The 268,897-nt window shown below is 32.6% G+C and overlaps 5 protein-coding genes across 5 annotated transcripts; 1 reads left to right on the forward strand and 4 right to left on the reverse strand.

The window, feature by feature from the left end:
* The first annotated feature begins 24,801 nt into the window (after positions 1–24,801).
* Positions 24,802–229,228, forward strand: LOC123698597 (acetylcholine receptor subunit alpha-like 1). The gene is made up of 10 exons (XM_045645306.1): positions 24,802–24,868; positions 25,029–25,218; positions 64,300–64,350; positions 181,108–181,311; positions 210,110–210,154; positions 219,175–219,284; positions 223,746–223,926; positions 224,960–225,556; positions 226,417–226,692; positions 226,761–229,228. Exons 4-10 carry the CDS (start codon positions 181,126–181,128, stop codon positions 226,971–226,973), a joined length of 1,608 nt encoding a protein of 535 aa, XP_045501262.1. The 5' UTR covers positions 24,802–24,868; positions 25,029–25,218; positions 64,300–64,350; positions 181,108–181,125; the 3' UTR covers positions 226,974–229,228.
* On the reverse strand, positions 43,129–44,289 carry LOC123698598. The gene has a single exon (XM_045645307.1). The coding sequence runs from the start codon at positions 44,215–44,217 to the stop codon at positions 43,660–43,662; it is 558 nt and encodes a 185-aa protein (XP_045501263.1). The 5' UTR covers positions 44,218–44,289; the 3' UTR covers positions 43,129–43,659.
* Positions 229,229–238,184: 8,956 nt separating the features above from the next.
* On the reverse strand, positions 238,185–242,032 carry LOC123698684. Its single transcript, XM_045645430.1, has 4 exons — positions 241,919–242,032; positions 240,981–241,189; positions 240,437–240,547; positions 238,185–238,416 (listed from the first exon to the last, which is right to left on the reverse strand). Exons 1-4 carry the CDS (start codon positions 242,030–242,032, stop codon positions 238,185–238,187), a joined length of 666 nt encoding a protein of 221 aa, XP_045501386.1.
* Positions 242,033–253,541: 11,509 nt separating this feature from the next.
* On the reverse strand, positions 253,542–256,297 carry LOC123698685. The gene is made up of 4 exons (XM_045645431.1): positions 256,187–256,297; positions 255,732–255,907; positions 254,728–254,838; positions 253,542–253,680 (listed from the first exon to the last, which is right to left on the reverse strand). Exons 1-4 carry the CDS (start codon positions 256,295–256,297, stop codon positions 253,542–253,544), a joined length of 537 nt encoding a protein of 178 aa, XP_045501387.1.
* Positions 256,298–261,961: 5,664 nt separating this feature from the next.
* Positions 261,962–266,759, reverse strand: LOC123698662. The gene is made up of 4 exons (XM_045645399.1): positions 266,577–266,759; positions 264,439–264,617; positions 263,561–263,671; positions 261,962–262,176 (listed from the first exon to the last, which is right to left on the reverse strand). The coding sequence occupies exons 1-4, from the start codon at positions 266,709–266,711 to the stop codon at positions 262,032–262,034; spliced, it is 570 nt and encodes a 189-aa protein (XP_045501355.1). The 5' UTR covers positions 266,712–266,759; the 3' UTR covers positions 261,962–262,031.
* Between the last annotated feature and the right edge of the window lie 2,138 nt (positions 266,760–268,897).

Below are 268,897 nucleotides of genomic sequence, written 5' to 3' on the forward strand. Positions count from 1 at the left end.
TAATTTCCTGTTGGAATCGTCAGCTTTTTAATTCTTTTGCTTGTAAATTAAAACAAATGTGAATTGTTTCAATAATGCCTGTAATAATAACCGTATAACCGTACCTACTTATATTTATTAATTTAAAAAATAAATAAAAAAATAGAGCGTGTGTGCCGAACACACGCGTCAGAAGTGAAACTTCTTTCGCACCTTTAAACTTTACTCTCAACGCACTTAAAAAAGTTTCACGTCAATAATAAAATTGCTTGTATTTTATGTAGACAAAATAAAAATATTTTTTTTCCAGTTATTTAAACTAAGCAGTTGATTATGTTTATCATTTTTACTTTTATGTATTTGTAAATGCCTTGTTATGAGAATAGCTGTATAAAGGTACTAGCTGTGCCTCATGGTTTTACCTGTATTGCTTCGCTCCTATTGGTCTTAGTGTGATGATATTATGTAGCCTATATAGCCTTCCTCAATGAATGGGCTATCTAACACCGAAATAATTTTTCAAATCGGATCAGTTGTTCCTGAGATGCGCGTTTAAACAAACAAACTCTTCAGCTTTATAATATTAGTATAGATTAATTGTTTGCTACGACCGTTATGATACTTATCCACTACAAATTACTGTATAAAGAAAAAACAGAAGAGAAACAGACACGCTTTTCAACGTTACTTAAAAACTCACAAAGGTAAAGTACATATTAATTTCCGAATCTCAACAACCCACGTAATCTCGAAGGAACCAAATCGTATTGTCACATTAAATTTAACCCAGCTTTCGTACCCGTAAAACCTTCATACATAAAAGATGCGATGTGAACCCAATAATACCTTGCTTGATAGAAATACTATAACGTCAGAAGTTATGATAAAAAGCCCTTTTGGGACCTGCATAGAATATTGTAGAATGTTTGTTTTATAATTTAAAGTATTAGGAGATTGGAGGATTATTGTGTTAGTTTGGACAAAGGTCATGTGGGGTTGGATGTATATGAAAGATTGATTTTGCTTACAGGTCAATGTATGCGCTTTCTGCGCTTATTTATATAAGTAGTCTTATGACTACTACCTAAATGTAGTACAGAAAAAACACGAAAATATTTTGAGCGGTATCTACATAATAATATTATGATATCATAATGCAATTTGGACGTTTCTAATAAGCTACATTCGAATTTATACGTGTGACTAAATTAAGCAAAACATTATTATTACTTCCGCTGCGACTCCGTCCGCGCGGAAAAATTAAGATTTTTTTTCTACGTATTTTTTCGGGATAAAATTTATCCTTTTTTATGCCAGGATAAGAAGGTATAATTATACCAAGTCTCATCGAAATCGAACCGTTAGTTTTTACGTGACGCCTTCACATACAGACAGGCAGACAGACAAAAATTATTTTAATCACATATTTGGGTTTGGTATCAATCCAGTAACACCCCCTGCTATTTATTTTTTCAATATTTTCAATGTACAGAATTGACCCTTCTACAGATTTATATACAAAATGAACATTAAAATATACATAGCATTACGCAGATCACACAGACAAATAATACTTAAAAGACATATTTTAAATCCACAGTACATTCCAGATAATTCATCTTTTAGACAAAACCCTCCATTCACAGAGCCTGTCTACGACACAATCTAAGATCTTGAGCAACGCAATCTCTTTCCATTTTAATGTACTATATAACATTTATATAACTATACGTGTTTAATAGAAATTCTCTCACAAAGACACTGGCTAACCCTTGTACGAGACGTTTAAAAAGACGGCTTTGAGTGCTAAAAAGATAATCTGTTTAAATTAAATAAAACTTCCTCTGGGTCTGGATTTTAAGTCTTATTGTTATAATATTAAATTGTATTTCAGGACATTTTCACAGATGTCACGATCTCATACTTAAGTTTCGCTTGTGTTATAGAAACCAAATGACTGATAAACATTGATATATAATTTTAAATAAATACTTATATAATCAACACCCAGATTCAGAGCAAACACCGATGTTCGTTGCACAAATAATATTTTCCCTGGAATCGAACCCACGACCTCTGACTTGGAAGGCACTGACCGGTTTGTCAGTCAGGTATTTGAAATAATATCTACGTTTTATGTAGGATTAAACAATCAGTGACTGAATAAAATGATTAAGCCAAAGCTAACTTTGTATTCAAGGCTTTACTCGCGTTATCGGGCGACAGAGCCTTAAAAATTTCCATACTTCTTTCAACCCTTCAAGATTTGTTGACGAAAAATGCCTTCGACTTTTTCTAAGTCGATCTACATTTATATGAGAATTCGTCAATTCCTCAGTGGGTCGGTGACAGACAAACTTTACCATTTATCATATTACTAGCTTACCGCCTGCAGCTTCGCCCGATTGGTCTAAAACCTAATAAGTTATATACTAAAAACTTCCTCTTAAATCACTCTATCTATTAAAAAAACTGCATCAAAATCCGTTGCGTAGTTTTAAAGATTTAAGCATACAAAGTGACATAGGGACAGAGAAAGCGACTTTGTTTTATACTATGTAGTGATTAGTGGAAATGTGTTTTATATACATTCAAATATATGCAGCTGGTACCTGAAGCTAAACGTCGCAAAGCAACGCAGCATTATCATACTTGTAAATTGTAATATTCAGTCAATCAATCAATTCAGTGAATAAGTAAGATGTTATCACTAAAGTTAAAGATAATACAGACGTATTTCAATATATTATGTACTATACGATTTAAAATGTTTTATTTTGAGTGGTAAGTATAGGTTTTTCGACGTTTATGTAACGATGTTTTGCTATCAAGAATAAAGCTGAGCTTACAGTATTGAAACTGTGCTGCGCGGTTTCCGCAAGAGTTTTTCAAATTGGACCAGTAGTTCCTGAGATTAGTGCGTTCAAAAAGACAAACTCTTCAGCTTTATAATATTAGTACCTATAGATGTAGTTTGATAAGAATGTGAATTTATTTCTCCCGCTTCAACTGATCTTAGTACAACTATACGCAGAGAGATCATTGAACTCTTAGATCAAATAACATAAATTTATTAGTTACGGCATATACTTTTATATATTTTTTGAATTCCATTTCCAGGAGTAGCTATTAAAGTCACTTAAACTGTACCCTGGTATCGGAAATACGTTGATATTGAACAACTTACGCCTTGGCTCTGCAGTGCGGTCACATTAGGTCATTCTATTAGCGTTCAAATATTTTTCTCTTGGTATAAATCGAAGCCCTATATTTGGAAGTATGTGTATGAATAGCGCATCGTGTTTGTTGAAATATGCAAAATAGTTTAAAACAGCGACAAATTTTGTCACAAGCATTACAATTTTAACTATAGGAAGAGGAAAGAAAAATAAAACACTTTTTGTATTCAATCGTTTATTAATTACCAGCTTTCACATGAAGGCCCCAATCTGAGATTTTTTTAATTCGGCAATCTTTACAGGATCCGGTATATTTCCAGCAAGTACTTAAAATTTTTTAAGGTGCTATAAGTTTGTCCACTCTGCCAGAAAATTACACAACTACTTACTCATCTATTTTCATCATTATCTTTATAATTTACTACCAAAGTTAATGACAAACAAGGCAAGAAGTTAAAGGTTTGAAACAAAAGATTTTCAACATGTTTTTAGGAAACGTTTTAATAATATTTTCGTTGTCTCTGCAAAATAAAAAATCTAGGTATTTAATACGAATAGCAATTACCTAAGTCTATTAAGAATCACCTAGTGTGGTACTGTTAAGGTAATTCAGTTAGTCTGTCTGGCAACAGGGTTCTTTTGCATCGAATATCCACCTGATATAGGCGTCGGAGCCGGGAAATACTTTGAAGAATTTCCCTTTGAAATTACAATCTCCCGTGAATGGAATTAAATGTTCTGCTTTTTACATGATTTATTTAAGCCCATGTTCAGTTCCTTGATCTCGTATTTAAGAATTTCATGTTTCATACAATATGAACATTTTTATGTCGTTTGTTTGGGATTTTTTTGTCGGTTATGATAAGTATGCGTGTTTTACGTGACGTATAATTTGCTTTTATCTTGCGAGAAAGAGAATAATTTAAAGTTTGTGAAATTAGTTACGTATGTATTATCAACTTCAGCTGGGATTTATGAAGAAATAAGTAGTATTTATATTTATAATACGATACGATCGATGTAGGAGTATAAACAACAGGAAATTTGGATCAATTTATTCGAATAACACTTGATTATAATAATGTATTCTGTTTATTTTATTATGGGATTATTTGGTATGAAATATATTTCAGAGAAATACCGAATTATCTTTTAGCCACAAATTTTTTTCTGGCAATCGAAAATTTAGTAATTTACATTCAATTTTCATTTAATTCACAAATATTGAAATGATTATAATTTCCAGTATTTTAGGAAGAATATTAAACACACAAGGTAAATTCAGTGGAATTCTAAAAATATCTCGTACCTATACAATTAAGCATGCAATTTTAATAGAATTATTTTGAACGTACTTTGATGATTTACAGGTATATTACCAGGAATTTAATATATTATTCTTAAACAAAATAATATAAAAAAACATCAGCAGAGAAAATAAATCTACCTCTACACTCTACAGTTTAAGAAATTTCAAGGAATTGGTTAAACATTAGTTGGATCAGAAATAATACTTTCAAAATGGCGCATAAACTGTTATGAGTATTGCGATCGCGGGAAATTCAAATAGTGTTTAAAAGTTCACTAAATGTATTAAGTAGATATGATTTTATTCAGAGTTGCTTCACTGAGAAACTGCGCTTAAAGATATACGTAGTTCATAATACTTTTTATGAAATTTATACCAGTTTACGGTATGATATATTTATTTTCAATTTATTTGAACAGGATATTATAATAATAGCATTATTCATAAACGTTAATTTGATGTTAATATAATAAAGACTCGAATTTAAAAGTTAAACGTTCTAGGTATAGGAAAGATTTCACTTGTACCTAAATGTGAAAATTCTCTAGAAAAATGTGAATGAAATAAAATCAATCTTTTAGTAAGTGAGCTAATTAACCCTTATAAATAAGAAGCTCGATTAAAATGTTTCTAAGAGGTTTCTGCTTTATCATCATGTCGTTAAAAGCTTTGAGCTTCACAAGCATATCACTTAATAACATATTCCGCATCTATAAGACTAACCTTAACAAACACGATGTTTTGATCTTCACCAATACATTACAACTGTTAAGCTGCGACTTACTAAGGATATCATCTCCCATCTGATCAGGATAATTCCAAAGAACATACGCTTCTCCCGAATTCCCAATAGCCTTTGCCAGAGATCATTTTAATAATATCCAAAGTTTAATAGGCACGTACAACGGAGGCTTCGAGCGGTAATAAAATTTAACGTGTCGTAGGAGTTTTGCTACTCTCGCAGAATTTATCGCGGGAACTTTTTCATTTGAACCTTTATGCTGTTGTCAGACTAACTGCTAATAAGGAAGCTATTATATGCTAGGATGTATTTGAGATAAGATTATAACTACGTTTTTCTAGGATGAACTTGATGATTGTATGTTGAAGCTAATTCTGCAGTGAAGATCGTAAAGACTATGATTCTAGGGATATTTGATAAATTTATTTACACTCAAATTTGTTTGTTTTATTGTCAATATAGCATATCGATACTGACAAAAAAATGAATGTAAAGGGCCATATTGAATTTTGTAGAGCTTCATGTTTTTCAGTTTCAAAAAGCTCAAACTCAAATTCAAATATTTTATACAAAACTTTTTAGTTATTTTTTGAAGTGAAACTTATTTATCGGGGTTGAAAAAAAATGTAGTGTAACATTTTTTCGTTACGCGTGGCATTTTTCCGTTATCTGTTTCTTACCACGACTTCGACGTATTTCTGTAAAGTTGCATATAGTATTTTATTTTTTGAAAAATAAGGTCATAAAGAAGTTTCACTTCTTACGTGTGTAACTTTCACAATTGCCATAACATGAGTAGTAGACTGTAATTATAATTAATGTTACAATTGTTATAACATTAGTGTTAGTAGACTGTATTAGAAGTAGCAAACTATGAGTTAACTCATAGAAGTGCACACTGCACAAAATCCTATTTACTATAGTAAAAACTTTCTAATTTATAAGCTTCATAAACCATACATAGTTTTTCATCCAGTATGTTAGTTAATGGTCTTAATATAACGACGTTTGAAATACGGGTAACGATACGTTACTTTTTGCCGTTTCAAACTTATTGTTAGAGTATAATTGATGACGCTGTGTGATTCCCTTTCATTTGTCATCACATGTTTTGGGGTTATTTTTGTGAACGAAAGAATGTAGAAATTATTGCATTTACGGGTGGATTATTTGGATTAGTGCATATGTGTTTGTTACTGAATTACGTCAAATCTACTAAAAGTCACGGAAACTTTAATTATCCAATATTTGAATAATTAAAAAAAAAATGTTTTTTTTTTCTAATATTGTATTAGCTCATTTACATCACCGTATTTATTTTATTATATATTACAAACAACCAATTTGGTATAATAAAATTGTATTAAATATAATTATGAAACATATTTTACCATAGCAATTTTGGCAATTGTCCGGATAGTAGCCACACTAATAGTCAGTGACAATAATTTCTACATCGGTTGCGGCATTAAATTAATTTTCATGAAGTATTAAATTCAAATTCAAATTCAATAGAATTTTTTTTTTCGAAGCATGATAGGTTTTAATTCTAATTAACGAATTCATACTGCAGTTATAATATAACGACACGAACGAATAACGACAGTTAAAAAAATACTAACATTTACTGATGACATTAATAATAACCATTTTCAAATCACTAACGTAGTTGAATGCAGATTAAAAAAAAATAGCCAAAGAGCCTTTTTTATCTTTTTAAAAAATAAACCACTATTACTAAAATCCAGTGTTAAAATCCGCTTACACGTAAAAGAATTCGCAGTATATAAGTTTAAAATATTCCTCCAGAAGCGTATAATTACTAACTCGTATTTAGACACGTTTCCCGACGCTTACTCCAACTATTTCGGACGCAAGGAAATGAAAAATCTGAAAATCTCCAACAAAGAGAAGCATTCTTTATTTCTGGAAACTCACGTTACTGAGCAAAACTGGAAACTTATCACAAAATAGTTTAAACTTTTTAATGTGGAATTGTTTTGTAACGATGTAAGCGTTCATTTTTTTGCTATTTTTTATTTTGTTCTTCAGATTGAAGTTTTTTATATTCAAATGTTTTATATTGTGTCGATGTAACGGACGTTGCGTTGTCTATGATGATTATATTCGAGATATTATTATGGCAGATATTTTGTGGTACAGAAAATGGAAGTCAAACAAAATTACTCAGGAACACTTCCTTGAAAAGAAAAGAATGTGACAATTAGTTTGCTTGTAACAAAACAACGTTAACACCATTAATTTTTTTTTAAACTAGAGGAGCTCAAATATTTCAATCGTACACCTAGAGCTTAACATGGAGTGATTATCAAAATATAAATTGTATATTATAAATTCATCCTGTTCAAATACGTATAAAAAATTACTGCATTATTACTCAATCTCTCAGTGCCATAATATAAAAATATAAAGCTCCCGCTAACATTATGTTGCAGTAAAATCAATCAAACTACACTACTGTTATGTAACTGGCCATTTTTCTAAACAAACCTCCCAATCACTTGTCGAGTAATTTCTCACGTCGCTCGCGGACCGAAATTGGTGTTGTAAGGTGAAACATACGGCACTGAATTGTGTACGGCAACGCTTCAATAAGTTCAATAGCTCTACCTATCGTCCCTTATATAATAAATTGTAAGAAGTATTGATAGCTTTTGTAGTTACCTTTTGTATTGGTTGTAAGTTATGCATATTTATTTAAGAGAACTATTTTATATTTATTTATTCACATTAATGAAGCCACTGTTTAAATAGTCTAAATATAAATAATAAGGTGAATTTCTCATTTCATCATCAGGTATCTGTTTGCGTTGTACATTGCGAATAACTTGCAGTTTAAAGTTTAATAATAATAATAATAATAAACATTTATTGTCAACGAAACATAAAAACATACAGTACAAGATTACAAAAACAAAAACAACAGTAACATTCAGAGTAAAAATAGCAATAATAATAAAGTATTAAAAAAAAAAAGAATGTTTTTAATAGGTACTGGACATTTCTCCGTTGACAAAAGGGACCAACTCAGTATCTGGCACGAATGATGAGATGGACCATTCGCACCACTGATTTTCAGTGGCCCCTTATGACATTTGGAGTTGACAATCACACACTGAACAATAAAATAATAAAAATACATTACACCTTAAACCTAAAAGAGATAAAAATAATTAAAAATAAAGTAAAGAAAGCAAAACGAATAAAAGATAAAAAAATAAAACAAAATAAATAAAACCAAAGCAGAAACAAAGCAAATCATACAATCACGTTTCAGGTATTAGAGAGTTTTAAAATATTTGACACACGACTTTGTTTGCGTGGATAAACATTGACATGTTCGCTTTGGTCATGTTGGAGAGGCGTGAAACAATAAAATATTATGCAAAGTAAATTTATTAACTGCCCAAATCAGATTTTACCACAATTTACCAACTCCTCGCGCTTACCGCGAAATATTTCCAAATAGTAAAATATAAACTTTCCATCATTTGAACACAACATATACGTTCAATAATTAATCTTAATTTATCAAAAATACCTATTTCTTTTTTTCAATATATTTTCACTCGAAAAAACTGACACGATCGCCACAGAAATATAATACCGTATGTTCCAAGTAAATTCAAAAATCGTTGGCGTGATACTCGGGGATTCAATTTAAAATCGTAGCTTGGCCATTCCGGTGTATACTGAGGGATCGAACGAATAATTGCTATTTCTTCTGCAGCTGCAGTCAAAAAGAATGAAAATAAAATCGCCTCGAACCTGTTAACTCGCTTTACTAACGAGGTATTTCGATTTGCTTTCAACCAATTTGCTTTAGGAATTTTACGGTGTTTCGCTGATGTTATTGATATGTGTGTTGAATTTAATCTGAACTGAAAATTAATTTTAATATGGGACATGTTTATTACAAGTAATATATTTTGTAATCAATAGTTGAGGCTTCATTTAGGTAGTTCATCATTGGGTATGAGAAGATTATTTTATTCTCTGTTTATTTTACGTTTAATGTAGAGATTGAATAATATTTTTTGTCAAGTTTCAATTTACGAGTCCTTTACGTAAATATATAAATAAATTAATATTTAAAGAGTTGATACTGTTTGTTTGTCATCCTGTAACGTAGAAATGAAGCTGTTTTGGTTGAAAAGATAGACGACTCCGGTGGGATCGCTTTGGGTAGTTTATTTGTAACGCGAAATCTAATTTTTTATTGCACGGATCCGGGAAAAAAGCTTTATTGATATCGTCTGATATCGTATTTTTGATAGAATTTCAATTTTACCAATTAAATGTATCAATGTGTTATTCATAAATTTTAATTTTGGATTATAGAAAATTATAACGGCTTGAGCAGTGGTGGCTCAGTGGTGAGACCTCGGAATCGATAAGTCCGTGGTTCGAGACCAGGCGAGCGCGCAGGAAATAAATTGATTTTTCAATTTATCTGCGCATGTTGAAACATCACCACTGCTCGAACGGTGAAGGAAAACATCGCGAGGAAACCGACATGTCGAAGAATTAAAAAAGTTCGACGACATGTGTCATCCGCCAACCCGCACTTGGCCAGCGTGGTGGATTATGGCCTGTACCCTCATAGGAGGCCCGTGTCCCAGCAGTGGGAACGTATATGGGCTGATGATGATGATGATGATGATAACGGCTTGAACCAGTACCTTTTGACTTTCCGTACTCTTTAATAGCTAACAAAATATTATAACTTGTTTATTAATTATTGTTCAGTATTTTCTTTGTCCTTCTTCATTTAACCACATACAAATGAAACAGTAAACAAATAAGCCCACTTAGTAGCAAAGACCCTTTGCCCTTTAATAAATTCACGCTTCCACAATTCTACCAGGGCACCAGAGAGTTAGACGAGTCGTATCATTGAATTGGGAGGAAAAAGTTACGAATTACGTCGTCAATGCAAAATTTCTTTTAGATGTACCTACTCGGAATTCGCACAGCTGTGTCCACGGGACAAATCATGCTATTGCTCGGAAACAAGAGAGAATTCTGTTTTTATTTGCCCTTCAAAGTACCTATATAATTTCTGAGAAGTTTGTGAAAGTTGGATATTTTAAATATCTGCTCTTTGTGGGTTTGTTATTGTGTATTTTATTGGAGATTAAAATTATTTGTGGAAATCGTGGTAAAGTAAGATTTTGTTTGGAGAAATTCCTAGCCAAGTTTTTGGCCTATATATGAGAGAGATTTTTAGTAATTGTTGGGAATTTCTATTCAAAAGAATAAAGAGAATAAATAAACAAAGTATAGTATTTATATGACGCAATATAATTTTTTTTTAATATAAACTTATTTATTCGGATTTAGTTATTTGAATAGAGCTTCAATAGAATAATGTTTTTACTTGTGATAATAAAAATAAATAATATTATCTATTTAACTTATTCTGATATTTTCCAAACAGGTATTTTCTAAAAATTACCGATCTTATTTATATTATTTTATAAAATCAAAATATGAAAGAGTAAAAATCGAAGTCAGCCCAAAAGAAAAACATATAAGTAAGATCTACAATCCTTAGTACATTAATTGCTCAAACAAACCCGAATCAATTCGCCACAGCCTGTATATGACACTTTGTTATTTATCGAAGGAGGAAAGCATTAAATCGATACTTGAGATACAAAAGAAATTTTCACCTAACTGCCATCTTTGCTTAGAGTGGCCCGAGAACCCTTGAGACGGGTTACACCTAAGAATAAGTGTGGAATATCACCTACCAGACGCGAAATACGTACCTATATGTATAGGAATATTAAATATAATATTGTGAAAATAAATAGAAGATTATTTAGTTTGTTTTTGGTTTGCTAAAATGCTATAAGTGCTCTGTAGAAGAAGTATCTTGCTCTGTTATTGCCGTTTAGATATTAGTGGATGGGGTTGAAAATTAAACTTATTAATATAGTGTAGAAAAATAATACAATAAAAACTATTTTTACGTCATCGTATAATAATATATGTAATTTTTAATAACACATTTTGTTGTAAAGTAATGAAGGATAACGAAAACATAATATAAAATCGATTTAGAATAAAAGTTAATAAGGTAATGTCTTTATAGACATAGGTAGGTTATTAAAAATGTACTCAAAGATCAAACGCATTTTAAATAATTTATACATGTTTTTCCGTTACATTTTTTGCTATGATCCTTTGCAAGGATGCGTGACCTAATTTTAGACGAAGTATGCTTAACTCTCTTTAACTATACAAAAATTCATCATTAAAATATGTCATGGTAATTAGAATCAGTCTGTTTTGATAAGTTATAAAATATTTCTAAGTTATATTTGACTAGGTTTCCGTCCACGGATTCGCTCACTTTATCTTAAATTACCTATATAATTAAACCTTTATCGAGAATCACTCTAAATGTTTAAAAAAAAACCGCACAAAAATCCGTTCCGTAGTTTTGAATATCTTACAGACACACGGTGTAAAGCGACTTTGTTTTATACTAACAATAGTGTTAGTATTCACGCTAACATCAGAATGCACCAAGCTCCAACACGACATCAGAATTCATATTAAAATTCCGAAGTTTAAGCAAATAAATGAACTAAGAAGTTACGGTAATAGTTGATCAGTTTCGAAGCCTTTCCTAGTCTAACACAATTTTGTGAACATTCCTTCGTCGCTAAACAGTTTATCGGAACTTTGCGCTTTGCTCACGACCTCGTGACGTCATATCGTACTTCCAGTTCACTTTGAAGATGTAGCTGATATAAAATAATATCGAACGGCTACATTTTTCCTGTCATTTTGTAGTTCTTTTTAAGATAAAGCGGAGTTTAACGACGTGACTTTACATTTTTAATAATATGTGAAGAATATTTCTTACAGCATTGTATTATTAAAAGTTAGTATAATAATATACAAAATATATAATATGCATCAATAAAAACACGTTTTACAAGTTCATCTCTTCATGAAAATTTTGCCCTTAGGATTAGATACTTAAGTATATATTTAAAGGGAAACGATAAAATCTCAAAATCTTTTCTCTATATCATTGTAAAATTTGTAATGGTACTACATAAAATCATTAAATAAAATGTTTGATGTTTATATAATTAATATAATACCACAAAAAGCTGGTAAGTCATAACTTATAATATAAAATATTCAACTAAACATTGAAATAAAAACTATTTTTTTCAAAATAAATCGTTAAATCAAAGCAAACGGATCCAATGGAGCTAAGAAAAATTGTGATCGGGTTAACTCCAACACTAACAAATGTGCTAGTTGGGATGAAATTAAATAAAACCATTTAGTTGAATACGAGTACTCAATCTAACCGTCAGTAACTACATGGACTTACCCGCATTACTATCGAACATTGGCAAAGACACCCGACTATGTTCCTTCTTAACACCCATAAGAGCCTACAATCCAAATCCCTGCTATTCCACATTCAACTCTATTTCAGCGATTGAGAATTGACTTTCCCGTTACTGAACTTTCGGATAAGTCGTTACATAATTAGGTAATTGCACTGGCAATCAGCCAGGGTTTGTACCTCAACGGGACTTCCTATTCTGAAAACGTTTTTATTCTGTACAATTAATCATACAGCAGTTACTGTGTTGCAGTATCTGTAGAGTTCAAATTTAATCCGATGAAAATATCAAATGCAATCTGAATAAATACGCGAATGTATCTTGGAAGATACGTTTGTGCAAGCTTTTATTTTTATTAGGTAAAAATTATTTTATATAGTGATACTGAGTATCAACTGATTGCTTAGCCATAATATTTATGATGTGTTTCCAAAGATTTGGTTGTATATATAATTATATAACTAATTTTAATATGGTTCATTTATATATATATTATATCCAAAAGACCAACAAATTTGTGATAAAAATGTAAGTAATCAAAGATCTTACTATTTCAAGACTTTCAAAATTAATTAATTGAAACTATATATTGTATGAAATAACAATAATATTTAAGGTAACAAATAAATAATTGGAACAAGAACATAAAAACCTGAAAACCAATATGCATGCATCAATAAAATGAAATATTTTTAATCGCGAAGCAATTTCTGCTTGATGGATTTTTTATATCAAGACATAATTCATATTTGTTTTAATTGTAAAAATTTCATGCGTATCATTCTGTCGTATTTCAATATTGATTCGTTAGATTGGTTAATGAAAAACATATTTTTTGGCCTACGTGCCTATAGGTTCTTATAATTTGTTTATTTATTTAACTCTTTAATAGTTGTACAGATAGGAAACCTTTGAACTACTTAAACATAGAACAGAGTGCAACTATTTTGGCGGCCTTATCACTTATTAGTGATCTCTTCTAGGCAACCACGGTAAAAGGTAAACAGGCAAAATGGTCACTATTGTCGGGGCGATAACAGAAAAAAGAATAATTATTAATTAAATTATAATTTGCAGACACCGAAAAAAACTTAAGTTCTAGTGACGATGATCACTTACTATCAGGTGACTCGTCGTCTCGTTTACCTGCTCTTCACATGAAAAAGGGCCTTCACTAGTTCTGTAAACTTAGTAGTAACTAGCTGTGCTCCGCGGTTTCACCCGCATTTCTCCGCTCCTGTTGGTCTTAGCGTGATGATATCATGATAGCCTACAGCTTTCCTCGATAAATGGGCTATCTAACACCGAAAGAATTTTCCAAATCGGACCTGTAGTTCCTGAGATTAGCGCGTTCAAACAAACAAACAAACTCTTCAGCTTTATAATATTAGTATTCTTAGATATAACTTAGAACGTTTTTTTTCATAAAATTATTTAATTTTACAAAAACTTTTTTTTATTTTTTCAGGTCCTTCTGTGGTAGTATGTCTTTCCCGATACGAGCTGGTTCAACATTTACTAAAGCATATAATGACTACCACATTCAGGAAATAATGTTAACATAATATTCTCATAAGCATTAATTAAATAACAACTGACAAGCCCATCAATGCACATCTCTTCCTATTTATTGTGATAATGTATTGATAGATTCAATTTATCATCTGTCATTGCCTGTTAGTTGTAGGTTACTGTGTTTTTTTATAAATTTAAATAATATAGGTTGGTATAATAGTCTTGTTTTAATAAAACTATAATGTAGAGTTAAATTATGTCATTTTTTTTTATTTATTTATATAAAACCATTCCTACCATTACAGTTTACCCAATGCGATAGGGAGGTCAAATTTACAATACAATTTATTCATTAATACAAAAAGAAAAAAAAATAAAAAAAATACATTAATTAAGATTATAATATACAACCGCTACAATTATGTTTGATACTCTAGTCAAATATTATTATGATTAATACATACATATATAAAACTGAATAATTCATATTTTTTAATAATGTCAAATTTAAAACTGATTTTGTATGTAAATTAAAATCATGACAAAATATGTTTGTAAATAGGTACATGTACACGTAAATTTAAAAACATACTCTTGAAAGTTCTATCTGTGTATTAGGTGAAACTGGAACAATGAATAAATAAAACAAATAAAAATGCTTTTTATTTCTCAACCTTGCTTTTTATGTTTAATAATTTTTTTCAGTTTATTATACATTTTAATAAATCCACGAGTACCAGGATCTCATAAAAACAAGCAATATACGTTCGACACATCTAAAACAATTTCACAAATGCATTATCCGACTTGTAATTCTTCCCTCAATATTACAGCCCAGAGGGCAATTCTCTAAAAAGTAATAAATATAATGGATATCCGACGAAATGAAAGGCAATCCGGATTTTATTCCATCCAATATTAGACCCTGTCTGAAGTTTGTCGCGATAGCCGTGATAGAGACTGTTATATCCAATCGAATATTATTTTATCATAATAATTATAGTTTTCCTGTCTGCACTGTTATGTTTTGGTGAATCTATACTTATAATAATATCGATTAGGTTTTCCTGTGAACGTTTATATATTGATCATCAAATGTAATTATAGTATGAAGATTTGTGTGTTTAAACTTTTTATTGAGATTTTTGTTAACAGATAAGATAACTACATTTAATCGCTTTCAATATTATGTAAGTTTTGCATAAATTGAGCTCGATCCGCAATTAAGCTGTGAAATTTGACACAACTTTTTAGAACGAAAAAAATAACTGAATGGTTAATTGAGACTTATAATAAAATTCAATTTACAACTTGCAGTTTATTATTGTGGTGCTCTATATAATACATTATTATGTATTCTTGTTATACGGATTAGATATGTTAATTGTAGTAACAATTAACGTCATCCATCAAACACAATTAGTTCAGCCATATAACAAACTAGGTTTCCGCCCGCTGCTTCACCCGCGCAGTCAAAGAAAAACCCGCATAGTTTCCGTTCCCGTAAAATTTCCGGGATCTTTCCATTTCCCGGGGTAAAAATTTGTCCTTTCTCGGGTATCAAAATATCTCCATATCAAATTTCATAAAAATTCGATTCAGTAGTTTAGGCGTGATTGAGTAACAGACAGACAGACAGAGTTACTTTCGCATTTATAATATTAGTATGGGTTGGATATGGAAACAAAACACATAAGAATATCCGAAAAATAGCCGAGGAAAGAATCTGCACCCTTTATTTTTATACAATATTACCATCCCGTAATGGTGAAAGCGTAACTTCTATAAATACAAAAATATTCCGAAGGCTCAAGGATACGAAATATTACCGATACTAAATTATTATGTATATTATATCCCTTGGGTAACATGCAATTGGGCTTTGAGATTAAACCTCAAAAGGGTAACGAGGTTTTGGTATGGCCTGAGGCTAAGTACAAGGTCCTTAGTATTTTGATTCGGAATACAATGATTTAACGGAGCGTTTAAATTGATACGTTGTATTTCATTTTTTGAACGTATACGCGCTAGGGATTTATGTTGATTTTTATTAATTGGTAGTTGAACTTCGTTTTGGTTTTAAAATCTGATCATTATATTTTATAAAATACAATATCGCTTAATAAGCTTTTATTGCCTCAATATTTTTAATAATAATGTTTTACAACTTTTTACAGTATCTGAGAAAGTTAGCGTGTGGTTATTTTAGTTTTTTATAAATATTATATTTAATCATCTTCAATAATATCGTTTTCACGTGATAAAAAGGCAAAGAAACGAAAAAAGATAAGAAATACACATTCGCGTTTAAATGCGTTTAAATAATACTATTATTATAATAATATAGTAATTAAGTAATGTTAACGCTGATGTTACAATAAGGACATAATATATAAAGATGTTAACTTGAACTAGATTAATGTTAAGTTTGGTTTCATATCAAAAAGTAGCGTCTTTATTGAGGGATCTGTATAATTAAATTTAAAAATTCTACAACGTGAAAGACAATTTACAAGTAATAAGTAGAGATACTTCTCAATAGAACCAGTAATCATAAAATGCAGTTTTTTGATTAAATTTAATACACATTTCGTTTATTTGGACAGTTTATAAAATACCTTTCGCTATGTCCAGTTTATTTTAAGTTCCGTGAAAAGACCAAATGTACTCGGAATTTGTTCTAGCCCTGTCAGACGACCTAGGTTTTTACGTCAAACGTTTTGAAGTCTTAACATAACACCTACAGAACATTATTTTATACGACGTCGTATGTTGCGGCGCTTTTAAACTAAGTTATGAAACATAATAACTTGGTGAAGCGCATAACCGTTACTTAGGACGTGTCGTGTAACTTGATCCGGCTGTAATGTTGGCAAATTTTAAGAATATAGTTGTTAATATTTTTAAATGTTCATTTTCGATTGATATATTTACGTGAATTGAGTGTTCTTGTATTCTGAACGTGGTCTGTTTTATCGGCATGATTGGTAGGTTCTTTTTACCTTTAATTGAAGAAGGAATCACAACATTTTGATACAGGTCAGGGCTATAATTAACAGCGTACCTATATTAATTATTGTTAATAAAATCGAATATTTACTTAGTTAAGATTTAATACAAATGGTTACATTTCTACAAAACGCTATTTACATTTAAATATTTTCTTCTCGAAAAACCCGACACTAATGTTGCCTTTTTTAAAAGAAGGCAATTTTTGTGAGCGCGTAATTTTTGTGCCTTTGTATGACCGAAAGTTAGCTACTCTAAGGTCTTCAAATTCCCGTTGAAGAGGCTTAATTACATAATTTTCAGTTTTTATATATTTTGTAAGGTTTTCTTTTACTTCGGTGCAAACTTACAACCACAAGAGAAATATTGTCCTTGTTAAGACTTAACGATTAATGAGATGAAGCCACGAATTTGCATACTTTACAGTTTTGTCGTTCTCTTCCTTTTAATTATTAAGAGGAAGATTCAAGATTTATCTTAAGTTGCCATGTATGTTTTAATTCTGGTACTCCTACAATACTGTAGTACAGTGGTACAGTGGTAACCTTGGTACAGTGAGCGCAGAACCGAGAGGTCCTGGGTTCGATTCTTGGTGGAGACGAAGAAAAAAAATGTCTCGGTCTGGCAGGACACAGAAGGCTGATCACCTACTTGTCCCTAAAGGAAATCTATCAGTGAAACAGATATATAATTGCATCTGCCCCTTACCCCACTTGGGGACATGGGACTTCACTAGACATAGATATAGAGCTATTTTTATGCCTAGATATAAATAAATATTCGCACAATCTTACATCAAAGTAAAATATGTAATAAACTGAATATACAGTATACCTACACCTGCCAATTGGTATTACAAAGTCTGAAATTAGATTTATTTATAAGCAACACATTACTGTTTCTTCCTGTTTATACAATACACTATAATACAAAATGAGGTAAGCGCATGTCTCGAGACCGGCCGAACCGATTTCATTAATTATTTTTTTTAATAAGTACGAGGGTGGTTCTTTTGGACAGAAAACGTAATCATGTTCCAGGGGCGAAGCCGGGGCAGACCGCTAGTTAGATATAAATAGAAATGGGTACAATAGAACCGCGAACTCAAAAGAAAAAAATAATACCTCTTCATAAAATAACTGATTAAGTTTTATTTCGGCACAGGAATGATAAGGTTAAACCCTAAACCAGTTTATTAGACCCAATAAAACGTTACCGAGAGTGAGTGTTGCCAGCTTAAAGTGACACCCCTAAGAACGCTTACATTGTTCGAAATGAATATTTATTATATAGCAACCCTGACGCGGTAGTTGACTCTAAACTAGCTTTTGTGTAGCTATCCGATTTTTATGTGTTGTGTGATTGTTGTGATTGTTTGTTGATATCTAAAGCTATTTTATAGAAAAATTATTGAAAACTAGCTGCTCCGCGCGGTTTCACCCCCGTGGCTCCATTAATGTTGGTCGTAGCGTGATGATATATAGCCTATAGCCTTCCTCTATAAATGAGCTATCTAACACCGAAAGAATTTTTCAAATAGGGCCAGTAGTTCCCGAGTTTAGCGCGTTCAAACAAACAAACAAACTCTTCTTAAAATAAAAGCTTTATAATATCAGTAAATATTAACTAACCAAACTTACTTTTATACAATTACCTTGTAAGAAACAAGTCAATGTTGTAGGTAGAGTTGTTTCAAATTTGATTGAAGTCCAATATATAGCCATAAATCATTTACCATAAAAATTTATAGTAATAATGTGAATCACTGATTCGTTTTCTATCAATTTATATAAATTTATAGTAATAATGTGAATCACTGATTCGTTTTCTATCAATTTATATAAATTTATAGTAATAATGTGAATCACTGATTCGTTTTCTATCAATTTATATAAATTTATAGTAATAATGTGAATCACTGATTCGTTTTCTATCAATTTATATAAATTTATAGTAATAATGTGAATCACTGATTCGTTTTCTATCAATTTATATAAATTTATAGTAATAATGTGAATCACTGATTCGTTTTCTATCAATTTATATAAATTTATAGTAATAATGTGAATCACTGATTCGTTTTCTATCAATTTATATAAATTTATAGTAATAATGTGAATCACTGATTCGTTTTCTATCAATTTATATAAATTAAAATATGGCTTAATTTTTAACTAAAGATTTTATAGAATAAAACTTTTTCATTTGAAATGGGATCTCTTTTTTTTTGTGGACACGGAAAAACGGGGAATGCGTCACCATGATAAGCCAAATACTATTAGCGTCTTAAACTCACACTGTTGCCTACCTAATATGGAATAATAGAGCCTGTATAAAATGATTAAGGTATTAAAAGCTTAATTCTGAAGATTTTTTGTACGTATGCATTCAAAATTTAGAAAAATTTATTTCTGTTAAACTCGTTACACATTTGTGAAATTAATTATTTTGAAATTTAAGACTTGCTACAGATCTTTGTCATTTTGTTTGTTACTAGATTACCGCCCACGGCTTCTAAAACCTAATAAATTATATACTAAAACCTTCCTCTTGAATCATCTATCTATTTAAAAAAAAACGCAAAATACGTTGCGTAGTTTTAAAAATTTAAGCATACAAAGGGACTTAGGGACAGAGAAAGCGACTTTGTTTTATAGTATGTACCTAGTGATTGTTCAGTCATAAAAATTTGTAATCAAATTAACAACCCTATTTCCATTATATAAATGATAAATGTTGACTTATATTAATTCATCTATTGTATTCAATACGTGACATACAAGCAAAATTGACTACCACTAAGCAATCAAGAACCATTTTAAACTCTAGCTCAATACACGTAAGTTCAAATTGCAACGACGTAGTTTCATAAATAAAATTGCACTTCAGCCCATCACGTGTCAAAGTTCATAGCATACTCGACCAAAACTAAAAGCCTGCGATGACAGAATCCAATCAGGTAGTACATTGGCTCCTGTTACTGGCGCTAGTTCTTAGTTAATAAGGATTTTGGTTAGCTTGTATGATGTTTTAGTTGAATATTCGAGAATAAATTATGGTGAGACATTGTGGAGATAGTGGTAAAGATATAAATTTATCGTTTTATGTTACAAAAATTCGACGTAGATGGATCCCAGTAAACGACATTATTTTTGTGTACTAATATTAAAAATGGTCGTATGTAAACTAATGCAAAAAATATGACCAAAATTATATGTATTATTATTACGATTATTTGTACAATTCCCTTCAAACTCAGTTATCCGAATTACAACACACAAAGCCGTAGAATTCGTTCAAACAACAATCCAGCTAATTTCAACATCCAAAATCGAGTATTTACAAACAATGTTATTACAAATGACATGGCTAATATGACCGCGTCAATGGAACGTAATCAATTTGACATTTATCATCGACCATTCGACCCAGGAACGTGTGGTCACTACGAGTATGCCACTATTGATAGGGTGACTATCAAAACTTGATTGATGGGTTAACTTTTTTGAGGGTTTTCTTGTGATCGCGGTAAATCAGGATTTGGGTTATAAATTCGTGTTACTACTATACCGGCCTATTATAAAACAAACAAAGTTGATTGTATTCATTCATTGAATTTGTAAGTAGCTACAAAAAAAAAAATACAAAACAGAATAGGACGTACTCAACATTCAACAGATCTTTTTTTTAGGTTTATTAGTAAAATATATCATTAAATTTTTCATTATTGTTATTAATTTAAGTGATTTCACGCTTTTGTAGAGTAAAAAATTACGGTTTCTATTCACTTAATTTGTTTATTAATAAGTAAACAATATGTAACATACATACCCAAAATCATACAAGCTGTTCAACTGAAAAATAACAAAGTTACATACAATAAAGCTCAAAAAACATCCAGCAATATTCCACTATCAAAATAAAAATTACTAAACGCACCGAATATTTGCAGTTATAAATTTTACGGTCGTAAAATTAAATCAGAATTTTTTGGGAAATGTCGTTCGATGTTTTGCGGTGAAATGAATCCCATGCGAGGGTGATATTTAAATCTTCGTAAGCCGATATGATTTTCAACGACAACGACCAGCGAAATTCGAGTTATATTAAAATTTTATGGAATATATTAGGTTCCGACAGATTTTCAGTGCTGCATAAAGGATAAATCATAGAGGATTTTACGTTTTTTGCACGCCCCATTTCGGTTAGAAGTGTGCGGAAAATAATTAAATTTGGCATTAGAGATTTTTATTTGGTATACGTATAGTATCTCAAAGCTGAAGAGTTTGTTTGTTTGAACGCGCTAATCTCAGGAACTACTGGTCCGATTTGAAAAATTCTTTCGGTGTTAGATAGCCCATTTATCGAGGAAGGCTATAGGCTGTATATAAAATATTTCCTACAAATTCTTACACCATAAATATCTATTAAGGGTTCATTTGACTGGCCGGTTGGCTTGGTTGGTAGTGGCCCTGCCTTCCAAGTCACTGGTCGTGGGTTCGATTCCCACCCGGGGCAAATATTTGTGTGATGAACATAGATCCCACAGACAAACTGCATGTGCAGTTTTGTGGGACTTAGACTTAAGTTATTGTTAGTAATAATTTGTAATAATAATTTCAATAAATAATAATAAATAAATTTGCTCTGTGTCTGGGTGTTAATTATCTATATAAGTATTTATTTAAAATTATATATGTATGTTTATCAGCCATCTGGTTTCCATAACACAAGCGAAAGCTTTGTATGGGATCGGATCGTGCCGTGTGTGAAAATAGTCACGAAATATTAATTTATATTATAATTATATATTATTATATTTATTTGGTTTAAAGTAAGATTTAACGTAAGTAAAAATATAGATACAGAACAAATAACGATTTACTAACACTTTATTATTTTAATTTGGAAAGTTATTCAGTAAAGCAGTGACAATCTCCACTTGGAATCAAACAACAGAACAACTAGAATTGAATGAACTTTAACTAGACGCCCAGAAACTCAAGGAGCATTGATATTGTTAAGTTTTATCGATTTTCTTGCAGCACAATTCGGATATAATGAGATTTTAACTTTTTTTTACATTAAATAGAATTTAAAAGAATAAAAATACGATAATTTATTAATGTTATAATAACATGTATTGTTTATTTATTTATTACCAATTATACATATACAAAACCAGCTGTTCCGCGCGGTTTCACCCCCGTGGCTCCGCTCCTGTTGGTCCTAGCGAGATGTTATGTAGCCTATAGCCTTCCTTGATAATTGATGAAATCTAACACCGAAATAATTTTTCAAATCGGACCAGTAGTTCCCAAGATTAGCGCGTTCAAACAAACAAACAAACTCTCTAGCTTTATAATATTAGTATAGATACACATACAAGCACACAAAAACGGGCATACACAAAAATACACACCTACGCAATACCTAGATTTAGTATGTAACTGTAAACCAAATTATTCCCGTTTGAAGGAGAGGTGTTTCTTAACACAGGCATTATTTACTTAACAAGAGGCTCCAGTAACAAGAAATGTATGAACTTAAGAAATACATAGAACTACTAGTTCCATGTTTTTCTTAAGTAAGTAAGCTTTTAGTATACTACCTAGATAACAAATTGCATACACTTTGATAATATAAAATAATTTAGGCGACACTGCTTGTAATAACTTAATTTTAATCGATTGAGGATGATTTTGAATGCAAAAATTTTATGTTACCCCATATAAAACACTAGCTGCTCCGCGCGGTTCACCCCCGTGGCTCCACTCCTGTTGCCCGTAGCGTGAAATATAGCCTATAACCTTCCTCGATAAATGGGCTATCTAACACCGAAAGAATTTTTCAAATCGGACCAGTAGTTCCCGAGATTAGTGCGTTCAAACAAACAAACAAACAAACAAACTCTTCAGCTTTATAATATTAGTATAGATTTATATATCTCTATTTGAAATTTAAATACATATAATACAAAAGTTTTAAATATAAAGGCATTTTCTAGATGTAAATATCTCGATAGTCTACTAATTAGGTAATCATCTTAAAACTCTATTAACAAATAATAATTTTTCTTAATATCTTAAATAAATGAAATAGTTCGATCTGCTATATTTTAAGAGAATGTATGGTAGAAACAAACAGTTCTTACATAGGTGATTTAAACCATCAAATGTTACATATAGATTTAATAAAGTAAAATGTTTCTGAGTTCATACATTTTAAACCTAAGTATTAAATGCTCTATAATAATTATTATATTATTATTACAGATCATGTGAAGTGGCCATCCCATTAGCAACAGGAACCGCATTTTCTAGATTAGAGCTCGTTAAAGTTAAAATAGTCTCTTTCATTATGACACTCCATAGATAATTTCATGTTAAAATAATAAGGGCGTAGATAATTGAATGTTAAAAGAATCATGTGATAGAAAATGTTGCTTCATTACGCATTAAATAAAGTGAGTTTACATTTTATAAATATTATCGAAATGACACGAGTGCTACGTAGTAGTGCTACGGCGTAGCACTCATGGAGTTTTCTCCAAAGCTGTTATTATAACTCTGTATTAATTTTCACGAATACAAAATTTTGAGATAAGAAACTTCAATATACAGTGGTAAAATATTGATCATTTGAATTTACTTACATAATAATTCGTCTATGGAATTTTTCCTTATAAAAAGAGCTTAATTTAATTTATCTCATTGATATACAAGTTAAGTGTCGAAAATATAAACATGAATAACGAATATATAAAATCTGACGAAAATTTAACACAACGTACACATTAAACGCGTTATTATAAAATTTTAATTACAGCGTTTAATTTGACGAAACTATCAGCAATTCATATCAGGGCAAAATATTTAAACACGGCCATGTGCTTACCGTAGCGTAACTATGAGACGCTACGAGCGCGCGCACGTGGCTACGATTTTTCAATTAAAACTCGCTCAATTGTGTATTAAACCTGCACTGCGATATACTTTTCGACGAAATAGTACGGTTATCCTTAATTAAATGTAATTATTATAGGTTACTGTCTTTGTTCAGTGAGAGGAGACGGCCTTATCGACTGGGCGGCGTCAGTCGAGCGCGTTCGGGCGCACCCGTAGTCGCGCCGTTCGGCTAGCTTCGGGATACTTCGCTTGCTACGAACGCACCACTCATGTTTTAGGGCTGCGGTTACAAATTTAAGGCTCTACTTTAATAAATATTTGTGATATAGAGTTAAGCTTTTGAAAAAAAAATTAGGTGATTTCAATCGATGATTGGATGCTCTGTAGTGATATTTTCTAGACCTGTAATATTATGCCTTATGAGTTTTGAGCTTTTAAATATACGTGTGAATGATAACTAAGACGATATATTCAATTTCATACTAGGAATAGAGGTGAGATATTTTCAGGATAATGTTAGATAAGTGTAACGCAGTTGGGGCAGCCCTAAGCAGCCGATCTCCGGGCACATGGCGGTAGGGCGGCGCGGGGGTCCGCGCGGGGATCGCGCCCGGGCCGCCCCTCCTCAGTGGCGGCCTGCAGTGCCAAACGCGCGTGTCGCCTCCGACGCTCGCGCCCCGCACCGAAGCCGCTCATTTCACCTGCGACGCCGCTCGCCGCGGTGGCAGCTTGCGGCCCGGCCAACGCTCGCCGGGCCGGCCCATGTGACGACAATGATCGTTCTTGTTTACGTTAGTTAACACACGCTACGCTGGCATGCTAATGTGAGTATCATCGATCCGCCAGAATGTAAAATGTAATATTCATGCGAGACGTTAGGACGTCTCCTGCAATGCGACAGCGTGCGAGCGCGTGCCGGCTCAGCTTCGGCGGCACGGCTGCTTATTTACGAATGGATAGTGATTGTTTGTGAATTGTTGGCAGTCGGACTGTTGGGGGTTGCGATACGTGGACTGCACGCGGCGGCGACGCGCGGAAGCTGGCGGTTGTATCGCGCGCGGCTGTAGCACGCGCGGCTTATTTGGGTTTGCGTGATGCGGTAGCAAGGAGGCGCAGCCGAGCGGCGGGTGCGATCTCGTACGCTCTCGGCTATGTGGCCCCCTCGCGCTCCATTGTAAGTACGATTTGTCTTTTAACCTCAAAAACCATCAACTCTTAAATAGGTAACGCTCGCCCGCTCAACATAATACTTCACGTGTCCTAATTTCTATCCACATAGAACTCTGTGAATTTTTAAAAAGGTACTGCAACGTGAAACCGGGCAAATCGTACTTTATGCTGACACGAGTGAAAAAATCAATGAAAGACGTGAAATTTTTGGTAGAGGCCGTTCTACTTTTTTATATGGTAACACAATTAGTTCAAACGTTAAAATTATGTTTTATATGTTATTAGTACAATAATTATCATACTTAATGTTCAAAATGTGTTTTAATACTATAATTATTACTAAGCGTCTCAAAATATTACGATAAACACGTTTTATTCACGCCTTCATTCATCGTGGGCGACATTATTACTATAACCGTTATTATATGTAAGACTCATATCATACATTAAAAATACGTTCATTGATAAGATATAATATTGAAAGTAATAAATAAATACGATTAAGTCTTATAAAAATATAAAATTCTCAAATACACTATTAAAAAATTCACATTCACAAATTGCAATGTAAGAGTTTTTAATTTGCATGCTTTTTCAATAACGTAAAAAATTTCTATTTAAACAAACATACAAAAACTTATTACTTCCAATTTGTCAATTTTGTCAATGCAACCTTAGACACCAAACATAAGATAAATACTACATATTTGGTATACTGCGTAATAATTACGTAAAAAATAATTGATGGAAAACTTGAGCATCTCCTTTTGGGCGGTTAAATTTCGGGCTGGTTCGATACACAAAAGTAACCTAAATGTTCATTTTTAGGTTAGGTACTTTTTGTGCATCCAAAAATCGTAATTATAAATTGAGTCTTGAATTACAATTATCATTTAGGCGACATTCGCTTAAAAACTGTATTGAAGTTATGAAAATAATTTGAGTTGTATAGAGCTTGTAATAATACATCGTCATTTTCAACGTTGATCAAAAACTTTAGAAATACTGATAGTTAAAATTTTATCAGTATTAGTTTTTAAACTGTAAAGTTATATATTTGTGTGTAAAATTTCTGGACGTATAAACTTTATTAATTAAAGTAAAACTGTTAAAGAGAAAATAAGACTCATTTTTATACCATAAAGGTAAATTTTTAATTCATAATTGTATATGTAAATAACCACCTAATCAACGTCTTACAAAACAAATAAATATTGAAACAATTCATCTCAAAACCCAACGGTTTGCTGCTTAATTTACACAAAGAAACAAATAAAATCTCGTAGAAAACAAATAACTGAACATTAAGTAAATAACTTTCCTCCATTGTTGACTTCCCATCATAATTATTGTACCTTTTTATATGAGAATTAATTAATTATTTGCCTTCTATCTTTCTTTGCTTTACGCGAATTTATACCATTGTAACTCACACAATATACTACGGAAAATGTCTTTAAACATATACATAAACGTGTATTTATATTTATAAAACTTTGAATTTTAAATTTCATTTCAATGTTTAAATTAAAAGCGAAGGCAAAACCTATAATTCTCCATTTCACCGGAGCTCAAGAAAAATTAAATTTACCCTTGAATTTCCGATCTAAGCCGATAAGTGGCTATGCAATTGGCAAATCAAATCAACAGCCAATCACAGTTTGAAATCAATAACTCGGATGTAAGAGCCCGTTGTATTGAATTCACCTTTAGCAATATACCGGTTTTATTCTACGATTAAAAATGCGTTTCGGCCATTCATACTGAATAAAATGGGTCTTAAAATAACTATTGTGATATAAAAAAGAAGCAAATTTTTTTAAATATTAATGAAACGGTTATTTTTAAACTTTAATAATATGTTTCATCGCTGGGTTTAAATTTAGTAAACGTGATTGTTAGTGGTATAATACTATTCTTGTTTGTTTGGAAATTAATTAAAATATTTTAATAATTCTCATTTCAAATAATTCAAGGCGTAATCATATTATAATCCTCCACATGTGCGTTCGACATTCGTTTGTTCGTAATAGATGCATTCATACTTTTTTGTAGCTGTTTAGTCTATCAGAGAAATGGAACTTGAACGCATCACTGTTCACCACATCCAGAAACATACAATTTTTAATTTTATTATCTCTACAATTTCTGTGAGTTGTTTTATTAGCTGAAGTTTCACAATTCGCAAGCTACATTTTTCAATCTAATGCCTTAGTCACAAATGTACTTATAAATACATTAAGCTATGTATTTATAATAACACTAGCTTACCGCCCTTGGCTTCACCCCCTTTCTCTAAAACGATTTGAGATTTAAACTATCCTATCTCTCAAGTTGGATCGAACTGCACATGGTGTGCGAATTTTATTATAAACGGTTAAGTGGTTTAGGAGTCCACTGAGGACAAACATTGTGACACGACATTTATATAATATATATATTAAGATTATACTTTTTAGTATCTCAATACAACACTCGTGAAATCTAACTTAAAAAAATCATGTATTGTTGTATCTAGGTTGGACCTCTTCTGAATTCAGCTGCATACGTTAATTGCGATGAAAACTACGTAGCGAATATTTTTGTTAATTAACTACACTTTATTTCATAAGTACCGTAAAGAAACAAAATTAGAGGATAGGTCAGTGTGAATATTAATACTTGTGTTCTAGTTGTAATTTAACTAAAATAAAAATAGCCGTTTCTTGCTTTAAAAAGTTATTTTTTGGAGAAAATAATAAAATTTTCAATGTATAAAATAACGGTTTAAAAAGCCACTTTGCATAATTTTTGAGGTATTATGGAAATGAATTTATGGAGAATAGCTACTTAATGGGAATTTTGAAGGTTTTGGGGTCGATTTTACAATATTTAAGTAACAGTTAACCGAATAACAGCATTTTAATACAAATGTATTTGCATAAAGATTGACGTTTTGTTCGATAAATCAAATACTGAAACAATTTTACCTATACCTCAAGATTATTCTAATGAACTTATAAAATGTTACAATATGAAATTAAATACAGAATATCAAAAACATCATTTAAACATGGTCCCTTAAAGACCTCTACGACATATTCTTTCTCAGTTTCATATATAAACTCTACTATACAATTTTCAACTTATTCCAAAAAAAAAAAACGATTTTCCGATTCTATACAAAATATTTAACACAAGACGTGAAACGAAACATACTCATAATAAGTTGCCATATTTTGGAGATTAAACTGCTTTAACATCGGGATTCCTAAACTTTATAATCCAATGCTCAAAGTTTGTAATAAAACAAATATGAAATTTTACATGTACGTCAGTCATAAGTACCTTTGATCCCTATGCGGGCTTTCACTCGTCACTGTGTACTCGTCTTTGACACGTTTTTGTACACTTAAGGTAAATATTGTCATATTATAAAGTTCTAGTACGAAATTTGTTGTTGTAGTTTTAATATTGCATATTATTTTTTAAGTAAAGAGAATAATGTCATTTTACATTTCTATAGGGATTGTAGAGGCAAGATGTAGGAAATATTTGCATTTACATTTTAAAATATTCATAAATAAACTATGTTTAACTTATATTTATTGTCATACGCTCAATGTAGACATTATTTTAACCTATTTTAATTTAAATCTTTGAATGCATTTAATTATAATGCAATAATTGCCCTTACATCTTAAAATATATATAAATATATTTATGTACCTATTGTCATACGCACAATGTAGAGATTATTTTCATCCCATTTTCACTGTATTCTTGGATAGTCTATTATTCTGACAAAATTATTCTAAAGTTCAATACCAAACGATAGAAAATTAAACTACCAATTTAAACCTAGAAAATATTAACAACCCAAAAATATCGAGTACGTACAAATAATTTTCCTCAGAATTTATCTAACATCAGCAAGCCGACAGCTGTTCCAAAGCACCAAATATGAGAATTTCTTCGACTTATCGTTTATATTGTTGAGTCAGCAGGAACCAGGGTTTATTGTATCCAGAATGTTCCGGGACTGTCGCTTTGATATTCCGTGGAATATGCAAGTCAAATGGACTGTTATCTATGTGAATTTGCACGGTACGAATTAAAATAATGGGTGTTTTTATCTTTGAGAAGCATGGAACTAAACTTCATTATATCTAAATTTAAGATTTTGACATTGATGCAATAAGTTATCATTGAGATGAGAAGATATCACATCTTATAATTATTATATCAGAGGATATTTTACACGGAATTTTTCACAGGCTATTTAATGAAACTTTTTTAATATTACATAGGAGTTTAATAAAAAGCAACAAGAATTATAATAAACATCAATAAAACAAGCAAATCATAATATTTATTGACGAACATACCATACTAAAAGCGTACCTACAGAAAAATCAGTACAAATTTCCCAACCAAAAACAAACAAAAGTAGGTTATAAAAACAAACATTGTAGCCCTTAAAATCACAAATATGAGTAAAATCTTATACGTATATTTAGCTGCGTTTATTTTTAATTCAACAAAGATAAATCGCGAGGGTGGACCACCCCCGTCGTTTGCACCGAACCTCCGTTTGAATATTTATTAAAGTACCCCTGTCCGAAACATTTCTGTGTCCCTCGCTATTGTCACATCATTTGCTTTTTTTATTAATTCTTGCTTAGTATTGGATACTTTAAGGATACTAGAATTTTGTGGACCTTCGTGTGCTATTTACTCATTTCTTGAAAAGCTTTTTTTAAACTTTTTTAAGAATAGAACATTTATTGTTGCCTGGAAGAGATTGAATTTAAGCAATAAGGCCGCCTATTGTACACTTTTTAATTTTATGTATTCATTTATTTTAAATTTCTCTTACATGTACAATGAAGTGTCATAAATAAATAAATAAAATAAATAAATTTAATTACGAGGCGTAATCGAATTTCTCATTTATAAAAAGCATTTAAATAATATTATAATTTGAATAAAACTAAATAATAGCTTGTTAAGTAATAAATTTGAAAGAACCATTTTTACTGAAAAGGAATGTTAATACGACTGTAATTGTAGAGATACATTTAAAGAATCTTCATAACATGTTTTCGGTTAATTGAGTATTAACTACCTCTTAGATATTTTATAACCAAAATATTAAAATTATGATATATTTCAAGGTCGTACCCTAAAATCATTGTGTTCTAGCCTACGTACACGCAGTAACTAGTCACTGTAATACGAGACTCTATTATGTGAGATGGTAAAATTTGATGCCTATCGATAAGCTGTTTCCAATGACTACATTTAATATCTATTTACAAGGTAAATAAAACAAATCTAGGAGTAATTAATAATACGAAATAAATGATAAAATCTTTATGCTCTGCCACGTATTTTTCACTGCATACCGCAAAGCGCGAGTCGCCAACTCGCCAGTACTAAATAAAAATCTATACCGACTTTATATTCCTTTCCCTGACTTCATTGAAAGAGCAACAATTTACAATGAAAGTTAAATTAATAAAGTCAGCAATTATTTCTGCGTTAGACAATTAAACGCTTAACCCTTTTAGTTTCCTTTGCAGAATGTCCTTAATGGAAGACATAAATTTAATTGTACTACTATTAAATGTTATTTATTTTGTAGCGAGTGCTTCTCTGCAGCAATAACAGGAAATATTATATAAATCGTAGCTATAAAACACGTTGTATAAGGATGGGAGTGATAATTTGGGTGCTTTTTATTATTGCGGATATGATAATAGCCAGAAATACAATGCATGAAAAAATATGAATAAAATGAATAGAACTTGTAGGTCTAAACTCTAACTTGATAATATATTTTACCTCTCGATATTTTTTTTCGATCCGTTTCTGTACAAAACCAGTAATAATATGAAATTTGATAAAATATAAACCTCTGTTTTTAGTTTCTAAAAACGCCTTTCTCATTCTAAAATACATTATACATTTAATAGGTACCCCAGTTAAAATCATCAATATGTCTTACTTTATTCATTACCTACTTCAAAATAAAAATATCAATCAACAACATCCTATAACCAATGTCACCAATAACATTTTACGAAATTCGATATCAGAAAGCTTTCTATTCAAGTCATTTCAGAGTAATATAATTATAGTATGCTCCTACATAGCTTGACGAGAAGCTACATACGAAAAAGAGAAATTTTTCATTACGTCATTACCATAATATATTCAATTCATTAATCAAGTCAATCCCCTGATATACACTATTCAAAGGCCGGATAAGTGATTACCTGTATAGGAAATCTTGGTTCCGCTGCGGAAATCGTAAAGCCAAGAGCGGAAGTATCGCCTATCTTCAGCGAATCGATTAGACGAATCGTGATTCGATTATTGGAATCGATTTTCCAGTGAAGGGTTTGCAGGCGCTTTGGGAGACAGCATTGGAATACTATACCTACTCAATTTCTTAGATGTATATTATGAATGTTGTTTGTAGTTTGTATTGAATTTTAATGTGACACAAAATGCACACACACACACACTTTTTTGGTAACGGGGAGGAAACCTTCACACACATACACTATTATGTATATCCATAGTTTTTTTGTTATTAACTATCGATTTATCGTTTTTGAATATGTACACAAGATGAAGATTTAACTTCTAGCGTTATTTGCTTTTAAAATTTACTGATATCAATACTTTACTCCTGTCTAAATTTTTATTTCCAAATTATCCGATAAGTTATAAAACGACATAAATTTTTCCTCTATACATCAATACATTCTTGATAAACTTAACAAAAGAACTTATTTTAGAGCAAACAATATGTATAAGTACCAGAATAATTAATAACATAAAAGTAATTATTTGCTAAAAGGCGCAAACACTTCAATTAAATCGACTTTCATCTATCCTTAAACAATAATAAATTTATTTTGATTGGGATCGAATTCGTGGAAACTTTTAGTAACTTAAGCATTCCGTTTAGGCGACATCTTGCTTACATTTATACAATAACTCATTTAATCTTTTAAATATAAGAACTTTTTACATAAACAGGTTTATCAGTAGTGATAAAAATTTGTAATCAACCTTCTCTACCAAAAAACTAATAATAATTGAATTAAAATGTTTTTTAATCTATTTTATCTATGTGATATAAGGACAAGTCAAACTTACTCCTATAACTTAGAAAATTCGTTTTATTTACATAAAAAAGAAACTGAAAAATCTCTTCTGTCTTCCCAGACTGTAAGAAGGCGAGCGACTAGTGTTCAATAAAAAAGTACTGAGGTATTTACCAAAGAAATGTTTTTCGAAAAGATTTTATCAAATCTTATCATCATTCCCTATCCAAGTTGTTAACAAGAATATTATCTTACATTGTTTGTATCAATAATTCCTATCAGCATCTAGTGTTATTCCACGCAACTATTTTTACCTAAGCTAACTTGTTACGGTCGAAAGTTCTCGAACACAGTGTACTCTAAGTTTCATAATAAAATATTATTTTGTGGACTATCAAATAGACTTTGTTTTAATCATGAGGTTTGTAAGTTGCGTCTACGAAGTCTTGTTCAAACTCAAACTCAAACTCAAACTCAAACATTCATTTATTCAATTAGACTACTATTTAGTAGCACTTTCGAATCGTCATTACATAAGTATTTTTAACATTTACCACCGATTCGGAAAGCAGTATCTGTGGAGAAGAATCGGCAAGAAACTCCATAGTTGCTCTTTTAAAATCATGTCAATATTACATAATATGTAACTTATATCTAACTTATACATAATAATATATTATAATATGCCAAAGAACTGTCCTGTGGCTTTTACGCGACAACCCTCCATGGGTCTTTATCGTCCATATATTCCTGAATACTGTAGTACGCTCTCTGAACTAGTACATTTTTTATATAGGTTTTAAATTTAGAACTACTAAACTCTTTAATATTGAGAGGAATTCTATTGTATAAGCGTATACCTTGACCCATAAATGAATTTTTAACCTTAGCTAATCGGAAAAATGGCATTTCAATTCTATTCCTGTTCCTTGTGCCATAATCGTGTCTATCTCCTACTCTTGTGTGTAAGTCGGCGTTTTTGTGAACATGCAAAATATTATTAAATATATACTGTGATGGTACAGTAAGGATACCAGTATTCTTAAAATGATCTCTTAGTGAGTCCCGAGCACGTAAATTATATATAGAGCGAATGGCTCTTTTCTGTAAGATAAATATAGTTTCTATATCTGCAGCCTTGCCCCACAGTAGAATTCCATAGGACATTATGCTATGAAAGTAGCTGAAATAAACCAATCTAGCCGTATCTTCATCGGTGAGATGCCTTACTTTTCGGACTGCATATGCAGCTGAACTGAGCTTACTTGCAGCGGTGTTGACATGGGCTCCCCACTGTAGTTTCTCATCCAATGTTAACCCTAGAAATACAGTAGACTCAGTAGGATGCAATACCTCCCCGTTCAAGGTAATATCTCTGTTCAACTTTTTTACATTAGGAAGTAAAAACATGTTTAAAATTAGATTAAATACTTTCTGTGAATATGGAAAACGGCGATTATATTGCAATCTTGTAAATAATAGCTTACGTTTATATTAAATGGGCTTCTAGGAAGTATCGATATTGTAAATTATTAATAACTAGCATGTTATATCGGAGTCAACACGGCATAGCCCATGTCTCTGTAAAGATATAAATGGAAAGAAGTAATAATAATCAATGTAACCAATTAAATGTAAAACCACTATCGTATTGGGAAACTGTAATGTTAGTGTGTGTTTTTAAATAAATAAATAAATGTTAAGGAGAAAATTTTCGAGCAGGCTCTCTTTATTTAAAAAGAACATAGGTAACAATACGTTTGGGATGTTATAAAATAAGAAAAATAAAACACAATTTATCATTATTCCTATTTGTTAACCTTAACAAGAACTTCTTATAAATAATTATATAATATGAACAATGAACATGCTTTGATTCGAGTTATTCTCATATTAGTGATGTGATAGTGATCAAATTAGTACTCTATTCTATACAATTTTTGGAAATAAATCTTTATCCTTTAAATGTCTTATGGTAAAAATGAATTTCAATTCATCCTCCTCATAGAATAATTAAAAAAAAAAAATAGAAACGTTGCGTTAAGAGTTCGTTAAAAAGTATAAAACTTCTATAAACATAACTCTATCACTTTTTAAACATGGTAATCAAGGCATTTTTATTTAGCGTCTAATTAGTTTTAATTATTTTTCTAGCCTTAAAAAACCTGTTCATAAATGTTTTTACTTCATAAAATTAGCAATTACAACAAAGCATATAAAATATTTTGTGTACATCCTAGTGGCTAGTATCTATGGAAGGTTCATTTAGGGGTTGAAAATAAAAAATTAAGCGTTTAACATATTTCAATAAGTTTATTAACTATCTTGACACTAAATGCAGAAATAAAAGATGGCCATTAGTTAATAATCTTCTGCCTTGGGATGTTCACAGCTGGATAAAGGTCTCTCTCAAATACACTTGCATCCCGTGACTCTTGGCACTACCAGGTCGTCGATCTATCCATCAGAAAGTGGTCTTCATACGCGAACTTTTCTGACTTGATTGAAGGAACCTGTAAATAAAAGCTACGTTTTAATAAAATAAAAACACATTATTAGTTCGTTCCGACACGTGTAAGAGAATAAGAATAGTAATTATGTACCATTATCTAGATAAAATATATAGTTCATGTTAAATGCTCGTGTTGTTATAACGTTTTACAGCGCACGTGTAAAATAAATCCCTAAAAATAAACACAACCACTTAATACCCAGCCTGTATATCGAATTTGGCGTCTTAATTCATGTGCGTATTTATTTAAGTGTAGCAAATCGGCTTTGAAAAGAGGCCGAATAACGGACGGCGAACACTCTTCACAAAGGTACGTACGAATTATATCGACGCTCGGCGACTAATGTCATTATATGGGGATGCTTTGTGGAAGGGAATTGAAAGGTCTAATGCGATAACGTAGCTAGTTTTACGATCTACTGGATATTTTTCGAGTTTGTTTGCTTGGTTCAGGTGTTTTTGAGTGATTTGGGGACGATGACCTCGGGCGTGTTGAGGCAATTGTAATTATGACGAATATTTTAGGTACCTGTGAATGAAGTGTAATCGTTTCATTGTCGAACTAATATTTTGTTGTTACCAAAGCGGAAGTAACCAGGAACTCTACATGCGGTTTAGATATTAAATTTTTATTGTATTTCTTTTAATGTTTACTCCTGTATTTCTGTCAATAGTTTAACATACGATGCCTCGCGAGGCTGCCGCACGAGCGTGTGCGCTAGGTGGGTACGCGTTACATTGAACAAGCTCCTTAATACCGAAGTATTACAACGAATTCATTAAATGCCTTGTGAATTGAGAAAGCTTATGCCATACAAAAATATATTTAAGCAGCATTTAAGTATAGTTTGTCACGTTCTCAACGTCAAATACTCAATTCAGAAACCGGCCCTAATACCTAAATATATCATACACAAATGTCAAAAGGGCAATCCACACCCTTAGTCACAATTGGTGTTACAAAGCTCGTCCGAATCATTCATTTGTCAGTGCTTTGTGAACACAATGCCCTTCAGACACATTGTCGTGATGCTTTATTAATGTGGAAGAAATTAAGGGAATATTGTAAGGGCTTGATAGTGCCTTTTCTGGTAAGAATAGTGGTTAGGGATTGGAGATACTTAGAGATCAATGTTCTACAAAAATCGCTTGTTCATAATCGGGATTGAAGCCAATAAATTCTTTAAAAATCGACTCTATAAAATAAAAATATTCCAGTCACTGAAATGCCACACCCTTCATAATATTATTTCAATATTATATTTCTATAAGAACAACCCCTAAATAAACAGAGGCTTAATTCCCGTATTCCTTGCGGGAATTAATATATAATACATCATTTATTTAATACATTGAAAGACAAAGTAACTTTATTTTATGCTCCTTTTGATACGCCTCCGGGAGCACAATATTGACTTTTAATTTATTCTAACGCACCAACAAAGAAACGTTCGACAAAAATCGATATCTATTTCAGGAATAATATCGGCGAAATGAATAAATTCAATATTTCACGTGTAAACAAGCGAAAAATAAGCGAACGAACTCAGCGCTATCAAAAACAAAGTAGTAAGGTTGTTTACAAATCCCGTCGAGGGTGTCTCGAAAACAGAAATAAACGTTAATATTTAAGGTTATACCAGACGTAGGTATCTGCGCTGTGTTTGATCTTTGAACGCACTTGGATTATCGAGTGGTGCAAGTAATTCGATATTGGTTGTTGTGATATCTTTTGCTACGTATTTGTTTGTTTTGATTTTAAATTTTATGTACGTTGTACGTGTACGTTGATATGGTTACCTATTCATGCTAAGATAAATAGCATTATTTATCTTAGCTCTTAAAATTATGAGTAATTATTATATAAATAAATAAAATAAATAAAAATCCTTATTAACCAAAATATTCAAACATTACATTGTTAAATGTGATAACAGTAGGATTAGTTTACAAGGTTGCTAGTACAGTGATATCCAAACTAGGCTATTGCCTGTATCTTGGATATCAGAAACGGAGTACAGGTTACTTTATTAAGACGGATTATACAGTACATCAATACATAATTATGTTTAAATAATTTATAATTAATAATAATGAGTGTATTTAATACTAGATAATACTATAGTTAAAAGATGTTTTATATGTATACTAGCTTACCGCCCACGGCTTCGCCCGCTTTCTCTAAAACGATTTGAGATTTAAACTATCCTATCTCTCAAGTTGGATCGAACTGCACATGGTGTGCGAATTTTATTATAATCGGTTAAGTGGTTTAGGAGTCCATAGAAGACAAACATTGTGACACGAGATTTATATATATTAATTGCCCACAACAGTAGGCTATATTTTAGGGCTAGTCAAACATCGCCAGCTAGTTTTAACTAAACGAAGCTTAAATTTAACAACGGATCTTTCATCAATCATTTCTTTTTATAATCAAAATAACATTAAAAGCATGAAAAGAAATAACTTGAAAGCTTTTAAAAGTTAAATTTTAACTACCTATGTAAAAAAACAAATAAAAGAAAATTCTATTATTAAAATCTACACATTTCACCAAACTTAAACCTACATAGCCTTCACCCTAATATTTCCCACGAACCATCCAACCAGCACCAATAATTCATTTCCAACACGAATTGGCCCAAACATTTAAACGGAGAAATTAAAATTCACATCGCAAAGAAGGTTCCCTCCAATATTCACTTTGCGTTTGTCAAGTTTCCATCATTATCCACGAGACGTGACGTCATTGCCTTCTTAGTCGTGTCATTTTAATGTTTAATCAAATTTTGAAGCGGATGATAAAGCCGTTGCTAGAACAGCACATAATTGATTCTAAATGATCATAAGTTTGATGATTAGGGTGCTTATCCATCACCTCATGTGCGAGGAATGTGTTTGTAAATAACCAATCATATTGCTTCATTTAGTTTGTTTGAAACGTTTAGCGTTTGAAGCGATACTATTGGTTATTTACAAGCAAATTCTCTCTACACATCCTCGCAAATTATTGGTGGAAAAGCATCCTAAGTCAAGATATAAATAAGGTGCAGAATAATTTATCTATATTGCTCTGTATCTTGTTTTCTATGCAAGTACAATTATAATTAAAACTTGATATTTTGAGATTCTTTAGTCTCCTCGAAAGCAAGTCACAGAAGACCAATTAAACTGTAAAGTTTATAATAAATATATAAAAGATATTCCGTTCAGTTATTCCGCTAGCAACATGTTAGAAGCAATAAAACTGTCCCTTCTTAAAAAGTACACAAGAAACGCCATTCTTTTGCGCCCATGATTTTTGAACGAACATCATTTTAAGTGTTCCAAGAAATAAGTTATTTCATTAGTCACGTCGCATTATTCAAAGAAGTTTCTTCATTACACGGCGCGTGATGTTCGCTTCTAAATTGGACCACACGGCCCCGCCCTTGACGCCAATAAATGAACAATTGCGTTTTTAGTATCCGGTATTGAATTTGGGAATTTTAATGAATATTATTAGATACAGGAGGGATGTCGATTCTAATGTTAAATTTGTTGAATGGGATATCAACATAGTCTTAATATATAAATGTACCTACCTGTTATATTAAAAAAACAAAATATTCAAATATGAATTCAGTTTCCCTTTTGCGTGTGCTTTATGCATTCGTGTAATATAACTTTTTCTTAGTAGTAGTCGCAGTTGTTATATTTATTAAAGGAATATTTTTAGTATTCTGAGCGTTTTCATACATTTTTGTTATCTGTTATTTTTTTAAATATTAATTTGAAATGATGAAAGATCACGCTTAACTACGAGCAGATTTAAGAACCTATAAAAAATGAATGAATATGAATTTGAATTTGAACTATTACATTACGTAGGTATTTTTTAAGGTTTTGTACGATATTAACAATATCACCGCATAATATAAAAAAAACTTCATCAAATCGCTCCTAACTTGTACCACCCGTACCCCGCCCTAGCTTTTGAAAGTCCTCAATAAAACGAAAGGAGGATATTTTGTGACTTTCTTTTGTTTTAACCAAGTTGCGTAATGAACCGTACTTCTGAATGTTAGTAGGCTCTCTATTAAGACCCAGTTTCACTTGGTATTTTAATTAAATGTAACTATTTAAAACAATTTTATGTTTTTAAAATGTAATAATGTAATGTTTTTCAGTGTAAATGAATGTTTGTAACGTGTAGGTTTGAGGGAGAACTGAAAAATTATTTCATTAAAATTTACGCCAGGTGGGAAAAATTATGTGTGACCACTAATATTTTTAGCGTCTCTGCGACATTATATTAGTCTGCATGTATTATATTTTTCATATTCGCGCTATACTCGTAAATACCTCGTAAATAACGTTTACAAAAATAATATATGGTTATCAGTTAAGACTTAGTAAATAGTCTATAAACATACTCTATGTTAACAGGCCAAAAATATGGTCGGTGAATAGTGAAAGCACAGAGAAAGGTTCTTGAAGTCCAAATTACTTTGATCACGGGGTTTCACTAAATACTTACGCATAGTATTTAGTATATTAGTGCATAATTTATGTTATACTTTTCTATTACGAAGAGATAACACCATTGATTCAACGTTTTAATTAAAATCTAGTTTGATCGAAGCTTGTCTAAATAATGGAACGTTTTCAAGTGAGATTTAGAAAACAAATAAAATTGATTAGTTTTCATCACTTTTCATGTGGTAGATCAATTTCTATTATTTCTACTTGTTATTTGTTTATGCAATTACTTTCGTGACCTTATTCTCATGTACAAAGTTGTGTTTATGAATTGTACGCATTCATTTTTGTTAAACATGTAATGGAATAAAAAATCAGTAGCTTTTAAACCACGACTTCTCGAAACGTAATGTATTCTTCGACATAATTTTTTTTCATAATGAAATAATAATTTGGATCAACAAAACCTTAACCGTTTCATTTTGAACCATTGTCCCTTTACGGATCCCGAAAAAACGGGAAAAACTGTACACACTCCCTCATTTATTTATGAGAGCCTTTACCCAACTTGCCTGGGGCCATTAGCACGGCTATATCCATCTCTTTCTGGCTGAGGAAATCTCTATTATGCTATCCCTGACAGATTCTCTCACCCTATTATTCGCGGGTTAAAATACTTGAACTCTAAACTTGGGTAAATGTGTTAATAAAGACTAGGTTTGCGCTAATTTAAAAACTTCGTTTTGGGTTAATGTTCGCCCATTGCATTCAGCTATCTATTGAATCTATGTACGAAAACGAGGTTTTGAAATAAATTGGGTCGCGGTACCACACCCTCAGAGAAGACTGATGTTAAAGCTAAATCTGTTAAACATTAAATGATACTTTGAAATTGATAAAATGGAATAGACATAGACATGAGTGAGGTCCATAAGTCTACCTACCTACTCAAGTTAGTCAGTCAATGTACGAAAATTATAACAAACTAGCTGTTCCTCGCGGTTTCACCCGCATTGTTCAGCTCCTGTTGATCTTAGCGTGATATAGCCTTATAGCCTTACTCTATTAATGGGCTATCTAACACCGAAAGAATTTTTCAAATCGGACCAGTAGTTCCTGAGATTAGCGCGTTCAAACAAACAAACTCTTCCGCTTTATAATATTAGTAGTATATAACATTTTACTATATAAAAATTTAATATCTACAGATTGATTTTGATAGAACTAGCATTCAGATTCGACAGAATTAATAAAAACATTGAGTAATCGGATCAAATACGAGATTTCTGACGAAATTTATAGGTCAAAATATTTCGGAAAAGTACCAAATCTGGAAGCAAGATTTCAACAGATAGTAGGTCAGCTTAATCTGCATAAAAGTTACCTTCGATAAATTTAAATGTGTTTTCCATATCAAACTCATAATTTAGAAATGAGCCTTTAAGATGAAATTAATTTCTATCTAATCTAAAAGGAACTTTGTTTACCATTGATATGATGTGTATTTTTTTATTTCCTGAAGAGCTTGACCGATTTGCGTTGGCTTATTGAGGATAATATCACATAATATGTAGAAACGTGTTTTAGAGCACAGAGATAATTAGGAAGCTTAATTAGGAGTATCGATTAAAGCAGACCAGCATTACGATGATGTAGCGGATCACATTTCGATATAGGTACATGCTAAAAGGAACATTTTGTCAAATACTATAAAAAATGTCAAAACGCTTCCTTACCATGCATATGCGATTCATATGCTAAGGGTGTGTTTTGACAATTTTTATGGTTAAACTGACATTATGCGAACATTTACTTAGTTTTGTTCAGTTGAAAGCATTTTCAGAGCATACTTGAGTCTTGTTTATGCTGACAGTGTGCGAAGAATTTAAAAATAAAAGGAGTGTTTGGCTGAAGCGGTTTTCTGGTTGGATTTTCCTCGAGATTTATATGCGTATAATATAAAGATTTGTGAATCTCGCATGAAGGAAATTGGGTCAAATGCGTGGAGAGCATGCATCGAGGATATGTGGATTTTAGACAATGATTTTAGATATTAAAGTTATAACGAAAATTGTAAAGTTTAATTTTATTTATGTATTTGATAAAAAGTTCCTTGCATTGCAATTTATACTTGATTTTATTTAACTTCCAATAAATTTCGATCTCTGTCTTCTTGATTATAAACTGAATGTATTACACTCTCAACAACCCTTATATTTTTAATTTTGTTTTGTTAATTTAATTATTTTTAAGAACTCCAAAACTATTGAATTTATAAATATTTTCAACAAGATATTGCTATATGAACAACAAAGGTATTGATTTATCAATACTCTATTTATATCATCACAATATTAGAAGAAATATAAATACATATACCAAGCGAAAATCTAATAACATTAAACTTCAAACATATTTTGTAAACGAAAATCTCAGATCGGATTATCGCCATGATCAAAGACAAAAGTTATAAATAAGATACAAAAAGTCCATTAAGCCAATAAAATGTATCATTGGTAACATCACGACACGGTCGAATAATCGAAAAAGTTGGTCAGATCAAAGGATTTCGGTAAAAAGGAGCTATGGAAGTTTATTTAAGTGTATGTTACTGCTGTGTGGTTTAAACCACAAGCGAATGATATGGTACGTATTGTCTCCTATGTGTTTGGGAAGGTATGATAGGAATAGGAGACACAATATTTAATTTTCTTGTAGATATAAATATTTGGAATTGAAAAATGATAGACATTTACATTTTTGAAAATCATATAATAACAGATGAAGAAATATCTGACTGATTTTTTTTATTAACGCTCATGCTCGATGTACGAGTCAGATTGGTGTTAAGTTTGGTATTTTACATAATAATTTACTATGAGATATAACGGAGATAATTTATCAACAAAGGTTTCATTCGTATTCTCTTATTATTTTCATTTGCACTTATTACAAGATATTTTTTTTTAAGTTCATACCAACATTGATCAGTGGAAAAAATATTTATTTAATACAATTAATCGTGTGTGGTTTATAACTTGCACCACACACAACCATCGTTCCGTCCACTTTCCAGTAACTAAATGAGGATTTTCTGGGATGAAATAAATCTTAAAGCAAATACCGATTCGATAGTTTTTTCTGACATAATTACGGTTGGTAAGCACTTCGCTAGTCAGGGCTTAGCTTTCTTTTGTTTCCCAACTTTTCCGCACGGCTGAGCAGAGCCAATGAAATGAATTCGTAAAGTAATACTTTATGAGGACTTTGTGGACGAAAAAATTGAATCAGAAGTTTTCTTAGTTGAGGGGTCGTTTAAACTTCTTAGCGAATTGCTTGAATGTTTATGGGAAAAGTGGTTATGGCGAGTAACGATTTAGTTTTCTGGCTGCAATCAATATCCATATAATCTACTAGCTGTGCTCCGCGGTTTCACCCGCATTGCTCCGTTCCTGTTGGTTTTAGCGTGATAATATATAGCCTTCCTTGATACATGGGCTATCTAACACCGAAATAATTTTTCAAATCGTACCAGTTGTTGGGATTAGCGTGTTCAAACAAACAAACTCTTCAGCTTTATAATATTATTATAAATTTAATCTGTTATATTAGACAATTTCTATAGTATATACCTGCTTATCTAATACTGGTGATAACAAGCAATCAAGACTAATTAATGAGATGATTGTTAATTATTGGACAGTATTGGACTTGCACTTTAATGGCTCAGTACAGTACTTTACAGTATTTGACTTCAAATTATAAATAAGCTATCCATTATAGGATGTAAAGGGAAACAATAAAATACATTCATTGCATGGTTTACATTTTTTATTAATACGATATCTTACCGATGAATTACTAATAAATAGTAATATGGTTCAGTAAATACATAAGCGATGACTTCCTCAATTTTTTTATATTCATGTGATCTATCAATGAGTTATTGAATATTCCCACAACCATTCAAAATTGTAGCTAATAAGGAATAAGAATAAGGGAAAAAATAGGACGTATAATTTATGTGACTGCCAGAAGTTGCTCACACATTTCACCCTATCGCCTATATATTCTAGTGGAACACTTATGTAACTGGATTTTCCATCCTCCTTCCACACCCTACATTCCAACTTGACATTTCTTTCCCTTTGCAGTGTAGCATTTTATTTTTACGGCCTTGTCTTTTCGAATATTTCCCGTCGCCTCTCGCCCCGTTGTAATTCCAAGGAATTCCCGAATTCTTGGCAGTATTCTTTACGTGCAAGACGATATCCGATGGTTTCGCAATACAAAATATAACTGAGAAACGAGAAACGAAATATGGCGTCGAATTTATTCGAAACTTTTATTTAGGAAGTGTTTATATTGGTTATTCCAAGATAGACGGAGAGCTGTTGTGCGGGAAGTCGACTCTTTTCAGTATCATCCTCAACTCTTCGTTTGCGAATAGAATACTCTCGTAGGACACTGACCTCTTCACACGCAACAAATTGGGCAAGATATTTTCTGAAGGAAATCTCTTTTTCCGCGATATTAGGGTTTCGCTTGTGAGCATCGATATATGAAGCAGGCTTGCGGCGTAGGAAACTAACGTTCGGACTCCGTACAGTACGATAAACAGGAAAAGAGAGAACCCCGCGATTAAATAGTTTCTCTCGATTCGGCTCAATAGCACCAACTTTTCGTATTCGTTCGGAATCTTGTTAGATATTAGTTTTGATATGTTCAGCAACGGGATAAACATACCATAGTATATAATGACGAAGAAATAGAGGGCGATTGAGCTGTAGTACGCTTTGCAGGATTTCATCGCTCTATTGAAATAGACGAGGAGTTTTCGAATATCATACATTGGATTGAGCATTGTCAGTATGACTGCCATTTGGAAAAGTAAAAAGCAACCGAGTATAATGCAGCTCACGTCCATTTCTTCTGTATTACCGGATCTGGTTATGGTTCATGTAAAATTATGGCATATTGTTGTAATATGGATTTCAAACTAGATTTTATTTTATTTTTAACGTATCTGGCACCATTTTTTGTACGGAATGACAATCTAGTGACAAATATAGTATTTTAATTTTTGAACGGCAGCAGCGCAGATACCACTTTTTATACCATAAATAAGCCATAAATAGCCATAAATATTTGGTAAACCAACATTTATTGAACGATTATTAAATATAAATATTATATAATAAAATTGTTCTTACGAAAAAGTAACAGATAAATAATTAGAGGTTTATATGTAATATCATTGAAAAAGGATGATGGCGTAGCAACATGTATAAAAAAATCAAATCTATGAATGTAATCACTAACTTTATTGCTTAATCAGAGTGGAACTAAATCGTTCTGTTGTCTTTAAATAAAAGTCAAATATTTACTTCGTCAAATATATTTTTTTCGTAAAATTGAATTACAAAATATTTGATACTAATTTCCTTCATGTCTTTGTTCTAATAATTTTCAATTTACTCAGAGCAGACACTATATAGGATGCATTTGAAAACTTAGTTTTATCACTTTTCGTCAATATTGCGTGTCTGCACATAAGTTCAAAGTCGAGTAGCTGCGCCATAGTTATCGTAAAATGTATAAGTTTCTCCAATAATATCATTAAACTTATTGCGACAAAGAAACATGTGAATCCAAGCGAAAACTTGCTGAAGTAAAATTGCCATATTAATTCCTTATCTTCGATGTTTTGTAGTAGCTTGGAATAGTAAAATCTCTCCCACATAGTTTCCAAAAGAACATTCAAGAATAGGAATGTTGAAAGTATTAGGAGGATAGTTATTATACTGCTGTAAATTAAACCAAGTATCTCTTATCACATTTGGTTCCTTTATAGGTCTTAATAACAGGAATATAAGTATTAGTTGTACAATTATTAACGATCCTGATAGAGCACTAAAAATATTTATCATTTCTCGTTTAAATGTAATTTTGTGCCAAATTAATTAGTACTTTAAATTGATGATGAAAAGATCGATATTTGCGTGTTGCTTCTCTTTGCAATGCTCAATCTAACTTTGGTTTTTCCAATATAAATGTTTCTTTACTGATTTCTGGAGTATTTGTTGTATTTGTGTCGTCAGAGATAACGTTAATGATTCTAGTTTCTCGTCTTATATCAGATTCTGTATATAAAGCTTTTTTGGGTGTAAACTTGAAGAATTTCTGAATTTTGCAATGTTCACTTTTGCTGAAATCAGCTATTGATGGCCAACGAATTGAATCCTGTTCGTCTTCCGAATCTATATTACTAATCGATAAGTCAATTTTGCTTTCAACATACGCTATGTCTATGAGATCATAATTTGCCATCAAATTCGCGAATTCAACTAACTTGGCTGAGAATTTTAGGAAGTCACATAAGCGTAATGTTACGAGTAGGAAGAATAATGAAAAGGCTCCCAGGATATTGTCTCTTATTGCATTTGTAGCTGCTATTACGTTTTTTAATTCTGTATCAGCTGATTCTTTTTGTTTGTTGGATTTTAACTGACTCAAAGTTTTTGTTGGTGCAATAATTCCAGCCGATATTATAGTTGTTACATACAACACTGCTAGGGAAATAGTAAAAATGTTACTTTTAAAATTATCTTCTAATAGCTTTATGTTCTTGGTTATAGTCACAATATCAAGTACAGGTGATAAGAGAAACAGAATTAGAACAACTTGAGTGAAATTAATAGAAGGCAGTACTATAGTTGAAATATCAAAACTCATTATTTTACATGAAAATTTCGATTGCAAACATGACTGAATATTTACAATTCCGTTACCAATCTGTGGTTACCAAAATAAATATTATGACATAATATACTGTCTAAATTTGTAACAATTGACATAATGTGAAAAATACGTCATTTTACAAATAAAAAGTATGCACTTGTATGCATAACAAATTAATTGAAATAAAATAAATTTCTACTTGTGTAAAATCCTATAGAAGAATGACCTTATTACTAAATTTGATTTCATTTTATACACACTTCATTCAAGATTAACACACAAAACCTAAAAAATATGTTTTCTTGTTGTGTAAATGCGTAAAACTACACCTACTAATTTCTAGACCTTTCCAAACGCACACGAGTGAGACGTTCCTTAATTAATATAGCTATCTCTCTCTTGGGCGCAGGTGTCGATACACTAGATTGTACTTAGAAGTAAACTTTGTAGACGCTAGAGGATTTGCTGCAATTCAACACAACTTAGATTACTTTGAGAAATAATTGCATTGCATTACACTTAGTCGCGAGAGGGTTTATAATAATCCATTATTTTCTTTATTAATGTCCAGTATTAAGTACGTTGTTTCAAACAGTTTAAGTGGGCTCTACATTTTACTGCGTGTACTGTGTCTATGACATTAATTAGTTTCTCTAATATTCTCATTTATAAATGAACGAAATATTATTATCGATGGCTTTTTTTACACTACATTTCAGATAGTGAGCGACGTTATTATTGACTTTGGTGGAAATTTCGTATTGGTTCTACCGAGTAAATTACCAGATAAAAAAAATATTCAGCGCGATATTGCGCTCTGTTTAAATGATCTACGATCTCTGCATCATAAAGATCTTAAAACAAAATATATAACAAGATAAACATAACCCGTTTAAATTAAAAAGTCCAATAAATAATGGTTAAAATGAAATGTTTCCGTACGTAGCGGGCGGTACAACAAATATTTGCAGAGTGTAAAAATTTCCTCGTTTACGAGAGACGTAAACGATACATCACCTTCTGTAAACTTGACTCAATCAATATCCTCAATATTATGAGAATTCATTGGATTTTATAGCCCTATGCATATAATTACAATCTATTTTAATTTATTTACATGTAAACACATTATCTATTCTAGTACTAATATTATAAAGCTGAAGAGTTTGTTTGTTTTGTTTGAACGCGCTTATCTCAGGAACTACTGTTCCGATTAAAAAAAAATTTTCGGTATTAGATGGCCCATTTATCAAGGCAGGCTATAGGCTATATATATATATAATATATATAATATATTATATATATATAGTAGTAATAATATAATATATATATAATATATATCATCACGCTAAGACTAACACGAGCGGAGCAATGCGGGTGAAACCGCGGGGCACAGCTAGTAAGGAATAAACGGTTATATACTTGTAGGTGTATGTAGATCGGTGTGGAATTTTGGCAATTACGTAAATTAATACAGTAATACACATTTATGCTATTTACAGTATGATTGTGCTCAAAACATAAGAGAGTAAATGGTAAAGAAACTCCTTTTTTGAGCAATTTTATGCTTTGTTGAAGACAAATTATTAAATAAAATTGAAATTTGTTCCGGCGCCAACAGCGAATCAATGTTTGGCAGAAGTAAGTTCTTTCTCTACTTAGTAAGCCACTCAGTATATTTATTGAATTTTCGTTCGGAACATAAAATAGGAGCCAAGTCATTGAGCTGTAAGAAAAATAAAAATAAACCGTGTATTACTTCTTATATTGAACTAATGGATGTCATAACGAATTTAATTTATATATTTATATAAGCACTTAAAATAACAGTAACGTAATTATATAAGTTTTCTTGTGCATACCTGTAATCATATTAGATAATATTTGTTAGTTGTTTAGATTTAATTGTTATAATTTTTATGTGTACTCTGATGGTATGTCTAAATAAATAAATAAAATATATTTACTCCGTGACGTATTTCATACTATGCAGATTGTGGTACGTATTTATTATCTTATGCAGATAGATATTAAAACAACTACAATTATATTCTTTGAATATTAATAAACCAATAATAACATAGTTGGTACCTTTAATAAAATCTCTCGCAAAAGAGTCCTATTAAGTCCACTCTATTTAATCCTGATCAAATGCCAATATTAGAATCTATGTTCAATGCCTTTGAATCTGTGGTCAGCGTTACGATAAATCTTCTATAACCAGTATCCAATAATATCAACTAAATATCCAATCCCTTTGATATATCTTTGTTTCCACCATTTTATCAGGGTCCGTAAATGAAGAACGTGAGGCCAAAGGTCCCTCGATTTCCTCTCAAAGAAATTCGTTTATTGGGAAATATGCCGCGGAAAATATACTATTGGAGCCGGCGTCGTTTGAATTTAAATCATATTTATCGGATATTGGGTGTATAGTCCTATTTTTTCACTTTATTTGTTAATTGAAGGTTTTTGTGATTTTTAACATTTTAATTAGTTAGTAATTAGTATGACAATTGGCAGCTCTCGGTTATTAGTAGTAGTCAAATAATGCGTACGAAAATGTATTTCCCCCTTTACACTCATACATGTATCTTCATAATAATAATTAACATATTATTTGCATGGCAAAATTCCCAGTAATTATAGCTGAAACAGCAAAAGTTTAGTATTCAGGTCGTTACGCAACATTATGTCCTAAAATATAACAATAGTCCATGAATTTTCATTTAAAAGCTTACACGATATTTGTTCACGTACTAACTTTCATAAGCCAAGTTTCCTTGTACACTGTAACACCATAGTATAAAGATAATAAGTAAGTTATCTTCGAACAAAGGTACATCGTGCCATTTGTACGCGGAGCGCTTGGCCACGTTCTGTTCATGTACGTACGCAAGCTTGACGCACGCACACAGCGCTGCTCGGTTCTTTCTCATGAACCGTTCTCGTGAGGGCCACGCCATTGCTGTTAGCGATCGGTTTTTGTTTATGAAATTATTTAAAATATCAATGTGACATGTGACAACCCTGCGCATCGCGAGTTTAGGTACAGTGCGCTCCTAAGCGCCGGGAGTTAGCCTACTTGTTTTTTTATACTATGGTAACACGCAAGCAACTTTTATGTTTCCACATTGGCCCTCGCCGCTAAAGGCTTTCAGTTCTTGTTATGTTTTATAACGGTCGCCTTATGAATTATTTATGCGTATCAACGATTAGGTGGTGAAACTTTTCGGAATAGATATGAGGGGTAAATCCGGGTTCGCATCTAGAGATAATAACGAATCAAAGTTTTTAAATGGGCACGCTGTAGGTTGTGTTATGATAAGCCATGTCCATTAGGATCTATGTTATATAATGCGTAAAGAGGATGCCAAGTACGAATAATAATAGTAATATTTAAGTCATTATTTCATATAGGTAGCTATTTAGTTTATTTTTAGTTATTACATAAGACTTGAACTTTGCTTCTATTGTTTTATGAAACCACGGTAAAAGTGAAACTTTTTTTCACAATATAGTTAGACATTTTTAACTAAAAATTATCGTATTTGTACGATTATTATCGTACGTATCGTGCGTCACGCGACATGCGCTACACAGACCAAAAAGTTTGAGACGATGTAATAAAAGTTTCACTTTAATATGATCTTATGAAACGATCCTAGCCTTTTTTTTAACAAAATAAAAATATTGATTGCAACAACTCACTGAATTAAGTAATCAAATTGATATCCATTGTTCGTAAAACGAAAATAGCTTCAAACTTTCTGTTTATTTTATGACAAGTACAAAAATATCCCGAGATGTTTGTTCAGAATTGAAATCCCTTTCTTTGCGTTTAATGAAACAATTTTGTACAGAGTTCTGCGCTTCAAGACGTCGTAATAAAGGTCCGTGAGTTAGTACTTTCATTGCGGTAGCGGACTGAATTGTATTCGGGACTTTTTCCTTTATTGTTAAAATATGTTTTTAGCGATGTAATGTAGTTATGATTTCAGGATAGTTTCTATTGTTCTCGACTTTAATTGGATTAGTGGCAATGTGTTCGACACATTGAAGACGGCTTATTTCTGGTACCTTTCGATTTAGATAGAAATAGTTTTATCTTGAGAATTGTATAAATAATTACTAGCTGCGCTCCGCGGTTTCACCCGCGTGGCTTCCTATTGGTCTTAGCGTGATGATATAATATAGCCTATAGCTTTCCTCGACGAATGGGCTATCTAACACCGAAATAATTTTTCAAATCAGACCAGTAGTTCCTGAGATTAGCGCGTTCAAACAAACAAACTCTTCAATTTTATAACATTAGTATAGATTTAGTAAAGCCTATATTGAATAAGTTAATTGTAACTAATAAGTTTGTATTAGAAATATAATAAACTAGCTTTCCGCCCGCGGCTTCGCCCGCGTTTTCAAAGAAAAACCCCTTCCCGTAGGATTTCCGGGATAAAACCTATCCTATGTCCTTTCTCGGGTATCAAAATATCTCTATAACAAATTTCATGCAAATTGGTTCAGTAGTTAAGGCGTGATTGAGTAACAGACAGACAGACAGACAGAGTTACATTCGCATTTATAATATTAGTATGGATACCTGCACATTTCCAAAAACCGTCATTTAAACATGAAGACTTTATTATAATTAAAATTATTTTAATAAATATATTATTCATGTTTAGTCTGTGGAGTGTAAGCTGGCATTCAAAATCCGCTCGAACCTTCGTCAATCATGTTTAATGTTGAAGCTGTTGTTTAGAGGCCAAAAATCTAAACAACGTAAAAGCCAGTGAATTTTTAATTTTAAGTGAAAAGTTTTTCGTCTTAAATGGGGAAACGGAAATGTTGGGAGATGAATACAAAATCCAATTTTACTGTGTTTTTATTATATTTTAATACATAATATACTTCCCTGTCTTTATTTTAAGTACATTTCAGTTTTAACCTCAATCATCGGTACAGCCTGTCAATCAGCGCTGGTTTTGTGCAGCATTTTGCTGAGGCTGTGTCCTTTTGCCTCATTTAATTTTTAGAGAAATTTTGTGTGTAATGTTTTTCGCAATAAATATCTTCTTTCTTTCTTAATATCTGGGGGCACGGTAGTGCCCCCGCTAAGACGATCTGATAACTTTTTGACAGTGCTAGTCATATGGGCTCGTCTTGGCAACATTTTACATGAAAATGTTTTTGGTGGGATGTATCTTTCATTAAAAAAATTGAGCTTTTCTTATTCACGTGGTATACAACGTAAATGAAAGCTGAAACTTGTCAAAGTTTTTAAGCTATTGCATAGCTTCTATCGTGGGCCTTGAGCGCGGGGACCGAATCGAGAAATTCCGTAACGAAAAAAACTCACGCTCCCCACTCCGACGGGTAGAGGTGTGGCTTGAAGGCATCGTGGCGTGCCACACGTCGTTTTTTTCTTTACTCATGGAATTTTCCGTTTACCGCGACAAATTCAACAATATTAGCTTGAAATAAATTGTATGGTTCATTATAATCGTAGCAATCAAAACCAGTAAGCTCTTAACCACTGATAAGTATGATTCATGAAGAAGCTTCAGGCGAATTATAAACATTTTATGCAAATGAACCAAATCTAAGACGTTGTTAGAATATTTTGTTAATGATGTTGTGATAAATCATGTCTCTTGGGGCTTTGGTATGTGTTTGAATGGATAATATTTAGGGAATTTAGAGTGGGGTGTGTTGTAATCATATATATTGTTTTATAGAGCGATAATCATAAATATTGGTTTAGCTTAATTCTGAGGATAAGGCAATAAAATTATGTATGGTGTAGTATATAGGTCAGTTGATAGCTGATACAAATAGTAATAAATTAAAGAAAATGATCAATTCACTCGCCCTTTGATGTAAAATATCACCACACTAGATTTCCGCCCGCGGCTTCGCCCGCGTTTGCAAAGGAAAACCCGCATAGTTCCCGTTCCCGTGGGATTTCCGGGATAAAAACTATCCTATGTGTTAATCCAAATTACCCTCTATATGTGTGCTAAATTTCATTGTAATCGGTTTAGTAGTTTTTATGTGAAAGAGTAACAAACATCCATACATCCATACAAACTTTCGCATTTATAATATTAGTAGGATTGAAAAAAGAAAATATTATTTTAAGTCCGTATATTTTGCTTATTTTTCCTAGTGGTAGGTAAAGGCCCCTCGTTTACAATGTCTATTTCTGGAAAGTGGTCCCCAATCTACTAGAATGGATCCGAATCGTCCCTCCACCCACGTATAGGGTATATTCGTTTACATAAATACCTAGTCTTTTCATACCACAATTTTGCCTATTACTACAATTTATATCCTACCAAAGTCAAGGGGACAACATGCTATAGTATCTATAAAAACGTAATGTCCTATTAAGTTCACATAATATTATTATACTAGCTGTGCTCCGCCGTTTTACCCGCATTGCTCCGGTCCTGTTGGTGATGATATATATTATAGCCTATAGCCTTCCTCGGTGAATAGGCTATCTAACACCGAAATAATTTTTCAAATCGGACCAGTAGTTCCTGAGATGAGCGCGTTCAAACAAACAAACAAAATCTTCAGCTTAATAATTTTAGTATAGATAATATTATACACAACACAATTTTGCCTTAATTTGTATACTACTATATAGTCAATATTTCCTCACTATAGTAATTATTAGTATAGAAACGTAATGGCCTATTCAATCAACTTATTATATTGCTGTGTCACCATAGAAAATCGTAATAATACTTATTCCTTACCTTAATCCAACACTCGAAGTTGTCGCGTAATATCGAAGTAGAGAATTACAGCAGATAGTAACAGAAAAGTTATTTGGACAAAGTACAAACGATTCGGAACATATTGTATTTGTTGTCTGTAATTGAATGATCGCTGACGGCTATCGAGGTGCTTCTAATGGACGGAAATTGCCAAGTTTCCACGTTAAAATATTTCCTCTTTATCTCTCGAGAGGTGAACTGGTCTTTACAATATACTGTTAGGGTTTCGTTAGTGGTGAAGAATGCTTTTATTAAGGCTTTTATACATTGTATGGTATAAGTATAAGGAGTGAGAGAGAATATATTTATTAGATAGTACGAATCGTTTGGTTTAGATTATGTGATATTATGAATAATTAACTTGTTCGTTAGACGACATAATTATGTGTTAAAGCTTAATTTTTTTAAATTATTTGTGAGGCAAGTTTATGATTTGCACGTTAATTACAGAAGTAATTATTTTTAATCAATTTTCTAATATTCGAGTTCACAGTCCAAACAGTCAAAGTAGCTTGGAGTGGACCCGGCTAATGGTATTGAAAAAAACATTATAGATATTATTTCATTATAAAAGGGATTTAAATGTTATCTGTCTATAATAATTAAAAATAAATTTACCAAGATATAACTATGAAAAAGTTCGCAACCCAGCATATCCGTTATAATATTTTCATTTCAGCATTGTTCGGGTCACGTGAACTGAATACAGGATATTCCAACAATAATATATCGTATAGATACGAGCAAAAACATTGCGCGCTAGCAAAAAACATAAAAACAAAACCCGCGAATGTCCACGGCAATGTATTCCGCTCCAATAGTTACGTTCTGATAAATGAATCGTGGTGATAAAGTGCTTGTACGATATTTTCGTTTCCCCTCATCAACTTTGTGACAAAAAGCGGTAGGCCAGGCCTTTGACGTTATTAATTGGGCTACAGATACGAAAGTAATTATTACAACATTCTATTTGGTTATTGGTATGAATGTTTTCTATCGAAGTTGAGACGATTTTAAGTAAAAATAGAGTTTACTCAAAATATTTAAGTGTATATTAAAAACAAACACATTTTTTTTATTTTTAAAATATTGCAAACATGTTTTCAACACTATTCAAAAATTGAACAGAAAATTACATGAGGTTTCTAATTTCACACATAAATTTTACATCCTTCCAGTCGTATCTTTTATTACCACTTCATACCATTTTCCCATCAAAATTACCGAAGTCATTAGCTCACTGCTTGCTTGTCTCAATGTAAGGTAAACAAACATGTTTTAACAGCATTCAAAAATACCTAAAATTTGTTTTTTTAATTTCACCAAATATGAACTGTTATATGCACCATTTTTTAATTATTATTGCCCGAAGTCCACAGCTCACTGCTTGCTTGCCTCAGTGATCATCCCAACTCATAGAGGTGTTCGGTTTATTTCCCTACAAAAGCCCTTCCTAACAACCCTCGGAAATTACGTTTGAAGTGACATTTCAATTCACTCTCAAGTAATATAAAATTTAATGTATTGTGAAAATATATCCGTTTCGCTTACCTTTCAGATTTATTTTGTATCATTTTATAGGCTGATAAAAATTTATTTCATATCGTTTGAAGATGTTGATAAATGTGTTTAAATTATTATGAATAAACCTTAATATTGCTACTATAGCTGCTGTTTAAGTTGACATTGTATGTCTGAAACACGTATCAATTTCGATGAAGTTAATTATTGTTATTAATAGACTACTTTTATAAACATAATAGATAAAGAAAATAAGTTGATTCCTAAAAAATCTTGCCTTTTTACATTATATAAAAAAAACCAATAGAAAACAATACAATATATATACATAAAAATCGTCTGATTATTAAAATATTACATTTACAGGCAACAAAAATTAAGTGAACTTTTCTAAAAGCTTTTAAAAGGTGCCTCGAAGGCCGTCGAATCAAGTCCCGGAAAAAGGGACGAGGTTAAACAAAACGATTAAATTTTAGCTACTTGTTTACCTTAGAAAAGTTGAATATATTATTATAATATTATATAGAGTACCTGTTATAAAATTAGTATAACATACTATATTTTACAAGATTATTTGTGGTTATTTTCTCAGAACTAAGTAAAGTGAAACAAATACATTACAACTCTGTCATATTTTACAATTGTCAATAGTCAAATAACCAGAATTAAATAAAACAAAAAGTAGGTATTTATACAACCTAATTTTATCATACATCACTTATTTACAATTATCATGTGATAAGAACAACAAGATTATTAACATTTTTACAAATAATATAACATATTAAACTTATTTAGAAATAACATTTTCAAAAAGTTACAAACATACAAGGAATGTACTTCATTACACGTAATACAGCAATTACCAACTCAAACTACTCCTTAAGGGATACTCTTGTGAGATGAGTTTACTAAAAGTTTAATACGGGCGTCATATAAAGACGCTATAAGGAGGCTGAACAGCTGCGTTTCGCTTAAAAACATTTCAAAGTATTTTATGTTCGTCTTAACTTGCTTTTATATTAGCGTTATGGAATTATAAAAATATAGAAGAAGTCTGCCAGATTGACTTAAAGGTGATCTTGGCTTTCTTTTACGTGAAATATATGAATATATGAATAGTTGTGCATAAAAATGTTTAAATCCTATTGTTACTGTTTAACGAGAATGATACATATGTAACAACTGGTGATGAACCTTTTTAATAAATAAATAAATAAATAAATATGCATAAAAAATAACCACCATAAATGTTTTCCTTTCACACCTCTTTTAACAAATTTGTGGGATATTATGATTTGAGTCTCTTTCATGGGAATACTATGTGTATACCTAGTACATACAGTTATGTAAAAATTGAATGCCTCCTTAAGAGATAAGGTCGTATAAATAACTAGGAAAAATAAGATTTTGGTAGTGGTCATCACTACATAGTATAAAAAAAGTAGTTTTCTCTGTCCCTAAATCCCTATGTTTGCTTAAATCTTTAAAATTACGCAGCAGATTTTGATGCAGTTTTTATAGATAGAGCAATTGAAAGGTTTATATGTATAATTTATTAAGTTTAGTCTCAGCGGGCGATGCCGCGGACGGAAAGCTAGTAAACACTAAAGAAGAAATTGAAAATAAATAATACACAATATTTTCTATTTCATACATTTAATAAAGGTTTATTTGTTAATGTCACAACAGACATTCCTAACAAATCAGTTACAAAAATTCTAACTCAGCAAATACTCACGATTACAAATAATATTCCGAGTTTTGATTGTAATGTTTTATTCAAGGAGTCGCCCTTTTGTTTGCTCAAACCACAGCTCGTATCGAATGGAAGATCAACATTTTGTTGTACAGTTCTCTTTTGATCTGGTCACTTTGAAGGCGATTCAAAGCGATATTATGTATTCCCTCGATTGCGACTTACGACTTATTTGCAAGTTATTGTTTTAGAAAACTGATCTAGTGTGTCTAGGTAAAGCTGTTAATTCTTTTCACATATCGGATTTCTCTGGACAGCACAACTGAATACGTTGTTCGATTATGTGTTTACACTGAAATTGATTTTAGACTTTTTTACCGTAGATATTCTTGTAAAAAAATGCTATCAATTTTCAATTTAGCACGCTTAGATTATAATATTAGCTTCACCTGTATTTTAACATACTATGAACGAACAGATTTAATTCCAACTTTTTACACATATCCAATCTTATTAAAGCGTTCTTTTAATTTATCTATTATCCATATATTTAATAACTAATAACACGTAGGTACATACGCAGCATAAACTTAACACTAACATATATTTATTTATCCTATACAAAGCTAGCTTAATTGCGTTTCTCATCAGTTTTCTCACAAACATTCCAAGAAATCTAGCCCTCTTAATTTCAGAATGTTGACTCTGTGTTTAAGAGTTGCCCAAACTTGGCTGACAAACTTGTCAATAGAGTTAGCGAGGGAAGTTGGCGACCGGTCTTTAGGGATAACGAATTTGTTTTCGATATAACAGAGTACACAAGGCTATGTACTGTTTAAAAAATTAGATCGATGTTCTTTCTTAAATCTGAAGGATTTTGACGGTTTTTTCCATAGATTAAAAATGTTCATTTTGAAAGTTTTTTGTGTTAAATATCTTTTTGATACGTGCATACGTGAAGTAGTTAGTGAGGTTATATTTTAAGGTTTTTGTCCATAGATGGTACTAAAAATCTTCATTTTGAAGGCATTTTTTGTCTTTTTGATACGAGCATAGTATACAGTAGTGTATTTAATATTCATGTTGTTATAACTAGAATGACGGACGCTTTTTTGTTCGTGGAGATATATTATTTAGCAAAGTCCTCAGTAGTATGACTTTCGACTGGCTTAGAGAATCAACAATTAAGCACCATATTCGTAGTTTTAACAGTTTTCATCTCGAAGATATTGTTTCGTTCTCAATTCAAATAAGTCATCGCTACATCACTTAAAAAGAACAAAAAAACATAATATGATATTGTCTATTTCACCGGAAAAATCATTCTAATAGAAACGCAAACTTTTATAAAATTATTTCTTATTGAAACGTTATTTACAATAAACAGGAGCTCTCTCGTTGCTTTATTCTAGGAACGTGCTCTAGTGGCCAGCGTCTAGAAAAATTATAGCTTTGATAATATTGTATGATAATTTTACTTATTTAATTAACTTTGTAATGTTTTTTTTTGTTATATTATTATTATTATTTTAAATTGAATCTAAACTTATAATATGAGCGAACATACATTTAATATAAGCAGGATACTCCTAGGTTCAACCATCGGGCCCTATTTATATCTTCTCTATGAAAGTGACTGTAAAATTTTTAAGACCAAATAAAGATATAAAATTGCATTACCTGATCACAAATACCGGAGTTAGACTAACAATTGGCCGTAGATAAGCAAAAAGGATCCAACCCACAACATGACCGAAAATGAGTTAAATATACCAAACTGCTCGTCTAGGTCTATATTTTCGATTAGCAAAAACAATCCAAGTAAAATATGAATATTTTGACGTTAAATTGACACTGGGTACCAACCCACATGTATGGAGAAGCCATATTTTAGTTTCGTAAAAACAATCCATTCTTCTTGGATCATATTGTAAAACGCTCAGTCTAAGAAACTAACACAAAACTAAAATGTTTAAAAAAATCCAAAAGCATGTGGATCCTTTTAGATATTTAATTTTTATGATATTATGATGCAATAGATAAATTAGTAAAAAGATTCAGAAAGCATGGATCTCTTTTGTTAAACTGAATTTTGTAGAAATGTATACTGGTTTAATAACAAAAACGATTCAGAACATTTGGATAGACTGAATATTATGTATTTAAAGCTTGAGGCGTTAGGCATGCATTAAGTTCACACTCCAAGTATCTTGATCGGGTCACACATCTTTGCCTTTTTTATACCGATTTTTCTAAAATAGAAGCACTTCGAAAATACCTGAAAAAATTTACGAAGCTGACGAACATGTCGAAGTAACAAAAAAAAAATTACTCGCACAACTATCGATCACGCGCTCATGTGATCTTTATTACCTTCATTCAAGAATTGCCTATAGAAGACTGTAAGGTTTGTTGGGGATATAAATTATTAAGACTGAAATCGATTGTATGCGCACCTCCATCGACTAAACAGTTTAGTCATGTTGAATTCAAGAGGAGAATACAGCTCGACAGATCAGTTTAGTCGATGCAAAAGTTGTATGTATGGGCGGGCTCGAAAGGTAAATCTTCGGAGGTATCTGATAATGATTTTCAATGACTATGGCCAAATGTTAAAGAAAAGCCCAATTAGACGATTTGGAGTCAATCTTTGACTATTTATCTAAATACTGCCTGGATTTCTATAAATCAATCCAAGGGGGCAATCCAAGACTTCATGACGATGTAGATATGGCGATGAACCGGACTTTGCACACGAAGAAGAATAGTAAATCGGATAGAATTAATATGTTTTATATAAATAATGAAAAAAAAAAATTGAAAGTTAGTTGTTTTATTTACGAAATTAAAAAAAAAATAAGGATCTTAGTAGCAATTAGCTACTTTGAATCGTTTTTGCGAAATGAAAATTCACTTATCATAATTGAAAATAGGTTTTATCAAAAAGGATCCTAACACACATTTAGCTGAATATTTCAAGAAATAAAACTAAATTCAATAAAATTTGTTTGTAAGAATAAAATATACATTGACACACACACTTTTCCTTAAGAAGCAATTAACACAAGCAAGTCTTTATATGAACAAACACAGGTTAAACTTCAAACTTCAATAACTCAAAAGTAACATTTTGTGGGTTGGATCCTTTTTGGTTATCTACGGCCAATTTAGATCGATTATCGCAACTAGTAACGGCCACTCGAACGACCCCTCGACTGTACAAGCACTCTTAAGTACAGAAGGCAAGCGAGGGCATTTTTAAACTCCAATATCGTCCCATCTGGGCCAAGGCTAAATATTTTCGCGTAACTGGTAAACGTTTGTTTTAACTTTCTTTTTTTAAACTCAAATCTTTTTTTTTTTTTTTTTTTTTTTTTATAATGAATAGGCAGACGTTTGACCACGATCCCACCTGATGGAAAGCGGCGATGTGGTCTACTTGGATGCACGTCTGCCTAGAAGAAGCCTGTTCACCCTCGCTTTGAAAAGGTCCAGATTGTATTGTGCGGGAAATATGGAGCTAGGGAGAGAGTTCCATTCCTTAGCCGTTTTCATTAAGAAAGATGACTCGAAGCGACGTGTTCTAATAGGAGGGATATCTACAACAAAAGGATGGAATCCCTCGCCACGTCTCGAAGTGCGGTTGAGGAATGGAGATGAAGGGATAAGGTTGTGCAACCCGTACGCACACTCACCGAAATGTAATCTATAAAACACCGAAAGACATGCCACCTCACGACGATGCTCAAGGCTCAAGAGACGAGACTCGACTAGTGAAGGGTTGTTTATTATACGTTTGGCACGTCTTTCGATCGAATCCAAAGCTCCAAGGTGGCATCTAGCTGCGCCTGCCCACAAGTGACTACAATATTCAACACAGGATCGGACTTGAGCTTGGTAGAGATTAAGAAGCTGCCTTGGTGTGAAATATTGTCTAACCTTGTTAAGGATTCCGAGCTTTTTAGCAGCTAGATGGGCCTTGGATTCGATAAACTGCCCGAAGTTGAGTGAGGACGTTAATGTAACACCAAGCAACTCTAGGCAGTCGGTTATTGGTAGAGATACACCGCGGAAAGTCGGAGTATTTGTGAAGGTGCTCCGTTTGGCAGAAAATAAGCACGCCTGGGTTTTTGAAGCATTAAAACCGACTAGATTGGCATCGCCCCAATCGGAGACAGCCCGAAGAGTTCGGTTCAAACGCTCCAACATATCCTCCCGTAGTAATTCAGTTTCGGCCTTTGATGTGCGGGCACTGGATTTGTAACTCTCGACAATAGTACTGTCATCTGCATAACTGAATATATTCGGATTAATCATGTCATTTATGTGAAGAAGAAACAGTGTTGCCGAGAGAACGGACCCCTGCGGAACTCCGGCATTGATGGACATTGGCTCTGACGAGCAACCATCTACAACAACACGAATCGACCGGTCCCGCAGAAAGTCAGCAATCCATGTAGTAAGGTTGCTTGGGATGCCGTAAGAGGGTAGCTTGCCTAGAAGGCTATCGTGCCAGACTCTATCGAACGCTTTAGAAATGTCCAAGGAGACCGCAAGTGCCTCCCCGTACCTCTCAACAGCTTCTCCTAAAAGATGCGTCACGTGCACTAAAAGATCGCCAGTAGATCTATTATGGCGGAAACCATACTGATGATCATTCAGCAGATCGTTGGTTTCGAGGTGCGTGAGGAGCCGATTATTCAATATACGCTCCATAGTCTTACAGATTATGGAGGTTATTGAAATCGGTCGGTAGTTGGTGGGGTCTGACCGACTGCCTTTCTTTGGAACAGGCTGCACATTGGCAAGCTTCCAGTTTTTAGGAACAACTCCAGTCGTTAACGAGAGGCGAAACAGACGTGTAAGAACAGGAGATAATTCGGGAGCACAAGTTTTTAAAACGATAGCTGGTATTCCGTCAGGTCCACTGGCTTTATTCTCATCGAGATGACGCAATGTTCTTAAAACTTCCTTGTTCGTGATGCGGATGTCAGGCATATGAACGCCACAATGTTGAATTGTGGGTGGAACAATACTAGGTGGGTTTAGACGAGAGTTGTTGGCAAATAATGAGGCAAAAACATCTGCCTTATCCCTTGCATTATGAGCCATAGAACCATCGGGTCTCATCAACGGAGGTAGAGTGGGACGACAGAAGTTTGTCTCGACAGCTTTGGCCAAGGACCAGAAGGCTTTACTTCCTGCGGGGTAAGAAACAAGCTTACTTCCAATATGCCGCACATGAGCAAAACGAGCCTTCTTTTGCATTTTTTTGCAGGTTTTCGAAGCTTTGTTAAAGGCTTTCTTTTTTTCCCGAATATCGTGAGCTTTACGGATTCGAGCATCGACCCAGGCTTGGAAAGCTGCTTGCTTTTTAGCCAATGCAGCTTTACATTGGGCATTGAACCACGGTCTAGCATTGTTGTTGATGCGAATATCAGAAAATGGTATAAAATATTCCATCGCCTGATGAATCACACCAACAACATTATCCGCACAGCTGGATGGGTCAGTGGTAGAAAAGCACACTTGCCGCCAAGGATAGGATGCAAAAAAATGCCGCATCTCATCCCAGTCCGCTGAGTTATAACGCCATACTCTCCTTGTTCCCTTTAAAGATGGATCTGCAGGAGAGTATGAAGACACGGACTTTACCAGACAGTGATCAGATGTCCCCAGTGGAGCGGAGACAGCGACCACATGACGGTCTGGTTCTGTCGTCAGGAAAAGGTCGAGACAGTTGGCAGTATGGCTGTCGATGTCTGGTACACGAGTTGCGTCAACTACCAGCTGAGAAAGGTTAAAGGATGTTGCGAAATTAAAGGCCTCTTTCCCAGCATGGTCCGTCTTCTGGAACGGGAACAGCCAGTCTGCATGGCAGGCATTAAAATCCCCCAGAAAGACAAGTTCAGCACTCGGATATCTAAGTTGAACTACATCTGCTACTTCACTCAGATAATTAAATAGCCGTGTGGTCTCCTGATCTCCTTTGTGCGAACGGTATACACAAGCATAAACTATCTTGTCCATACCCGTATCTGCCATAATCCAAAGCACAGAAAAACTGGGTTCCTCGAGGTCACGGAGACGCAGAGTGCAAATGTCTTCACGAACATATACACAGGTACCAGCTTTTGAATGAAAGTTATGTTCAAGTATGTAACCGGGGTACCCGAGATATGTCGCGTCATCTGGACATCGGATTTGCGTCTCTGTCAGGAATAGAAGGTGCGGCTTTTCAGTCTCAAGATGGTGGTGGACCGGTGTGAGATTAGAGTGCAAGCCTCGAATATTTGAGAGGTGCACCTGAAGAGAGAGGAAGTGCAGCCGCTGTGAATTCTGTATTCCTTTATGTAACTTTTTCATATTTATTTTGAGAGTGATTAGGCGGGGAGTAAACGTTATCAATGAAATGTTTAGGGGAAAATTATGCTAATGCTGAATTTCTTTAAGAATTTGGAAGTCTTATTATATGTTAATGTTTTCTAAACTATTTCAACCCGAATAAGTAGATTTTAGGAAGATTAAATTCCAGTAAAGTATTTTAGATACTATATCATTAACATTCAGGGTTTAAAATTATAACTGAACAATTTAACTATAAAACGTAAAAACAATGCCCTGTGCAGAAAGTACTACTCACTGTACTCTCCAATAAAAACAATTAATACATAATTGTATAGAATTTCCATTACCGAATTTTTGGCAAAAAATTTCCAAAAAACATTAAAATTAGCGACATTTACACATGCCATTGAAACTTTTATATCGCGAAGTTTTATTCCCGTAGCACTCCATTCACGTGGAGGCATTATACGAAATTGTAAATGGCTCCGGCACGTACATAAAATGCTACATAAAAATTCTAAACGTTAACAAAGTTGAAACACAATAAACATAAGGGATGGATCGTTACGGTTCACCTCACAATAAAAATATCATAAGATAGGTAACGTAGCACGTAGATATAATAAACAATAGTAATAAACAGAAGGTGGGAGCGTTTTGGTAGCGTATCTTCTTGTTTTCAGAATAGTTTACTGCATATTATTACTATTAATTTCAGAAGTGTGTCCCGCTGAGATAGCAGATTGAAATGAATCTCGACGATAGCACTTTATAAAGAATAGATAATGAAATTTTAATTAAATAACTTTTAAAATAAGGTTTTCTAAACGTATTCCTATCGAAATAATGTAAGATATATTAGTACCTATATTTAACATTCAATTTCTATTTGGCCTTTATAAAAAAAGTTATTTAAAAGTATTAAGATGCTACACCAAACTAGTCAACAAATTACAGACTACATAAACACATTTTTCCGATTTAAAAAACCGCATTCATAAGCTGTAATAACCGGTAAATGTTCTAGATCTAGAACATTTCAAGTTCCCTTCAACATACCAGTTATAACCGACGATCATAATTATTATTAACGGCTATTAGCTCTCATCGGAATCATGCCAATATTATGTATAATTACTTGACTGATAATAATTAAATACGATATAGGGCTTCAGTCATTATATTCGTGTAATATGATATTGGTGGGATTGTCTGATTAAATTTAATATTCAATGATATGTGATAATTATCGACATTATAATAAAGAGCTCCTTGTAAAACTATTGTGTAATTACTTAGTGTTTTTTTTTCTTCTCTAGGCCGGCAACGCACCCACAATACTCCAACGTCTGTGGAAGTTCATAGGCAGCGCCAATCATCATCGCTTTCTGTCTTGTGACGCGCGTTTGTCAGCTTGCAACATAAAAAAAAATATCAATATGCAGGCGTAGATTGACACTCAATATTACAACTTTTGTTATAGTGAAAAGGCTCTCATGCAATTCTTTAAATTGCATTTGATATTCATAATAATATGGACTAATGATGATAACGAATACATTTTATTATTTTTGTTCCTTTACATTTAGAAGAAAGAAAGAAAGAAAATACGTTTAATCACAAATACTTTAACAAATTTTTGACTTATAACTAAACATGGAAATAAAATCTTAAAATACAATAAATACATTCAAATATCTTAATATCCTAGTCGTGATTAGGTGGACTATTCAGCATTTGCCTCTCCGTATTGAACTCAATATGAACTTCGATAAACTACACAAAATAATTTGAAAACCTAATGCATGATTTCATATGTTAGATCACATGTGCGGATCCGATAACTTTCTACTAATTAATAGTACATAATAGAATCTTCTTGATAAACATATTTGTTTGTTATTTGTTTCAGGTAAGTCTCGATCAGTCGATGACACAGCCAAGGAGGACCCATGTCTTACTGGTATGCTTCTTTTTTAACTTTCATTGTATTTAAATAGATAATAATTTACTATCTGTTGTTTTATTTATTTATTGCTTGTATCCGCTCTATTTAACATGCTTTATTAAAAAAATGGTTAGCTTTCTTTGAATGTAAGTAAAATTTATTATCACGATGTATTTTCTCTAGTTTTGTTCAACAAGTTTTACTGAAGAAATACAATGACCTATTATACTAGTAGACGCGGCATACGCCAACATCATTGCACTAAAAAACAGCGTAATTAATACATACCTACTTACTAACGCATTATCACCAATACAGTTGTTCTCTCTTTCACTCTCACGCACGAGACATAATACATGTCTCACTCATGTACTTCGTAATAACAACTGCCGATTAAAATATAAAAAGAACGTCCAGCCACGACGCTGAATGGTGCGTGACTAAGTGAAACTCGGGCACTTACCTGAGTTTTTTCTTGCCAAAATAGAGAGCGGGTAACGTATCTAGCTCTTTTATATATCATAGAAGAAATATTCTTCGTTAACTGAAAAAATAAAAGGTTAAAAAATATCGCATTCCGACTAATATTTCAATAAAAAACCATCAGACATTCATAACAAGCCGTTATTTAATTATGAAGATTAATTACTATATATTCACAAAACAATATCCAACTGAGCCTTATAAAAACCAATTTTCACTACTGAAAGCAGTATTTAAAACGTAATTCATAACCCAACATCATACCTAAACATGAGTGCTTAATGAAACAACAATGTACACACAGCTTTCATAAAATTTATATTAGCTCGAGATTGTCCCGTGAAAATAGGCTTTATTTGGCATTTTTTCTTCTTTAAGCATACCTCGCGTTTCATGTGCGTGAATATTTGAGATTGGAATTCGGTTTGAGTTAGCTTTAAATGTATGCCTTTGCTCTTATTATGGATGAGAATTTCGTTGCAGGAGCGACTTGTGTATTAATACATTTAATTATTTAATTAAGGAGGAATTCTGCAATTATATTTCTGAAAAAAAAAACTACATTATTTAATAATGATAATACCAGAAGTAATGCAAACACATAAATACCTGTATCTTGATAAAAACTACGTTTTACATATTATAATACTTAGTTTTTTAAATATACTACAAATGAACTTTGAAGCTAAACAAATAGAATACACTTGATTGTACACCTATTTCCATAGACTAATTGCGAATTATAATTATTAAACCAAAGCTACAAAAACAACGAGGTGTGTCACTCGGGGACTGCCGCGGTAAAGCCTTGTACATGCTATGCCTTCAAGCCACACCTCCGCCCATCGGAGTGGGGAGCGTGAGTTTTTTTCGTTACGGAATTTCTTGATACGGTCCCAGGGCTCAAAGCCCGCGATAGAAGCTATGCAATAGCTTAAAAAATTCCACTTGCAATATGAGGGTATTCTCGAAAACGTATTACATATTAAGCCAGTTGTTACCGACGTGTGTAACGATATCTGTCATCTACCCTCATTCTGACGTAGATTGAAGCTAACATGTGCCTGTAATAGTTGTAATACATCTTGCAATCTATTTGGTGATCTTGGTTTAATGATTTAGTTTACAATACTGTACAGGCTATTAGTAAAACGTCCTGGGAATTTACAGGACTATGTCTTTACTAGGAATATACAGGACGTCTAACTACTACTACTAATATGTTATTTAAACAATTTTATTTATATAAGTATTAATATTACTTAGGGCCGATTTTTCAATGCTTGGATAAAACTTATTCGTCGAATAATGTATAAAACTACCATTTTAAAAACGTATTCTAATTGCCCGTATTTGACAGTTTACGTGACATTTTAATATTATCGTGTAATACTTTATTGGACGGATAAGTTTTATTTAAGGATTGAAAAATCGGCCCTTATTATGCATAACTGAGGAAGAGGGAAGTTCCGTTCCAAATCGTTTTGTAGCCACACCGTCATGCTGATGAATAAATAAATAAATTGTGAATGTATGTCTTTCTGTCACGACGCAATAGAGCGATTTTATAACGTGATCTACAAATAAAAAGGAAGCTAGAGAGTGGCATAGGCTACTTTTCACCTCTATTTCCTATGATAATAATTCTTATGGAAATTTTGAAAACACGGGCGAAGCCGTAGTTATAAATCTAGTTAGATTATAAACTGAGGAAAGAGGATTCGTATTGAGAATAACAGTGATATTTTTCATGTCATTATAAATGACACGTATAACCTTTAGTTCAGAAGGCTTTACGCTTTCAATTCTGTACATAATCTCACTGCTTGTGTCCTATTTACATCGCATTTGTGTATAAAAGAAATATCAGTATATTGTGTATTGTCGACTATTATCTATACTAAAATTATAAAGCTGAAGAGTTTGTATGTTTGAACGCGCTAATCTCAAGAATTACTGATCCGATTTGAAAAATTCTTTCGGTGTTCCTGAGATAAGCGCGTTCAAATAAAGAAACAAACTCTTCAGCTTTATAATATTAGTATTGATTTCATCATGTCGTAATCATTAGCGTATATTTTGTAATTGGCGCATTTATTTGAATACTGCAGCTATCTACTCAATAACCACTAAACAGAACAATAATTTAGATCGTCATTTAGTTAAACCTATTTTATTTTATAAAGTCATATTGTGTGTGTCCTATGTGACATCAATAAAGCTGTACAATGTACAGTACTCCAAAAGTGATAATGTCACTGTTCGGCAACTGTCATATTCCCGGAGCGTCCGAAGACGATATCTTCTTATAATATAAAAATGAATCGCAAAATGTGTTGGTAAGCGCATAACTCGAGAACAACTGAACCGATTTCGTTAATTCTTTTTTTATTACCTTTCATGAAGTACGAGGATGGTTCTTATGGAGAGAAAACATAAAAATGTACCACGGGCGAAGCCGGGGCAGACCGCTAGTGTGTATAATGTAAATATAGAGTGGTTAAATGCATTTTCTTCATGCATAATTTAGTAAAATTTGTTTAGTCAAATGAAATACATTTTGGAAATACGACAATTAGCGAAGATTTACATGCGAATTATTAATTTTGGAGTACCTACTGTATATTAGCTTTCTAACTAAAGATTCCCGTTATTCTACATACAAATCGTACAAAACAGTTGCACATGCAATTAAAATGACGAATATGTGAACCACGAACGGTTTCACCCGAGATGGATGTGTTCTTGCTGAGAAATGATTCACGTCTGTTACTCAAATGTGTGCTTTATATTTTAAAACTTTAAGTCGTATATCGCGGTTTCGTAATTGTGTTTTATGTTTTGCCTTTTGATGTGTCTCTGCGGACTAAAAGGTGTTTCGTGTTTCTACAATGGAGGGTTGTTAGGTTATATTATGTGAAAAATTATTTATTTGACGGCTCATTAACAGTGGTATTAAAGTTTATAGAAAGATAAATAACCTTTATAGAGAAGTTATATTTTTTCAATTTTGTTATATTAAATGTAAAATGTAATTTTCCCAATAAACCTTAATTTTGCTGTCAAAACTAAGTTTAACGAACTCGGTTTTTTTTAAACTGAATTTTTTAAACATTTATCAAAATTTAAAGTGTTATATTATTTATAGAGAGTAAATTCATAATTGTTTAATTTCAACCACAGCTAAAATATTTATTGAATAACACGTCATGCGTATGATCAAATTTGAAAGGAGAATGGCGAAACTGGGCCTAACTGTTACAGAAATCATAATATATTTAAAATTCCTTATGTTATTTTTAGTAATTCTTGGTAAAATATTTATTTCTGATTCTATGGGAAAACAAATCTTTGAAAAAAAAGATAATGTGTTCACTACCGGCATTGTTATTTAGATTTCTATGACTACCGGTCTTATCAAGCAGAGATTGTCAGTGTTGTCAGGAGTAAAAAAGTCGAATATATCGATTAATACGAATGAATGTCTATATTTTATTTTTAATTTTATTTAATTCAAATGCTTTATAAATCAGAAGCAAAACTTAACTTATTTTTAACATATATCTTAATTTATTTAGATCATTCTATAAAATAAAAACAAATTATAACATTTTTATTTAGGTAGCTGGCCATTAATAAAATGTCAAATTATTAATCATAATTGTGTCAGTGATGAGTGATTTGTTTATGTTTGTTGTTTGACATTTGAGTGAAGTTTTAGGCCCTTCTCCCATTACGATACGCATAGGCGATTCAAGTATCCTGCAAGTCTCGAAGACTAGTCGCCGCGGAGTATCTCACATACATTTTTATGTAGGCTCGCACACTACGCTACTGGTATCCTACACGTCCGCGACTAGTATAGCACTACTCACCGTGTCGGTCGCTTTTGCATCGCGTCTCGACTCTCGCGCGTATCTCTTCGTTAGAAAGATAAAAATATCTAATAATCATGTTGTAGTTCTCGTTCGGCTACAAAAACTCTACAATTTATGTTTCTTTCAATATATGGATGAATCCAGTACTTCTTACTCTTACGTTGGCGTCTTCTATTTCTATAAAAAAGAAAAACTGCAAGAGCTTCTTCGTCACTGGAATTGCTTATTGCTCGACATAACGACGTAACTGTTGTTGCAATAAATAAATAAATGAATTATTATTATTATAACGTCGGTCCACAAAAACGAGGCACAATAATGATGAATTTAGTCATTTTTCAGTCGCATAATATGCGAGCATCGGGTAGCCAGCAAATATCTAAGTAGTTTTTTCTACGCGAGTATCGTATTCTAGAAGTATCGTACCTAATGGCAGAAGGGCCTTAGTAACGTTATATTCAAAATTGATCTTAATCAATATCCCAATATCTCTGCTATCCCATAGAAAAGATCTATAATTATTATATTCATAGAGCCTGTATATTTTTATCTATTTAATCACCCATAAATCATCAGTGTAACGATCAGGCCCAGAGTCCTATGGGAGTTTGCCATTCTCCTTTGATACTGTGTTTACGTATCTTCTAAATTATTGATGCTGCGTTTTAATTTGGAACTTTAATTAATAAAATATTATGTTATATTATAGTAATAAGCATAGCATAAGCAGTAGCTTAGGTACTTTATTTTAATGAAAAATATATATTAATATACCTCTACTATAAATATATATTACATATTTATGATAAATATATATTACATATTTATGAGATAATATTTCTCATAGCGTATTATACTGATTACTCATATTCTATAAAGAGGTTTTTTATCCAGTAAAAAGAGGTGGTAAATCTTACATAGGTATTATCCATTATAGAATTAAGTGTTAAAATACTTATCTACCGTTCTCGTAATATTGTTTAGAAACACATGTTCTCAGTAAAATTCAATTTATTCTGGAATTAAAATATTCTATTCATACGTAATCAGATTTGCACAATAGTGTAAGATATTACAATGCGAGTGTTTTTAAATTAAACGGTATGTTATAAAAATATCTCTTTTAACTCGACATACTTACATGACTAACGGTCTTAGTATTTGTAGAATAATTTTAATTGTATTGTTGCTTTTCTGTTTATTTTTGTGACTTCTATACTGATTCGACACTAACTATAATAGGTATCAATTATTTACTAGATAAGGAAGGAAATATAACAAATGATACAAGTACTTTTTTCTGCATTATCTACCTGTTGTTAATGTTAATAATGTAATCATGAATGTGTCACTTGTCACGAGAATATCGTATCCAATATAAGAATATAATCTGTATTTTTCTCGCATCGCCACTATACATCCCATACGTATGATATGATGTAGACTTGAAAAGTTATCGACGCCTCAATATCATTTAGCGAAGTTTCTTATAGCACTTGTAACTTCTTCACAAGTTATATTCTCTCAATCGTGCCCTCGTTAGAGAGGATCGTGACCCTCCAGATTAATTTATTCGAGTCTATTGTTTATAAGTCTACGCGCTTTCATTAATTCGAAGGTTTTATGGCCATTGTTCTAAGGCTTTTGCGTACAAAATTACGTTTCAATAGTCATTATTGCAGCCTGCAATTTTATGCCTTGCTCGAATGGAGCGGGTTATGAGTTATTGTTGGATTGACTGTGGTAATCGTTTTTTTATCTAAATTTAATAGTTGGTGATGTATTGCTGTTTTCATATCGTAGAATCATCTTATACCTATAGTGAAGTTGTTATAGAAGACCTTTCGGGACATTGGTAACCTTTATGCTATTGAGAGTTCGTTTTATTTTTTGTATCAAATTTTAATTCGCGTCATCGCCAAAGTATCTACGACTTTATTACAATGTCTTAACATTACGATATATTTTACAAAAAATCCTATTACCAGAACTATACTACAATTCACATCAACGATATCGGAGAAAAACATTTAAAACACACCAAAACGTAGTAGCCATAAACAAAAAATATAGCGTAAACAAAATAAATCCGTTCGCCTAATCCCCGGCCTTATCGTAGGAATATATTACATGTGTGTTGGTACTATTTATTCAGATGCTAAGCAGTCGCAGTTTAAGGGGAAAACATCAAAGAAAGGGCCCACTAAATCTACTTAAGTGTACGCTGAACCTACGATTTGTGTCTGGAATGGTTAATGCGAGCGATATTATGAGTGTCTCGATGTTTTTTCTGATTTCGGTTATAGACTATTGGTTTTGAAATAATAAGGATTGGAGACTTCGTCAGTACGATTGGTGACTTTTATAATCGAGAGGTAGATAATACAGTTCATTCATTAACTGCTTACTCGAAAGAACATTGATCAGAAAAACAAAATATGTCTCATATTTAAAGTAAGCTCTTTTTGATTTTCTTCTAGAGAGAGACACTTAATACCTTAAATGATGTCGCCTTAATAACCTGTACATTAATTATTAATGTACATACATACATACAAATTGGTAAAATTATGTTATATTCAAAGCATTCAAGCAAAAGTTCAGTCAACAAAAAGGTTTCAAATTCATATTCCATACCGATTCCCCAAAATGAAATTTTCTAAGCAGTTCTGTATACAAATTTACGCCTGATTAACAACGCCTTTTCAATCGAAGCGTTGCGTATCTTTAAACACCCACATAAACGTTTCCATTCATATATATACGAGTATATTATGTCTAAAAATGTATCCATTATACCTCAATGGAACCTACATATTCAGATGTAAACAGTTTGTACACTTTTCTTACAGAAAAGTATAAAGTTCAAATAGAGTCGCGACTGAATTTGCATCCACTTTCCTTCACACTGAGACCCGAAAAGCCTTACGTGGGTGCTATGACGTCATACGACTGTATCTCGCGAAACGGCACAAGTATCAGTATTGCGCTAGTGAAATACCAACTCTATTTAACAACAAAAAGGTCGGGTTTCGTTTGCAGTACTGTGTATTTAGGTTAGAAAGAATTGTCTAATGTAGGCGTTGAATAGCCGATGTCCGTCACACAAGGGTCGGGTTTCTCGTTAATTTTAATTAAACTCGATAAAAAACGTAAATGATTTTAGGGATTGGATTTTTCATTTACAGAGAATGTTGTTTAAACGAGTATGGGCAAATTAGCTTAATTTATTTGCCCAGTATTTTAATTAAGTTGGGCAGGTTAAAATAATATTGCCTCATAATGGTTACGAAGGCTTAATGTAAAATTTATAGAAATCTGTTTCAGGGATGTTATGTACCTACTGTGAATTTCGTGATCACTTTTTCAAGAGTTTAATTTTTTTATTTTGACAATAGGTAATAGAACGGTCATCTCTCGGGATCTACGGATAAAAAAATCTATTTAAAATTATGAAAATCTTATAACCCTGAATATTTCGTGCGAATTCAACCAATGCGTGATTGACAAACAACCCAACATACAAACCTTTACTATTATATTAATAAAACAAAATATTTATTTCAAAACAAACGAGAAAATAAGCTATTCTGAAAGCTTTTGTGATATTTGAATACATAATAATATTTTTTATATCAGTTAGTTTTTGTAGCAAACCCCGCCGTGCAAATATTAATTTAAAATCTATATCGTATTTATGTATGCCTATTACATTATAGATAATTGAAAATCACTAATCAAAAAGTCTATTAAATAATAATTGAGTTGCGTCGCTACATGTGCGCACTTAGAGTTGATGGGAGAGACAAAATAGTTGCGGAGACAAAAGTTGCTCTTGCTAGCGCAGCTCTAAAAGAAATGATTTTATTAATTATTCTGCCTAATTTATCCACCTTTTATATAATAGCTAGCAAAAGTTTCGACTTTTACAAATTTTTAGAAACCTTTTTCCGCGGTTTTACCCGCTGTGCTCCGCTCCTGTTTCTCTTAGCGTGATGAAATATAGCCTTCCTCGGTAAATGGTCTATCTAACAGCGAAGGAGTTTTTCAAATCGCACAAGTAGTTCCCGATATTAGCGCATTCAAACTCTTCAGCTTTATAATATTAGTATAGATTTATCAAATTAAATTAAAAAATTAGGAAATTTTCTATAAGTAATACCTATAATAGTAATCGTATTACTGTATATAAAAGGCCGCGTTAAGAACTTGTCTGAAACTCAAAGTTCGACTCAAAACTTTCCATGTAAACAGTTACAAGTGGTTGTCATTTTTTATCAGAAAAGTAAAGTTCATCGGCAAAGTGAAACCACAAAACTTTGACGTGGACAAAGTTGTTACTTCTTTTACAATATCTCTCTATTCATTATAATTTATGAGCTTCAGAAATACAGAAATGAACAGATTTTGAACTACTTAAGCATGTAAGTTTTTTAATTTTATATTTTACTATCTTTCCGGCCGCAGCTTCACCCACGTGCTCAAAATTAACTAATTGTATATTAAAACCCTCCTCGAGAACCACGCTATCCATTAGTGAAAACAGAACGAAAATCGATGCTGTAGTTTTTGAGTTTATCGCGAACAGATAGACGCAACGGATGACTTTGTTTTTATAATATGTATATAGTGATTGTGTACCACGGATAAACAGTGTACCTTATATATTTTTGTTATATATCAAGTACAGTTATCCTATCCTACTAATATTGTAAATGCGAAAGTTTGTGATGTTGTGTATGTGTGTGTTTGTTACTCTTTCACGCAAATACTACTGAACCGATTACAGTGAAATAAAGCACAAATATAGAGCGTAACTTGGATTAACACATAGAATAGGTTTTATCTCGAAAATCCCACGGGAACAGAAACAATGCGGGTTTTTCTTTGAAAACGAGGGTGAAGCCGCGGGCGGAAAGCTAGTATTATATATAATTCAAATGATATCAAATATCCTTGTATTTATTTCGTGCATCAAATTTTACCTATTCATTCCGTACGGTTTCGATGCCTTTAATTCTTGAACCTACGCCAAGTTTACGAAACTAGTTAAATTCTATGCTACTGCATTCTGCTATTTGTGGCTTCAGCGTGTCCAGTTGTATTTATTGCTTATTATATTTAACTGAAGTACTATATAATCAATATGTGACCTAGGTATACTTAATATTATAAATCTGAAGAGTTTGTTTGTTTGTTTGAACGCGCTAATATCAGGAACTACTGGTCCTATTTGAAAAATGATTTGGGTGTTAGACAGCCCTTTTATCGAGGAAGGCTATATGTATATCGTCACACTAAGACCAACAGGAGCGGAGCAATAGAATAATAATTATAATATTAATGGCACCGAAATTAAGTATGTACTATATAATCGATATATTGTGATGGTTATTTAAGTGAGATTTCGTTTTTGTGGCAGCTTGTTCCGTAATTTTAGTTCTTACTAGCTTTCAATATAAATTTATCAGCGAAAGGATAATGATGAGATCATTGGACGTAGGTATATAATATTTTCTAAATGCGCTATAAAGTAATCAACAGGCTTAAGAAAATATTCAGTGTATATATATATATTTTGAAGTAAATAAGTTCATATTATACCTAGAGCGCTTAAAACTTTTAACAAAATTTTAATAGAGCATGCGGATCGTATTTTTTGTAAAAAAATATTATTTTGTTTAAAGATGGATCTCTGAGTGAAAGATATTTCTAATAAAAAAATATCAATCAACAACCAATTAATAAAATCAAATTTATAATCGATAAAGCGGTATCTTCAACAATCTATTTTTTATTCCGTAACAGTTAATATTATCGACACTATAAGCTTAATTAGGTACATGAACAGAATAGTCCTTGCCAAACAAATTGAGTTAAATCTAAGTCTGAGTTTGAATACTGAATAGATTCTGATAGTGTCCATGACCTTTTCATTATATTGGTTGTTATTTCAATTCCTTTGCCTATATAATCAAATTGTATAAAGCTTCTTATGTTCCTTTTTTATATCCAAACTAGCTTACCGCCCGCGGCTTTGCCCGCTTTGTCTAAAACCTAATAAATTATATTCTAAAACCTTTCTCTTGAATCACTCTATCTATTAAAAAAAACTGCATCAAAATCCGTTGCGTAGTTTTAAAGATAGCATACAAAGACATAGGGACAGAGAAAGCGACTTTGTATTATACTATGTAGTGATAAGTATTTATCACAATTCACTGTATAGTATACGATTTCAAGTAATTATATAACTTAAAACGATAGAAAAGGTCTTTAACTATCAAGTAATACCTAATATATGTTTTCTTCAAATATTGTACATAAGATCGCGTCTAAATATCAAATTTTATAGCCAAAGAGCTTATTCTAAGATCAATCGTCTTATAGAACGGAATACATTTTACCCTAATCTCCTAATTACTTCAAGTATCCGAATAAAACCGGTATTAAAGTCAAAGTCCTACACTCCCAAACAATAAACCGCAAAGTCCTAATAAAAGTAAACTTTAAACCTCCAAGATAAGCCCCTTCTTTATTAGCGCCGAAACGAGCTTCGTCTTGTCACAATAAAGATAAGAATTAATCTTATTGTATAATTTTATTAAAACGATAAAATATTCAGATAACAACGTCTAGCCGGAATTCAGGTAACTAACTGTTCCTGCATTTTCATTATTTAATTTAAATGTGAAATTATTCAAAAATTTTCAATATAAAAAGCTTCGCATACAAAGTGATTATGGTTATATTTATTGAAACATTCATAAATTTATGAATGTAGTAGAATTTATTGCAGTTTAGTAACTTTGGTTTGAATTTTTTTACGTTTAACGATAACTATTTATTTTCAAAATTTTGAAAATAAGCATCTACCTATTCATTTTTCCATTAGCAAGCAATTTGATCAAATAATAAAAAACAAAAACGAATCTGAATATTAAGAGCCTACTTTAAACATTAACTCACGTCACATCGACATGTACATAGTAAATATATACAAGCAGTAAACAACTAACCTCCCGGGGAATCCCGCGGCCCTGTCGTAAAACCAGCTACTTATCGTCACAGCTAACTGACATATACATATACATTATGGATGTAATACCATGTTTATGATCCACCGTCGAACATTCGAGATCATTTTCATCCGAAATTGCTTTTGATATTTACGTTCTGCACAACTCAATTTCCTTCCAGTTTTGCAGTTGTAAAATTGTGTTTTTGGATATAGTATTTGTGGCTTGATCAAATGGGTCAAAATGTATAAGTATACAAATATAACATGACGCGGTACTTATAATAAAAAACCTTATGTATATTTTGTTTCTTGCACAATAAAATGTTAAATAAATAAATAATAAATAATCATTAAAATTAGTAACCTGTTCAAACATTTGTTAAAATATTATGTGGCCTTTAAAAAGCGAGGACTTGACTATTCTCTAGCACTAAATACATTGCTCATCATGCAACACCCATCTATATACTGACTGCGTTGTTAGTCACTTAACCTGAATACCGAGTATCGATTGCAAATAGCAATCAGCATAAACTTACAGAACAATTAACGAAATTTCATTAATTATTATAAAGCGTCACGATACAAATGAATAGGTCTTTATTTGAAATGGTATTTATTATAAATAATTATACATTATAATTAATGATAGAATTCATCAACAGTACCTATAGTTATAGAAGTCATAATAGCCGGCAACAAACATTTATCAATATTAATGTAATTAAAATATTATATTATATGCTTCAAATTATGTAAAAAAATCTTACTTAGGTACGTACTGAAACCCCGAAGTGGGTCTTGGTCTCCGAGACGAGAACTCTAAAAAAAAATCTAAAGCAGCATAATGATAATGTCGCTACTGCACAATAATTAAGAAAAATTACGATTTATTTTTTTCTACGTATTTTTCCGGGATAAAAAGTATCCTATTTTATGCCCAGGATAATAAGGTATAATTATACCAAGTTTCATCGAAATCGAACCTTTAGTTTTCACGTGATGCCTGAACATACAGACAGACAGACAGACAGACAGACAGACAAAAATTTTTTTAATCACATATTTGGGCTTGGTATCGATCCAGTAACACCCCCTGCTATTTATTTTTTCAATATTTTCAATGTACAGAATTGACCCTTCTACAGATTTATTATATGTATAGAAAAAATAACAAACTTTACATAATTATGATAAATAGACAGGATTATATCATTTTATGTTAATTTTTAAATCAATAATAAGTCAATATTTCATAAAGTAAATCTTAATAAAGCAAGTTAATACCGCTGCTCCGTTTATCCTCCTTTTTGCGTTTAAAATTCTTTTGATTAACTTTCTAGCTCAATTTAGCAACAGCGGTCCTCTTTAGCAAGTTACGAGTTTTGTAAAATATATCTTGCAGATGAGACTTATAAATTCTTATTTGTAGTAACGATTCTTTGATTAAAATAAGTTTAATACGGTTTAGTATTAAACTCGCTTTTTATAAGAAAATACGCTCCGTTGTAAGAATTTTGTCTGGGATAAATACGGGGTTAAACCTTGGTTTAACTTATTGGTAGTAAGGATTTAATCGAGGCTGTAATTTTTGTTATATAATGTAACCACAAGTTATGAGTGTGCGAAAATATTGACGAAAACTTTTGCAGAAAAATCACAGACATGTTGCGGGAGGGTGATTTTTTTAATTGAAAGTAACTGTTATGTAATTATATAATACCACAATATAAATAAGAACAATACAAATTATCTATTGTTTATTTTAAGATGATGATACGTTCTGCGTAGTCTGTCTCAAATCAAAAGCGAAACGTGATCTTCATGAAGAAAGCAGATTCAATAAATAACAAATTACTACATAATTAATTAATTATTTATAAGCTTAACATATAGCTAATATTATGTTATATGCCAAGGATACGCGAAAGATTAAAACCGCCATAAATTTATATAGGAACTAGATTTTGTGGCCGAGTAAATGTTAATTAGTGAGATTTATCTACTTCTACTTTATAGTAAGCTTCGAATATCTAACTATAAATTCTTATTAGTCCTGGCGACAGAGCCTGCTAAAAATAGATTCTGAATTGTATTTTACATTGGCTTAATAATATATAGACCATGGAAATTATATATGCGAGTAGATTATAGATTAAGCTTTCCTGTCTGAAGTGATTTTTATATCGTTCCTATTTCGAACAATAATTTACCATATATTATTATTTAACAATAATATAATAATAATTTATTAATCAAAGATTTGCAACGTATTGGTTGTTTTATGGCAAATTTTTAGAGGTAGAGCAAGCTTTAGACCTTTTACAACGGAAAATTTTCTAGTAATAGCGAACCTAGTGAAATAAAGTTCTGATTTGTATACTTATTTTATTCAAAATCTAGATAACAGTTTTTATACATTAATCTAAGTTTTAAAAAATGTGAAGAATAGAACTTATTTCCATGTAATACGATGAATAACTTGGTTGATTACATGTACAACTTAGTTACAGTTCTACTATCAAAGAGTCTAAAACCTACAATAATATTTTTAACAGTTTATGAAAGGATCGTGACTCCGAAAATCCGTAAAAATGAATATCAGCCAGACTAAGTTAATAAAATTTAACAGGTCTGCTGCGTCGCCTAAAACGACAGAAGTATTCCAAACACGTTTTCAGAATAAAAATTTTCCAAATAAAAATCTGCCGCCCAAGGGTTGTGTGGCGTGTTTTAGTTCTATCAGCATTAACCCTTATAATAAGTAATAAAAGATAAAAAAATATGTTATATTAGTTTGAGTATCGAACTTGACGTGTGGATATGGCACGTGAATATGTATTTCGTCTTCTTGAATCCAAAATGATTGTAAATAATGTAGTCTCTATGTATATTATCATATGAGATTTTTAAATTTAAACATTTAACAGATATAATATAATACCAATAATACCTATATTAATACATTGATTTCAAAATTCTATTTTACATACATCTAGTATTACAAATCAACAATTAAGGTAAAACCTTATAGTATTCGATAGTTCTTGTACAAGAAATAAAGAATATAATAATACGTTGATTTCAAGTAGAGCATACATGAACAAGGTATGAATTTACGGATATCCAATGGGAAGTTAAGCATAAAAAAGGTAAATAGATAATGTCTGTGTCGGACATTTCTAAAACCCTACTCGAAATACCATCAAATTCTTAGAATACGTTTTCCCTAACATTTCGTATATTCTACGATTGGTTGTCCTTTTCATAGAGATAGTTAAGGTAAATATCTATTGAATGTATAACAAGACTAGCTGTGCCTCGTGTGACAAAACCACGTGTAAAAGCTTCCATATCCAATTTAAATCGTGTGAAGATTAAATAAAAAATACTATCTTTATGCACCTGTACTACATAATGTCTTAAAGCAGTGTTATTTCATAAGCTGTCACTTTCCAACCCTGGAATAATATTAGATTATTACGCCATGATGCCTTGTAGCACAAAGCATCACAGTGTTCTTACTACTTTCATTCCCTAAATTTTTCTGTTATTTAGCCATCAAAGAATGCAACAACAGCGAAACAGATATATTTTTGAATAAATAATTGACTAGCTCAGGCTCCATAATAATTGTCTTGTGCCTTTTTTTTATTTGTTTTTTTATAGTGGGGAAATCTTCCAAAGATACATACGCGACGGCCCCCGGGGAAGGAGCCGTGGGTTATGTCGGATTCTTACCGACTAAAACCCCCAACAAAATCTAAAAAAAAATAGCCGAATTCCTAAAGTCGTTCTCGAGTTTTACGCCTAACACCTGGTTATTCATTTCTATTATACAGACGATTGATATTGTACAATAATATTATCGGTATTAAAATCATGTGTATTATTTATGTTAATACATCAAGTTCATTCCCATTAGGATCGATTAAAAATTATTGTCAATAAACGCAAAGCAGTATCGTAAAAAAACCACGAATACTTTGCTGCGACAATTTGGTTACCGATAAAAATTTATTATGCATTCATATTTTATAAACATTTTATGATTCTGTTATTAGAATGACTCGTGTGGTTGGTGTTTGGGACATAAATTCTTATCTTCATTTCTATTGAGATCATAAGTACCGCAGTGTTTTGTTAGTAATAGTAGTTTAAATGTAGTGTATAAATTAGTATCCTTCTATAAATGTAGTGTAGTACATTTAGAAAGAAAGCATTTATTTCAACACACACAACAATAAATTAATAAATTTGCATACATTTAGTGTTTAAAAAAATAATTGTCAAAACTCAGTAACATAAAGTTTTTCAAATTTTATTTTAATAGAAATGTCGCACATCCTACCCACCAAAACAAAATAACAAAAAGTAAGATCAATGAATTTAAAAACATTGATCGAAATAAAACTACAAGTATCTAATATATATTATAAAGGCGAAAATTTGTATGGATGTATGGATGTATGGATGTTTGTTACTCTTTCACGTAAAAACTACTGAACCGATTACAATGAAATTTAGCACACATATAGAGGGTAACTTGGATTAACACATAGGATAGTTTTTATCCGGGAAATCCCACGGAAACGGGAACTATGCGGGTTTTCCTTTGCAAACGCGGGCGAAGCCGCGGGCGGAAATCTAGTTTCTCTATAAAATTAATGTCCCTGCAAATACTTGAAATTTTCGAAAACAATCACATAAAGTCTGCAAGGCAATTACTCGCGGGAATAACTATGAAAATCGAGGATCTATTTTATATCCTTTTTATTCCAATAATCGCGCTGCAAGTAGAGAAACATTAAAATAAACGCAAGAAAACTTTTTAATTATTGGTTTTAATTTCAGCAACTGCAGTTTTTGAGGCAACGAACGTAAATAACAAGCCACTTTTAATTTCAGGCTTATAAAAGAAGGATTTCGTGTTAATTGTTTTCCATTTTTCTTATACTAAATCTTTTGAAATATCAAGCATTTCTCCTACCGTTGAATAAACGTACCTTTCACCTTTTTGATGAAAGTAAGACGAAATAGATATTATTTTTCCTAACAATACCGTTTGTAGAACGTATCGTAGCTACAGCGTAGTACTTCGTAGGCTTCGTAGCACGACTACGGTATTCAATTCAAAATAATTTATAAGATGTTATTGTAAGAAAAAATCTATCACGGTGCAATAATATAAATATTTTCAAGTAGATAGTTAAGACAATTACTAATAGCACAGGACTGAAACTATAATTTAAAATACTTTTATAAATGAGTCTACATAGTAAAGTCATGTAATTTGTTACACAACTACGCATATTACGTAAAATGAACAATACATTACGATACATGCACAATAAGTAATATTTCTTAATAGAAACGCAATTCCGCTTTTAGGCTCAAGCAAAAAAACCGTTCATATCTCCGAACTAGCCGAGTTTGTGAACAAAAGACGGCTCGGTTTTTATATATACAGAGAGGTCGTTGCACTCTGTATTATGCGGCATGCTATACCCAGTACTGCTGTGTAAGTGTGTAGTTTGTACAATATTTTGTGAATTTATTATCTGTGATAGTCACGATACAGACTGTATTAATTCATAATCATTAAGGTTTTATTATAATGAGTTTTTTAAAGACGGTTTTTGATATTAAAATTTTAATGGGGTACAAACTTAAATTATATTTTGACAACAAAGAACGACGTAATTATAGGGAAAATGTTATTATGTATGTGTGATCATCACTTGTTAAAAGAAGTATAAAATATGATTGTATACATAATAATATAATAATACCTACATCTTTCATCTGGACGATGAAGCGTGGGACGACCACTTGTGGGAACAAGATGGACAGACGACCTGGTCCAAGTGCTAGGGAGTCCGCTGGATGCAGGCCGTCGGTGACCGGTCGTACTAGAAATCTTTGAGGGAGGCCTTTGTCCAGCAGTGGACGTCCCATGGCTGAAACGAACAAATGAACGAACCTACATCTTTAGTGTTTTGTTAATATTATTTTTTTTTTTTTTACCATTTATTGATAGAAAAATAAACATACATTGGGCATACAGAATAAACACCACATAAATCGACACGATTTGATCGTGGTGCACATGCATTCTAGACGTCAAACAAATACTAGATAGATTAATATAAATTTTGTTACATTACATATGAAATTACATTGAAAAATACATTAAGATGGCAAGTAAATTACACAACAGAAAAAATATGATGTACAATAGGGTACTTGTGGAAAAAATTTTTTGCGATCACCTACTGTGCTGGCCGAGTCTTTATAAACGTGATATATAGTATGATTTTAATTGACGGTTAACATTTTTACAGTTTATTTTATTTTTAATGTTATTATCTAATTTATTGATTAAACGTGGAATTATGTATGAGCATCTTCTTTCGCCATAGCGGTTATTGGCTCTGATAGTACATAATTTATTTTGTGTTACTTTTCGTGTGCCAAGGTTGTGAGATGTAACTTTTTCAGTAAATGTTTTATTAAAAAGTTGTTCTTTTAAGAGATGTACTTCTACTTTTTCGAAAATAGGTAACACATTGCAGTGCTTAAAAAGTTTGCTTATATCGTTTTCGTATTTCTTTTTTATTCTAGTTGGGACTATTTGTTTTAAGATGCGGATTTGAAGGTTGAGTATATTTTGTAAATAAGTTTTATACGTTCTGCCATAGCTACTAAGGCCGTAGGATATAATCGAATCAACTAAAGTGTTGTATAGTAGTAATTTTACCTTGTATGTTAGTCTGTTCCCTATTGCATATATTTTAGCTGCGAATGCGCGGAGTTTGTCACATACGGCTTCAATTTGTTTGCCCCAGTTGAAATTATGGTCTATAGTTAGGCCCAAATATTTGTAATGATTCACAGGTTCGATCTGACTACAGTTAGAGCACGATAATGAGCATTGTTTATGCAAGCATGAGTGACAATGGAAGATAAGCTGCGGCAAGGCAACTTGTTTCATATATGGAGACTTGATGTACAATAATTTAGTTTTATTTGCATTGATGACTAATCCCGCATTATGACACCACTTAGATATATTGTCGAAGTCGTATTGCAGAAATTGAAGGACTAATTTAAATTATTAGGCACATCTGTTAAAATATAGGCGTAAAAAATATTTCATGAAACAAACAGAACTTATAATTGGATATCAGATTATGTTTAACACGTAATTAATACACTAAATACAGTATTTAAGCCATTATTATAAACAAGCATTGTATCTTATAATAACCTTGTCAAGCTTTTCAATGTGCCGTGTTGAGAATTACTGATATAAATCTGCTTAATAACAGGCTTAAATCACGATTTAGTAAGCGGATTATATAGTAAATAGATTAAATGGAACAATTACTTGTAACATAAACATTAATTGAAAATAATGTTTAAACTCTGAAGGTCAAAAAAACATAAAAAATATAGAGAACCTTCTCCTATTGTTCAATTACTTATATTTTACTTTTAAAAATAATCGCTTGCCTTAAAATACATAGTGATAACTGGACAGTACAGTGATTTCGAAGACTCCTTTTTTATTGGTAGATAACTATTTCTGAGCCATTTAGACATATCAAACCAATATTTGAACTTTTCTTCGAAATTGTCCGAATCGTATTTTCATTTTTCAATAAACTATATATTTTTCACAAATAATAAGCTTAAATAATAATACCAAATATTGTTTCACCATTTTAAGTACTGATTGGGAATTTTATATTTACATTTAATATCTTGCATACATTCAAATTGATTGAAAGATATTTCCAAGAACATACGCGAATAAATAAAACCAAATAAAACATTGAAGTTGTGTTCTATGAATTTATTGTTTGAATGTTGGTATCTATGAATAAGTGCTACCAACATACAAAAGATGTCATGCAATCCGAACGTGAAAGGGGCGATGACCCGCGCTTTTAAGGCTATCTTTGCAACGAGAAAAATATTGCTGTGCCACAGATTATAAATGGAATAAAGAAAGAGGTTATACGTCTCGTATTTTAAGAAGAAATTGAAATAAAATATTCAGTTCAAACGTTGTAGTATCATTGTTTAAAATTGATTATTTCTAAACACATGACCATGTTTATTAGTAAAAATTCTGGAAAATGAAAGAAACTAATTGAACGGTTTTTAAATATCGAAATACAAGAGTGACTAAAAATTGTAATTGCATCAACTGGTTGTTGTAACCAACTTGTAACGTTAAAAGTCGTTGCCATGGTAACTGCAAATCGGTTCAGTAATTATGAAATTAACAACACTATTTGTAAATTTTCGATTTTGTTGGATTTATTCAATGCAGTTACACAAAAACAAAAAACAAGTTGAGTGAACATTGTGAATTAGTAGTGTCCCTTCGTCCAGCATACTCACCATGGAATCCTGATATTTCATGAATGTCAAAAAACTGTTCTGAAATAGTGCTAAATAGTGCCCAAAGGAAAAAAATAGTGCTCTTGTACTTGCGAAGTTATAGCCATAGTTCGATGAGTATGCTGGACGAAGGTTTCGCCCAGCATACTCACCTCCGTCCGGAGAATCTGTATACGCTTCAAACATAATTCATACTTCAAAAAATAGTTCCCAAATAGTGCCAAACGGTGCCCAAAAAGAAAAAAACAGTGCTCGAATAACTTCGGAGTTACAGGCTTCGTTCAGTGAGTATGCTGGGCGTAGGTTCTACGCCCAGCATACTCACCTCAGTGCGCGAATATCGAACGAGCTATAGGTATAATTTACGTCTCAAAAAATTGTGCTTGAAATAGTGCCCAATATCAGTCCAATTTTTGCTTGACTTTTGACTTAGAAAACCATTAAATTATAATGTAAACTTCTACATACTAACGTAAAATGGGGTACAGTCGTCGACACATGTTTTTGGACAAAAATATTTAACTTTCTAATTGTAGACTTCATGTTATTGGAAATAATTATGGTATTTTCTCACATGTCAAAAACTTTCGATTAAATGCATTATTATATATTTTATAAATAATAATAAATGAATGAAACTTTAAGCGTAAATGAAGTCTATTACTTCATTGCATTGTGTGTTTGTCTGAATAAAAACAGTCATTTGCAGCCAATAAAATTAATATCTTGAAAAATTGTAAAAAGGAAATTATACAGTTTCTTTTTGTATATATGTTGCAGGCAAAACTTATAACCAGTCAAAACTAGTACTGTGACATAGTTATACAAATTTTTAAAACTCTTTCCAATAGTTTCATCAATGAAAGGTTTAGCAATAAAAAACATTTTTAATTACTTACGTTATTTATTACTATTTAAAGGGCCAAAGTAATCAGAATTCTAGTTAACTAGTTCACAGCTTTTGTTAACATTAATAATATCAATCAATCAATCAATCAATCATTCCAGCCTTTCAAGACGTCCACTGCAGGACATAGGCCTCCCCCAAAGATTTCCAAAACGACCGATCACCAGCGGCCTGAATCCAGCGGCTCCCCGCCACTTTGATCAGGTCGTCTGTCCACCTCGTTGAAGGCCGTCCCACACTGCGACGTCCTGTACGTGGTCGCCACTCTAGAACCTTTTTGCCCCAGCGGCCATCGGTTCTGCGAGCTATATGCCCAGCCCAGCGCCACTTCAACTTACTAATACGGTGGGCTATGTCGGTGACTTTAGTTCTTTTGCGGATCTCCTCATTTCTGATTCGATCACGCAAAGAAACCCCGAGCATAGCCCGTTCCATAGCTCGTTGAGCAACGCGAAGCTTGTGCACCATGCCCGCGGTTAGCGACCACGTCTCAGATCCATAAGTCAACACCGGTAACACACACTGCTCGAAGACTTTCGTCTTCAGGCACTGAGGGATTTTGGACGAAAAGATGTTGCGTAGTTTCCCGAACGCTGCCCAGCCGAGTCGGATTCGACGATTGACCTCTTTCCCGAAATTGGACTTACCTAATTGGACGCTTTGTCCCAGGTAAACGTATTCGTCAACAACTTCGAGAATAGAGTTTCCAACTGATACCGGAGTGGGCACAACATGGACATTTGACATGATTTTCGTCTTATCCATGTTCATGCTAAGGCCCACTTGTTGTGAAACTCTGTAGAGGCCACCGAGCATTGTATTGAGGTCTTCCAGGGATTCTGCCATGACTACGATATCGTCGGCAAATCGAAGGTGAGAGATGTACTCGCCATTAACATTAATGCCAAGTTCTTGCCAGTCCAGGAGCTTGAAGACATCTTCCAAAGCAGCGGTAAACAGTTTCGGAGAAATAACATCTCCTTGTCGGACCCCGCGCTGCAGAGGAATTGCCTTTGTGCAATGCTCCTGAACCCGGACTGACATAGTGGCGTTTTCATACAAACTTCTCAACACTTCGATATACCGATAGTCAATGCGGCAACGCTGAAGAGACCTCAATACGGCCCAAGTCTCGATCGAATCAAAGGCTTTTTCATAGTCCACAAACGCCAAGCATAATGGCAGATTATACTCCTCCGTCTTCTGTATAATCTGCCGCAGCGTATGTATGTGGTCCATGGTGCTAAAGCCTCTTCGGAAACCGGCTTGTTCGGGAGGCTGGAAGTCATCAAGCCTGCGTTCGAGACGATTCGTAATGACTCTCGAAAACAGCTTATAAACATGGCTCAGCAGTGATATTGGCCTGTAGTTCTTCAACAGGGTTTTGTCTCCCTTTTTGAAGAAGAGGACAACCATACTGCTGCTCCATGCTTTTGGCGCAGTGCCCTCGAGTAAGGTGGAAGTGAATAACCTCTGTAGCACTCTGAGGATTGGTGTGCCACCCGCTCTCAGAAGCTCAGATGTGATTCCATCCTCACCCGGCGCCTTGTTGTTCTTAAGCTGTTTGAGAGCCATTCTAATCTCGTACAGGCTGATGTCCGGGATATCTTCGGTGTAATGTCGGGTTAGTCGGGCTCTAGGATCTTTCGCCGGACTCGCAACAGGCTTAGCAATGGAGGTGTAAAGGCGTCCATAAAACTTCTCGACCTCGCCTAGTAGCTCCGGTTGAGACGACACAATTTTGCCACTATCCGTCTTCAGCTTAGTCAACCGGCTTTGCCCAATAGATCCATCTCTTGCGAACACTTTTGAGCCTTTATTTCGCTGTATCGCTTCTTCAATGTTTTTTGTATTGAAGGAGCGGATATCGTGTCGCAAGGACTTTGTAATTCGTCTATTGAGCTGCCTATATGACTTCGCTTCATCGGAAGTATTCAGTAGCAAAGAGCGTCGCTCTGCCAGGAGCTTGAGGGTATGGTCGGAAAGTTTTTGTGTTCGATTCTTACGGGGAATCTTGCAGTGATGCAACCCTACCGTACGAATCGTTTCGATAAGCCTGTTGTTCATATCGTCCACAGATACGTCATCGCCTAGGCAAGCGAAGCGATTTTGGAGCTCGAGTTGAAAGCCTTCGGGGTTCTGAATTAGGGTGCGGAACGGTCGAAGAGTTGACTTAATCAAGCGAGACCTTTCGAGTTTCACATCTATATTCAATGTGCCTCTTACCATACGGTGATCGCTGCCGGTTTTGACCCTGTTGATCACAGAAACATCATTGAATATATGTCTCTTTGTAGTCATGATAAAGTCAATCTCATTCCTCGTTTTACCGTCGGGGCTTATCCAGGTCCACTTCCTATGCGGAGATTTCTGGAAAAAGGAATTCATCATGAAGAGTCCTTCTTTCTCCAGAAACTCAGCGAGCCTCTGGCCCCTCGGGTTGCGCTGCCCAAATCCAAATTGCCCCACTCTCAACTCATCATCGCCTCTTTTGCCCAGTTTCGCGTTGAAATCCCCCATCACAACATTGAAATGTGTTTTCGAGGTGTGTTAATAATATAATCAATGTAAATAGAAAAAATTGTAGTTTTAATATTGTATATAATATAATATATAATATTGTATATAATATAACTTTATCACATGAGGAATACAGGTCAATTCCGTAAACGTTGTGGTACCGTCCTTGATCCGGAAAATGATTATTTTGAATAATTTTGTCAGTTGTAATGTAAGCATTAATAACAGCAACTTTATTTTTCATGCATGATTTACTTCATTTGATATCTTAATCCTTCAAGCGCCGTGATCTAGACAAAATATATAAAATCATTGTTCCTAGCTACCGGGGTCCCATGCGACGCGCGAAGGCTTAATCATATTATTATAAAGTATTATTAAAATAATGTGTAATTAATAATATTGCGATTCTAAAGTAAATACTCCCTTACATAGACAATTAATAATTTACACAAGACAAAAATTGTTAGAAAGAAAGTTAATAATATTGTATTCGACTGTACTCAATGTAATGTATGTAGAAGTTTACAATCAAATTTAATGGTTTTCTAGGTCAAAAGTCAAGCAAAAATTGGACTGATATTGGGCACTATTTCAAGCACAATTTTTTGAGACGTAAATTGTACCTATAGCTCGTTCGATATTCGCGCACTGAGGTGAGTATGCTGGGCGTAGAACCTACGCCCAGCATACTCACTGAACGAAGCCTGTAACTCCGAAGTTATTCGAGCACTGTTTTTTCTTTTTGGGCACCGTTTGGCACTATTTGGGAACTATTTTTTGAAGTATGAATTATGTTTGAAGCGTATACAGATTCTCCGGACGGAGGTGAGTATGCTGGGCGAAACCTTCGTCCAGCATACTCATCGAACTATGGCTATAACTTCGCAAGTACAAGAGCACTATTTTTTTCCTTTGGGCACTATTTAGCACTATTTCTGCAGAACAGTTTTTTGACATTCATGAAATATCAGGATTCCATGGTGAGTATGCTGGACGAAGGGACACAATTAGTAAGCGTCAGTTTTATGATCTTTATCAAATATTCAGTAGATATTGTATTGCTATTTTGTTCATTATGATTTGTGTTGCTATAAATAAAGTTTTAAAAATTAACATTAAAAATAGATATAGGTAATATTGGCGTTTATATATTTTTCCCTAGCTTAATACAGGTAATAATATAATAAAAATTTGGAACTAGCACACTAGTAAACTATGTAGAAAAACACTGTTTATTACTACATAAATCAAAGTCGCTTTCGCTCGCTCTGTCCCTATGCTTAAATCTTTGAAACTACGCAACATATTTTGATGCGGTTTTTTTTATATAGATAGCGTGAGGAAGGTTTTAGTATATAATTTATTATGCTTTTGACAAAGCGGCGAAGCCGCGGGCGTACAGCTAGTAAGTTATGTAGAAAATTATGTGTATTCCTTCATACAAAGAAAAGTTATTCAGTACATACAAAACAACAAATCGATAAGACACAATCCACTCACAATGTACCACTGCGGTAGGTTAGGATTATGAATGAGGTATATTAATAGAAATAAGGTATAACTCAGTGAAAATATTCCGCTAAGCAAGATAACGGTGTCTGCACTTGACACGCGCTACATCGTGCGTCATATAAAAAGGCTTTGTCAACGGAGATTATATGAAACTGCCTGTTTTTGTGTGCTTTAATATTTTATTTTTGAGTTCTGTAAGGATGCTCTTTGGAAGTATTATTTGAATGTGTAATTTTGATATTGCTGGTTCCGTATACGCAATTTTTTAAGTACATAATATTTATTGTTTTTTTTTTTACTTTTTATTACTTAGTTGGTAATAATAATGTTGAACCAGTCATAATGTTAAATCTTTACTTAGGCTCAATATTCTTCTTGAAACAGAAATTAGCGTATGCATTCTCATATTATTTTATCATGAGAAAATATCCGTGAATGAAAGACAAAACTACTAGGGCAGCTCTATATTTTATATCTACTATAAATTCTTTTCAATTTCTCTACACCTAAATCTTTTAATCGTATATAATGAAGTAACATACACCATATTTTATTTTTAGTACGCACAAGCCATCCGTACACCATAAACGAAGCTATTACGAATCCTACTTCCACAAAAATATTAATAAACATCATAAGAAAAATAACAGAACTATAAATTGTCAACTAATTACTATACGTCCATAGCACAGACGTGTGCTTAGCAATAAATCTGGAAAGTTCGAAAGCTTCGCTCCGTGATCGTTTTATTTCTGAGAACTCCATTGTAATGGAAGATTTATAGCATTAATAGGACACATTTCGTTGTGCCATTTAGTGGGATATACACGCTTAAGTATATGTATATTATTACTTTTATTATAGACTAGGTTTCCGCCCGCGGCTTCGCCCGCGCAGTCAAAGAAAAACCCGCATTAGTTCCCGTTTCCGTGGGATTTTCGGGATTGCATCATTTTCCCGGGATAAAAAGTAGCCTATGTCCTTTCTCGGGTATCAAAATATCTCCATACCAAATTTCATGAAAATTGGTTCAGTAGTTTAGGCGTGATTGAGTAACAGACAGACAGACAGACAGAGTTACTTTCGCATTTATAATATTAGTATGGATTTTAGACCACAAATCGCGTAAAGAAATATCTATCAATATCTTTACATAATTTTTATTTTCTTATTTTTTATAAGTAAATGTATTCTCAGCGTGTCCAATGATCATGAATGAATTCAATAAATTATTTTTAAAGAATTGATCTATACATAGATTAAACTTACATTACATATATAATTATAGTGTAATGGTGTCAAACCATCTCCTTCATACATACTCGATGTAAGTATATTTTACAAACTACTCTTACTTGACAGGACCTTTTACTAATTTATATATATAATATATAGTCCCACAAAAATACATAATTTAAATAAAACACACACAAGCGCAACATGATAAAAATTACGTAATTATAAAATCTGAAAAGTGCGAATTTTTAAGTAATTCGAAGCCCTCATAAGCAATTTGGTATTAAGTACTTCTGTCTGGGAATGCTTTTAAAGTTTTTTATTATTCATCATTTTGCAAACAACGAATAAAACAAGCGTCTGCAGTTAATAGGCGGAGTTCGGCTAACAAATACTTTACAGGTTTCTTTTTAGTCGAACGGTTTGAACCGACTTTAAAAAAAGGACGACGAGTACAATATGGGGGCCTTCAAGCGTAGAGTGAACAGGTACTTTCTAGGGAAGCGCGTTCACTCTTGGACCACATCTCAGCTTAACATCAGGCGAGATTGTGGTCAAGCGCTTCCCTATCGACAATAAAAAAAGGAGGTAATCAATTTAAGGCATACGTTGTTAATTATAGATTTATATCTACTCTTCTGTATTTTATTATTTTGTATTTAATTCACAGAAACTTATACGTAGAATGTTTTTTCTGATAAACTATACTTACCGAACATTCATCAAATGCTAGAATAGTTTTAAATATAATGGACTAAAGTTTATGTTTTGGTAGTTAATGTGTCGTACATTCATTTAAGTGTGCCATTAAAACATTAACGTTTTTATTAGTTCAGTTTATTAAATTTTAAATATCAATCGCAATACAATATATTGTCTACTGAAGTATTTTACTTACAATTGTAAAGAAAAGCGCCATTGAAACAAATTCAAGTCCCGCAAACCTAGTCTCAATTAACTTTATACCGTTTAATAAAAGTATAAAGCAAAACGAAAATAATGAGCGCCGTAAAGTTTATACCTTTTCCATATAAATGTAAATGACCATCACAAACGGCGGTAAATGTACCACAGAATCACAGTTTTACGATTGAACAGCACAAGTTTATGCTCGTAAAATAAGAATAAGTCATTTCAATTAAAGTTATTTTATAGACGTCACTGCGTTATTCGCTCGTAAAGGTGTTTTTATGAGAATACCACCTAGTTAAAGACATTTAAATTCATGAATCCAAGGAATTCTTTCTGGACGTGCTTTTGTAAACGTTCAAGGATTTTATAGCGTCTTTTGTTCATTATTCGCCGCCTCTTGTAAAAGTGGTATCGATTCTCAGGTTACAGTTATATATACTATATAGTTTATAACTATATAGCTGTTATAGAAATATATTTTAAAGCATAATTATTTTCCATTTTATTAAATATCCTGTCCCTCTCCCTTTACCAGTAGGCAACACCCGTAACCCAGTTACGGTAGTCTATGGGCGGCGCACTTAGCTTACCATCAGGCAAGGCGTCGGCTCGTTTGCCTCCTTCTACCATTAAAAAAAAAAAAATGACCAAAAGAAAAACGTATAAGTATAATTGATATCTTAATATATATAAATCTCGTGTCACAATGTTTGTCCTCAATGGACTCCTAAACCACTTAACCGATTATAATAAAATTCGCACACTATGTGCAGTTCGATCCAACTTGAGAGATAGGATAGGTTTTATCCCGAAAATCCCACGGGAAAGGGAACTATGCGGGGTTTTCTCTGAAAACGCGGGCGAAGCCGCGGGCGGAAAGCTAGTAAATTTATAAAGAATAGAAAAAATTTGATCACGAGGCGGGAACCCGCATCCTTTCGCTTCAAACCGGGGCGGATGCCTGACCAATTCAGCCACTCGTGACCCACCAGAGCGATCGAATTTATTCTATTCTTTCAGTTTTATGTGTCTAAGGGACAAACCGCGGGCCATCTATTGAGTCCCGCCTTGTGATCGAATTTTTTTTTATTCGTCACAATTTATAAAGCATTTGAAGTCAATTAAACCAAAAATATCAAATAAAAGTATAATTGAATCAAAAAATTCAACCACATGCGACATCCGCTGGCCCGCACTTGGCCAGCGTGGTGGATTATAGACCGAACTTTCTTATCAGGCTTGTGTCCCAGTAGTGGAAACATAATTATGTGCAAATGATGATGAAAAATTAATGCGAAATGCTCTACATCCCACATGTAACTTTCTTTTTTATATAACATACTAGCTTTCCACCGCGCAGTCAAAGAAAAACCCGCATAGTTCCCGATCCCGTGGGATTTTCGGGATAAAACCTATTCTATGTCCTTTCTCGGGTATCAAAATATCTCTATATACCAAATTTCATGCAAATTGGTAAAGTAGTTAAGGCGTGATTGAGTAACAGACAAACAGACAGAGTTACTTTCGCATTTATAATATTAGTATGGATTACTAACTGTCTTGACAAACATTGTTATGCCAGAAGTTGTTTGATAGACCTACACGATATTCACAAAAAATTTCATGTTTTTTGGTCACTCGTTTAATTTCAAACACCGCGACAGGAGAATTTTGTATATATTAGTTATATTTTCACAAAACATGGAAGTCACAAGTCAAGAATTTATGGATTGATTAACCATGACTATGCGCTTTTTATAGTTGATCGCGTTTTTCCATCTATCACGATAAGGGGTCAAAAATGTCCATCCAACTTTTTCTTTGATGAAATATTTCCTTGGTACAAAAACTTCAATGTTCTATACTATAAACGTATAAAAGATTGAAATCTCTCTTTGAGAATATTAGAGACAAGTGATAACTGCGTTAAAAACAACCGACTTCAAACTTGCACTTGCAAAATTTACAAATACCTACAGACAAAAATGCTCATAAAATAAAAACTACTGGGCCTATCCGAATAAAATTTTTATGGGACCAATTCGACACCATCCCGCATCGAACAAAAAAAGAATCACGTAAATCGGTTCAGAAACCTCGGAGTAATCGGTGTACATACATAAAAAAAAAAAAAAAATACCGGCCGAATTGATAACCTCCTCCTTTTTTTTGAAGTCGGTTAAAAATAGATTGAAATTAAGCACACAATTCACTATATCAATTGAAACTAATTTTAAAATCTAAACTGTATAATGCAGTTTTATCAAGAGGTAACAATATCACTAAATAGTATAAAACAAAGTCGCTTTCTCTGTCCCTATGTCTCTTTGTATGCTTAAATCTTTAAAACTACGCAACGGATTTTGATGCGGTTTTTTTAATAGATAGAGTGATTCAAGAGGAAGGTTTTAGTTAGTGTTGCCCAAATTCAGTCTTGGTCTTGCAGTCTTGGTCTTGTTCTTGCGTTTTTGCAAGACCAAGACCAAGAACAAGACCGCGTATTTTTTGCAAGACCAAGACCAAGACTGACCATGCAAGACTTGAGCAAGAACAAGACATAGCCTGCAAGACTCTTGCGTCTTGCAGCTAGGACTTAGCGCTATTTCACTGAGTAGTTAGGTGTAACAGTTCGATGTATAGGTAGGTACGCTTAGGAATTCTATGAGACGCAAAAAACTGTATCAAAGAATATGAAAAACTGGACCTATGCGCATTACGATTTACGACTAATAGGTACCATAAACATAGCGAATAAAAAAATATCTATTAAAATCAAACTGAGTGCATGTATAGTTATGTTTTTCCATCGGCACTTTGATAATGCGGCATCAAAGGTTTTGTACTTACTTCTCAAAGAAATTTGCCGCTTTTCGGAAGTACATGGTTATGATACACGCACCGGCGGCTCCTTTTGAAATCTAAAACAATCGTTGCCGCCACGCCGAAATCATAACATTTGACACTATTTGATTGCCGCCATAGGGCGTTTTGCATACTCATGCAAAATGCAAAATAATTTCGAATTTTTTTAAGAGTAGGTATACCTACAGGTGTTCCAAAGAATAAATAAGTTTCAGAGTGCTTAGAATGAAAATGAATACATTATACTGATCACGCAAGTAGTATTATGATTAGGATAAAATGGTAAGGATAGGTAGATAGTAGATGTCATATTAATTCATTCTAGTAAGTATATATTATTATTGTACCTAATTAATTTGTTTTTTTACATGTTTTAGCAAATGTAAGCTTATAAATCATAAATGTTTATTAGGAAACAGTTACTTCCATGGAAAACGACATAATATAGGTCAGTTGATTTTTCGAATTTCTTATCAAATATTCAGTTATTTATTAATCTGCATGATCTTTACTATGGCTATGTTAATTCAAGCTCACAATGTTCCAATTCTAATACGTTTTTCTAAGATTTAAAGTAAACTTTAATAAATAGTAATAGACTAATAGGTAATTGCAAGACTTGCAAGACTTGCAAGACTCTTGCTGCAAGACCAAGACCAAGACCAAGACTGGGAGCGCAAGACCAAGACCAAGACCAAGACCAGGTGTATTGGCGCAAGACCAAGACCAAGACTGGCTAAGTCTCGTCTTGTTCTTGCATTTGGGCAACACTAGTTTTAGTATATAATTTATTAGGTTTTGGACAAAGTGGGTGAAGCCGCGGGCGGTAAGCTAGTAAAGTATAAATTATGGTTTAAATTAAATAAAACTATTTTGTCTCAATTAAGATCATGTCTATAGCAATTTTTTATGTATTTAGAAATACCAACCCACTAACACACCAATCATAAGGTTAACACGCTTTATCTACGTTATATTAAAAAAAAAACAACCAAATTCAACCAGCTCCTCCATCCAAACTTTATCCTTTTTCAGAAGTGTTTATTTCATAACCGTAATAGTTTGAAAGTACTTACCCGTAAAAGCGACGTACACTAGGCGACACTGCAGAGACATTTTAACTAAAACTTTTAGGAAACACATTTCCTTCACACCGAACTTACATCACAAAATTGCACAGGTGTAAAGTTCTTAGTCACGAGTAGAACTTGGAAGTCATATTTTCGTTAACGCCCTTTTTTTAGGGCGTATTAAACATGTCAATTATAACTGTATTATAAGTAATTAATCATTTAAAATATACGTAAATAGATAATTCCAAGTAGATAAGAGTAAGAAGACTTAATTTTAAGTAGTTAGGATTATAAAATAAAATATAATTCTAAAATCCATAACATACAAAAACAGCTAAAAACATTTTTGATAGAGCAATAAACGATGATTGTATAATTAAAATGAAGCCATATTTTACATGTATGTCCTACAGTAATATTATAAAGCTAAAATTTTTGTTTGTTTGAACGCGCTAATCCCAGGAACTACTAGTACAATTTGAAAAATTCTTTCGGTGTTAGATAGCCCCTTCATTGAGAAAGGCTATAGGCTATATATCATAACACTAAGATCAACAGGAGCGGAGTTACGCGGGGTACTCCGCGGAGCGTAGCTAGTCATCTATATTTCCATCTCTAATAATGTACTTAGATATTATTTATAAAAGTTATATTTCACCCAAGAATCCAATCAAATCAAGCAGACCACTTCATACCATTCAAACACAATATACAGTGTACAAACACTTCATTATCCATGGGAAATATGAAGAACAAATAGAAGCTTGATGGGACGTCATATCGGAAGTTATTAACTGGACGCCGAATATCGGCACCAACTGTTTAGCAGGTCAATGTTTTCATTTATTTACGTGCATCTAGATGTATTATCGAATAAGGAAGAATGTGATAGGTACTATTTAACAGGTTAAGATTTCTTAACTTTTGAAGTGTTTTTTCTATGCGTTAATCAAGACGAAAACAAATTTAACAAAAATTTAAGAAATAGTAACCGTAACAATCGTTATTGTATATCGTAACATTTCATATAACTTCGTTTCATATTTAATATAATAATATGATTATTTTATAATTAGACTAGTTATTAACGTTGTTTAATTTTATGTAATATGATATTATAGTTCAGGATACATCGCCCATTTTTGCAAGTGACTACTATCAAGCTGATTTTCCGTTTGTAGCTTTATTTTGATGAGACACCGAATAATTTCGTGTACGAAACTCTCGATTGTGGTAGCTAACAGAGATAACAAGGATACAATTTTTTGATTTGATGGTTCTCAAATATTTATTACGCAATTTGTAGGACAATATGTCTGTTGAATTATATAAACATTAAATAAGTGAAAACAAAAAAATCAGCTTGTTAGTAATCATTTATGATGACCTCGTTATCGATACACTTTGGAAAGGGGGACTCTTTGAACAAACCATAGATTTTGTAGGACAAATATTTTTTCCAATAATTTAGGTAATTATCATTGAGATTGAACAAAAAAAAATTCAGTTAGTAATCAATATTTGAGAACCATCAAATCAAAAATTTTTATCCTTGTTATCTCTGTTAGCTACCACAATCGAGACTTTCGTACACGAAATTATTGGGTGTCTCATCAAAATAAAGCTACAAACGGAAAATTAGCTTGATAGTAGTCACTTGCAAAAATGGGCGATGTATCCTGAACTAATATGTTTTATTATATTTTACTTCACCGATTTAAAACAACCACAATCTGCTTTCTGTTGATTAAAAGAAAGTCTCATTTATACAGCATCTGTTAAAAACCACTGTATAGTAAGGTATATACGGTACGGTACAAAAACAAATAATGTACACTATTTCGTGAACATCTTTTTCAACGTGCTCTATAATAGTTAAACGAAAGACTAAGCTACCTAGTTAATTAACCAACAATTAAGCCAATAAAACTGTACACCAGGGTATTAGCAATAAAGAACGTACATTTTCAGTGTTCTCGTGTACGGTTATTCAGGTTTGGCAACAGATGTGTACTATGGTTCATATTATATGGTCTCGTGTATAGTTTAGTAGAAGATATTTCAGGGTAAGGCTGTACAAGTTTTGTGTAGTAGCGTTTTATTTAAGCGTAGTTTTACTTCTTAATTTAACTGCCGATGTGATGATTGATCATTGACTCGTTGAAAAAAATTACCAGTAGGTAATTTATTGCACAGAAGTGATTATACAAAGTATTATTTTATTTTGTTTATTTTAACAACTACAAGAATGCAATGTTGGACAATTTGGATTTACCAGTTTTAAATTATAAAACAAAGCAATATTTACACGACATTAAGGGGTTCGGTGAATTCATTTTTAAACGAATGAATACTCTTGTGCGTCAAATGTTATAATGACCGTCGATATTCCATAATATAATTGTATACGTACTTATATCGGAAACTATCACGTACTAAAACCGTTCCCCAAAACTTCGTTATCGCCGATCAAAAAAATATGTTTCCGAATTTCTTAAAGTATGGCGCCCTGATAAATGGTAGATTCGTCCCTGTTTCCGTACGTGTGAGATTTTACGGTGGCGACACGTGGTGCTGTAGACTCTTTGCTAAAGAATTATTGGTTTTAGCAAAGAGAATTATTGTATGAGGTGATTTTTGAGCTGAGGATTTTATGAAGTTGTGTTGGTATGTTATAAACGGGATAGTTGAATTTGGTTTGTGAAATAGGTTACGCAGGGATGTAGGTTCAGTTGTAACTTACGTGATACAAAATAAATGCAGAGATACTATGCGAAATACAATAAATATAGGTGACTATTTGCGTGATTTCCAACCTTATAATAAAACTATCCGATTAAATCTTCTTTACATAGTAAACAATGCACGAAAAATATATTTTAAACATTCTACCTATATCATTAAAACCTGGTTATTCATTCACTAGTTATTCTTCATTTTCATACAAGAACAACGCAAATTTCTTAGCGCGAAGAAAATAAATTTCATCATTAAATATTCAACCCACATAATTAACCCGCTGAATTTTTATCAAATCCAATATCATTCTAACCTTCTAAGAAATTAAATTTTCTTCATTGAAAGCGAGTAATTACAAAGGACTTTTTTAAGGTCTTCAAAGGGTTTTGCGTTTGACTTCAGGGCAGTAAATAAAGTTGTTAGGCCTCGGAGATCGCTGAAGAAATGCCTTTGTTGTTATTGTTCATTAGCTTCAATAGTTTTCTGTGACCTTATTGTGATTATTAATTATATCCATTTAATACTTTTGTGGGTAGTGACTATTATTTATGTACATATTTATTTTTATATTTTCATTTTTCTTAATTTACTCTTAGTAATAATTCAAACCAACACTGATGTTGAATTTGATATTTTAGCATCATCAAATGCGTTATAAATATTAATTCTTTGAAGAAAAATTAATAAATGGTGTAATTTGATACGATATTATCGGATTAGAAAGCAATTTGGTTGCGTGTGAAACGATATTCAAAGACGGAAGTCTTATAGTGAAAATCTTAATTTCAATGTATGGTTTCAGGTATCCGATAATCCGATCAACGCATGTACGACACTTGAAATTACACAAAATTACACAAAATTAAATGCGTTTAATTTTTTATGGAAAATATTAAAAATAGAAACAGTGTTATAAAAATATTTTTAATTAACTGTAAGGGGAAAAATAAGAGATATCCGAATCAATTGTTATGAAACAGAAATTGCTGAATTTTTTCCAAAATAAATGTATGAAATACGTTCAAGTATATATCGAAAATAGTTTCAAAAAGATTCAGTGTATTTATTGCAATTGCTCTTTGATTACCATGTTTTCTGTTATTGAAGCTTATCCATAGTTTAAAACCATGGAATACAAACATCGATTCTCGTGAAACAGAAAACATTTAAAGTTGCTGCAAAATAAAAATAATTACCGGGACATCCTACGTCTCACATTACGGCATTTCACTGTTTAACATTTTCTAGTGTTATCAAGCTGGCATGACCCAATTCCCAACTTAATGAACATCAATCAACATTTTATAAAAAATAACTTTAGCGTCATTTTCATAGAATAAAGCGTGCATAAATAGAAACAGTTTAAAAGCGTTCATCTCACGTTTAAACAAAACATGAGCTAACGCTTGAGATATGTCACAGATCTTGACCTTTCTGAGACTGAATATTTTACTCCGTACAGAATTGTATAGCAACTGTTTTACGTGCAAAGGTTTGACGGTGTGTAAACTTTGGTTTCGTCTATTTTGACCTCTCAGTTTCGGTTGTTAGTGACGTCATACGCCTAATTGATCTTTGCAGTGGATTCAATTAAATTTTCATACTCCTTTTCTTTGACGTTGATGTTAATTTTGAACAGTTTTCAAAATGCCTTGTATTATGAACGAACGAGGGGCCTTGATAAACGTGTCAAGTATGCTTCATTAAAATTAATTATCCGCTATTAAAATATGATATTATCAAAGTATATAATATCCTTGTATCTTACATTGAGCATCTAATTAATTAGCGATTGGCGTATTTTAATAATAAGGTACAAAATTACGTTCCATGATCCTTTAAACCACCAAAATTACCAGTCTAAGAAACAAATCATTCTTATAATAATGAGATTTAAATTGGTTACATTCCTTGATGATTTAAACCACAAAATTACCAGTCTAAAGGTTACATTCTTACCAAGATTGCCAGTATAACAAGGAAACAAAAGAAGCGCATTACAATTATGTATGGCAATACTGCAATAAAAAGTTCGAACGTTCACTCCAAGTGCAGCTTGATGTGTTGCCAGCTACGTGGCTTGCGGCTGCCAAATTATTTATCACCCAGAGCTAAAGCCAAAATTCGATTCGAAACAAAGTACATATACATATCAATGTCTGGAAGAGTTATTCGACTACTCGGTTTTTGAATCACCGCTTGGTGCAAGATAGAAGTTTATTTAGATGAGATGTTTCAGAATTAAATTGGTTGTAAGAATTGAATCAATTTCGCGGTTTGAACTTATTTGCTAGGATTAATGTAGGGATGATCAAAAATGTAGTAGTAATTTTAAAAATTTATTTTTTGAGCTCTAGCTTGTTTTATTTTTATTGCATTTGGAAGCTTTGTACCTACTGTTCGTTTTCATGTTTTATGTGACAATTTATATTTTCATTCAATGTTCTGAGAATATTGTATGTTGTAATTGTATTGCTTTATTTACAGTTGTATGATGAATATTTCGTTGTAACCATAGTTATAGGGACTAAACAGACTACACGACTGTAGCGTTTGAGACTAAAAACCTATTCTCAAAACCCACCAAATAAATTTATACCTTACGTCTATCCATTTACGGCATAAATTTCACCAAACGCTACATTTAGCAATGCTGAAATTTTCTCATATGACGACAGTAGTTACTTCGATTTATGGCCATTAATATCAATAAACCATTAAACTGACCGTTTTCTGTTTCAGGTAAGTTTTACGGCGAGACGGTGCAGGTGCCCGTAATAGCTTTGGGTATAACATTATATATTTTCTATTAACTGCTAAGAATATTAAGAATCGTGACTTTTTAGGGAAAGTTTTTTTTTATATAGTATATCGAAATGGTTTGAAATAGTTTAATAGAGTTTCCAATAAATACTGAAAGTTCCAATTTGCTAAAAAGATTTTAATGACTCTAAAAATTAATAGATTAAATTATGATCAAGTATACATCCTTATAATTAGGTATACAAGTGTTGCACTCACAAAATTTTTAATGAACTATTTCTCTTGGACGTAAATCTGTAGATCCATAAAAATATAGAACAGTATAAATAAAAACTTGTTTAACAAATTAATCTACACTAATATTATAAAAAGGAAAACTTTGTTTGTTTGTTTGTATGATTGTTACGAATAAGCTCATAAACTACTGGACCGATTTTGATGAAATTTGGCGCAGACAATCTTTAGACCCTGACAAAGAACATAGGTAACTTTTTATTGCGAAATATGTACCACGGGCGAAGCCGGGGCGGACCGCTAGTATCACATAAAGTGAAAGAATAATATCATGTTATCTATTAAATATCCTAATGCATATCGTTTCTCATACGATTGTTCTTCAGCATATAGAATAAATCCTAATCCACACATATAGTACGTGTAGTTCTGGATATATCCTAACTTTCCTGCTGAAAACAGACACAATGAGAATTCTGTTTACTTTTTTGTTGGTCCATTATCATGAAAAACAGCTCTATTCGTCTGTCATTTTGGCAACTGTGTAGTTGTCCTTAAACAAAGAAATGAATAGAGTTAGAACAAATAACAATAGAGGTAAATAAAAATGTAGTACATGTTTTGACTTGAAATACATTAATTATTTGAGTTAAATCACGTCAAGTTCGCATTCTTCTTAATCTGCTTCTTCTTTAATAAAATCTTTATTTTAACATGTAACTAAAAATTACCCTTAACAAGATCATGAGATCAAACTATGTAACCTTACCTAACATAACTACGAAAATATTTCTGACAGACCGTGTTAGTTTCATATGACCACGCCACGATATATTCCGGTAAAAATTCACCAATAAAAAGATGTGAAACACTCATGGGAAATACCATTAACAATAAGAAAATACAGCACAGTCCAAACTACTGAATACCAGAATAATTGAATGTATCCGAGAGATAAGTACAGGGTTCACAATGGAACAATAATAGCCAAATTTGCGTGGATAACGTTCGCACACGCTTCGCACGAACGTATGCAGTAGCAGATATCAAAACATTTTAATTATAGTAGGAGAGTTTGTACTAATTTTGGGTAGGTTTTTGTGACAAGCTGAAAACTTGTTCTATACTTCTACAGTCTACTTATATATCCCAACTCGTAACTGTAGACCTGGCTGGGGAGTAGACAACCCATACACCACTAAATTAAAAGTCAAATTAAAAGGCTGCAGTTCCAAGTTGGGATATATCAGGAGAGTTATGGAACAAGTTTTCAGCTTGCCTCAAATACCTACCTAAAAATTAGTGCCAGCTCTCTGACCATTAGCGGTTGAAAGGCGTCAGAAAGCGCAGGATTATGCATCGTCATCTCATTAACACATTAGCTGAGCTGTTGAAGGTAAACGATGGCGCGTCTTTTGAGTTAATCTCATTCAATTAACATTACCTACCTTGCGTTGAGCGCCATCTGGTGGTAAGGGTTGGGTGTTGGTATATCAATCTAGATAAATCTATTGATAGTGTTGTAGGTAGATATTTTTTTAAATGAAATGTAGCATGAGCATAATACATGTAATATATGTAACCGCTACACATATTTACTTCAATCAACTTAAATAAATTTTTTAAATAATATATCCAACATGAAAATATCCATTATTTCTAAACACAAAAAACACTCGAACATGATATGCCATAGAAAAAAAGTATAATAACTAACAATGAACACGGAGAAAACATTGAAAAATTGCTCTTTGGACCTCTTTGCGATCGGACAAATCCGACCAGCGTAAGAAGGACCACCCCAATCTAAACTGTCATATACATAACATACAAATGGAATAAATTGGAGATCATTGATACTGGTTTATGCTAGGGGATGGAATAAATAGGTCAAATGTATTTCCCGTTATAAGTCAAAGAATCGTTCCGTTGTATTGCTAAGCCTAGGACTGAATGTAAGAGCGCCCTCGATACACTTTGATTTATTTAAGCTTTCCAAAGTATGAGTTAACGTTTATTGGGAATTTTATCTGCATGCTGAGCTTGTAAGGGCCCTCTTTGAAAATATTTGAAGCTAAGAATGTAGAATAAATTCCTATAAGCATGTTATTATTGACAAAAATGTGGACGAATTGAAGGATCTTTTAAAAATTTATGACATCACTTCAATGAACTCGTGCAAGTATTTTTATAATATTAAACACATTTATATTGTATTTTTATAAAAAAAGCGGCAAATTATAGCACTATTTAATGACATGAGAATGAATGAATGAATGAATGAACAACATAGTACTTCGATACAGATAACAAATAAACATAATTTCATTATTAAAAATATATTTTATAGATAAATTCTAATGTTATATATAATATAATCACATAAAATATATTCCAACTTACATATTATCGTAACAAAAAACACATTAAGTCAACGATAAAAATATTTTGAGGGAAAAAAGTAGTGCGAGAAATAATTCATGAGGTACTTATTTTCTTTAACTTTATGTGTAGAGAAAATGTTTGGGGCTCCATATCTAAATCGTGATAATAGTTATTCTTTTGATATAAGGTCCCATAATACAAATTATTAGTATTATTTATATTTTATATAAAGTTGTCTACGTTAGCTATCCAATATAATTAATGTACTTATCAGACTTTTTAAGATTATAATTTCATAAATATCGACGCTTACCAATGTTTCTATACCTACATATGAAACAAGTCACTAAAACGGCTGTGTTAAAATTCATAGTATTCATTTCATAATATTTTTTAGTAATAACATGGGTCTTCAAGAGGAGAGTGAACAGGTACATTCTAGGGAAGCACGCTCCATCTTAGGCCACATCTCAGCTTACCATCAGGCGAGATCGTGGCCAAGCACTCCCCTATCGCAGCATAAAAAAATGCCTGTAAACAGTTTGTAACCCTCCATACATACTATTTAACCTAAATTCAAAAAATTGTGTATATCCATTCAATTGAACATGACTTCAAAAACTTTACACACAAAATTCGTAAAATCACATACTACTAGTACCTATACTATATAAAGGTACTATTTTATTAGCACATATCTGAATACCATCGGGCCTCTCAAACACTGGCGCCGTGTCTGTTTACATCGCTACCCGGATTTCCTCAAGCTTATTTCTTCTGAACAGTTATTTATGTGAGTCGTAATATTTGGTCTGTACACGGAAAACGTTGATGGAAAGCCTAATGAAGATATACTGGGGCCCTTTGTTGCCGAATGTTGTAAATGTCACAGTGTATTTTATTATTTGCTGTGTTTTGCGTCTGTTCTGTGAAACCAATTTTCTAGCGGTTCTAATACAATTAGGTCGAACGTATTTTGAGCTCACTGATATTATGTATAGTTGTGTGTTATTTTTTTTTTGATAAACAATGAATCGAATAAATAACTACATAGTATAAAAAAATAGTCACTTTCTCTGTCCCTATGTCCCTTTGTATGCTTAAATCTTTCAAACTACGCAACGGATTTTGATGCGGTTTTTTTTAATAGATAAAGTGATTCAAGAGAAAGGTTTTAGTATATAATTTATTAGGTTTAAGTCAAAGCGGGCGAAGCCGCGGGCGGTAAGCTAGTTGTTGAAAAATAAATTAACTTACGAATTTACACTTTTCTCTGTGTGTAAAAATTCTAAGTATATTGATTCTAGAGGATTTTATAAAAAAATCATAAAATTAACATAATTAAATCTATCATCGATACTTTTATAAGTGCACGCCATATTATGTGTGTAAAGTAAAATATTTGCAAGAAATATGTATCAATTTTTACAACGCAATTCCCCAAGTTAAATATAATAATTCAAATCTCAAAATCTTAAATATTAAATCATACATTGAATCAAATTGATTCCAAGACATCAAATATACGTAGTCATATGAGCAGTCCTTGCTACGCTGGTTCCATTCGAATATTACCAGTCTTTGTCATATTGCATTTCTATTTTATTATATTCAGCAATACGTTCTCAAACAGAATAGAGCATTGTTCAATAAACGGCTCAATATATTTCGTAAACGTAGGTAAAAGTTGTAGCGGAGGATTTTTGGTTGCGCAGTCGTGACTCATCTTCACTACATACATAAACAAAGTCGCTTTCTCTTTCTCTATGTCCCTTTGTATGCTTAAATATTTAAAACTACGCAACGGATTTTGACGAGGTTTTTTTATATAGAGTAATTCAAGAGGAAGGTTTTAGTATATAATTTATTAGGTTTTAGACAAAGCGGGCGAAGCCGCGGGCGGTAAGCTAGTACAGATATAAATAAAGGAAGAGATACGAAAATTAAAGTAAAAGAAAATGAGGTATTGGAGGTTTGTTACCCTTTACCTCAAGAATTGATTAAACTATTAAAAAAACATGGCATATAAAGACGATAATGTGGATTAGCTTCATTCACATTTTCGACACAGGTCATTGGCAAGCTTCTTTTTTATTTAAAAAATATATCAATACACAAGCGGTCAATCTTAACAGAGAAACATTAATTATATTTACATTATTCATCCACCGCTAAAATAATAAATCGTCAAATTATTCAAGCGATACCAAAATAATTTAAATGCTACATCTAATATCGATGCCACGATACAATAAACCAAATTACGAAGTCCATACGAAATATGAATACTCAAGTACGTTTTTTCATAATAAACTTGAAGGATACTTCAATCTGCCGACATTACAAATTCAGTATTCCATCCTCCGTAATTAATCTTAAAGAAAATTCTAAGAAGCTAACTTACTTGTGTTATCGTGAGCCAAAATTAACCTAATTATGGACTTAAGCCAATTACAGAGGCTCCCATTACTTATTCTGTAACGTCGTATCTGTAATTAAACGAAATCGTGGATAATATGGATCAAAGAGAAATATTACAATAGATATCTTTTCAGTTTTTGTCAGCAGATTTCTGTGTAATTTCATCTTTGATTGTGTCTTCGTAACTACGTTTACATTTTTTTGATCATCAGTTAAACAAATTAATCTTTCTTCTTTTAACTTATTATACCAAGAACGAAATTGTTTCATGCATATTTTTTTTCTTACAATATTACTCAATCGATTTCTTTATCCGTATGCCGCGATGTAGGTATTCTAGTGTTCGCGATATTAAAAAAAAAAACGACGCGTGGCACTCGGGGACTGCCGCGGTAAAGCTACTTGCAATTTTAATAAAATAATTTCCTTACACGCATCAAACGACATATTACCTAAACAAAAACTCAACCGTATGATACTAAAAAGTCACTTCACTTTAAAACTTTCAACCCACTTTTTAACATCAATCAATCAATCAAACACAAAATACAAAATAACAATGTCCAAATTACAAATGATAACAATCAAACAAATCTCCTCGTAACGTTTATTATAGGCTAATTAACTCACTTCACTCACTTTCTGTGGTCCCTTTACCGATTCTGGGACAATGTCTCAATTACTAGCGTATTTACGTTAATTTGTTGTTACTATTTAATTTATGTTTTGATTAAAGTCCTATACCTGTTTTCAATATTAAATTTTTTCAATCTATATAATAAAAAGAGTCAACGACACATAATTATGCCAGATTTTGCATCTGGGATAATAATGTGTCGTTAATGTACCTAGAGTTCTTTTAACTTGTAAGTTTTTAATTTTTATCTATATGCTTATGACTGTGCTATAAATTAATATTTATACATTGTGTGAATGTTTAATTCTACCTATTACAGTTTCTAAACAACTCTACACATAAAGCACTAACGTATTATTAACGTACAACAAACAAGCAATCATTTTACTAGAGATTACTTTAATGCTGTCTTACTTTATGACCTTAATAATTATCCATTAATTTTATCCTTCGGATCTCCTAAATCCTTCAAAATGGCAAAGGTTTAAAACCAGTACTTAAATATTAATAGGTTGGTTAGGCTTTAGCTATTTAGAACTAAATGATTAACCCATAAAACCTAGGATGTATCTGAACTCAAATGTAAAATAAATCTTTGAAAACTAATTTGTCTAACAGGAAAGATGACAAAAAGAAATTTTCATTTAGTACAATAATAATTAGTACAATTTTAAAGATCGTTTCTATGAGAAAATAGAATAGATGGAAATAGGATCGTAAAACGAATCACATCTAAGATTTCCGAACAATCAACAACAACACAACATTATAACAAAAATTAATGACACATTTTCTAAGCAGAAATCAAAATAGCAAACGATATTTTCCGCTGCACAAGAGGCGAATGAACGAGTAATAAACCTCGATGTGAACTTACCCCAAATGCAACGTAATTAGTAACTATGTCAATACGATCTCAATAACGTTCCGATAAAATTGTATGCATTGCAATCGGCGAACATTGACGTATATCACATTGACATATGAATATCGTCTGTTTTGAAGACTATTCATCACGGAGCGTGTAAAAATCTATTCTGTACAATATTGGAAGCTCGTGCCATACGCAGTATCTGTGAATCATATTCAATCTGCTATTTGAATAATCTTTTCCATTGAATTTTTTTGTTATTGTTCCCCTTTTCATTTTTCGTTGAAGGCGTGAACGTATTGGCTCATTTATTCGGATTTAAATGTTGCTGAGGATTTTTTTTGATGTAGGTCTTTTTGATTGCTATAATATGTTGTGTATATAGTGTATCAGATTACATAAGCTTTCAGTCTTCATCAGTTAACATGGATCATACTATCTATTACTTAAATTATATAGTTCTTTATTATTGCTTTATCTTGAGACATAACTCAATGTTTCCAAATTAAACTTTATTTGTTAAAATAACTTTGATAATTCACATTTTTATCAGTGTTATCGACTTCAAAACCAATACATGGAGTAAAAAAATTAAATACTAAATTTTATTGCACAGTTGCTCTTTACTATAATAAGTCAAAAGAATGAACAATTTTGAAACCTTTTAGACTACAAGCCCGCATAGGAAAAAATATGGGTCAAATGAACCACCAGGGGACATATCTAGAACGATAGCAGAGCAAAAAATAATAAGATTCATCACTATGCCGTCACTTGTAAGCTGTCCAACTGAGTGCAGATGAGAATTGAAAAGTACAGGTAGACTCGGTAAATTTTGGTCATTTGACCATGTACGGCATTCTTAACCATCGATAGATCCATTAAAAATAATAAGAAACCGCTCAGTGCCGTACAAAAATGGTGGTCCACAAAGTCGGAATTTTTATTTAATTTCCGAGAGTTACCGGGGGTAAATTTGGTCATTTGACCATGTACGGCATCTGTGTCATACTATGCCTATACTGCTTTTAATCCATTATTCCGCAACGCCGTACAAAAATCATGGGGACAAGGGGAAAAAATCGAGAGTTGCAATCCCCTCTCTTTCCCCACTCCAGGGGGTCATTTGACTAAGTACGGCTTCGGTTCCAAAACATTATCTAGCACTCAAAAGTACTATTAAAAGCAATGCCGTCAAAAAATAATTGTTCTTTTAAATGTATACCAATAATCATCTTAATTTCATCGAATTCTTGATATAAAGAGCTGTAAGGTCATTTGACCCTGTACGGGAACTTTTTTTTTAACATGATATTGTAAAATTCAATTGTTGTATAGTATTGCCGTTCAAAAGAAACCGTTCTAAAAAAAGTTATAGAGAAATGCAAAAACAGAAATTTTGTAAAAGTTTAAACATCGTAGATTAATGAAATATAATAGTTTTCTACACTTTATTCGTTGTTTTAAATAGTATTAACATAGATAAATTAGGAAAAAACGATGCCGTACATTTTTGTGCAGACCACATCTTTTAGGCTGATGAAAGCGACGAAAGCTACAATTTTAAGGGTGCTTTATGGCCATTTGATACAGTACGGCATTAACATATTTTTACCCAACTACGGCAAAGCAAAAGGAGGGTTATGATTTTGACAGGTCATGTATGTATGTTCATCTATTCCCTCGTAACTTCTAAACTACTTATCAGAATTCGACAAATGACATATCATTAGAAGCGTCTGAATTGTTCACTGGATAACCAGCGACGACGACGAGTGGGTCTTCACACACGCGGCCTCCGTTAGGAGGCTGCGTGGGGAATGCTGATCGGGGCGGGAAGCCCCCTGCAGCAGGTGGATAGCGCCGCCCGCTAATACGAGCGGGTTACTGTGGGGGCGAACCGCCCTGTTTAGGTATTTGGGGCACAGTATAGGAGACTGTGCCCGACTCAGAAGCTTTAAACCTTTTCGCATTTTGCGAAGACTCGACCGACCTGTATTTGGTTTTACGAGCCCGGCCAGAACTTTTTAGGCCGGGGACGGACAAGGAACCCGGGAGCGACACAAAACCGATTGGTGAGGTAGGAAGCGCCAATTGCGCGTGGGGATAGGCGTGGGAGTGGCTGGGTACGTTGTGTACCGATTGTGTAGGAGTTATGCAGGGTGAGGCGACAGACGGCGCGGTAGGGTGCGCCGTCGCAGGCGGGGCTTGCGTGGGTGGGGGTATTATAAGGGATTGCGCTATTTGCGCGTGGGAGTGGATTTGGTAGGAGGGAATAGTAAGGGGCGCACAGAGTGCGTGGGCGGCAGGTGGCGCTGGAAGCGCTAGATTGGATACCGACGCTGTTTCCAACGTCGGCTGGTGGGAGGGCGCTGTAGACGCCTTAGGAGAGGGGGGTGGTAGTAGGTTAGAACATATTTTGGGAGAGACGAAGGATAAACTCATCCAGCGTTTCTACACCGAGATCGCTACGTATTAGCTCGTTTCTCACATACCTCGGCGCGCCGGCGATAGCGCGTAGTGCGAGTGACTGCCGCGCGCGCATTCTGCGGCGCAGGCTTTCACACACATACACATACCAGGCGGGCGCAGCGTACGTGAGGAGCGGCCGTAGGTAGGTTTTATAAACGCTTACCTTTATACGCAGCGGGAGTTCAGAGTATAACACCGGACGAAGTATGGCGTGGGCGGCTTTGCACTTGTTGATTACCTGCTTCACGTGGCTGTTAAAGCGAAGCCTGCAATCAATAGTTACACCTAGGTAAAGGACAGTATCGGACCATGGGATCTGCTCACCAGCCAAAGTGAGTTGGTGGGAGGGGGTCAAACCACCGAACCGAATCACCTGTGTCTTTCGCGCGTTGACAGATATCCGCCAACGCTCGAAATACGCAGGCAACTCATCGAGCCAGCGTTGCGCCTTAACCATCGCATGCGTTGTATTCAACGATGCGGCGATCAAAGCTACATCGTCGGCATATAGTGCGAGGATTTGATTAGAGTTTAGCGCGGGGGAAGGGAAGTCATCTGTGTAGGCGGAGTAAAGCGCGGGCGATAAACAGCTGCCCTGCGGGACACCCGCCTGCACAGAGTATAACCAGCGACCAGCTAGCTAAAGGCTATATGGGGTTTCACAAAATCTAATGTGGCGCCCTCTAGCGGACAAAACATACAGAGTAAAAAAATAAAGTTAAGATAAATATGCCGTGTTTGGTATCATTTGAAAGCGCTTTACTTGTACATTTTGAATATGTATATATTACTAGCATTTGCTTGTGACTTTACCTGTATTCATGGGCTGATTGCATATAATTCACATCTTTTCGTTCATATAGCTTCTTTATTAGTTCATCAATTTAACGGAGTCCATTCCACCTGACTCCGACTTTCCAAGGTGATAATTAACCACCTCGAGCTTCTTAATATTAATGTATATTTATATTTTATTATCAAAATATAAAGCAAACATTTCGTTATATGGATTTTTTTCTTTTTCAGATTTTTCCCCTTTGAACCAACGAAAATGTACGGCACATGAAAAAATATTATCTATGCATAAAATACTTTAAAAATAAATTTATTTCGTGTTGTGTCAAATGACCCCCTGGAGTGGGGAAAGAGAGGGGATTACAACTCTCGATTTTTTCCCCTTGTCCCCATGATTTTTGTACGGCGTTGCGGAATAATGGATTAAAAGCAGTATAGGCATAGTATGACACAGATGCCGTACATGGTCAAATGACCAAATTTACCCCCGGTAACTCTCGGAAATTAAATAAAAATTCCGACTTTGTGGACCACCATTTTTGTACGGCACTGAGCGGTTTCTTATTATTTTTAATGGATCTATCGATGGTTAAGAATGCCGTACATGGTCAAATGACCAAAATTTACCGAGTCTACCTGTACTTTTCAATTCTCATCTGCACTCAGTTGGACAGCTTACAAGTGACGGCATAGTGATGAATCTTATTATTTTTTGCTCTGCTATCGTTCTAGATATGTCCCCTGGTGGTTCATTTGACCCATATTTTTTTCCTATGCGGGCTTGTAGTCTATTTTATTACAATATCGCATCATTAATCATTGAGTTCAAAAACAAATGATTTATTTAAATAACATTATAATGAATAGGTATAATAAATTTACTGAGGGCCATTAAATTAAACCTATTTTATATGGTGATAAAATTATTCAATTTTATAGCGCTTTAGACTTAAAACACGCAATAATGCAATTTATGCAAAATATGTATATAACAATGCGGTGAACTGTATCCGCATTTATAATTGTATTGAGTAAATAATATTTATAACTAGCTGCGTCCCGCGGTTTCACCTGCATCGCTCTGCGATCCGCCTTCCTCGATAAATGGGCAATGTTTACACCGAAACAATTTTTCAAATAATTAAAATGGAATACCAACAACATCACCTACTTAGCAGCTAAAGTATGAATGCTGGACTGATAACTAGAAATCATGCTTTATATATAAAAATATGGACAGCTTTTTACTTTTACGAAAGAATTTTAATCAGAAGTGAACTAATTTAAAAGTCAAGATGAATTATGGTCCGGAATATTTATTGTATAGGTGTATTAAAGTACAGCTATAATAAGCGAAATAAATCTATCAGAAAGTTACTTATTATTATTGGCCAAAACATTTCATCTATACGATAGAGTAATACATTCCTTGCGCTTTCCATGTGTGCTACACAATCCCTTTAACTCATTTGCATAAGAACTAAACTGGGCATTATATTTAAATTCACAAGTGCCTCAAATCTCTAAATCCCGGCCTGTAAAGAGCATGGACTCGGAAACAATGATACCTGGAATCCATTTTAAAACGGTTTTATTTATTGCAACGAGATCCCGTCCGGTCGTTTCATTTGTGATATAAAATAAAAGATCGTCAAGATAAATGGTACTTGTGGGTACGTGGAAATATTTGCTCTGTATAAGCATTTTTTAGAAGGAATAATATTAATGTATCCACCATGTTGTCCAATTGAAATGATGATGAAATGTTTAACAAGAACAGCTCAGTTTTTTCTTTTGTCTCGATGGTTGTTAACTAGCTTCAGCTTTGATACGTGAATATTTACTTATTTTTATTTACGTTTAGTTTAGTTACCACAGAATAATAACTAGTAGTAATGTATACTAATATTATAAAGCTGTAGAGTTTGTTTGAACGCGCTAATCTCAGGAACTACTGGTCCGATGTGAAAAATTATTTCGGTGTTAGATAGCCCATTTATCGAGGAAGGCTATAAATCATCACGCTAAGACCAACAGCCCCCCTAGCCAAGTGGCTTTCTGTTAGCGTAGCGTTCAATAGAATAGACTACGAATGTATGAGATTGACGTAAGCTGTAGATACGTTTGTCTACAGCTTACGTCAATCTCATACATTCGTAGTCTATTCTATTGAACGCTACGCTAACAGAAAACCACTTGGCTAGGGGGGCAGGAGTGATACACTGCGGGTAAAACCGCAGGGCACAGCTAGTAGATTATAAATGTACAGATCCATTTTGCGTTGCCTTAATCTATGTAATTGAAAAAGTTATTTGGTTCCTTCGTTCATAACTCAAGAAAGACTGCTTTGGCCTTTCTTAGAGTCTTAGTTCCAAACGACAGATTTCCTTTTAAGAGCCACAAAAAATATGAAGAAAGTTCGCCGAGTAGCCATTTATATATAAAGCCCACCCCAATTCAGCTCAATTAAGTGATGAATTCCTAACAACGAGCACTCATTTACGTTATTTGTGAAACTTTGAGCCAAATTGTATGCATTAAGAGTCAGTTTCTTAAACATTGAATATATTATTTGATTCTCTTTTGAAATACTTATTAAAAATGCAAAATGAAAGCTCCCGGGAATTCTTAACGTTAATTTGCGATACGGTAAAAACGGCCTGTCAAGGATGAAATTATGATAATCAAATTATATAGTAGCAAGTGGTTGGGCGTCCAAAAACTCTTCGAAACCCGCAATTTTCCAATTACTGGAAAAAATTCCAAGATCGACATCCACAATTTTGGAATCCTCCTGGATTTGAGAACGCGCTTAAGGAATGTGCGCTATTAACTTTGAGCGTCTCAGAGTGTCTATTGTGAAAATTTTCTTAATTTGTCGCAACGACGGCTCTAGGTACTTCCACGTAATGAAGTTTTTAAGATTGTTCGAATTTTAAAGGCTTTCACGCTCAGTCTTTAATTGAAGTAACGGTTATTACTGTAATGTTTTCATTTTGAGATTATAAATTCACTAGCTGAGCCCCGCGTTTTCACCCCCATTGCTCCACTCCTATTGGTCTTAGCGTGATGATTTGATGATGATGATGATTTCAAATCGAACCAGTAGTTCCTGAGATTAGCGCGATCAAACAAACACACAAACTTTTCAGCTTTATAATATTAGTATAGATTCATGTATACATAATACATATATAATACATAATACATAGGTATATCTACACTAATATTATAAAGAGGAAAAAACTTTGTTTGTTTGTTTGATTGTAATGAATAGGCTCATAAACTACTGGACCGATTTTAAAAATTCTTTCACCATTCGAAAGCTACATTATCCACGAGTAATAAAGGCTAGGTTTTGTCCCGGAAATCCCACGGGAACGGGAACTATGCGGGTTTTTCTTTGAAAACGCGGGCGAAGCCGCAGGCGGAAAGCTAGTAATATATATAGGTGATTTTATTTGTAGATAGTTTAATTGAATAAATTGTTGTACTAATTATTATTATTACTATAAACATGATATTACCATGTTACAACTAATATTGTTTCCTGCATAAAATACGTTAAAAAAATTTGCATGTTAAAGTACGAACCATTTATCCAATCCAATTATGAAAACACATACAAAACATTGCGTGTTAATCAAGTGTAAAAATTGTGTTTCCAAATTCAAAATTGTATTATCTTATATATAAAAATGAATCGCAAAATGTGTTGGTAAGCGCATAACTCGAGAACGGCTGAACCGATTTCGATAATTCTTTTTTTATTATATTCCTTGAAGTACGAGGATGGTTCTTATGTAGAGAAAACGTTAACATGTACCACGGGCGAAGCCGGGGCGGACCGCTAGTATTTAATAGAAATATATTTTATTGTGAAACAAACTTATATTCTATTGAGTTTATAATACGGAGATACAAAATGTATTGAAAAATGCATATTTTATTTCACAATACACATTTACTAGTTTCCTTTTATGCAGGGCAAATCCCGTATTGACTAATATCCCCCAGGCAAAGCTTCTATTTGAGATAAACAGATTTGACGATTTGGGACTTCGAATCTTTGTATGTTATTGAAGTCGGTTTCTTTTACAGTCTAGTGTTTAATATTTTATTATGAGAGAAGTGCGTAATAAGTAATTTTAGTATTAACATGAAAACAATATTTATTAACTTATTTTTGTAAAATATATAATAGAGATGAAATATTGAAAGAAAGAAAACGATAATTCATGTGCTACACTATTGCTTGATAAGTTTTTAAAATTTAAATAAATAAATAGATAAATAGGTAGAGTTAAGGCAAACCAAATATAAAAGACAAAATAAACCAATTTATGGATTGACTCTATATTATTATAAAGAAACTAGTTTTCCGCACGCGGGTTCGCCCGCGTTTTCAAAGGAAAACCTGCATAGTTCCCGTTCCCGTGGGATTTCCGGGATAGAACCTATCCTATGTGTTAATCCAAGTTACCCTCTATATGTGTGCTAAATTTCATTGTAATCGGTTCAGTAGTATTTGCGTGAAAGAGTAACAAACACACACACACACACATCCTCACAAACTTTCGCATTTATAATATTAGTAGGATACCAGATGAAGCTACGAAAAACTCAATTAAGAAACAAAGTTTCAAGTTGTGTATGGAAGGTTTTTCCTTTGAACACATATTAAGCACGTTCCACATTATAAAATCCATTTAAGCACATTTTTTCGCATGAATTTCCTCGTTATAAGTAGCTATAATATTTTTGTGACACAAAGTTGCCATACTCTCTAAAACATCTTTTGCAAAATATAGAGAAATTTATTTTAGCTAGAAAATAAAGATTTCACGGAAAATTCTAAGCAACATCGTTAAATTTTTATAGAATATTTTACAAAATGTCGCCGGTAGCGTGTTTTTAAAATATTGAAAACAAAAATTGTAAATATTCATGAGCGAAAAATATTTATTATGCGATGTTATTAAATTGGAAGCATGTAAAACTGAATATTGCGATTTAGAATGCATTTCTTTGAATTATTGGCACTGATATTTATAAAATCATGAATGTAGGTAGGTGCATGTTGAATACGTAACATTTATAAGAATATAAAAACATTTATACTACAATGACTTGTTAATATTCTCATCTTAATTTTAAAAGTCTATTTAAAATCATATTAAATTTTGATTATTTCATTTTTTAATTTGACTCTACATTTCAGAGCGCCTATTGCACAGAGTAACCGTATTATATTATTTACACATACATATACAGTACACAATTTTACATACCTCTTTCCTTAACAGATTATTACTATTGGAAATAACAGTATCATACATTGAACTAACAATATATCACTCAAACGATTCGATAACTTTTTTAACCTTCGTCCCGACCCCTACTACAGTGATTGACCAATGCTGACTCATAGCCATAAACTTCGCTTTCGCATATGAATCGACATATTGACAGAGCACTGCTGTTACAATAAACAACCGGCGAAGATTGAAACATTCGAATAAAGTACGAGTAAAGAGTGAATGTATTGGTATATTCGATCGATGTTCGATCGTAAACTAGAGTCATTTCTAGTTCGTAAATAGTAGTGAAGTTTGTTTTATGGAAACGGGAGTACTGTTTAAATAAAATATAGTGATATTTATGATTTGAAAGATTGATATTCATATTCAAACAATTCGTTCTAGCTGAATTAAAGAGTTGCATTAAGATTAGGAATAAAATTCATTTAAAAAAAATTAAGTCGCGATTTATTTGTTATAAATTTTCACATCACTCCTTTCAAGTTCAGCTTTACTCTCTTTTTCCAATAAAAATCGTTTGATTTTATCGATATATTTTGCAAGGAAGAATAAAAGGAAGAAGGAAGAATAAAATTGGCTACGTTTGAAATGTAAATTGAAAACATGAAAACAACAAACCTTTTTGGATAAAAATGTTTGTCCACGACCCCGCAGCGGAATTATTAGGAGGTAATAAATCTTGCAAAAGCGTCCACTAGCAAAGTCCTCTACAAACGGAATGGATAACGACCACAGACCACATATTAAACTAGACAGCGCAAGAATGTCAAATTGTATGAAATCGAGCTTTGTTTGTGAGCATGTCTGTTATATTAAGAACTCTATAATTAGATGAGGTAGAATATGTAATAAGTTCGCAAGCTTTTTAGGCTAATTTTGAACCGAATTATTATTGTCAAACTCTTATTTTTAAGGAATAATAATTGACCATTCCTTTAAAACTTTCCTTTAAACTGGTGGGTACTATTTTAATTCGTTTTATTTACGTTCGATTGATTATTATCTATTTTTATTAAATTAGTTGAAAAATTAACGATGTAGTAAACTTTGCAGCTAATTTTTGAATTTATCTGCGTGTGTTGGCAAAGAAACCGCTTAAACGAAAGCGTTCCACACTACACCATCAGGACGAAGCCGACACATGCCTGTACAAACTAGTCACGCAGTAACCTAGTTTTTAACAAGAACCTTGCCAAATACCTACAAGAGATCATGCAGTGCATTACGATGCTAATGAGGCAGGAGAAAAATACGCAATTAAGGATATGGAACATGCTTTAAACTTTTGCATTAAAATTGTATGAACCTTAATGCAAAAGTTACGTGCTTTCGAGTTGTTTCGGAATTATGTGTTACTCGTTAAATTTGCGTATTGTATTCTTCATTTACGAATAATAATACCTATAATATTGTAATGTTATAGGTGTTATTTTAACACGTGAATATATGATGTAAAATAGTCAAAACAAGCCAATTAGTAGATAAACAGTTGAAAAAATAATATAAGGCATCGATTAAAGGAACTGATGTTAAAAGTACTGTATATGTGTATCAAGATTATACTACATCGTACAAATACACAATTTTAAGGGAAAATAAACCAATTATGGTTTGGTAAGGATATAATTATTTTTATTAGATATAAAACACTACACATAATATAAACACAACACATAAAATATTATGTAATCCTTATGGTTTTGCGGGTTGTCTGGCAGAAATCGCTTACAGTGATAAGACCGCCCTCTGTACATTCTAATCTGTAATCCTGTATTTTTGTGTGCAGTAAAGAATTTTTCATTCATTCAACACTAAAATTTCGACAAATACGTGTAATACCTACGTATTTAACTTCAACACATTTAAAATAATATTTATTTTAACACATAAATATGTCAGAATTATTAGAATACACTAGACCAGAACAAACGGATAACATCATTTCAGAATAATAAATCAAAAAGTTGGACGAGTTGATATCTGGTTACGCCATGTTTACGTTAAGAAACATCACAACACAATGTCACAAATAACAAAGAGTGTATTTCTTCTGAATCTCAGAGTTCCGCGATATATTTTTATCACATCACATTCAAAATTTCTTTCTTCCAATTTAGTGGCTTGAATATATAACAAAGGGGAAGGAAGTATTCTCTTTTCGACCATTCTGCGGTAAACGTAGCAAATTAGAGGCGCAAATGATGCCCGATTTTTGTCAATTGTCGCTCCTTCGCGCTGGCCCACTTAGAGAATTAGTACGCTCTTTGTAAACGGGTCAGCTTTTATTTGAATTTATTTTGTACGGTTATTATTGTGTTAAAAGCATGGGATACTTATTAGATAATTAGATGTGACCTGCGAATGGTGCATGGCAATATGCCTGAAATGGTGACATAATAAAATAATTAAGTTTTGTCAAGATGTTGGACGTGTTTTAATTTTAGGTAATTAACATTCAATGAAAAGCTAACAATAGCCTTAACTTCTTATACCCGTAAAACTTATGAATATTGGCAATAAGTAACAGCAAATATTTCTTAGTCAACATAGGGAATTAATTAAGTCCTGATCAAAATATGAAACAATACCCTCTTAGTTTGTAGTAATTTTATTGTTAAAAATATATCCTCACTTGCCCTGATTATCCAAGTAAGCCTCCCACTTGAAAAATTTGCCCAGTCCATACTACGTTTTATAAATAATGTCTATTTATTGTGGACACGGCCTGGTTCTAAGTTCAGCCTGTATCATCCACCCACTAGCGACATCTACCAATAAAATACACTACCGCATTTCCTTGGCACTAAGCCGATACAAGGCTTTTTGCGTTGGATATAGTTCATGCAGTGCAAAGTATTTATAGCACTACATTGGTCCCGTACAACGCGTTCAATGTACACAGAGCAATGCGATAAACGTGAAGAACATTCCGCTGTATTTAAATATTCATTTGTGTAGGATAATGGGATTTTTTAGTTTTATCTCTACGTTTTTATTGTTAGAAGAAACTTTGCATCGCAGAGAGCCTTGGCCTATAATGATTTATTTTATTTAAAGATTCATTTAAAAATAAATGTAGTTGCTATGAATATTAGATACCTAGATAACATTGAATATTTTTTCGTTTTCTTGTATGTAGTATAATAACATGTTATTTTATAAGAAAACAAAACAACTCATGAGTTGAGCTTAAGCTATACGCAGGATTTTTATTAGAAATTTCTTTAATGGACCGTCAATAGGGCGTTGACCTTAAACGCCTTTTAAAATGTCAATCGTTATTAAAATTTTCTAAAACGAGCCTCATGTTTCTATTAGCGTCAAAATCTTTCCTAAATTAATTACCCGTTGTAACATTTTAGGCAAGCAAACTTCTGTTAAATTAATGATCACGACGAAGGGATCGTAATCTCACCTAATAGGCGCTAATGAGGAAAAAACCACAATTGATAACCTAGTAATTAGAGAACACCTGTTGTCCTTTAAGAGAGACTTAGACGTTATTTACAACGATCGAAGTGAAAGAAATTACATTTTCAGCAATGTTTGACTTTAAATATAGGCATGCTGAAATGTATTTTCACTACATAGTATAAAACAAAGTCGCTTTCTCTGTCCCTATGTCCCTTTGTATGCTTAAATCTTTAAAACTACGCAACGGATTTTGATGCGGTTTTTTTAATAGATAAAGTGAATCAAGAGGAAGGTTTTAGTATATAATTTATTAGGTTTTAGACAAAGCGGGCGAAGCCGCGGGCGGTAAACTAGTTATAAATAAGAAATGGTTATGAAGCTGATGTTTGATTGGGAAATAACCCGTACGTATAATTCTGCTTAGATTTTCAACATCAGCACATAGTGTGTGGTCCTTGTTCATTCCTAAAACAAAATTTGTGTATTAATGTAATTGATGCCGGGGCTATAAGCTAATGTCTACTATTTAACACGTTAATCCTGCTCAAAAACTCGGTTTTTTTGAACCCGAACTGAACTGAACTTCAATACTTACAAAGTATTAGGACTAGCAACTACCCTAGTTCTTTTCAGTCAATACAAACTACACTAACAAATCTCTCAAAACTAACGAGCATCCAAATTTACACTCATTAACACAAAAATTGTTCGCACGATCATTTGCTCTGCAGGTGGAATGAAACAGAGGCAGTTTCATAAATATAAAATGATAAAATGTTTCCCTTCCACGGTCGCAATGCGACAATCCGCTTACACGCTGACATCGCACATGTTGTTTGACTTACAGTATATGAACATTTTGCACATTGTGCTTTTTATTTTTCAGTAACAAAACAAGATTCTGCGCATGCTTTATGGTAGGTATTCTGTATTCAAAATAATTGGGTGTAAGTGGGGAGAGTTGTGCGCAGACTTGAGATAACTTAAGAGTGTGAATTGAAAATAATCGCTTTTCAGTGAGACTAATTATTTGGATGCGCAGACATTTGAGATAACGTAAGAGTGTGAATTGAAAATAATCTCTTTTTAGTGAAACTAATTATTTTCAAATAATATGGAGAAAGGTTGATTACATTATATTTATTATCGCTTTAATTACTCTTAAACTCTTCGACTTATTTCTATCTTTTCGTTTTCAGGTATTTTAATTTAGGATAATAATATAATCACTTATATTGCGCATAGCATATCAATGATATTGCTCGTTCGTTCAAATTTTTTGATCTAAATTCATGACGAATTTTATAGTCATCGTTGTTTTTTAACAAATGAATGAGGATAAACATAACAATGCCCTAACATTGTCATTTGTCATCAATTTTAAGTATGTTTTTGGGTACAAAAAAATATTTCCCTTGTAGCAAGTAATATAAATTTAGGTACCAGGGAAGCATAACAGAGAGGCAGTCTTTCAGTGGAAAGAAAACACGTGTTCATTAGTACGCAGTATTGGTGTCACGAGGATTGCTTGCATTCAAACTTGCGGATTCATACTCGTAAATATAAAGCCATAGAATGAAATATTATTACGTATTCTTTGACTATTGCTTAATTGCTGAGGATAATGCATTGTTTTGCCTTTATTTTTAGAACGAATAGATATGATGCTATAGTTAAAATGATACTATAATTTTTAAAACGTAAACGATATATTGATAGGCTCGCTATTTTTCAGTATATTTATTATTATATTATGAAGGAATTTATAAATAATGTGAACACATAAAAATATTAATTGTGTTAGATATTACAAGTAACACTAATTAGTATACTTTCCGATTCAACCGAAATTTCAAAGGATACAAACTAAAACCCCTGAAAATTTCAAAACGATATTAAAGTATAGATATTAAATTCCAAACCAATGTACACAGCACAATTCGGTTAGCCCAGTCGGTATACAAACACGTAGAAAATATGCAAATGTAGGAAGTTAGGGGTACTTAGTTAAAATGAATTACAGGCCGGTCCGCGGGTCCAAATGTGCGGAGTAACATGAGAGTTGAAATAACCTAAATAACCCTGATTTTAGGGTTAGAGGCATAAAGAGGCATAAAGAACGCGAAATTAGATGAAACCGGTAATAAATGCTGGGATATTTTTGCTATTGTGTTCATTTTTTTGTAGCTATATAAGCCTTGTTACCGAAAGATAATACATATCTTTTTAAGAAATAAACATTGAATATACACATTTATGAACGTATATTCGTTACGTATCTATCAAATAATAATTAATTACTATAAAAAAGCATCATAAAATAAACAGTAACGAAAAAAAGGTTGTCGCCTACGAGCTACGGCAGAGATCTAAATTGTAGAGTTTTTTTTAAATATTACGATGATAAATTAGAATTTTCTCAAACTGCAAACACACATAGCTATTTAAATAAATAAACTCTGATCATATCAATAAAGAGACATTTTGCCGTGTTATGGCCACCTAGCGTTTTCGCCAAATCATGCTTACAGAAACATTCTAGTAAAAACACAAACAACTCATATGAATATCGATCCGAAGAACATGGTTTAACCGTAGATAACGTCAATGATACTTTATTTACGACGGCTCTTGGACGTTTCAGTAAATATGTAAACATTTTAGTGGGAATAATAATTTTACGACCCTTTCGGGGAGCTTAGACGCATGACGTAGATAAAACGGTGCTAATGTACTTGTATGAATAAATAAATAAACTTATACCCTATAACTTATAGATTACATTTTGTATCAAGACGAAACAAATATTTGTTTTTAATTAAAAACATTGTTTGTTGTTTTACTATTATTAACAAGTGGCTACGACCCGCGGTTTTACCCTCATGGCTCCGCTTCTGTTAGTCTTAGCGTGATGATATAATATAGCCTTCCTCGATAAATGGGCTATCTAACACCGAAATAATTTTTCAAATCGGACCAGTAGTTCCTGAGATTATCGCGTTCAAACAAACGAACTCTTCAGCTTTATAATATTATATAGTATAGATAATAGATATAGGTGCAGGAATGATAGTATGATAATTAAATGTATATGATATATTTCAATTTAATTTTTTATCAAAATACTTAATAATCAAATACTTGAAATACCTTTAAAACTTAAGCAATAAATTTTATAGCTTAAGAACAATACAATTCTAGATTAATTGTAACTAATTATGAAGTAAGACAAAGCTAGAGACATAAATCCCTTGTTGATAAATTGGTTACAAAAACTCGTAAATTATACATGAAAGTTTCTTTGGAATAACATTTAAATCATAATACAAAATACAAGCCATTGATCTTTATAAAATAAGAATTATTTTTCGCCAAATAAAATCATTTATGTAATTGAATTTATGTGACACTAAATATCGTTGTTTCTCAACGTTATCATAAAAACGTTGGCGCCATCTTTTTTTAAGTTTTAATGTAGGAACCCATTGTTACTCTCACAATCTATTGATGCTATTCACATAAAAATACGACAAGCCGTTTTAGGCTCTACGTGCCAAAGAAATATACATACAAACACTCGATATACATAACCTTCTGTCGCAGTCGGCTAATAATATTTTCTTGTTCCTCTCTATTTGTGTCTCTACCATGGAAAAGCTACAGCCTAACTTTCCCTTGTCTAAAAGCTTCTCACTGTATGAAAAACATGTACTTTTTCTAGCAGATCAAATTCTTACTGAAAAATAAAATCGATCGCGAGGCTGATGGCTAAATCCTCAAGTCACTATTGAGGTGACTGCCCCTACAATGTCATTAGGCATTCATATATTCACCCCAGCTCAAAAATAGTTCGTGCCTCTTGGATAAGGCCTTCATAGTTCATGGTGATGTTTGATAGTTATGTCTTTACTATTCAGTTTTTAGTTATGATTTTGAAGGTTATTTGAAGAATTACGCTTGTTTACTGTTATCCATACTTAATATTATAAATGCGAAAGTAACTCTGTCTGTCTGTCTGTCTGTTACTCAATCACGCCTAAACTACTGAACCAATTTGCATGAAATTTGGTATGGAGATATTTTGATACCCGAGAAAGGACATAGGCTACCTTTTATTGCGAAATATGTACTACGGGCGAAGCCGGGTTGGACCACTAGTGTAGATACATATTAATTTGGTACTGATTCTTTTAATTAATGAAAAATACATAAAATTATTGTAAACTTACTTGTCTCCGCTCGGGTGGACATGGTATAAAAAAGACGTGTGGCACTCGGGGACTGCCGCGGTAAAGCTATTGCATAGCATGCCTTCAAGCCACACCTCCGAGCCCGTCGGAGTGGGGAGCGTGAGGTTTTTTCGTTATGGAATTTCTCGATTCGGTCCCCGCGCTCAAGGCCCGCGATAGAAGCTATGCAATAGCTTAAAATAGCCTGTTTCGCTCAGAAATAATGTAGCTTGTTACTGATTTAAGAATTTTGGAAATGAGTACTGTCGTTTTAGAGATGATTCGTAATAAACATACCAACTTAAAATCTCTCCTATATTTAATAATATCAGATTTTTTTTTAATACCTATATCGTATGTTTCATTCAAAACACTATCTTGAATATGTGATGAATGAAATCAATCGATCAATATAATAGAACTTCAACTCTGATAAAATTGTTAAGCTGTAATTTTATATACGTACAAAGAGATTGGTAATGTTTAATATGAGTTCAATATTCGAGTAGAATGAAGACAGTATTGTTTGAAGGCCTATTTTTTAATTAATCTTTACTTTACGAATTATCATATTTGAGACTTTATTTCTGAAAATAGTTCATGTGATAAGTAACTAGTTAGGATGTGATTTTTAAAAGTTTTAAGTTCTTACTCCATCTTTACTAATATAATATATTTATGATTGTGGCATTTTTTTAAAGTGGGGAAATCTTGCATAGATACCCACGGCGTCCAGTGAAGGGGCCGTGGGTTATGTTGGATTTACTCAAAACCTACCTTCAAAAAGCTACATCTTTCCTGGGTAACTTAGGCAATATACGCTCCTATATCATGCATATATTTATATACTGTAACTGAGTGATGACCACGTCGTAAAGTAATGAGATTTTGCTCCGTATCCGCGAATTAATATGTATGAAGAATTAAATCCTTGCTCCTAAAGCTAAAAATCTTATTTAAAACATGTAAATTCGCCCGTCATTACACGTTCCCGGGAGTTAACATATTGGCATAGTACAAACGTGTGATACGACATTTTTGCATCTCAAACGTTTTTTAACTAGAACCAAGGGTAAAAAATAGTGTGGAATTTTCCAAATTTCGCAGGTGCCTTTATTTGCATATGTTCACGTTAATAACGAAAGCGTACGGACATAAATATTAATGGTTTTATTATATTGCTCCTACGGGTCGTATACATAATATATGCATTTGGAATAGGTGTAGATTGTAGAACATTTAAATAAGGTGTGATGGAAATTCAAATGTGATATTTGGGTATTCGGTTGGTTTGTAAATGCAAATACTGGAATCAATATGTAGTTCGATATAACAGTTTATTGTCCAGAATAGTTGAACTGGACAGGACCCGTAAAGCTTTCTTCTTATTTTGTTTAAAGGAACATAGAGAAGGGGAGGAAAACAGTATTCGGTTTTAACAAGTTATTTGAATAGGTATAAATTGTTTATTTCAATTAACTGCATTGAAATATCAGTGCTGCAGTTTATCGAAAAAATAATAAGCTACTTAAGTGTAATATTTTGATACAAAAGTTAACATTTGAAAATTTGATGGTATATTAGTTACGACTTACAAAGTATACCTATGTGAAGTTTACATTAAAAATGAACAATATTAATACATAGTAACAAATCAAACAAATTAATTAAGAAAAAATGTAAAGTGCAGACTGGAGCATACCGCGGTGTCTTAAGAAACGATTAAGTTAAATATCTCCGTCCCTTTTTTAATATTCTTAAGTGGACGTGGGCAATTTTACAAAGAGCCAAAAAAAGGAAAATCCTCCGTAATTTGTGGCTCCCATTCAAATATAAATGAAATGAAAATTAAAGCAAAAGACAAAAGAGAAATGAATTTCATGAAACGTTCAACTGATCGCTTTTATTTATCGACGATCGTTGAACTCGCACAAATTATCGGAAAGTATTTACACGTTTAAACGGCTTTGTATTAATTTTATCTTAATCAATTTTCTTGATAAATTTGGAAGAAAAAGGAGGGATTATCATGATATTCTTTGTATCAAATTTGTTATTCAGTGCAACATTTTATTGATACGCACGTTCAAGATTGTGAATACAGAAAAAACTTCGTAGCAAATTGAGCATTTCGTTTTCAATGAAGATACAATAAGCATAAGGCGCATTTTAATCCAATTTAAAAAAAAAAAGGTATTTCACATATTTTATTAAGATTAAAAGTTAAAAAGTTACAGTCAGAATGTTATGATAAATATATATCCCGTTGTCAAAGTAGTATTAAAACATCACCTAAAGAATTCTGGACTTTTGTTAAAAACAAACGCTCTAATCACGGCATGCCCCAGAACATGTCTTATAAAGGCTGCTTATTGACTAATGGCCAAGACATCTGTAATTCTTTTAACGAATTCTTTCAAAGCGTATTTCAACAATCTGATCAGTCCACCCCTATTTTTTCTAAGGAGGCCGATATCTCCGATAATCTTAATTACATTGAAGTCAATGAGAAACTTCTTCAAAAACTGTTGAAACAGTTAGATCCACAGAAAGGCGCTGGTACGGATGGAATACCTTCAATTTTCATAAAAAAATGTGCAACTGGTTTGTTGACTCCTTTGCTAATACTTTTTAAACGTTCTTTCTCAGATGGTATCTTTCCGAGTCGATGGAAGGAAGCACAAATAGTTCCAATTCATAAGAGTAAATCAAAATTAGACATAACAAATTACAGAGGTATATCTATTCTTAATGTATTGGGTAAAATTTTGGAACGTATCGCTTATGATAACATATATTATTTAGCATTGAAATGTATTCCTCATAATCATCATGGTTTCATTAAATCACGTAGCGTTACATCCAACCTTCTTGAATTTACTCATTCTATCAATATAGATTTAGATGACAAGTCACAAGTCGACGTCATCTACAGGGTTACTTCTAAAACACCAGCAACCTCGCAGGACAAGATAGCTAACATCATATGTAACAACATTTGTTCTACGACTTTTGGCATAACGCAATAAATTATTTTTAAATAATTTTTTAAACTTTTATTGTACTCTCTTAACATTTGTAAGTCTATGTTCTATTCATTATCGGATGGACGACCCGACGCCCCCTTTCCCCTCCCGTTCGCTTCTTGTTTACGTAAGTTTTGGAATGCGCGTAGAGTTTATAATATTCAAACGGAAAATTAAATGAATATTTATTTTTGTATGAAAATAAAATCTAACAAATTATCAAAAGTCGTAGAACAAATGTTGTTGCTTATGATGTTAGCTATCTTGTCCTGCGAGGTTGCCGGTGTTTTACAAGTAACCCTGTATACTGATTTTGAGAAGGCATTCGATCGGGTAGACCATTATACTATACCACCATATATTGTTGACGAAGCTTTATGCCATCGGTATCAGAGGAAACCTCCTTAGATGGATTGAATCATACATAAAGAATCGCCATCAAGCTACAGTCATCGGTGGTTTCCGATCAAACTTTATTAAAGTAACATCCGGTGTACCGCAGGGCTCGCATCTCGGCCCCTTATTATACAACGTATTTCTTTACGATTTATCTGATTGTTTTCTTGATTCTAAGTTCCTTGTATTTGCAGACGATAAAAAACTTTACAAAAAAATCAACAGTCTAGAAGACTGTATTAAGCTGCAAGGTGATCTCGATCGACTGACACTGTATTACAAAACTAATAAAATATCTATTAATATTAACAAATGCCAATTAATTACTTTTACCCGGAAAAAAAAGGATGTCATTAATTTCAATTACAAACTAAACAATGTATCACTCGAAAGAACAACACAGGTTAGAGACTTAGGTGTTATTCATGACATTAAACTTACGCATAACGATCATGTTGAATTTATTATACAAAAAGCGTACAAAAATTTAGGTTTCATACTTCGGACTTGTGATGCATTCACAGATATCTTATGTTTAAAAGTGCTATATTTTGCGTATGTGCGAAGCGTACTAGAATTTGCGAGTCCGATCTGGCGTCCCTCTTATCGCTGTTATATTGACCGTTTGGAAAATATTCAAAAAATATTTATTAGGAAACTTAATTTTATATCGAAGACCTCTTGTGCTAATTACCTTGAAGGATGCTCTCTCCAAAGGATCAATACACTCGAACAACGGAGAGATATTATTGACATGATGCTGCTTTACGACATAATGCGTAATAGACTGGACTGTCCAAATATTCTCGGTAATATATCACTACAAACACCGTCATTACGAACAAGGCATTGCCAACTATTAAAGGTTCCCCTCGCTTCAACCAAACACCTGCAAAATTCTACACTCTTCCGTCTACCTGATATTTACAATAAGAAATTTTCAAGTGTTGACATATTTCATCTCTCCCGTAACAGTTTTAAAAAAGCAGTAACAGACATCACCAATTCAATAATTTCTTAAGTTTACTTTTACACATTCTCACCACACTACACCATTATACACAACACAGTACACACATTCACACATCCATACCAAACATTCTATAATGGGTAGGTACGTTTTCCTCTTTTTTGTATATCATGTCCAAAAACATATAAAATTATGTATAAATTAATTTTTTCCACTTTATCATTGTTATAATTAATGTAAAACTACTGTCACATTATTTGTCTTATTATTGGTATTCCTTTTTATTGGCGTATTGTTTTGTTAAAGTTAAATAAAAATATTGTAATACAAATAGCTGTAAGGAATCTATGTATGTAAAAATAAAAAAAAATAAATAAATAAGTTTATCGTGTTACCGGCAGATATGCATTCAGTTTCAAGTCTAAAAACAGACTTGAAACGAGCGCTGATATAGGATTGCCTAATATCTGTTTATTTTTTAAGTTAAGGTAGATTTTGTAGGCAATAAAGGCTTACTTTATTTTTTAAACATTAAAGCTTACACTAGGTACATAAAATACAAATAAGCTTCGGACATATTATTCAAGCTTAAAAATCTAATTAATGTTGGTCATATTCTGTTTAATCTCACATTGGATGGATGGATTAACGATAGCTATTATTAGTTTCGTTTACTATACGAGATTCCATTTAGGGGATTTATTTTCAATTTAGCTATAAATCCTGGTTTATACGATACGCTGTAGTTTTTAATAGTTATGCTAAACATAATATTTTTTATGTGTGAAAATATAAGTTATAATTTTTATTAATTGGTGTTTAATAAAATGTATCTATAGATAAGATGCTTCTTCTCAATCCTTAGACTCCAATACGTTTTTTTTCTTGTCTCTATGAATATTTAATTTAATTTAAATGGAATATTATAAACCCAGTATGGATATACTTGAATAATAATATATTCACAATAATTAAGTGATATTTTTCGAAAGAAAGAACTTAACGGATATAAAAATCTTATTATTTATGTAATACAATAATATATTCAAATCATATTTCAAACACTATTCCTCAAGTGTAAACAATATAAAAGAAATACATGCCGTTTTAAAACCATTAAAGTCCTGAATACCTTAGTCCTAAAGTCTACGGGCAATACGTGCAAGAAAGCTAATATTATGATACAACAATTAGCGTATTGTTTCATAGTGATAGTACTCTACAATTTTATAAAAATACCAACACACATTTGGATATCTTCCATCTATTTTATTAATATCTGAATTCAATTTACCTCGGTCATGCAAAAAGCCGCGTATTTGATTGAACTAAGCCACTTTTAACATTTGTATGTGGGTCAGTGGTCGTTGTTTTTAGTTTGTATTTTAGTTATAAAATCATATTGAGGTGATTGATTTCTTTTTTCAATTAACATAGAGATAGCGTGGGAAAACACGGAAAACCGATATACAATGTAATAAGATTAATTAGTTCAATCAGAAATAAACTATACCATACTATACTGTATCAAATTATACAATTAATACTCAGGGCACATATTATTATGTACTAAAATACGGCCTTATTGTTCAAAAGCAATCTCTTCCAGGCAACCCTTTTACTATCTGTCTGTGTAATATTAGATTGCAAATTAATTATTTATAGATATTATTAGATCACCTTTTTGATACAATGTTTGGGTCAAGGAATGTAACTGAGAATTCCAAAGTTTAATGCATAACTGTGGCCAGTTTGAAAGGCTTGGATCATCTGCTTTTAGATACCTAGGTATATAACCCCTAAATATAATACAATACAATTCATTCAAAATAGAATACAAATATTTGTGCGAAAGAGCAATAATCTTCACAGTTTATATTCTCAACATCTACATACACGTTCGAATTTTCGTTATATTAAGTACATAATATCAAAATATACTCACAATATTTTTTAACCTTTCACTAAAAAGTCACACGTTTTAACATGTTTTGAAATCTAATTCAGCTCATAATCGATATCGGCTTACAATGGAATCCGTGCCTGTGCATATAATGTACATATATGGGATCATGAACGTACCTTATTAACATTTCAATTACGCGTTACATGTCATATCGTTCTAGAATAATCGATGAGAAACCATATAAAAGGTTATCGTGTTAATAAGCTCTTTTTTATATTACAAGTTTTATACAGCATCTTTTCTACACAGTCTTCAAGGAAGGTTTGGCTAATAATAAACAAATAAAAAAATCTTATTTATCATTCGATAATTTTAAATCTAAAAATGTTGATAGTGAATAAATAAGCTTTAAATTAGTATGGTTAAAAATGTAAAACATATAATTAAACTATGTCACGTTTTTCAATTATCTTACAAGCAATCGAAAGCACTCAAAAACTCAAACTAATATTGATTATTTACTATCCTGCAATACTCACATACGCATGCACTTCACAATTCCTTATTCATAACAGCTTTCCTTCAATTTTATCCTGCACAAAGGCAGCCCTAAAAACGTGCACAACTCATAACCATACGTCATATTCCGATCAATTTCAAACAAAGGTCTGTAAATTGCAATTAGGTGTGCACGATACGATGGGACATTGCAATCACAGACGGTCATTTTACGAGCCAACTGCTCTTGTATGCGGGCTCTTTAATATCTGCCTAAGTGACGGCTGTTTAAATTGGTCGTATTAGCTGTCGAATGCTTGGCTATTTGAGGAAGTAAAGTATTTAGGTTTGATTTAGAAGTTGGTTAGTATTAACCGGGTTAAATTAATAACATTTTCTGTTGAATTTTATTGTAGTTTTTTGACTGTGGTTAGATGTAGAGATTTAAATTGGATACGGCTTTTTGATTTATGTTTTATCGAGTTTGTATTAAGTACATGTAAGTATTGTAATATTATTAACCACTATATTAGCCAAGTTAAAAAAGGGACGCCTTTTTGTAATTGAATATTATATTTCTTGTTCTTTTTATATTTCTTATTAATAAAATAATATCCAGTTTTCTAAGCTACTACCATACGAATTCGGTTTGAATAAAAAGATTTTAAAACGAATTTTTATATTTCAAATAATTAAATTTCAATCAAGAATGATACATTATAAAATATTTCACCGAAAAGTCGAAACTAAACTCAACATAATGCAACAGTCGTCGGATATGCAGTGAAGTTTGGAACACGGGAATTTATTTCTAGAAATTTCCACCGCTGTTTCTCAGAGAGGATAAAATTTTAGTTTTACAAAACTATCTGAATATGTATGAAAAAGAAGAATTTAAAATTCCGTCGGTACGGTAAAGCGAACTGTCAAAATTTATTATTTTCACGTTCCGTATCAACTTTTCGTACCTGCGTTACCTCTCATGGGAGAATTGAATTCTAATAATATATTCTAGTAATCCACTAGCAACCATTATAACAGTCTAAAAGAACTTAAAAATTAATATTATCAGTCTACGAACAAAACTGTACCTAATTGCTATAAAAGAAAAGCAGCCAAGTAATTTATTCCTCATCCATCAATTAATTTGTAAACAAATGCGCAAAATCACAGCCATTGTAATAACGTCTCACAAACACCAAAAAGAAACAAACGCGGCGAACTTTATCAAACGCCAGCATGAAAGAAAATAAAACTCCTTTTAAAATTTAATTAGCAAATAGCTTGTTTCTAAAGTCTGGTGGCGCAAATGATAAATGGTGTGTGATTAACGAGCCAGTTGTCAACTCTTTCAACATTCATACTGTAACATGATTAGAATGGATCACTTGAGAACTTTTTTAACGTTGACTCGGCGTTTTGGGTGCTTTTGTCTTGTTTATTTTTTGAAACAAGCAAGTCTAGCCGTAATGACTCGAGGTTATATTCTGTGAGATGTTTTGTGATTTGGAACTTTATACTGATGTATTCATGAACGGAAGTTGTTTGAGGCGCGAATTCTTTTAAAATCTAGTTATGATATAATATACAGGGCGTTCACTTTGTAAGTTGCAATATGGAGACACTGAAAAAGTCTAAAAGTAAAATATGATTCAATGAATTTTTTTGGAACAAACGAAAATCAATTAAAGGTTTAAGCTTTACTACCAACACAATATAATACTGAATTGTCTCCCAAGAAACTAAGTATTATATTTATCAATTTGTTATTCATTCATTTTACCATTAATAAGTTTTAAGGCTGATCTATATCCGTAATCTTAAATAATTATACTCTGTAATTAGCGCACATGTTTTGCCTCCACACAAAAAGTCTTAAATAGCCCAATCTTCTTACAATGTTAACACCAGTAGCTACAACTCATAAGAAGCCGTTTACATTTCGACCCTCACCCTTGTTCTAATAAGGGTCTAATTGACATGAGGTAGCCCACTTGCAACCAATATAACTTGTGGTTCCCACAAATAAATGTACGCGTGTAATAGGAAAGCTAATAGATTAAAATATTTACTAATTGTAAATTGTAATAAGCTATAGAATACATTTTATTTTATTGGTTTACCAACGTATCTTTACACTACAGATAAAATATATAAATGATAAGACATATAATATTATGATCAATATATAAAAACAATCACTTATAGGTAAACACAGCATTCGAAAAATAAGTTAAAAAATATACAATTAATGAATTAAAATATATTATAAACAATGAAAAAGTATTGATTTATATGTTTTTTGTTACAGGTAAGAAGCAGAATGGCTCGCTTGGTTATTGGTGAACAGTTTAAATACATCTTCTTGTGGTAAGTAATTGGCAACGGGCTACTCTAATGATGAAAAATATTGCTCTCCGTAATCTAAAATGTGTGTAATACAATTCGTTTTAAATTTCATAGACCTAGAGTAGCTAAATACGTCGTAATTGATTTGAACGTTTCAAATTTGAATCTGATCTGAAAGATTTACACACTGCGTAATATTTCATTAGAAAAATAATATACTCCTATTTTAGAATATTAGGCACACCAATAAATAATTCGATAGATATAAATAGCTTTCAATTTAGATCTGCTTCAGCATACCAATACTCCAAATTGAAAACATTGTCGTTTATTACCCGAAGTCTGAGCGCACTTATCAAAACCGATGAAATTTTACGAACCTTACAAGGGTGAGCTATAAATCCGTTGACCTTCAAAGTTGAAATCGAAAATGGAAACTATGGAGTGGAAATAATTGTGATTAATATCTGAATTTAGGTTATTACTGTCCTAAGTCTATGGAGACGGTGTAAGTTGGGAAGTTGGAACGTTTGCGGTTAATCTAGCACTTTCCGGGATAGTCTTATCAAGTTTTGGAAGTTGAAATAAATTTTAAAGATTTAGAGTGAGAATTAATCTTTCTTATTCTTCGTTTACTAGAACAGTTATCTACTAGTGAGTACGTAAATACCAACTTAATACTGATTTTTTAACCCTTAGTTAAACATGAATCATTGAATATCCTTTTAAACAACCACGATCAATTATAATTCTAAAACTCATTATCCTTGGCCATCTACTGACATTCTAGAGTTGTTGTTTCATATCATTGTGTACCTTCACTTTTTCTACAACTTACGGCTCTTATTATATACATTTAAATTATGTGTTTATTAAAGGAACCTAGATAAGATAAATATTAAGATGTCAAGTAGAAGGCTAATCGCTTACATGTCCCGAAAGATCTATCGAAATGCATCTTGTCCATTTCCCGAAGGTATATCAGCTAACATCCCATCTGCTTATCTTATTGAGCTCTTAGTACATAAATTATTCAGAAGATACTGTAAGTCAGTATTTTATGCTCTTTACTATTTTATTCAGTAAAAATGCATAAAATTTTTATTTAATTTTGAGATCAATAACAGTAGGTGTCAATTCGATATGTTGTGTAAGACTAAAAATATACGAATTAAAACAAATTGAAAGACAGACAGATTTACAATACGATTTGTATAAGAATATTTCGTAGATAATTATTTTTTTTAAAAGCCTAAAGAATATAACATATTTCGCTCCAACGTTAAGAGTGTCCTCTTATATGGGAGTGAAACGTGGAGAGTCACCAAAGATATCTCGCAGAAAATTCAGGTCTTTGTCAACCGCTGCCTCCGACAAATTCTAAGAATTTACTGGCCTGAAAAGATCTCCAATGACCAACTATTGGAACGCTGCCACGAGACACCGATTTTCCTCCAAATCTTACGCCGTAAATGGACATGGATTGGCCACACTCTTAGAAGGGACACCTTACATATACCCAGGCAAGCCCTGGAGTGGACCCCGCAAGGAAAAAGAAAGCGTGGCCGTCCAAGACAATCCTGGCGTCGTTCCGTGGCAGCGGAGGCTAGGGCGATTGGTTTGACGTGGCCGGAGCTGAAGAGCGTAGCCCAAGACCGAACGCGATGGCGGCGCACTGTGGACGCCCTCTGCCCCACATAGGGGCCATAGGACCTTAAGTCAAGTAAGTCAAAGAATATAACGAAATAAATAAAATTCTATTTTATATTATATATTATTTCTATTAACCAAAAAACACATTCTTTCATACTGTAGTTACATTACCAAAATATTAACAAATAAAATTCTCTTAATATCCATTTCCTCAGCCCATAAATTATATTGTTAGAAAAGCTTACTGTACGAAAAACACATAATGGTATGGATCCACTGTTTTTGCAAATCTCATAAGCTGATGCTTTCCTTTTTTAATTTATTTTCGGTTATAATTCAGCCCTATAATGTCACTATGATTTCGTATAAGATAATGAAAAATGTAAAAGGTCATTTGGAAATGGAAATAAATTTACATTGTTATATTACGACAACAATACTCTTTAAACCGCGTTTTAAACTTTATCTTCTGTCATATATTATTATACTGTACACTGTATAGTTAAAAAATAGTAGGTATTACAGCCTTATTAATTAATCAGTAAAAAAACTTTGTAACTAATTATTAAAAAAATAGAATATAATAAAAATATTTTTTCTTAGAATTTAATCTATTATGCGGCTATTAACTTACTTATTGTTTACTTAGTTTCTACTTCCACTTAAAAAAAACTTACAGCAAATATTTAAATTAGATCATAGCCTAGTTCCTCTTATGTATACGACTCTGAAATTTATAATACACTGGGGTGTAATACAAAGTTGGCAGTATGCAAAGAGAGTATTATAAGTTACTTTAAAATTATTATAAAGACTTGGCTACTTTCTTCATATTACACAAACTTCATATCACAAATTCTTAAACAGTATTTTACGTTTTTCTACTCACTTTTGTCATACACATAATATTACAATGAATAAACATTTTATAAGAAAAAATGTAACGAATATTAAAGAATTAATATATTGTATTGTATTTCATATTATTCTTTAAGCTCGTTCGTTGATGCCAAGTTTATTAATATTAGCTTTCATGCAACATTATACAATATACGCAGAATACAAGATCCTCGGAAGTACGTAATACTATTTACAGCATAATATTCTAAAACAAACAGTAAAACTTTTAATATTAAATATATGCAAGAATTTATAAGGCAACTCTAAAGCTTGCAATTCACAGTAAATTCAGTCCATAAACAATAGTCTGAGATACAATAGACTATAGATTATCGTACATAATATAGACTATATGCAAACTCGCCCCTTTTCCGATTTTCTGAAGTAATGATATGTGTAAAGCGATGGTATTTGTCACGGAGTGTTCGTGTTAAAGCTGACAGTGTATATACTTAAGGCTCTTTCACATAGACAAGGGATTTGACACAATTGACTGAATTTTCCATTGTATGTAAATATACTTACAACATTTTTGCTTATAATCCGATTGGTTGTGTGCTTTTTTAAGTGTAGCAATTTCTTAATAATTTTTGTTGTAAATGGGTAAATAATAAATATGTATTACCTATATTCTATGCACAACTACATATAATATCGTGGAACAACGATTAAATTCTTGTAAAGAGTTTCTTTTTTCTGTATTTTCATAAAATGTTTTATCAAAAAATTGTTGCAGTCAGTTACAAAAATTCATCTACACGAAAAAATACTGTTTGCTACTATTTTTGGACTTAGAAGTATTGAAGTTCCAAAATAGCAATTAACTGTCTACTAATACTTTAAAAACAGAAATCCCCTTCACATAAACGTTAAATTAAACAGCCAATGCACTTCTAAGAATTCGCAAAGAAATCGCTTTGTCTGTTTGATAAAGCCTTAAATCTGTCAGTCGACACTTTAGCTACGCAATTTCGTTCGGAAAAAGTTCTTACGGGGTCGATCCATCTGCGTCTGCCTTAAGATTTATATAGACTCTAACGTTCGCTAAACGGAGCCAACGATTTTTCACATGTTTTAAGAAATAAATGGTGTTGGATTGGATTTTTTGCGTGTTAAAAATGTGCTGTAATTATTTTTATTTTTATATTTAATTATAATAATCAGTTCCCATTTGTATAGTTTTAAGTACTTTAAACACTATCTGTATAATTCTTTGTTTTTGTCACTTACGTTATTCGGATAATGGTGTACCTTGTTATTGGCATACTTTATTATTGATTACTCTTTATTGTATTATAAGCTGTAAGGTACCTTTTATAAATAAAATAAAATAAAAATAAATAAATATCCTGTACGTAGCATATTGGTATACAGCATTTATCTGATGATCGCTCTTGGAAATAAAAATACAGTCTGTAAGTACGCTGCGTATTGAGAATTTCAATAATTTTCGGAACATAATAATATTATGTTAATAAGAACACGGAAAATTAAATAAAGTGTGTTTTAAAAGTTAAATGTAACGTTTTACAAAATTGATAATGGCGAAGTAAATTGTTATTTATAATGACTTTGTTTACTCATAAATTACTTTTATTATGAAGTAAAATCAAAACTTATTTCTGAAAGGCAATAAATAGATATTTCAAATAATAAACGAGCATCGTAATTATTGAGCAGTTAAATTAATTACAATATACATCAGCAATTACTCGATTGTTTGTCATAGCACGCAATATTTGCAGTCCATTAAACGAGAATCTACATTTTGTTATTAAATTTAAAACCTGGAATTAATAACAGTTTTTGTATTCTATAATAATCATTTAACAAATTTTCTGAAAATAGGAAGTTGGTGTCTTATTTCATGTTCGTAAAGTTAAATGAAATTATAAACTATTGTTGTATACCTACGTATTAGTCCCTAATAAACTATAGGTACCTACGTATAAGTCCCTAATAAACTATAGGTACCTACGTATAAGTCCCTAATAAACTATAGGTACCTACGTATAAGTCCCTATTAAACTATTAAATTACGAATATAATATGTTATAATATACCTACAGGGTTCAGTAAATAAATATTCGATTAAAAACATAAAGGTAAGACAAAAATAAAATTAATAATTTCATAATAGATCTTTTCAACAAGTATTTTTCTCTATTAGTGGTAGCTCTGGAATTTTGATACATATTTTATTTAATTAATATCAGTACTTCCAATTGATACATAATATAAAACTTATTACTTCCGCATAGAAGGGTTTTTATTGAAGAAACCGCTGGCGGCATCGCAATGTGGCCGCTTCTAATGGAAAAGTTAGGGTACGGTCTTGTTTCCTTTGTTTATGGCAATTTTAGAAATTATTAATAATTAATACTTAACACCATAATATACTTCTGTTCTTCTTCGATTCCCACCCGGGGCAAATATTTGTGTGATGAACATAGATGTTTCCTCTGTTTCTAAGTGTTAATTATCTATAAGTATATAAGTATTTATTTAATATTATATATGTATGTTTATCAGCCATTTGGTTTCCATAACACAAGCGTAAGCTTAGTATGGGATCAGATCGTGCCGTGTGTGAAAATTGTCCTGAAATATTCATTTATTATTTATTATTATTTATTTATGTAAGTAAGCTTCTTATATAGTTATACTGGAAAATGTGTGCTCAAAACGACGATTTTTAATATAATAAAATGTAGGGCAGTATTTTATGCTCCGAACAACCATAATAGGTGTAAATAAAACCAATGAACATAATAATATGTGATCTTACATTTTATAAGTATTAGATAGATTATTTTTTGCTCTATTACCACAAATCAGAATGAAATATTGCGTATATATTTTATTATAACGTATTGTAATATCACATTTTCACGCAATTCAAAACATGAAACCCATAATATGAAACCACAAATTAAATCCTTCAATACATTTATTAACAACATGAACATTTTATTACAATTTTTAAATATACATAGATATTTTATACTCTACAACAGTCGGCTTATAAAAAGATCATCTATTTGTTTTTTACATATTATGAAGGACACATTACATTTACATTTAAAATCATCCTGTTTCATCATTAATCTATTACTAACTGGCTTTCACCCGCTTTGTGTAAACCTAATAAATAATATACTAAAGCCTTCCTCTTGAATCACTCTATCTTTTAAAAGAGAGCGCATCAAAATCGTTGCGTAGTTTTAAAGATCTAAGTACCTAAGCATACAAAGAGACATAAGGATAGCGACTTTGTTTTATACTATGTAGTGAAGAGTCATAAAGTTCAACATACAAAAACTTCAGATTAAAAAATAACCCAAACCCCAATAAAGAAGCATCACCGTTTGCATAAAATTGTTTTCATTAACTTTTATCAGCGTAGTTTTAAATTCCTTTGTTGGGGCCTACATAAACTAATGAATACTTTTGAAGGTTTCTTTAGGATTCGGAAAGTGATCAAGCTATTGAATATGCCAAACTAATCTTTAGTTTATTAATTATGTATTCCTTTGAGGATCGGAATTAGCTCTTGATATCGCTTTCATTACGGATTATTTTATTCTGTTACTAGCTTCCGCCCGCGACTCCGTCCGCACGGAAAAATTAAGAAAAATTAAGATTTATTTTTTTTCTACGTATTTTTCCGGAATAAAAAGTATCCTATTTTATGCCCAGGATAATAAGGTATAATTATACCAAGTTTCATCGAAATCGAACCGTTAGTTTTTACGTGATGCCTTCACATACAGACAGAAAGACAGACAGACAGACAAAAATTTATTTAATCACATATTTGGGTTTGGTGTCGATCCAGTAACACCCCCTGGTATTTATTTTTTCTATATTTTCAATGTACAGAATTGACCCTTCTACAGATTTATTATATGTATAGATACGCGTTGAAGCAATTTACCTTTTCGCTTCGAATGGAATATGCTTTGATTTCTATTTTTGTTTGTGACGGGATAGACTGAAAAGACGAAAAGTATCTTTGTTTGGTTTGGTTTTTATAATCTTTCGCCTTATGAAAACACCGCCTTAGGTTGTTATGGGTTAGTTTGATATTATATATGAATTTGGAAACAAACAACTATGCTTTTATAAAGAAAACGTTTTATTTCATTGACGTAGACTATCAATAGAAATGTTAACTTAAAGTAACTAAGAACTACATGTACTTATTATAAAAATCGTTTATACTTAACCACAGGATAATAATAATTAAGTAGTAGGTAGTAACTAACTAGCTTATTTAAATAAAACTTATATCTAAGTAATCTTAGCAAATTAATGAGGGCGCCAGGAGGATTTTATTCATTAAACGGGATCCTTCCAATCCCTGCCTTTAGTTAGCTCCGGTAGTAATAAACAGTCGTATGGATATCGAACGCGTACAATTTTTATCGTGAGATCGAAGGCGTTTCATACAGGCTACAAACAAAACACAATTTTATTTACTTTTGAGTTTTTATAATCTTAACATTATAGTACTAAAACTACAACTTACCCCTTCTCGCACGAAAATAATAGCACAAACTTAGGATAATCACACTAATTACATATTATTATTTCAAACAAATTAAACCAACAACCAGTGTGCCGAGATCCACTGCTCAACGGCCACTGACCTTTCAATGACAATCCGATAAGGATTTACAGACGTTTCTAAAAATATTAATAATTATAAAAAATACAATGAGATTCGTGTGGATTTGAACTCACGACCCGCGGATCGATGCTCCACGTTAGTTCCACTGAGCCACTCGTACGATAGCTCAAGATGTGAAACTACGTTACAAATATTGTTAGTTTACCAAACATAACATTCCCCCAACCAACACAAGAAATGAGATGTCATAGTTTATGCATCTCATTTCTTTCATGCGTTATGTTCACGCCAGAGAGGCTTTAAATCCTTAGCATGCCAAATACCTATCGACTTACCATGACAATTATTAAGACGATAGATGTTATCTGATAACTTAGCTACTATTATGGCTTTTTCAAATTTAGGTGCTAACTTTGCCATAAATTTATTACTAGCATTAGAAAGCAACTTAGTTCTTTTCCAAACTACATCACCTATGTTAAAATTTGCCCGCCTACGTTTAATATTGTATAATTTTGAACTTTTATAATGCGAGGTCTTAATTTTATGCTCAACATCGCGAAAGAGTTGGCTTCTTCTCTTCAAATCCATCAAATAATCATCGGTCTTAATGACGATAGAGTCAACATCTATTATTTGCGAATCCCTCGAATTTAAGATTTTTGGAGGTACAGCAGTCTCCCTACCAAGAAATAGGTATGATGGTGTAAAACCTGTTGTTTCATGAATCGATGTCCTAATGGCATGACCAAAATTGTGTAAATGTACATCCCATTCATTATGTTTTTTTTTATTAATATATGTTGAGATCATAGTGCCAACAACTCTATTGACGCGTTCTGTTGGGTTACTTTGGGGATGGTAACTGGGCGTATACCAGATACTGGTATTGTATTTTGTCATCAAATCCTTAAATAAATGGGATTCAAATTGTTTCCCATTATCTGAAATAATCGCTTGAGGCACTCCAAACAGTAAAAACTGTTTTTCAATAATGTCACAAATCTTATCGGCTTTTCCCGTTCGTAGGGGAAATAGAAGAACAAATTTACTAAACAAACATGTAATGACAAGTAACATGGTGTTACAGTTCTTACTTTTAGGAAATGGTCCCATAAGATCCAATGAAATCACTTGCCACGGTCTAGTGACTGTTCGATGACTACCCATATGCCCTAAGGGTAATTGTTGCGACACTTTTGCTCTTGCACACACTTCACACTTCCCAACATACACCTTAACATCATTTAATATGTCAGGCCAGTAATAATGTTGTTTTACTCTAAATAAAGTTTTCCGTACTCCCAAATGACCTGCAGTGACATTATCATGGCAACGTTTCAAAACATCACCTCTGAGTGCATGCGGAATGTACAATTTCCAGTCGTTAACTTTATCTGGATATTGCTTCAGATGAATTTTCTTATATAATAACCCATTTCTCACTTGCCAATTAGGAACCTGGCTGCCACTAGTAATTTTTAAAACTTTATTTCTATACCATTCGTCCTTATGTTTCTCTAAAATGCTGAAAAAGTTACTTTCTATACAGTCTCCAAGGGCATCAATGGATCGTGATAAAACATCAGGAACAACGTTAGATTTACCGGGCCTATGGATTATATCGAAACTGAACTGCTGTAATTTCATGGCCCATCTCGCAAGTCTACCATGAGGGTCTTTCATTTTATGAAGCATTTTTAGTGCACTGTGATCAGTGACGACTGCGAAATGCGATCCATCTATGTAGGGTCTGAATTTTTCTATAGCATAAACAATGCTCAAAAGTTCTCTTTCTGATGTCGTATATAATTGTTCTCGATCATTAAGTTTTCTACTAAGAAACGCTATAGGTTTCTCGACATTGTCAACCTTTTGACATAGGACTGCTCCTATACCTTTATTTGAAGCGTCGCATTGAATAATGAAAGGTTTATTAAAATCAGGACAACAAATAACTGGCGTGGTGGTTAAGAGTGTCTTTACCTTAACAAATGCGTTATCTGCCTCATCAGTCCACTTAAATGTTTTTGATTTTCTCCCTTTTGTCAACTGATGGAGGGGTGCTGCTATAAGTGCAAAATTTTTAACAAACCTTCGATACCAACTTGCAATTCCAATAAATCTTTTTAAATCTCTTAAATTTTTAGGTCTTGGGAAATTTATAATAGCTGACACTTTTTCAGGATCAGTACGCAATCCATCTTTATCTACAATGTATCCCAGAAAACGCATACTTGAACGCGCAAATTTGCATTTTTCAATATTTATTGTTAAACCGGCATCTTTTAATATGCTACACACTTGTTTTAGAATGTTCAGATGTTCCTCTAACGTTTCGGAACAAATAACAATGTCATCCAGATAAGCCCAAACTTTGCCCTCTAAGGCATGAAATAAAATATCCATAAGTCTTTGTTGTGTTTGTGATGCATTAACAAGACCAAAAGGCATTACTTTAAAATGATACAGCCCTCGACCAGGCACTGCAAACGCTGTCTTCTCTCTACTACACTTATCCAGTTCAATTTGCCAAAAAGCCGTTTTAAGATCCAGAGTACTAAGAAATTTTGAGTGTCGCAAGTTGTCTAATATAGAAGCCACTCTAGGCAAGGGGTATGTGTCTCTTTTAGTGACCTTATTCAACTGCCTACTATCTAAACAAAGTCTATTGGAGCCATTTGGTTTTTTAACTAGTACTATTGGAGAACACCAAGGACTGTAAGATGGCTCCACTACATCCATGGCTAACATTTCATCTAGTTCACGTTCAATAATTTTCTTAATAACTGGAGAAAAATTGTATTGCTTTTGGTATATCGGTTTACTATCACCGGTATCTATCGTATGCTTCAGAATCTTTGTTCTACCTAACCCTGACCCAATTTCTTCCTTAATATAATTAATAACCTCATATAAAGACTTTTTTTGGCTTTCATTTAAATTTTCTTTACTTATAATTGCTGGTTCTTCATCTGATACCGTATTAATATGTAGCCCTTCTTTTATATCATAACCTTTAAATGTAAACCCTATATCAAATAATTCAAAGAAGTCCTTGCCTAAAATCAGGTCTTGAGACAAATTAGGCATTACCAATATCGACATGATGTGAAATTTATTATTAAATTTAATGGGTACATCAACAATTTCAGAAAGAGTGTGATTAGTTCCATCTGCAGTAGAAATGTAAACGGGTTCTCGTTTCTGCGTTTTCAAGTTTACAACCTTTATATATTCTATAAACCTTAAGTTACCCACGGATCTAGTAGCTCCCGAGTCCAATAAGCCATTGACTCTTCTACCAAGGATGTCAATACATACGTATGACCTATTATCACACTCCTTCCGAAAGGTGAGAGGCGAAATTACTTCTTGTGACATGAATAGCCGAACGTAATTTAACCAATTCTGCCACTCAATACTATCTCGACCAAGGGGAAAGGTTAGTTGGCAGTGTCTTGCCCTTCCCCTTTCTCGTTTCCCATACAATTACATTCTTTAGATGTAATGCCAAATCGACCACATCTATAACAAAAAAGTCGTTGCTTGGGTACTGCACAAGATCGAAATAAGTGTCCAGATTCACGACAATTCCAACATCTTTGTTTATTGCTGTATGTCTTTGGAACTGAAGCTTTTACTTCATGTATCTCATGATTATTTTCAATACTAGACTTATAGGCTAAATCCGGTTCCATAGATTTATTAGAAGATTTAGGTTCTATGAAGTTATCACAATTAATTTTGGTTCTTTCCAAAATTCTCAAAACATTAACCAAATCGGAAATAGAAGAAAATACGTCCCTACATACTGCTCTTTGATAGTACGGTTGAAGATTTTTTATGATTATCATAATTTTCTCCATTTCCGAAATTTTGTTTGGAAGTCTATTAAATAAATTTTGCATGACGGATACATAAATGACCACAGATTCATGAGAACCCTGTGTTCTAGATTTCGCTTCAGCAAGCAATTCTTCTTGATAGTACGGCGACTGAAAATTACGTTTTAATAAGATGACTAGTTCATTCCAGTTTTCTATGTATTCTCTATTAGCGCGAAACCAAATTAAAGCATCTCCCTTAAAAAAATCAATAGCGTGTCTCCAAAGATCTTCATCCGTTGCATTTCTAGCGTATCTCAATTCATTCACTCGCTCAATAAAAGCGTTAACACTAATACTAGTGTCGCCAGAGAACTGAACACCCCATTGGCTAATAGGCACCAACTTGTGTCTTAATATTTGAGTCACTTGAGCATCATTTACTGACGTCGAGTTAAAAACGTTCGCCGGTAATTTATCATGAAAATCTTGAATGCCTAAATCATCATGAGCAAAGCTAACTCGCTTTTGTTCTAAATCTACTTTCGAAGTGCATTCTTTGTCTAAGTACGTTTCGCAGGGGACTTTAGATGTCGACGGCCCAATGACGTCAACATCCAATTCATTAAGTATCTTATGACTATCTTCACCCAATGATTTTTGTAGAATTTCTTTCATTTCCTTAGTAATTTTATCATCATCCTCCATATCATCCTTAGCCTCTAAATCATTAAGTAATATAACAGCCTTATCCGACAAAGCTTTGTGCTTCTCCTTATCTAATGTTTCAGCTGCTTCAATGAATTTTAACCTATTCATCACATGAAATAAACGAGAGACTAAACGTTTATAAAGCTGCTTATCGGGTTTTTCCTTTAATTCGGACACGTAACGTAAAATGCAATCTAATTTATCTGAGCATATATCTAATTCCTTACTAGGATTTTCACTACATTGGCTGGGTGCTTTTAATTCATACGTAACTAGTTTTAAATTTTCAACATGTAACATTTTTTTTAAAACAAGTTTTAATGCTGAGGCTAAGCCCCCTGGATGCACGTATCCACGGCACGCGAGTTCAAACTCCACCTCATCCTTTAACAAATACTGTGGATCCATAATTAAACGGTAGGTATACTATAAAAATTTATAAGAATTTATGCGCTAGTAAAACCGTGCAAGAACGAATAAGTTGTTATATATCCTCAATTAAATATGTATAAAAAATCACAATCCATGAAACACTTTAACCTTATATTCCAGCATTCCACAAAATATACATATAACAACAAAACCACAAGACTAATAAAATACAAATATTATGTTGAAGTATTAAAGCAACTTAAGTACACGAATTCCTAAAACAATGTATTTAAACAAGCTTCAATGCTGAATTAAAACTAAAAGAATTAATAAGAATAAAGCAGGCTATCTATTATGATACTTAAGTACTATCAACTCGCTAGCGAATTCTACAAATTCATTTATCTCGGTGTAGGTAATTAAAAATATCAAGCATACGTTTTTGTTAAATTAGAATAATTAGAGTATAAATAAAATAATCCCATTGTTTTAACGTTGGGCGCCATTTTGTTATGGGTTAGTTTGATATTATATATGAATTTGGAAACAAACAACTATGCTTTTATAAAGAAAACGTTTTATTTCATTGACGTAGACTATCAATAGAAATGTTAACTTAAAGTAACTAAGAACTACATGTACTTATTATAAAAATCGTTTATACTTAACCACAGGATAATAATAATTAAGTAGTAGGTAGTAACTAACTAGCTTATTTAAATAAAACTTATATCTAAGTAATCTTAGCAAATTAATGAGGGCGCCAGGAGGATTTTATTCATTAAACGGGATCCTTCCAATCCCTGCCTTTAGTTAGCTCCGGTAGTAATAAACAGTCGTATGGATATCGAACGCGTACAATTTTTATCGTGAGATCGAAGGCGTTTCATACAGGCTACAAACAAAACACAATTTTATTTACTTTTGAGTTTTTATAATCTTAACATTATAGTACTAAAACTACAACTTACCCCTTCTCGCACGAAAATAATAGCACAAACTTAGGATAATCACACTAATTACATATTATTATTTCAAACAAATTAAACCAACAACCAGTGTGCCGAGATCCACTGCTCAACGGCCACTGACCTTTCAATGACAATCCGATAAGGATTTACAGACGTTTCTAAAAATATTAATAATTATAAAAAATACAATGAGATTCGTGTGGATTTGAACTCACGACCCGCGGATCGATGCTCCACGTTAGTTCCACTGAGCCACTCGTACGATAGCTCAAGATGTGAAACTACGTTACAAATATTGTTAGTTTACCAAACATAACAAGGTTTATTATATTTGTGTGTCGTTTTTAATTTTTTAAAGTAAAACTGAAAAGTCATTAATTAAAAATTATAATAATGCGTTTATAAATCAACAATTGTGAAAAAATAATAAGAGGGGTATAGTAGTAATATTTATTATTTGGATATAGGTAGCTTTTTAATTTAATAGAAACAACGTTGATTTAAAAACCCGATTTTAATTAATACTCATAATTACACACCGCAAAATAATTAAAGTAGTGTATCACACTTTAAATAATGCGTCACATTGCATGCGATTTAAAATAAACCTTATTAATATACACATAAGTACATGACAAACGTTTAAACCTTTGTATAAAAAGATCATTGAAATGGCCAGAACGCGTAATTGAGTCGCAACGAGCTTTATTGACTGTCAACTGTTACATGGAACGGATATGAAAGGGGATAAAACGTTTAATTGTTTCATATTGTGAAGCGGTTTTTTGTTTAATAATGTGTGTGTGTGTACTTGAGAGAGTGTGTGCGTAAGTATGTTTGTGTGTGTGTAATTATTTGTGTGTGTGCACGATACTAGTACACGATATAATGTTTGAATGTATTTAACATATGAATTATATCTAAATAATTCCACAGGAAATATATTTTAACTGGGAACAGGGATATTGTGTGTGTGTGTGTGTTAAAATTGCAAACTTTAGACAGAGGTTGTTCTAACTTTACTAACGTAGATATGGTTACACTATGGACAAAAGAATAAGATTTTATGAAAAAAAATAATTAAGACATCGCCGTTAAATTAGTTATAATGTCGATACATTTTAAGAAATTAATTAAGTTCTCCTCAATATTACTTGAACCAGTTAATAATTAATGAAGAAGAAATTAGTTTTGAATATTTAATACAGTCTGTCTTAAATCAATGATTCTTAGAAACCTCGGGAAATATTAATTACAAAAGCGGTTTAGGGCAAATTTGGATAAATTTTAATTATTAGTATACTACGGAATAGGTATTTTTTGTAGAAACTTCAAAGGGATGAAATAGGATGGAACAATGTTTTTGTTGTTAACCTGAGATACGGTGTAATACGGCGGTTAGTGAGATTTATAAATACAGTATAGTATTCACTAATTTAATATCTGTACACTATCTACTACTTACGTAGGAAGAAAACGAAAATATTACAGAAACTCGTGATACTTACTATTTTTAACATAAGAACGAATGAACTCATTTATTTTTAATTTTTTTGGTTTGTGACTTGTCTTTACTTTATCTATCTGGATTAGAAGAATTTGTAAAAAAAATGAAAAAAAATAAATAAAACTAAAGTACTCAAGTTCTTAGTTATAAATATAAGAAATGTTAACAGAACATACTTTCACAGCTCACCAAAGCTGGAAGTTTTCAAATACCCAAAATACACCTAAATAACACTTGGAAACGGTACCGAATACCGGTATAAACGTACCGTTTGAAAACTAAATATGCGGAATTAACTGCACCGACCGTCTGGCAATTACTCTCTGTCCGTCGGAATGCCATTTTTCGACGCAGCTCTGTAATTTCGGCCACCGTGTTTCGCAATTTATCGCACCACATCACTAATTTATTGATAATTGATAACGTTAATCAGGATTACGTTGTGTGAGTGATGCGCTACGAAAAACCGGTATTTGGCTAATGCTAATGTTAGTTTGTGGTTTAGAATGAGTATGTATGATACTCAAATTATGTCGACTTATGTATTAAATTAATAAATTGTAATTTTCGAATAAAAATAAAAAAGAGCGTGTGTGTCTAGTACACGTGTCAGAAGTAAAACTTCATTGGCTAGCTTCAAAGATACCATAATAGTCGCCTACCTCCATGACGTGTCGGTATTGCCATGATCTTGAAATTTTACTCTCAACGCACCTAAAGAAGAATAATTATTAAGACATGTTGCATGAATAGGTAATGTTTGAGTTTCGATGCCGTTTTTAATGGTCATGTTTTATTTTATTTTTTTTTTTTATTCATAAAAGGCACCTTACAGCTGTTATTAAGATAAATTATACAAACGCCAATTACAAGGCACACCAGTAATAGTCCAATTGGCTAATGCTAATGTTAGTTTGTGGTTTAGAATGAGTATGTATGATACTCAAATTATGTCGACTTATGTATTAAATTAATTGTGGTTATAATAATTTGATACAACATAATATATTAGGTCTCATTAGAAAATATCACGCTTATTCTAATTCTTTAATAGATTACCTTTTTGATCTAGTGATTAAAAAGCGAGCGAAAGAAGGGATCCGGGAAGGGACCCGGGTTGTTCCCAAAAGGGCTTAAATCAAAAATGTCATCATTCATCATTCGATTATAAAAGAGTGTATTGACTGGTATTTTGCATTATATAGATGATATTCTCTTCTTAATTGCTAAGTAAATATATTTATTACTAAAATTAATCATCTTAATGTAGTTTCTAGACTGAATTTATTTATTTTCTATCAAATATAATTGTGAACATAAAATATTATGTAAAAAAATTGGTTGTCTGTAAAGTCGGTTTACTGACGATAGTTGAACGTGACAACGTCCGATTGTGCTTCTTTGTCGCTCGTTCCGCGCTCTCGCTTGCACTTCAAGCCTTACATGGAACGCCTCAGAGCGAGGTAACGCCATGAGTGAGTCATGTTTTTTCGTGCGTGCAGCCGGCGCTATCGAATTATAACACGTTGTCACGTCAAAAATAATTTAAAGCAAAATAATCTATTTCTACATTGCTCTTTAAAATCATTTCTTTCTACATTACACTGCATACTCCTAGAATGCACAAGTCTTCTCGTATTTATAACTGCAGTATAACTTCTTTCGCCACCAAAGCATAGCCACCTAAAATTCCTCGCTAATATTTCTTCCTTTCTATTTAAATGCAACACTACCAAATTCGAAATACCGTTCACGGAAAACCGAAATGCACAACATTTCAGCATTCAAAATTAATCGAATAACACCGAGATGTCGCTCCAACCGCGTTCAGATTGTTTACACGGCCCTGTCTGTGGTCAGTAAGAACATTGAAGATTATCCGGATCCGTTTAGTGCTGTGTCTAATTGTTTGATATCGCTTTGACCAATCCGGTATCCGTTTTGAGATCCGGTTAGTGCAGCTTGAACGGGATATTTTATAGTGCGGTGATGTGGACATTTAGGCAAATCTTGCCGGTTCTTCTCCATAGATACTTCTTTCCGAATCGGTGGAAAATGTTAAAAATATGTAATGATGATTCGAAAGTGCTTCTAAAAGAAGTCTAATTGAATAAATAAATGTTTGAGTTTGAGTATGGTGCAAATTTTGTCTGGAGTTATATTTAAATACCAGAAAAATTGGAATATGAGTCAAAATAGACTTCATGTATTAACTCATTAGGGTTTTTGGAATCTACGTACGAAAATAGATTTCTTATACTACATTGTTTCTCAAATACCAAAAATAGGTTGGGACCAATTAATTTAATATAATATAATATTAAATTAATAATGTGAATATTTTCGATAGACTTCGCTTCAGTAATAATTCGAATACCCAAAGCCAAATTGAAATATCTTCAATCTTGACTATTTAGAATCTTGAAATTGTTTAATTGAATTTGAGGTGAATTCATAGGATTATTTAAAGCGTCTTCGCTCAACCCAACAAGAGGGATTAGACTTTGACAAGTTGTCATAGGTTAATTAAATGCTGTTTTGTTTTTACGAGCTTAACATTACTCGCTTTGGTAATCTAATCTTAGTGGGGTTAGACTAATTCTGCGTTTTCAATTGAGCTAACCAGTGAATTGAGCTATACAGTGTGGATATTTGCGATTTGCCCTGGAGGGAAAGTACTTGAAATACTGAAGGCAGGGAATTGTGCTAAAAGGAAACATTTCTTCATTTTTAAAAATAAATAGAACTGCATTCAAAGATTTTAGAAAATTCACTTGCTTCGACCGGGAATCGAACTAACAAACTAAAATAAAAGAATGTTTCCTTTCAGCAAATTTTCCTGTACTTTCCCTCCAGGGCTCAGCGAAAATTTCCACACTGTTATATTATTATGATGATATTGATATATCTATTTTGAAGTATTCTACGGTAGAAATATCAAAAAATAATGGTAAATACAGAATAAATGTGAATGTGAAACAATTTTCTAACTTATTTATTAATATTTATTACTTACACGACCCGAGTTAGGTACATCAATGTTTACCTCATTTTCTTCAAAAATAAACAAAATTCGCAATGCTACAATCTAAAATTTACATCCTACCCATAATTCATACAGTAGGTAGTTTATCTACGTTATAAACAGTCTACGCAAAAAATGTCTCTGGACTATAATCCAGAAGTGGCGCGAACACCCTGTGATGGCGGGTGCCTTTTTTTAAAAAAAAAAGAAAAGTACCTATATCTACGTTATATTATGCTGAATTTATTGGAGATTAACCAGAATTGAGAAATGGTTTGAATTGCTAAGTAATAAATGAAGATATTCTCAAAATTAATGAGCTAATTTCAAGAATACAAGTTACCTAATAACAAAGAATAATAATAATTAATCCTAGTTCCTAGGAACCACGAACGCGTTAAATTCCTAACCATGATAAGTTAAATCGTATGTCATTGATCTTTACCGGTTTTCATTCGAGAATCGATTTAGTCGACTCGGACGAGTGTTTTACAAACGATCGTAGTTTTAATCGAGTTGGTGAATCGATTACGTGATTGCAAATAGTTCGCTGATGTGTTACGTTGAATTGTGTTAAATTGCGTCGTGTGGAATGTTCATTATGTTAACGGTTAATGTGTTTTCTTTTGGGTTTTTTTTTTTCGTTTCCATACTCATAGGAAAATGTACCTTTCTTGTGTAACGTATTCTATTCGTGTGTTTGTTATTATAAGTTTATTTAACGCGTGAAAACTACTTACGAGTGTATAGGTACCTTAATTGGCTTATGAATAAATTGAATGCAATAATTTTGAATGCGATAAAATCTTTAATTACTATTTAACCAGTTTAATTAACGTGAAAGTACTTAATATTTAACTGATAATTGAAGAAGAAAAATCAATTTTTTTAGAATTACTTAATTTATCAAATTGTGTTTGCTAGATGTTTTATTATTCATTTTTTTGTTATTTCAATAATTCATCTTTTATAGAATTATCTCGCTTCTTATACGATAATGTCAAGCAAATTACCCTAAGGTACTCTAAAAATCTAACCTAAAAAGACGTTCATTTAACGTTATTAAATCATTCGAATATCCCGAAAGTTATGTACAACATTAATAACGCGATTTCCTTCCTCATTAAAATATTATAGTATCATAAATATAAGCAATCAATAGCTCAATTAATAACGTAAAGGCAATTTACGGGGACAAACAATCTCAAAGTTTATTACTATAACGTTATCAATAACGGTATCGGTATCGGTATCATAACCGTTGTGTAACTAGTTATCTCGGATAACATTAATCATTCGTTACAACGATTATTAACGGTATATTAGGTAGAAATTAAACTGCCATCATAGTTAACTCCCTGAAAGTTAACAGTTGAACAGATAATTATAATTTATTAACGTAACGTGTTTATATCGGTTTACTCTAATTATTCGTTAATTGTATTGTTGTATTGTGTTGGATTAGTTGGGTAGAAAGACGTGACCTGCATTCGTTTGAATTTAAGGGGATTAGCACGGGCCATAATATTGTTTTCTCTTGTTATATTTTGTTAATAGTTTCCATAATTATTTTTTAAGTTCATATTTAGTAATGACCAAATATAATATGAACATAACATGTATATACACCTACCATGGAACTTTATTTCATAAAAAAATGAATTTAATGCTATCAAACTAAAAATAGTTTTTTTTTACTTAGGTACGTACGTATACGTACCTATACCTACGTTCTATGTTTGCTTGTGTTTATAATCATCTTAAACATTTGACATTCACTCACACTTATATTTATTGAAAAAATAACCTTTAAATTATACCATCTATACTCTATAGTGTACACAATTTGTTTAAGCAACACATCTTCATATTAAAATGTATCTATGAGCAAGCAGGTGTTGCCAGCTAAGGATCGATCATGTCTGACAGCTTCTGAGAGTTATTTCCTATGAGATTGCCAGCCTTAAATTGGTATACAAGTTATTTATGCTTTTATCTACAGAACTTTTATCCATTTTTGTTAACACGAGGAATAAATAAATAATATCGCTATATTTTAACACATTTCTTTTTAGTCGCAACGTAAGTTAAAATAATTTAAATTTATAAGTGGCATGTGAGTATTTATTTATTTATTTATTTACTGGTTTACCAATGTTTGTAATATTTAGGTAGGTACCTACTGCAAAATTTTTAAAATGAAAAAACCAAGATAATGTAACAAACCCTTACTGACAAACACAGCATGCAAAATAGTTGTTACATGCTCAAAATAGTTTTGTATTATATTATTTTCAATTCAATATAACTGACCTTTGTTATATTAATTCATTTATATTTAACACAAAACAATGTGAATTTTTGTTACTACATGTTGCGAACAAACCATTGTTAATTTTGTTTTTTTAACTATAATATATTTTACACGAGTTTTCATACTTTGGCTCTTCAGTTCGTAAATACCACATATTTTCTCCGAATAATATTTGAGAAGCCTTCTCCACTGAGATCTATGTAAATAGCGTTTTAATTGAAGATGTGGTTTGTAATTCATTTGTAAGAGTTATAATATTTTCATTTTAATGGATAAAACTAAAAATAAACATTTAGCCTGTCAAATATAACTATGGTTTATATTTTATATCGAAAAGTTACAAGTTACGCGACGAAAACACTGCCATTATTTATCAACAACTAAAAGCGATTCTTCGATACACGTAAAACAATAAACACGTAAGCGCTTACAAAACCACATTGTCAGTGAAATTTGTTCAGCGTCACGCGCTGACAGTCAGCATATACTGACGTCACGGATAGAGTCACGTGGGTGACACGCTAAACATCCGTTCCGTTTCACGCCGAGACACGACCCCTTTGAATTGGAATTTGGAAATTGGTATTTCAATTGATACTAGTGTCGCATTACTCCGCTCAAAGCTGCTTAATGTGCCACTGGTATTTTTCTATTGGCTTTGGTTTCTTTCGATTCAAATGTCTCGCATTTCGCGCTTACGTGACTTCTTATAACTTGGAGCGAATAAAATTCTTTCTGTAGTACCGTTAAAACATGAAATTCGATCGGTATTCGAAGGCAGTTAGTGTAAACTGTGCCCACTAAAACATTTTAAAGGGCATCTTCAATTAAACGTCGAGCTACAAATGGCTCTCAGGGTAAAATTAACTGAATTTAAAAAATATACTCCATCGTTTTCAAACAGACACTTGTGCATTCAAAATAGCAACCGGACTCGTTTTATGAAATTGTAATGAAAATATGATTCAGAGCTACAAAATAAGTTTTGAAAAGTTCGCTTTTCTTCACGCGGGGACGTGACGAAAATGTGTACAAATTCACATGTCAAAAGCATAACATTACATATTTATGGGCGTACTTCGAAGTCTTTTTTTCTAAGAATTCAATTTGCGTTCGCTCGCTATGCAACTCGGATGACGTGTGACGGTATGAATTTCAATTTCGACGTGCCACTGCGACGAATGCATACAGGACATGAGGGAAAAGAAAAACAATCACAAATTTGCACTTGAAAATTATATTAAAATTCGCTGTTTCAAAAATGAAATAAAAATTCGCTGTGTTAATTGTTAAAAACGGTAAGTAGGTTCTCAGGTTCACGTGTGTAGAGTATACGTTTTTTAAATAAAATATATTACAAAATACACTGCTTTTTGTTTGTAAGTAGCAATAGGAATAAGCGTCGAAAAGAAACAAAATTTAAAATAGTTAAGTGTGAATTCCTGTGAAATTGGGTATTGAAAACATGAAACAGTCTACCGGTAACACAATACTTTTCAGTACATTTGTAATGAAAAAGAAAACAGGAATATTCCGACACGATCGTAATAATCTTGTAAATTAATTTTAAAGTTGTGACTGCGATTAAATTGAACCAAGCAATTACAGCACGTAATTTAAATTAACAAAATGTAAAGGACACAGTCCTCTTTGAATAGCGTTTAAAATGTAAATTTTTCTCTCGTCTGTTTTCATCCAATAAAAATAAATGGGGCACACAACAAACTTGCGTAAAAAGAAAATGTTTTAATGTTTCGGTCCCATGTGTTTCGGTGTAAGAACCTTTTTAGCTCGTTAATTAAGTACGTGGTTTTCCAATCTCTAACTATGCTGTACAACCTTTTTTAGTTGCAACAGTATCACACGTAACATTTTTACGTTCAAAGTTCTTGTTTAAATTCAAGATCTACAAATCACAGAAATTAGAATACGGAATCCTTTTGAATATGTATTGCAGGTTCGTTACCGAACTTTGGAGATCTATTTTATCTGATTGCATGCATTACAGTATATTTTCTATCGAATGGAGATTAAAGTTATCAATTTTTTTTTTATTTACCAATAATCGGTAACATCAATATATTATTATTATCATTCTGTTATTTCGTTTCGTTGGACGCAAACATGCACCGACTGTTTTTATTTACCGTAAGATCATTTTTTTGTACGTGTCTACTCAGTAAGTATGCGCATTTAATTTTACTTCGAATTTTCAATTCTAACATCCCACAATCATATAGTTTCAAACCGCAAACTTTAATTCAGAATTTAATACGCTAATATATTATGTAACTCGCCAACTCTAGAGAGTTAATACCAAAATATTTCAACAATGGCATGATTAGCAGACATCTAAGCTTCAGCGTGTTTACTATGAGTTGGATTTGTATTAGAATTTCAAATGAGTTAACCACTTGTTGTCCGGACTCAGCCACTCTGGTTAAACTACAAAAGTTTTGCATCACTTGATGACGTCAGCATTATACTAGTTTCCTAGTTCGTTAATTTACACTCATTACTGATGGCTGATGGTTATGCAAGTGGAAAGTGCAGTTGAGTTTTATTTCAAAACTAGCTGTGCTCCGCGGTTTTTCCCGCAGTGCATCACTACTGTTGGTCTTAGCGTAATTATATACCTATAGCTTGTAGCCTTCCTCGATAAATGGGCTATCTAACACTGAAATAATTTTTCAAATCGGACCAGTAGTTCCCGAGATTAACGCGTTCAAACAAACAAACTCTTCAGCTTTATAATATTAGTATATAGATGGGATATGTATTTTTGTCTGTAGTTATGTCATTTCGTATGTCTTATAAAAATAAAGCTATGTATTGAATATTTTATTTGCTGTCCACATTGTCTGCTATTCTTACTTCAACTAAATCTTCATTTTAATCAAAGAATGAAAACAAAAACAATGTATAAATATAACACTTAATCTAAATATAAAATTATAGAGGCATCAGCCATATCGTAAAATCAAAACAAATTACTTATTAAACGTGATAATATCCTTCATAAGAAACGAAGATATAAATCATTTAATTAAAAAACACCAGCAAATACAAGTGATATGAACAAAACTCCGCGTTCTTTCAATTAAATATCTTCCTAAGAAATACCATTTACAAAATTTAATTTCTTTCCGTGTCCCAAATAAATATGCGTACAAAGAAAAGAACTCGGCGCTTAAGAAAATATAAAAGTCTCAAGAATTGGAGCGTAAGAATTAATAAATAAAAAGTTTAAATGTATATTTGAATGAATGGCCTCGATGTTTTAGACTAAGTGTGCGCATTTTAATGTGGCTATTATGCTGTAGGATTTTAACTACGAAATTATTTATTTTGAAAGTAGTCCTCTTTTATCTTTACCTCTTTAAACTGAGAAATAATTTGAGAGCAGTCTGTCCTTTTTCTGATTAAACCGCGTTCAAGTTTTGGGGTTTCTTAGTGGTATTGATTTTCGGTACACAGTTGGCTTCGTTGAAATGATGCGGCTTATTCTATAATCGTAGCCATTCACCTATTATTAGTTGTAAGCCGGTACGTGACGTGAATTTTACATTGTATTATCTCCTACTTGTATTACAAGCTAATTTCGAATAAGGTAAGATAAGACGCTCCGATAAAAATTATGAAAAATTTATTTTCATAAAAATTATTTCTCTCTTTGGGCTTTTTATGTTTTTGGGCTAGACCATTGCCTAGACCATTGGCTAGACCTCATAATACTCACATTAGCTCTGAAAATCTTTATCCACTAGATCGTTTGCCTTCTGATCTACATTCATGTAACATCAGCTCTTCCACCCATTCCCACCCATCTTTTGATATACAAGAGTGTCATTTTGCCATTGTTTTATAATAGGTAGCGCTGTCAAACGGATAATAGTAAATTCCTTCCCTACAGAACCCGAGTCGGCTCGTCAAGTTCACGCAGAACTTCTTCAAATGTCTCGGCCTAAAAAGTTTTTCAATTAAGAGCATGCCGAGACGTACAGCGGAATTCTGAAAATTCCATGTTTTTCGTTTAATCTGAACCAACTGTGACCTCGTTCCGTAATTCTTTGTATTATTTATTCTGTTTACATTATTATAAAATGTTAATTAAAACTTTATTTTTTATTACGCTGTCTGATGTAAGGTTTGTCGTTCAAGATTACAATTACGATTATGCTTTTGTTTAGAAATGTGGGTTGGAATCTTGGTAATAATGAGAATTAAATAACAACATTTCTTTGCGATAAACATGTTTTCTTCACAAAATGATTTAGAATTCTGATTTAGCAACCAATGCATAGATGGATAACTTGAAATCATTTCATTCGGAAACCAATTTTCGTACAAACCTTCGAAAGTGCTCACACGTCGCGTGACATTCAATTTTCATTCTCAATAGAAAAGTAAATGAAACACATTGTAGGGAAGTCGCATTTCTCTTGATTTCCATACTGTTGATTGTGGCAAACGTCGCAGGAATATTACAGTATATAACACGTGATTCTTTTACTGTGTATAAGAAATGATTCGTTCTTACGAAAAGACTACAGCTGTCTGGTGAATATTTCCACCATAAAATATTATGCATTATTAATGTGAGAAATTTATTTTATCAAGTCTTTAAAGAATCGTCTTAAAGCGGAAGCATTGCAAAATTTACCTAGTTTTATCGTGTTTATTACCATAGCATAGATCATCAGAATTTCTTTCCAATGTAACAAAGAGGTGTCTTTAACTATAATTTTCTTCTCGTTTCATATTGCATAATAATTTTTAAATTACATTACCTCTTACTAGTTTTCAATTAATCCTAACAATACGAAGTTTGTGCTGTATAATACAAATATTTAGAAACAATTAAAACAAGCAATTGAAAGTTTTAACCGTATCACAACCAATTACAATACCAGCATAGTTCAGAGCATCTTTTGTCATTTAATCAGAGTTTATCCGAATTCCATTATTTATTCAGGGAACTTTACATTTCGAGTCAATCATAAATTAAACAATTACATTAAAATGATTGCTCCATTCATCGTGAATGATTGCAGTAATACCATTATGTACGGACATTATTTAATATATTTTGATTCATATTGCCAATTCTGAATTAATACGGAGTGTTTTAATGTATCTGAACCTTTTAAGTTATTGGTAATTACTTATTAATATTTATGGGCGAGATATTATGTCATTTACGAAGCTAAAACATCGTAAAAATGTACATAGTAACTTTAATATCAAATTTTGTAAGGCAATTAGTAATAAAATGTAATTAGAGTGCGTATGTTTTTCTATTTTGATTTATCGTTAATCGAAGCTGATTTTTTCCAATCATTTCAACTAGCTCATTAATTAGGATAATTTACATCAAAACCCAAGTGCTCCAATAACCGATACATTTGTCTGCGAATCAATTATCCAAGAAGGGTTTGTACGAGGATAATAATTTGCAAGTTTGTATATCTTGGATCTCTAGTGTAACCCATCCAACGATAGCATATTTGCTTCGAATAGCAATATCACTTCTATCGAACGATTTGGATGCATTTATTGGCTTTGAATCAAAATGTATGTAGCTTGTTTGTTTTATCATTGTATAGTATATGGTGCGTAAGGTTTCACGTTACGAGATGTTACTTTAATGTTTTATAGCAGCATTATTTCGAGTGTGAGAATGTGATGGCACTAGACAACCTATATAGCGCTCTCATTTTTTCACATTGGAAATACTGCTATAAAACATTATGATACGGGGGCAGTTCTCACAAAGAAGCCTAAAAGTTGCAACCCTATTTCAAAAGACGTAATTCAAGCCATGTGTTTTATGACGATAAAATTCAGTTCGTTTTCAATTCCGTTAAGTGATGATCACGATAAAAAATGTAGGTATGAAACGTATTCGCTTTGAGCATAGTTGATTGGATGCGCCCATAAAGAGCTAGAAATGATAAAAATTTCAAATCGATAGAAGCATACCATATGAGTGATGCTTTTAAATTATTACTGCTTGCATTGAATGCTTCAATGTCGTTCAATGTTAATTGTAGGAGTATTTCCTTCAATTTCTTCTATGTATTTGGTGCCAAAAAGTTGAATGAAATATGTAATTATGAAGTAATATTAAACTCTGACACCAATATCAATAAGAATAAAACGCGAAGTATTAGCATCATACTTAGAAAGAACGACTCTCTGACACGTAGTTTAAATATTCTCAGAAATTTCAAATCTAAAATCTTAGTTTTAAATTGGACAAAGTTCAACAGACAAATGAAGAATATCGTAAAATTTACCAACATTATTCAATACCAGCAATCAGCAGAATACAGCTGCAATCAATATTGTTAGTATGACCAATTAGATGCAGTATTCAAAGGATTTAACAAAAGTGCAACTTCGGTATCGCTGGTTTCTGCTGCTGGTATTGAAATTGTATTTCCTTCACAATTGGAGCAATTTAAATGTTTCTATGGCACAGATAATAGCGAAGATTGTGCATACAAAATTATGATGGAATTGTATTTGTTTTTTAAATTATTTTATTGGCTTTAAGTCCTGTTACATCTACTCAATTATTTCATCCATGTTTGACGTAATCACTATTATGTGTTCTTAGTCCTTAATATTATAATATAACCTAATTATTGATAGCAAAAAATATAATACTGATCGAATGATTGTGAAGCAATCCAGACGATGTTTATTGAAGGCAACTTTAACGGGGCCGAAATAACCATTATTAGAGCATGGATACAATAAGATACCATGTAACATGATAAATTCTAAATTAACTCATAAATTATACTGTGTAAACTAGGGAAAGGTTACGATGAAATTAATTTCGGGAAACTGCTTATTGTAGAAGGTAGCGCTATTGGATAATTATTTTACGGTTTGTTTAAAACGTTTGTTTTGAAAAGAGGGGAGTTTTCAAGGAACTTTTAAATTTTAAATGTGTGGGCTTAACTATCTAACGTTGGGTACACTGCCGTAATGATCTGCGAATAGTAAATGTGTTTGTTTAAGCTTTTAGCACCATTATATAATGTGATATCGATTTAGTAGTGGAAACACTATCTATCCTTTTCTTTTGTATTTAGATATGAAGAGTAGAAAGTATTAATAAAGATGGTAGAAACAACCCCAACTTAAATATAAACAAGAATAATAAACATTGAAATCATAACTCATATCATTTGTACACGCATAACAACAAAAGTTAAAATAACATTTTAAGGATTGGAGACGGCGAAATATGACAATGACAGCTCAATAATTACAAGCAGTCTGAACCACATAAACACGCAAATCCTTTGTCATACATGCATCAATTGAGATTTAATTGCATATTCCGTTCTGCAAATAAAACATAATTTACTGGTAGCTCGTGAAACTGGATTCTAATTGAAACTGTTAATATAACCGCAGGATATATCAGCTTGTGTTACGATAAATGGTATTCCTTCTAAAACAGGTGACCACATACGTTGTGTTGTGGTTAGAACGAACGAGTCAATTTAGTACTATTTCTTCAATAAATTTCTTTGGTGTACGTGTGGTTTTGGTTTGGTCGTGTGGGTATCAAGGTCCCTCGATAGTTCGTTTTCTTTCCTTTTAAATCTAGATTGGGTTTTGTATTTTGTAAACCGATGTATAGAGAAATAAGTTGTATAACAGATGACGCAATATAAAACTCGGTCTCTTGAAAGTGTTATCGCAGGTATAAAGATGAAAACCTGGTTTTAACTTTAAAAAACAACTTTAAACAAACCATTTATATTTTATGAAACAATTTTGTTTACGAATGTTTACATATAATTTCATGTAGCGTCTTATATATCTATAACTTAAAGTAAAAATACTATACCAAACTTAAATAAATAATCGAGATCGTGTCCTTGATCCAAGTTAGCATTTTTGTAAGAGAAAATTTTGTTAAATACATAGTGAGATATTTTATGTTCTTCTAGTCGGTTTTTTGTAATAAATGGATATTGAATTTTTTCGTACAGGTTTACTCAGCGAATATTCGAGTACTAGGCTCACAGAAAACCAACAGAGCTCTCAATTTTATATTCTCACTAAATTGAATTTGCCAATCCGTCTATGTATAACCTGTTGCATAGCTGAGCTGTTACAGTTTTTCGATTTTCGCTAGTTCGAGTATAAAATTTTTAGTGACCACTACGTAGAGAGATATTGGAAATGTTTTGGTTGTATACGAATCGTATTACACAGTATAGAATTTGAAATGTGTTATAAAATAATTTTTTAGATACGCTTAAAATAAATGCATTTTATAATCCTAAGATGTAATTTTAATCCCGATTTTATGCCGTATAAAATAAAAGGAGTGTGTGTCTACCTTCTCTAACGCTATAAAAACATAGCCTAATAAACCTTCACCACATCGTAAGATACGGTATTACTATGTAGTCATTGTTATTATACGTATTCTTCTTATAGCTTTCCTCTATACACTAACACAATATGTTTCGTTGCGAAAGAGAGGCGAGTATGTAATGTATCTAAATTATTACTCTACTAACTGTTGCCTAGTCAAATGCCTCTCCCAAATCCAAAAATATGTAATTTAGTTTGACATCTCAAATCTTGTTTCATCTAACTCTTGGTCCCTAAATATTTGCTTATCCGAACAGACAAATATCCCAAGTCAGCGGCCTGCGAAGTCCCATTTGCAGTAAATTAAACAGGCAACTATTCAGTTATTTCCCCAGGGCCCACTGGCAGGCCTATTTCAATCTACTTCAGGTTATATTTGGGTTATAAAATTTTCCTACATGAGCTAACGTTAATTATTTAAATGATATTCTATTTTTAACCGACTTCAAAAAAAGGAGGAGGTTATCAATTCGGCCGGTATGTTTTTTTTTTATGTATGTACACCGATTACTCCGAGGTTTCTAAACCGATTTACGTGATTCTTTTTTGTTCGATGCGGGATGGTGTCGAATTGGTCCCATAAAAATTTTATTCGGATAGGCCCAGTAGTTTTTATTTTACATTTTTGCAAGTGCAAGTTTGAAGTCGGTTGTTTTTAACGCAGTTATCACTTGTTGGTTGTACCTATCCGACAATAATGTCATTTAAATGTATCAGTACCAGTTAACTTATAAGTAAGCTTCATTTAGTTTTCTTCGTAAAATTGCTTACCTACATTAAATTAGTAACGACATAGGCCATAAGGATGTTCGCTGTATATTTTGTTCTGTACAAGGGAATGTCTAAGATCAGAATTTTATTCAGTGTTATTAAGAATGTTTTAATGTTTATCCATTCGACTTCAACACAGAAAATACTGGCGGTTTTCGTGTGTCAATCAATCGTTTTACATTTGTAAGTAGCACACACACAAGTAACATGATCAAATTATGGTTACAACGACCTTTTAACAAAAACTTTGAACTGTAAACGTACATATCAGCGAAAATTATAACAACTGTCACTTATTACGAGTGTCAGAGGGTTTAAAGTATTTAATGTATTTAACCCGGATTTACGCGCACCTGCCTACCGTGTCGTTTGTCAAAACAAAATAGGGTACAAGGGACCACGTGTATTTGTAAATATACTTCTTTTACACGTATTTAGCGTGTGTTATAATATTATAAATATACGATTTTCGTGTCTGCTGTAAATATAGTTAGGTATTTAGGTATTTTTCTACTGAACTAAATCTTTTTAGATTTGGGTGGGTAAAGAATTTTATAGTATTTAATATGTACATAGTGATGTTTGTATGCCCTAAATTAAGTACGAATTACACGTGTAAAATTATTATAGTAGGTATAGTGACTGCTTTTTGATAACAAATTTTCCATGTTGTTTGAAACTAATGGATAATGATTTAGGTAATAAATTTTGATACTTAGTTAGCGATGTTTGTCTGTATTATAATAAGTTCAGTATCTACACGTCATTGTAGATAAATTATTGAAATGATCTGTGAATGTTTGTTGAAATTGACGAGGATAATAATTGTTTTTAATTGTTAGGAGTAATAGGTATTTTACTGAATAAATTCTCATTATTAAAATAAGTTGTTTTAACTTAGAATATTACGAGATTTATGGTAGGTAATGTTTTTGTATTATTTGTTTGTCTATTCATAACATATTCATACTTAATACATCTACGCATACACAAAAGCATTGTAGAACAAATATTCACCATTCCCGTTATTTCAATATAACTAAATTTTGTCATCTAAAATGCTAACCCGAAAAATATCCCGCCAAAAGCAATAACCCTTAACGCGCGCATAAACCAGGCATTATCAACCCGTACATGCACATACGACGTTTTAAACCCACACATTTGTTTGCAAATAGTTACGGCGTATAGGAATAATTTGAAATTCGACGCTGTTGCCACGTCCAGTACAGAATTTCAATTCGGTTCGCTTCGCTTCGCCCGCCACGTACTGGCGGGAGTTGGGGATGAATGTGAAATTAGAATTCCTTTAAACGCTTAGCGAGCGGATGTCGCATAGTTGTTTTTTGCTTTTACAGAACGGATCGGAGTCAATGTTGTTAGGTATTAAATAGGCGTTGTTTACACCTCATGGCTGGTAAAAGAAATATATTTTATGGAAAAGCTCTACTTAAAATATTTCAGAAAATAGTCAGATGTGGTTTCTGATGATACAAGCTTCGGATAAGGGTTATGTCGATGAAGTAAATTAAATAAAACTAATGTTTATTTTGAATAAAGGGTCATACAAACATATTTCTAACTCGATTGTTAAATAAAAATACATTTGCACATAGTTATCACACGCATGCATGCGTTTCTATCCAACAATTTTCACCGGAACCGATAAAAGAATACAATTTAGTCCATCAAAACATTCGATCCATAAGTCAAAAAATAGACAATATAATATACAGATTAAATATAACGCCAATTTGTCAATTTAAAAATCAATTGTTACCAACTGTATCCAGTTCAATCCAGATTTTCTATTCAAACATCGATTGAAATTTGTCGGGCAAAGCTGGCCAGTTTCATTTCAAAAGTTCATTCAATTAATTCGTTTGTTAGTTAAACGAAATAGAAACTGTGTTTGTTTTCAATTGACAGTTTATATTATTTAACGCGATTGTGTTAGTTTGAATAGGATGGTAATAGATTGTGATACTCTGTAGGATTCTGGTTTTTAAAGCTACGCTCTCTATGGGCGTAACTGTGTATACGATTTTGGTAAGGCACATCATAATCTGATGCTTTGATGTAACATATAAATTAAACGATCATAATATGACGACCATTTTACATGCTTCGCCTCCAAAAGTAGATTTTAAATTATTAATATTCAAAATATCATACAAAATTACGTAGAAAAATCATACCTCTTATTTAAATCTTGTACTTCTTACCCTCCCCTTCTGTTTATTCTCTTCAATGTTATAATTATTGTATTTGTATAGCTTGCTGTCTTACTTATTCATTGTATCATGTTACGATTTCGGGGGGTTAGTTGCAAATATTGCTATCATCGTATCATAATTTACATATATATTATTATTTTATAACATAATTTTAATGTTTTGGTGTGTTTTACCATATTTCCCTATTGACGTTATCCTATCACATTTTTGTGAATCCGGTTTTATGTGAAAATTGTAATATTAGCGCGTGTTTTACCATTTGTAAAGGTCCCAAAGTAGGTATTTATAAAACCAAGCATCTTCTCTTCTTGAACCGTACCACTAATAATTACAGTTATATTGTTTATCCTTATTAGATTGTTCCTATCAAACGTCATCTAATTTCATCGAGTAATAATGTCAATACCACAATCACGTTAATAGCTGTGTTAATACTTTAACCTTAGATCTGCCACATCGAGTTAATACAATTAGTGGCACTTAATTAGAGATGGTATATTTACACAAAACAGTTACATATCCCCAATCAAGTAATCAAGCTATTGCTAATTACATCAAAATTCAAGTTAGTTCTAGGTTTGAGCAAACTTAATCAAATGGCGGCGTCAAAACGCTAGCTTGGATAGTGTGCTTTGGAAATTAGAGATTAGGTATTTTATACGATATAGATTTTCGACGTTATCTAGGAGCGATAAATTGGATTCAAATTATTTTTTGGTCTTGTAAATGTTTATTTCTCCGGATGGATGAGAGAATATTATAATTTGTCTGAGTCTTATTTATCAGATATCCTTTAATTTATTTTTTTGGAAATAATATGGATTATACGATATTACATGTTGTTTAAATACATTATTATATAGAACTAGCGGTCCGCCCCGGCTTCGCCCGTGGTACATATTTCGCAATAAAAAGTAGCCTTTGTCCTTTCTCGGGTATTAAAATATCTCCATACCAAATTTCATGCAAATTGGTTCAGTAGTTTAGGCGTGATTGAGTAACAGACAGACAGACAGACAGAGTTACTTTCGCATTTATAATATTAGTATGGATAGGTACTTACCTTTGTAATTATATGATAACACATGAAAGATGAAGTCATGAAATTCAAAAAGTTATTTCAAGTTATAACCACTTAGGCGATGTAAACGATTTCACCGTAACACATCGTACTTCCGAAAATGTGTAAATTGCTCAACAATTCTTAACTAATCAACGTTACTTACAAATTTATCATCACATCAAACTCCATACATACTTAACTAGAGTAATAAAGTATGATTAACACACGAAATTCGTTAGAACTTTCTAACAAATATGCATTATATTAGCAACTTCGCATATTCATCAGCGGAATTATTTCAATTGTTCTCTGGTGAAACTTGAATGAGCAGAATTATAGTCTTAATCGGCATCCCTAAAGAAATTTACTTTTCGATCTTACAAACGGGGTAGCACCACGTAGCACGCTGCTGTTAAATTTGAATAATGTAAAAATTTGTTCGCTCGACTGCTATTATCATCGTCGAGGCGTGCGATTGTGAGAAAAAGCCTATAGTGGAAAGGAAAGGTAGAAATGGTTACAGTAAGGACATGTCTATACTAATATTATAAAGAGGAAAGGTTTGTAATTATGTATGTATGTATGGTTTTCACGCATAAACTACTGGACCGATTTCAAAAATTCTTTCACCATTAGAAAGCTGCATCTTCACTGAGCAACATAGGCTAGATTTTATCTCGGAAATCCCACGGGAACGGGAACTATTCGGGTTTTTCTTTGAAAACGCGGGCGAGGCCGCAGGCGGAAAGCTAGTAAAAACTAAAAGTCTTCTCGTTACCTTTGATGTCATTAACATATACTTCAATTAGTTTGATAAACAGCGAGTAATCTGTAAACATATAAAATATGTTGCCAGGTTACTAGTTCAAAAAATATTACAGCTTATCTAATAGTAGGTACGTTCGATCTTTTGTCTGACCAGTATTAAGATATAGAAATATCCCGTAACCTTACAAAAATAATTAGAAAATTCATGAGAAGGCACAAAATCACAAAAGGCACAAGTCAGAATATAATTTTATGATAAAAATTCACTTATATTTTAATTAAAAGTGATAATTAAAGTAAAGAAAGAGATATTCGCAATTTACATTAGTGGTAATGACGTCTAAAAACAGGTAATATAAAAAGGTGCCAGAATTCTAATAACTGAGAAAGTATTATCTAGATTTTAGAACTGTAAGGGCTTGTGATGAAACGAGATTTTAATATTTCATTTTGAGCAAAATGTGCCAATTTTTGGATAAAGCGAATAAAGTTATATTGGAACGTTTGATCTTTTCTTCGTCCCTTGCAAATAATATATTAATATCTTCATAGCATATTTTGCTTAAACCCAAAAAGAAGAATAAATTATGAATTGAGTAGCGACTGTAATGACTATTAATAATTATCATGGAAATTACTAAACGCCATTATTATAATTGTCAATATAATAATTCAATGTTTTACTACGCAATCTAATAATTCCTAACGTATCTATCGTTATGAAGTAATATAAAAATATTCTAAGTACTTAGTAATTTACATTACCTTTTTTTGCCGTTTCCATTTACATTCACATTATCTCTAAAAAATTTCTTTCCGCACGTGTGGTTGTCTAGAAGAAATCGCTAGATATTTAGTGATAAGACTTTAACGACGAGTTAAGTTATCTCAATGAAATAAATTATTATGAATAAATGATATTCTATAGTAATATTATAAAGAGGAAAGGTTTGTAATTATGTTTGTATGTATGGTTTTCACGCATAAACTACTGGACCGATTTCAAAAATTCTTTCACCATTAGCAAGCATATAGCATCTTCACTGAGCAACATAGGCTAGGTTTTATTCCGGAAATCACACGGGAACGGGAACTATACGGGTTTTTCTTTGAAAACACGGGCGAGGCCGCGGGCGGAGAGCTAGTAAATAATAAATAAATAATTTTGATTCAATGGTAGGTTCACTCCATGCTCGTACATAAATTATTATCACTTTATACCTATCATATACTAACATAGATAATATACTCCAACCGCTCACACCTTCTGCATTTCAAATATTCCATACCCTTGTGATGGAATTTCATTATCAACTGAAATTAATTGAAAAACTTTTGTGCCCCAAAATGTTTGTTACGTACTGAATTGTTAAGCAGCTGTCAAACGGTTATCTGACGTGTTATGATAATGTCTTCCACGATCGGAAGTGAATTGTAACGCATGGGAATTGATGTCAAATTTATAAATCAAGAACTGTGTTATGTAACGTATTTGTTCTGAAATGCTTTTATTGTGGTATGAATTTCGTACAGTAAATATTGATTTCTTGAAAGTATTCTGTAGAAGACGTTCGAATTTGATACTGAGTATTATTTAAATAAGAATTGTCGAAATAAAATGTATAAATTTAATTATGTAAATTATGACATATTCTTTGGTAGCTTCTACATTTGACGTAGGCTTTCGTTATTTTCGACACTATGCGGTCGTTTTAAGGTTACATTTTGATTAACCTTAAAACGACCTTTTTGTGTGATGAAATAACACGTCTCATAAAGCACGTTAATAATAATACCGACATAATCATAGAATTAATAAGATCTTTCTTTCTGAAAATAGTCGGATTCATTCCGTGAATCTTCGCCCGGACTGATACATCAACACAGATAAAATATAAATCTAAAAGCAAAACAAAAACTGAATAAAACGTACAAAACCCACGACCTATATCCACCGTGAATGTGAAATTTCGAGTGATTTTTTTTCGAAATGTCGACTGACATTTTGAAACGAACTAAATCTGTAGACGACTCCCTTGGGTGGTTACTCTCATCTAGATTGGGTAGCATTGTACCCTGGGGCTACCAGATGATTCTAACTTGGTAAATTTTACGAATATTCCATGTAATAAAATATAATGTTGAATATAATTCAGGATAACGTAGTGGTAGCGTTACACACCTGAACTCGATAAGGGGAAAATGTAAGACATTAAAATTTAGAAAAGTATAAAAATATTGTAAAAACGACCTATTCTAGCAGAAGATTAAACGTTTGCAAGTAAGTATTGTTTATTAATCGAACAAAGAAAGAATTGAACGGATTTAGACGAAGAAATACGTGTGATGATATTATCTTCTATTATAAGTTAAAACTAAAAACCAAGAATCTTTATTACTTCTAAAACGTTATAAATTAATACATAATTGTAATCTACTAACACTCAGTCACACCACTTGTTGACTATATAAGATATGAATACAAAAGGCAATAAACATACAAAGCTATACATGACAAACTAAATCCACTGGACTTTAGCGCTGTTTGTTGAGCTCTGAAACTGCAGATATAACTGTAACAATATTATGTAACTTGTTATATAATGTTGGGCAAGCATGATGATATTTGGTAGTTTTAAGTGGATTCTATATTCTTTTGAAAATGTGACACAGAAAATGAATGGGAGTAAAATTAGTAATGTACCTACTAATATACTTTTTTTTATTAATTTTACAAATTTATATTATGTGATTGCAATATTTTTTGAAAATAATGTAACAAATAAACTCAAGAATAGAAGCTTTTGCTTGGGAGAAAATTACTTTTGCTTTTTGAATTACTTTTGTGTTTATCTATTACAAACAAATACAAATCATGTCTCTAACAAATCATGTCTCTAAACCACATTACCCTTTTTTAATAGAAAATTATCACAACCATACCATAGACCTTAAACACAATAGAAGCGCCGTGGAATCGCCCAACAGAACTGCAAGTAAAAAGTACGAACTTTAAACCTTTCTCAATTTCCTAGACAATTTCTAACTTCATACAGCCGCTGACCGCAGTATCGAATCCATCCTGTTCCCCACATGTCATTCAAACTGTAATTGAACCTTTGTGTAAGTGAAATTCACTTTTAAAACTCTGTTTGCCTAGGGTTAAAAGTTGCATTTTTTATATGGACATTATTTTTCAATTTTTTATAGTACATAACTACAGCAGAAATAATTTCAATTGCTTGATTTGCTCGAGGCTCTTATGACTATATAAAAGTTCTAGTGTTAGTTTTAAAGTTATAAAAAAATAATTTATCAGATTCACTTGATTCATAAATTTTATTAATTTACGGTCTCAATAAATTGGTATAACATGCCGTTCTGCATTCTCTTAATATAGGTTTTAATAATTCAATCTACGATTTTTCTAGAAACAAAATGCCATCAATGGTCTTCAATTGTATTTTGTTTCTAGAAAATTCTTGATATTTAAAAATAATTAAAATTGTGAAATGCAGCAACTTTACCGCCACAAAATTATCAACACGCAATTTTCGGATCATACGGGCGATTGACCGCAGCTTATCTGTGGCAATCATCCTGCTCTCGACGCGTCACTCGACCTACGTCACGTGGAACATTACCTTTTTTAATTTGATCTTTTTTAACCCTTAATTCGACAGATTTTTTTTGTAATTAAATTTGTATCTGTGTTACTAATTTCAGTTCTTAGCTTATCTAGGACCCTAAAAAAAATACAAAAAAAAATCTATTGTTTTCAGGTTCCTGAAAAACCTATGTCCTATATACTGGACCATATCAAGTTTACAACAAATTGATGCACTTGAATCATGTGTAGTATATTTCTCATTGTCAAAAAGGTAGAATATAAAAACCAGAGGTTCAATAGAATATTATTCAATATATTTTGGTAAATTAAGTCTCAAAGTTACATCGTTTTACGCTTAAATACTCTGTAACTCTTAAATCTTATAAATTATAAAAATCACAATTATGTTTTGAACATAATAATAGGTAATCTATGCAGTCTTTATAATAATCAACATTTAGTTAAAATAATCAGTATCAGTTATAAAAATGAGTATCAAAAATATCGATGTAGATAGTTAATCATTATTTTATCTATCTAAGTACTTATTATGAAAATTATAAAAGCAATTTCTTATGGTCACTAAGCACAACCTCTGTTTGCATTTGGAACACTGCATGTTCGTTTTATTGTTCTTGCAGAACTTACAACGTCCATAAGTGGTATATTCAGGCCAGTGGTTGTATCCATCATAACGTACAGAAACTGGGGTCCTCGGTGCACTTGGGTTTTGGATCAGAGCTTTTTTCGGTACAGGGTTTGGGGGTTCCGTCTCAACCGATCTTCCCTTTTGCCACAATTCAACTGCCAACCTCTGTCTAAACTTTTTTAGGTTTATGTTTTTCAGGCTCTTCATGTTGCATTCTCTCCTGTAGAGCAGCCAAGCATTGTTAACCGATATGTCTAACATTTGGCCAAAGATGTTCATGTACCAACGACGGCTCTTGAAAGATATTCAATAAAGAGCTATCAACATGTCGCACAGATCAACGCCTCCCATATGTTGATTGTAGTAGCTGACTAATTGGGGACATGTGACACCAAGTTTTCTTTTCTGTTCTTTGCTCCATCTCTTGACTTCTTGAACAGGGTAAGCATCTGCATAAGAACAGGCCAAAGTTACAACCTTATTATCGAACCATTTTACAATGACGATCTTTTTATCGTTATCTACGACTTGGCTAAATCTTGTGTATCATTTTCGGAACTGTCTAATAAATTCATGCGCTGTAAGCTTGAGTCAATGGGAGGGCAGGATGAGGAGGACAAATCTTCAGTTTTATTATGAATAGCAATATCCTCATCAGGTTCAGAATCAGTGTCTATATCTGAAGGAGCATATTCAGGCGGTACCAATGCTACTAAGCGTTGTCCTCTTGACATGAAGTTCTAAAAAAGACAAAAATAGTAAAATTCAAAACATATTACATGCGGATCCCTAATATAGTATTATAATAAACAACAAAAGTTAATTTTCTAATAAGTCGACAACGAGAACAATACTGGACATATAATTTTGTATATAGTTTTCTATAACTTTGATAAGGGGAAGAATACTGGACATTCAGGTAGTGGGTCTTGTAAAAACGAAACAAATCACAGTAAGACAATAAATATATTATAAGTAGCTTTATGTGTATTTTATCTGGAACTTTCAATGATACTACGAAAAAAATAAGCCGTAAAAAATGAATAAAGTGCAACTTACCGAGAGCCTGCGCACCACGTTGCTTCTTCCCACCATCTCGCCGGTGACTGCTCGATTCCCGTCGAAGTGTGTGCCTCACCGATTTTTGACAACGTAGTTAGATAGTTAAGGATTCGATTATGCCATCTTAGTTCAAGTTATAAGGTCTAGTTTTTTAGGCAGATTTTTTTTTATTCAACGCGAAGTATACTGCACGGCGTCGAATTAAGGGTGTAATACTTCATGGCTGGGATACTGAGAATTTGGTTGCTGAAAGTTTTTTTTTTTTGGTCGAATAAGTCTTCAATGACACTGAAAAAGTTTTTAAAATATTTTTGCGACAAACCGCTCTATTGTTATTGTTATTTTTTAAAGCGAATATTTATATCTCAATATTCAGTGAATTCAATAAAAAATAAAACAATTTTTTTTCTCGCGCCTAAAATTGCCAGCATACAAGTTTTTCAATAGAACTGGCTGCAAAAAGAGCGCGAAGAAAACTGACAGAAACATTCGAATTTCAAACGGGAAAACATAGGTATTTGAGTCATTTGACCAGCGCCAGCGATCTGGCGCGGACGTGTCATTCGACCTGTGTAATGGAACCCTTTGTAACGTGACTCTGGAAATTTCGTAATGGCTGCCTGTGACACGAGTGATGTGGTTGGGTTATATAAGCGTTGTACATGCAGAAAATATTCTTTTTTCATACTTGGTAGTCGATTACATGTACGACAGTGCCTTAAAATTACATATAATCAAGTATATACTTAATTACATTACAGTACATTAAATCGTAACAAACAGAATTAATATTTATTCCTTTATGAAAGCCTTTAAATTAAGTATAATTCGATGTACTTGATGGTGATAATATTATTATGATAATACGATGGTCAAATATAGAAAATGATGGTCAATTTACTGAATACGATAAAAGCTGGAAGGAATATTATTATTATAATTCATTCGAGAGATATCATTTTTTTTAGTACCTACTTGATTTTTAACATAAATGTAACAAGGCCAAGAATCTATAATATATCGCGGATAGGTCATAGGGCTCTATATACATATTATACCTTAGATTATACAGAACAAAATTTAAATTTCGAACTCTGTCACGCGAATGTTATGCAAATTAATGCTAACACTACATTCGAAGTTTATTTATTTAAAATTTAAATTTCGAACTTTTTCAATGAGTACAGCATCACCATTTTGTTCAATAAAAAAGCAAACGTTGACAAAATAACGGCTATTTTGATTCGCACCTGTATTTAGAGTTGAGTTTTGATTTTAGTTTTGAAATAATACCAAACTTAACAGATCAATAAATTTGGTAAAACGAATTGAATACATAAAAAATGTATACAAATACGTTCAACGAAGTTCTGAATATGGAGTTTCTTGCCGGTTCTTCTCCGATACTACTTTCCGAATCGGTGGTAAATGTTAAAATATGTAATGACGATTCGAAAGTGCTTCTAAAAGAAGTCTAATTGAATAAATAAATGTTTGAGTTTGAGGCTGTAAGAAATCATTGAGTTGTTGAAGTCTCGTTGTTAATTAACATCCATAGAAGGGAGAACAGATGCGACGTAATGAACGTTCATCTCTTATCAAGAAATAATCCTAACCCAGTAAAAAGTTAAATAAAACGGGGATTAAACTAACAAAATAAACAAACTAACTCGATAATTACTTGGAAACTATGATATTCGAATAAGTGGTTTCAGTGTTCAGGGGATAAATAAATTTCGTACTAAAATGACGTTTAATTAAAACGAAGCGAGTCACGGTGATATATAGCGCTCCACGTCAGTCGCAGGGCGTTGAAAGGTTATAAACGAATTAATGTTATGACGTATTAATATTATTACCTCGGGTTTTTGGAAGTCGAATGATTTATGGTTTAACTGATGTGTGAATACTGGAGGAAAGGTTTGTGTTGACTTCTTGGTTAGTGTTTTTATCAATATACTATTCTTATTCTTTACCTTCTATATGAATAGAGTATTGAGGTATAAATTTATGTTTAGTTAGATTTTCTTATCACTAACTCTACATTTTTACATACAAAGTTGACTGACTGAATGTCAAAATTCGCGTAGCTGCTAGAACTGATCGGACTTATTGCCACTATTATGTAGACATTCGCATATAAGAAAACTAGCTGTGCTTCGCGGTTTCACCCGCGTGGCTGTTCGGGTCTTAGCGTAATGATATATAACCTATAGCCTTCATCGATAAATGGGCTATTTAACACCGAAAGAATTTTTCAAATCGGACTAGTAGTTCCTGAGATTAGCGCGTTCAAACAAACGCTTCACATTCATAATATATAAGTATAGATATATTGACAAATTGTACCGAAACAGAAAATAATAAAATAGGAGACGTAAGTTTGTACTCTAAAAAAATTTTTGATCACACGAGCGAAGCTGCGGGCAGCAGCTAGTATTTTATAACAGTAACATTCACCACACTTAAACTTAAATAAAACAAGAAAAGGCAAATCCTCACTCCGCATGTCCCGAATTCCCATTTCGCACAACAGTATGAATACAGAATCCGTTTTCATAGTAAATAGCTTAAACATTAAGTCGTCTCAAGATAACCACGACAGTGCTACTGCGACGCTTTAACAAAGATTTATCGAGCAACAGCTTGACGTACAGATTTGCTGGGAAATTAGTTCTTGAGAACAGTTTGTGGATAAAATATGGATGATAAAGCACTTCGTTGCAAGGACGTGGTCTGTCTTGACTATTGCAACATGTATTCTAAAATACTATGGTTACAGTTGTTTTTCTACAGAGATTGAAAGCGTGTTCTTAGGTACTCGTACGTCTCTATGAGATGGTTCTATTTTGATTAGAGTTATAAAACTGTTGAATTTATTTTGTTTAGGTTAAATTATTGTATTGCAAGATTTGCACTATGTATATCTGCCGGTCACTTACGCACAGAGAACTTGCATAAAAGTTATTAATTCATTTTTGAAGTAAAACATTTTACTACTTGCATAAATGAAATTCCTTGAAAAAAATATTTTCCCAAATCGATATAAGACGTTTCTAGAACTAAATTGACTCCAAGATAGTGTTCTTAAACCACTAAAGGAATTTATCAAAAGCCAATAAGACATTATATAACAAAATTGGTCTTTAACTGGTGATTCAAGTTAACAAAGGCTATTTCGCTATAAAATACATAAAAGCTAAACCACAGAATCGAATGCAATTCTGAGTTCACTTCAATTTATTACATTCTTACGCTCACTGGCTGCAAAGGCTCCTTACATAGAACATCTATAGTAGCCTTTTACGTCCTTTGATACTAAAAATTTCACTGAAAACTCAAAAGTGGAAACCATTTTCGCTTTTACACAATCATCATTCTGATGGATTTCAAAAATGTTGTCTAAATCGTGTTCTAAATTTGTCTTTAATAACTTTTATTTATGAAAAATCGCATAAACGAATCTGTTCACGAATTAATGTATTAATATACTAGATTTCCACCTGCGGCTTCGCCCGCGTTTTTAAAGGATCCTCATCTGCAGTTCCCATTCCCGTGGGATTTCCGCGATAAAACCTATCCTTTATGTTAATCCAAATTACCCTCTATATGTGTGCTAAATTTCATTGTAATCGGTTCAGTAGTATTTAATTACCTTTTTTATCACTTTTCAAACTCAAACATTTATTTATTCTTCTTCTTCTTTCTTCTTCTAGAAGCACTTTTGAATCGTCACTTCTTTATCGTTAATTACATATTTTTAACATTTACCACCGATTCGGAAAGCAGTGTCTATTCAAAAAAATCACTATTAAAAGCAATCAACATTTTTTATCTGTAAATAACATTAAGGTTCCATCTGATTATTACCTAATAAGTTATTACGTTGCGTATTACAGAGTAAAACAGTTGCTAACAAATGAAACGCCAAAACAATTTAAATCAACTTTTTTCTGGCATCTCAAACGTTTTTAAAAAGAATTTCCATTTCAATTCAGCGTTGGTTCAACGAGCTGTGTAGGCCGGTATGACGTCATCCCGAGCTTCCGGTGTCGACAGGGATCGCGTCAGCTGATTTCCGGTCTCCATCATCTGTTACAGACACCCTTTGCATAAGCTAAGACTTGCTTATATTTTTCTAGAACTTGTGAGTAAATATTTTGAGTTAACGGTGAACATATCAACTTATGAGACTACTAGCTGTCCCGGCGAACTTTGTACCGCCCTGTCAATATGAACGTAATACAATGATACAAAATAAATATTTATATGGGTTGATAGGGAATAGTATTTTATTTTATTACTTCAAACACGTCTCAGAGAAAAATGATTGAATATATATGTTGTGCAGCATGGATTAACTCTTTTCAATATTAAACTGTTATCGACCACGCCAACGTTTCGTTTCACTTTAGTTGTGTTAATTATACCATTATCATTGGGCGATCGACGCTGATACAGTGGGTAACCATCGTTGCCTGTGATGGTCTCTGCCATCAATTTTCGTGGATACCTTTTGGTACACTCGCTGTCAACCATGCTTGTGTTTGGTGGTTTATTGTTTCACACGGTCCATAATAACAACGTCATGTCGGTCTGGATCGGTTTCAGGATTAGCAATCCCCGCACACTCATATATTTTATCTGCCCGAATCCTTTCGACTAACCAAATTAAAATGTGTGCATGCTGCAAGCCAGATTGTTGTCATTCGATTGAAAACATCCATCATTGAATAATCCCAAAGATGTGTTTCATTAATGTAACTCATCAGTGATCGGATTTTTTGCTTGAAAACACGTGTGGTGATGTCGTGCCGATCACTTTATATTTGTCCGGGAAGCAACAGTTGAACAATTTCCATCCATTTCATGTAATCCACATATAAATGTAATGAATAAATCTGGCCGACCATAATGACGATCATATTATTATGTCATTGCATCTTGTGCATATTCACTTGGGCTACCTGTGTATGTCGCCGGTAAAATAATCAATAGACCAACATTTTCTGCATCTTCTTCTGTGCTAATTGCATTGCATAAATGGATGCAATATTCAAAACGCAATTATAGCTTTTTTATATTGTTGACGCAGTCGACGAAATCGCAACAAATAATTGTCAGAATTTTTACATTTTTATAGAATTTTTTCAATAATTAATCGAACTAACCTTCTTGGTTAGATTCCTCACCAAAAATACCTTATTAATTTCTGAAAACACGCGTAAACACAAACATTTATGGAATTTTTATGTATCTGCTTTTATTGCACTTTTTAATAATTGATTTTAAAATAAATACAAACAATATTTATTCACCCTTTTTACTTTTTAATTATTTTACACATTTTTGAACGCATTAATGTCAAACATTATTTTCCGTATTTGACAGGATTGACAACTAATGATTGACATGTACGAAAATCAAAATTTTGGGAAAATATTTATTCGTCTAGTTTTTGTTGTTTTTATGATTTATTCTTCTATTCTGGGCGGTGACAAATCCAACGAATCCAAAATCATGAAAATTGGTTCAGCAGATCTCGAGTTATAAGTGTTGGAACATACAGACTTTCTTTTATATATATAGATTTAGAACTAGCTGCTCCGCGCGGTTTCACCCCCGTGGCTCCACTCCTGTTGGTTGGTTTTTTCTGGTTTTTTTTGCTATATAATATGTATAATACAGAATAAATAAATAGGTACTTACTTTTTTTCTGTAAATGTATACCATATGACGATATGATTAAATACTGCTGACATTAAAATGTACGGGGCTATAAAAATCACTACACATTAAAAGTGAATATCGGATTATTTCCTAAAAAAAAATAAAAATTCTAACTGACCCATATCACAAAAACGGGTCAACAAGTAAAATTGTATTATAACTACATAGGTGAAGCTTAATTCCAAAAATTGTTATCAAAAACATTGAAATCGAGTATGAATTTTCAGAAAAACATTGAAATCAATTATGAATTTATAACCAAACATTTGTAAAGAACGTTTAACATGTTAAGCGTCGACCCCGGCTCCACCTAATTTAGTATTCATTTCAAATTCGGTAAATGTAAACTAAAATAAGCTCGCTTTATGCATGAAAACAGGCATTTCGATCAATTTTCTGCTCCACTCAATTTACCGGAAGTAATATGCATATTACGAAGTAAATATTAAATTAATATTGCATTAAATGCTATTCTTCAACGTTTCTGAACGCAAACAGTTTTGTAAAGAATGCTATATAGGATTTGTTAATCATTGATACCATTGGCTTTGATTAAATTGGTTATTTAGGTAATATGGGTCAGTCTATTTTGAATTTCTGTATAGCTCTTATATGGAAATTTTTAGCATTTATGTTTTATTTGAATCATTTTGACTGACCTATTGGCTTGGTTGGTAGTGTTGTGTCAGTAGTTGGTATCTTCTAAGCCAGAGGTCGTGGGTTCGATTCCCACCAAGGGTAAATATATTTGTGATGAACATAGATATTTGCTCTGTGTCTGGGTGTTAATTATCTATATAATATTTATTTAAAATTATACATGTATGTTTATCAGCCATCTGGTTTCCATAACACAAGCGAAAGCTTAGTATGTGATCAGATCGTGCCGTGTGTGAAAATAGTCCTAAAATATTTATTTACTACTTATTTTATTATTTCAGACTGTATTCTATCTAAAAAGGGGAGAGGTGAAATGAACATTTAAGATTTAGATCTAGTGTTAAAATTTCCACATTATCTAGATTCACACGTTGACCGCATACTGTATCTGAATACGAATTACGGAGGTAAAATAAATCAAAAGACTGAATTCAGGATCGCAGGCAATCTCTTACATTACCACAAACGATGCTGTCAAACTAAAATAAACCGTAAAACAAGAAGCATAGAGTTCCAAATCCTTATTGAAAGCTGTTAGCTGCCTGATATTAAACGCTCACTGAAAAACAATTTTCTAATCCGAAACTAACCTTATTCGGTCACGAGTAACGTTCAAATTGCTTTTTCATATTTTAGCCTGATGAAGGGATGTTTTCCGGTATTTTTGTTAAATTATTTTTTCTTGGAGCGTTTTTTCAATTAGTACTTATGTCTAGAGGGAAAATGTAATTTTAGTTTAATCTCTCGAGAATGGAAGTTTGTGAGTCAAGTATAGCTTAAATTTTTAAAGAGCAAAAAATTGATGAGCTCTACGTTTAAAATTAAAAAATTCCTGCCTTAATAGCGTACTCATAGATTTTATTTGAGACACTTGCGTCTAGGTCATTATAATTTTTCAATTTAACATGAAGTTCATTTTTTGCTAATCATTATATTTTTTTATAATTTATTATTATTTATTTCGATACTGGTAGGAAACAAGATATGTTTATAAAGGAGATACTTACGCATATTTGTTTAAAGATTTAAATCAGCTGCAGTGTGTATTGATTCCTTCAATTATGAAGTTCAATACATTATTATTAAAAATATTGATTATACTGATCTTTTGTTGAATCAAATAAATGTTTCCATTTAACGAAAGGTTTAACCAAAAATTAATAATATACAAAAAACATATTACAAGATAATCGAGTAAACATTACAGAATACAAACTTGACATAATTACCTAAAACAATCGCTCATGTAATTCCGAACGAAGATATTGATTAAAAGGAAACATTTCCATTTCATTACAGAATTTAACATAATTGATTTCCGTTCATTATGTATGTATATCAACAAATTTACTGAAGCCCAATTTGCTGGATGATTGTATGTAAACGGATTTACCGAGTATAGTAAGGTTTATTACTTCTTTTTGTTAATGCTAGGTTTCAATTGGTCTCTGAATCAATAAAATCGATTGCTAGCAGGTTATGTATTTGCTGAATACAATTTATGGTACTTATTTTTATATTTTTCAATTTCATTAAGCTGATCAGATGCTAATTTTGTTTATTTAATCAGTAAAAGTATTTTTAAATTACGTTATTATACTATGCGATAATTACGTATACTGTCACTTTAAAAATATACTCTATTATACTACATTTATACCCATAGCCTTAGATTACAAAATAAAAGACAGATGGAGCGTTGCCGAACTAAACCGAATAATTTATCGTCATTTTCAATAAAGCTATGTGTGCTGTCATTTCACCGCTGCACTGTACGTACACGGTGCTTCTGTGTGCGTGTAATGTTGCCAGATATTGAAAAATTTCCCAAAATTTTCCCCGACTACGGAAATTTATTACATAAAGTACCTGCCTACTAAAGTTATATATGGACAAAATAATTGTATTCAATTTTTTATTAAATAAATTACATAAAAAAAGTTTCAATATTAACTATAATAATTATATTATTTTTTATTTTTCATAATAATATATGAATACGAATAGCGGTAGTTTTTAGTCGAGAATACGGGACATTTTTCATCATATCCATCATGGAGTTCACATAAATTAAATCGCTAGCGAAAACGACTATGACGTTTTCAAGCTTTATAAAAGTAACAAAATAATGTATTATGCTTATTAAAATAATCTAATAATTATCATGAACCTTTAGTGCACTATACAAATAATCACATTCACGATCGAAAAATCCAACAGCATTACCCTGAAGATCTTTTAACCATTTTACCGTTTTACCAATAAAAATGGCAAATTCATTTTCAAAATACTGGCAACATACGTTGAAGTTTTGTATTCCTTCATATCTGTAAAATTATTATTCGTATTAAAGAAATAAATCAGCCAAATAATCTACAGAAAACCTGTGAAACGATGTTTTATCTTTTTTTTGTTTTCGGGAACAAATTTTACAGCGTTTTATTATCACAAGACGGCATTTTTTTACTAAAATTGCAAACCCTTTCTGACGTATTGCATGACACTATATGCGCTATAGCACTTGTGCAGCGACGTATTTGTTTTTGATTTCGTATTTTCTTTGACAAGGGCGACCGCGACGGGCGGTTGTCATGCTCCATCTGTACTTTATTTTGTAATCTAAGCCCATAGCACACCCCGGACACTCCACACAAAATTATCGTTTTGACAGTCACACTGTAGAGACTGCAAATGTGTGTGTTAACGCTTTATGGTTGGCACATTTGTGACTAGCGTAAAAAAAAATCGCGTTTTTCCGATGAAATACATCCGTAAACAGCACAATATCTAACCATTTTCTACGAAAAACGATAATCACAAATCCAAAATAATAAAATTACTTTAAGTCAATTTGATTAATGTTGTCATCTTGGTTGCGTATCGTCCTTGCAGAAAAATGCGGACCATTTTTAGGCTGATCGTGCGGGGTGAGGTAAGTGTTTAATTTTGGCGGGAGGCGGAGAGTGTCCGTTCTGTAGCGTTTAGCTACTATTATGTATTCTGTGCCCATAGTTAGCTACCTGCTTGTTAATAATGCTACGCCTATAAGCTTTACAGCATTATCCTTACAGGAAGGAAATTATTATATTTCAATTTCATCCAATCAGTTCGTTTTCTGTACTTCTGATGTAATTTAATAAACATGATTTACGAGCCAATCGCATTCACAGTACAAACTGTTGCTGAAATTTTGACAAAATTAATTTCGTATTAATTTATTGGCACACGCTGTATCGTACAGGGTTAATTAGCTTTATTACAAATTAAGTATTATATTTTTATTGAATGTTTGACTTATTATTTTGGAGTCAAGTTGGATTACTTATACCTAGAAAGAACGATGTTATCAATGATATGGAGTGATTTAGTAAATGCCTGACGTAATGGAGTAACTTTATAAAGTTTCGTAGTTCAATCAGTTGACTGATTATAAGATATTTGAGGATTAAATATCGACGTACTCACTTTTATTTTACAACAATAGAACTTCATTTAAATCAGTTACAATTACCAAAAAGGTAAAAGGAAAAAGTAAGATATGAAATAAGAACCTTTCGTCCTTTTCGTCCACATCTCTTATAAAATAACAAATACAGAAATAGAGGAGATACTAACAGAAACAGATAAGATTCTAACCCACGTTCATTGTCCACAGGGGAGGTGTTAGCCTAAGATGGTGTTGGCGTTTGTGGTCGGCGTACTGTGCGTGTGTGGCCGCCTAAGCGTCGCGAACCCAGAAGCGAAGCGGCTGTACGACGATCTCTTGTCCAACTACAACCGGCTCATCCGGCCCGTGGGTAACAACTCCGACCGGCTCACCGTGAAGATGGGGCTGCGGCTCAGTCAGCTGATCGACGTTGTGAGTACCTACCTTGTTTCATTACAATTAGAAAACTCCATACACACGGATCTCTGTAGAAGCTAAGCGGCTGTACGACCTCTTGTCCTACCACAGACTTTTTTTATCTGTCTTAATCGTGGTTCTAGTGCAAATTAGTTACGGTTTCCATGTGATATGTATATAACTATCATAGGAGTGATAGAGAATAAGGAGCTAGAGCATCCTCAAAAAGAAATGGATAATATCTGGATTGTAATTTGTTAATGTGCTATTTTTAATAGATATCGGATCAAAAGTCGAATATACTTGAACATTTTTAAACACCCATCCTCTCATCATTGGTAACATAGCTGGATGGATTTCGTCCATCCTCACATTATTGATATAAGCACCTACTTACAAACTATCTTCAGCACTTTTTCCACTTCTATGGTCTTCTCAAAACAATTCATATCGCTGTTTAATTTAGTCCCGATCTATTAGCATTTTACGTAAAAGAGATACATTAATCCAACCTCGCATACTTTACTGTTTATTATAGATGGTAGGATTAAATAATTGATGGAATTTGGTTGTGAGTAATTCTCGTATCGACACTACATAACTGGATATAGAAAATGGTATTCGCGGAAATTAATTGAATGTGTCCATTCTGATATTAATACGGAATTCTGAAGGTAATGGAAATCCTAAAACACCTATAGTAGAAAAAATAATTTATGGCATAGTAATTAGGTATAACCAGGAAATTAAAAATTGTTAAATCAATTTATGTAAATCACAAAATGTCTTTATACCCACTTATTAAAAAAGTAAGGATCTATAATTTTTTTGAAAATTCAATATAGTCTATGTTGCTCAGTGAAGATGCAGCTTTCTAATGGTGAAAGTATTTATGAAATCAGTTATCAGTCCAGTAGTTTATGTTTGAAAACCATACATACATACAAACCTTTCCTCTTTATAATATTAGTATAGAAAAGCACACGTTATTAATAATATGTTGTGTTTATAACATTGTGAATCGAAACGATCAATTTTTTTACATGATCCTCTTCAAATTGTTCTACTGATGTTATAAATGCGCATGTTGCTAGGGGCTACACAATTTTTTAACAATTGCAAAGAATTGTTATTTTTTAACCGGACAGTTTTTCTATATTCTAAAAATCGTATTGAAATATAAATAAAAATGGTCCTAGACATTTAAAAATAAATCCCATGAAAAATATTGAATAGAAACACAAGAGCGTTGTCGATCAACCGTAACAGTATCATGTTACTATAATAGATCACAGAGTATGTATGGACAATATTGATGTGCACATTATTATAATTTTTAAAGCGAATATACCATACATTTTGTATAGAAAAAGGAATATTTATAACATTGAAAATTTTAAATATGAAAATATATGGGATTCCTTTGTGGTTTTCGCGATGGTAATATCTTTATTATAACTACCCAATGGCGCTTGTTGTTGTTGTATAAATATTTTTTCTAAATGTAAAAGTAGATCGATTAATTCTCTTATTATTTAATGAAATTGTAAATAACACTCAAAACTATAATCGATAGAATTGCATATATAAAACTACTTATATCATTTTCATATTCAATTACGAAAGTTGAAACAAATCCGATAAAACAACCGAACGTGAGCCAAAAATATTCCACTGTTTATGAACGTTTCAAATAACAGAAACATAACAGAACTTTGCCGATATAATAAAACTAGTTTGGCCCTTTTAATCTTTCTCCATTAGATATTTTCCTCGTAAATTACCATAAAATCCGACGTAACAAAGTTTAACGAGATCACGACCCTTTGTGACTCCGCTGGGTTATAATTTAATTCTAAATTCGTTCGCCTAAATAGTTTTCTAATCGTGACAGCCGTTGGGTGGAGCTACTAATTATATTTATAAAGTACCTAGGTTGTATTCGCGACTTGATATAATGCGCTCTTTTCTGTTCACGAAATAACGAATTTACTTGCTTTTATATTAGCTTCAGAACAAGCATTGCCCCACGTGGTATGCTTCCAAAAAGAAGATGTGTTGTGCTTTCCCCTTAAAAATTTAAAAAATATCTAGGGCTTAGTTTATTAGCCTCAGATATCTAGTCTTAATCTCTTTAAAAATAAATTCTATTTGATTAATCATGGTAAAGGTTTAATTTTTATTATAGGTAGTAAAATAACGCAATAACTCATTCCGTATTAATCTAAGCCCATATTATATTAATAGTTAAATGGATTAATCATGAAATCCCTAAGAGGTTTGCTTTAGGTATAGAAAAGAGACTTCATAGAAAAAAGGATTTCAATAAAGTTATGCGGCTTCTTTACAATGGTTTAATCACAATAATTGCTAATTAAATTTCTACTTGATTCTTGATAAAAATATGTATTAGCTTTTTACTTTTATATGTATAGAAGGTACTTGGATCACCTGATGTCTATATGAATTAATCCTCCCTTAACTGCACACAAAATTTCATGAAAATCGCAAAAGCAGTTACCAAAATTCAGATTAGATATTTACACATATTTTACAAACAAGAATATTTCGTTTCAAGGTATTTTAAAGATTAATAAACTAGATCAGCTCAATCATCATTCTTCGTACAGCCATCACACGAACAGTAAACGCGTGGAGTTTTAGTTTTCATAAAATGTAATTTTCCCGAAGAATATTCCTTTATTTTCTTTATTTTCAAATCTCTTCTGATTAACAACAAAACAAAAGAAATCGGTCCTCATAATAACGAAGAGAATTGGATAGGTAATAATTTAAAACATATTATTATGTTTCGTTTCCTTAACTAGCCTCATGAAACATGTACTAAAGATCGCTCATAATAAGCCACTTCCAGTCACGTCATGTAAGCCGAAGCTCGAAAACCTCCCCCTTCGTTATAAAGGTACACTAAGTTTAAAGTTCCCGATCCATGGGATTAGGGTCTGTTATTAGATACTAATTAGAGGCGTACAACAAACTTTTAACATAATGAAGTAGTGGTCGGTTTATGATAATATTTTAGTACATGATAACTATTCAGGTTTTTCATAGAAATATTGCAGTATTAAGTGGTTTGTGAATTCTATGTAATTATTGTTGTAGAGTTATATATGTCGTGAACAGTATCTTTACTTAATTTTTACATAAGATATTTTAACATTCATACAGACGTTCAATATTTTAGGCACTTACTGATATTAGAATCAATAATATATCTATCTGACTATAAGCGTTTCATATTATAAAGATAACACGTATAAAGTATTTACCACAGACATAGATATTAATGTATGTCTGTGGTATTCACATTTAGCCTGTGTCTCTTTAAAGTATTATCATTACACACTGGGCTACCTTTTTTATAGTGGGGAAATCTTCCAAAGATACCCACGGCCCCCGGGGAAGGAGCCGTGGATTATGTCGGATTCTTACCGACTAAAACCCCCCATTGTTCCGTCGAGCCGCTTTAATCATGGGGCCGTGGGTATTGGTTGGAATTCTTCCGCGACCCCCTCGCCGGCAGACACTGGGCTACCTATTCATACGCACTATCCCACTTCTGATCAATTATTTTAATTCATACTAACTAACAATATTAATAATAATTTTACACACACTATTCCTATACAATTAACCGCTAACTAAGATATTATTACCAAGCAAGTTAAATGCAGGAGCGCATGAAGGAACTGTACGGCTTAAATTAGCATTAATTTAACACAAAGTAAAGCTTCTGCAATATGTAGGTTACTCTACGATGTGTAATTAATAACATGCATAAATTATCATATGAAAACTTTATGGTAGTATTTTTGTAAAATATTTTTTTGCGTTGATTACTGTCTAGTACCCATTAACGATTGAGATTATATTTTGTTAAGTATCTACTAGTTCTAGTAAAAAACACACGGGCAATTATAATTAAAAAGAACCAGAGCCGAAACCTCCGTTAAATTTTTTTTATAAATTTAGAAAATCTTATTGCGCATAAGAATTATTATGCTCTGAAAGTAGCTCTTTATAATGAGCAATGCGGTAATTTAGCTGCCGTATTTAATACATAAAGTATAGAAGTTCTTAGTACTGAAATAACAATTTACTAAATAGCACTCATCCCTTGAATAATATATGCAAGCAAAGTGCACTCCTCAATGATACCTAAAATATCTCAACGAACCAATACTTTGAATTGGATTTATACCGTGAACTGTACTTTAAGTCGATTAGATATGAAAGGAAATTTGTATTTCAAAGGCTCGTGCAATATTTACAGCTATTTCAAAGAAGTGGCTATTTGCATATCAAAATCTGAAAGAGTGCAGTCTGGGAGTTTGAGCGTCTTTTATACGTACAATTTTATCTAATCAATATTCAAGTAGGTTTAAATAAGCGAATGCGGTTAATGTTAAATATAGTTCCACTGGTTGATGGGTTAGAGCTTCTGAAATAAGCCTTCGAATGAATAATTAATAACTCTTTCTATTTATAGAGGTAGATATATTGAAATAAAATGTTTAGTTTTTTAAAAAATATTTTGAGATAAAAAAAATTATGAATTTATGAAATGTAACTAGCCCATTCCTTTCTATTGGACACAAGATTTTATACTTTCATAGTACTTTACATCAATAATTATTATCCATGGCTGTTGATCTTCAACTGTACAAAAATATTTGGCCACAAATTCCTCTGATACACGAATACAATATAAATTTTGCTTTAATATTAGCAGTGCATCTCTCATCTAATATTAAACGTCTAGTGAAAAAGTTGTCAAACTTGTTGGTCATTCAACAAGTGTCCCCAGAGCTGTCGGAAACTAATAAACAGCTACGGTACAGATAATAAAATTAAACGATTTCGCTTGAATTCAATGTCCTTTTAAATGTGGGGATGTGCTCAGTTTTGTGAGATATTTTATAAGTGTTTGTACGTCTTAAACAGTGAACATTTGCATGCAGTTCTCAGTCAATTGTGATACTGTTTCACCTTCGTGGCTCCGCTCCTGTTGGTCTTAGCGTGATGATATATAGCCTTCCTCGATGAATGGGCTATCTAACACCGAAAGCATTTTTCAAATCGGACCAGCATTCCTGAGATTAGCGCGTTCAAACAAACAAACTCTTCACCTTTATTATATTAGTATAAGATGTTAGTATAATGCACGCCCAAAACGTTGTATGCTAAGCCACAGATAATATAATACTGGATAAACGTTACATGAGTTATGCAAATACATTAATACTGGATGGGCCACAACAGTTTGGTTTCCCTGGAGACATTGTTGGAACTATCTAATGCATTATTGAACAGTATACAGTCTATTCTTGGCATGACCATTTTGATGTGACCTGCGTTTAGGAATTTATGATTTTTTTATGTAATTACAAATAAGCATTTTCATTGAAAAAGCATCAACACTGATGTCAGTGATAAAAAGGTTTAAAGTTCTTTATATTATGTAGGGCCCTGTGAATTTACTTATAGCACTCTGGAATCGTTTAACTTACAATAATAATAAATATGTACCAATAAGACATTTAAAATTGTGTTTATGATTCATAACAAGTTAATTTTTATAATTGCTGAAATAACTTTTGGCAAACATTCTAAACTCCATGGAATATCTATTCGACCTTTCCTCTGAACCACTTAAAATATTATATGAAATAAATAATTAATCTTTTCTCAATAGCATACAAACAATCAACTGTCTCAAACAACCTCTTCACAAAGTACCTACTAACTTATAAGCATTCGAGAAGACACAATGAAGTGAGTTTATCGACACCGCCTTACAGTTATATTTAAAGTCTGTTCACAAATATTCATCATGCAGATAGCTGTCGCTGACCATTTGTTTTAGGATGAGGTCAATCGATATATAAAGCCAGCCACTGACGACCCTTCTGTAAAGCTATTCATAATCAGACTTTGTCCGTCCTTTGAAAATTTTCTTTATTGTTTCAATTTTACGCTGTGTATTGTTCAGAGATTGCTTTGAATGTTTTAATTTTGTAAGCAAAATTATAACGTTCTTATTAAATTGTAGTTTAATCTCAATTTTTTTAACTTTTATCTATTGTCTAAAATATTCAGGTAATTATAAAAAAAATGATGAATAAATCTATATTGTGTGCGTATATTCGAAAGTTGGAAAACCCTTCAATTTCTCACTATATTTTTGATCGAAAAAAGCTGAGTTTGGTCCTAGAAAGTTACATCAAATATAAAATTTAACTGATTCGTATTAAAATAATCTATTCGCTCCACTAGTCCAAAAGTACAGACCACTGAACATATGAATTCAATTCATACATAATATCCTATGAAGCTGAAAAGAAATGTATCTAACCTATATGTCTAGCTATAAAAGCACAAAACATTAAACACCTAATGTAAATCACTAATTTACAAACAACATTAACCTCAAAAACATTCAAGTAAAAACACGTTTAATATTCAAAACCTAAGTAAACCCGAAACTCAACAAACCTAGAAGCAGCACCTTTTAAAAGATTATCACAAATTCATGTCGTTGAACAGGTATTCAGGCGAAAAGTGTCTTTAAAGCAAGTATTTAATGGCTGTATTTGCTTGTACCTTTTGGAATATGCTAACAGATGAACCGATATGAGTTAGAGCTTTAGGTTAGTTCAATGGAATTTGTTGTCAGAGTTAGGTAGTGTTAATTGTTCGCAGTGCAGGCTTTAATCATCCACTGCAACTCAAAGTTGAGTAACAGTTTAAAATTTAAGTTCAAATTAGCCGTAATTTGGCGTGAGATTTAATTATAACTGCCGTTTTAATTTTTGTTTGCAACTTCTGAAACTCGATTTAAATATGGAAAAGAGGAATGTTAAATGTTAGAAATGTTATGCGTGTTTGTTTTTATCGTAGTTATCTGAATAAAAACATGTGGGTGAAGAAGCTTTTAATTGTATGTGACTCAAATTAAAACTATTCATAATATACAGACTGTTTTAAAATAAATCTCTAGTCAATGCCTCTATATTTTAATTGTTTTTGTTATTTTATCTAATATAGCATTTAAATGCAGTAAAAGTTTTGAAAATACGAAAGAATTGAATTATTAAAATTAAATTAAGCAGGTTTAAACGCACATCCCATTTCAGTCTTTTAATAACATCTAACACACAGAACACAACTAAGATTTATTATGTCAACGTATTTAAATAATGCTATATATAAGAAACTTAGTAAATTGTGAAATACGCGCTTTCAAATATCGTCTCAACTCTCACGATCAAATGTTTCCTATTCTTTCGCCTCATAAAAACATTCTAGTATCTATTTAATGAATCAGTTCGTATATCTATACTAATATTATAAAGCGGAAAAGTTTGTTTGTTTGAACTCGCTAATCTCAGGAACTACTGATCCGATTTGAAAAATTGCAGCTAGTACGTAATAGTTATCCTGTAAAGCAAAAACTCCAAACCAAATAGCTCACAGATGACCTCGATTAGCTGAACTCATTAAACTACATCACTAGTGCATTTGTCTCACTCAATTTACCAAAAGGGTCCAAGGGTCAGGAAATGAAGCCGCGATAGATGACCGGATTGTGGACGAATGGGAAATTGTGTATCGATTTTATTTTTACATGTTTAATCAAGGCAAGGGTTGAATGTGTGGTAGGAAGTTATTGATAACCGCTTAACTTTACTTGAAAAATTGTTTTATTTTGTTCACAAGGAAAAATAATAAGCATAGGTATATAGTTTTCAAGTGAAACTTCTTTAGGTGCGTTGAGCGTATTTCAATGTCGTGTCATGGCAGTAGCGGCAGTACCAATCACATCATGGAGTAATTCAACGATTTTGGTATCTTTGAATCTTGCCAAATAAGTTTCACTTCTGACACGTGCTTGGCACACACGCTCTTTTTTATATAAATATATGTTAGTGATTGTGCTATATCTATTGGTAAGGTAATGTCCGCGTCGCGGTCGGTACGAAATATCAATAATTACGCGTAGCTTCAACATTAAGTATCATTAATCCTTTATCTTCATTTCCTAATCCTTTTATCAAAGCCTTTATCACTTAACAAAATTACGTAGATAACATTATTTATACATAATTTATGACGTCGATACACAGGTAAGAACCTAACCGATACATTATGCAAACATGTCTGAAATATTCGAGCTTACCAATCCCTCATTCTAGACAGCCATTGAACCTATCTAGGTCCTGGAACGTGTCATAACTGGCATACAGTGTCCCACATACATGAATGCTACATACATACATCCATACATACATACGCTCCACTAAGATGCATAATAGAAATGCCGTGGCTTGAACCCGAATCTTCCCTAAATACTTGGGAAAATACGCCTGACTTTATCGTAGTGTGTAGTGTATGTGACTATGTTTTTACAATGGGAGTAAAGAAGATTTTTGTTGTACTGAATACTTTATTATGGTATTTTTAAATTTCATTTGGCTATGAATTACTGTCAAGTTGGTATGTTTTAACAATTTATTGTGATAATGTTGAATTTAGAGGCTTTTACGTAAATATAGATGATAATTTGATCATCTAGAAAAGTATTTTGTATGATTTTCAAAGAAAATAATAATAGAAACAAATAAGATTTGTGTAACGCAAGCATCGATATTTCTTTGTATAATTTTTGACAATTCAAATTACTTTTTCCTTTGAATTTTCTTCGAAATATCGGTATAAAATTAAATAAATTATTCTCAATTATATAGACAATTTTAATTAAATAGTTAAAATATACACTAATATATAATACTAGCTTCCGCCCGCGACTCCGTCCGCGCGGATGTCGGTCTTTGCGTGGATGGTTTATTTCTCCGTTTTGAGTAACTCGGACAATGACATCTTATAAATATCTATTGGACCCAAATACGGCTAGGTCTATAATAATACGCAACGTGTGTTCGCGGTACCTACTACAGAACAACGTCTATGGATAACTGAAAAATTAAGATTAATTTTTTTTCTACGTATTTTTCCAGGATAAAAAGTATCCTATTTTACGCCCAGGATAATAAGGTATAATTATACCAAGTTTCATCGAAATCGAACCGGTAGTTTTCACGTGATGTCTTCACATACAGACAGACAGACAGACAAACAGACAGACAGACAGACAAAAATTTTTTTAATCACATATTTGGGTTTGGTATCGATCCAGTAACACCCCCTGCTAGTTATTTTTTCAATATTTTCAATGTACAGAATCGACCCTTCTACAGATTTATTATATTATGTATAGATATCTCAAGAAAAACTCAATAATTATAATAGTGACTTTCATTACACCATACTTACGTATCTTTTTGTACGGTATAATAAAGTATTATTTGTAGGTAATGTTTATATCAAAGCTTTGCCAAAAACTATTGAAGTAATAAAAATATTTCATGAGAAAATAGAGGTTTTGTTTAGAACTTTTCATATTTAACTTGCCCGGTCTTTTGATAGTGGGTAATAATGTTTTTATAACATTCTTGAGTATAACATGAATTTCGTAATTTTTTATTACAGTGTCATAGGGCTTGTATGCTGAAACTGCTATTAAATAGTTTGAGCAAGAAAAAGGATAGATAGTTTTTTAATATAATAGTGTTATATATTGTATTTATTAAGTTATGTTGGGTACATAATATAATTTTTGTAAGCAATACGTTATAAAAACTGTAGGATACTTTTTTTCCATTTATGTATTGTACAAGCTTAGAAATTATAATCAGCTTATGTCATATATTATTTTACTTTTATATCAATTCTTAAGCTTATATAGCTTATATTCCAAAGCAGACTTTTAAATTATTGTAAAACAGGTAGGTAATCAAAAAATTTTTGAGATTAATAAATAAATTAATATTATAATCTGTACAAGGTTTTAGAACAGATATCACAGAACAGACAGATCTTCAAGACTTACGTTGCTTACAATACCTTACATTGAAAACAATACACTACATTCTACAACATACACTCAGCCTCAATCCAAGGCATTCCAAATGCGACAATTTACTTGCACCAAATTTTAGAGCTAGCAGTTTTATCGCAAATCCAAAGGGATTTCAATCAAGAAGATGGATGATAGGTTAATCTGGGAGATCAATGGGCCGGGTAGGGCCGGGAAGGAATGTTCCATTATTTACACATATATATATGCAAACAAATACGCAACAATTCAAAGATAATCTTGATATACGTCACCACAACGGTGGTAAAAGTTCGCTTATCTTTCGGTTGTGGGGAATTAAATTTATCTGAGAGTTTGATTAAAACGTTTTTGTTGTAGGTGTGAATTGTTTTTAACGTTTTAAAGCGTTAAATGAGTTATTTAAAGTAATATGTATGAATAATATAATCCTCGACTCTATATTGAAAAAAATATAGATCGCTCAATCCAATAATCTACTGATATTTAGGGCCGATTTTTCAAAAGTACTACACGAACCTTAGATTACAAAATAAAATACACGAACATTTTAAAATGTCACCTGTAATCTGTCAAATACGGACAATTAGAATACATAATATTTGAAATGGTAATACGTTATTCGATGAATAAGTTTTTACCAACGATTGAAAAATAAGCCCTAAGGCCCGATTTTTCAATCCTTAGTTAAAATTTACCCGTCCAATAAAGTATTACACGATAATATTAAAATGTCACCTATAAACTGTCAAATAAAGGCAAGAAGAAAATATTTTTGAAATGGTAGTTTAATACGATATTCGACGAATAAGTTTTAACCAACGATTGAAAAATCAGTCCTAAGTCTAATAATTTAGTAAAATAATATAATTGTTATCTTGTTTTGTTTGAATAATATATTGCAGTTTTAATCCTGGGTATTTTTAATTCTTATGATCTTCCTGACTTAAATATTCCCACACAAATGTACAATTAATAATGTGAAACTTCTATATTCCTTTTTCCTCCTATTTCCTAATGTTAGAGATTTATTTTCATTTCCTTAACTAAATATTTCATCTTCCCTTTTCCGTTGAAATCAAGTGAAGCTAAAAGAATTTCACCATAAACAACAATTCTCACTGCCCTAATGAAAACCAACATGAATCCTCCATGATTAAAAGCTAAACTTAAACACTATTTCTCCAAACATAATAAAGCTTTCGCACTAAGTTTTCTTCACTTAGAGAGTAAATGAGAAATTGTAAGCCTGTTTACACTACACTCGGTTTATAAATTGTTCTACCTTTGAAGCTATCAGCTAATGAGGATTTATTGACGTCGCAGAAGTTTTATTAAAAATGAAAATATTTTTATTAAACTCTCATATTTCTTCGCAGCTAGATGATTAATAGGCTGCCCTTTTATTTGCAAGTTGTGTAAGTTGCAGTTTTAATAAATGTACATTATGAAAAATTGCTAGGTATTAAAATTGTCCCCAAGTTAGGTAAAGTTTTAAAATGTTTATTTTTATGAAGTTATTGAAACTTTACATTACTAACATTTAAGGTGACATTTTCCTAATAGTTTGAGACTGGTTTAAAAATATACAACAAATTAACACATTAATTTTGTAAAATTACAGCTAAACTTTATGCTAACACGGAAATATTATTAGAGAAAAAATTCAAAAACATTAAAAATTATTATTATTATTATTTCGATAATAAAAGCATGCCTCAGTGTGAATTGGGTCACGCTGACATCGCTCCCGGGTCTGCCACACCCTCACAGAAGCTTGGCGCCAACGCGGTTATATACCGACAAACTGAACTTACTAAAGAAGCCGGAATAAAAACAAAGCATAGATAATAAAGTACCCTTCTTATCAATTAATCTTGCCCTTGTATCACAGCTATGTGTATTTAAAGGAATCCATGGAAACTAAACAAACGAATTTTCAAATAACTATTTTTCTTTTTGTAACACATTACCTGCATTACATGCAGCATTCCAATACCATGCCCAGGAACCACCAAATGCCAATCCCATTGTATTACTTTAATTTAAATACTTCCGTCTGTTCTCGAACCTTCTAGAACGTTCGAGAACATTCTGGAACGACAAGAGACATTCGAAATAATTAACAGAAAGATCCAAACATTTAGCTGCACAGCTGCTGGGTATTGAAATAATTATTTTCGCTCCACTCCGGTATGTGTGTCATCTTAAATCACTGCGCTCGCTGTTATTGTTTGCACTTACTGCATTATTCCCTGAGGAGTATCTTGTATGAGATGCATTTCTCATTTTCAATGTTGACAGAATGTAAATTAGGATCTCGACGATTTTAATAAAGATCCCTCAAGGCGAAGCTTGGTTAGAGCCCTATTGGGCGTGGCGTCACATTTTATTAATGATAGATTTCGCGTGCGGTTTTCGGTTTAATCCTTTGATGAATTCTGTTTCAATTACTTTGAATTGATCCTTGATCTCTCTTGTCTTCTTTTGACTTATTGACATTCAGATATCAATAAGGAGATAATATAGTCGTTGCGTAGTTTGATTAAGGGCCGATTTTTCAATGCTTGGATAAAACTTATTCGTCGAATAATGTATAAAACTATCATTTTAAAAACGTATTCTAATTCGTATTTGACAGTTTACGTGACATTTTAATATTATCGTGTAATACTTTATTGGACGGATAAGTTTTATCCAAGCATTGAAAAATCGGCCCTTACATGAAGTAACTATTTAATAATAATATAATATCTACTGCATCTAATGTATCTAAAAAACGTATATTTCCTGCCCTGGCTTGGCAAAAGACACGGGTTAAAATCCTCGTAATCTAACTTCTTCTATTCTTTAAAAAAAAAATCATTTAAATAACATTTCAATGCTACAAAACTAAATATCAAATGTATGGTTTAATATCTAAGTGGATAATTAAAGACTCATAATACGATTAATCCTATGACATGTAACTATGAGTCGTTATTTATATTAATGAAAGCAGTATCTTCGTGTCATGGCTAACGATATACTAATACTTTAACGTTAGAGACCAGTCTCTCTGTTGAATACAAATTGTCACATCTACCATGTCAATGGAAGTGAATTAATTGCTTCCTTACTGTTGAAGTACTTGATAGTTATTTTGAGTTAACAGGCCGTAGTAAACTACAAATTATAGTTTATTTATTTTTATGAAGACTGTGATATTCAAACTACAGTACCCTGTATAACTTTTAAGAACACAGGGTATATTCATCTATTGTAATAGATTCCATAATTAGGCAAAGCATGTAAAGATCTATTTATTATGTATTACATTATCAAGCAAAGTCTTACAGAAAGTCTTACCGGGCGTAACCTGTGCGAGTGGCTAGTATGTTATTAACCCATTGAGCCCCGAGCGAGCGGCCCGATCGGTCCACGACACAATAGATTTTCTATTGTGTCTGTGATTCCGGGGCCTAAGTTATTAATGAATAATAATTTTCGCTATATTAAACTGAAAAAACTTCAACTTTTTTAAATTTTCATGCGCCGAAAAATACAATGTGAGTATAGAATCCAGTCAGAAGTAACTTTTCGCTAATACTCGGGGGAATTTTTACAATCGTCTCAACGTTAATACATTTAATTCGGCCACAAAGCCCAGTAAGACCCGCTCGGATAAACCTTATTTTATATTGATCTCTTTAGTGTGGAGTTCACTGAGAAGGGATAACTAATTTTTATTTGAAATTTGTGAAATTCATGTTCATTTTCAATGATAGGGTTCATTTTCATGTCAGTATTGATTTAAATTACAGTGTTGTATATAAAAAGGTATATATTTGGGAATTGCCAATGAATAAAAAGATTCAAAATAATTATTAGAAATGTATCTAAACTAATATGGAGCTAAAGTTTATAAAAACAAAAGAGATAAACTCTTGTGGCATTAAAACTTCTAACGGAAAAAACTAGCCATAAAAAGTACGCTTAAAATTTGTTGTGAATCAATATAATATATATTGTCTTTGTTCCTCATTAAATACACAAAGCATTATCAGCCACGAGCATTCCCAAACACAGATGACAGTACAATATCGAAATACAACATTCGCAAATGAACAAACACAAACAAATTAGGACTTACCAAACAGAGGATCACTCTCATCCAATTTAATTAGGGTCACAATATACAACGATAAGGGAAAATCGACAGACCTCAAGCCATTGCTTCTGCGCTCTACCGTAAAAGGGTAGCTAGTTTATTTTGAAGACCCTCTCAGGCGTTGATTTTAAATGTTTTAAGCGAAAACAATTTGCGATGTAAAGTTTCGAGCGAATTCGGCTGACTTTAGTGATAATTAAATTGGTGAAAGTTTTGTTTGGGTGATGCGACATTTTTTGTAGCGTGTGCTTTTCGAATAATTGTGTTGTTTTCTTGTTATTTTAATGGAAATTTAAGCGATTTTATTGTTTGATATAAGTGTCCAATGAGCTCTAAGTAGATATATTATACATTTATGAGAATGATATCATAATGCGTAAAGTATAATAGAAATGATATTTATTAAATGTCGCAATTGTACAGAAATTATACGAAGAACGGTACTCAATATCAAATAATAAAATACCGTTTCGAAATAAGCTTTATACAACAATAACCTCCGAATAAATAGAACGTAATAAAATTACTTCCAGAATATTCCACAAATCTGTTTCTTTACATGTGAAAAATATATTTCAAGCACAATAATTTCAACGAAGCAGGCGTGACAAGAGAATCCTGTATCCTCGTCCTAACATATGCATGAATACTTTTATTTGTGGAAATAAAAAGGGCTCGGTTATTTCATGTTCTAGAAGACATTTATGATGTAGTATATTTCTCGTACCTTCGAGGGACGCGGGGAAACAGGACGAGGTTACATTATGTAAACCCTTAAATTTTGGGGTGTAATGGTTCTTGTCATTTAAATCAAACGTATTTTTCGTGAATATAAAGGGAAATTCTAACATGGTTGTCTACGTGTTAGTGCGTGTCTTAAAATAGTGTTATGGTGCATTGTACCTTATTATAATTGGGTGATAATTTTGAAAATTATACCAATTTTTAACGATGTTTTCTGTATGACGGTACTTCATTTAATATTATTATAATACCATGAATATAAACATATGAGTACTAGTAAGAATAGGATATAAAGTCACAGTCCACTTCAAGTAAAAGCCACCTTGAACACACCCAAAGTATGAGACGCAATCTCAAAACGAAATCCAAAAGCACGAGCAACTCGAATCGAAAGCCGTGCCAAAGAGTAGGTATAAGTCGACAGATCAACTTGGAATACCGCCAGTATCGTTCTGCGTACAATGAAAAATCTTTAGCCTGTGGCATTGTAAATTCGGTTACGTCTCTGGCGGCCCAATTCAGTGGTTATCATTTTTATTCTTACAGTACATTGAACGATTATACCATTTTGCCGGATAATAAGGATGTATTAAATGTGAACATTTTTCATTTAGCTTCAAATTGTGATGACGTAGCGTTATCACGTGTTAACGGTATTTGAACAAATGGTCTATAAATCTTTTGAAAGACTTCATAAGGAGTTTATAGCATCTTCGATCTTTATGGAATTGTTTCAGCCATCGTTTGTCGAAGACGTAACTAACAAGAACGGACAGCATAATCCTATCAAATTGAGAAGCTACTTTTACTTAAGGAAAGTTCAACAGCTAGATGTAACGACTTATTTGAAATACCAGTAAATTTAATTATATGTATATAAAGACTCTTTGAATAAACAAATAAAAATCACTTTATCAATGTCCGGTTTTGTAATGTGAGTCATTAACTTCGACCAAAAATACAGCTGAGCTGCCCTTTTTTCCGTGTTACCCAAAATTTGTTAAGTATCCTTTTTTTCATGTCGGTGTTTTAAGTATATTGGTTATGTTTGGACTCTTTTGAAGTAATTCATTTCTATTGAAGCTTGATAAAAAAATATTATTTTTATGCAAAATAATAGCGCATCTAACAATAGAATTCTAATTAATATACATACGACTATATCGTCGCTTTCCAATATTTAAATAAATATCAATATTCATATTTACAACCTTCTAAACCTAAAATCACAAGGATATTTCAAATTAAAACGACCCAGATATGACACGCTACCCCAAGGAACTATGACGAAGGTCCTGGATTATCGGGACGTCACCAAATCCTTTTTTACGCGAAAACAAGGTCAAAGTATGGAAAATGGATATCCGTATTCCCAGCAGACGTGTAATAAAAATCTTGGAGGCCGTTCTTTTTGTACATTAGAAAAACAAATGGGAACACATTAGGAAGGATTTGTTGTGCAAAAAGTTTAGCGCTGTTTAATAGGTACGGAGAATTCGTATTGTGTTTTATGGGATAGCATATACCCCGGATTCTTTTGGATTTAAGAAATAAAGATGGAAGGCGTACAAATTTTCATCACCAGTTATAAAGTAACTTGTACCACCAACATTCTATATACCATTATATATCCGAATAAATTTAACAGTTTGACAGACTAATAAGTATTATCATAGTGTACAAATAGATCACATTTTATTTAAGAAATATTCAAAATGTATTTAAAAAGTACCCTTTTAGCTAAGATACATTTAACACACTCAACTTCACATCCCATTGTATAAATAGCCACCAAACACTACTCAGACCCCAAACTAAGAAGGAAATAATGAAAAGCTTACAACGCTATTACGTGGTAAATCAAGCAATCAGGGTAAGCCTTTAATCCAACTAGAATTTGATCCACAATAAAGGTTAATTGGTACAATGTCTAGCACAATGACGTACGTAATGCAATCTGCATTATGCTGTAGCTTGTCATACATGTGCAGGAAATGGTTCATTCAATTTTCAACTGGATGTTAGAGGAAGTTAGTAGCACGACTTTGTGCTTATTATTTTCAACAATATTAAAAACTGAACTGTCAATTCGACCGTATTTGATGGTTTTTCAAAACTTTCGACTTGGTGAACGGTTTTCGGTAATTTTTTTTGAAGTGAAACTTCTTTAGGCGCTATGAGAGTAAAATTTCAAGGTCTCATCATTGCTCTACCGTCACGTCATGAAGAAAGGCGACGATTTTTGTAGTATTGAATTTTGCTAAATGCTTTTGACTCGTGTGCTCGGTTCACACACTCTTAGTTTATTTGAAATGATGCCTCCCATGTGGTTCCAGTTACATTTTGTCTCAGTTCTGACAATTTAAAGACGGTTAAGATTTACGTTAAAACAATAATTATTGTTATGAGTTAATTGTGAATGAATAGCTTATTACGATGTTTGCTCATTAGTTTAATTGGCGCTTGGTATTTATATTTCTGATATAAATAACAATTAAGAAATATATTGTATCATCTAAGTAGGTAATCCTTTATTTACCGTCTGTCCTAGATTGTGCACGTGTTACGTTGCACGTATTATTATTATACGGTTATTTCGATAACTATTTTCTGTTTCAGGTTAATTTGTAACGAAAGTTTCTCTTATTGTTTACAACAATGAACAGTACCTTACTGATCAAACTTTATTTTCCTTACATTGTATCGAAGAATTTACGCCAGTTATTATTTGCTAGTAAATCAGTTTGTTCAATGATTAAATATTTTAATAATATATGAATATCAGCTATATCAAATGCTTCTAAAATTTTATGTTGTAGTTTGAAATAAGTTTTCATTAATTTAGTAAATTAAAGATACTTGTCAGCCTTCCTCTAAAAAAAATATAATGCGATATATAATACATACTTAATCGTATCTTTTATTTCATTACTAGCGGTCCGCCCCGGCTTCGCTCGTGGTACATATTTACGCTTTCTCTACATAAGAACCATCCTCGTACTTCAAGGAATATAATAAAAAAAGAATTATCGAAATCGGTCCACCCGTTCTCGAGTTATGCGCTTACCAACACATTTTGCGATTCATTTTTATATATAAGAAGATATCAAAATGAACAAATATCGGTATTGTTTCCAATAGAGCTTTTAGTATATATATCAACTAATTATAAAGTAAGTAATAATACGTGAGCATTTGCGGTTAATTCAGTGAGCTAGGTAGTGCTTTCCATCAGGATGTAGTTCCTTTGAGCTGAAACTTAAGCTAATTCGGGTTGCGACGCGAATTGCTTGGCTTATTTCAGTGCAATTGTCTTCTGAAATCAGCGAATATATACCACAAGTTTCTAGCTACGGATTTTGAATAAATCGTTTACATAAGATATAGGGTTTTAGTAGGGACTAGTAGATAAGTATAGAAATGCAGCTGAAATTAAATGATATCAAGTATTTTAGATTAAAACTAGCTTACCGCCCGCGGCTTCGCCCGCTTTGTCTAAAACCTAATAAATTATATACTAAAACCTTCCTCTTGAATTACTCTATAAAACCGCATCAAAATCCGTTGCGTAGTTTTAAAGATTTAAGCATACAGAGGGATAGAGACAGAGAAAGCGACTTTGTTTTATACTATGTAGTGATACTCAAAATAATGGTAATCATTTTTTTGATATGACAGAGTAGATGTGATTTTGATGAAGGCATATCAGCTCTTATTGCCTTGCTAAATCGTAACCTTCGTTTATATTACATTTTTAATTTCAAATAAGAGGAGAAAAGAAGAAACTCAGCTTCATCAACACGACATTGAAATAATAAACTTATCACAATAATTTCAATATTGTGCTACAAGTTTATAAATATAAGATTTTATTAAAGCATTATCGACAAAAAGGAAATAACTCTATCTCTATCACACCTACGGGGGGACATATTTCATATCCTACTCTTATCGATGACCGGGTCACCAAGGATAATAATATAGTCCATTGTTATTAAAAAGATGTCAACTTTGGCCGTTGATTTATAGCAGCTTTGCGATTCACGATAATGGAAACGTATTATACATATAATAGTGAAATCACTACATAGTATAAAATAAAGTCGCTTTCTCTGTCTCTATGTCCCTTTGTTTGCTTAAATCTTTAAAACTACACAACGGATTTTGGTGCGGTTTTTTAATAGATAGAGTGATTCAAGAGGAAGGTGTATAATTTATTAGGTTTTAGACAAAGCGGACGAAGCCGCGGCGGAAAGTTAGTACTGAATAAAACAGAATTAACCTTATGTCTATGTTACATGAGCGGCAGAAGCTTTTTTTACATTTACAAAGTTATGGAGCTGTTGTACGGCGTTTTAAATCTTTGAACAAATTACAAGATTTTCAAGAAAATGGGTAACCGTAAGGTTGAGCGATAATAACATACATAAATGGAATATTGTTACGCATAGTTTTATATTTTTTGTGGTTACGCTTTGTCTTATAATATATACTAGATACGCATTTAACAAAAATGCTCTATATTCCAAAACTCTCACATATTTTTAATATAATATATATATTAAAACTCGCTTTATACCACATGATATTCCAGTTGCAAGTTGCAACGCTTTACGTTAAAATTACATTTTGTTTTATTCGTTAAAAAAATTGTACATTACATTCTTAGAAGGTAATAAGTGAATACGGCTATTTATTGAATACCTTTACCTACTTTATTAGTTACTAGATAATAGTACCCCTACAGTCTACACACATTAAAATTGCGCGGTTTCATTTCTTAGAATAAAACCTAGCGCTTCTCAGTAACATGTCACAGGTCTTAAAGCTCATTATAGGATCACTTATAACAAACGAGGTCAGTGTGGTACAGGTTAACTCTGTCATTTATTAGGTTTGAAATTTACGCGATTTTGTTCCTTTAAACAATATTAACAGGGGTGATTTTGGTGTAAAAATTAACTTAAAAACGACACGGATTGTGGTATTTGGTAATAACGAAGTCATCTCCGAAAATGTTACACAGTTCTGAACAATGGCGTATCACTATTATATGGTATGGCTATTATATAAGCAATTACCGAGAACATTTATAATATTATATAAACCGTAGTGTACATTTTGCAAAAAAATAAGTAAATAAATAAGTTAAAATAAAATAATAATAAACTTCCCTGCTGTAACACAGTGGCGTCAGCGACTAGCACGGAGGGAAGTATGTTTGTTTGTAATAATTGTTATGGTACATATATGCCTTATGTTTATTTGTAATAATTGTTATGTACCTATATATCTTACTGAAACGCATGTAACATGTTCTTTGTAATAATAAATAAATAAATAAATGAGTAAATAAAATAAATTAAGCAGGATAGATCGTTTAGTCAATTGACTGTTGTAAATCGCCATAGAGACTAAACAGACTTCAAACAAAACAATCTATCAGTAATCTTATAAATTAGGAAACGTCGGAACTAAACAATATCAAAAATCAAAAGATCTACTAAAAATCAGTTACAAAATACGAAATTAATAAGACAGCTTCAAATGGCTTCAATATTAAATTAATCGCGTAACTTTCAGTTAGAACATTGCATTCCAGCCCCCTTAGACAAGTGGCTTTCTATTAGCGTACCTAACGTTTGACAGAATAGATTAGGAATGTATGAGATTGACGTAAGCTGTCGATACATTTATCTACAGCTTATGTCAATCTCATACATTCATAATCTATTCTATCAAACGTTACGCTAAACGAAAGCCACTTGTCTAACCCCTCTGTACTCACTATAATCGTATATATAAATATATAACTATCTCGCTTTAAATTTTAATTCCGCTCCATTTAGCAATTAAGTCATTAAAAAATTAAGTCCGCAATTACTGTTTCGCAATACTTAAGGCGAGTACCTTCGTAAAGGCATTACAAAGTTTAATTAGTTAAGGGGCTGTTACGCGGCTAGCTTTAGATGATATTTTGATCTTCGTGTTATGAATTTGACCAATCTTTTGATCTATAATAAAATGAATCGCAAAATGTGTTGGTATGCGCATAATTCTAGAATAGCTGAACCGATTTCGTTAATTGTTTTTTTTTTTTATAATCCTTGAAGTACGAGGATGGTTCTTATGGAGAGAAAACGTAAACATGTGCCACGGGTGAAGCCGGGACGAACCGTTAGTTTATTCTATAATCGAATCGTTTTCAGACTAATAAATATTAAAAAAAAATTATAGTTCTAAAATGTTTGCGAATTAAATTATATTGTTTTTTTGCCACATCGGCTCGATAGACATACCTAACTTCCCTATTTTTTCTATTATCATCTTTTTCTATCCTAAAACAAAAGTTTGTTTAATACATACGTGTCATAAATGTTGTGTACATGACATGTACATACTATGCATTTATAGTAGTAGGATTACAAGCTAGTTTGTTAATTATGAATTAGTTTGGGCTTACACAACCCGCAAAACAGATATACCCGTCAATAAGGATTATCAAGTATTGTTTCAAACGTGACGTCATCATCGTGTTTCATATTAGCACAGCATATTAACGATAGACGAAAAACATCATAAAAGTTTTCATACCGAACACCAACAACTAACAGCTAAGACAAAAAACTATTTTGAAAAATAATATTATTATGACTCTACTTTTTTTACGTGGGCGGCAAAAATGTTCTTTTTATAATTTAATGTACAGATTTTTGTACATAATCTCAAGGGAGAATACAGTAGCTCAAGAAATGAAGTATACTTTCATAACATTGATACATCCATTAAACTTTTTTTCAAAAAAATAACCATCCAAATATTAGATTATTTTTGTAAGCTTCCTTTACTTTTAACTTTTTATATCACTAGCTTACCGCGGCTTCGCCCGCTTTGTCTAAAACCTAATAAATTATATACTAAAACCTTCCTCTTCAATCACTCTATCTATTAAAAAAACCGCTTCCAAATCCGTTGCGTAGTTTTAAAGATTTAAGCATAGGTGCAAAGGGACATAGGGACAGAGAAAGCGACTTTGTTTTATACTATGACGTAGTGATTCACAAATACTGATTTACTAAATTTAATTACATTTATTAACATCCGTAATTAAAGTCCTTCAAAGTTAACAAATGAAACAATTCAAATAATTTTGTATTCTAAGAAGTAAGTAATAAACAACTGTATCAAACAAATATCATTGTTGAAGCCTTTTCCGATAATTTTATTATATTGTCTATTATAAGAAATGTATTTTCTCATATTATTTCATTAGTTCACGTCCTTACAATTAATTATAAGAACAATATTGTTTCATTATTTTGCTCCACTGGTTTGAGCCTTGGTGACTTACTCAAAGAATCTATACTATAAAAATGAATCGCAAAATGTGTTGGCGCATAACTCGAGAACGGCTGAACCGATTTCGTTAATTCTTTTTTTATAATATTCCTTGAAGTACGAGGATGGTTCTTATGGAGAGAAAACGTAAACATGTACCACGGGCGAAGCCGGGGCGGACCGCTAGTTTATAAATATTAATGAAAGACGGATGTGAAACTAATGTGGAATTTGTAGAGAAATGTTATTTAAATATAACTTGGTTTTATATTTGCTTGTTAAACTTTATAAGCATTATAATTAAATATGTATCATATCCTATCCTACTAATATTATAAATACGAAAGTTTGTGAGACTGGATGTATGTGTATGTATGCATGTTTGTTACTCTCTCGCTCAAATACTACTGTACCGATTACAATGAAATGTAGCACACATATAGAGAGTAACTTGGATTAACATATAAGATAGGTTTTATCCCGGAAATCCCGCGGGCGGAAAGCTAGTTTACAATATATTTGGAAATTAGAAATATTGATACTAAAGAAATGTAGCAAAAATATGGCTATTATCATTCAAGATATTATTATCTATTATACAACCAGCTACCGTTATTCGCAAGATAACATGAACTCAAAGTTAATCCACTGATAGGGTAAAAAAATAATTTTTCTACCTTAAAATATAATTTAATTATAAGTATTTCCTATCTTTAAATGAATTGAAACCAAATACGTTAAAACTAATTTATGACAAAAGCCCTTCTAAAAACTCCATCAGTTCAATTAAAAACTAAGTTCCAGTAATTTATAACCGCAGTATACCCATCTTGAACTAGCGCACGATCCATAAAAGTGGCAGCTAATTAAACTAAACATATTGAAAGTTTCCAGTTGTATTAGTTGCGGGTAAGTGAAAACCCCAATCTAATTTTTGCTGAGTAAACAGTGATGTCGACGAACGGCTGACGGCTCATTAAACTTTGTAATTGGCTTGGGTGCTATGTAGGGCGAATGCAAAAACCCTGCTGCATTATCTTGTATAGCTATAGCACAGATACTATACTAGCTAGCTTATATTATCTGTGATATAGAATTAATGATAATAAAATTATCTGTGATATAAGTAAGGTTATTAAATGGCTAGATTGTGTGTTTTGTTGTGTTTTTTTTTTTGGAATTACTCTTGTGTGTTCTTAATTTAAATAAATAGATAAAGCTTTAGGGCCGATTTTTCAATCCTTGGTTAAAATTTATCCGTCCAATAAAGTATTACACGAACATTTTAAAATGTCACATGTAAACTGTCAAATGTGGAAAATTAGAATATATTTTTGAAATGGTAGTTTAATACGTTCTTCAATGAATAAGTTTTAACCAACGATTGAAAAATCAGCCCTTAATATTATAATAGTATCTGCGTGGTTATAATATGCACATAATTGGCTTCGCAATGTTGTTGATTCTTGGAAGTAAAATTTTACAATAGCTTTATAAAAAATAATTAAACATTAAGTAGGGTTGATGTACCACTAGTTGACCATTTAAGCGGTTTTATCTTTAGCTATATATAAAAAACGGGTTATTTGTTTTACGTTCAATGTTATTTTTGGGACACAGATAATTGAATAGTCACTGCAACTATTGTTCTTAGTATCAATTTGATAACCTTTAAAGGTTTTATGAAAACTACTCTGAAAGTTACTTCTGCTAAAAATACCATTACCTGACCACTGATCACCAATATCTGACCATCATTGCTCTAAAAGTTGACCATTTTCAAAATGGACAAAATGTCCTTCTTCGAACATTAGTTTTGTTTAATAAATAAAAAAAGTCTGTATTTATATTGAAGTTTTTTTTATTAAGGGCCGATTTTTCAATGCCCAGATAAACAGCTAGATAGACTTTATTCTTCAGTTAACAAAATATTCAATTTTTCAATAGACAAATAGGACTTATCTATCGAATAACTACGTTATTTGAGGAATAAATCTATCTGCTGCTCCAACGGCCAGATAGCGTGCTATTCGACGATTAGACGTTTGAGTTGACAACTGACGCGTCAAATTTGGGATATTTTCGTATGTAATAACATAGAGCGTAGAATTTTTACAATAAAGCCTCTTTCTATAAAATAATTATCAATTAAAATCATATTGAAATTGATGTTTTTGATAGTACTGATGATCATGCCATTGAAAATTTGCCGGACGCTGCCTTTATGTCGTTTCCATCGAAATATATAATATAATTTAATATGTTTGTTTTGCCACTCCAAAAGCAGAGCTGCCAATATGGAAATATTTGGTCAGATAGTTATTCATCAAATAAATCACGATTGAAAAATAGGCGAGCCGTTATGAGTTAGATAAGCAATTGAATAAATCTATTCGAGGGGTAGTTATTAGACTGTTTATCTGGGCATTGAAAAATCGGCCCTTAATGTTATAAATCATTCTTACAATACTGTTATTAATCCTTAATGACTATACCTACGTACCATACAATCTTTTCTTCTTTCTCTTTTTCCTTCGACACCCAGTAGTCTTGCCATTTCTTGGAAGTTGTAGCAAAGGGCAAGCGTTCAGTCTTCTTTTTTAACGGAGAATCAGAAGGCCATATTAAATGTTTGCCAAAAGCTGGGCTTATTTGCTGTTGCTTTTTAGTTATTAAATCTACTAATTTGGGCGAAGGAGGTTCAAGGAAATGGCTGACTGACGTTGATGTTGATTCGAGATGCATTGTTTGTGTTGGAATAGGACCTAGACGGCTTATATGGTTTGTTAAATTAGGTATAAGCACAAAACAAAGCAAATCTTTCTTAGCAAAATATAAAGAACCAAGAGCTGACCATACTGGTCAACAATAGGCGAAAAATTGGTTTCGTTGCTCCAAAAGATAACCAGGCCGCTAAAAATCATGAAAAACTGTTCATGCAAAAAATGAAGCCGAAAGTCTATAACAGAATGGTTCAACATTATGCCTATAACAAGACATATAAAGAGTAATCGATTGCATTCAAGATAAATTAAGATTTCCCAATCAACTCCCGATAAAAAACTCTTAGTAAAAAATGTGATTACTTACGGGGCACCTACTTAATAACATCTTCGTGTTGAAAAAATTTCAATATTTCTGACCAATGGCACCAAGGTTTGTTTTTATTTTATAGATGATGTTGCTTTATAGAAAAAACAATAAACTATCATCTGGGGCTGCCGTATTTTCTTAATTGGATTTATATTTGAATTTTGGTCATGTATTGGTGCTTGGTCAGCTAGTGGTACATTGACCCTAAGTCGAATCGATCTAGGAAATATCGACGTTCGTCTATGTTACAATTTTTATATAATACATGGGCTGCGTTGTCTGCTATTATAATATTTATAAAGTTTATGTTTCAATTTTCATTCAATACATGGGTATATAATCAACTGCGTTGTCTACTATTATAATATTATTTTATAAAGTAATAATATTATTTTGTGATACATCCAAAAACTATAGGTAGGTATGTGATATTTTTATTTTTCACATTTTATAGTTTTGTGTGATATTTTATAACATTAGGTACTTATCCTTAATTTTACACTAGTAGACAAACAACAAAGGCGCCACTCCATTTATTTCTTCCGGAATCCTGATGAAATTCTTTACAAAAGTTTTAAATACTGAAACGAGTAAAGCATTGCAAACAACAATCTCCACTACAGGCGTATACAAAATAAACCAATACAAGAACCCACAAACTCAGTACATTACACACTTGAACACAAAACTTTCATTCTTGGAAACTCCCGGATTCCTCTAACTTTAATTACTGAAGACTTTGCACTCGGGATCAGATAAAATTGCATTCTCCAGCGAGATTGCTTTAAAATTGATAATGTGGGTAATGCAACAGATGTTTCTTAGCGAATACCAAGTGTAATGATTTTTATTTCTTACACGTAGGTATGCTATGTACTGTGTGAACGTACCATTTAATATAGTAGGAATGTATTTAGTTTTACGTACGCTTTATATTATTTAATTGAGGGCAAATTTACATCGTACGCAATATTATGATAATGGATAATTTTTAAAGGTTACAATCATGTTTTTTTAAGCTATTGCATAACTTCTATCGCGGGCCTTGAGCGCGGGGACCGAATCAACAAATTCCGTAACGAAAAAACCTCACGCTCCCCACTCCGACGGGCGGAGGGATGGCTTGAAGGCATAGCATGCAATAGCTTTACCGCGGCAGTCCCCGAGTGCCACACGTCGTTTTTTTTTTAATTATATGAATTTAATTTGTATGGAATGTAATGTTATAATACATAATTACTAACATAGTTTCTAAGATTAATGTATACTAACACAAATATGGATGTACATCTGAAAATAAAAAATAAACGACGAGTGGCACTCGGGGACTGCCGCGGTAAAGCTATTGCATGCTATGCCTTCAAGCCATCCCTCCGCCCGTCGGAGTGGGGAGCGTGAGGTTTTTTCGTTACGGAATTTCTCGATTCAGTCCCCGCGCTCAAGGCCCGCGATAGAAGCTATGCAATAGCTTAAAATTATTTATTTATTATTATTTTTTTTTTTAATTGTGTAGAGGTACCATGTAATATAGTGGGAATATAATAGAATTATTTACGAAAGTTTTTGTATAAAAATGAAAGCAGATTATTTTTTTGTCAACATCCTTAAAATGTTTTGTCTACGTTACAAAGAGCGATAATTTGTTGTGATTTTCCGTAAAGTGTTGACAATATAAAACACTAGGTACTTTAATAAACAACGTTAATTTAAATTTGTAATTTGTTTATAAACTCTTCATTTATAAAAGTCATCGTTCTTCTTAATTGACGTAATCTCATTTAAAAATAAGTAAATATTTACAAAATATAGTAAACTAGCTTACCGCCCGCGGCTTCGCCCGCCTTTTCAAAGGAAACCCGCATAGTTCCCATTCCCGTGGGATTTCCGGGATAAAACCTATCCTATGTCCTTTCTCGGGTATCAAAATATCTCTATACCAAATTTCATGCAAATTGGTTCTGTAGTTAAGGCGTGATTGAGTAACAGACAGACAGACAGAGTTACTTTCGCATTCGCAAAAACTTTATGAAGAATACAGTTTTCACAATAATAAGTACTAGCCGTAATCTAGTAAAAAGTTTCTGACAAACTCTTAAACTTATTAAACTAATAACTCTCCGATTTCAATAATAAAAATCTAATTAGAATCGTTTTTCACAGATCAAGAACGGGAATGTTTTCGATCCAAGTTTCATTATCTCAAGCTCAAGATATCGCGGAGCACCGTCAGTTATATATATCAGAACTGACTTTGTCCGATTGTTGAAGAAATTTCATTAAACTACGTACTAACTTTGACTACTCTAGATTCGCTATGATTTAATTTGAATCAATTCACTGGCTTTTTATCGTAATTGAAATTTTCTATTGGCAATAACTTGGCTTTAAAACGAGTACTTCTTAATTTTTAACGAGGAAATTGGATCAGATTTGTGTGGGGATATTTTAAGCGGGAAGTTTTTAGGTGAATAGAATGTGGATGGTAATATTATTATTTTATTGAAACTTTATACGGATTCTTCAATAAAAAGTTATTTTTAAATCTTTCCTTGAATACTATGTGCTTTTTACAATACCTTATTGTTGATGTTGTTTCATATTCAGACTTGAATATTGTAAAGTACGACCACTTAAACATCATAACAATTAAGCGAACAAACTAGATGCTTTTTGGATTTTTATATATTTTAAGAATATCTTTATTATATCTATCACAAAAGAAAAACTAATTTCATCATTATCTATCCCTACTACCTATCAAACCATACAAATCAAATTAATCAAGGAAGTCGATTTGATGAAATATAATTCAGCAAACCCGCAAATTATAGATATCATTTCCAACCATAAATGATAACATGGCTTCATTCCGAACACACGCTAACAAAATATGATACACATCTTCAATATCTTTAGGAAATGGTTACTATCCTGTTGCCAATGTCAATTCATGCTGGAGCATTTAACGGATTGATATACCAAATTATTGATTATCTATTATGAAGCCCCGTTCTCCCGTAGTGATGAAAAAATCTTTATTGACAACTAGCTTTCAGCACGCGGCTTCGCCCGTTGTGTCTAGAATCTAATAAAGTATGTATTAAAATCAATTATACTCGTCATCAATCACTCTATCTGTTAAAAAAACCGCATCCGTTGGATGGTTTTAAAGATTTAAGCATACATAGGGACAGAAAAAGTGACTTTGTTTTATACTATGTAGTGATATACTGTTCAGTAATATGAATTCTTAGACTATGTAGTTAATGTTAATAATAAATAGGACTGATTCAATTAAAATGAGTTTCACAGATCGATTTTTTTAACTACACAAGTGTTAGTCACAAGTCAGTTCTATGCTCTGTGATACTGATGCCTTCGACAGGAATCGAACTGTAGACCTCTAAGTAGTTGCTCCAGGTTTAACCACTGAACCATAGCAGTGGAATATACAATTTAGCGACCTTAATTAGTATCTTCCATCTCTCTAATATATTTTTCTTTCTTTTCAGAATCTTAAGAATCAAATCATGACAACGAACGTGTGGGTTGAACAGGTACGTACCTAACATTTTCTTTCTAATTAACGTTTTCTTATTAATATTATAATATTTATGAATATATTCATAAAAACATCTAAATATTTATAGATAATTAACGTTATTTACAGTGACTTTGAGATACAAGATATTGACTATATTTTATACTATGCAAAATTATGCAAAAGTCGACTCAATATTTGTTTATTTAGTTCGCAAATAGAAGAATGTTACTTTTTATATTGCTTTATATGCGATGATTGGATTATTATGAAATACCTACATTATAATGAAGCTTTTAAATCATTCAAAAAAGGACTCGAGATACATGTTCCTTTCTTTAAATACACATTACAAGAATTACGCGTAAGCAAGAAAACTACAAACATTTCTCACACAACACATTTATCATACACCATTAGTTTCCAATATACAGCATAGAGATATCTTTCAAATTCCGCAGCAAATAAAGTCATTTAGAAAAGTCAGAATGTCAAAGCGGCCCGTGACTAGCGTTTGACAAATGACCAAAGGCCCTGGACAAAAGGAAGGCACGGACCCCCGTCAATAACAACTTGACTAATAGAACTGCAATATATCCGGTGTGTTTTTTAATAGATTTATCTTGGCAACTGAGGAAACAATTTCTGTGACGACTGAAATTTTAGCTTTGGATATAAAAAGTGAATTCCCGTGTCCGCTAGTGGGGTAAGGGGCAGATTCATTATGCATACCTACATCTGTTTGACTGATCGATTTTCTTTTAGGGACAAGTATGTGATCAAACTTCTGTGTCCTGCCAGACCGAGACATTTTTTTTCGTCTCCACCGAGAATCGAACCCGGGACCCCTAGGTTTTACACTCACGCGTCAACCACTGAACCAAGGAAGCGGTAGCTTTGAATATATACCAGTGTAAAAAATAAGTTTCAGATGAGGGTTAAAGTTGAGTTTTTGGTAAGGACTCTAGACTTTAAAGAAGTAAAAGGCAAAAGTTATGGTAATGATAGAATTACGCTTTCGCACTTTACTTCTTCTTGTACCAATTCCAGAAAAGCTTATAATGGTATATCAGAGATAATACGGATAATTCTAGAAGAATAACTGTTGGCAATATCTCAGAAGGGTTAGGGGTAGATAATAATCGATCGTGAAGAAATGTGCGTGTCCCATTAACTAACTTGGGTTTTCACTCTCACTTCCCATGTACCCATGTCACGTCTGTATTAAGTCTTTTTATCGAAAGTACTTCTAAAAGACATTCCTTAAAACTTGTAGCGATTCGTTTATTAAACTTAGTTGGAGTTTATTGTTTCACAAACTTTGTTGGAGTGCAGAGGTCTGTTCTTGGTAACATTTAGCCGAATTGTGGGATTCATCTTAATGTATTTATTATTGGGGTTTTACTTTCTATTAATTTTTAGATATTTCCTACTTAAAGAAGTGTGTTTGAAGTTGATTTACATTAATATTATTTAGAGATTTCATCTATTTTAGGAAAAACGTGTTTTGGAAGTGGTTCAAACTTTGATGTTCTTAGTATGGAATTCGGTGATGTGGCTATTCCAGTAACAGGAAAATGATTATAATTACCTCGTAAAATCATACCTATTTACAAACTCAAACTCAAACATTTATTTATTCAATTAGACTTCTTCTAGAATATTCTTCTTTTAATTGTACACCCAAAATAAAAACACTTATATTAAGTAATATAGGTACATACATCATGATATTTTAGAGGCTGTATTAAATAAATAAAGGTAGTTTTACCTATTATATTGAATACAATTTAAATTCATTTGATTAAAACAATAATTTTTTAAACAATTAAATTATAACGCCCTTAAATAAAAAGAAAACACCACAAAATAATTTCAAAAGTTCTCAGCTATAAATAGAATAAATCTAAAATAAACAAATAAAACCCACTGCACATCAACTTCAGCACGAATCGTAATAACAAATCCAATAAATAAAATATAAATCATACAGTTCACTTGAATCGTAACATTTTTATTGCATCGCACAATTTCTCAGTGAAACTTTGGTGACATAAATAAAGAATAAAACAAATTGCGCAGATAAAAAATTTGACAATGTTATATAATTTTTGTGTTATATAGGTTTTTATAAAGTAGGCTGCATGTTTGTCTTGACTATATCTATCTTTAAACTAAAATGCATCGAGATCAACTATTTAGGCGTAAAAGATAAACAAATATCTATCCGACCATAAGGATGCTTCTCCACCATATGCGAGGATGCGTAGCGAGGAATGTGTTCGAAAATAAAACCAATCATATTGCATTATTAAGTTTGAAGTTTGAAGCGATACTATTGGTTATTTACAAACACATTCCTCGCTACACATCCTCATTCCTCGCACATTATTTGTGGAAAAGCACCCTAATTTTAACATTCACCACCATTACCATTACCAGTGTAGTAGATATTGTTCTTATTAAAACTATTAATGAGGTCGTGACTTATAATTAGAGTCCCACTAAAATATTCTTGCAAAAACTTACTAAGGGCCGATTTTTCAATGCCCAGATAAACAGTCTAATAACTACCCCTCGAATAGATTTATTCAATTGCTTATCTAACTCATAACGGCTCGCCTATTTTTCAATCGTGATTTATTTGATGAATAACTATCTGACCAAATATTTCCATATTGGCAGCTCTGCTCTTGGAGTGGCGAAACAAACATATTAAATTAGTCAGGTTAGAGCGGGATAGAGTCAACTTGCAATATGTCAACAACCGTCATTATGACTCACGTCAGGAGTGCATTTTAAGTTTATCTTGTGTTCTATGATTGTTGATTATTGTTTTGATTCGAGTAAAGAGTTTTGATTAAATTTGTGTTAAAATTTATATATTTTACGATGGAAACGACATAAAGGCAGCGTCCGGCAAATTTTCAATGGCATGATCATCAGTAGGTACTATCAAAAACATCAATTTCAATATGATTTTAATTGATAATTATTTTATAGAAAGAGGCTTTATAGTAAAAATTCTACGCTCTATGATATTACATACGAAAATATCCCAAAGACGCGTCAGTTGTCAACTCAAACGTCTAATCGTCGAATAGCACGCTATCTGGCCGTTGGAGCAGCAGATAGATTTATTCCTCAAATAACGTAGTTATTCGATAGATAAGTCCTATTCGTCTATTGAAAAATTGAATATTTTGTTAACTGAAGAATAAAGTCTATCTAGCTGTTTATCTGGGCATTGAAAAATCGGCCCTAAAACAAATTACCAATACATTTTCATATGTGATTTCTCAAAAATGTGTTAAATGCTCCCCTAGCATGAATGATAAACGACCGTCCGATACGATACGATAAAAAAATAACGATATTGTATCTGTACTAGATTTATATCAGATAGTTTGATTCATGATACTCTCTTATATTTAAAACTGGACTATGAGATTAAAGAAATATGTATTAGAATTTACTATTTTATTTTACACTTACCGCCCGCGGCTTCGCCCGCTTTGTTAAAATCTAATAAATTATACACTAAAACTATTTAAAAAAAATGCATCAAAATCCGTTGCGTTGTTTTAAAGATTTAAGCATGCAAAGGGACATAGGGAGATAAAAGCGACTTTGTTTTATACTATGTAGTGACTACAATATAGTTGCACACAGAGGAAACCTTACTGCAGCTTACAAAAGCCTAATCACTTATAAGTGATCCCTTCCAGGCAATCAGGATAAAGGCAAGAACAAGCAAAAATATCACTATTAGAATATGTAGGTATCAGCTTTATGGAAAACTGAAAAACAGTATGCCAAGAATATCACAATGGATAGTGAACACTTGAAAATGTTTAAACATCAGACGCCTATAATATTAATTTGTTCACTTAAACCGAGTACTTACGTTATAATCGCCTTCAATATTAATAAACTTTCAGATAAACGTGTGTTCTAGCCTTATAATGTTTTCCCAATCCCCAACTTCTCAAAATAAACATTCCATGAAAATAGATTTCAATATAGAATCGAACATTAACGCATTAGTCTCGAGAGAAATAACGTCCATGAAAATATTCAGTTCAGTGATTTTACCGAATAATAGAAAGCTTAGAAGGCCGATCGAACTTATTATGGGCTTCAAACTGATGTACATAACAAATGATCGAGCGAATTGATAACAATATAATGGTTGAAAAACAGAACCATTTACATTATTGACCTAGTTGATAGGGAATTTAATAAAAGCGAAGAAATCGTTTATTTTTGTGATCAATTGTGTTGTTGAATGTTTATACTCACGCAATTAAAGCTTGTTTTAAAAGTATCTATTGGAGTAAAACTTCAAGGTGTAAGGTGACAATTTTGGTATCTTTGAATCTTGCCAAAGTAGTTTCACTTCTGACACGTGTGCTCGGCACACATGCTTTTTAACTGACTTCAAAAAAAGGAGGAGGTTATCAATTCGGCCGGTATATTTTTTTACAAACACTAGGCACTTAGTATTAGGCCCGTGCACCGACATCAAACATTTTTAGTAAATAGCACATCTAAATACTATGTAGTATATATATATTAATAATATCAAATCTTTTTTATTTTTTACTTTTCCGTTATTGAAGTCCGTTGTTTTTAACGCAGTTACTTCTATTATGTTTAGTTTGTGCCTATAGATCAACGATAGAACAATTTCTTGCCGTATTTACCTCTTATTATTGGAATACTAATTCTATAATATACCCATTACCCATTTAATTAAACGAATATTCCATTAATCAATTTTCACTAAAAAATTCTGAATAAACAAGCTATATATAATTTGCACTAAACAAGCAGTCGGCTTACATTAATGGCGGGATACCATAATTATTCAGCATAATTACTAGCAGATCCTCCCTTACATAGCATTAGGGATATAGTTAAGATTGTAAGATAGTGGAAAGGGTAGGAAATATCAGTCTCCGGTCTTCTATCTCCATGACATAGTATTGTTGAATCGATTGCCTTTGTTTGCTATGCCTATCTTGACCAATCTTATTTATGTATCTATTTTTAAATGCTTTTACTAATATGGTAAATGTAGAATTTAAATGTAGGTATGAATGCATAGATGTGTGTCTATAGTGTTTATAACTCAATTATGCAAAAACCGCTCATGTGATCTGATTGAAATTTGATACTATAGTTAGTACCAATTTTTTTTAAGTCTATCTAAGGGTAAATCTTGCATAGATTCCCACGGCCTCCGGGGAAGGGGCCGTGGGTTATGTCGGATTCCCACCGACCAAAACCACACTGTGTTTCGTCAAGCCGCATCAACGACGGGGCCACGGGTATGGTAGAATCGTCCGTGACAGTTAGTACCACCTAGGATTTTTACCTGGCCCCGAAGCGATCAAACCCGCGGGCTCCAGCTAGTCCTATACACATAAAAGTAAACAATTCCTTCCAACCGTTGTTTGCTCAAACATAGAGGCATAAAATAAAAGATGTGAAAGACGCTTATGAAAAATAAAAGAATTTCAAATACGTTCTTACCTGAAATTCTTTCTGTATTTGGAATAGAAAGAAACGTACCGACATTTTTGCTTAACAATTCGGCAAAGTTTGTTTTAGCTTTGTTGATATTTGGCATTTCATTCGCATCAAAAGTTATTCTTTCGCGGTCTGAATACTTTATTAAACATTGGAACTTGTGATTCCACTTGTGATAATTGTATAATGTTTCTGTTACTGTGTTTTAGTTGGTGTGATTTGTGGAAAGGATATGATTGATTTTTCGTTCAATAAATGAATGAGTTAATAATTCTGAACAATTGAACTCTCCATATTTGCGTATTGTAACACAAGTTTTTGAGGCGATCACGATCTGATCCCATACTAAGCTTTCGCTTGTGTGGAAACCAGATGGCTGATAAACATACATATATAATTTTAAATAAATGCTTATATAGATAATTAACACCCTGACACAGAGCAAACATAATAATATGTTCATCACAAATATTTGCCCCGTGTGGAAATCGAACCCGACCTCTGGCTTGGAGGGCAGGATAAATTTAACTCGTTTTTTCTATTGTTTTCTGTGTAACAGTTGGAATAATCCATAAAATACACACGGTGAATCCCATTCATAAATCGATTGATCGATTAAAAAAATAGACACTCAAAAATTAAAATGTTCATAACTTTCCATTCATTTTTTATTGCTAGTTATTGGCATGTACAAAAAAGGCTTGACTATAAAAATCTAATATTCATACAAAACACAATCGGATCAGAAAAAGTAGGTAATATCGGAGGCGGGAACTCGATTGGCATGTAATCGAAAAGTCACGTCACATAGAACGAACGCGTTTATTATTCTAAACGAAAATTGGAAATATTAAAATAAATGGTTTTCACTACGGAATGTGGTTGATGGTACCTATTCGTTAATTTTTAAATGTCATTTTCGTGTGACAGATGATTTTTTTTGCCATTTGATTGGATTAAATCGATGGATTTTATTTGTTCTTTGTGTTTATTTGAGTTTTTTGGGGATTTCAATATACATTTTTAATCAACGTTTTAACTTATCACCTCCTGTCATTGTTAGGTGAGAATTTTATGATTAATATACTGCCTCTACCACTGACGTAGATTCATCAATTTCAAATTGAAATTTAAGGTACAAGTCCGAGACGGGCCGCAGACCGCAAACTGCAACCGCAAACTGCAAGCGACACCACTTGTTTCTATGAACATCTATGAAATTGATTCCAAGCGCGGCGACACTGCTGCCTGCAGACGCAACGCGCAGCGATTCATAGATGTTCATAGAAACAAGTGGTGTCGCTTGCAGTTTGCTGTTGCAGTTTGCGGTCTGCGGCCCGTCTCGGACTTGTACCTTTAATTATTTTTATAATTAAAAACCGAATGGTCTTGAAATAATAGCTTGCCATGGCAATATTTATGTTTGTGTACTATGTATCTAAAATTTGTATGTTATATTGTCACTGTGCGGGGATTTGTTAAATTTTGACTTATTATTGCGTAAATATTTAGAACTAGCTTCCGCTCGCGACTCCGTCCGCGCGGAAAAATGAAGATTTATTTTTTTCTACGTAATTTTCCGGGATAAAAAGTATCCTATTTTATGCCCAGGATAATAAGGTATAATTATACAAAGTTTCATCGAAATCGAACCGTTATTTTTCACGTGATGCCTGAACATACAGACAGACAGACAGACAGACAGACAAAAATTTTTTTAATCACATATTTGGGTTTGGTATCGATCCAGTAACACCCCCTGCTATTTATTTTTTCAATATTTTCAATGTACAGAATTGACCCTTAATATAAATCTGTAGAATAAATCTGTAGAAGGCTACAGATTTATTATATGTATAGATATAGATGTTTATGGGAATTTCCTTTTGAAATTTAATTTTAAAATAAAAAAGATAAGAACTACAGTTTCATATAACTTACACTTTTTTACAGATTAACTTTGCCCACACACTTGGTAACAATATTTCTTGAAGTAAAAAGATCGTTTATTACGACTTCAATTCTTACTCTTATTATTAACTAGCTTTCCGCCCGCGGCTCCGCCCACGTTTTCAAAGAAAAACCCGTTCCCGTAGGATTTCCGGGATAAAACCTATTGTATGTACTTTCTCGGGTATCAAAATATCTCTATACCAAATTTGACGCAAATTGGTTCAGTAGTTAAGGCGTGATTGAGTAACAGACAGACAGACAGAGTTACTTTCGCATTTATAACATTAGTATGGATTTACTTATTAGTTCAAGGAACATAACAAACTCTATCAAAATAATGATTTCTCACAACCCTCGAATGTAGAATTAAATAACATAAAGGTATATAATGAAAGCATATAAAAGTTAAGAATTGCTCTCAACGTGCATATGAAATTCTATTGCCTCCCACCATCAGGCATACGACCTACATTTCCTTGGTTACTCACAAAGACGTTTCGAAATTAAGTAGACACAGTTTAAATTGAGTTTTAACAACAGTAATTTCGGCGAAACCTCGTCAAAATAATAATTGACTTTCGTTAGAACGCTGCGCGGGTCTTTGCTTTCTTGTTATGTTTAACATGCTTGGTTATTAAAAATGTAATCCTTTGAATCTAAAAATAGAAATGTATTTTTATGAATATAAAAAATGCATGTTTTCATTATAAAAATCACTTTAAATACCTTTATAGGGTTTTGTATATTGCCAGTACTTTGATGGAGTTTTAAATTTGCGTCGTGCGTCATTAGGTCTTGAAAACATTGTATTTCATATAGACTATACGTTCTTAACAAGTTTAATTTTTACAAACAAATAAAAAAATTTTGTTTTATAATTATTGTTATCTTTATTACTTTAATAACAATTTCAGTAAAAGCGTCAGACAAAAAATTGTAAACAATTACCTCCTTTCTAGGCTACGCATCTGAAACATTTGTTTTAACGGCTCAATTATTTTCCGCTTGAAGCGCAAAGGGCATATTTCAAAAGCGTTTAAAGCGCTTGAAGGGACAAACAACGAAATGTTGGGGTCGCTTGTCGGAAATTGTGGCCTTATTTGATTCTAGCCCTGAGGCGTCAATTGAGAGCGCCTTTGCTTGACCATTTTTTCACTTTACAAGCTCTCAACAGCCTTTTTGTTGAGTCTATTTTGAGTATGTCAATCTTAAAGTGCTTTTAATATTTGCTGAATTTACGAGGCTGAATACGGGGCAGTAAAAACGTGTCGTTGTGTGAGAAATAAAGGGTTTATTCCTCTTTAAAATTTTTGTTAATTCTATTATTATTTAATTAACATAAATTTTATGTAAATAATATTAATGATAATTAATTTTAATGTCAAAAATTGCGTACCAAAACTTTACCAAAACTGTACCAATTTCCAAGAAAATCCATGTAAAATACGTTGATATGAAAGTCCAGTCAACATAATATTTGCTCATAAAATCGTAGCTAGTAAATAGTCCATAAACATATAGATACTGATAAATTGCTTTTGTTCGCAGGAGTGGAACGATTACAAGCTCAAATGGAACCCTGACGATTACGGTGGTGTAGATACGTTGCACGTGCCTTCTGAACACATATGGCTGCCAGATATAGTGTTATATAATAAGTAAGTCACCCTTATATATATTGTCGTAAGGTACTTTTTTCTTTCAAAAATAATTCTAGGATTCTACGATGCTATTGTAAATTCTTTGACATTCAAAGACTACCTTCAAAGTTTAATCTCTTTATTTTCAACGAATACGGTAAGAAAGGATTGCTATACGTTTTAATTATATTTATACTTGCCGACTATAAGACTACCTTCAAAATTGGATAACTTTATTTTCGAATACTGTAAGGGAGAATTGCTAAAGGTACATTTTAATTAAGTATATCTATACTTGCCAACTATTGCATTTGCACTGTCGATGTATACCAAATTTTTGTAAAACTCTTTGATAGTTCATAATCATGATCTTTTACAAAATCTTATCAGCTATATATATATAATATAAACTCATGAGCTAATTTGAAGTCTAGAATAACCTACGTGATTAACTCACATTCTAAACATCCTTAAAACTAAAGATACACTGGCATTTTCACAAACTTAAACACATCAGAGAATGAAATGGGATTCATTGCAGCTTCCAGCAAGATGGTGTCTTCGTAATCCGTAAAAGAGGATTTAATTAAACGCCCTACAAACTCCCGACATTCATCTAACTCGGGCTGTTTACTTTGAAATCAATTTAAGAAAGTTCGTAAGGAACCTGTGTCCGGAACTTTCGCTAGACCCTATTTCTTTCAATGAGCGCAAACTTCTTATATAAAATGTGATTTTATTTGGTGGTCCCCTTATCTCCTTATTCCCTCGGACGGCTGCCCATTATTTTGCATTATCACGGTTGCTCGACAAGTTTATCGTAGCTATTTCGCCGACAAAAACTGTGAAGCTATCACCCACGCTTTTGTACGGAAGAATTATCCGCATGTCAGGGCGCTGGAGTAATTTTCGGGCATATTTGCACGAAGCTTGTTAATGTTTGTGTTTTCGGTATGGTATATTTTTAATAATTATTGTCCACGTTCTTCCTAGTAGTTAATTTAACTATGGTAGGTAATGTAAAGGTAGGAATGGTTTTGTTTATGAAAAATAATTTGGATGAATTGTGTCCATATTTTACCTTTAAATTTACTCTCATATCAACTTTGGATTTATGCAATGAAACATTTAAATAACAATTGATCAATATTTTCTTTGATATTCGCAAAATTGTGAATTACTTTATCTATTTTAATGTCTGTTTTTCAACTTTTAACAGTATGAAATTCCAAATAATAATCACCAGTGAGTTGCCAATTTTAAACTACAGCTATAAATTGGGTATTTAACGAAACCGCTTCCCCGTTCCATGCCAACTTAAGCCCGAGGTTATCGCAAGTACAACGCTTATTTAAAAACCCCATATATTTGCGAAGTCACCATTATCACTGCGGCTCACCGCATTTCTGCGCATTAAGAGTATCAATCCATTTGAAAACTTAAATCCTACGAAGTAAAGTTGAAAATTGAATGTGATTTATTAAACCGTGGCAGAGAGCGACCGAAGTTGGCCAGGCGGAATGCAAGATAAGTGCAAGCTTTAATCTAAATAGCATCAAGGTGGAATTAAACGTACAATAAAGTAAATTGTGTCAAATGGAACAGATGTTACTTTGTTCCGTAATTACAAGGAGGTCAATTGAGGATTTTGTGACCACTTAGATAAGGTAATGATTTCGATTGAAGACTTCTGTGAACTTTTAGTGGTTTGGATGTTGGAGGTCTTAAAGCGATACGGTTGATTGTTAGTCTGATTTCGAATACGTTTGATGTGTAAGCTTAAAAGATTAGAGAAAAAGATGTAAGAATCAAAACAGGCTTTTATACGAATTCTCGTTAAAAATATTTCATGAGATAGAATATCACTTCTTACGTAGTAATAGGTAAACGTTCTGGTTTTGTGTTTTATAAAAATTAACAACAAATTCAATTTATTTATGTTACTGATATCATAAAATTATGAAACATTTTTTAACATACATAACATGTCTTAAAATACAGTTCCATTAAAAACATTATCAACAATACATCCCACTATACATACATTGATAATTATCAGTGTTACATCTTGTATGTCCACCCCATAGAATTAAACTTTAAGCCGATTTTCTACATGAGTTTTCCATAGAATATCGGGCAGACAATCCCTTTATGACGCTATAAATCTTTGTGACAAAGGTTCCTGTGTTCATATTGTGCATTGATCGATTTTTAAAGCCACTCTTTTGTTTATTGTTGTCGTGTAGCGTACTACATGTATCGATGATATGATTGTAGATAAACTTACTTATGGAAAATTGTTTAATCAGAAGATTTTTTCTCACTTCGTTTCAGTTTCAACCATGAATAGAAAAGATGGTTCAATATTTGTGGCTTTAAAAAGAGGTGTAAATGATTTGAGAAATTTGTATTATTTTATGTCTACTCCTAACAAGGAGTTAATTTTTAATTCACATGACTAAAGTCATGTATAACATAAAGTTATGTTAATACATGAAATCGAAAAATTGAATGTCAAAATAAAATTATTTTATAAATTAAAAAATTCGGAGAGTAAATTTTCTTATTTTATAATGTCCCCTTGGCCCCTTCAATATTTCAGCTAACTTAAGCATCATAATAAGCCTATAAGTCACGTAAAAATGACTCTTAACGAACAAACCAAGCAGCCAGTCTAAGTACTATTTACCGAGTATTACGTTACAAATAAACGCTCTCACGTTAATGTAGTTGTAATATTTTTACATTTAAGCTTCTAGAGCTTACAGTAATGCACCTGTGACTTACCTAAAAGCCCTCGCCGCGAATATTTCGTGTAAACTTTATTTTTAATGGCACCACGTTAGCCTAATGGAAGACAAGGCGACCTATATTTTATGAGACAATTTTCACGGATGTTAAAGTTAGGTATGGCAGCTTTTAGACGTTATGACACAATTTGCTTAAGCCCGTCAAGTGTTTAAGGATCGGAGTGTCGGGGATGGCATTGACGGCTTAATTTTATCATAAACAGATTCTGTTCCATCATTTATCTTTATTACTGTCGTTTCGTTCCACTCTTAAATGGTTTTGATAGTAGCGATTTATTGTTGTCTATCTATGTCACCATGCAATAAAAATTGGGAATCTGTTTGATTTCATCTTCAGTCTTATTTTTATAATCTCTCTTTAATTTCGTTTTGACAACATTATAAACCCTTTTGACCATATCGGTTGTGCCTTGATTATAAAAATAAAAATTGAACATTTTTCTAAACTCATAGATATTTTCATAATTCGTTGGCCTATTAAATGTTAAACCTAGCAATCAACTGATCGGTAGGTAGGATAGGACAGGTATATCTACCATACACGAAAAATAAAGTTGAAAATATATTAGTCAAGTCACAATAGTCCAATTTACTTAGAGAGAAACGCATGTCACATAAGTCAATACATTCTAAGCTGAATTGGCCAATTATTTGCTGTCCAAAGTAATTGAATAAACATGGACTGTCATAACTGATGTCCAATAATTCTTATTGGGCAATTTATTAAGCCATATTAACGAGAATGATGTTATTAATGCCATTAATATTTTCGCACAAGGGTATTTAGTGATAAGTGGGTGAATAAGGATTATCACTTTTAAAGGACGGCTTATAAATTCTCTTATGCATGCTTTAAGCGTTAATATGAATTGCCATGTGTATATTCACCCACAAAACTGTGGTAATCTTTTTAATATTATATACTGTATTCATAGTCAGTCAGTCATAGTCATAGTCATATTAATAGTGTATACTGTATTATCGTGACTAGTTAGGGTTCGTTTTTGAATTGTAATGTGATCTTTTTTTACGGTGGGTTAGCGGAGATCACTTTGTAAGCAAGGGTTACACATATATATTTTTTATCAGAAATAGAAGGTATAGAAGATAATATTTCCAGTTTTCTTCAACCAACCATTGTTCGAAGCGAGGGTCACAAAATCAATATAAAATCGTGAATTGCAAAATAACAAGGAAGGATTCCTCATACAGATCCTATTTCTGTACTCATGTTTGTTTATGACTTGCCAGCTGTCACTCGCGATATAGTCTGGGCACTTTGTTTAGGCCCTACTTCCCGGGTCCAAACTAACCTAACCTCACAAACTTCGACTATCATTATAAACTTACCGATGTACTTACTTGAGTTTTCGTAAAATGGAATATCCTCTTTTTCTTCAAAATTAAGTATACGTTCATTGATACTTCAATGTGTTATATTATATCTATACAGATCTAAAATAACATTAGACTTGTAAAAGTAACTGCCACAATTTTGCTGATTTCTTAAGCCCTTTCCGTCGCAACTGTATCTTATTAAGTATTGTTACTTTTAGTGCACAATAAAGACTTTTGATTTCGTTTGATATGTATTGTCTGTATCCGGTATGTGATTGTATTTTTATCATACTATTTAGCACCTTTTAACGTTTAATTCTGTCTGTCTTAGTGCGGACGGCAACTACGAGGTGACGATAATGACGAAAGCCATCCTGCACCACGACGGGAAGGTGGTGTGGAAGCCGCCCGCCATTTACAAGTCGTTCTGTGAGATCGACGTCGAGTACTTCCCATTTGATGAGCAGACCTGCTTTATGAAGTTCGGTTCGTGGAGCTATGACGGTTATACGGTAACTATTATTGTTATATTTAATATGAAAGTAAGATTCGTTAACTTTATGGTATATCAAGAAAGTGCTATCTCTGGATAAATCAATATACGAACTAATAACAGTATTTGGAAAGAGATTCAAATCATTGTAACTAGTTGTGCATGTATCGTAAAAAGATTGTGCCTTCATCTAAATGAAATATACAACATTTTCAAAAATTAACTAAAACATTTCCATTAATATTTAAATTTACTGCATTTCAAATTTTTTTATGAAAATGTTATATTTACAAATACCAATATTCATGTTCTTTGAAGTAAAACAGACAACTTTTAAAATATTGAATTGAAATATTTAAATTCCATGCAAATACATGCATTCAATTATACTGTTCTATGAAAACCATCTAAAAGTATAATAGATGGCATGTAATTATTCAAATTCATACACCGAGATAAACATTTGCGCGAAGCAGCAACACAATATCAATACAGAGAAATATTGAAAGAATCCTGTAATTGAAGTCCTGCTTATGCATTCACCCTTTAAATACATTCCAAGGAGACAAGAGATATCGAATTTCTTTGTGTAAGTTCTTTGCGTCAGAAGAAATATCGGCAAATAATAAATAATACAGCAACGAAGCGCAGGGTGTGATAAAAGTTTGGAATACAGTTAACGACGATAGGCCTCTGAAAGACGCCGTCATCAATCGAACTGAGGAAGCCAATAAATCCTGTGGTTCCGGCCTTCACATAAATAAAACTAAAGCTTTTTATCTGTGTCTTATGCCATATGCGTTAAGGTTCACAAAAATGTTTTTCGAATTTTGTTTCCTTGTTCAGAGGAGGTTGCTGTTTTCTTTATAATATTATTTTTATGCTTTTAAGGTATTATTTTAATGGCGGTAAAATAAGAGAACGTTATACAATGATGGATATTCGACGTGCTTAATATTAGATTTAATTATTTATAAAAATATGTAAGGAATAGAAACGTTAATTTATGTATTTGTTGAATCTTGGGTATTTCAAAACTCTTTAATTTTCAGGTGGATCTAAGACATTTGAAACAGACGCCGGATTCAGACCACATAGGAATGGGCATCGACTTATCGGAGTACTATATTTCAGTGGAATGGGACATCATGCGGGTACCTGCTACGCGAAATGAGAAATTCTACTCGTGCTGTGAAGAACCTTATCCTGACATCATTTTTAATCTTACTCTTAGAAGAAAAACACTTTTCTACACGGTCAATCTTATCATTCCCTGCGTCGGAATCTCTTTCCTGTCAGTGTTAGTCTTCTACCTGCCCTCTGATTCCGGAGAGAAGATTTCGCTTTGTATCTCCATTCTTCTATCGTTGACCGTGTTCTTCTTATTGTTAGCAGAAATTATTCCGCCAACGTCACTAACTGTCCCCTTGTTAGGCAAATATTTATTATTTACAATGATGCTAGTCACGTTATCAGTAGTTGTCACTATCGTGGTGCTAAATGTAAATTTTAGGTCCCCAGTCACTCACAATATGGCTCCGTGGGTGCGCAAAGTCTTTATAGATTTTTTACCTAAAATATTGTGTATACAAAGACCAGAAAAACCGCCCGACGATGACGATGATGATGATAATGACAAACCTACTGAGGTAAGATATTAATCCTTAATTCCAACTTAATTAAAAGAACGTTCCAAATATTTTTCCTATAAAATAATCTCATCACCCTGACTTACAAAAAATGCTTTAATACACCGGCGCAGCGTTTAATTAAATCTGTAAAATAAAAGAAAGAAGTTTCTCAGGGAATCCTTTTAAAGAGAAAAACACGGCAGCTTTTCTCATCGTATTTCCTTCATTCAAAACATTTCCATCGGAATTGATTCAATACAAACAGCGTGCTATTAAGGCGAAATCGAAGCCGTCAACAATAACGGTTTTAATTGTCCTCAGCCGCGGGACTTTAGAAAAACGTTTTCTAAACTCATTGTGTTGAAGTGTATCGCTAAAATATCGTTTCCAGCCCAATTTCATTCCATTTCGATTTTCCTTTATTACTCAACGCCAGCGGGCTTAACGAGCGCGAGGTTCTTGTTATTTATGTTCCCCTCGTGGCTGCGGATAGATCGCGATATACGAGCCGGCACGCGGCCGAAACCCGAAACCTACTCGAGACTAATTGTGTGCCGGCTTAAGCTACCGATACATTGACTACGCGCCGCGCACTGACGTGTTCATTTCAGCCTATTTTTTTTAACGAAGTGTCGAGTAAGGAATTTTCTTTTCTTAAATAATGTTTAGTTGCTCATACTCGTTTGTTTTGTTTAACGTATGCGTTTGTAAAAGATTTTAAGTTGATAATTTTTTCACTTCATATTCAATGGGGTGGTAATAAGATTTCTAATGTATTCTTAAACTGTAATTTAATTACTTAAAAATAGTTCTTGGAACTTTGAGAATTTTCATGTGTTCATGGTCTGTTTCATATAATAAATAAACTATTGTTGTAGGTGCTGACTGATGTCTTCGGTGGTGACGATATGGACGGCAAGTTCAAAGAGTGGGCCTGCGAAGAATACGAGCTGCCAGGAATGCCCCCTTCTCCCCCTCCCCCTCCAGGTGGTGACGACGAGCTATTTTCCCCTCCCCCTGGATCTCCTTGTCGCTTGGACTTAGACGATGGTAGTCCGTCGTTAGAAAAGCCTTTTGTTAGGGAAATGGAAAAGACTATAGAAGGATCGAGGTTTATAGCGCAACACGTGAAAAATAAAGATAAATTTGAGAGCGTAAGTATTTTTTCATCACCTTAGTTGATCTGATTGAGACATGCTCTAAAGTAACTTTTTATTTGCAGGTGGAAGACGACTGGAAGTACGTAGCAATGGTATTAGATAGGATCTTCTTATTCGCGTTTACGATAGCATGTGTCGTCGGCACGGCTCTTATAATATTTAGAGCGCCCACTTTTTACGACAACACGAAACCGATAGATATCCTCTATTCAAAGATAGCGAAGAAGAAGTTGGAGTTGCTCAAAATGGGTTCGGAAGGTGACCCGGGTCTCTGAAATTCGTCTTACGTCTTCGGCCACTCGCCGCCGAAGACGTTCTGGGAGCTGATCGTCATGTGGTGGCACGGATGATCCATGTAAAGCTCCCAGCAGGGAACTGTTGGCGAGGACTCGTTGTGCTCAGTGTGGTGCCACGCGCTCGGTGCGCTGGACGTTTTACCGCGAGCGTTCAAACCGTCTTTTATACAAACTATTAGACTGTGTCCGTCGATAGTGAAATCGAGAACGGAATGGGCGTTTTGTGTTTACGCCAGATTTGCCATAGCTATTTTTATAAGAAATCGCCGGTCAACATTGCGTATAAGTCTATTTTGTATCTTCGGCATTTGTTTACAATAATTATTTAATACGACGCACAACATTGATTATCTATAGGATGATTGTATCGACTTTTATGTTCTGAAGTGTCGTCATCGATGTATCAAAATAAATAAGATTAAATTAAAGTAATGTTTACTTCGAATACAATATGAGCTCAAGTTAAATACACTTTAAGTAATATAAAAGCAATTTCAAATGAACTAATTAATAGACCGCCGTAAATACGTATAATATTTTCGTGCGAACGTCCTCAATGTGTAGGGCACGTAGTTGAGGTGTGGATTAAATAAGTATTGTGAATTATACATTTAATATTTTATAAACTGCGTACTCGCGTAAAAATAATATGGACAATATGAATATGACGATCATAATATGCCCTGTAGATGTAATAAAAGATGTAGATATCGTTAGGAATAACTAGGTATCAGAAATAATTATTGAATCTCATATTATGATGCCAAATAAGTTTAATGATAACAAGAATCGCGTCAGTGATATTGTTTGACTAGGTTTCGATAAAACAATTGACTGCCAATTGTAAAATATAACTTTTATAATACTCGGTATTCTTAGATAGTTTGATAACTCATTTAATTAATTACAATTTTAACTTGTGCCAAATATTGCCAGTTATTTCATAGTTTCGAAAAAGCCAACTGATTAAGTTAAGAATTGTCGTTCATTTTTGTATATGCTTGTTCATAGTTTCTTACATTGCTTGCCCAAAACAATGACTGATCGTTGGACTCCGCGTCTATTCTTATTGGAAGTATCTAATTCTGTAACTATTGATAACGTATTTGTATTTTCAATAACAATCCTAGAGTACAGGGTAAAATTAGTACACAAACTTCTCTTGATTTGTAATCTCACGATTTCACTGATTGTAATGTCTTTTACACACTTAACGGCACTTTACCACTTAAAGTCTTAGATATTAAAATCATTGTTGAGGTTTGTGAATTTAGTCATAACAATTTAGGTAGTCTAAAATTTTTTCCTAGATTAGAATCGTTTAGTAATTCATTTCGTTCGTACCTATCCACTTCATACTCTAAAGTTTCGTAGTTTGTACTTTTGAGGTCATCTTATCTAGCGCATCTAAGCGCGTCATATTACACCACATTAACCCATTTGTAGGGTATCGTAGAATTTGTCGTAATAATAATAATAAATAAAAAATTTCGAGCCGCGTTTTTGATATGTCAAAGTAATTCATGATTATTAGATACCTAATGATAATCTAGTTAAATCAAAGTTATTCATATTTTAATAAACACAGCAAGAGATAGGAAAACAGGGAATGGTATAGTGAAATAAAACCGTATTGTGTGATTCGTCTTAAATGTTTATAATATGTGTTGTTGAATGTGTTTAGATGTTTGTAACGTTGCAAGCGAAGGCTAGTTTACATTAGATGACATAATTTTAGTACATACGGATGATGCTAATGCATCTTCGGACGCTCGCTAAAGGTTGAAAGAATTATAGTACCCACTGTTCCGAACGGACGCAAAAATCGCTAGTAAGCAGCTCTGAGCTATGTCAGGATTGATATAGGGGTAGAAATTAGGTTCGATGTGAACGTCACGTAGGTAAACCATGCGAACAGTGATAAATGGGAACTTGCGTCTAACAGATTGCTTCCCTCTTATTGGTCGATGATCGCACGATCCGCCGTAACACCGGTCTCGGAGCTGTCTGCCTCAATCACGGTTCAAAGGAATTTTTGAATGGAATTGTTCAATAATTTTACTATAAGTACATCACATATATTAATCGAAGTAGGAATGTGCTATTGCACGCACCGAAACACACCAAATTAGTATTATCAGTAACATACTGTTAGTTAAGTCCACAGGCTTCCCTCACTGTTCCGTGATTATCTAATTTAATTGTAGATATTTGCTAGAAAATAAACGGTCTGTTGTTATAATATATAAAGCTACACTACCACTCACTGACTGACTCACTGACATCGGGTTTCTCGGAAACTACGTGGAAAGTTGGGGGGATTTCGACGTGGACGTGTAGAGGTGCTCCCAGTGACCACCGGAAAAATATAGCGAACTCCAACACCCTGGACAAGAGGGTGGACCCCTGGAGGTGCGCAAAAACGGTGATACCTGGAGGGGGGGTGTCTGAACAAAAAATGCTCGGAACTGGTGGTGATTACCAGGGGTGGTGGAAAAATGGGGATTTTCGCGAAAACAAGATGGCCGCCGTACTTTGCCAAAATCACCGTTTATGAATCCTTACGTCTCAAATTTGGCACACGTGCTCTGTTCGAGCCGGCGAATCGATCGGTGCCCCGTTCGAGTGGCTCCGGGCCCCAGTTTCCAACTTTCATACAACGCAAAATCCAACGGCCCGCGGAAACGGTGCGAGTTGGGTGGGGGGTCCCGGAACTAAAAATGATCACCACCCTGGGACGCTACCAGGGAGCTACAGTGGGACGCTCGATTTTGGAATTTTTCCATTTTTGGCGCAAACATAAAAACGTAAATTTAGACGAGGTGGTGCAATGGAGAAATACACCAATGATGCATTCGTACTCGCCCAGCTCCCAGGATATCCAGAAAAATCCGAAATCTTAAACTTTCCCTCATCTCTCGAAGACGGTCAACGGCCCGCGCAAACGGTAGCAGCTACATCTGGGGTGCTCAAACTAAACTTGTAGTAGACCTCGAGCAATTACCACAGATAGTGAAAAAAATTCAAAATGGCGGAAAAAATGGCCGCCGCCATACAAATTCTAAAATGGTCATCTCTGGTCCGATCGCGCTGAAACTTGGCACAGGGGCTTTAGTCGAGCCGCACATTGAGATGGCATACTCATAATCGAGTTTCCATCGCTGGTTTCCGAGTTTCATACAACGCGAAATTCGACGGCTCTCCAAAACGGCACTAGATAGCCGGGGGGTGTAGAACTAAAAATTGATCAGGAAGATGGGGCGCTCCCAGGGCAATCGAGAAATTTCAAATTGGACGCAATTTTTTTTTCAAAAATGGCCAATTTTTCAAAGCAAGTTGGTGGCGCCGGTTCCGTCACGATCGGTCTGAAAATTGACTTCTGTGCTTTAATCGGCCATATTTACAAAACTGCATACTCAAAATTTCTCTCCGACCCTCGGTTTCCATTTTCCATACATCACGAAATTCAACGGCTCTCTGAACCGGTGGCAGGTAGGGCGGGGTCGCCGAAGTAAAAAATGCTTCAAAACCTGGTCCGCTTCCAGGCATGTAAAAATATTTGGTAAAAAGCGAAATTTTTTTTTTCGAAAATTTTGTATGGAAATTTCCATAGTAGGAAGGGTAATTGAATAGCAACGGCAAAAGACGGCGCCGCGGGCTGCTTGCTGCTCGCGCACCGCACAACCTCGAAGGTTGACAGCCTCCCGGAGTAATAAATATTTATTAACTTTTGAACTACCGCACGAGCCAAGCGAGCGAAGCGAGCGAATCACGGCAGCGGCTGGCGTAAATATTTAAATAGGTAGCGAGGAGCGAAGCGACGAGCGTGTTAGGTTAACTTTTGAACTACTGCACTAGCCAAGCGAGCGAAGCGAGCAAGTCACGTCAGCGGCCGGCGTAAAAATTCAAAGAAGTAGCGAGGAGCGAAGCGACGAGCGAGTAAGGTTAACTTTTGAACTACTGCACTAGCCAAGCGAGCGAAGCGAGCAAGTCACGTCAGCAGCCGGCGTAAATATTGAAAGAAAGAGCGAGGAGCGAAGCGACGAGCGAGTTAGGTTAACTTTTGAACTACTGCACTAGCCAAGCGAGCGAAGCGAGCAAGTCACGTCAGCGGCCGGCGTAAATATTCAAAGAAGTAGCGAGGAGCGAAGCGACGAGCGAGTTAGGTTAACTTTTGAACTACTGCACTAGCCAAGCGAGCGAAGCGAGCAAGTCACGTCAGCGGCCGGCGTAAATATTCAAATAGGTAGCGAGGAGCGATTAAGCGACGAGCGTGTTAAGTAAACTCTTGAACAGAAGCGACTTTAGGGCGATTCCCACTCAAACAAAAAAACTACGTAGGTTAAAAACTATTAAAACTACGTTAAAAAAACCGACTTCAAAAACGGAAAAGTAGGTTCTTAATTTTAGTGCCGAAAACATAATGATTTTGATTTTAAACGAAGCTACTAAAAAGACTGAAGTTTTCAATACGTAATAATATATTCATCTTCACACATTTATTGAGTGAATGAGCCAATCGTTCACGCTTTATAAGCGTAGGACTTACACCAAGAGTAGTGTAGTTTTTGTATCGAAAATAGCCAATTTTTTGTATTGCGAATAATGTAATTGAATTGCAAGTAGGTAGTTCTTGTATCGAAATAATCGTAGTTCTTGTATCAAAAAATAGCGTAGTTTAATAAGTGCTTATGCTTGGCACCGACTTCAAACCTATATAGTGAATAACACAACTAAATAATCTGTAGTAACTAATTAATTATTTTTTACTTTTCCGTTTTTGAAGTCGGTTTTTTTAAAGTAGTTATTTTTATAGTGTAACGATATCTTATTCGATACACCCTTTGACTTTAGTGCTATGGCTTTCACTTAGATATTTTTAGTGCCGAAAGCATAATGAATTTGATTTTAAACGACGCTACTAATGATGACTTGAAGTTTTCAATATGTTTTATACATCTTCACACATTTATTGTCTTGAACAGTTTATTATGAAAAGTCACCGCTATTGATTAGACACATCAAAAAAATAAAATTCGGGATCACGTTTCAAAAATTTAACCAATATTTGAATAAGTAATTTATAAGCAGTTTCGACTGACTGTAGAATCGCTGTTAGCAGATGTAACAAATGGATAGGAAATTCGAATGCATTTTCAAATGACTGAAGATTTCTGCTCTGGGATGAGCCGCGAGCTGCTTGCAGCTCGCGCACCGCGCGTCCTCGAAGGTGAACAGCCCCCCGGAATAGAAAATATTTGAATGGGGAATTTATAAGCACTTCGATTGACTGTGGAATCGCTGTTAGCAGATAATAACAAATTGACAGGGAATTTTAACGCATTTTCAAATGACTGAAGATTTTTGTCCCTGGGATGTACCGCGGGCTGCTTGCAGCCCGCGCACCACGCACCCTCGATGGTGGATACCCCCGGAATAGAAAATATTTGAATGGGGAATTTATAAGCAGTTTCGACTGACTGTAGAATCGCTGTTAGCAGATGTTACAATTGGAAAGGAAATTCGAATGCATTTTAAAATGACTGAAGATTTCTGCCCTGGGATGAGCCGCGAGCTGCTTGCAGCTCGCGCACCACGCACCCTCGAAGGTGAACCGCCCCCCGGAATATAAAATATTTGAATTTGAAATTTATAAGCACTTCCGATTGACTGTGGAATCGCTGTTTGCAGATAATAGCAAATTTACGGGGAATTTTAATGCATTTTCAAATGACTGAAGATTTCTGCCCTGGGATGCTTCGCGGGCTGCTTGCAGCCCGCGCACTACGCTCCCTCGAAGGTGGACAGCCTCCCGGAGTGGAAAATACTTGAATGGGGAATTTATAAGCATTACCGACTGACTGTAGAATCGCTGTTAGCAGATGTTACAAATGGACAGAAAATTCGAATTTATTTTCAAATGACTGCCCTATTGCTTCAACCCAGGGGCAAAAGGGGCTCGCGGGCTGCTTGCAGCCCGCGCACAACGCACCTTCGAAGGTCGACAGCATTCCAGAATAGAAAATATTTGAATTGGGAATTTATAAGCATTACCGACTGACTGTAGAATCGCTGTTAGCAGATGTAACAAATGCACAGAAAATTCGAATATATTTTCAAATGACTGCCCTATAGCTTCAACCCAGGGGCAAAAGGGGCTCGCGGGCTGCTTGCAGCCCGCGCACAACGCACCAGCTAGTTATTTTTATATGAATACAAGTAAAATAATTAGATTTTCTAAACACCATAGACTAATAAGACATGAATATTGTGTCGGATAAAGAATATACTAGATGGAAGTAAGATATATGGTACGAAGTAAATGTGTATTTGTAAATATTACTCCATATGGGAGAGTTAGTGTAATAAAAATGGAAGTTTATTACTTTCGATGTATTACTCATATTGCAATAAAAATTCGAGAGATAAGCAATGCGTACATTTTGTTACGAAAGTTGATGTGAGTGTATTTATAGTGTAGACCCGTAGTTTTGTTGTAACTGGATGAGCTAAGCCGATACAACGATTACTATCTTATAATACGAGATGAAACTTGTGCGTGGTTTTTCGTTAATCTCCTTGTTTTATAGTCGTCTTAGCTCAGGTATAGTTTATGTAAACGTTGTTGTTGAAACGAATTGGTTTAAACTTTATTTGTGTCTGAAAGACTCATTTGTAGATTAAAAGTTGTTTTCACATTGTTCGTTGTGTTGAAATTTCGTGAGAATAGTGCAGTTAAAAGATCTGCACCATTTCGGGTGATAAACGGGTATGTAATAGTAGTTTTTCGTATAGATGATGGTAGATAGGAGAAAATAAAATTACGCTAGTTCTTCAGTAATAAGTATTCACATGAGAACGTCTAAATTATAAGTAGTTACATTAGCTTCTCAATGTTTTTTAGAGTTAGTCGACGAATGAGTCGGCTCGATAGCCCGATGTTAGATAAATTTACTGGAATTTATTATTTTAATACTGATCATGTTTTAAATCCATAATCAACATTTATTTATCTTTACTTGACATATCCTTTATCTGTTAATGTGTTGTCATTATAATCGACAGTAATTAATTCTTCTTTATTTCCTATAAAAGCTTAATTTAGCTAATTTCAGATTATTTCATGTTATTTATGATCATACTTCATAAAATATATACTTATTCGTTTATTTCATTGTTGTTTTGTATCATATACAAAAACTACCATACCGCTTATTTAAGCTAGGAAATCATTACCAAACACTGCCATTATATATGATACATATAGTAACTAAGAAGTTCTTCCTATTAGCACTATCATTATAATAATAATAATAATTAGACAGCAAGACGTAATAGACACGTAAAACTTATTTTACATAATGTCTAGTAATGTGTAACAATCAATTATTTCTTAATTTTCCTCAATTAGACCTCTTCTACAAAGAAGACTGCGGTTCGATGAAATTGCAATATACCACCTATATAATCGAAGCAATTTTATTCTCCACTAGATTTCCACCCGCGGCTTTGCCCGCGTTTTCAATGAAAACCCGCATAGTTCCCGTTTCTATGGGATTTCCGGGATAAAAATAGACTACATCTTATTCTGCCTATATCTTATTCTGGGTCTGAAGACCCAGTAGACCCAATAGCTGAAGCTATCTAATTCAGCAGTATTTGCGTGAAAGATTAACAAACATCCTTACAAACTTTCGCGTTTATAATTTTAGTAGGCTCGTACCAGATTTTTGCCGGAACATGCTTGCTGAATCTGAAACATAGAGTGAACGGGAACGGGGAACAAGGGAGCGCGTACCATCTTAGACCACATCTTAGCTTAACATCAGACTAGGTTGTGGCCAAACGCTTCTCTTCTCTCTTCGCTTCTTATCGGCAATAAAAAAGGACTAACTGTTAGAAACATTTTGTCTGGTGAAATAGAGAACTGGTTGTAATACAGAGAATGAGCATTACATTATATTCAAAAGGCTATTCATTCCTACTGTCTCCTTTTTCTATCTTAAAATTATCTTCCGATAACTTTTAAAATTTAAATTCATACCGTATAAGCATGGAAAACCATTACTTAATGTCACAAATGGATATGTTTGGCTTAACATTATCGATAAACTCTTTTGATCTCCTAATTCCTATGTTATAGGCAGCAATTTAATCTTCCGATATATCCGGATCTTATTTCCTTCAATCATAATATGTATGTTCGTGCAATATTTATTCCGAAAACACATGCATACTTAACATTATGTAAAATAAGTTTGTAATATTCACTTCTACTTTTGCTTTTGTCGATTCACTTTTATTAAAATTATTTTTTATTATTTTGATATAAAAATAAATAAATAAAGTGAGTTTGTCTACAGCGGGTGAAAGGGCAGGAGCTCATAGTCAGCTATCAAATGGCTGTCAATAATTTTAAGAAACGACTTAACTGAAATGTTGACATGTACATATAGCTGATCAACATAGATAATTAAATTATATCGTATCGACAAGTTATTTTTCTATATTTCGTTCGATATCTTTAGTGTAAAGATTAGTGGTAGGTAACGTTAGATACGTTTTAAGTTGTTTCGAGATTTTAACGTTCAGCAATAAATGAGTTGTTAATAAGTTGAATTTTACCATTAATATATTCATAGTATATTCATTTTTAATTTTAATGATGTCCATTGTACTTGTAAATTTGATTTGAATGGAGTCAACAGTAATCCGTAACGCTTTATAATTAGGTTCATCGAAATCTAGAATTTCGGATAGCGTTTGTGTATTAATTCACTTTTGGAATCATAATTTTTCTTGCACTTTACGTATTTATTTCTATCGTTTGATACATTTAGTCTTTATCTTCTTGTATATAATCAACTAATATTTAGGTAAGTTTGCTATTTTAAAAAACGTCTTCCAAGCGTGGCGTAAGGTTGTTTCTTATTCGATATTAATTTGTTTCAATCGAAAGTTTTTGATTATTCAATGTTTTTCCGATACAACTTGCTTGTTTACTTTTTCGTACGATTTATTTGTGTTGTTTACTTCGTGATAGCTTTTCCATTATGATTCTGAACGTTTTATGTAAATATTTACCTAGGGTACGTTATAAATGTAAGTAGTTGAAATCACAAAGAAAACGGCGTTGAGCTTCCAACACGATTAGATGTAAATACTGATATAATTAATGTATTGTAATGGCTATTAATGTTTCATTTTCATCTCAATATTGTGTATTTTGTTTTATATGTATAGTATGTCTATAATTTGTGACTCTTTGGCGTATAAACTTGTGTCTATCTATAAATGTCTTTACCTTTTATTTCTTCTATTTCTATTATCTATATCTCTTTCAACTGATATTGTTTTTCATTAATAACATCGCAGCTTTAATTAATTTACTACTGACCATTACTTCATACCTTTCTTCTTTCCTTCTTCTTTAAATCTATGTCTCAGTTTGATATTATGTTTCTGTTAATTTGTTTGAATCTCTATCCAGTTCCTTATGTATTTGTTAATTTTCTTACTAAAATTGTATAAATTGTATTCGTGCCTTAATTTATTATTACTTGATTCTAATTCCCCTGTTTTCAAACAGCTATCAATTTCATTGCTCTTTCTGTATAAGGTTATTGTATATAATATTGTGTATATATTTTAAGAGTTTTATTGTTAATATTAAATATTTAATGTCCTCTTCTAGTTGTAATTTTTCAGTTTGTTATGATATTATTTTCACTTTTCTAGTCACGAGTAACGGCGGTGTTTGTGTGGAAATTGTAAGATATTAAAATCCAACGTTTCAGCATTTTTGTATTTCTAACAAACAATATTTAAAGTCAATTGTTTAACAGATTTAACTGATATATCTACATTCGATAGTGATTTGAATTGTTTTTAAGCACACTTATGTTAGCTTCATCTTTTTTTCAGGAAATCTTGCATAGGCCTCAACTCTCTTTTGGTATGTAACCGACTCTTTTGGAGTCAATTTTGACCCACATAAACGGACAGATATAAATAAAACTTGGTACACTTATCAAGAATCGCTAAACAATAATTTCATGATTTTACAAAGTATATATTGTAATAAGAGGTAGTAGTCTGTGATTCCATATTTATTTTTATTAAAATTAAGCTTACAATTTCCACACTCCATTGATCGATGAAAATGACATTCGCAGGATGAACACCACGTAAATAACGTAAATTAATATTGTTAATAGTTAGTAACACGAAAATTCCTATATTATTTTAAATATAAGGTATTATAATTAAAACACAATAATAGATCTCAGTAATTTCTATATATACATAGTTTAAGATTCGTCTATTGTTTGTAAAAATGCCACTTATCTGTAAGAGTGCACTATGCTACTATTAATGATTTAAAACATATAGCTCAATAGTATTACATACATAGGTAATGTAAAAATAATAATGTAAAGTCAAACTTATCATAAGTGACGCGAATACTTTAGCTGTAACCTAGTTAAGTCTCATTTTGTAATGTTAATTAAAAATCAAGCACTACATACTATTATGAATACACTTGACTTCTTACAGCTAATAATGAAATGTACTATAATATGAACTATAAATATTAAATGTTATGCGTTAATAATAAATACAAGTGTTTTATTTCATCCACCTAGAAGCCACGACGACATTATATCTACACTTTCAACTTTTTCTTACTAAGGGCCGATTTTTCAATCCTTGGTTAAAATTTATCCGTCGAATAAAGACACGAACATTTTAAAATGTCACCTGTGAACTGTCAAATACGGACAATTAGAATACATTTTTGAAATGGTAGTTTAATATTTCGATGAATAAGTTTTAACCAAGGTTTGATAAATTAGCCCTAAATATATTAAGTATTATCATTCATTCAGTGTCAATTCAATTTAGTTTAGTAAATTGTTGAAATTGAACAAGCAATAATACTACATAACCTAATTAAACATTTTACAACACTTATAAATAGGCATTAAATCTACAGATAAATTTATTAATGAAAACGCTAATTTATGAATTTATCTATTTTGAAATTTACAGTATGTTAAGAATTAATATATTTCTTGGGAAACGTTTTGGAATTCATTTATGCAAATTGCCACAAATTTTGCAGAGAGAAATAAGAATTGAAAGTCTATCATCATTGACTATCAACAACATATTTAACTATTACATGATTCAAACATACTTTAAATCCCCGTTTCCAAAACTACTACTAAACAGGGCCCAGGGACTCTTAGCAATATCGACTGAAGGCGCAGGCGCATTGTAATATCCTTTAGCAAGATCTACCAAAGAAAAGGGACACTTGTAGTTATCACACGACTTTAATAAGGCGCCTAGCCGATGTGCTGAGTCGTACACTGCGTGTTCTAGAGGTTCTGTTGGTAACAACTTCGCCATTGGTAGCCTGTAAATAAATAAACACTTGAATGATCACTCCATAGGTAGTATAAAACAAAGCTTACTCTGTTCCTATGTCCCTTGGTATGCTTAAAAGCTTTAAAACTACGCAACCGGTTTTGATGCGGTTTTTTATATTATAATAGTTAATATAGATTAGTGATTCAAGAGCTTCCTCTTTAACATATAATTGATTAGGTTTTAGACAAAGCGGGCTAAGTCACGGGTGGAAAGCTAGTTTCATTTAATATTTTTATCTGCTCTACATTGTCTTCTTTAGTGTGTCATTAATTATTTTGTTGGTTTAACTTAAAATTCCATGTAAAAATATTATATAGGATAATAATATGAAATTATACATGCAAATGTCTGAATTCTACCTTATTCAAAAATAATTAGGATCTTATTAAGTAATTTCAAAAGAAGGGAAATAGTAGTTATGGAAATAAATTCCGTGGAACCAGATGTAAAAAGTATACAGACACAACAAAAAAAAAATACTAAAACTGAGAAAGATCTGTAAGAACTAAAACTGCGTAAATAGCTGTGGTAAATCCTGAATTAAAGCTAATTTTATTATTAAATATTAATTTTATTATTTTTAGAACGTAATTATTGTTTAACTTGGAACAAATACTACTTTATTGTAAGCGAAAGTTTAACGATCCTTCCAAAACTTAAAACTGTAATCAAATTATTAAAAAAAAACATGGAAGATTCCTTTAAATTTGCTTTTAAATTTTATGACCGATTTAAGCATTACGCTTTATCTACTTGGCGGTAAAGCCTTATTAATGGGCGGGATTATACGATGCTGCGATGGATTAGTAATTTTAAAGATACGTAAAGTCAAAATTCGTAATGGTCCTTCGTATTTTCCTCGTGTCAACAGATTTAAATAGAATTCAGTCATTAGAAACAATTTTCTATTCGGTTGAATCGGTTTTTCAACTGCTAAAAACTGGAAAAAGTAGCATCAGTTAAGCTTTATATAGCTCTACTAGCTTTCCGCCCGCAGCTTCGCCCGCGTTTTCAGAGAAAACCCCGCTCCCTTTCCCGTGGGATTTCCGGGATAAAACCTATCCTATCTCTCAAGTTGGATCGAACTGCACATGGTGTGCGAATTTTATTGTAATCGGTTAAGTGGTTTAGGAGTCCATTGAGGACAAACATTGTGACACGAGATTTATATATATTAGATAGCTTTCCGCCCGCAGCTTCGCCCGCGTTTTCAGAGAAAACCCCGCATAGTTCCCTTTCCCGTGGGATTTCCGGGATAAAACCTATCCTATCTCTCAAGTTGGATCGAACTGCACATGGTGTGCGAATTTTATTGTAATCGGTTAAGTGGTTTAGGAGTCCATTGAGGACAAACATTGTGACACGAGATTTATATATATTAGAAAATATAATATACTAGCTTACCGCCCGCGGCTTCGCCCGCTTTCTCTAAGATTTGAGATTTAAACTATCCTATCTCTCAAGTTGGATCGAACTGCACATGGTGTGCGAATTTTATTGTAATCGGTTAAGTGGTTTAGGAGTCCATTGAGGACAAACATTGTGACACGAGATTTATATTAGCCCTTGCTTTAGAGATTGGTTTTTACTAATTTCCTTGTAGTTACTATGTCAACGTATCCATGTTACATGTTTTAATGTTTTAAAAATGTACGTAACAGTTGTATGTACCTATGTGTTTTGTGAACAGAGGCGTTTTAAGTATTTTACCGAGGATAAAACCCAAAAAAACACTTATAATCTATACTAAGAATATTATAAAGCTCATGAGTTTGTTTGTTTGAATGCGCTAATCTCGGGAACTACTAGCCCGATTAGAAAAATTCTTTCGGTGTTCGATAGCCCATTTATCGAGGAAGGCTATATGCTATATTATATCATCTCGCTAGGACTAACAGGAGCGGAGGACTTCGGGTAAAACCGCGGAGTAAAGCTTGTATTATATAAGTAACAATATAATTAAGTAGTAGATATTGAATACTAAAATTTAAAGTTATAAAACTTACGTGAACAGAGTTCTGAATATTTCTTCTATCATGTTTTCTCCGTTAGGTACGATGCGTTGTGTTGTCTCACATAAAGTTTTTAGAATACACTGTCTTCCATTATATCCCATACTGAAAAAATAACGTATAAGCACTAAAGTATGGTAAAGAATCAAAGTATAAATAATAATTTATAATTAAATTTAAGGAAACCAATAACAATAAAGTGAAAAACAGTAGTTTTTATTCTACATATTTAAAAATTTCTCAATTGCAACACATATTTCGTTATCGTACTTCGTTTAAGCAGTAAAAGCATTTATAAGTAACTGTAAAATGTAAGATACCTCACACTAATATTTTAAAAGATTAACTTTTATTCATGTAATTTTAACCCTACTAGAGTGGAAAACATCTGTTAAGAGTTTCTTAGAACATCAAACCTGTCTTAGTAACTCAGGCCCCGGAACCACAGACACAATAGAAAATCTATTGTGTCTGGGACCGATCGGGCCGCTTGGGGCTCAATGGGCTAACTGCCTATATGTACAAAAAACAAACTTACTTATCTATAATCAACTCCAGCTTTTCATACAAATCCCTGCGACTCCTGCGCTGCATTAGCGGCTTCTTCTTCCTTCTATACGCGTATGCTGTCTCCGTGACATTTGGCAGTTCATACGCTATGCCCCAGTTCAGGCCGAAGGTGAAGATCCCTGGAGAGGAGGAGATGGCAGGCTGGCCAAGCGTACCCACTGTAAAGCATCCTGCGCACTGCAATATTATGGGTATAAGGATAATATTATGGAGGATGGTAGATAGTATTGGTATTACCACAAAACAATTAAAACACAGTTTAAACCAGGGATCTGTCACTTTAATAGTTGTCTATATGAAATACAAGCTTTCCGCCTGCGGCTTCGCACACGTTTTCAAAGAAAGACCCGCATAGTTCCCGTTCCCGTGGGATTTCCTGGATAAAACCTAGCCTATATTACGCGTGGATAATGTAGCTTTCGAATGGCGAAAGAATTTTTAAAATCGGTCCAGTAGTTTATGAGCCTATTCATTACAATCAAACAAACAAATAAAGTTTCCTCTTTATAATATTAGTGTAGACGACAAACCAGATTTAAGATAACCCGCGCTCAAAGTTAAACCCTGTCTAAAGTTTTTTGTGGTATCACAGTACATGTTTAAATTTTAGAATATAATAGAGGATGGTAGAACAGTACTTAATAAGAGAGAATGTAGGTTTTTTAGGTGGCACGTCTATCAATAAAAAATGAAACTATATAGGAGGAATAGCAATATTTCTGATGCAATAAATTTAAAATAATTCCGTACTTTACATTGTAATGGAAAAAATTCTTTTTTTTTTTCAATCGTATTGATAATATTTTAAAGAGGTTATAGCGGATCTTAAAACTATTTTTTTAAATCGAATAGCAAGTAATAAAAAAATTCCCTTGCCAAGGTGCAGCAAGATCAAAGCAAACTTACCGAAAAACTGGAACCTTCCGGAAAAGCGACGTATCGTTTTCGTCTAGACAAAACAGTGGAATCTGACAAAACTCCCACAGCACCCACCAAACACAAAAAAACACCGTACAGCATCATGAACTATCGAAATCAAATGTGCTACTAAATCTAAACACCAAGAAATTCAAGCGAACAATAATTTCGGGGAATGTATGTCATCGCTTGTAACGGTGATATTTTCACAGGAATACGGTAATGAAGTGAAGTGACAGTGAGCACAAATTACTGCCTGTTTAGGATTATTCTCATATTTTATTCGTGACGAGAAACTGGGACAGTCCGGGTCACGTACGAATGTATGTTACATATTTTTTCAACGTCACTCTCCTGAAGGATAACTTGGCTTTAGAGTCATGCGTAGTTTCATAAATAAACATCACTTTTCACTTTCCAATTAAATACGTTTATTTTTTGTAATATTAATGTTGTGTGAAATCGTTTGCAATAATTGAAAGGTATCAGAATCATTATATTTTTGAGAATAGATAGTTGTTTACTAACTATATGTACGTAACATTAGATAATGTTTAAAATAAGAACATAAAATATGACTTGTACAAAATTGATTCCACGTGTAAGTTAAGCGCGCTACTTATTCTAATAATGATTTTTACGAACTCCAAAACTTTTTCGATTAAAGTTAAATCCGAATTAATTTATAAAGAGTAATCCCAAAATCGTATCCCAAAAGAAACTAATTCACAACAAAATGGCCAAATATCGAATTACCGAGAAAAGGCTCAAAGATCTCGATATTTAGGTTAAGCTACGTCCTCATAGAAAATATTCCCTAACACTTACTTGAATGATTCATGAGCTGCGACAAATATTTAGTGAAAATGTTTTATACGTCCATGTTATTTTTTTGCTTATGGACATGATGTATTTACCTATTGTATACGATCACACGCGCAACGAGGTTTACATTATATATATTATCAAATAGTTATTTAACTATGTTCCAAGATCCAATCCAATTAATAACAGGGAAGATTGTATTTAGAGGCAGTGTGGTATTGTGTATTTTTTATTTCATTTCCTCATACATAACTAATACATACCTAATGAAACTATTATTGTGTATTTTTTTATGCAATTGTTATCTACAATATATTAAAAATTTCTTTAACCTTTTTTGCATAAATAGTTCATTGCAATCTTCTTTTAAAAATAAAATTATCCTATTACCTACCAAATCTATTTTCCTGTGTGATTTTTTTATTCATATGAATAAACTTTTTGATGCCAGCATTACAAAGTATGAAGACGTTTTTATATCTCCTTTTTATAGCAGGCAACTTTTATTTATGACGTAGTTTAAATCTACAATGTTGGTAACCACTTCGATTGCAATAAATTGATTGCATTTTCTAAGAACCGATAGCATCAATTCTAATCTTAACTTATTTCATACAAATTTTAACTTGTATTTTCATAGAATTTTCAACGATATTTCATTTTACAATCTCTATCTGCGATGTAACTTGCAATAAAAAATTAAGTATCATTCTGTTACCATACAAAAGGTTTTTTTTAATACAGTTTCCCTGTAATGGAAAAAAAATATGCCTGGATACATTTTTAAATAATAGAACAAAACATATTACGTGAACTTTGCTCGTTCATTTTTTGTATGCCTACCAATTACCATAACAATAATTTACTAGTTACTAAAAATAAATATTTGCTACAGAAAAAAATAATCATACTCTATAACATACCACCACACACACACACAATTACACGTATTATACAAACGATTTTCACCTATAATACACAGATTAATGTGACGTCATATGATTTCAATTAAAATATCTATTATAAATGCAACCCAGAACTATTGTAAATCGAGCTAAGCTGCACAGTCGTTTGGTTTAAAGCGATAAGTATACGAAATAAAACTACAAATTGCTCGCGTCCAAGGAAATAACTTGAAAAGAATCCGTGCCAACTTCATCAGATTTGCTGTGACTCCTAAAATAAATACAATCCGACGAAATTGTTCAGTTTGTTTTTATAGTTCCCTTTTTTTAAGTTTGTTTTGTGTCAATATTGCAGTGTCTTTCAGAATTCGAGTGTTTAGTCTATACCAATACTAATATACTAATACTAATAATATTATAAAGCTGAAGAGTTTGTTTGTTTGAACGCGCTAATCTCAGGAACTACTGGTCCGTTTTGCAAAATTATTTCAGTGTTAGATAGCCCATTTATCGAGGAAGGCTATAGGCTATAATATTACACACTAAAAACCAATAGGAGCGGAGCATTGCGGGTAAACCCACGAGGCAAAGTTGTTGTAAGAATCAGCCTTTATCTGATTGAAGCCATGGGTCAACGTATGTATATTAATTCAAACCTTTTAACAGGGACAGTTTAAAGGATTTTGGATAATAGAAAAGAAAGTTTTTAAACACAATGCAGATAACAGCCCGTAGAATATATAGGGTGTCCCAAGAAGTAGTGATATACTGAAGCTGGGAGTTAGAGAACCTAGGCTATCTTAATCACCCCCATGAATGTTCCGCGATTCCAGATTATCACTACTTCTTGAGACACCCTGTATAAATACGTCGTTATTTTTATTGTGTTATTTGTTTATAAATAAACCAGTAAATAATCTATACACTCGTTATCCGACAGGCAAAAAGAACGCTTAGAATAAAGGTTAAAATAAAACTCATAGGAACAATAGACTGTATATTTTTATATTTTACTGATATAGTTTTTTAAGCAGATAAATAGTTTAAAAGATATATCGTAAAAACCATATCAGCCGCTATTTTCAAGATGGCGGCCGTGAGACAAGGGTGGCGACCCCACAAACTTGGTGATAGCTTCACACTGACCCCTACACATAAAAAAATGAAATTGCGTCCACTAAAAAACGCAAACCCAAATGTAACTTTTGAATGGACTATCAATGGATTTGTTTTCATACGGAAAGTTAGATGTTATACTTCTATAATAGATATTCTAAGAAATATATTAAAGATCTTCATTTCATCTTTATAACAGCTTACCTTGCTAAGTTACAAACACTAAATAAGTCGATAACTTTTCGAGTGGATAGTGCTAGAAATAAGCTTCAGAACATCTTGAGGTACAGATGGCGTTATTACTTGGAATACTTATAATTTTATATGAATATTCCAAGCTTGAACAAATAGAAAGAAAGAAAGAAAGAAAAAAAGCTTTATTGCCAACAAAAACTTAGATTATCTTAACTTAAAAAGTAAACATATATTAGGCAATCGGAACAGACTCAGCCATGCTGTGGGCTTACACCCGAACAGCGCTGATTTTCAGTCTGCCCGTGTATTTTTCCGAGGTCCTACATTTATATAAATACTAATAATAAAATTACATCTATAACTGTTCCTATCACTAAATGTAAAAATTTATAAATACTTCTGCTTATTGTGTACATTATATTATATGCATATAAATACTATAAACTCAGATTACAAAATAAAAGACAGATGGAGCGTTGCCGAACTAAACCGAATAATTTATCGTCATTTTCAATAAAGCTATGTGTGCTGTCATTTCGCCGCTGCACTGTACGTACACGATGCTTCTGTGTGCGTGTAATGTTGCCAGATATTGAAAAATTTCCCAAATTTTTCCCCGACTACGCAAAAAAGAGGGTTATGTTTTTCGAGTTTATGGATGTATGTATAATATTTCTTTGACACGCCCTGCAGTATAAACCGTTGGACCGATTTTGAGTTGTGAGGTTTCATTGCAATGATCTGAATTATTATGTTAGTGGCGGTAGTGACGTAGGCTATATATACATAAATGAGAAGTCAAGTTTTAATTTATCCTTTAACCATTTTACCGTTTTAACCAATGACCTATTATACTAGTAGACGCGGCATACGCCAACATCATTGCACTAAAAAACAGCGTAATTAATACATACCTACTTACTAACGCATTATCACCAATACAGTTGTTCTCTCTTTCACTCTCACGCACGAGACATAATACATGTCTCACTCATGTACTTCGTAATAACAACTGCCGATTAAAATATAAAAAGAACGTCCAGCCACCACGCTGAATGGTGCGTGACTAAGTGAAACTCGGGCACTTAGCTGAGCTTTTTCTTGCCAAAATAGAGAGCGGGTAACGTATCTAGCTATTTTATATATCATAGGTTTTACCAATAAAAATGGCAAATTCATTTTCAAAATACTGGCAACATACGTTGAAGTTTTGTATTCCTTCATATCTGTAAAATTATTATTCGTATTAAAGAAATAAATCAGCCAATTAATCTACAGAAAACCTGTGAAACGATGTTTTATCTTTTTTTTTGTTTTCAGGAACAAATTTTACAGCGTTTTATTATCACAAGACGGCATTTTTTTACTAAAATTGCAAACCCTTTTTGACGTATTGCATGACACTATTATATATGCGCTATAGCACTGGTGCAGCGACGTATTTGTTTTTGATTTCGTATTTTCTTTGACAAGGGCGACGGGCGGTTGTCATGCTCCATCTGTACTTTATTTTGTAATCTAAGACTATAAAATAAACAATATTATTATACTTAACTACATAAATATTTAAATAATTCGGATAGATAAGTGGGTATATTTATTATTTATGAATGAGAATATATAATATATGTATATGTAATATGTTTAAGGGTGGGAATATTTGTAAACAAAAATACTTACATACTTTTTTCTAAGTACATGAGGGTTATGGATTTTTAATAATTCAACTCTATGTAAATAAAACAAACGAATGAAGAATATAATATGACCTACTTTTAACAAAACAACAATAAAATAGTAACAAAATTCTATTTAATAAAATGAATCGTCAAATGAAAGTGTCTTAGCGCGAAACTCGAGAACTGCTGAACCGATGTTTTTTAATTATTTTTTTATATTCCTTGAAGTACGAGGATGGTTTCTAAAAACGTACCACTGTGTACCATGTGCTCGTAAAATATAATAATTATCATATAAATTAATAATTGTTACAATTATACCTCTAAATAGCATCATATTATCCATTGAGTAGGTACCTACCTACTAACTTCAAATAATGCTTGTACTTGAATCATAATTTTCAGAAGTATTACGATAACTCTGTTTCTATTTCACCAACATTCATTTGCTTTTGAAATGCTATAGGAATAGAGATTTGTATTGATATTATCCATTATGAATAATCTAGCCCCGTTGAGATAAGCTCCACGTGCGCGGATTATAAGGCAATTAACTTGATATGGGGAATACTTATAATAAAACATACGGGTGGTTATTTGATTTGAAAACGTCGCTTTTGATGCAAATTACATGTGAAATGAATTATTTAGAAATCTTGGTAGTATTCAGAAATACTTTGCCATTCCAATTATATAATCAAATATAATAAAATCAAAGGCAAATAATCAATCACAATATTTTTGGATAGCTAACGTCTGGTGGAAAAACTGAATAAAAATAATGATGTCTCCAACTTTTAATATGAAGACATTTTAAAAGTTATTATCTCGCGAAGGTATATATTATTGTGATTTAACCTGTATGTACTAAGCAATTATGTTTACCCGGAATCGTTCCTAACGTATATGTTGAAAGTCACAATTTATCATTTGCTATGGTATGTTCAATTTTACACAGTCTCATTAATTCCAACACTATGGATGCATAAAGATAACAATTATTTTCATTCAATGTCTATCTATTTTTATGTTTGTGTGTAACCTTTTGACTCTTAGCTTTTGACCACTTTAAACAAAAAGATTTAATTCAACACTTTGTGCACTTGTGTCAACAATAATTGCATATAATTAAAAGTAAAAATACAATAATTTAATTTTACCAAAGCGTGTTTTTTAGTCTGTTTTTTAACTATGTATATTTATTATTTTTAAACTAAATTCCTATAACAGAACGCACACACGTATATTTCAAGTTCCGCACGGCCTACGTACGAAGCTAAGCTCACGTTACACGTAATCTTTCAAACTTTCTCTCATATCTTACTCGAATATTATAATATCAAATTAATTTGTAAATCGTGCATATCATTTGGAACTTTATATTAAATTTGAGATAAGAGCAGAAGATTGGCAGAGCTGTGTTAACTATATTAAATAAATTAATTCTTAGGGTCGATTTTTCAATCCTTGGTTAAAACTTATCCGTCCAATAAAGTAGTATACGATTATATTAAAATGTCACCTGTAAACTGACAAATACAGGTAATTAGAATACATTTTTGAAATGGTAGTTTAATACGTTATTCAACGAATAAGTTTTAACCAAGGATTGAAAAATCGGCCCTAAGAAGAACAATGTTGTGGGGTCTTTTTTTAGCTGTAGTGTTGGAAATAATTAGACCTGTATACATTATACAATATTAAGGTTTATACAGAATATATTTTGCAGGAATTATGCTCACATTTTGTGAAAATCTAGAAAAAAAAATATTTTTAAGCTAAGCTACAATTACAAAGGATATTCTATTTTATTAGTAAGTGAATCCATTATTTATTAACGATCGCTAAATAAAAAAAAATATAATATACAAATAAAAACATTATAATAAACATATTTTATTATATAAAGAACTACAATAACTAGGAACTTAATATGTATATACTTTTCCCAGCCATTACCTATTAATGGAATTTTTTATTTCCTGCAAAGAATTTCTTCAATGTCCTTCGAAAATCAACTCTAACGTATCGTGTCGCGCTTTAACCTTTTTTTGGTTCAATTTTCTGACTTTTAATTCTTTTTAAATAAATTGAATAAAAATGAAACAACCAATATAATTAAAATTCGAAATTTAATAATAAATTCGTCACAGGGCTCGATTTGCTAATTTCAACCTTGAATTTTCTTCTATTTTAATTTCAATACTTTTGTTTGTTAAGCGTTAAAATAAAATCCAGGATGGAAAACGGACAATTGTGAGGCCGGTCACAGAAGTTAGGATCCAATATTTCTCTGTACATTTCACTTATTTCATTTTCTTCCTCTTGCAATGGTGCTCTGAAAATGATAATTGATATATTTAGTACTAGCTGCTCCGCGCGGTTTCACCCCCGTGGCTCCACTCCTGTTGCCCGTAGCGTGATGAAATATAGCCTATAACCTTCCTCGATAAATGGGCTATCTAACACTGAAAGAATTTTTCAAATCGGACCAGTAGTTCCCGAGATTAGCGCGTTCAAACAAACAAACAAACAAACATACAAACAAACAAACAAACTCTTCAGCTTTATAATATTAGTATAGATTCATAACTAAATTAAAATTTTAGGAAATCTTGGAGTAAATACATGTAAAATCCGACCTCTTGGCTCTTAAGATAGGTACCCATGAATGACAACATGATATTATTAAAACCACAACCATTATTATTACCTAAATTAAAGTATCTAAAATTTTATGCAGATGTAACAATTTTTCACATTTTTTAATGTTATAATAATTCAACTCTTTTTTATGTAAATATTGAGCTTTCATATACAAAATAGAATCGTGTTAGTTACACTATTTTTAACTCAAGAGCGGCTGGATCGATTTGGCTGATTTGTGGGTAAGGGAGAACCAGGGGACGGATATATAGGATACTTTATATTCCTAAAATTTTGCGAGGCAGAGCCGGGGCTAAAATCTAGTACTTATAAGTATATCTTATTAGATTATTATTTATTAATAACTAGCTTCCGCCCGCGACTGCGTCCGCGCGGAAAAATTAAGATTTACTTTTTTTCTACGTATTTTTTCGGGATAAAAAGTATCCTATTTTATGCCCAGGATAATAAGGTATAATTATACCAAGTTTCATCGAAATCGAACCGTTAGTTTTCACGCGATGCCTGAACATACAGACAGACAGACAGACAAAATTTTTTTTAATCACATATTTGGTTTTGGTATCGATCCAGTAACACCCCCTGCTATTTATTTTTTCAATATTTTCAATGTACAGAATTGACCCTTCTACAGATTTATTATATGTATAGATAATCAACAAACTGTAATTTATATCCAGACACATTTGGGGCAAACGTCCTACTGTTTGTTAACTACATGCATTGTTAAAAACTTAAACGCGCCTACCGTCTAGACCCTATCTAAGTAGCCAAAATTACGGCCATAGCCTGAAAGATTAAAATTTATTCTTCCTTAAATAAATTAAAAAGAAGCAGATCCTATAATAACAACAGTATTAAACACTCACGTAAATATTGCTCTCAAGAGGTCATGAACTAGCGACTTCCCTGGCGGTGCGAGATATTTCTTGCTTTCGCAGATGCTACGTAGCACACATTCTTGACCATCCATGTTGTTACTGGAAAGTCATTTTATTTATTTAGGTTACGTAGTTACTATCCTACAATAAAAAAATATTAATTACAGTAAAGTATCATAATTATTATTTAAGATAACTTTTTAGGGAAACGGATGTTATTGAATTGTCATGGTACTTGTGCACATTTTATAAATTAGGATAATTGGCTTTGAATTGAACAATTGACACTTATGTAAATTTGACTTTCTGGCATAATATAATATATGAAGCATACGTAAGTCTACGTCATGATCAAATGGAATAATCACACAACCCGTAAAGGGCGTCTTCTATCTGCTGCCAGATCTGCCTCTTCTGCTTGTGATGCTTTCTTCTGTGTTCATCGGAGAATTTCTGGTCTGGTAGAGGAAACAAGACGTCCAGATCCGACACAATGCTCCAACCAGATGGTACGTGGGTTAAGAACACCTTAGCTAACGATATTGTAATCTGAAAGGGAAAATATTAGTTTATTTAATACCAGCTTTCCGCTTGCGGCTTCGCCCGCGTTTTAAATGAAAAACCCGCATAGTTCCCGTTCCCGTGGAATTTCCGGGATGAAACCTATCCTATGTGTTAAACCAAGTTACCTTCTATATGTGTGCTAGATTTCATTGTAATCGGTTCAGTAGTATTTGCGTGAAAGAGTAACAAACACACACACATAAACATCCTCACTAACTTTCGCATTTATAATATTATTAGGACTTTTGTAGAGAAAAAAGCTTCAATTTGTTAAAAGATTGTGTGAAAATAAATAGTTATTGATACGGAGCAGTTACAACACACCAATAAATTATACACAAAAGGTTAATACAGCAATGCGAAAGTAACTCTGTCTGTCTGTCTGTTACTCAATCACGACTTAACTACTGAACCAATTTACATGAAATTTGGTATAGAGATATTTTGATACCCGAGAAAGGACATAGGATAGGTTTTATCCCGGGAATCCCACGGGAATGGGAACTATGCGGGTTGTTCTTTGACTGCGCGGGCGATGCCGCGGTTCCACCCGCGGCATCGCTAGCTCGCTAGTAATCTATAAGGGCCTTTAGACAAATGTCAGAGACGCCAAGGAATAGAAACTGCTATCAGCTTCTTGCTGCTATCGCTAATTATTGACATAAGCTCATGACTTTCTGGTGATGGTTCGGTCACACTACCAACGACGACGACGACAACTATCTACATTTTTTAATCTACCTTGTTAAACATTTACCTTTATTTCCCATGCCCAGTACTATAACAAATATTATTATACTTACAACAACATTGCTTCCATCGGGAAAAACTAAATATCTTCGCTTTCTTATAGCACTTATATTAGTCTTCACATTGGGACATTTTTCAAACATATATTGCTCACACACACACGGACTCACGATCAATAGCAAAATGAAAAATAACATTATTATATATAAAAATATTAAATCATACAGCACAGCCTATCCCGACGTCTGCTTCAAGTTTGTCACGAAGTGTGGAAGGTATCTAATATCTATTGTAAGGTTTTTAGTATATTTCATTGTGATATATGTGAATTAATGTACAATGATATATATACGTAAGCTTTTTCAACTATATCACGGGGTCATAGGATGGCATGTCGTAGGCAGGCTTTCCCCTTTGTAAGAATTATTAACTTCTTTCACTGATACTGTAACAATTGTATTAACCTTTGGCTGACGACGTGGTCTAAATGTAACTTTAACGCCGCAGTACCGTCTCATAGACGTTAAAACTTAAATTGAAATAAAATAATATAAATTAAACAATACTATACTGTAACGGTTTTACAAATTGATTCATACATGTTTTAGAACAATTTAATACAGATAAAATAAAACTACTGTCCTTAATTTAATAATAATCAACATTTATTCATGAATAGTGAATACACTATAATTGCTTAGCTAAATTTAGGAACTCTTTTTTTTATAAATCTACACATCAATCGACAAATGAACTTACATAATCGTTACTTCTTTGTATTATAATTAAAAAATAACAAAAATAATTAGTCTTTCTTCAATAACAAAAAAAAATGACAAGGCACATATTCGGTACATTTTCAACGTCCCGTGGTATAGTATACAGTCATTGCATATTTGAAGACAGCATGTAAGACACATTGGCTTTCTGCATTGATAGCAGTAGTACTTTGTTCTTTTTTTAGGTGAGATGGACATAATATTGCACACGAATTACAGGTTCCGGATTAGCTTGGCTTTTTAGAGACGGAGGAGGTTCAGGCATGTCGGTTGGTCCAATGCAGTGCCGGTGGAGAAGTTGATCTTTCAACTGGGGTTCTTTCCCGTTTCCTTGGCATACTCCTAGCTAGCATAGGTGTTTGTGGCATACTCTTTGGTGCAGATTTCTTTTTTCTATAAGCAATCTGCGAAAGAGAATAAAATTAAAACCGATGTGACGTCAACGAGACCCTATGTGGCTACCTACGTAAACACAGAGGTGACGACCAAGAGACATGCTTAGTTTTTGTACATAAACACCGTACTTACGTCTGTGAGACGGCGATCGCTCCTGTGGGAACACCTGTGCACTCGGCGCGCTGGTAGCCGTGGCGGCAACAAGATGGCAGGATAGGAAGGTAGCGGGAGGGGTAACGCTGCACGTCGCGTTATTTGAAAAATATTGTCATAATAAAAATAGTGACGTCTGTGAGATGTATAGCACGTCAGTTAAAGGTTAATAGAAACATTTAAAGATAATATTTTCAAAAAAAGTTTAAATAGCTAATAATCCATCTAAGTAGTCAATCCACTGTTGAGTCAATCCTTACGTACTGGTGTGCTGATAAAAACTGAACAAAAATAATCCATATCCCAACTTATAATGTCAATACACTTTGAGTTATTATCCCACGAATCCGTGACTGTAATTTTACATGTATGTAGTTAAGCATGATTGTTTTCAAGGCATTATTTAGTACTAATTTACGATTAGTAAATTATATATAACATTAATTATATATAACATTCTGTTGCAGGTTTATTGTTACACAGTCACGGTAAGGCTGGCTTTCTTATCTCGCTGACCGGGAGGCGGCTGAAACGTATGAACCTTTAAGAGGGTTTTAGCATAATGCGTATGCGGTGTACTACGGCAGAGTGCATGGAGGTTAATTAATTTAATTATTTCGAAATTTTGAAATAAACTCGTGTCTATTATATCACAGTTTTTTATTTCATTTTTTTTTCAGTTTTGATTTCATAAATTGAACTTAATGCTTTTGTTTATTGAGCATTAAAATAAAATCCAGGATGGAAAACGGACAATTATGAGGCCGGTCACAGAAGTTCGGATCCAATATTTCTCTGTACATTTCACTTATTTCATTTTCGTCCTCTTGCAATGGTGCTCTGAAAATGATAATTATTATTTATTTATTTGTTTGTTGTATTTATTTAATACGTCAATAAAGTTGTACAGATAGGAAACCTTAGAACTAATTACAGAAAAGACAGGGTACAACTTATTTGGCGGCCTTATCACGTAGCAGTGATCTCTCCCAGGGAACCACATTAAAAGATAAACGAGGTAATTGGCGGGACTAAAACAGTATAAAAAAGTATATCAAACCTATATACATATTTAGTATTCATAACTGAAATAAAATGTTACGTAATCTCATTTGGAATCATAAACCCGACCCTTTTAATAATAATATGCATATAACATAATACATATTAAGTATGAAAATAATACATAGCCTAATATCTAAGTTTTTATGAAGATTTAGCTATTGTTCTCATTATTCAACGTTAAAATAATTCAACTCACTGAACTTAAGGACGTATTGTTTTTAATACCGTTATTAATAAATTACGCAAAACGCTACAAATATGTTGCACTCTACTACTCGCGAATAAAACCATAGTATAAAGAGAACAAGTAGGCTGACTCCTAGCGTTTAGGAGCGCACGGTACATAAACTCGCGAGGCGCAGGGTTTTAACTTGTCGAGATGATACATAATATTTTAAATAATTGCATTAACACACACCGACCGCTCACAGTAATGCGCGCCCCTGACGAGAACGGTCCACGAAAAGGAACCGAGCGGCGTTGTGTGCATGCGTCAAGTTTGCGAACGGTCATGAACGGTGGACGTGGCAAAGCGCTCCGCGCTCATACCAACGCAACGGCGCGATTACCTTTGTTCGCAGATGACTTACTTGTTATCTTTATACTATGATAAAACAAAACCTTAATAAAACGATTGAAAAACTTTTGACTTCAAAAAAGTTCGTTTAGCGTCTCGACTCTAGCAAGAATACAACCACTAGGCTCTAGGCGTTAATCAAACCTGCTGTGCTACCGTAGCCTTAAATATAAATTCTGTTTTCCTCCTTAAAAAGAAGAATAGCAGATATTCCATACCAATAATAATGACAATTAAACACTCACGTAAATATTGCTCTCAAGAGGTCATGAACTAGCGACTTCCCTGGCGGTGCGAGATATTTCTTGCTTTCGCAGATGCTACGTAGCACACATTCTCGACCATCCATGTTGTTACTGGAAAGGTTCATTTATTTAGGTTAAGAACTATCCTATTATAAAAAATAATTTAGTACAATAAGTATCATGTTAATTTAATTTTAGACAGATTTTAATTTATTTGGATATAATTGATCTTAGGCCCGGGCCCTTATCTATAAGTATCATTTAACAGACATGTAAATAAGCAAAGCAAGTAATTCGGATAGCCCTCTAGGTCCTCTACCTCCTAGCTTCAATATATCCATACTTCTTGGCACACCCTGTATTATAGTTATCCATTCTAGCTTGTATTAAAGTGACAGAATTATATCTGAGACAACTTTTTACTTTACAAAAAAAATAGCTCGTGCCTTTGAAACGGATGTTATTTCATCGTGCATAATTTATAAATTAGGATATGTGACGTCCAAAAGTTCCTAAATAGTTCGATTTATTGATGATATTTGTAATATAAATAAAGTAAATTTGCTTTCTCATTATGCTATAACATGTAAGGAAGCGTGTCACTAAAAAAAAAACGAAAAAACTAATGAATGAAACAAAAATCCAAACAGATGCCTAGACTGCAAATTTAATTTTAATCTGATTGAATGCTTAGAAATTATATATACATATATATACATTTAGAAATTAAAGACTTTTAAACGCGATTAATTCCTCCCCTATTGTCACCCAGTGGGCATGCTCGCTGTAAACTGTAAAGTGTTAGAAGCGTCGGATTAAAAATATAATGAAGAAATCGCGTTTAAAATCCGTTATGAAGTTTTTAATTTATAAATATAATAGGGTACAATTACCATCAATCACGATTGTGGACATTTTTAACAAACCTTTTCATATACGAACAGTTAGAGCAATTTAAATTCTATTGTAAGTATACATGGTCTAAAATTGAATAATCACACTACACGTAAAGGGCGTCTTCTATCTGCTGCCAGATCTGCCTCTTCTGCTTGTGATGCTTCCTTCTGTGTTCATCGGAGAACTTTTGGTCTGGTAGCGGGAACGAGACGTCCAGATCCGACACCACGTACCAACCAGACGGTACGTGAGTTAAGAACACCTTGGCTAACGATATCGTAATCTAAAAGAGGAAATATTAGTTTATTTTAATACTTTTTTAGAGAAAAAGTATACAATTTTTTTGTAAGTATACAATGAATAAACTTTAATTTGTTAAAATATTGTTTTATATTTTTATAAAAGAGCAGGTAACAGAACATGTGGGTCACCTAATAAGGCGATCACCACCGCCCATGAGCATTGAGCACTCAGAAAGTTACTTTTGTAAGGTAAGTGTGAGGCTCTTGCCGATTGTCGAAGGTGGATGAAGGATCACTTTTTAAATAAATCTATGGCATACGAGTACTGTTTTCCAGTGGTCCAGTTGATATGCATGGAAGTTGGTTTTACGGCGGACGGTGCGGTGATGAAATTCCGCACCAGGTATGAGCTCGAATAACGAACTGATCATTTGTTAATAAGCACCCTCTCACCTATAAGCATCCCTTACTGTATTGTACAGGTAAACAGGCAAATTGAATATACAAAATGCTACCTTATGAACTCGTAAAGGCTTATCTCTATTAGTCACAGGGTGAATTTAAACTCAGTTTTTCTAAAGATTTTCCAGTTCAAATTCCATAAATTAAGACTCTTATATTTCCCTCTAATCGTGAATATAGTACTCGCAAAGTCTATTATTAACCATTCTCTTTCTGGATTATTATTATCCCCTTTTCTGCATCATTGCCTTTTTTACGTTTTAGTTATCAATAAGTTACGGTAAGATAAGATTTTAAAGTGAATATTTTAAGATTAAGAAATTATTGACATCACAGCTAACTTTTGGTTCTTTGCTATTGGTAGGAATCGACTATAAAATAAATAAGTAATATAGTTAAGTTATAAGTAATAAAGTTTTATATTGTTTTTGGATAAGACGTTATATTAAGAATTGAAGTAATGTAATAATTGTAAAATGATTTTTAATGCTTATAGTGTGGGATGATATACTTTACACGTACTTAAAAATACAACTGAAAAAAAAAATGAAAAATATATTTATTTATAAACCAAATGTTTTTACACAGATACACTTAGTTTGACGTTGCTCGCTTTACACATATTGGCTTAATCTATGTTTATTAAAAAGGATTCCCTATAGCACCCACACTAGGCAAGCCTGTATCGTGGGCACTGAGACTATCTACATAAATTACTAAAATAATTAAATGCAATGGTTAAACATTTATTTACCTTTATATCCCATGCCCAGTTACTGTAACAATTATTAACTTCCTTCACTGATACTGTAACAATAATTATAAATTAACAATGAATACTTACAACGACATTGCTTCCATCGGGAAAAACTAAATGTCTTCGCTTTCTTATAGCACCTATATTAGTCTTCACATTGGGACATTTTTCAAACATATATTGTTCACACACACACGGACTTACGAACAGAAATAAAATTAAAAATAACATTATTATATACAAATATTAAATCATACAGCACAGCCTATCCCGACGTCTACTTCAAGTTTGCCACGAAGTGTGGAAGGTATCTATTGTAAAGTTTTTAGTATATTACATTGCGCAATATGTGTGTACAATAATATATATACGTTAGCTTTTTCAACTATACCGCGGGGTCATACGAGGGCATGCGGGGCTTTCCCTTTATAAATAATACCTATATTATAATTGGGCCCTTTGCCCCAGCCAGGAGCCTCAGGATATTAAGTATATAATCGCAATTTTATCCTTTCAGTTTTTGCATTTTTTTTAAGTTATTGCACAAGGTGTTCATTGTATCATAACTATATCAAATAAAATTGAAAGTCCATTTTTCTAATCTGAAGTTAAAAATTAATTAATGGATCAAGGTATACGCTTTTTGATTGAATTCCTTTTAGAATTAAAGGTTTAATAATGCTAAATTTAAAACTTAGGCATATAAAAAATGTAACAGTTCAGAGAGCCTATTATAGCATTAATGAACATAATATGGAAGATAAAAATCTATGAAAAGTGTTTGCATTTCCAAAACGCATTTTTTCATAGGTCGTCAACTATTTTTACACCAAAGTAATAAGAGTATCAAGACAGATAAAGAAACATTAGTTAATATTATGTAATGTTTGTTATAAATAGATTTTCGACATAGAGTATCTAAAAATAAGTTATTTGTAACCAATATCGTATTTCTTTACAATTCATTTAGCAAGTAATTTATAACTAATATTATTAATTTGATCAAGATGTAGTTTGAACACGTGGCTTTTTACAAGCATTTATTTCTAAATAGGCTTATTATACAATTCACAATATAGAGCGACTTTTGAAAATTCTATATTGACGCGAAAATATCCCAAAAAGAAGCTGGAAGAGACTATTCTCCACAACACAGGGAATCCTAGTGTGGAGATTAGTGCATTGTATTATCTACCAAATGTTTATCTTCTCTAATATATATATAAATCTCGTGTCACAATGTTTGTCCTCAATGGATTCCTAAACCACTTAACCGATTATAATAAAATTCGCACACCATGTGCAGTTCGATCCAACTTGAGAGATAGGATAGTTGAAATCTCAAATCATTTTAGAGAAAGCGGGCGAAGCCGCGGGCGGTAAGCTAGTGTAACAATAAAGATTTTTGTATAGAAATTAATAAATACAAATGTTCTACCAGGATCTACCAAACCAAATTAACTGATTATATTCTGCCCGCTAATGTACGACAAAAAGCATTTTAAGATGAAAACATCTTATACCAATTTAAAAGTACAAAATATATTTATTAATTCAATAAGTTAACTAGTACGAATTAAAGTTTACATAATTGTAACCTACAATATACCATTATATTGTGTACACAACAACTTTTAAGTAAAATCCATTTAGTTTCACGGATTAGATATATTCATTACTAGCTTCCGCCCACGACTTTGTACGTGCATCTCCGTTTTTCCCCGTTCCCGCAAGAATTTCGGGAAATCCTTTATTAGGGGACGCCTACGTTATGACATCTACCTGCATGCCAATTTTCATCCCGATACGTCCAGCGGTTTGGGCTGTGCGTTGATAGATCACTATATCAGTCACCTTTGAGTTTTATATATATAGATTCAGTTAAACTTACATGTAAATTATAAGTACCTACAGTAGTACGCCGATTATCCAAATTAATTGGAACCGGGATCGATTCGGATAATCAAAAATTCGGATAGCTGGACATAATAGAAAAAGAAAGTGTCGCACACAGAATAAACTTTATTTAGCGCAGAATGCCTATAAATCTCAACAATAACCGTTGAAATATGTCTGGACAGTGAATTACAACAAAACAAAAAATGTGTGCGTGTAGTGTACACACGTAAGAAGTAAAACTTCTTTATGACCTTATTTTTCTAAAAATAATTTACTGTATGCAACTTTACAGAAATACGTCGTATCACGCGTAGTAGGGATAAGAAAAAGATGGCGCGTAACGGAAAAATGTCACGCGCAACGAAAAAATGTTACACTAAATTTTATTCCATGCCCGATAAAGAAGTTTCACTTCAAAAATTACTTAATTGGTTTTAATGTTTTTTGTCGCTTAGGACCGATTCGGATAATTGGCGTTTCGATTATTCAGCGTTCTACTAAAGTTATTTACGACAATAATATTGTGTTGAAACATATTATGTTGAATAGGCTACAAACATAACATAAACATATCGGCGAGTCTGAATAAGCCCTAAACATACGAATCTGAGCTTGAAAATTTGCACACTTTTTTGCACACTCATGACGCGTGTGGTTATGTAAATTTATCTGTAAATTTATCTCCATAGTGCAAATTCGTTAGGTTTGATTGATACGAGGAATACGATAATATTAGCTTTATAATAAACACGTGTTAGAAAATTTGTTCAAGGGTGAGTTGTATTTAAAAGTTATAGAAAGGAAAAGAAACTTTTCCGTCGCTACTTGTGATGTAAATATTAGGAAACGTTGTGAAACGTTGTACAAATTGAGAGGTTAAGGCGGACAAGATTGAATGTGAATTTGCGATTATATATTTTATTAAGCCATTGCATAGCTTCTATCGCGAGCCTTGAGCGCGGGGACCGAATCTAGAAATTCCGTAATGAAAAAACCTCACGCTCCCACTCCGACGGGCTCGGAGGTGTGGCTTGAAGGCATGCTATGCAATAGCTTTACTGCGGCACACCCCGAGTGTCACACGTCTTTTTTTTTAGTTGAAGTCAAAAAGTACTTAGTATTTTAGAGGACTGATTTTTTGTTTCTTTGTTACTATTTATTATCTATACTAATACCTACTATTAAGCTGAAGAGTTTGTTTGTTTGTTTGAACGCGCTAATCTCAGGAACTACTGGTCCGATTTGAAAAATTATTTCGGTGTTAGATAGCCCATTTATCGAGGAAGGCTGCTATAGGCTAAGACGATATCATTGCGCTAAGACTAACAGGAGCGGAGCCACGCAGGTGAAACCGTGAAGCGCAGCTAGTGTGTAAATATACATTACTGCTTATAAATGAAATATTTATCGAATCAACCCGACCATAGCGGGGTAAGACGGCTTCTTTTAAATGTATCCGTAAACTTTTGAATCATTTTAACATATTATTAAACATGAGAACTTTTTAAAGTTCACTTTCAGTCTTCAATAAAATAGTACGCATACGGCAATTCTGAAAATTTACTCTAGTAGGTATAAAGTAGAGTTTTCGTTAGCTAAACTTTTAGTAGGATTTTTACTTTTAATAGAGTTAAAGCTTAAATAACCCTATTTGATAAATCACCTACAATCGTGGTCCAAATTGTATGTAACCGCACCCTTTACTAATTGTCGTATAGCCTTACTCCTAAGCTTACTCCCTTATGTTTATATAGTCAAATTTTCCTCACTTATAGGGGGAAAATTTAAATTGTAACACTGGTAATGAACTTAGTATACTGTTTGTATATTGTATTAAATGCTACGAATAATATTGTTATAAAATTTTAATACATATTTACAAACGTAGGTATTTGTTAATATTCGAATTGATGAAAAACATTATATTTTATCTGTAAACCTTATCCTGTGTATTTTTAAATCTCAGTGTAAAGTTTCTACAATTCCTAACCTCGATTTTTGGTTCACTGTTGATACTTTTTGTTTATATACTTAATTAATACAAAAAATATGTAGCAAAATTTCCATGTGTAAAATAACATCTCCTAAAGTATAAGTATTCCCATAAAAAGCTCACTTATATTTAACAATTATAAAGAGAAGCTACTGTTTAAAGAATTTATTTCATTGCCAGCAGTAAAAGTTCCTACGGCGCGAACTATGGTGTAAACATAAAATATTTCTCAGCGTGATACCGTGTTATATCATACATGATGCTGCGGCTATTTCGACAGAATAATAGTATTATTAACTGAATTCAGTTATAAGTGACATCAAACAGGCTTTATATATTTTGTAATACAAGTGTATCAAATCAATTTAAACACTAGCAGTGCCGTGCGGTTTCACCCGCGGGCAAAGTTAAGTATTTCTTTGCTTATGTGTTTCTGTGTGTAACCTATTGATCACTTTTCATCGTTTTAACCAACAAAAGTCGGTTGTGGCTTTGCCCGCGTTTTCAAAAAACCCGCATAGTTCCCGTTCCCGTGGGATTTCCAGGATAAAACCTAGCCTATGTTGCTCAGTGAAGATGCAGCTTTCTAATGGTGGAAGAATTTTTGAAATCGGTCCAGTAATTTATGCGTGAAAACCATACATACATACAACCTCACAAACCTTTCCTCTTTATAATATTAGTATAGATTAGGATGAATCCAGACGATCACAAAATTAGGCATGTATCCAGACTTCCTTATAGTTTCTTTCTTACTTTACGTCATAATACTTTTTTTATTGGAATAAAGGAGACCTTTATTTAATAAAATAAAAATAAAATCGCAGGCACTCAGGATGTTGCCGACCATTTTCTAATGAAACTGATTTCCTTACCGGTAACTAATTGTAATTTAATATGACGACTTAAAGAAGTCTAGTCGAAGAAATAAGTTTCTGCTTGAGTTTGCTCTTTACATAGTTTGCTAAAATAAAATACTTTTAGACTTAAAAAATATATTTGTCAATATAATACATTTTCGCTAGATACTAATTACCGTATGTACTCTTATTGCCTATTTATTTTGTTTACCCAATGCAAATACAAAACTGAGGATGGAAAATGGACAGTCGTTGTGGCTATCACATAACTTTGGTTGAAGCATTTCTCTGTATGTGTCCCCGATTTCATTCATGAAATCCTCTTCTTGTATAGGCGCTCTGGAAAAAATATTTTCTAGAATACATAGGACAAAGGATACAGGAGTTTTTAATTAGTAAATACACCTCTGAAAATAAACACAATGTATATTTTTATTGATTACTTCACTGTTTTATATAATTATTTTACATACTATACTACCGAAAACACGCGTTGAACGAGCGAGACAGGAATATTGAGTTTTATTTAGCGTGCGAAGAACTTTATGTACGTTCGATGAGCCGGGTGTGTGCGGGGTGTGATGCGGGGGCGCGGCAGTGCGCGTCTGAATTCTAGAATTTCGCTAGCTTTATACGCGCTCTTAAAGGATAAGTTAATTTCATACATTATTTAAAGTGTGAGAACAACGTAATCAATCTTTTTATTCGTCTCTATCAGTATTCATCGGTAGAAAAAGTCTTGATCTCAAATCTACATGAAACTGCATCATTTTATCTTATCTTATATCTTATAATATATATATATAAATCTCGTGTCACAATGTTTGTCCTCAATAGACTCCTAAACCACTTAACCGATTATAATAAAATTCGCACACCATGTGCAGTTCAATCCAACTTGAGATATAGGATAGGTTTTATCCCGGAAATCCCACGGGAAAGGGAACTATGCGAGGTTTTCTCTGAAAACGCGGGCGAAGCCACGAGCGGAAAGCTAGTTAAATAATAAATTACATAGTACCTAATTTAATTGTTTTTAATGTATTTTCAAATATTTGTGTATTGATTTTCCTACGGAACTGTACTAGAATATGCTAGAACACTCAAAACCAGAATTGCAAAACAAAACAAAGCGCACTATCTTATAAATGCTAATTAGTACGAAATGCTAATTGCAATACAGCTAATTTAAAACTTAGTATTAAGTTTGAACGAGCCACACCTGTGTTCCGCTGCACATATCATGATGAAACATTTGAATAATCTGCATTGTAATACGGATGCAACGATAAACTGTATATCAATGCGATACGGAACCCTCTAAATACAAAAATATTGCTTATTATTATACTAGCTCTGCGCCCGACTTCGCTTGCTTGAATTTTTTGTGACAAAAAGTAACCGTTACCTAAAACATCGCCTATCTCTATAACAAATATAATCAAATTCGGTTCAGTAGTTTAGGTGTACCTAAGCTTAGTGTAGGTATATATGTTACTTTCAAAGCCATCTTACGTAGGTAGTCTTTCCGTATGGCGTGACAAAACCACAGCACAGATTCAGATAAATAGAATTGATAAGAGTTAAAGACCCTGAGTGAAATAAGTACTCCTTTTTTACAATGAAGAAGTGTTTAGTGGCAAAACTGTAGGGCACAGGCCACAGTAACTAAATATTAATATGTAGTAGGAAATATAGGCATAGAAAATAAATTAGTACTCACGTGAATATTGCTCTCAATATATCATGTACTAAGGATTTCCCTTTTGGAGCAAGATGGCGCTCACTCTCACAAATGCTGCGTAGGATACACGCTCGACCGTTCAGGTTATGGCTGAAATGTTAAAATAATAATTAATTTTTTGTCAATGGGGTGGTTACAGAAATATTAATAAATTGTAGAATACAGAAGAAGAAAACTCCATCATAATTATAATTTATTAACTGATTATTTTGAAATGTATCGAATGTAGATTGCAACGAATTTTAGTGCATGCAGTGCTCATTTTAATATTAATATTATTAAATTCTTATTTTTATTGGTCATCTTGATCTAAAATCTTGTAAGGCAATAAGATCAATAGAGGTTTAATTTATTTGGTATCAATGATACCTTAACGATTACCTTAACTCCTTAGATAACGAAAAATCACTACAATAACTTTTACTTCGAGTATCTGTTCTCATTTTGCTCAAACAATTTTGTCTTCTTGCATTGAATCGATTTAAAGCCTTTATTGCATCTCGAAGCAGCCTTAATGAGAATCTTATTGGATCGGACGGTTAATTGTGCTTTTGATAATTGATAGAAAATTAAAAATCTTCCTTTGAATTGCCTTCTTCGAAGAAAGTCATTGTGATTTTAAGTGAATAATTTTAAGAACTTGGCTTGGATGCTTTTTATCTATGTGTATAACTGATGGACATAATTTTGCATAAATTTTATAATTCTAATTAGTAAAACCTCGTGTTATTTTATCGTGTTATCAAGTAACTTATAAGAAAAACGATAAAGAAAAAATTTAAGACATAGATGGATGACAAATAAAACACACTAAAAACACACATTTTATGATTTAATATATAAAATACAACACTCACAAATCTATAGCTTTCTCCAGTCGTTCCCAGAAGTCTCTTTTTTGTCTGTGGTACTTTTTTCGTCTGTGCTCGTTCAGGAATTTTTCATCTGGCAACGGGTATAAAACATCAATTTCTAAAGCTATATTCCAACCAGACGGAGCGTGGGTCATGAACGCTTTTACCAGAGACATAGTAAGCTGAAAAAATACATAAATAATAATAGTTTATGAGACGTATTCCGCCGAACTTTTAGATGTATGAAGTCGTTTTAATAGTTGATTTATGAGAGCGATTCTATCGAGAATTTTACGTATAGATACAGATCTAGATAGTGACATCATTTTGAAAAAAAAAACGACGTGTGGCACTCGGGGACTGCCGCGGTAAAGCTATTGCATGCTATGCCTTTGTAGCGACAACTCGCTCTGAATCGCGCAAACGAAATTTTTTCGGTAAAGAGCTATAATATACAACTTTCCGACATTATCCATTGGGGCCATAACGGCCGGCCAGTCGAGTAGACTGGTCGAGAAACCTCCTTTTTCGATGGAGGAATTCCACCTTCCTTTCTCCACACTCCCAAGCCACACCTCCGCCCGTCGGAGTGGGGGGGAGCGTGAGGTTTTTCGTTACGGAATTTCTCGATTCGGTCCCCGCGCTCAAGGCCCGCGATAGAAGCTATGCAATAGCTTAAAATTGCAAATATCTTTTGAAACAATTTGAAATGTGTTAATGATTTTATTATATCTAGTCTAGACATATCTATTTATTCACTTTCAACTGGTCTATGATTGTCGACTTTATGGTTTATATTTATAAGAGACTAGCTTTCAAATTCAATAAGGAAAACCCGCATAGTTCCCGTTCCCATGGGATTTCCTGGATAAAACCTACCCTATGTTGCTCAGTGAAGATGCAGCTTTCTAATGGTGAAGGAATTTTTTAAATCGGTCCAGTAGTTTATGCGTGAAAACCGTACATACATATAACATACATACATAATTACAAACCTTTCCTCTTTATTATATAAGTATAGAAGTATAGATATAATCAGAAATTTATAAATGCTAGACGCAAACCAAGTGAAAATAAAGCACAATATTAAAAACACACATTTCCATTTTCAATTAACTTTATTTCAAATAATATTTTTTTTATACGTAGTTAGTTGTCCCCAGTCCCACCTGAAGGAAAGTGGTGACGAGATGAAATGAAATGAAAATAATAAAAGGAACTTAAAAAATATCCATAATTAGGTCAACCACTCAGTGTGTAATAAAATGAAATGAAATGGCATGTAAGGTGGTAAGTCACGTCCACCTAGAAAGTGCCTGTTAATTCGTGTCATTAGCGTGTATTAAGTAGGTATATAAAGGTTAAAAAATATCACTATTTTGATACTTAAGCTCTATCTTGTAAATTCCGTAATATCTGTATGTACGAAATATACCTACTTATATTATAATAACGCACTAAGGGTGACCCTTCTCAAATTAGCATAAAACCTACTAAAGGTAGCACGTGACCATACAAACAATTTTATCAATGTTTTAAAACTAATTTTCATCAAGAGCAACATCGCTTGTTTGTTATTGTTTTTGTTTATTTACTTTATTATCTCTTTCAGTAAACAACCAAGATTCAACAAAAGTAGGACATCAATAACTAAATAATCTATACTAATACTAATATTATAAAGCTGAAGAGTTTCGTTTGTTTGTCTGTTTGTTCTAACGCGCTTATCTCAGAAACTACTGGTCCGATTTGGAAAAAATATTTCAGTTAGCTTATTTATCGAGGAAGGCTATAGGCAGGCTATATATGCGGGTAAAACCGCAGGGCACAGCTAGTTACAAATATAAGGACAATACATATTATGTAATACATAATTACTTATCTACGTAGTAATATATGTTATCATCACACACACACACACACATGCACGCATATTTGTAAACACAGAATTTTATTTATTCTTTTTTCTGTTTTTCTATTAATGTAATCTTTGTTTTGTTCTAGACACACTCGCTGGAGAGGAAATGCCTTCCTTAACACAGAATTTTCCTAGCTAGGAATACAGAGCCGCACTTTCAAATGAACTGCATTTATTTTTGAACTCTATCAAAAAGTTTATTTTTATCAAAAACTACACTTACCACAACATTAGCAGAATCGGGGAACACCAAGTGCCGTCGCTTCCGTATTGCACCCAGCGACGTCTTCACATTAGGACACTGTTCTGCGTTCCCTTCACATAAACAGAGGAACAATAACACTGCGCAAAGGAGCATTGTAGAGTAAAATAAAACAGAAAAACATTGTTGTTCAAGCTGGTTCTTCATGAGCATGTCACGAGGTGATTGTTTGAGACTAATGCACATAAACGTTATGTTTGCTGAGTGACAAACATGGTCGTGCGATGTGGTTTTAACCGACTTCAAAAAAGGCCGGTATATTTTGATTTTACTCGTAAAGTTCGGTTTTTAACCGACTTAAAAAAAAGGAGGAGGTTATCAATTCGGTCGGCATGTTTTGTTTTGTTTTTTATGTATGTACACCGATTACTCCGAGGTTTCTGAACCGATTTACGTGATTCTTTTTTGTTCGATGAAGGATAGTGTCGAATTGGTCCCATAAAAATTTCATTTGGATAGGCCCAGTCGTTTTTATTTTATGAGCATTTTTGTTTGTATTTGTTGTTGAAAGTGCAAGTTTGAAGTCGGTTGTTTTTAACGCAGTTATCACTTGTGTAAAAGGTACATTCAGAGAAGGAAATGAACCTTTTCTGGGATAGAACTTCGGTACTCGTATGGCGAAAGATGCTATCCATTATTTTTTATTTATCCAAGCAAAAATTACATGTTTAGAAATAGACTGAATGTGGAAATTGGTTACAAAAGACTTTGAAAGCTGCAATCTGATACGAAAAATTAGTTTTATGTATATACAGGGTGTCCTAGAAACGGTATACTAAGCCCCAAGGAGGTTATAGTTTTGCATACGCTGAGTACGTAAAAAGATACTTATAAAATTCCAGTCGAATTTTTTTGACAAACAAATGAATTCTTAAAACTCTATGTGTACACCCCTAACAAGCAACCCGCTCAACTTTGCCACCAGCACGTGAGCTATCGTTTAAGATTATGTTTTCATAGACAAAATGCTCACATTAGAGAATCGGTATATGCCGGCTGCGCGAAGCTAGAGAAAAAAACATGGATTTTTCAGGAAAAATGTAGCAAAAAATTTTTGATGTACCTAATTTTGTTGTTGAAGTATTTTTTACGTGATCAGTGTATGCAAGTCCCTTCGCTCTTAGTATACCAATAGTGGGACACCCAGTATATAGCCAATTTCCTACGAGTAGGTATTTAGTGTAACAAAATATATCTAATTTCGGCACACTGAGGGTCCTATGTCCTGTTTTCGGCTGAATGGATGGATGATAATGTTGTTACTATAGAGACTTGTTAGGTTTACTGTAAAATCGAACACTAAAATATCCTATCCTATCCTACTAATATTATAAATGCGAAAGTTTGTGAGGATGTGTGTGTGTTTTTTGCTCTTTCACGGAAATACTACTGAACCGATAACAATGAAATTTAGCACACGTATAGATGGTTACTAGGATTAACACATAGGATATGTTTTATTCCGGAAATCCCACGGGAACGGGAACAATGCGGGTTTTCCTTTGAAAACGCGGGTAAACCGCGGGCGCAAATCTAGTATCTAATAAAATGTCATAAATGTCCTAATCTCTCACATAACTGCCTAAGAGTTGGATCCTTAAGCTGCAGTTGCTGCTAGTTCATATAAAACTGATACCCTACAATAAAATATATAGTTAATTCAATAAATTATGTCATATATAAATATAACATATTAGTTCAACGCCCGCGGCTTCGCCCGCTTTGTCTAAAACCTAATAAATTATATACCTTCCTCTTGAATCACTCTATATATTTAAAAAAAAACCGCATCAAAATCCGTTGCGTAGGTTTAAAGATTTAAGCATACAACGGGACATAAGGACATAGGGACAGAAAAAGCGACTTTGTATTATACTATGTAGTGATAAAGTACATAATAAAAAACAGCGTAGTAAACATTTGCAGTTTTATTTTATTTTACAGATAATGGATACAAGGTCAAGAGAAATTGGACACTCCTTAATCAATATCTTGTAATTGTATTGAAGAGAAATTCCTTTCAATAAGGCTGGTTGCAGAGCCGACCATCAGTGTATCGTACGTCAGTCGCGTTTGTCATATGTATGGAAATTCATAAAACTGTTCATAGCTAGACCGACCATACGCACGCTTATTGTCATATGCATTAGTGTCATAGTAATTGTTGATGCGTATCATCAGGACCGACGGTACGCACTGACGCGGACGGTCGGTCAAGCCCTGCAACCAGCCTAAAGCTTAGATGAATGACGCGTATTCTGAGAATTAAACTGTTCTTAACA

Source organism: Colias croceus, chromosome 16 (assembly GCF_905220415.1).
Source record: "Colias croceus chromosome 16, ilColCroc2.1".
NCBI classification, from domain to species: domain Eukaryota; kingdom Metazoa; phylum Arthropoda; class Insecta; order Lepidoptera; family Pieridae; genus Colias; species Colias croceus.

Coding starts and splice junctions, on each gene's coding strand:
- LOC123698662 (XM_045645399.1), bottom strand. CDS start 266,711: ATGCTCCTTTGCGCAGTGTTATTGTTCCTCTGTTTATGTGAAGGGAAC. Junction 263,672..264,438: donor CTGGAGAAAGCTATAGATTT/GTGAGTGTTGTA, acceptor TTAACATTTCAG/CCATAACCTGAACGGTCGAG. Junction 262,177..263,560: donor ATATTGAGAGCAATATTCAC/GTGAGTACTAAT, acceptor TATTTTTTCCAG/AGCGCCTATACAAGAAGAGG.
- LOC123698684 (XM_045645430.1), bottom strand. CDS start 242,032: ATGCTGTACGGTGTTTTTTTGTGTTTGGTGGGTGCTGTGGGAGTTTTG. Junction 241,190..241,918: donor CGGAAGGTTCCAGTTTTTCG/GTAAGTTTGCTT, acceptor ATAATATTGCAG/TGCGCAGGATGCTTTACAGT. Junction 240,548..240,980: donor CTGGAGTTGATTATAGATAA/GTAAGTTTGTTT, acceptor TTATTTTTTCAG/TATGGGATATAATGGAAGAC.
- LOC123698685 (XM_045645431.1), bottom strand. CDS start 256,297: ATGATCAGTTCGTTATTCGAGCTCATACCTGGTGCGGAATTTCATCAC. Junction 254,839..255,731: donor ATAGAAGACGCCCTTTACGT/GTAGTGTGATTA, acceptor GAACCTTTCCAG/TAACAACATGGATGGTCGAG. Junction 253,681..254,727: donor CTCTTGAGAGCAATATTTAC/GTGAGTGTTTAA, acceptor TATCATTTTCAG/AGCACCATTGCAAGAGGACG.
- LOC123698597 (XM_045645306.1), top strand. CDS start 181,126: ATGGTGTTGGCGTTTGTGGTCGGCGTACTGTGCGTGTGTGGCCGCCTA. Junction 181,312..210,109: donor TCAGTCAGCTGATCGACGTT/GTGAGTACCTAC, acceptor CTTTCTTTTCAG/AATCTTAAGAATCAAATCAT. Junction 219,285..223,745: donor GATATAGTGTTATATAATAA/GTAAGTCACCCT, acceptor TGTCTGTCTTAG/TGCGGACGGCAACTACGAGG.
- LOC123698598 (XM_045645307.1), bottom strand. CDS start 44,217: ATGGACGTGAGCTGCATTATACTCGGTTGCTTTTTACTTTTCCAAATG.